Source organism: Myotis nattereri, assembly GCF_964212035.1.
Source record: "Myotis nattereri genome assembly, chromosome: 4".
Classification (NCBI taxonomy): domain Eukaryota; kingdom Metazoa; phylum Chordata; class Mammalia; order Chiroptera; family Vespertilionidae; genus Myotis; species Myotis nattereri.
The window spans coordinates 14,835,484-15,123,841 of record NC_138079.1 but is presented as its reverse complement, the minus strand read 5'-3'; the positions used below and the strand labels follow the sequence as shown (position 1 = coordinate 15,123,841).

General features: G+C 40.9%; 1 protein-coding gene and 2 pseudogenes across 3 annotated transcripts; 1 reads left to right on the top strand and 2 right to left on the bottom strand.

The window, feature by feature from the left end:
• Positions 1-60,162: 60,162 nt before the first annotated feature.
• On the top strand, positions 60,163-281,944 carry DNAH5 (dynein axonemal heavy chain 5). Its single transcript, XM_081090544.1, has 79 exons — positions 60,163-60,300; positions 113,401-113,535; positions 116,604-116,688; positions 118,939-119,099; positions 120,269-120,490; positions 124,365-124,502; positions 125,243-125,419; positions 127,058-127,171; positions 127,866-127,973; positions 131,037-131,159; positions 131,712-131,927; positions 135,709-135,816; positions 140,144-140,229; positions 140,520-140,841; positions 141,816-142,022; positions 146,977-147,148; positions 149,729-149,874; positions 151,329-151,494; positions 152,142-152,384; positions 154,005-154,195; positions 154,287-154,374; positions 157,122-157,255; positions 161,395-161,596; positions 162,144-162,379; positions 164,343-164,561; positions 166,502-166,564; positions 166,884-167,122; positions 167,839-168,079; positions 169,867-170,066; positions 171,522-171,675; positions 173,354-173,517; positions 177,175-177,331; positions 180,188-180,400; positions 181,439-181,663; positions 183,001-183,173; positions 185,062-185,240; positions 185,644-185,831; positions 186,148-186,342; positions 190,343-190,477; positions 191,549-191,656; positions 193,595-193,748; positions 197,858-198,004; positions 198,842-199,083; positions 201,337-201,513; positions 201,891-202,092; positions 203,213-203,355; positions 204,012-204,146; positions 213,624-213,746; positions 213,936-214,149; positions 215,325-215,548; positions 217,314-217,512; positions 219,618-219,790; positions 223,240-223,370; positions 226,497-226,650; positions 227,102-227,369; positions 230,640-230,871; positions 232,462-232,576; positions 232,873-233,049; positions 235,630-235,833; positions 237,149-237,328; positions 237,998-238,135; positions 240,182-240,317; positions 240,964-241,280; positions 242,460-242,615; positions 243,547-243,729; positions 250,913-251,156; positions 252,129-252,243; positions 252,733-252,923; positions 254,864-254,985; positions 257,008-257,157; positions 259,805-260,050; positions 263,546-263,765; positions 265,144-265,349; positions 266,026-266,229; positions 268,276-268,491; positions 270,137-270,349; positions 271,544-271,696; positions 272,047-272,278; positions 280,682-281,944. The coding sequence occupies exons 1-79, from the start codon at positions 60,289-60,291 to the stop codon at positions 280,831-280,833; spliced, it is 13,833 nt and encodes a 4,610-aa protein (XP_080946670.1). The 5' UTR covers positions 60,163-60,288; the 3' UTR covers positions 280,834-281,944.
• On the bottom strand, positions 70,639-71,379 carry LOC308518044 (annotated as a pseudogene). The gene has a single exon. The product of its transcript is annotated as an uncharacterized misc_RNA (transcript).
• Positions 281,945-284,327: 2,383 nt separating the features above from the next.
• Positions 284,328-285,142, bottom strand: LOC308518105 (small ribosomal subunit protein eS27-like; annotated as a pseudogene). Its single transcript has 2 exons — positions 285,130-285,142; positions 284,328-284,698 (listed from the first exon to the last, which is right to left on the bottom strand). The product of its transcript is annotated as a small ribosomal subunit protein eS27-like (transcript).
• Between the last annotated feature and the right edge of the window lie 3,216 nt (positions 285,143-288,358).

Here is a 288,358-nt window from a genome sequence, read left to right as displayed (position 1 = left end):
TACTGTTCAAACTATACAAAGAAACAAACTACTGTACTGAGTCTTGCAACAATAGGAATAAGTCTCCAGACATTATTCTGAATGAGAGAAACTGAACACAAAAGTGGGAAGACTGCATGATTCTGTTTATGTGATAAAATTCTAGATTAGACAAAAGGAATCTATATGGATAGAAATCAGATCAGTGATTGACTAGGGTGTGGTGGTGAGGTGTTGATTGAGTACAAATGAACTCAAGGAAACTTTCTGGGAGGATATTCTGTATCTTAAATAGGGGCAGTGGTTACATGGATAAATATATTTGTCAGGCTTCATCCATTTCCACGTAGAATATGTGAATTTTATTGTGTAAAAATTATACCACAAGAAAGTTTACTTAAAAACCAGGAAATGGTGAAGCATAAGAAATTACTATGATCAGCAAGGTACTTAATTTCTAACTGGTCATTTTTAAATTATGCTAATTAGTCATTAAAATGTAGTTTAATAAAGAAAGTAAACCCACTTAATAAAAAATTGTGAATTTACTCAAAACAAAGCAAAAGACATGGTGGAGAGAGTAAGTCACTCTCACATATTTTCTGAAGGGTGAATGGATACAAGGGAGTAAAGCGAATATTCAAAGAAATGATGACTAGAATTTTCCAAGTATGGATAAATAAAACTGTGTACCTTCAGTCATAGATTTAATCTACTGCAGAAAAATAAAGAACACTAGGGATTTTAGTGGAAATAGAAAAGAAAAACTGACAAAACTAGATGAACCAAGGCAGCCGAGTGGTAATAAAAAGATTTGCAAAGATTGATCCATCATTGCTCTAATTAAACCTTTCCAATGCTTTCTAAATCTGCCCAAGTTTTCACATTCTTGGTACTTTTATTTGAAAACCAGTCAGGTTTTCTCTGGTATCTCAAGTAACTTTTTCAAAGGAAGTTAGAATGAGACCTGTGAATATTTAAAGGGAGTTACAGTAGGTGTGAGGAGCAGTTTGATTTGCTCTTTCAGTGAAATTTGAAATAAAATTCCTTGATAGGCAAAATTTCCCATACAATCTCGCTATAGAAATGAGTCCAGTGGAAATTTTTTTCCTGCGGTATTCAGGCAAGCTCCCCATATACCAGGAAAAATGTTATAAAAATGAAATTGAGATAAAAGACCACAAATATGTTTGTAGGTGCTTAAAAATAGAACAGGGAATCTTGCCATGGGTTAGTGGTAATGGAAGTCATTTACTTTGGACATCTGATTTTATTATCTGTAATCATTTACATAACTATCTGCTTAAGCCATGCATTTGTACATATTCCTCTCATGCATCCAGATTTAAGGAATAATTTTGTTTTCTATAAATAGATAAGAGGGGCTAGGAGAGAGAGATAAAGAGAGAGAGAGCGCAATAAATTCGGGTGCAAAGAATTTTTCTTTATCCCTTCCTGTGTCTAGTCCCTTGTCCTTATTTATTTCTGCCGCTGGCAGAGAGCCCAGAGACCATAGGTTCATCTATTAAGCAGATTCCTTAGTGATGACTCTAAGAAGGGATGTTGGTGATGTCTAATCTGGGAGAAATGTGGTAATTTCCATTCATGTGTTCAAAAGCCCCACTGAGGTTAGAGTGCTGATCAAGGTCATTCAGCATTCTAAGAGGGAGTCACTTGCCTCCTTTTCTCTAAAACATTAGAGTTTCAGGACACTACCTGACTTTGAATTGATCTTTCCATAAAAGCGCCTGGAGGTAATAGCTTTTTGTTTGTTTTCTTTTTAATAACTTTTATTGTTCAATTGCAGTTGATGTACAATATTAGGTTAGTTTCAGATGTACAACCCAGTGATTAGAATTTATATAACTTATGAAGTGAGCACCCCGATAAATCTAGTACCCATCTGATACCATGTACAGTTATTACAATTTTATTGGCTATGTCCCCTATGATGCACTTTACATCTCATGACTATTCTGTAACCGCTATTTGTACTTCTTGATCCCTTTACCTTTCTCACCCATTCCCCCAACTCCTCTCCCACCTGGCAACAATCAGAATGTTCTCTGTATCTATGGGTCTTTTCTGTTCTGCTAGATTCCACATTTAAATGAAATCATACAGCATTTGTCTTTCTCTGGCTGACTTATGTCACTTAGCACAATGCCCTCCAGGTAAATCCATGTTGTTGCAGATGTCAAGATTTCATTCTTTTGTATGACTGAGTCATACTCCAGTGTACATACGCACCACTTCTTTATCCATTCATTGATGGACCCTTAGATTGCTTCCCTATCTTGACTATTGTAAATAATGCCGCAATGAACATCTGAATGATAAATATGTACTTATTGCCAAACCAGTATTACAAGATATGCTAAAGGGTCTTCTTCGAGAAGAAGAAAATAAAAGACAAAAAATATGAATAATAAAGTGGCAAGAGGTACTGAGCATGCCGAGGCTAGATGCTACTTGTTTGTGATTTGTGAAACTTTGAGAGATTTAGAGAAGGTCTGAAGCATGAGCCAAGAGGATGGTCTGGATGGAAAAGCCACGGAAACAGCTTGGGTGAGTGAGGCAGGGTCTCATGGAACCATCAGGGTGGGGCAAACAGTGCAAGCCAGGCTGATGGTGACTCAGATATGGCTCCTGCCTGCAGACTTTATAGGGTGAGGGTTCAGCAAAGGGACAATAGCCTCTGCCAGTGCTTTTGTCTTGGAGAAAACTGACCCTACAGCCCTCATCCTGAATCCTGACAATTCAGTGCCTCCCCCCGCACCCCGTATGCCTGATGCCTTTCAAGCTGCTGCCCCAGCACTGGAGCTCAAAGCATCTGAATAAGTTCATGCGTGGGCCCTTTAAGAGAAATGCCTGGGACTTCACTCGACCACAATCCCTGCTGATTTTCACAGCCAGAAGTTTTGGGGACCTCTCTTCCCAGCACTAGAAACCTGGGGTGAAGGGACTGGGACTCCTTGCTCCTCAGGAGGACTTCTGCAGCTGAGATATCCTTCCCAATTATTTTTTTTTAAGTTTTTTATTGATTTTAGAGGGAGAGGAAGAGAGAGGGTGAGAGAAAGAGCAATATATCAGTGTGAGAAACATCAATTGGTTGACTCCCATATGCACCCTAACCAGGGGTCAAACCCACAACCCAGGCATGTGCCCTGGCCTGGAGTTGAACCGGTGCGTGGGACAATGCTCAACAAACTGAGCTATAGCGCCCAGGGCCCCTCCCGATTTTTAACCACCACATGTGGGTGTGGGACCAGCCCCTTCTGTGTCCCTGCCCCTCCTATCAGTCTCTTCTTTATATCCTTAGTTATAGGACATTTGTTCAGCTAGACTTTTGGCAGTTTTGAATGATGATTGTTTCGCAGCTTAGTTGTAATTTTGATGTGGTTGTGGACGGTTCTGAATATTGCATTTACCTACACCCCCATCCTGACCAGAAGCCTGGAGTTATTTTCTTTCCCCTGAAAAATGTAGCCTGTCTCCAGAGATGTGATGTGTACCAAAGGGAGCACAAGCTCACATAGATGCCATTCCATCACAGTTTGTCAGTTTTCTTTACTTCCTGTTCAAAATTCCACTTCCATTGCTCATCAGTCATTGTGAGGAATTTACCTAATTATATCCCCTTGGTGGCAAGGAAGAAGTGAGTCAACAGTGAATAAACAGTAATATTCCTCTTAAAGATAAACCCTTAGAAATCTGTACTTTTCTAGCTACTATAAAGAGATCCTTGAATTTATTGGGACCTTGGACCAAACTTTTGGGAAGCATGTGCTCACAAATTGTTTTTCGTATTTTCAGTGTTTGGGTTGTCCATTGTCCACTTGCATCAATAAATGTGACCAACTCGCTTCTTCTTTTTTTAATGCATTAAGTGACTATTTTTAGTGTAACATTTTAATTCTTGTAATGATTTTGTTAAACTATATTTTTGAGGGGTTTTGGTGGTTTATTCAGAGCTTGCCATATACATCTTAATTTAGCAGAATCTGCTTCAGATTTATACCAACATAATTCCAGTTAGATATAGAAATGTTACATTTCACACTAATAGATTCATATAACTTGTGATCATTTTATGACAGGCTTTTTTTTCACTTGCCATAATGTTTTCAAACTTCATATTGTAGCATGTGTCAGTACTTCATTCTTTTTTTTATTACTGAATAATATGTCATTTAAAAACAGATTCACATTTTTAATCTATTCATCAATAGATGGCATTTGGATTATTAGCACTTTTTGGATATTATGAATAATCCTGCCATAAGCATCTGTGTTTAAATTTTTGTATGAATATATGTTTTCAATCCCTTTGGGTATATACTTAAGAATGGAACTGCTGAGTTATATGATAACTCTATGTTTAGCATTTTGAAGGGTTGCCAAAGTATTTTCCAAAGCAGGTGCATCATTTTACATTCCCACCAGCAATGAATGAGGGCTCTAATTTTTCACATATTCATAAGTGCCTGTTATTGTCGTCCCTTTTATTTTAGCCATCCTAGTGGGTGTGACGAAGTATCTCATTATGGTTTGATTTGCATTATCCTTATAACTAATTACATGGAACATCTTTTCATGTGTTTTTTGGCCATTTATATATTTTCTTTGGAGAAATGCGCATTCAAATCTTTGCCCATTTTTAAATTGATTTATTTGTCTTTTTGTTGTTAATTTCTAGAAGATCTTTATGTATTTTCAATATAAATCCCATGTCAAATATATCATTTGCAAAAACCTTTCTCATTCTGTAGACTTTCTTTTCACTTTCTTGTAGTGCTCATTGAAGCACAAAAATTTTTAATTTTAATGTAGTCCCATTTGTCCATATTTTTTCTTTTCTTTCTTGTGCTTTTGATTTTTATCTAAGAAATCATTGCCTAATCCATGGCCACAAAGATTTTCTTTTAGAAGTCTTATAGTTTTAGCTCTTTTATTTTGATCTATGATTAATTTTTAAATATATATATATTTTATTAATTTCAGAGAGGAAGGGAGAGGGAGAGAGAGATAGAAACATCAATGATGAGAAAGAATCATTGACTGGCTGCCTCCTGCATGCCCCCTACTGAGGATCAAGTTCGCAATCCAGGCATGTGCCCTTGACCGGAATTGAAACTGGGACCTTTCAGTCCACAGGCCAATGCTCTATCCACTGAGTCAAACCAGCTAGAGCAGATCTATGATTAATTTTGAATTAATTTTTATGTATACTGTGAGGTAGAAGTTTAACTCCTTTTTTTTTTTTTTTTTTTTTTTTTTTGGCATGTGAGCATCCTGTTGTCCCAGAACCATTGTTGAATAGTCTGTTCTTCCCCAATGAATTGTCTTGGAGTCCTTATTGAAAATCTATTGACCATAAACATAAGGTTTTATTTCTGGACTTTAATTCTATTCCTTTGATTTGTATGTCAGTCTTTATGCCAGTGCCACAGTCACTGCAGCTTTGTTGTAAGCCTTCAACTTGGGAAGTGCGTGTCCTCCAACTTTGTTCTTTTCCAGAATTGTTTGGCTATTCTGGATTCCTTGCATTGTCATATGAATTTTATGATCAGTTTGAAAAAGATCCACCTGGGATTTTGAAAGAGATTGCATTGAATCTTTAGATCAGCTTGGAAGATATTGCCATCTTAACTGTATTAGGTCTTTTGACCCATGGACATAGGATGTCTTTCCATTATATGAGATCGTCTTTAATTTCTTCCAACAATGTTTTATAGCTTTCAGAGTACAAATTTTATACTTGTTTTGTTAAGTTTATTCCCAAATATTTTTTTAAATATATTTTTATTGATTTCAGAGAGGAAGGGAGAGGGAGAGAGCGATAGAAATATCAATGATGAGAGAATCATTGATCGGCTACTTCCTGCATGCTCTACTGCGGACTGAGCCCTCAACCTGGGCATGTGCCCTTGACCAGAATTGAACCCGGGACTCTTCAGTCTGGAGGCCAACACCGCCTCTGTCCACTGAGCCAAACCAGCTAGGGCCCAAATATTCTGGTTTTTGTTTTTTGCTATAGTAAATATAATTGTTTTCTTAATCTGTTTTTGGATTGTTCCTTGCTAATGTACAAAAATAGAATTGATTTTTGTATATTGATGTTGTATCTTCACTTTGCTGAACTTATTAGTGCAAATCATTGTTTAGTGAATTCTTTTGGATTTTGTATATGTAAGATCATGTCATCTGAAAAAAGATAATTTTGCTTCTTTCTTTCCAATGTGGATACCTTTTATTTCTTTTTCTTTCCTAAGTGTTCTGGGTAGGACCCCCATTACAGTGTTGAATGGAAGTAATGATGGTGGACATCTTTGTCTCATTCCTGGTCTTAGGAGGAAACCTTCAGTTTGTCTTCATTAAATCTGATGCTAGCTGTGGGTTTTCCATAGATAACTTTTATCAACTGGAAGTTCCCTTCTATTCCTAGCTTATTGCCAAAGTACTATTTAAATACTCTTTGTATAGCAAAGAAGCTGAGTCAGTTTTCATTTTTAAAAATCTCCCTTCTTCCCTCACCATTTTCGATTCAATGTTTAATTTGCTCAGAAAATGTTTATTTGACCTATCTATAATAATAAAAGCATAATATGTTAATTAGACCAGATGTCCTTCCAGACAAAGCCAGGGCTGCGAGGGAAGCCTGGGTCCCAACCTGGGTCCCGGGTGTCAGAGGGAAGCCGGTGCTGGCAGCTGGGAGAAGGAAGGCCTACTCTTGCATGAATTTCGTGCAAGTCGGGCCTCTAGTATTCAATAATAAAGTAATTTGAAGAAATTACTCAAGAAATTGATTGTCTAGTATGGTATTCTCTTTCCCCACCCTCTGCAGGCACCAAAATTTCTCTCTTTTTGCCCCCCTTCTTTCTCAGTATATGATAAGTTACTAATAATTTATACTTAATGTAGAGCTAACTCAAGGTATCATTGGCTGAGGGAGATTGCATTTTAAACCTTTCTCTAATTGATGTATGAAAGACATTATCCAGTTAGGGAATTTCAGACATCAGTAATGATCACTTAGGCTGTCACCTACTCTGGTAAAATAAAAGCTGACATTTGATCTGCAGTCGTCTTTAGGAAAATACTATTACAGACGCTCATTCCGAGTTGCATAGAGTAATTCAGGCACTTCAATCTGAGGGTCAGTTTCCTATCTGTTCGTGTCAGCCAGTTTTTGAAACTAACCTCCTGAACTCTGAGTTTGGATGACGTGCAGCCTGGTAACTAAATAAGCAGTGGCATGAATGAGGTGGGCAAACCAGCTCTGTTGCTTTAGAGAGCTGCTTTATTTACTTATGTCCAACCTTCTTTCAGAAAGGATTTAATACCACTTATGTTAAGTGCTGTGGAAATTGGGATGCTGGGAGTGTGGGAGCAGGAGAGATAAGCTGCACCAGATCTATTCGGGTGTGAGAACTCCCTGCCGGGGTTATTGGAAGATTCTACCTCACCCTGGAAATACATGCTGCTGTCCAGCTGGCCCGGGAATATGGAAGGTGATGGAATCCCCTCTTCAATTAATCCAGATGAGGTCCTGGTCGGATAGCTCAGTTGGTTAGAGCATTTTCCCATACACCAAGGTTCTGGGTTCCATCCTGGTCAGGTCACAAACAAGGAGCAACCAGTGAATGTATCAATAAGTGGAACAACAAATCTCTTCCTCTCTCTTCCCCCCTTCCTCTCTCTCTCAAACCACCATGTGGTTTAGTGGTTGAGTATCTACCTATGAACCAGGAGATCTCAGATAGACTCCTGGTTGGGGCACGTGCCCCTGGGGTTGGGGGCTCCATCCCTGGTGGGGGCCACATGGGAGGCAGCTGATCAGTGCCCCTCTCTCTCTCTCTCTCTCTCTCTCTCTCTCTCTCTCTCTCTCCATCGATGTTTCTATCTCCCTCACCCTCTCCCTTCCTCGCTGAAATCAATAAAAGTATGTTTTTAAAATTTTTTTTAAAAATTTTAAAAAATTAATCCAGATGATATGATGCTGGTTTGAATCTCCTGGTACAGAGCCGGTGGCACACAAGAGCAAGCACACACCCTCCAGAACCCTGAGGAGCCAGATGGTGAGGGAGAAGATCCACACAGCTCACCCTCCACCCTCCAACTCTGTGCCTCCTTTCCCATCCCAGGCATCTATCCGTCTCTTAAGGTCATTTCAAAGTCACTGCCAGCTAGAGCCAATGAGTGTGAAGGGATTTTAGGGGGAGAAAACTATAAAAACACACTGTCCAATGTGTGTCTGGGATTTAAGTGGCAGAAGTGGTGTAAGGCTGCTCGCTTCCAGTCCTGGCTCTGCCCTCACAGCCTGCTCCTGGTACAGAGGAAGTGCCTGAAAATACCACCTGTTCTCAGGACTAAGGTTCACCCCTTTAAACGAGTGGGGTGCAATGCCTCACTTTAAAATCCTAATTCAAAATGGGAAAATACTAGTAAATGTTAAAAATGTTAAGACTAGGTCCTTACATCTTACAATAGCATAACATCTATCAATACATGTAAAAGGCAAATTTTTTGCAGTGCTAAAATGTCTACCAGTTCTTAGTTCATGCATATTCATTTTCAGGTAACAATGGTTTAACACCGTGAGAGTATTATGTATGCAGGCCTGGTTCTGTATGACATATGTGACTACCGTCTCATACTTTGTTATTTATCAACCATAACAGATTATTTCCACTGAAATGATGAATTTATGCTACCAATTGGTTTGGAACTAGGAACCCAAATTCCAGATGGCATCATGGATTCTTCTTCTTAGACAAGTTTTCATGACTTCGTTGATGTCAAAAAAACTCTGCAATCAATATGCACAACATTAGTTCCGCTGGTTTGTTGACGAGTTTTTTTCTAATACATTGTACACTGTTGTGGGATGACTTAAGCGTTTTCTGAGTTTTTAATGAGACCATGTCTTGCTTCATGATGTCGTCTACAGATGGGCTCTTGTTGCCTCGTCACCTCTGATATTATGGTTCACATCTCATTTAAAACTTCTGCATTTGTTAAATATGATTCTACTGTAGTGGTTGTAAAAATCAAGTCCTGGCTTCCTTTCTTGTAAAAACAAAAATAAGAATGACCTGTATCTTACTAGGAAAAAAAAACGGGAGGCCGCGTAATAGGAGCAGAGCTTTGTTATTAAGCCAGCATTACAGCTATTATTCCTCTTTGTTTATCTGTTTCTCATCTAAGATGCTTCCAGCACATGCTGCAGAGACAAATTGGGAATGGGAAGCAGAACACCCAGCCTCTTTGAAACCTCCTCAGGCCCTGGTCGATTCTTTTGCTTCAGTCTCTGGAGCAAAGAATCCCTTTTTCTCCAGCTAAGAGGCAGAAAAACATACACTTTTCATGAGAGCGTAAGAGTCTATGCCATCCACCGAAGTTTCATTCTTATAAAATTAGGTCAGATATCGACTTTATTTATTTTTCATAAGTCAGTGGGAGGTTCTTTGCATTCTGTTATTTTAGAAGGAGTGTTTGTTTTCTCACCCTTTATTTCACATTCTCTTTGTTTCCTCTCTTTAACAAGAATATGAAACAAAAAAGAGCATTTTTTTTTTTAATCTTTGCAGACAATATCACCAGGGCTATCTTTAACTTCAGTTTCTGCAAATATTCTGCCTCCTTTTCACAGGGAGGGAAACAAAATCATTTTTTATATTAGAAAATAAGGTTGTGTTGTAGGGAGTTCACCTTCACGTGTATTAGAGATTTTAAAGGAGACAAAACCCCAAAATCTCATAGTATTTGGTTTCCCATACCATGCCTATATGCAATAGCATATCACTGACTGAGCGTTGCTCCATTTTTACTTTTTCTTTACTTCCCCCCTCCTCTTCCTGCCCCCCTGTCTCTTTATCTCATTTTGTATGGACATTTAGAACACTCTCCCAAAATAATGAGCGGTGGCTATTTCTTTTACCAGAAATTTGTAACTTTGCTGGATGATGCTGGCACTGTTGTGCAGCTCAATGATGGTGACAGTCAGGGGGCAATGCTGTGCAACACTTCTAGGCACTTTTTTGTTATGCGATTTGGTTTTGAAGTACATGTAACAAACAAAAAGAGAAAGAAAGCAAGCAAGCCTTTTTTTTTTGCTGAAAACAAATTCCTTTGTTACTGTGAGAGAAAATGTTCCCAAATATTTTAGCAAAAATATAGGAATATTTGTAGTAATTGGGAAAAACTAGCATATGAAACTTTTCTTTAGAATTAAATCAAACATTTGCTTTGGGTTTAAATTTTGAAGACAGGTGTAATTTTTCATCTTGGGTTTGGAGTAAGACTAAAATCAGAGAATCAAAATATCCTAAGAAACCTATGCTTGGACGAGTAAAAACCCTTGCTAGGAAATTTGATCCAGTATTTACAAGATTGATTTTTCTCTCTGACATTAGAGACTGGTGATTATTCAAGCACTGCCTCTACTTCATACCACTGTGTATATTGAATATTTCTGATGATTATTGAAGTTGAAAAACGGTAGTATCATTTAACCAGTCTGGTAAACGGAAAGGTTAATTAAATATGCCACGATTACCAATTACTAAAACATGGAAGATAAAACCTGTTTGCAATTTTTGCTGTAATCAATTTTTAATTTTATGACTTAGAAAGTATCTTGGGAGTTTTCAGGGTCATGAATTATCATTATAAATGGCAAGGCTATTAATATTAGAAAATGCTTTTTCATACAGGTGTGATGGGAGGCACCAAACCACTTGGTTGGTTGAGCATCCTTGATCCAACTCTTATTATCTGCATGGTTTCAGACAGGTTAGCTCTATCAGTTACTCATTGCCACCATAGTGCTATGTAACCAATGATTTTAAAACTCAGAAACATCAAATAACATGAGTCCGTGGGTTTGCTTGGCATTGGCTGATCTAGCCTGGCTCACCTGGGCTTGTCTTGAAGCTATAACTTAAGTCCACGACTATTTCTTATCCTCCTTGGACCCGCGACACATGTCCAAGATATGGTTTTCTTACAGTGATGACAGAAGCACAAAAATGCAAGCCCCAATCACATTTATCCAATACCATCTCTTCATTCAAATTAAATTCCATGGCCCAAGCCCAACAAATATGGGGTAGGGAACATATATACTTTGCTCATCAAGGTTGGGTGTGCGTGTGTGTGAACACTGACTGACTAGCCATTTCATTTAACATATTTAACCTTTCTAAACCTCCATTTTTCTTATCAGTAAAAATCCGACAAAACTAATTGCCTCACTATAACGTGGTGAATATTGAGACATTGTGAAGTACCTAAGTCAGAGATGGTAGCCAATAGGATTTCCTGAGATGGCAGATATTATCATCATCAAAAGGAACATGCTGGACTATTGGAGCAATGTGACGAGGTGGGGGGTAGGCCAAGGCATCATCTGGTATTGAAATGGACAGAAGAGCTGCATGCACTTCACTCAGATTCACCAATCGCCAACCTTTGACCACATTTGCTTTTCCTGAACCGTTTGAGAGTTAGTTGCAGATATTATACTTGTTTCTCCCTAAATGCTTTAATCTGTATTTCCTAAGAACAATCTGTTATACAGCCACAGTACAAATATCAAATTCAGAAACTGTAACATTGATTCAATTTTATTATCTACGTATGGGCCATATTCAGTTTCAGGAGTTGTATGGCAATCTCTGTCCCCGCCCCTGATTTTGGAATGCAGAGCCTATTCCAAAATCACACCTTGTACACATTGTATTTAGTCAGGTTTTGTTGTTGTTGTATTTGCCTTTTTTTTAAACTTACCTTTAATCTGAAACAGTTCTTCAAACTTTTTAAATCTTTCATGGCATTGCTTTTACAAAGATTGTAGGTCAATTATTTTGTAGGCTGTCCCTCAGTTTGGGTCTGTGGGATGTTTATCATCAGTACACATCAGGGGCAAATACTTCACAACTGATGTGTTCTTCTCAGCGTGTCTCATCAGGAGACACGTGGTGCCCGCTTGTCTGTCCCGCTGCTGGTGATACTAACTTTGATCCCTTCATTAAGGTGGTGCCTGTCAGGTTTCTTCACTAGAAATCACTATTCTCTCCTTTATAATTCATACGTAATCTATTGTAAAATACTTTGAGATTAGGTAAATATCCTGTTGTTCTTCATACATTCACCTTTTTGCAGCCATTGAGAATTTTTCCTTGAATTAGTTATTACTGTCTTGGTCATACAAGGGCGATTTATTGTTTTCTGCTTTTACTACTTAGCATTATGCTACGAGGAATCACTTTCCCTTCTCCCCATTTACTTATTGAATCAGTATGAACCTTCAGTGAATTTTTACTCTGTTCCATGGATTAGAGGATACAGCATACTCAGATTGTCCCATATTTGCCAGTTTAGAGTCCCTTCAGACTGGCTCCTATGTCCTTTTGATCATATTCTCACTTTGGAGCATGACAAGATGTCCCAGGCTCATGTACTTTCTTGCTCCAGTCCTGGAATTTGCCATTTCTCCAAAGAGCCCTAGTTTAATAGGATCTTTTGCCTTCAGGCTGAATTATATGAATTCAGATGAAAATGTAGCCCATAAGCTCAGTAACTTAGGTTTAATAACATTGCCATCAGCACCCTGAGGAACTATTCACTCCAACATGTTTTACTGACTTTTACATAAGAATTTCAAGTTGATGAAGACATTATAAAATGTCATAATTTGGCAACTTGACTAATGCACAAAAATTTGGCAAATTAATTATTTACCACACCCAGTTTATTTAACTATTATTCAATATAACATGAAAGATGTGACCTTGCAGATTCTATACTAAACAAAATAGATAACATGCTATCATATAGTAGATATCTAATCCTAGAATTTTGGCTGTGGTTTTGTTTTTGTTTTTCCAGGAAGAAAACCATAAACGGTGAGACACAGACGTCATCGATTCTTGTATTTGACGTTACTATGTACATCAGAGTTTTCAAAGTCCCTGTCAGTGATCTTTTTGTTTAATCACAAAGAATCAAATACAGTGAAGAACCTGGACATTGTCTTGATTGTTGTAGAAGAGAGCTGTCATCTGTCTGAATGTAACATGTACACTCGAGTGAACATATTAGCAGCAATAACTCCTACAGCAGCCTTAGTTAGGAACACAGTTGGTATGCCTGCTCTCTTAAACCTTTCATCATGCCATTCAGGTAGGCAGTGGGTTAGCTATTTTCGAATGGATTTCTTTCTACCTCCTGCTACTGGCCCTCTCTTTGAGATTAGCATTCTGTTTACATTCCCATGAATGTCAAATATAGCACCCCTCTTGTCTCACATTCCTGAGGGTGCTGGCTTCTCTAACTGGTAGCAACTCATGCCCTCTCCTTGTGACTCTGGAGCTACCGAGACAGAAGTGTTTGGAAGGAGCCAGAAGCTTCTGCAGAGAATTCCAGCCCTGCCTCAGCTGAGGGGTGGCCCAGGGGCATCATTCCACCAGCCTCCAGTGAGGTGGGTGGGACTTGAACTTGCCCTCAGGCTGTGGCTAAGGGAACAGAGTGAGAGTGTGCAGACATGACCACAACCGTGTACTGTGCCCCCCAAAGCCCTTAAAATACCATCTGGTAGTCCTAAACTGTGGCGACTCTTCCTCCTGGGCACATTTTTATTAATGGTGCTTTCTCTGCAATTGTCATAATATGGTTCCTTTATGTTGTTATTTGAGTACTTATCTTCCTGCTTTCTGAGTGTTTATGGCAGCGCCTCGACATCAGAAATGTCTCCAGCTGATCTATACACACATCTTACAGTCATTACATGACGAAAGGGCTTAATAAATACTATTTCTTGACCTGAAATTTGATTATACTTTTTATCCCCAATATGTAATTATGCAATGTATTCATCCACAGGAGTTATTTTTTTTTTTCTAAAAATATTTCACTTCTACACTGGCAACGCTCCAATTTAGGCGCTCATCACTCATGACTAATTGCATTGCTTTAAGAATGGTGATCAGGCACCAGGGTTTGTTTGAACGAGAGGGAGTGATGGTGGCCGGGCTCTGGCTGTGCAGATCCGAGCTGCCACCACTATTCGTCATCTGCTCGCTGGGAGTTGGAAGGTTCCACAGAGGTTCACAGATACCACCTTTCTGAATTAAATGCCTCATTTGCGGTTCTAAAATAGCAGCATATTTATTTATATCTGTTTGATTAACTTCATGAAGTCTTTAATCCCCAAAGCATAAGTGCTTAATACATGCTTAATCATTTAAATGAGTGATTAAAATAGGGATTGGAGTTTTTCTTAAAAAGAAATAACAGTTGGACAGTGCCTTTGGCAGTCCCAGATCTGTCTCTCCCTTTCACAGTGTTTGGATGGAACAGACCCAGGGACGCCCTTTCTTCCAGCCTCCGAGCCCCCTCCATCATCTTATCCAGTCACCACCTCCAAGACCAGCCAACACACTTTTTTTTTTTTTTTTTTTACCTTACCCCCTTATTGCCGAACAACCATGAGCTCCCAAATCTGTCAGAATTGTTCCACCAGGTGGAGGCTGTGGTCAACCACCTGGCCAACCTGCATCTGCGGGCCCCACACCTACCTCTCTCTGGGCTTCTGTTTCCACCTGACCGTGTGGCTCTGGAGGGCGTGGGCCCCTCTTCCGAGAGCTGGCGGAGAAGCCGAGGGCGCTGAGCATCTTAAAGATGCAAAACCAGCGCGGTGGCCGCCTTCTCTCCCAGGACGTGCTGGAGCCTCCCAGGATGTCAGGGAGGCCGCCCTGGCCTTGGAGAGGAACCTGAACCAGGTCCTCTTGGAGCTGCAGGCCCTGGTTCTCCCCGCAGACCCTCCTCCCTGTGACTTCCTGCAGAACCACTTCCGGGGTGAGAGGTGAAACTCATCAAGAAGATGGGCCATGGGCCACACCTGCCTCATCTCCGCAGGCTGCCGGCCCCCAGCTGAGCTGGGCGAGGATGTCTTTTCTCTTCCTTCGAAAGGCTCACCCTCAAGCACAGCCAGGAGCCTTTGGGGCCCAGAGGCCTGAAAGGGGCCCCTCTGCACCCCTGGTGTCTGGCTTTTACCTGACCCTCTCCCCCAAACCACTAGCCATTCTTCTAACCACCCTGAAGCCCTCTCCCATGCATCGGACCAAATGGAAACAATAAAGCTTTTTGCAGGAAAGAAAGAAAGAAAAAGAAATAACAGTTGAGCATAAACCAGAAATAAGAATTCTTTGTGCTGTGACCTCATCGCCCTTGAACTTGGGCCAGCTTTGGCACGCAGGCTCTGAAGAGTGAACGTCCTGTGTAGATTCCCAGCCCTGCCACTTTCTGAACGAGGTTCTCAACCTCCCTCCGCCTCCATTTCTTCATCTTTAAAACGGGCATTATAATAGTTCATCTACTGCTCTTACCATTGTCGTGAGGCTTGCATAACTAAACATGGACTGCAAGCTCACCATCGAGCTTGGCACATGTGAAGCACCAGTAACTGTGAGCTGTTTGGTGAGAATGGGAGGTGTTCTGGGAACATACACGTGGTACATGTGCGTGCCTACATGCCAAGGCTCTCCCAGGGGTGCTCTGCTATTTGGTTCTTCTCCTAATATTAAAAACAGCTGAAGGCTCTGCTGATTGTTGAGGCTGGGGAGGGCTAAATTAGTCTTTTGGGGCTTGGAAATATTTCAGGGCTGAGGTTATAGGTTTATGGAATGGAGTTCCAACCCCTTGGGCCCCTGAAACCCTGAGAATCTTGGGAATTCTAGCTGCTGCCCCACAGGTGAGCAAGCTGGCTTCTGAGGACACAGAAGTATGGGGAGCCAGGCCCAGTGATATGAGGATCAGGGGACTCATGAGGAGGAAAGCCATTGGGAGGACAATGAGGAGGATGGAGGACCAAAGTACCAAAGGTAAGACTTTTAGCAGGGGTGGAAAGGTGGTATGGATGATGGTCATTAGGAGTTGGAGCTTGTAAAGACTCACTCCCCAGGCTTAAGTGTACATTAGGCAGATGCTGGGTTTTACTCTGCAAGGGCAGTGAGTTTTGGGGATGCTCTAAAAGCTCTCTCTCTTTTTAAAAATATTTTTAAAATTGATTTTTACAGAGAGAGAGAGAGAGAGAGAGAGAGAGAGAGAGAGAGAGAGAGAGAGAGAAACATCCATGTGAGAGTGAAACATTGATCAGCTGCCTCCTATATTCCTCCTGCTGGGAATGGAGCCTGACACCTGGGTATGTGCCCTGAGCAGGAATAGAATGGGCAACCTTTTGGTGCATGGGACGATGCCCTACCAACTGAGCCACACAAGCCAGGGCTGTAAAAGTTCTTTTAAAGGAGCCTCTCCACCCACTAACGTTCTGCATCCACTAACCTTCTGCAATCTCTCCTTGGAGAGCTCAGGACATCTTTCCCTGTGCTCTCCAAATGTAGGCTCACCTGATGTCTCTTCGCAGGTTCAGGGCAGCCAGATGCAAACACTTAAACCTAAGGCCCATGAGAGGGAGTATGGCCCACAATTCCATGGCCAGGGGTAGCCGTCTGGCCACTGGCCCAGATCTTTTTGTTTCTCTTGTGTATTTCCTTGGGGCTGGGATGCTTGGCAACCTATGGCCTGCCTGCCCGCCTAAGGAGACCGCTCCGCGGATATTCAGATACCTGAAGAATCCTGAACGCAGGTTTTGATGTTCAGGCAATTCTGCAATAAGTGAGTGGCACAGGTTATGTTTCGTCATTTACTCCGCTTTCATTTCATGCTTATACAGGATTTGTTTGCTTCTCTTGGAGCTGTTATGCTTCAATGTATTTTGTTTTAGGTACTTGACTTCCTTGACATCATTACTGTATCAGTAATTAAAATCAAATATTGTCTCTCTTCTGTAAGAAAATGGTACCTGCATGTTTTGCCAAGCAAATGGCTGCCACGTTTACCTTGCCGCCGCCTGCATTTTCCAGCACCCATTTCCTTTGCCTCCTGTAACAGCAAGGGAAACGCACGCTTAGAATCCTAGAGCGGATTTGTGGAAACGGTTCCTAACTCCGCAGTGCTGAATGGTTAAAACGGCGTGGTGTGTGAGCGAGCTCATGTCACTAATACAAAATGAAAATCCCGCAGGCGATTGCTTTTCTTAATTCGGTTTGATTTTCTGAGAGCAGATACCATTATTCAAAGCGCATACGAAATCAGGCACCTGGGCATTTAAATTTGGGACTGACTCTCCCGCAGAACCTGAGCTTGAGAAAAGGCTGCAGGGAATTCACACTTCCCAGCATCAGATTTAAGAACCCTGAGAAGGAGTTTGTGAACCCTGCTGTCCACCATGGAGCTCAGTTGTTTTAAAGGGCACTGCAAGGGAAATAGAGTCCATTAAGGGGATTGCTATTCCAGCGACAAGGTCTTTGCAAAGTGTAATAGGCATGAAAAACGAAGCATGTGTGTTATGAGATTTGTAAGGTGTCTGTTAAGTTTCTCTTCTGGTTTATGCTAGCTGGCAGTGCACATTAGCAGTGCCACGAAGTATCCTAGACAGTGGTGTGCTTTGGAAAAATAAAATGCCATCTGTGTGAAATCTACAAAAGAAAGCTTCTTCCTACCATCATACTGCTCTTTCTCATGCATCATTCATTCATTCATTCATTCATTCATTCATTCATTCATTCTTCATTTGGATTTCCTTGTTGCTTTCTATGTTAGGTGCAACATTATGGCCCACGATGGCTCTTGTGAGAATTTGGAAGGACACACAGCATCTTCCTCTTGTATTTGCTTTTCTTGTCATTCTGGAACCATATGCCTATGTGCCTATGTATTTGTAGAATCCATATCCTAGAAGGTATATAAGAGTATTTTGGTGTGCCGGGCTACAGAAGCAGGGGGTGGAGAGGGGGGGAGTTGCGGGGGGGGGGGGGGGGGACTGCAACTGAGCCATGACACAGAACACTGCCATCTAGCTGTGATTCCAAAGAGGACAAGATTGTCATTCCTTCAGGACACTTTGACCCGATTTTCAGCTATTAAAGGGGCATAATCAGTAGAGCTCCTGGGTTTTCTAGAATGATTGCCTCAATTGTTCACTTTGAATTGCCACTGTAAATGTTAGCTATGTACCTTTCATATACATTTTTATTTATAATCACCCATCCATTGATTCAGCAAGTATTTACTGAGTATCTACCATGTGTCAGGCTGTTCTTTGAGAAGAAAAACTTAGCGTGTATTCAGTGACTCTGGCAGGGGAGTTGTTCTAGAATGGTGGGGTTCAGGGAAGCCCTTTCTAGAACTGAATTTGTGGGCAGAGACCTGAAGAATGATTGGGCATTAGGCAGGGAAAGAGTTGGGCACAAGAAGGTTCCAGGTAGAAGGAACAGCATGTGGGAAGACCCTGACTCGGGGCAAATGAAGGCCAGTTTGAGGGGAGAATAGTGAAGGTAGCAGATGCTGTTGCTGGCCCCTCCATGCTCCGTGGCATCCACCATCCCAGCGCATGCAGTGGCTTCCTACAGCAAGCTTCTGCCACTCTCCATCGGAGAGCTTCTCTGGTGCACGCATGCTGTGCAAGCAGAGCAGACAGGAAGTCCTGGGTAGAGAAGGTCCCTGCAAGTAGCCATTAGCCAATGCTGACGGGAGTTGGAGGACAAATGCCCCAGCTTCCTCAGACCTCAGGTGGCCTCACTCTGAGACAAGCCCTACCCTACCTCCTCACAGTCCCCAGCAGGACCAAGCCTCAGTTGTCCACAGAGATAACCTGCTCATGCACATCTGGGTGAGCCAGTATTTCCCAAATGATCAATGCATGATGGCCCACCAGCATGTATGAGTAAAAGACCCATTCAAAGGGCAAGATAGTTGAATGGGTTTTGAGGCAACGGAAATGAAAAGGTCCCTGATATGATTTCACATTCCACACTGGGACTGTTAAGAAATGACCACATGCTGAGATGTGGTGTAGTATCAGAAAAAGAATGTCCACAGTGACCTGAAATGCCTATTAAAATACTTCTTTCTTTTCCAACTGCCTGTTTGTGTAAGTCCTAGATGTCTTCAGATTTATCAACATAATATATCACAACAGATTGAATGCAGATGTCAGAATCCAGATGTCTTCAGTTGTCAGGCACTGGAGAGATTTGCAAAAATGTAAAACAATGTCTTTTTTTTTTTTTTTTAACTAAAAATTGTTTGTTCTGGAAAATAGAATCAGTCTTTACAAGCTTGTGTTTTCTTTCTGTTAATCAGACATGTCACTTATATTAATTATTCTAATATGTAATGGTTTCATTATCATTATTTAAAAATCCATTCATAACTAAAAATAACAGTTTCTGAGTTTAAATGTCTAATAGGGTTAAGTGTTGATAGAGATGGCCCACATACACAAAAACGCTTCAAGGTTCTTTATACCTTTTACAGGTACAATGGGGTTCCGAGATTTAGAAGTTTGAGACCCTCTGATATAGAGCCTGCTGGTTGTAGGATTGTGGCTATTCTCCCCAATTTGGTGGTGGGCCCCTGAAGAGTTTTAAGCAGGTAAGTTCTGAGTTGGAGCAGGTCTTAAAAGTCATTAACCTTGCATGTGTGTTTGTGTGCATGATTACAATATGTGAACAACTTCTGCAGCGATGGGAGGCAAACAGATCCTAATGGGGCATTTACAATCTGCTCCATCAAGCCCTGCTAGAGAGGGGCACCTTCCCAGCTGCTGTCTCCAGCTGAGGCTCAGGGGTCGAGCTCTCTGATATATTAGTGAGGTTTCCGATCTCGGTCTTCAATTAACTGCCTGCACGCCATCCGAGGCCTGCAGAAAGCAGTTAGTCACAAACCACTTAACAAATACTCAGAAGGCACATTGCGGTGTATGAGCTGATGGAAGGCACCTGGAAAAGATGAGGCACAGTCCTCATCCTTGAGAAGTCTGGGGTCTGGGAGGGGAGGGCGGAATCCGCTTTCTCCAGGTGAATGATCACCACCCTTCCCTCCCAGGTTCGATGTGACTGCAGGGTACTCTTCCCTTCTTGTCCCGCCCCCCCCCCCCCCCAACCTTCCTATTTGCTCTGGAGGGCGGAGTCCAGTTGAGCCAAAGAAGGGTGAGAAGGAAGGTTGAAGCGGGGGAAGCCGGAAAGAGAAAGAAAAGAGGGAGAAAGGCATTCCAGCTGAGACATCATTTTCAATGTGTTGAGAGCACATTATTCAAGCTCCCGCTTGCCCAGCGGCTCTGACTCCAGGGGTTCCGTGTGAGTTTAGAAAACAATGTTTAATGGGGTGAGTGGGGAAGTGAGCATTTGTCTCGCTGAGCAGAGGTCAGCCCCCTGCGATGGCTGCAGGCTGGAGTGGGAAGTAGAAGGAACCGCTGCAATATGGCCAGTGTCATGCCGAAGTGAATGCAGAATTTTGGGATGACAGCGTGACCAGCGACAAAGAATGCGCGTGCCAGCCTGAACCGCCACACACGGAGCTGAGCTCTCCAACTCAGACCCAACCGGCCTCTGCTGGGCCTCCTGCCCTGAGGCTTTGTGCCTGGAAGGCATCCTCCGCCTCCCTTCCTTTCAGGGGGCCTCTCCCTCTCGTGTAACAGCCCATTCCCTTCAGGGTTGTGTTCAAAAATCCTTTCAGCGATAGGCAACAGGCTGTTTCTCTCTGAGAGTGCTAGTAGAATGGGAGGCAAATAAGAGTACCTGCTCCCCAGGCAGTGATGTGCAAACTGGGCTCCTTCCTCCTGGAGGGCGTTCATCTCGAAGGGCATCCTCTGTGTCCTGGAGGTTTGTGCCCAGAGCACAGAAGGAACACACAGGGATGTCCGGATGTCACCACCTCCAGCTGGGCTCAGCCTGGAGCTTTAGTCCATCTCTCTCCCAGGAGCAGTGCCTTGCAGAGCTGGCATCAGAGTGGAAAGAAGAGTTTCTTTTTCTGAAACTCGTTCCTTTCTCCGGATCCCTTTGCAAAAGGGGGAAAGTCCCCACACTGATATTTCTGGTTTGAGTTTGCGCCTTCACACCTTTCCAGGCTTCATTCATGACCTGAAAAGGTTTCATTAGCGCTGGTGGTAACCACACTATGGACACTACAAGCAAAATGCTGTTGCCTTGCAAAGCCTCGCAAAGTTTCTCCAAAGCAGAAGGTATTCCTTTGGCTCAAGCTCTTTGACATCCTGCTGGGGGAGTGGAGAGGCAGAGCTGGACAGAGGGGCGGTGTCTGGGCTCCTGCCTGGGTAACCAGGGCCCAGGGCCTGTGCCTCTACAGAGCCAGCAGGAGCTAGAAGTAATGAAGAGGCCGCCCAGGGTTTGTGATTCATATAACGGGGCTGGATGGGGAGGAGCAGAATGTCCTGGGGGGGGGGGGGGGGACGACAAGGGGAGAGTGTGGTGATTTGGGGTGCAGGAACAATCTCATCACCTGTGGAAGTCTAGGCATGAGACCTTGTGTCGGCCTTTAGGGGTTGCAGGGAGGGACCTGCGTCAGGCTGTCCTGCTGTAGATTGCATAGCAAACCCGCCCTCTTCAGTCTGGAATCAGAATCCAAGTGCCCTTGGGTTACATTTTTATTTACCACTTGACTCAGATACTGACATCCAATTCTCGGTGAAATTATTCACCCCTCTTCAGAGGCATGGCAAATACCTTTGGGGGACCTCTCACTCAAACCTCTGTGCCCTCCCAGGATTCCTAGAAAAGTGGAAAGACAGAAGTGTTGTGACTTCAAGGAACAGAAGAATTTGTTTCAGAGTCAGACAATGGCCCATTCCTACAGGCCCGGCAGAGTTAGCTCATGTCTGGCTTTGATCACTAACCCAAAACTCTCAATGACCCAGCCATTTCCTGTGCACCAAAAATCGCAGCTGCTCTAAAGAATGCTGGCTCTCCAAAACACAGTGTGATGTAGAACCCTGAGCCCAGTGTTTGAAGTCAGGCAACACCAGGAGGGAATCCCAGCTCGCCCATTCCCTGTGTTATGTGGCTCTTCCACTTGTTCATCTTATAGCATCTGCTCCGCAGGTGGCAGTAAGGAGGCAAGGAAGCAATAGGCAGGCAGCCCCCAGCATCGGTTCACACTGATGCCTGTTCGCCTTTACATGTATAGGAAGGATGGGTTTTGAGGTTTAACCATAGGATTTATTAACCAAACCAAGATGTTGTTGAGGGTGAAAGGAAAGAAAGGGGGCGCTCTTAAAAAGTGTACCAGACAGCAGCAGGCATACTGGAGCACTGAACTGGCAGACCAGGACGGTGGCCTCTCTAGTTATAAAGAGACTCCCATCAGAGGAGGCCGGGCTGTGGCCCCAGATTGTTGTGGGAGCCATCAAGTAGTCCTGGGTGGCCAATGAGCAGTGCGAGAAATGGGAGACACCAATGAAGGCAGTGACAGGCCATCAGGGGGCACCTGGGCAAAGTACTTGTGATTGAGTCTAGGATGAAGGAGGTTCTATCAGTTATGGAGGTACCAAAATGAGGACATGTTGCCCTGGCCAGAGTGGCCCACTTGGTTGGAGGGTCATCCCATACCCCAAAACTGAGAAGCCGCTTAAACTGCAAAATTTGAGGCTTATGACAGACCCAGGAAGAATTTCCTGGTGCTGAGAAGGCATTTCCGAGGCCACGGGTGTGAGTGCCTGCAGGGACTGACTGTAAAAGCAGCATGAGTTCACTTCTTCCAAGGCCAAGACCTACCTGCCTCAAGGAAGCAAGATCAATAAGCAGATGTCTGAGCCCCTTCCCTCTAGATCTGGAGATAAAACGAACTATTGCTTGTAGGAAATGTTCCAAAGATGGAAAAAAAATTTAAGCCAGACTTACGGAAAAGAATGGTTAAAAAGTAAAGCACAAAGTGTGAAGAAAATAAAGGGAAAACCCCAACATACATTTTGATGACTATTGGTTCTGCAGAAAGTAATGATTCTCATATTTTATTTACGTGGGCTTTAAGAAGAATTCCTGTGAGAAAGAATCTTTCTCAGCAGCTTTTCCTCCACAAATGTTGTTAAAAACAACTCCAGTTTTGCTTCAATATGTATCTAAAGGAGATAATGCTATTTCATGTATTACGTTAAATCAAATGTTTTCAGCTATAAATTACTTTCTATTGGAAAATAATACCAAAGCAAGCATCTGTATTATGCATCATCATATTCAACATTTATTTTTCTGGACTTTCTCTTTAAATCATCTAAGCTTTTCATCATTTTAAAAAAAGGTATTTTGAGTATTCATCAAACCAAAATGGGCAAGATAAATTCAGCCAATTAACAAGTGAGTGAAAGTCAACCTGGCTGACTGGAGGCTGGGACTCCAGTTCCAGTTTTGGTCACACTAACAATGGGTTATAGAGCAAAGCGATCAGCCTCTTGGAGTTTTGGTATCAGGCTCCTTTCTCCTGTAAGCGATAGAAACAGGAATCAAAGTGATTTAAGCAATAAGGACATCTGCCATCTCACACTGGAGGGTAGCTGGAGCCACAGAGGCTCTAGTGAGAGTTGATGCAGAATCCTCAAGGCCAGGTTCTCTCTGTCTGAGCTCTGCCGTCCGTCCCGTGTCATCATCGTGCTCAGGCTGGTGTGGGAACAAGAAGGCTGTGGCAGTTCCAGGTGTGCCACCCAGACATGATAACATCCAGTGCAGGCAGGACAAGAGATTCTTTCTTCCTGTGTTTTTCTTGAATCACCTTTAAGAAGTTCCTTCACATCTCATTGGTTAGGCTGTTCACATGCTCATTTCTGAATCATTCGCTGGCCTAAGGAATGGGTTTTCTCTGATGAACTCAGATAAAGCATCTGGGATGGAATCAATGATGTCAAATCAACAACGCTGTCCACTGGATGGTGGTGCCTGAGAGGGTTGGGAAACCACCAGGGGATGGATACTTGGTAACTGGTAATACAATCTAAACAGAAATTTATACCTCAAGGTCACAAAGATTTTCTCCTATTTTTTTTTCTAGGTATTTTATTTTATTTTATTTTTCTCTCTAGGTATTTTATAGTTTTAGCTTTTACATTTAGATTTATGATCCATTCTGAGTTTTTATGAATAGTATGAGGTAAGGATAGAAGTTCATTTTTTTCTTTATGGATATCTAGGTGTTGGAGCAACATTGGTTGAAAGGGCTATTCTTTCTTCACCAAATCACCTTGGCATCTTTGTTAAATATTAATTGACCATAAGTGTGGGTCTATTTCTGGACTCTCTCTTCTTTTTCATCCACCTAATGACTGTCCTTTGCCAATACCACACTGTTGATTATTGTAGCTTTATAATATGCCACAACATTTCCCATTCTCCTTTGCTACAAGGATGCAGACATGTGACTTAGAGTCCACCAATCAGATGCACCAGCTGGGATTTTGATTCCCGGAGGAACAGTGTGAGTATAGAGGAGGACGGGACATTTCTGTCTTGCATGGGCAGCATCCTTCTGGGGTCTCCTTGCCACGTTCACCAAGGAATTGTTCCTCAAAACTCAGCCAAGAACTTGGTCCATTCCTCCTTCCAAAGACTCTCTTAGGCAGCTCAAACCTAATATAATACTCATTCTTTCTGTTATAATATTCACATTTTCCAACCAACTAGAGCAGATTTTATTGCTACAATTCAAAACCTAGAAGCAATACACACTAGTACCATGTGCCCTGCCCTGACCGCCTTCTCTCTCTCATCACCATTGCCAGTCATTCACCAAGTCTTACTGATTCTGCCCCTGTCTCTCCAAGCCTCATCTGAGTCTACTTCTCCCCTTCTCCACTCTCCTAGCCCTGCTCAAACACCATCACTTCTCATCTGGGCCCTGGCAATCGCCTCTAATGGGTCTCTCCTTCCATTCTTAGTCCCCAACTTCCAATCTTGTTTTCACACTGTATCCAGAGTCATTTTTTGAAAGAAAGCAAATATAATATTATCATGTTTTTGCTTAAGACCCTTCAAGGGCTCATTATTGCTCGTGGTGTAAAGTTCAAACTGGGTCCCCCAGCTCTGCGTAATCTGCCTCCTGCCTCTCTCATCAGATCCACCAGGCACCACTCCCTTCTCCCTCTGTCTCCCGCTACACTGGCTTCCTCACTGTTCCTCCAATGGACCAGCTTTTCCCCATCTCTAGCCTTCCCTCATTCACTGTTCTTGCACCTGGAATTTGCCCCATTTCCACCCCGACAGCCCATCTTCACCCTTCAGATCCTAGCCTCAGCTTTATACTTCAGTGAAGCACTGCACATTCTACTTCAGGGCACTTCTTGTACCTGGAATGTAATCACCCTGAATCTGATCCGGGAGGTTGTAGAGCATACAAAGTATGGGTTTTATAGCATACTGTATTATAGCTCTATTTCCTACGTGTGTGACTTCAGATGAGTTCCTTTGTCATTCTGTGCCTCGGTTTCCTTTTCTGCAAAATGGGTGTAAGAAGAGTACTATACCTGCATCTAAGGTTTGTTGTGTTTAGGCCAGTGGTTGGCATATTTTCCTGTAAAGGGCTGGGTAGTAAAAACTTTAGGTGCATGGTCTGTGTCTCATTTACTCATCTCTGCTGCTGTAGTGCAAAAACAGCAACAGACAATAATCCCTAATGAATAAGCATGGCTGTATTCCAATAAAACTTTATTTACAAAACAGGCAGTGGGCCAGATTTGGCCTGTGGATTGTAGTTTGCCACAAAGTACATGCACAGTGTTAGCTGTTACTAGTTTTTTCTTTCCTGTTAGAATATAAGCTTCATGACGGCGGGGACTGTGTCTCTCTTTGGCACCGTGTCTTCGGTGGTACATAGTAGAGGCTCAATAAATGCACAGTTGATGAATGAGTATGTCAAGACCTTAACCCAGTACCCAAGGCAGAGCTGGTGCTCCAGAATTGTTAATTTTTTCATCTCCTTCTTGTTTAAGAATAGTACTATTAACTCAGTCTTTTTTTAAAAAAATTTTTTTATTGATTTCAGAGAGAAAGGGAGAGGGAGTGATAGAAACATCAATGGAGAAAATCATTAAAAAAGTTGCCCCCTAATTCATTTGGCAAAACACCATTACCATGTAAAATGGTGCAACTTTTTACCATTCCCCCCACCCCAGCAGAAGTGGTTTCTCAATAAGTTAAAAATATGATTACCATAAACCCCAGCAAACAAGTAAAAAATGCTCATAGCAGCATTATTCACAACAGCCAAAGAGTGGAAACAACCCAATGTCCATCAACAGATGAATGGAAAATGAAATGAGGTTTATCCATAGAATGGAATATTATTTGGCCATAAGAAGGAATAAAGCTCTGATACATGCTCCAACATGGAGGGACTTGAAAAACATGCCAAGTGAAAGATGCCAGACATGTTAGGCACATATTGTATGATTCCACGTACTGTATATAAATAGCCAGAATAGGCAAATCCATAGAGAGAGAAAATGGATTAAAGGTAGCAAGAAGCTGGCAGGAGGAGGGGAAAGTGGGCATGACTGCTAATAGGGTTTTTTGGGGTGTAAATGTGTCCTGGAATTGACAGCGATGATGGCTGCACAACACTATGAATGCAATCATGAACTGTAGACTTTAAAATGGTCCATTTTATGTTCTCTGTGTATTTTACCACATTTAAACATGTCCATAACAAGTTTGGAATATGATAAGGAAATAATTTTCTTGAAATGTTAACATCTAAGTACTTCCACACCCTTCTTTACTACTGACCGCCCTCCCCTTTTCCTTCAGAGACATGGTAGCTTTCCCCCACTTATGCTCGGGTCCAAAAGGCCTCCAACCTCCGCGGGCTGCGCCGTCTTCAGCCTCCTCGGGGCCTGAGAATGTGTGTGCTGCTTATCTCAGCAACGTCTGACTTGGTCTCGTCCGTCCTAAGTAGATTTGCTGAGTTCCATCAGCGCGAACCAGGCTTTGTGCTGACACAGGAGGCTGCTGGGAACCACGGGACGTCTCTCTAAAGCCCCGGGGGCCTCTTGCTCAGCTTCCCCCCAGCGGCGGAGGGAGAGGACAGAATTCCCTGGCTGCTTCTGAGTCTGTGTCAACTCCAGGACAATCTTTTTTTCCAACCTGCAGAGTTTCCTTGGCAACCAAGCGAATAGTCAGTCACTCACTGCTTTCAACTCCTCAACTTATTAATGCTTGTTCAGTTTTGAACAGTTTGTCTCACTTGAAAAGAAACTGCATAAGCTGCACTTTTGTTGTTGCTATTTTTTTTTTAAACCTGGGTTCCTGCCAGGCTTTTTAAAGGGCCCATACAGATTTTCCCCAAGAACGCTTGAAAACACAGTTAATGAACACAACAAATTTTACCTACTATGCATCAGCCTCCCCGCATAATCACTCATTTCACCTGTACGACAATCCATGAGGGAGGTACGATTACTATTGCCATTGTACAGATGCAGAAACTGAGGCACAAGGAGGTCAAGGACCTTGCCCAAGTCACCAGGCAGTACCATTTTTAGACTATATTGTGGGGTAATTTCTTCAAACCTGTCTGGGTTTGCATTTTATGGGAGGGCCCTGGAGAGGGATGTCTCAGCATGAAGGGAGGGGCTTTTTGTGATGAAGTGGCAGGCACTGTTGCAGGTGACAGGGGAGACATTTGGGGGCAGGGGGCCTTTCAGCAACACCCCACATAGCCCAGCCTATGGGCATTCCAACTAGCACAAGTAGAATATTTCTATTTGGACTGGCCTTGGCACATGACAGAGGGGTTTAAAAAGCACAGACTCTGGGGTCAGGCAGAGCTGGGAACACATCCTGCCTCTATCACTTAGTCACTCGGCAAATGACCTTGGGAATTCTTAAGCTGAGGCTGGTCGAGCCAGGAGGGAGTTTTTTTCTGAGGACGTGCGTGTCTAGATAGAATTTTGGATTTGGCTAGGATTTCTCAACCTTGACCTTTGGGCCACATACTTCTTTGTTGGGAGGGGCTGCCCCATGCATGGTAGGTTGTTGAGCAGCATCCCTGGCCTCCAATCACTGGTTGCCAGTAGCATCTCCCTCGTTGTGACAATCCAGTGCGTCTAAAGCCTAGGCCAAATGCCCCCTGGGGGACAAAATTGTCCCTAGTTGAGAACCACTAGATTAGACGACCCAAAGCCTCTTCCCATTTGGAGATTATTTTATGATTCTATTGTATTAGCTCGACATGTAGAGCTGTTTTATGTAACTTCACTTCGTTAGCAGAGAGTGAGATCAGACTTCAGAGTCACCGTTCAGATATGCAGGAGGGTAACCAGACTTCTGGAATTTGTTATGAGTGGCCTTTGCCTCCCAGTGGGAACAATATCCAGAACAATTTTGCTGCATTTCCACTCAGAAAAGCAATCATGCGAGGTCATTCTGTATTTCCTGCTTAAAAACTAAAGCCTTTTCTCAATGTTCAGAATTCCTACCTGGCCTTTTCCCACCTGCATAATTATCCCCCCCCCCCCGCCCCCGCCCCTCCCTGGGGCAGAGAGAAGCTTCTGGAACATTGGGGCATGGGGCAGGCACTGGTTCTCTGAGCTGGCCTTGGAGGAGATGTGTGAATTCCGGCTTGGTCTTTGGATGGGACTGCATCTTATTTTCTGTGCACACCGATTGCTGCAGGGGAGCTCAGTGTACAACCCCCTGCTGCTGGGCCCCCAGCCACAGCCTCCTCTGGCTCCCAGGTCTGGGCAGTCATTCCTGGCCTCTCTGCCTTCTTGCTCCAATCCAGATGACCCTGGCAGGCACCCTGATGAAACTCTCAGTTACTGCCTGACCCCTCCAGGGCTGTGGGAATGTCCTTGGATCGCCATTGTGCTGGGTGGGGTGTGGGTGACTCTCTCAGGCCATTTTCTCTCCAGATCTACATTGTTACCATTCCTGCGCTTCAGTCTGTTCTCCCCCCACCTCCTACCCTCATGGTCCAAGGCTGCCTCCTGCCTGGGTTCCAGGAGGGGAGGGTGGCACAGCTCACTGTGCCTTCCTTCGGAGCCTCAGTCTTGCAATTGTAAATCTGGAGAAAAATGGCAACACAGCTATTTCAGTATTTATCTTGCAAAATGCTAATTTGAAAGCATTTGGAATTGACTTTATAATTCTGTCTAATGCCCCTCCCCAACAACCCTTCAAGCCCACAGGGACCACAACCCACTGAATTTACCACCAGGAATTTATTTTATTCCTCTTGGGCCCTCACTTTCCTCCTTTTCCAGCTGAAAGTTCACCCTCAGTCAGCTGTAAACACTTCAGTCCCTTCTCTGCTGTCACTTCATTGAGCTCAATTGATGTATTAGTCAGGGTTCTCCAGAGAAACAGCACCAACAAGTGTGTGTATACATATAGAGATTTATTTCAGGAAATTGGCTCACATGGTTATGGAGGTGGGTAAGTCCCAAATCTGCAAGGTGGCTTGGCTAAAGTTACAGTTCAAGCACAAAGGCCATTTGCTGGAAAATTCTGTCTTGCTCAGGGGAGGTCAGACTTGTTCTACTAAGGCCTTCAACTAATTAGATGGGGCCCACCCACATTATGAAGGGCAATCTTCTTTACCAAAGTCCACCAATTTAAATGTAAATTTCATCTGAAAACACTCTCACAAAACCATCCAAAATAATGTTGGACCAAATATCTGGGAATTGGGGCCCAGCTAAGTTGACATATAAAGTTTATCATTATGGTTGTCTAAACCACAATCCTGGTAAAACCCACTTGCTACCTGCTCTGACCCTGTCCCCACATAGCTGGAGGGGGTGGGAGCAAGATGCCCATGATTTCTCACTAGAAATGAATGATCAGTTCAGTCGCCCACAATGCAGTCCAGCAATTGTACTGCTTTCCCTGGTCCAGGCACTCTCCCACTCCCAGACAACTATTTCAAACCTCCTCCCCAGTTCCTAGTCTTAGGAGATGACCTTGCTCCTCGTATCCCAGGGAGGAACTTTGCAGGTCTTCACCTTCACATCTGTCTACCACAGGCTGAATCTGTGCTCACATACTCTCCCTCCTTTCCTCTTTCAGGGAATGAAAATGCCCAGGCTAACGACAAAGGCCAACCCTGCCTTACCCCTCTCCTCTGCTCATGGTCATTCTCTAACAATTCCTTCCCCCCTCCTGCATTATCCATTTTGTCTTTCCTCACTCATTCCCATTAGTGCACAAACTTTTCTTGACCTCTCTTAGAACACCTATTCTATTTCTGTTTTGTAGTACCACTTCCATTTTTGCTGTCTTCAATTTCTCTCTTCCCATTCTATTAACAATTTTTTATTGTGGTAAAATACACAAAATTTAACACTAATTATTTTAAAGTGTATAATTCAGCGGCATTAAATACATCTATGATGTTGTGCAATCATCACCACTCTCTAGTTTTAGAACTTTCTCATTACTCCAAATGGAATTCTTGTACCCATTAAGCACTGATTCCCAATTCCACCCTCCGCCCCCCAACCAGGTTCCTGGCAACCATGAATATACTTGCTTCTCTTGGATATTTGATATAAATGTAACCATGCAATATATAGTCTTTGTGATTGGCTTCTTTCACTCACCATCATGCTTTTAAGACTCATGGATGCTGTAGCATGCATCAGTACTTCATTCCTTTTAATGGATGAGTTGTATTCCATTGTGTGGATATGCCGCATTTTGTTTATCCATGCATCCATTGATGAACACTTGAGCTGCTTCCACCTTTTGCTATTGTGAATAATGCCACAGTGAACATAGGTGTACAGCTACCTCTTTGAACTACAGTGCCTGTCCTTAATGTGTTGATTTGTTGGTTGTGGAGGAAACTCTAAAAGGCATAGTGTAAACCACAGTCTTATCCAAGATTGTGGGATCAGATGTGTTTCAGAACTCAGATTTTTTTAATCTAGAAAGATAATTTAGTTTGTATGTGGTACATGGTGCATTATGTAATACCTAGAGCAGCATTCTAAACATACTAGAAATAGCCCCATATTAGTTTTAGGTTTGGTTTGCAACTAAGTCTATTTGCCACAAATTTACTTCACATTTTTTAGACCTTTGTAGATTTCAGAATTGTGGATAAGGGATTGTAAACATTTATCAAAGGTTATAAGTTTGGAGAGAGAAGAAAAAATAAACAGCTTCTCTTCTAATCCATTCCTGTCCCCTTTCTATGGTTTACTTCTGTATGCAGTTTGGTAGAATTAATTGGTCAATTCAGGGAAGAAAACTGATTGAACTGAAACAATCCATGCAGTATTTGGTAACTCCATCAGTCCATACTGAGGGCCAAAGGACCTTATGCGTGCTCTCAAGTCAACAGGAGCTGTGGAGAGGGTGGCATTTGGAAAAAAGTTATAGGGAGGCAATGAAACAGGCCATGCCAACCATTTGAAAATCATGATTCAAAGATGAGGTCAGACATGTAGTTATATCATTTACTAAAGAAAGTTCAGAAGAATTTAACTAATAGCCCTTAGATGGATGAGAAAATACATTTGTTTTGGATTTAACTACCTTGTTGGGATGGTTGCATCATTTTTGAGAACTTATGCTATGTGGAGCTTTGTGTTACACACTTTAAATACATCTCCTTATTAAATACTTATGCATGAATCTCGGAAGTGTGTATTTTCCTGTTCCCAAGACAGACTATGTAATTTGAGGGACTCAGTGAAAAATGAAAATGAGGGACTCCTTGTTCAAAAAGTATTAAGAGCCCTAGCCAGTTTGGCTCAGTGGATAGAGCATCAGCTTGCAGACTGAAGGGTCCTGGGTTCGATTCCAATCAAGGGCACATGTCTGATTACAGGTTTGGTGCAGGAGGCAGGTGATCAATGATTCTTTCTCATCATTGATGTTTCTATCTCTCTCACCCTTGCCCTTCCTCTCTGAAATCAATATATATATATATATATTGATTATATATATTGATTATATATATATATATATATATAATTAAGAATTTCAAGATAATTTCAGGGCATTATATCAAGTGGAGGGCCATTCTAAATGTGGGGCCTGTGCACCAGCACAGGCTGAAGGCCCTGAAGCTAGGTGATACTGTCCCCTTGCTTCATAAGAGAATACTGAGGAGGAGGGACTATACCTTGCTCAGGGTCAGACAGCTCTGACACTGAGGGCCAGAGGTCATGGCGGGCCCGATTGGTCATTGTACCCCCAGTTCAGCTCAGGGCAGATGCTCAATTAGTATTATAGGAGAGCAAATCAAGACAATCCAGCAATGCTAAGGAGCACCTAGAACTTTAGTTGGTGTAGTTGGGAGCACAAGAGAGAGCAAGCTAAACTCTGACTACATACTTTAATAGTGCATGCTAGTAAATCACTATAAATATGTAGGAAACACTGTCCTGACTCTCCCACCAGGCTTTTCTGTTTAATTCCTCTGGGGTGGTAATGTGAGCCATCTAACTTGTGAAGATTTCTCATTAAACAACTATTTGCCTAATTGGGGTAAATCAAACTAAATGCTAATTAGTATCTTCCAAAGAGTAAAAATAGATCTCTAATCACTCACATTATTGCCGAGCATAGGGAGCAGCAGGGGACTGTGTTTTCAGAATCTCAGTCTTATTTAACGTTTTACCAATTTCATGCAAACCCCGCATGTCAGTTGCATGGCAGCAGCTCATACGCAGCTGAGATGCTCGAGCGTGGTTGATTTCCAGAGGCTGTTGTCATGAGAAACTCGGTGGCTATAACTGTGCTTGTGCAATTAGTTCTGACAAGGAATTTCGTCCGCAACTATGTGGCTAGAAGTATGCTAGCGAAATTCAAGTGACAGCTGAAGACAGCAAGATGGAATGAGAATGGCCAAAGGTATGACAAATACTCACATTCACCGAATATTGTGACTTGGGGAATGGCTTTGGCAGATGATGGCACATTTGGACTTCTGTGTTCTCCTTCTGCTGGATTCCGGCGAGATGGTTCTGTGACAGCTGACACTACCAGCTGACCTTGTGTCTGAGACTCCTGGCTTCCCTGGTCTAAAATTAACTCGCTTCTTTTGCCTATCACTGACATGGACCATCTTGGGGATCACTTAGGGTGTTCCAATAAAGTTGGCCTAAACAATGGATTAGGGTTCTATCCACTCCATCTAACAAGAATGGAGGGAAGGAGCAGGGAATACGAGCTGTTCTCATATTTCAATTCTACCCTCCTCAGCACACTGGCTTCCCCCCTCAATTTTGTCTTCTCCATGTATAAGAAGTCATTTCCCTATAAAACTATGTCCAGGTATAGGAAAGGGAAACTTATTCTGAGTTCCCCCCAAAGCAGAGCCTGATATCCTTTATTTGGGAACTGATCCAGGAAGCAGGAGTGAGGGATTGGGGAACATGAGACAGGAAAGGAGGAAAGGCCAACAGGACGTGTCATTGAGCTGCTCTGGGTGCCGGGGGCTAAGTTCTGCCAGATCCCCTGGGAAGGATGCAGAGTGTGGTCAGGGTTGTCTACCTGGAAGACAAGGCTCCTTCAGTGCTCCTGTCCCCATGGCTAGGAGGGTGAGCACAGTGTAGGGAGTGTCAGGGAGCACCATAGGAGACTCAAAGGCAAAAGTGCAAAGAGGTTCAGTGGGTGGGTTTAAGGTCGGATGCAGTCAGCTCACGGTGAAGAAGAGCTCTTAAGAATGCCCACCATTGTGATGGAAGGCCTGAAATGAAGGGTCCATGGTATGTGCTGCCTCCATGTCTGAAACTTGGAGGGCAAGCTCTCCTCCTCACTCTGCTCCCACGGAGGTAGTCCCCTAGCCAAACCCCCCTTTTTGTCCCAGGACCAGGCACTCTTCCTGCTCATCCCTGAGTGTGGGCTTCAGTTTCCTACCAGCCCATAGAATTACTCAAACAAGCCCATCACATCCTCCTTCAGGGGCGCCCCGCCCTCTTGTTAGTACATAGCCTGCTTCCCACGGCCCACTTGCTCCTTCTGTTCTCCAGTGCAGCTCCCACGTGACATGCATGGTATGCAGTGATCTCTTCTGGGGGTGAGTATATGTGACTAATGCACTGCTGTTGGTCTCATATGTCTAGTGTCAGGCCTTGTGTGTTCAACCCAAAGGTGGGAATCTCTGCCTCCCCAAGGGGTGAAGAGGAGATAATCAAAACAACCATTGCTAAGGACCATGGTTGTGGCTGAGATCAAGGCTGACTTAGGGGTGTGCTGTGGGGAACCAGAGGCATCAGCTACAATGGAAAGTGGAGAACTTTTCCTTTTTTGTCTCTTTTTATCAGAGTTGAAAATCTTTCCCCAAAGGCCCAGGAGTTGTCTCTCTTGTCTTACTGGACAGAACTAGGCCACAGAACTGGGCCACCTGCCTCCCTCTGGACCAATCAAAGGCAAACAGCAATGATGTTATCACTAGGGGCCCGGTGCACGAAATTCGTGCACTGGGTGGGGGGGGGGGAGTGTCCCTCAGCCCAGCCTGCCCCCTCTCACATACTGGGAGCCCTCAGGCGTTGACCCCTATCACCCTCCAATCGCAGGATCGGCCCCTTGCCCAGGCCTGACACCTCTGACAGAGGTGTCAGGCCTGGGCAGGGGACCCTCATTTCCCCCCATCACTGGTTCTTCCCCCAGCCCAGGCCTCATGCCTCTGGCCCAGGCATCAGGCCTGGGCAGGGGACCCCCAGACCCCTCCGATTGCTGGCTCTGCCCCTTGCCCAGGCCTGATGCCTCAGCCAGAGGCGTAGACCCCCGTCACCCTTTGATCACCCGGTCGGCCCCTTGCCCAGGCCTGACGCCTCTGCCAGAGGTGTCAGGCTTGGACAGGGGACCCCCATCTCCCCCCGATCACTGGCTCTGGCCCCCGCCCAGGCCTGAGGCCTCTGGCCCAGGAATCAGGCCTGGGCAGGGGACCCCCATCTCCCTCTGATCGCTTGCTCCACCCCCCGCCCAAGCCTGACACCTCTGACCCAGGCTTCAGGCCTGGGCAAGGGGACCATCATATCCCCCCAATCCCCGGCTCAGCCCCCCGCCCAGGCCTGATGCCTCAGCCAGAGGAGTTGACCCTCATCACCCTCCGATCACCAATCACCGGATCGGCCGCCCCTTGACCAGACCTGAGGCCTCCGGCAGAAGTGTCAGGCATGGGCAGGGGACCCCCAGCTCCCCGCGGTTGCAGGCTCCGCCCCTGCCCAGGCCTAACGCCTCTGGCTGAGGCGTCCGGCTCGGACAGCGGGGACCCGCAGCTGCAGCGGCCCCGCGATCGTGGGCTCCGCTTTAGGCCCAGGCAAGGGACCCCTAGCTCCCAGGACTGCCAGCTTCGACCGTGTCTAGCTCCCATCGCTGGCTCCACCCCTACTTCCTGCTATCACTGGCCAGGGCGGCAAAGGCGCCTGATTCTCCGATCATGGCTGGGGGGCAGGGCAAAGGCGGCCCCAGGGCCGCCTTTGCCCTGCCCCCCAGCTCTTAGCTCCCCCCTGGGTTTCCGATCACTGTCAGTGGCAGGGGGCTTCTTCCTGCTTTCCCTTTCGCCTCCCTGCATTGTGCCTACATATGCAAATTAGCCGCCATCTTGTTGGCAGTTAACTGCCAATCTTAGTTGGCAGTTAATTTGCATATAGCCCTGATTAGCCAATGAAAAGGGTATCGTCGTACGCCAATTACCATTTTTCTCTTTTATTAGTGTAGATGATTGAGTGGGGACCCATCATAACTAGTCCCCTGAGGTGATGATGGTATGGCCCACTGTGCATGAACACATTTTTGTTCAATGCCTGAGTAAGATCAGGGTTCTATTAGAACAAAATGATAGAAGAATGGCTGTTGGGTAGTTGATCAACTGTATCTATTCTCTAGAAAGATAATGAAGAAACTATTCAAGGGTTGAGTGCCAGAAACAGTGCCATCTCTACTACATGTTAACTCTAGTGACAGTATGTAAAAGAGAATAGAGAGGCAAGAAACTGGGGCAGGCCATTCAAGTACGGGGCAATTGCATGAACTGAGGACAATGATCCTAGCAACTAGCACATAGTGTGGGATGTTGACCACAACTGAGGAGGCAAAAATCCCAGCGGTCACCATTATAAGAGACAGAGTTCATTGGTTTTCAAATGCTAGTGTTCTCAGCAATCACCTTGGCCCCTGCCAGAGATTCTGATTCATAAGGTTGGGAGTGAGGCCCAAGAATGTGCCATTTCAGTTAACACCCCCAGGTGACTCTGAAGTAGGTGGTTGAGTATCACTTTCCCACTGAGTTAAAATCCTGGGCCGAATAGAGGCAAACACAGCAGCACTCCAGTAGGTGTGGGAAGCAGGCTTAACCCTTCCTAAAGTTTCTTGGTCCAGCCCTACTGCAGAATCCACACCACTGCAGACCAGGGTTCCATACCCCTGAGCTCCTCTATCAGGAATCCCCATCAGCACAGGCTCTGTGGTGCCAATGACAAGCCTCTTGCTCAAGCTGAGTGAAGCTCTCCTCATTTTGTCCTGGTGCCTCCTATATAGGCAGTGAGCTGGGGTCCACCTGATATTCGGACCTGACTTTCATATACTGAATTGTGATTGCTGAGACTCCATATTGAAATGGTTAGTGGCTGACTTGGCTTGAGCCCAACCTCATCCCACGCACACGCTGCCTTCTTCCATTCTATTGGTATTTATTGAGTAGCCATGTGCCAGGTATTGTTCTAGAACAGTGGTTCTCAACCTTCCTAATGCCGCGACCCTTTAATACAGTTCCTCATGTTGTGGTGACCTCCAACCATAAAATTATTTTCGTTGCTACTTCATAACTGTAATTTTGCTACTGTTATGAATTGTAATGGAAATATCTGATATGCAGGATGTATTTTCATTGTTACAAATTGAACATAATTAAAGCATAGTGATTAATCACAAAAACAATATGTAATTATATATGTGTTTTCGTTCAATCCCCAAAAGGGTCGCGACCCACAGGTTGAGAACCGCTGTTCTAGACTATTTGGAGCCAACATGGAAACAAGTGGGCAAAGTCCCTACTCTCATGCCACTTACACAACATGAGTCCCATAATGAAGAAATAGAGACATAGTCTGATGGGTTCAATTGTGTCCCCCTCAAATTATGTCTAATTTTTAACCCTGTTACCTGTATATGGGATCTTCTTTGGAAATAGGGTCTTTGCACGTGGGGATGAGGCTGCCTCTGCCAGACCTTCCGGTTTCTTGAGAGAAGATAAAGTTTCTGATTTTTTTTTTCCACATTTACTTTAAAAATGGAGGTGAAATTGACATAGCGTAAAATTGTCCATTTTAAAATGGACAGTTCAGTGCCATATTATGTAACCATCACCTTTATCTAATTCCAAAACATTTTTATCCTCCGTAAAGGAAACCTCATACCCATGAAGTTGTCACACATCATTTCCCCTATGCCCAGCGCCTGCTAACCTTTTTTTTTTTTTTGAGAGGCTTTTAAATGGGTAACTTTATTCATTTTTATTGAGTATCTCTATAGGGAAAAAAATCAAAGATTCTAGCATATTTTCCCCAAGAAATATGGAATACCGGCAGCATTAAATCTAGATTTGTTCTCCAAAGAGACCTGCAGGCCAATATTTCTCTAACTCACATCGCTGTTGTTATGGATGACCAAATTTGGCATAGTTATTCTGGAAACAGATCTTGGGAGAAGTTATAATCCAAAAACCAGGAGAAAATTGGAAATAAAATCTCCTAATTTAAATGCAAGCTGAAAGTTCACTCTTTTAAGCCACTTATCCTCACTCTTGCTGGCCATGTGCAATTTTTTATTTTTAAATTAGAGTTGACACTCAAGAGTATAGTGGTTAGACATTTATAGAACTTAAGAAGTGATTCCCGGGGAAAGGCTGGTACCCAGCTAACACCATAGATAGTGATGACAATGTTACTGGCTATCCTTTGCATCCCCTTGACTATTTTGTCACTACCAGTTTGTACTTCTGAATCCCTTCACCTTTTCCATCCAGCCAGGCATTCTGTCTCTGACCTCTGCTTGGCTGTGGACAGGTGGCCCCGCATTTCAAAGTGATGAGTTGACTTGGCAGCTGTCTCTGTGGCCGGCCAGGACACCGATAGCGCCAGCCGGGGGAGTGCCTGGGAAGGTCTGCTCTGGGTAAGTGGTTTTGGTGGCTGTGCTCTAATTCTGATCTTCTCCCCAGGAGGAAGCAGGGCTGTGACCACAGGCGTGGGAACAGCAGCCCCTCCCTGAAGACACAGGGCCCCAGGGGTCTAGAAAGGGTGCTCCTGTCCTCTTCATGGTCCAGGCTAACGTGCTACTCGGTGAGAGAGTGCTCAGAATGGCATCCAAACAGGAGCGTGGGCTCCTCTCATAGCCACAGTGGTCCACATGTTCAAGGTTTGCCCTTTCCAGCCCGCCATTCCCCTCTGGAGAGCCAGCTGTGTACTCCGAAGGGGAGGGGAGCCACACCCTTCCTTTCTGTTTACAGCAAGGGAAACAGCAGACTAAGGCTGTGTTCTTTCTCTCCCAGAGCCATTCATTCCTGTAGTGCAGGGGTGGGGAACCTTTTTTTCTGCCAAGGGCCATTTGGCTATTTATAATATCATCCAAAGGCCATACAAAATTATTAACTTAAAATTTAGCCTGCTACACTTGGTCAAATATTTAATTAACTCACCCCTTGGCAGATCCAGACCAAATGATTTCGGGGGCCTTATATGGCCCCCTGGCTGGACGTTCCCCACCCCAGCTTCAGGGAGTGGTTACTGAGCACCTGCCAGGTCCCTAGTGGGATAAGGATACATCACTTGTCAGCCCTCGGGTTTATTAGTAGAGGGCGACAGAAAATGTTATAAAAAAAAAAAAATCCATGTTACCACATGCCAGCAACAAGGAAGCAAGGGTGAAAGTAGCAAAAGGTCTATTTTACTAGGAAAAGGGGAGAGGGAGGCATAAAAAGTTGTATTTACTCCTCAGGCCACTGCATATGGTCCTGGAATTCCGTCTGTGCCCAGGAGCAGGGCTGGGAGTGGGTGGATGGGAGCTTGGAGTGGAGGCAGCAGGAGCAAGTGCGGCTGACCCGGGTACTCAGCTCACCCAGCTCTGCACACAGGCTCTGGGCAGCTTCTGCCATGAGAGCTTCTTTCCTAATCCCCTCGCCCAGGGGCCACCTTTTTAGAATGTGCACCAAGGCACCGTTACAAGTCAGGCTCCCGGGGCAGCACAGCTCTGCTCTTCAGTTTGTCCTTCGGGGTTCCATTGTGCAACGCCCTTGCTGTTGATTTTGGAATATAGGTGTATATATAGGAATGGCATTTATTATCGTTGTAAAGGATCCTTCTCTGACCAGCTTTTTAAAAACATGACTCCATCTCCTCTGGCTGGAGTCGGCTAGGTGTGGCGCTGCCTCCGGCAGAGTGAAGGGCACCATGACTCACTTAGGTTCTTTTCCAATGTCTAATTCAATGAATTGGGTTTTCTTTAGAGCCATGAGTCATTTTCCCTGCTCGGTGACTTGCATGGCAGGGTGGTGAGATAACCAAGAGCTCAGGGAGCCAACTGGTAGGTTTTGTCAAGGATTGTTAACACACAAAAAGTAGGCTTTCAAAGACCTGGGGGGAATCCAGAAGGGTGGAAAATGTCGTTATTTAAGAATACATTCCCCAAACAAGGAAAAACATCTTCCAAGAGTCCCCGAATTTTTCACTTTCTCACATTTCCCTTTTGTCTAAGGAGGAAGCCTGACATCACCAGCATGCTTTGCCGGGTCAGGAATACTGCGGGTGCCTCTGCAGACAGCTGCAGCCCCCGCCTGTGCCCTGCTGGTTGCACAGTCTGGGTAACTGTTCTGTCCATTGAGGCTAGAGCCAGTCCCTCCCCACTGGGCTCCTCTGCATTCCTGGCTGACACTGTAAGACGGATCTTCTAGAAAATACCATTTCCAGTGCGGCAGCATCAGGAGGTAAACCTGAATAACGTGTGAGAAAATAGCTTGCATCTCTGGGTGTTAGGAAACGTGTGTGAGGACAGCGGAGAAAACAGATGCTATCTGTTGTTTCTATTTCACATTTGAGTTGAACAGAGATAAAGCTCTTGGGTGCATAAAATGGAAACAGTAAAAATTTCAAAAGAATGTCTGTCCTATTTGTCATAGGCTGTGCTCTCAGACAGTTTTTGTTTTTTTAAAATCAGTGTTTGATAAATTTCAAAGGAAAAGTTATTTTGTGCCTTTCAAATAAGTTCATTGAAAGGCTATTTGTCTGAAATTCACATTTGCCAGATCATTTGTGTGTGAGGGCGAAATTGCCATATGAAACACGAAAGAGCTTGTTTGTTTAATTAGGATTATTTATTAGCCTGGCCCTTGACTACTAATAAGATTGCCACCATGAAGAGAAGAAAACTGCAAAATGAACTTGTGGCATATGCTAGTTATCTTTTGCTGTGTACCCCAACACTTACTGGCTTACCTAAAACCATACCCTTTTTTTTTTGTTGTTGTTGTTGTTAATCCTCACCTGGGGATATTTGTCCATTGATTTTTAGAGAGAGTGGAGGGGGAGAGACCGAGAGAGAAACATTGATGTGAGAGAGACACATCAATTGGTTGCCTCCTCCATGTGCCCGGACCAGGGCCAGGAATCGAGCCTGCAACCAAGGTATGTGCCCTTGACTGGAATCAAACCCGGGCCCCTTCAGTCTGAAAGCCGATGCTCTATCCACTGAGCCAAACAGACTAGGGCCGTGGTTGGCAAACTGCGGCTCGTGAGCCATGTGCGGCTCTTTGGCCCCTTGAGTGTGGCTCTTCCACAAAATACCACGTGCGGGCACGCACATACAGTGCAATTGAAACTTCGTGGCCCATGTGCAGAAGTTGGTATTTTGTGGAAGAGCCACATTCAAGGGGCCAAAGAGCCGCATGTGGCTCACGAGCTGCAGTTTGCCGACCACTGGGCTAGGGCATGATAGCCATTTTTATTATGCCTCATGATTTTGTGGGTGAGGAATTCGGACAGGGCCCAGAGGCTCAGTTATTCTGCCCTGTGGCTTTCACTGAGGCCACTCGGTGGTATTCACTGGCAGATGGGCTTGTCCGGAGGGTTCAAGCTGGGGCCGGCTGGAGGGCCGCCTCAGGACTGTAGTAACAATGTGTGACCCTCTGGCATGGCTGCTCAGGCCAGCTGTTAGAGCCCACCTCCAGAAGTCAAGCAGCATCGCTCTCCTACTCTCGTGTCCAAATCCGAGGGAAGTGGAAATAGCTCCCCCTTCTCAATGGGAGGAGGGCCAAAGCAGCTTTGGCCATCTTTAGTCCACCACATCATATAAGGGATAGACTTTCAGCAGGCTCTCAGGAATGCGTGGAAATTCTTATACTTTACACAGATTGGATCCTTCGGTGACCACCAAAGCAACTATTTGAAACCTTTTCCACTTCCTTCTCTCAAGCCTTCAGTCTAGCACCTTCTGACTAGGGCATGTCTTTATTCCCACGTTCCTGATAAAGCATGGGCCATTAGGCATAAATCCAGTGATATAAGGAAAAGCATGGGTTCTTGAGTCAAAGAACTCACGTTCCAGAGTCATTGAGACCATCCTTGAGACTTTGAGCAAGTTCCTCAACCTCAGTTGCCTTGTCTGCAGAAAGGGACTAATAATACCCAAATCACTGGGTGTTATTGATGAGATGTGCACAAAAGCGTTTTATATAAACCTTCGGAAATGTAACTTAAATGTGGTTAACTTTTTTTTTTAATGTATTTTAATGATTTTTTACAGAGAGGAAGGGAGAGAGATAGAGAGTTAGAAACATCGATGAGAGAGAAACATCGATCAGCTGCCTCCTGCACATCTCCTACTGGGGATATGCCCACAACCCAGGTACATGCCCTTGACCGGAATTGAACCTGGGACCTCTCAGTCCGCAGGCCGACGCTCTATCCACTGAGCCAAACCAGTTTCGGCAAATATGGTTAACTTTGAGCCACATTCTGTCCAAACCTGCCTTAACGTGGGCTATTTTTCTGACACTGACCTTTATTAGAACAAGTCACTAAAACTCTGAGAATTTTAATTATTTACCATGTTGAAGAGATGATTAAATAAAAGTATGCCCATGAAAGTCTCTGTAGTTGTCAAGTGCATTATAATGACGAGTAACATATCCACATAGTCGGCTCATAATTGCTTTGTGTTCTACATGGTCAGACATGATGGCCCATTTCTCTGCTCACTGCTTATTTTCATGGTCCCCTGATGTTGGAGACACTATGGAATGAGGAATAGAGGAAAGAAACTCTTCAAGGGTGGGGACAGACAGCCAACTACATCTACAATAATTTATGTAGTTTAAGTATATGTGCATAATTCACTATTATAATGTAATAAAACCCAACCAAGTTGAAATGACACATCTACTGATATACATAATCCTTGCTTTTACTGCATGGTAACTAGGCATAAGAAGTAAAATTTCACATAAATAACTGTAATTAGTATCACTGAATGCCACCAAAGCAGATTTGTAATCTATTCTACCTTTTTTCTTGTATCCATAATTAGCCACAATGCTAACAGTTTTTTCCTGATAACCTGTACAGTTCAGTTGTTTTCATTAATTCATTCATTCATTCACTCGCTCATTCATCACTCACTCATTCATTCCTCAAATATTTATTGGGTGCCTACTGTATGCCAGGTATGGTGCTGTCCTGTAGATACAGCTGGTAATGGGTAGACAGACAAGGCAAAGGGGGTCACTTCAATACAGCATTAACCCTCCTGTAATAGGCTAATTCAGCATTATAAGAGCACGTAAAAGGCATATAATCTAGTTTTGGGGTTCCAGTGAGGGCTCCCTGGAGAAGATGAGCCCTAAAATAATTTAGCCAGGACAAGGGATTTGATGAGGAGGAGAATTGCAAGAGAGAGCACAGAACTGGGCTTAGAGATGAAATGGGCATGGCCAGGGAGGGGCCAGATCCGGACCCACCCTACTGGCCAAGTTACATGGCATGATCCTAGGAATGGAAATATTTAGGAGGTAGACTTGGTGACTTGCTGCATGTGGAGCCAAGGGAGAAGGGGAGCCAAAAAGGACACCCACAGTTTGGGTGGTGAAAAAAGCATGTTTTCTGAGAGAGGAGGAGGAGCGGCTTTGAGGGGAAGATACTTGTGTGAACATGTTGAGTGAGTTTGAGTCTTTTATGCAATATCCAGGAGGAACTGGCCTGCAGGCAGTTAATACATCCATCTAGAGCTGCATGTCCAAGATGGTAGCCATTAGCCACTATTTAACTCTAAATCAATTAAAAGGAAATAAAAGTTTAAATGCAGTTCTTCAGTCATACTAGGCACATTCAAAGTGCTCAGTAGCCATGTAAGGCTAGTGGATACCATACTGGACAGTGCAGCTGGAGATGCTTCCTATCGTCTCCGTATAGGGCTGATGTAACAAATGACCACAGAATGGGTGGGTTAAAGCAAAGGAAATTCCTTTCCAAGATCTGTGGGGAGCCCTGGGGAAGTCTGAAATCACAGTGTCAGCAGGGCCCTGGACACTCTGAGAAAGAAGCTGTTCCATGACAGTCTCTGAGCTCCTGGTGTTGCCGGAATACCTTGGAGGCCTGCCCTGTAATGCATCACTCTGTTCTCTGCTTCTGTCTTCATAAACTGTTCTTCCCCAGGTACGTACCTCCAAATCCTTCTCTTTTCTAAGTCCACTAGTCACCAGATTTAAGGGCCCACCCTCATCCAATATGATCTTATCTTATCTTGATGACATGTGCAAATACTGTGTTTCCAAATAGGGTCCCATGCACACCTATAGAGGGTTAGGTCTTGAACACATCTTTTTGGGGAATACAATTCAACCCATAACAACTGCAAAAACAAAGGGAAATTGAAGTGATGGGAACACATGGGACCATGCAAGGAGTAGGTGGAGAAAGAGAAGGAAAGGTCTAATATTTTGGGGATGAGCAATGGAAGATGGCTGGTAAGGGGTGGTGTCAGGACTCAAGTCCCTGACCATGCATTGGCCTATTTATCCTGTAAGAGGTGGAGGGCTGATCCTCAATGGTGTTCAGAACTCTTCCCCGAGAGAAACCAGAAGCAGAGAGGGCGACCTGAGCCAGAGCAGAGAAAGGGATTTTGAGCTGAAGGAAGGGATGCTGATGGAGGCTGCCGCTCATAGTGTTCCTTTTCACTGAAGGTGAATCCACTGTGGGGAGAGATGGGGGTAGGGATGGAGGTGGGGAGCTGAGAGACGTGGCGACGGCTGGTAGCAGCTGCAGAAAGGGGTGGGAAGGAAATCATGTAGTGATTAGGAAAATGATTGTCAAGAAGCATTCAGAACCCAGCTGTGAGATGGGAAACATAAATCTGTAGTGCAACCACTCAGCTCAGTTAAAATTTTTTTGCCATCAGCATTTAGGCAGTTACAAAGCAGAATCTGTTGTCTTGACCTCTACCCTTCAATCTACTTATTATTGCCCTAGTAAGTCCTCTGGCATACACTCCCCTTCCTTCCTTCTAATAAGTCTGTGCCCAGTTCTCTGCTTCTGCCCTAAAGACTTGAGGCAAAATTTAGGAGGTGAATTCCCCACATAGGACCTCATCACGTGGGGAGCCCTGAGCAAATGTGATGGCTCTGGAGAACCAAGAGCCCAGAAAGAATGGTGTTAGGAAGCAGAGAGGATGAGAGGAAGGAGGAAAAAGGAAGCCCATACTATACCCAATTGTGTCCTCTATCCCAAGTACTAGAAGGCAACCCAAGCAGTTACTATCCAAGCTCAATTCTGTTAGTGTTTTTCCAAGAACCTCTGAAAGGAGGCACCAAACACAGATTCCGAGGCAGGTTGAACTAAATCACTCTTCTTGCCCAATGAGAGAATATTACAGGCTTCAACATGGGGTAGAATGCAGAACCTCCAAGGACAGATGGGAGTGCTGTTGCCACTCATGGTCCAGCCTGTGCCTACAGACAAACAGAAGCCATTTGGGGGCCAGTAAGAAAATTTCCATAGATCTTTTAGGGGTTTATATTATTTTAGACATGCTGCTGATTAAGTCCTGGAGGATAAGTAATGTTTGAGTAGAGGATGAGAAATTTCTGCAAATAATAGGGACTCTGCCACCAGAAAGTGACATCTGAGAACTGACCAAACTGAGGCAAGAGAGCTATGGGATGCCCAGAAACACCTGCTAGAAGCAACATGAATCAGGACAATGAAAAATCTGGCTGGGTCAGCACGGAAAACATTTTCTTACCTCACATTGTTCCTGGTGGGGAAGTCAGAAATTACTAACTCTAGTTCATTTCCTCCTACTCTATATCATTATCATTTGGGGTGTATAATTATTCTTAAGTCAACTGTATTGTAAACTACATTTAGTTTTCATTCATGGCATGAATTCAGTCATTCTTACCAAGTCCATAAGTATTGTTATGGATAATTTTCTGAACTGGGTGGCTCACTCCTATAAAATTCATATCTCTAATTCCCAGGATGGGCAAAACAAGGACATTTGTTGCCTTTACAAATGCTGCTAGTATGAGGTAGATTTCATCATGTTAATATTTACATTCAAGAGCGTGTCTAATTAATTTGACCTTAAGTCACTTGAAACATTACCTTCTCTCTATTTTACAGCTTTATTGATATTTATATTTCATGTACCATGAAATCCACCCACTTAAAGTATTCAGTTAGATGATTTTTAGTATATTCATGGGGTTGTATAGCTATCACCAAAATTTAATTTTAGAATGTTTTCAACACTCCAGAAAGACAACTCTTCCTATTAGGAGTCATTCTCCATTCCCTCTCTTCCTCCCCAGCTAGATAATCAGCTTTCTGTCTCTATGGATTTGCCTATTCTGGACATTTCACAAAAATGGAGTCATATGATCTTTTGTCTATTGTGATTGGCTTCTTATATTTATCATTATATTTTCAAGGTTCATCCATAGTTTAATATCTACCAGTACTTCATTCCTATTTAATGCCAAATAATATTCCATTGTGTGTATATACTGTACTTTGTTTTCCGTTCATCATTTGGATGGATAATGTGGTATTTCCATACAATGGAATGTCATTCAGCAGTTGAGGTTTTTTGCACAGTTGCCTATTATGAATAATGCTGCTATGAACATTTGGGTTCATGCTTTAATTTGAGCATATCTTTTCATTCTCTTGGGTTCATGCTTAAGGGTAGAATAGCTGGGTCATATGTTACGTCTATGTTTAGCATTTTGACCTACCAGACTGGTACTTAAAGTAGTTGCACCATTTTACATTCCCACCAGCAATGAATGAGAGTTCTAATTTCTCCACATCCTTCCCAACCCTTGTTATTATATGTCTTTTTTTATTTTACTTTAGTCATCCTAATGTGAAGTGTTGCCTTATTGTAGTTTTGACTTGCCTTTAATTAGTGACTAATGATGTTGAGCATCTTTTCATATGTCCTCTCTGTCTCTTTATCTTCCCTCTTCTTACACATGTTTTTTGGGAGAGTCTTCAATGTACAATGCATGAAGACAAACTATGTTCTCTATGATTTTACAATCTTATCAAGAAGACAAAAAAGGGGGACAGATGTAATACTTTCAACAATAAAGATAAAAATATAAGCACTGAAAAATAAAAAAGAGAAGACAAAAAAGTGGCCAAATGAGAGTACCAGGCAGTAAGGGGGTTAGAAGTTCAGAAACAGTGGTGAGACACACAGAAACAAAAGGGCTGACAAAAATGATGGGCCTAAAGGATTGTGGGAGGATGTAGAGAATGAAATAGAGAATGAAATAATTCCTCTTATTTTATATCAGATGCAGTAATTTCTGTTCTGACACTGGGAACCAAAATCTCAGTGCCTGGGTCATTGAAAAAGAACATAGAGTGGGAGGTTACTCCAGTAAATGGACTTAAAATGGGAGGAACAGCATCCCATGTACTATAAAGTAGAATTGACTCATTTGTTCATGTGTTTACTCATTCATTGTATAATGTACTGCCTACCCATCCACAGTAACACAATTTCCTCCCAACAGATACACATGTTCCAACATTACCTACAGTCACATAGATGTGTTCATAATAACTGGTCATTTGCAAATGTTCTTTTCACTATTTTCCTTGATCCATACACCTTGCACATACATACTGCTATTATTTAAGAGTTTCACTATATTATATTTATTAGTTGACTATTGGGTTTTAGAGAGTAGAAGCCATATGTGTCTTACTGGCCTTATAAACCATTGCCTACACATTTTAGTTTCTGATGTGTAATAGGTGTCCAAAAGAATTCTGGAGCCAGGGACTCATGGACAGTACTCTGTTCAAAAGTTAAGAAAGAATAATTTTCTTTTGAAAGGCATCTCCTAGGAAGTAGAAAATAGAAGAATTTTGACAGTAAATTTTGTTTACTTAACTTTTTAGGCTCAGAAACATATATGCAAACCATTGTGTAGTTCCAAAGTTCTCCTGTTGTAGACATACTAAGGCCCAATCCCTCAAGTGCCTGAAGGAGCAAGGGAGGATCCTTGCCTTAGGGCAGTGATGGCGACCCTTTTGAGCTCGGCTTGTCAGCATTTTGAAAAACCCTAACTTAACTCTGGTGCCGTGTCACATATAGAAATTTTTGATATTTGCAACCATAGTAAAACAAAGACCTATATTTTTGATATTTATTTTCTATATTTAAATGCCATTTAACAAAGAAAAATCAACCAAAAAAATGAGTTCGCGTGTCACCTCTGACATGCGTGTCATAGGTTCGCCATCACTGCCTTAGGGACTGCACACAACAAGATAATGCACTCAGTGGAGTAGAGAGAAAGCCCCTGTCTAGAACAAGGGTGGAGATTGAGCAGGGTGAGGGTAAGTGTTGGCCTGGAGCTCCTTCTAGTTCTCCTAGTGATTTCAAGGTCTGGAAAGGGCTGAACCTACAGATGGGCTGTACCCATAGAGTGGAAGTGTAATAGACAAGATGTAAAAAGGAGGTAGAATGTCTAGAAAGGAGAGAAGGTAATTGGGTAACCCAACTGCAAGGAGCTGGTCATGGTTTTATTGACTAATTATCATATTGCCAGACCCAATGTGGAAGGGGCTATTGATTCTGACTCTAATTTCAGTGTGTTGACACCCCCCCCACACACACACACCCCTACTCCCCCCACACCAGGCAATTTTCTGACACTAGTTGGGTATCCTACAATTCAACTCAACCCTAACTCTACCTGGAGATAGTGTCAAATCCCACAGGTTAAGGTCTCAGTCCCAACAAGACTGCTCCCCACCTCAGCACTCCACTCCTTAGATGCCAATTGGAAGTTCAAGTTATAGCCTGTGCTTCTGACCCATTGGCTATAGATTGGGGGTTCCAAAGACCCTCTTCCTGGGCTTGATTAATTTGCTAAAGCAGCTCACAGAACTCAGAGAAACATTTTACTTACTATATTACTAGTTTATTATAAAAGCATATAACTCAGGGATAGCCAGGTAGAAGAGATACATAGGGCAAGGTATGGGGAAAGGGCAAGAAACTTCCATGCCCTCTCCAGAAGCATTATTCTCCCCAAATTTCTACATGGTCACAAACCAGGTAGCTTTTCAAACCCCATCCTTTTGGGTTTTGATGAAGGCTTCATTAATAGGGGTGGTTGATTAAGTCCTTGGCCATTGGTGATTGAACTCATTCTCTAGTCTGTATCCCCTCCCTAAAGGTCATGGGTTGGGACTGAAAATCCCAACCCTCTGGTCACATGGTTGGTTCTCCTGGAAACCAGTCTTCATCTTAGAAGTTTTCCCAAAATTATCGCAATAACCTATCAAAGACACCTATAGTGCTCTAATCACAGAAAAATCCTCAAATTTTAGAAATGAATTCCAAATATCTATTTTTTTTATAAACCACAATATCATAAAGAATCTTGGAAAGACCTCTAACATGAGTGGGGAGATGCTACTGGATTTCTCATACCATAGACTATTAAACTCTGCCAAAAGGAAAGAAAGTTGAGAGGGTGAGTCTTTCATAAAATGGATTGATGTATTATTGAACTGTAATATCATCACCATTAACTTCTTGTTGCACAATAACCAAAACAACAACACAGTGAATGCTAATCTAAGTGGTATTTGATGTTTGTAATTGGGCTTAGCGTTCATGTGTGATCTTCCATCCATCACAATTCTTGCGCTTGATCAACCATCTGTGCTTCTCAGAATGTTAAATCACATGGAGTTAAAATATGCACACTCAAAGTAGCTTGAGCATTAAATTTCCTTTTTTGGCACAACCTTTTACACAAACTGAAATAATGCTGTAGTAAATTGAGAAGCTGGTATGCACATTCTAGAACCTTCTGCCTGCAGAATTTTGGAAATAGGTCTTGCCACATTTTAAGGGAGATATGCCTTTTAGGTTAATGAAATTGTTATTGGCGGACACAGAGACATGTTTCTTAGAACTAAAAACTCTTTAAAAATCCATTTAATGAAAGCTAGTTTTAAAAAGAGTGACATAATCACAGAATTTCTATAATGAATCTGAAAATGGAGGATTCTTTATTTAACTTGAACCAGGTCGATACCTTCTCCAGGATTTTGACTCTCATGTGCATACATGTAAAATATGCACAGCCACATTAGTGATGGTTTAGAGGAAAATGAATGAACATTATGAAAAAGTGAAAACTAAAAAGAGCATTGTATGCTTACTCCCTACAATAAATTTTCCCAAATATTGGCTTCATTCAATAAATGATTGTTTTGAGAAATTTTAAAGGGGGTTATATATATTTATGACATTAAGAAATAAAAAGGAGCCCTAACCGGTTTGGCTCAGTAGATAGAGCGTCAGCCTGCAGACTGAAAGGTCCCAGGTTTGATTCTGGTCAAGGGCATGTACCTTGGTTGCGGGCACATCCCCAGTAGGGGGTGTGCAGGAGGCAGCTGATTGATGTTTCTAATACTCTATCCCTCTCCCTTCCTCTCTGTAAAAAAAATCAATAAAATATATATTTTTTAAAAAGAAATAAAAAAAGGAAATAAATAGGATAAATTAAAAATAAAAAGGAAAAAATGTTTAGCTACCCTTTTTTCAACACTACCAAGGAGAGATGTGGTTGAGATGAAACTAGGATGGAGTTGAACATGCTAATTGGTGCTTGGCTGGCCTATTTCTCCTTTCAGATGCTTAAACATTTCAAGCACAAACAAGGTCTTGGTTGATTGAATTTAACCTTCTTAAACCTGCCCTAAAGGTAAGCTAGGGGTTAACAAGAGGGAAGAATTTTATTGCACTTTTTTTATTGTTTGGTCACTTACAGAATTTCTATTCCAACATTTATTTATTTAAATTGTGCTTGAGATATCTTTTTAGGTAGTGGTCAAGAGCTCCTAGAATTCCTTAGGACTAACTCTAACTTTCCCTCTGTGGTCTTTGTAAACGTTAGCTTTTCTACACTTTTGAGTTATGCTATCCTCTTTTATTCGAATGCTCTTGGACCCCAGGTCTAGAGCACCTCACCAGCTCCTGGCCCTGTCCTGGCCCACTCAGCTGGGTACTCACTCCTGTCCAATTACTGGGAAGGGAAAGGACAATTCAGATAAGGAAAAATGGAGAGAGATTGCCAAATATTCTCTCTCTCTCTCTCTCTCTCTCTCTCTCTCTCTCTCTCTCTCTCACACACACACACACACACATCTATTTCTAATTCAGACAAAAGAATGAAAGTCAGCATGTAAAAAAAAAAAGTACAACGTTGATTACTTTTAAATATATACAGCAATTAGGCTCAGGATAGCAAAGCATTTCTTAGCAGAAGTCCCGAGGGAATCATATTTGACAAATATATAAGAATACTTTCCAATTAACGTATCAATATTTATGAATACATAGTTCTCTGGAGTGCTTGCAAATATTTGCAAACTGTAATTACTTATAGAAGGATTCACCAAGCTAAACTGTTCCCGCCTCAGGTAAATTTTGTGTACAAATTCATTTACTGAGCAAATTCCTTCTTTACAAATAATAAAAAGACACACCGTAGCCTAGCCCTTGTTTGTGTTATTACAAACCTCCAGCTTTGTGGAGTCTGAATTAGGTATGAGACTTTGTATGTCTAGTGTCTTGAGGGGATCTATTCCCATGTTTACCTATGCTCGTTGGGTTTCCCTAAAATCTCATCATTCTTGCCCTAGTCAGCAAAACTCAAAAGGCTAACCAGTGGTTTTCCCAATAGTTGTAATGACAAGTGGCTTAAGATTTGGTTCATTTAAGTTTTTAAAATTACACTAAAGTGAAACATTATTTTTGTTTAAGTCTTTATATATTGCTTAAGTTTTTCTCTTGAGGTCTAACTTTGTAATTGAATTACTGTTAAAAAAGTTTTTCTGCACCGTCAGCGGGTAGCCTGGGCCTCCCGCTTTGGGTCGATCGATAGTGCCCTGCAAAGGGAGGCCCCGCCCACCCACTGCCACCCGCCACTGGTTGGTGGCCTGGGCCTCCCTCTGTGGGGTGATAATGGGGTGATGGTGGGGCCCCCGATCAATCGCATTGCACCCGCCTTGGCTGGCCTGGTGCCAGTGGGTGTCATAGCGTGGTCATGCAGACGGTCGTTCTGCTGTTCAGCCATTCAGTCGATTTGCGTATTATGCTTTTATTATTATAGATAATTCAAAAATTGAAAAGCATGATTCTTATCCTATATAATAAAAGGCTAATATGCAAATTGTCCCCTCAGGAGTTTGACAGGTAGACCAGTAGATCAATCATTCGTTATTATGTGCGCTGACCACCAGGGGGCGGTGCGGAACATGGTGGGTGACCAGCAGCAGCGGTGGGGTGCTGAGGGAACAAGGGATGGGGGAAGGAGGAGGAGGGGAGGCTGGGAGGCGGGGAACCTGATTGGCCCTGATCACTGGCCAGGCCTAGGGACCCTACCAGTGCACAAATTTCATGCACCGAGCCTCTAGTATACATATAAAACAGGATGTGTCAATTGGAATTTAATTCATTCATGAGAGAGCCAGCTAGTTTAAAATGCTAGAAAATGCTAAGTATCATGCATGGAAGATGGCTGAGTTAAGAATGCAAAGTCAGATACAAAACTGGCCAATGTTCTACGTGACAATAAAATGGTAACTTCTCCCAGACAGAAGTCATTTCACTTTCACTAGACAGAAATCTACTAGTTAAACTGTAACTTCTGAGTCTGCACTTTTAATCAATGGTAATAATTCAAACACAGGTGCATTTCCTGAAGAATTAAACAATCTCTGAGCAGCCGTTATTAAATGATTCTTCACTCAAAGATGGAAAGGTTACACGGGCTGCTTTCTTTTTTATTTCCAGTTTTCAAAAAATTTTCTTAACAGTTCCTTTTTTCTTCTTTCTATAAATATCTCTAGCAGAAGGGATACTTTTGAATTGGCTGGCTCTGCTCCTGTGGAAAATCTGAAATACAACTTTGACACATGCTCTCTGCAATTTGGTCGAGAATATGCTTTAACAATTTAATGTTAAAAATTATTAGTAAGGTCATCCAAGTGCCAGAAAGCAGCTGTTTCTTTGATAGAGTATTGCATTTGGTTTTGATCATCAGAGCCCATACCTGAAGGTCTAAAATGAAATACACAATGTAGAAGCAATTTAAATAACAAGGAACCCTTCATGCATTTATATTTCTCATCATTATTTTTTTCAAATATTCAATGAATTGGCCATATGTTTTAAGCTATTTGGTAGAAAATGTTGTTTTGATAAAAATGTAAACCTTTTTTGTGAAGCCTTATTATGTTATTATAACATTGTATGTTGGCAAAAAATAAATGTAGTCTTCATATATATATATATATATATATATATATATATATGTATATATATATATATATGTATATTTAAATGCTAGCATTTAACACTTATTGTAATTGCACACCCCAAGTTACCTGTTACATTTTAGTAGTATTAGATATTGAGGTCTATACACTCTTTGCAGGTAGTACCCTATATTTTCCATTCTTAGATAGAAATACAGGGTGGAGCAAAAGTAGGTTTTCAGTTGTGAGTACACAAAACAGACTTTATTCTTGCATTATTACTTATTTATTGTTGTATTATTTTCCATATGAACAACAGCAAACCTACTTTTGTCCCACCCTATATTTTGGTGAACTGTGATTCTATAAAGTGCAACGGAAATGTCTTTTTTGTTTATTTTTTAGTACACACAATTTTATTTGATCCTTTTGTGGCAATCTGATATTTTCTCAAATGGATAAAAAAAAAAAAAAGCATTCATCCTGTGTGCTGAGCTTTCTATGTTATAAAATTTTATTTTTGGTGTAAAGTCTAAGTGTTAATTATAAAAATATTTGTATTTCTAAAATTTTGCAAATAATGGCACTCTGGTGTTCGTTTTGCATCAGATTGCTGCTGAGTAACTGGTAAAGGTTGAAAGGCCTTAAGAGTGAAACTGAGGTTTCCTGAGGAAGAAGAGATTCTGCCTGTGGCTGTGGCTTCAGCTCCTGCCCAGCATTTCCAACTTGTCTCCTGACAATCTGCCCTAAGGATTTCAGACCTGCCAGCCCCACAGTGCTGAAGCCAGTTCCTTGAAATAGGCCTCTCTCTTTCTCTTTACACACACACACACACACACACACACACACACACGCCCTACTGGTTGCGTTTCTCTAGTAGAACTCTGACTGCTACACCTCTGAAACTAGTCAACAAGGCAAAGAAGCAGCATTCAGCTTTCTCTTCCCTATGAAAAACGTCCTTTTGAAGAACTTACTTTTTAAAATTGGGCACCCACTATGCTACTTTTAATCTCTCCTTCCTTTCTCATGTAATTCCTCTATTTATTAGCATTTCCAAATTTAATGAGGTACCGCCTCATGTTAATGTTTTTTAGGTGACTTAAAGAATGGGGCAGTATCGAATGTATACCCTCAACCCCCCCAACCTCCCCCCCCAAAAAAAAAGGAAAAGAAAAAGAATGTTTGGAAAGGCTATAGGGCAGCTCAGAATAGCTGAGAATGTTGGACAGTGAGGCTTGGGAAATGGCCAGGAGGATCTATCAGCAGCAGCCAGTCCAGGAACGGGTCAGACACCTGCCACAAAAGCAGCCTGTTTGAGGATGCTGCTGCCTCCAGGGCTGACTGCTGGACACACGCACAGCGTAGGGGGCCTTTGCAGCCATGACTGCCTGGGAAACTCAGTGAGGGTCGCTGCTGCCACCCTCTGCCAGAGTGCATTCTCTACCTACCGGCCCGTGCTCAAGTCCAAGGTGGGTACATTTGATTGGTCACATCTGAGGCACATGCCGGTGCCCTAGCAGTAAAGGGGTCAGGGAGAATATTTGGTACTTCTGTTTCTACAGCAGAAGGAAGGCTCTGCTGGGTGGGAAATCCTCCAGCGATAGGAAGGGGATTTTGATAGGGTCACTCCAAAAGGACAAAGGCCCACTACAGTGCCTTCTGTGCCACCCCTCTGTGGACGCCAGCATGACGGTGGCAGCCTAGATGCCAAGGAGCAGTCATGCTGGAACACCTGGCTGATACCAGGGCGGAAAGAGCTGGGGGAGACCAGGAGGGGCAGGCAGAGAGTGTTTGGGGTGTGGGGGTGGGGCTAACACTTAGGCCTCATGGAACATGGAGGGACAGAGGGAAAAAGGGCATCTACCCAGCGTGGTTTGGTCTACACCCACCATGGATCCTTAAAAGAGCATCTCTGAATGATGCCTGTGGAGAGGAGCCGAGCCTGCAGCCCTTCTCATTACCATGAAACAAAAGCAGCCCAAGGCTGGCTGCCTGCCAGGCACCTGTTCAGCCTCCAGCAAGACGGACATCCACCTGCGCCTGGAGGCTTTGCTCAGATCATCTTACTCCATGGGATATATATCCCTGTTCAGCATCCGAGGGCATGTAATCCTTCTCATCCCCTGCCTCCAAAGCAGCGGTTCTCAACCTGTGGGTCATGACCCCTTGGGGATCAAACGACCTTTTCACAGGGATCGCCTAAGACCATCGGAAAACACATATATAACTACATATTGTTTTTGTGATTAATCACTATGTTTTAATTATGTTCAATTTGTAACAATGAAAATACATCCTGCATATCAGATATTTACATGACGATTCATAACAGTAGCAACATTACGGTTATGAAGTAGCAATGAAAATAATTTTATGGTTGGGGGTCACCACAACATGAGGAACTGTATTAAAGGGCCTCGGTATTAGGAAGGTTGAGAGCCACTGCTCTAAAGAGAGAGTGGGATTCTGGACACCCAGGGGGGTGGTGGCAGTCATGGCGGAGAAGAGATGCCATCCACCCAGCATCTGTACGTGGGAGGAGTTGAACAAAACCTACTGGAGGTCTTACTCATGGGTTGTTCGACCCCTGCCACCCCTCCTCCCTTCGAGTTGGGATGGTTGTGAGTTACCTCTACTTTCTGGCGGTCCAATTTATAACTCGTGTTTTTCTAAAATAAAATCAACCTACAAAAACCCTAATGGCTGGCGGTTTCCATGTTATGTAACCATGCTTTCAGTTGTAGGGATCAGAAAGCAAAGTCTACAAATCTTTAAACAAACAGGGGTCTAATTTTCCATATAACAAGGTCTGGGAGTGGCAGTTGCTATTGTTGTTTCAGACGCAAAGATATTAAAGCAGTGGTTCTCAACCTGTGGGTCGCGACCCCTTTGGGGGTCCAACGACCCTTTTACAGGGGTCGCCTAAGACCATCGGAAAACACATATATAATTACATATTGTTTTTGTGATTAATCACTATGCTTTAATTATGTTCAATTTGTAACAATGAAATTGGGGGTCACCACAACATGAGGAACTGTATTAAAGGGTCGTGGCATTAGGAAGGTTGAGAACCACTGTATTAAAACTATTATTTTCGTAATTCAAGGGGCTTTTCCCTCATGGTCATTACAATGAACTGAGTATTTGTGTCTTCACCCCCCACACACACACCCCCTCCAAATTCAAATGTTGAAACTCTAATCCCAGTGCAATGGTATTAAGAGATGGAGCCTTTGGGAGGGTCATGAGGGTGGAGCCCTTATAAATGGGATTAGTGCCTTCATTTATTAAAAAATTCTTTATTGTTGAAAGTATTACATATGTCTCCCTTTTTCCCCCATTGACACCCTCCAGACTGCCCCCACCTCCTGCCCCAGGACCTCACCACCCCATTGTCTGTGTTCATGGGCCATGCATATATGCATACAAGGTCCTTGGTTGATTACCTCCTACCCCCTCCCCCCCCAAAACCTCCCCCCTCCAAGATACCGCACTCTGTTCCATGCTTCCAGTCTCTTCTCTGGATTCACTCTGTTCATCACTTTATTTTGTTACTTAGATTCCACTTATGCGTGAGATCATGTGATGCTTGTCTTTCTCTGACTTATTTCACTAGCATGATACTCTCCAGGTCCTTCCATGCTGTCTTGAAGAGTAAGAGATTCTTCTTTTTTACTGCTGCATAATATTCCATGGTATACATGTACCATGGCTTTTTTTATCCACTCATCTACTGATGGGCACTTGGGCTGTATCCAGATCTTAGCTATTATAAATAGTGCTGCTATGAGCATAGGGATGCATTATATTCTTTCTGATTTGTATTTCAGGTTTCTTAGGATATATTCCTAGAAGTGGGATCACTGGGTCAAATGGGAGTTCCATATTTAATTTTTTGAGGACACTTCATACTGTTTTCCATAATGGCTGCACCAGTCTGCTTTCCCACCAGCAGTGTACTAGGGTTCTCTTTTCTCCATATCCTTGCCAGCACTTGTCATTTGTTGATTTGTTGATGGTAGCCATTCTGATAGGTGTGAGGTGATACCTCATTGTCATTTTAATTTACATCTCTCTGATGATCAGTGACTTTGAGCATTTTTTCATATGACTCTTGGCCATCTGTATGTCCTCTTTGGAGAAGTGTCTATTTAGGTCGTTTGCCCATTTTTAAAATTGGATTGTTTGTCTTCCTTCTGTTAAGTTGCTTGATTCCCTTATATATTTTGGATATTAACCCTTTATCAGATGTATCATTGCCAAATATGTTCTCCCATAAGTCAGCTGGGGAGGCAGCAGCATCCTCAAACAGGCTGCTTTTGTGGCAGGTGTCTGACCCATCCCTGGCCTGGCTGCTGCTGATAGATCCTCCTGGCCATTTTCTAAGCCTCACTGTCCAACATTTTCAGCTATTCTGAGCTACCCTAATAGCCTTTCAATACATTCTTTTTCTTTTCCTTTTTTTTGGGGGGTGGGGGGTGGGGGGTGGGGAGGGGGCATACATTCGATATTGCCTCATTCTTTAAGTCACCTTAAAAACATTAACATGAGGCTGTACCTCATTAAATTTGGAAATGCTAGTAAATAGAGGAATTGCATGAGAAAGGAAGGAGAAATTAAAAGTAGCATAGTGGGTGCCCAATTTTAAAAAGTTAAGCTCTTTCAAAGGAGGTTTTTCATTCCACTGTGATCTGAGAAAATGCTTAATATAATTTCAATCTCCTTGAATTTGTAGAGACTTGTTTTGTGTCCTAACATGTGGTCTATCTTTGTGAATGATCCATGTGCACTTGAGAAGAATGTATATTCTGCATTTTTTGGGTGAATTGTTCTATAAATGTCAACTAGATTTATCTGATCTAGTGTGTCCTTTAAGAATCACTGTTTCCTGGTTAAGTTTTTGTCTGGAAGATCTATCCAGAGAAATCAGCAGATAGAACTGCTGTTTTTTTCTTTTTGGTTCTCTGATTGAGTGATATTTTCAACTCTGTATTCAAATTCACGGATTCTATCTTCGGCTTCCCCTAATCTGCTGTGTATTCCTTCTAATGTGTTCTTTATTTGTGCTATGTCATTCTTTATTTCTGTTTTCATATTTACTCTATCTTTTTTCATGCTGTTGAGCATCTTTACCATCATTATTCTGAACTCCGTATCAGATAAATTTCTTGTCTCAATTTCATTTATTTCTTCTTCTGGACAATTCTCTTGTTCTTTCATTTGGGGGTTGTTTCTTTGCCTCCTCATTTGGGCTGCCTGTTTGGGTTTGTGACTATGTATTAGGTAGATCTGCTATGCCTCTCAAGCTCTGTTTCTGACTAGTTAGATCAGGCAAAGATTCAAACCCTCCAGAGACCGCCTCTATCTACAGACCGATAGGATTTTGTCTTGAGTTCCCCTCAGGCAATCGTCCACAGGTGTGGCAAGAGTTCTTTTCAACAGGGTGGAGCTATTACTTTTGCCTGGAGGCTAATTGTTATTCTCAGTCTCTTAATGGGCTTAAGGTGTTTTCCAATAGAGCGGATCAGCTGTCTTACCCCTAGGCAAAACTGCCTTTTTAGCTAATGCCTGTGTGAGGAAGATGGCCTCCCCAGCATGAAGGAATGTCTCAGCACAGGAAACCCGGTGTCTGCCTTCTGAGCTCTAACTCCTGAGCCCCCGATCCTGGCTTCTGCTCACTCAGCTCCAGTCTACTCTGCCCTCCCTCTGCCGAAGCACAAGGTGGGTGGCTTGACAGGGAATTTTGTGCATTGGTCCTTGAAGAGGGAGCCTGAATTTCCAGCTTCCTCTCCCTGCCAACAGCAACTCTGCTGCTTTTCACAGTCAGGTGTTATATGGGTACCCTTCTCAGTTCTGGTGCTCACTGCTGGGGGGCCCAGAGTGGGGATTAGACTTCTGGGTTCTCAGTGGGAACCCCTCCCAGCTGATCTCTCTGGAACTTCAGTTGCTGTCTGTCACAGCCCGGCCAGTCCTTTTGTGCCTCGACCCCTCCTACGGGTCTCTATGCAGTCTCCACTTTTGGTCCTCGGTTATCAGGGTTCTCTCTACCGAATCTTCTGTTGATTATTCAGGAAGTTTTTCTGTATTTTAGTTGTAATTCCAGTCTGGTCCTAGGAGCATGTCTGTGCAGCATCCATTTACTCCACAGCCATTTTTAATCCTTCCCGCTACTCCCGGGATTAGTGCCCTGATAGAAGAGGCCAGGAAGCTAGGTAGATCTCTTGCCCATTGGATGAGGTAGTGAGTAGTCAGCCATCTGTAACTTGGAAGAGAGCCCTCACCGGAGTGAGATTATGCTGGCGCCTGAACTCGGACTTCCAGCCTCTAGAATCATAAGAAAAATATTTCTGTTGTTTGTAAGCCATGCAGCCCATGGCACTTGGTTCAAGCAGGACTGTACTAGAACAGTCATGATATGGCTGTGTTTTATAATATGTTTCCAGAGCAGCAACAACTCCAGGCATCACGGTCTTGTTCCAGAAAGTATGAAGTGGAATCTGTCTTTTATGAGGAAAGTAAGTGCATTCCCAGGAGCCCTAGTAGACTGCCATTTGTGGTTCATCAGCCACAGCCATGTCACATGGCCACCTATAATGGCAAGGGACCTGGGAAATATTTATGATTTCTTGTATAAATATGAGAAACAGGCATAGAAGAAAGAAATTGAAAAGTTGGTGGGTTACTAACAACAGTGACGTCTTCCATTGCCAAATTTTATAACTTGAAGTCATTTTGATTTGTGAACTGATCATCCCTTCACTGTCTATTGATGCTTGCTAGCCCACAATTTATGACAACAAAAAATTCCCCCCAAAATTGTGGAAGTAAAACAGTTAATAAAATTCTATCAATCTCTCTCTCTCTCTCTCTCTCTCTCTCTCTCTCTCTCTATATATATATATATATACACATATGTGTGTGTGTGTGTGTGTGTGTAGATATGAAACATGTATATTGTCCTTTAGAAAGTCTTAAGGCAAAGTTCCTGGGAACTTCACACGTGCCAATGCAGCTGTTGTTCTGACAGGTAGACAGTATTTAGGAAATTACCTTTGTCACCACCAGGTTAAAACTGAAGGTTAAACCTTTCCATTGAGTTCTAAGCTGACAAGGAAGGAAGGAAAGGAACCTAAGTAGGAGTCAAGACTGTCAGAAGATGTGCATATTATAGGTGAAACACTGGAAATTCCATTTTGATTTGATTCTCCTGGAGCTAGAGAAGCCTAAATCCCACATTCAAACAAGTTCCAAACGAATGGACTTGGCTGATGCTAGAAGTCACATCCCGCCGAGAACTCACAAAAACCTGATAGAAAACAGTCAAGAAACAGCATCTGGGCTCAGGGCCCAAAGTTGCGCTCTGCGGCCCGGCGCCCACAGGGCTGCGGTGCAAGTGGCTCCAGGCGGGTGGGCGGGCGCGGGGACCCTGGGAGGCGCCCTAGCGCAGGAGTGGGAGGAGGGAGCCCGGTCGAGGCGGAGCATTGCTCGTCGCCAAGGCAACCACGCAAGCCGCCAACAGCCGCACGAGCGGGACAACGTGCATACCGAGGAGACGCGGGGGAGCAGCGTGGGCGGAGGACGGCGACAGCGGTGGGCCAAGCACCTGCCGGGCGCGACCGGGCGCGGGTCCCCGCGAAGCGCCGGGGCGCAGCGCCATGGACAAGCCGGTACTGTGCGTGCTCCGTCCCGGTTCCCATCCCGCGGCTCCCACGCCCTGCTGCCCCCAAGGCGCGTGCGCAGCCGCTGGGCTGCTCCGTGGGGTCCACGCGGTCGAGAGTGGGTCGGGCTTCTTGTCTGGGATTCACCTTCAGGGCGTGGCAGGTGTGGAAACGGTTTGAGGAGCTGGTAGGGCTGGAGTTGCTGGTTTTTGAGTTTTGCATGTTGTTTTTTTTTTTTTTTCAGTGGGTGGTGGCCAGTCATGCCCCTGGGCACCCACAAAAGTGCAAAAGTGTTGCCCTACTGGTCTGGCTCAGTGGATAGAGCATCGGCCTTGCGGACTGAAGGGTCCCAAGTTCGATTCCGGTCAAGGGCACATGCCCGGGTTGCTGCAGGAGGCAGCCAATTAGTGATTCTTCCTCATCATGGATGTTTCTATCTCTCTCTCCTTCTGCCTTCCTCTCTGAAATCAGTAAAAATATATTTTAAAAAGTGCAAAAGTGATAGGGTAGGGACTTGATAGGGTTGTCCCTTTCTTTTGGGCTTGCTGGTTCCCCTTCCTCTGGCTGCGGAGAGGCCCCTGCGGTCAGCGGGTCAGCGAGGTGGACCCAAGCAACCCATGGTGCCCTAGCGAGCATCGGAGAGATCCAGGTGGGGCGCAGGCTGCTTTTGTGTCAAGTTTGTTGGCTGTTTCTAGCTCTTGTTAGCTCTTGGGTTTGGACAAAAGCAAATGTTTAGTTCCCTTGGAGAGAGGGAGAGAGATGGTGCGCAGAGAAAGCCCCACGGGCAGTTTCCTTATCTTTTACATGTGCCTCCATGCACAACAGGTGAGAAACGCCTGGGAGCTTCTGAAAGCATGGAAGTCACCTTTCACTTCATTTGGTTTTGCTCTCACTCTCTTCTTAAGCATGAATATTGTGGAATGAAAAAAAAAATCCAGGTATTTGTTTCAGTATTTACCTTCAAGGGACATTGTATATTATATTTTTTCACTTAGCGACACTATTTATAGCTATGTAACTATAGCTACAGCGATTATAGCAATCAATAGAGTGTGCACCATCAGGACTTAATAAAGGTAAATGTATATTTTGTTAATTAAGAGCCATGTATATCGTTTTTACATGAGTAATACTTCAACCTTTTCCTCATCTCTGTGCATATTTATCTTGCTCAAAATTTGCTGTTTTAGTCTTGTGAACATCTTGTTAAGGTAGACCCAGTAATGTCTTATTTTCATATAATTTATTTCATAAGTACTTGGAATTTCCAACATATCTATTTTATGTTGCATTAAGGCAATTCTCATTAGTTCTTTTTAGCCTTTTTAGTGTTTTCTCCCCATTTTTGTCAACGATGATAGTGACCTGGAAATGACAGGTGGAGTTGCTACTTCTAATATCAGTAAACCAATGATGATTGTATGTCTTAATTTAAAACCCACATACGATATAATCCTACATATATGTATCAAGTTTTACCCTGTAAAGTTGTAAAACATGGCTATTAACTTTATACCATGTTCTTTTTTTTTTTTTTTTCTTTTTTTGCAGGAGGTTGGCTCCAGGGCGGGTCCAGCCCATCTTGCCCAGTCATGCCCCGCCATATACCATGTTCTTATGTTTTATTAATTATGTTTGCTTTAAGATTTCAATGCTATGTTCTTTTCTTTTTTAAAAAAAACATTTTTATTTATTTCGGAGAGGAAGGGAGAGGGAGAGGGAGAGAGAGAGAAACATCAGTGATGAGAGAGAATTATTGATCAGCTGCCTTCTGCATGCCCCGCACGGGGGATTGAGCCCACAACCCAGGCATGTGCCCTAATTGAGAATGGAAACGGGACCTCCTGGTTCATGGGCAATGCCCAACCACTGAGCCATGCCCCTGGGCTATACTCTTTTCTTATACTTTTCTCTTGGTTTGTTCAGGTTTAAGTTAAAGAATTTAAAATGATCAAATGTTTCTTGTTTAACTTCAGTAGGACATTAAATGTCTAGCGAATTTAATTGATATATCTCTTTTTATCTATTGGATTTGCAAACATAAAAAAATAATTAAATATTGTTTAATAGCATGGGAAAATGTTCACAATATATGAGAAAAATAGGACACTAAAGTAATATTGTTCCAATTCTATAAACAAAGAAAAGGTATGTAAATATATATATATGTATAAAACAGAAGAAATAAAAGGACATACACCAAAACATTGATACTGATTATCTCTAGCTAGTGGCATTAAAGCAAATTTTATTTATTTAATGATTTTCCATAATGAATATACATATGATAAATATATAAACAAAATATATTAATAATAAATTATAGACACAAATATATACATTTTGTAGTTAAAAAAATTATCCTATATAATAAAAGGCTAATATGCAAATTATTCCCTTGGGAGTTTGACTGACCAGGAGTTCGGCTGCTCGCTATGATGTGTGCTGACCACCAGGGGGCGGTGCAGAAAGAAGGCCCCAGCTGGCATCCCGAAGGCCCCGATCAGCCCTGATCACCAGCCAGGTCTAGGGACCCTACCTGTGCATGAATTTTGTGCACTGAGCCCTTAGTAAAGAATAATATCCCCTAAATTTTTACACAACTTTCTTTTCCTGAGTAAAACCTAGCACCCTTTGGTAAATATTTTCTTTGTGTGTGTGTGTGTGTGTGTGTGTGTTTGTGTGTGTGTGTGTGCACGCGCGGTCACTGCATCACATCCATGTAAACACTATTGTACAACTCATTTGTCTCCCAGCTAAGTGACCAGCCCTATTTTACATCAATTGGGAACAGAAGGAGGTAAGTGGGCAGGCCCAGGTCAGGGTGAAGAGCAGCAAGAATGAAACAAAGTATGTTTGCCATACAGCATCGTCTTCCTAACCCTCACCAACGACAGTTAATTTCCCTAATCCCAGGCTGATGTGGAAAGGATTTTAGCAGCCATAATAATTTACCATCAGTGCTGCAAATGTGCACTTCTGTGGGTACATTATTTAAGAAAACACAGAAACAAATAAATACTGAAGCACACAGATCGTAGCCTCTGTGAGCTGAGACCTATGCAGAACTCGAAATTCCCGGGAAAGTCCGCGGGCCCTGTTTTTCTCCCAGGCCTGAGGCCAGTGTCAGCATTAGAAAAAGCCTGTTCTGAGTGTAGATATTTCGAGGAACTGGTTCCCGCTGTACAGGAAACTTTAGAAGGATGTTTACCTGTTACATTTTCTCCTTTAGTCATGCTAAGCTCTTCTCTGGCACTGAGCACAGTGGCTGTTTGTTTATACCTCTCTGCTGTTTGCCTTTGGCTTTACTTTTTGTAGCCTCACTTTTAACAAACAGCCAAAAAAAAAAAAAAAAAAAAAAGGTGGAACAACTGCTCACACATTACTTTGTTTATGAATAAAAACCAGGAGCTTCAACTCAACAGTAAACCTGGGATATTTTGAGTCCATTTGGAGGAAGCCTATTATTGTGCTGACCCCAGGTGGGGTAATAGAATCATGATGAGATTCCCATGGGCCAAGATTTTTGCCCCTGGGCAGGTAATATGAAGGGTCAGAATGTCTTCCTTTTTGAAAGCAGCCGCTAGGTTCGACAACAGGGCTCGGCTGTGGATGTGGGAAAAGCCCTCTTTGTCCACTCCTGTGGGAGTGGTTGTAGACCTTGGAATGCTTGGACACTGGGGAGAATAACAGATCTTACTCTTGGAGGTCTACACATTGTGTGGGCCACTTCTGAACCTTGTTTAGTCGATTTTGGGAAAAGGGTAAAAGTGTTTGTGATGCATTGGTGTCCTGAAATGTCCATGTGATTGTTCATTACAATAAAACAAAGTGAGGCACCACCGAGGAAACAGTCATCACTGACTCTAGCGATGTTCCCTAAAAGAGGGTTGACTAAGTGTCAGGAACTGTGTTGGGGACTGGGGAGATGCCAGGGAACAAACAGATGAGAGTCCTTGAGCATGTGTACAGCTGATAGCCCGGTGGGGAAGACAGCTATGGATAAGGCTTCTGAAGGGGCCAGCAGAGGCAGTGAGGTCAGAGGAGGGCAGAGCTCTCCAGCTAGAAGGGATAATCCCTGTGGGGACCAGAGGCCGTGGTCGATGTGGAAAGGAGGCCAGTGTGGAAGGAGGCAGGAGGTGATGCTGCAATGGTAGCTGAGGATTGTAGCTGAAGATAAAAGACCTTCAGTAAGCTCACAGCACTTATAATTTAGCAATAAAGCCATCGATATAGCCAACAAGGCAGGTTTTGATAAATATCACAGCAGAAGTGCTTATTTTGTGTTACTAGGGGCCCAATGCATGAATTCATGCACCTTGAAAGGAACTATGGGCCATGAGGCTGCGATGGGCACAGGGGCAGGTCTTCGCCCATCCTCCACACCCCCTACCAGGCCCCTCCCTCTGCAGCCCCTGGACCCCTCTCTACCCGCAGCCCTGCTCCCACCACTGCCACTCCCATGCACTGATGGCGCTGGCCCCGCTCACACCTGCTGATGGCATGGAGTGATTGGGGCTGGGGCTGGCACCAGCACTGGGTGCAAGTGGGGTCGGCACTGGCAGCAGGTGTGAGTGGTGACTGCTGCCCTGATTGCCCCTCAGGAGCAGGGGGAGGTGGAGAAGCCCTCAGGGGCAATCAGGGCCTGCAGCCACTTCTTGCACCTGCTGGCGGTGCAGAGTGATCGGGACCATTGCTGGGCACTGGCAGCAGGTGCCAGAGGCAGCTGCTGGCTCCTATTGCCCCTCAGGAACAGGGGGAGGTGGAGGAGTTCTGAGGGACGATTGGGGCCAGCAGCCACTGCTTGCACCCGCTGACGGCACTGGCAGGGGGTGCGAGTGGGGCTGGTGCCGGCAGCAGGTGCAAGTGCCAGGCGGGACTGTGGCACGCAGGAGCAAAGAATTTTCAGTAACCACCAGAGTCTCGCCCCGATGACAGCGACCGGCATTCTGCCTTGGTTTGGTGCCCCTGCTCTCCTGCTCCACTATCCCACCGCAACTGATGCCCGCCATGTTCCGTGCACGCCCCCTTTTGGTCATAGTGGCCGGTTGTTCGGTTGTTCAGTTGTGCTGCCATTTGGTCTATTTGTATATTAGGGTTTTGTGTATATATATATATAATCTGTTGTGTCCTCTCAAAATTTATATGTTGAAATCCTAACCCCCAGTACCTTGGACTATGACTGTTTTGGGAGAAAGAACCTTTACAAAGGTAATTAAGGTCAAATGAGGTCAAACATGTGGGCCCTAATCCAATATGATCCGAATTCTTATCAAAAGATGAGATTAAGACACAGATACCGAGAGCCTGAGGGTGACTATGTGAGGATACAGAAAGGAGGTGGGCATCCACAAGCTAAGGAGAGGCCTCAGAGGAAACCGAACCTGCTGACACCTTGATCTTGGACTTCTAGAACTCTGAGAAAATATGCCAGTTGTAGCCTGGTGAGGTAGGCGCCGGGGTGATCTCTGTCTTACAGATGAAAAAACTAAGGCTGAAAGATAACCACCGCGTTGGGAAGACAAGCATGCCAAACACTGCTGTTCAAAACCCTACATACGTTAAAATGGAAAAGGACTCAGCACAAAATGCTTGTGATTGTGATGGCACGAGCAGCACAGAGGGAATCCGTGTGGGGCAAACCTCAAACTGGTCTCCAGCAGCCACTCGGAGCCCTGTCCAATGACAAGCTTGTGCCTGGGAGTTCCTGGAACGTGGTCAGCCTGCCCACATTGATCCAGGTTCGCTGCCACTCACGTGTGATGGACAGATGCTGTTGAAGATGGTTTGTGGCACTGAACCTGTGCAGCTGTTCCAAGTGAACATGAACAGCGAGCCACATGGACAGAAGAAATGTTATAGACACACTAGTGGCCCGGTGCACGAAATTCATGCACAGGGTAGGGGATTCCCTCAGCCCAGCCTGCACCCTCTCCACTTGGGGACCCCTTAGGCCCTAAGGCTTAGGGGATGTCCACAGGGATCGGGCCTAAACCGGCAGTCGGACATCCCTCTTGCAATCTGGGACCGCTGGCTCCTAACCTCTCACCTGCATGCCTGCCTGATCGCCCCAACCTCTCTGCCTGCCTGCCTGATTGCCCCTAACTGCCCTCCCCTTCCGGCCTGATCTCGCCTCCAGCTGCCCTCCCCTGCTGGCCTGATCTCGCCCCCAACTGCCCTCCCCTGCTGGCCTGGTTGCCCCTAACTGCCCTCCCCTGCTGGTCTGATCTTATCCCCAACTGCCCTCCCCTGCCGGCCTGATGTCGCCCCCAACTGCCCTTCCCTGCTGGCATGATTGCTCCTAACTGCCTCTGCCTCAGCCCCCACCACAATGGCTTTGTCCAGAAGGAAGTCGGACGCCCGGAAGATGGCCGGTTGATCTGGTCTAATTAGCATATTACCCTTTTATTAGTATAGATGTGATAATGGCAGCAGACAGGCCAGTTAGGTGTATAGCAGTCTTGGGGCAAAGAGGCAGAACCTGCTGAGACAGAGGCCATTCTTGTCCAACCAGCTTATGATTCCGCCTAAGCTTATAAGTGGAGAAGACTCTCAGACCAATGGCAGCTCCTTGTAGCAGTAATGATGGAGAATATGGTCACTAGAACAGAGCAGTGATTTTCAACCTCTTTCATCTCCTGGCACACATAAACTAATTACTAAAATTCTGTAGCACGCCAAAAAAATATATTTTTTTGCCAATCTGACAAAAAATAGGTATAATTTTGATTCATTCACAACTGCTATTATGGTGTTGGCTGTTGTCATTTTTTTTTTTTTTTATTTGAGGAGAAGAGGTCAGTGCTCCCGACTAAATAGTCAGATATTGCATGTTTTAAAAATTCTTGAGGCATACTGGTTAAAAAATCGCTGGAATAGAGTAACCTTATTTTCTGTGTCATAGCAGGCTTTGGTCATATATAGTTGTAGCTCATGCTTTTAAAACATTTGTTGAGGTTGGACGATACAGTTCATTTTATTTATGCCCTTAAGCTCAGAGGGGAAATACTTACGTTTATGTCCAGTCCACTTGAGATTATTAGGCAATTAAAAATGTTTATTAACCGAATAGTCTTTTCACGAGACAAAATTCTATGTCATCCACATTTTGTTACCTATGGTTGATAACAGAGTAGGTGGGATATTTGATTTTCTTTTGCTGAGAAAATTAATCTCAAAAGCCTTGGGCATTCAGTCCCCCTTTACCAGGCTTGTGCAGACCTAGGAGCTTAAAAATGGGAAATCAACTCCTAGTCCCTTCATTTACCTTTAAAGTATGTTCCACCTGCTTAAAGAGAAAATGCAAAGTAACTGGTTTCTGAATGTGTTGTATTTGCATCATGATTTACAGTTGCTTAACTCTGGGTGCTAATTTATCTTTGTTAGAAATCTAGAGTCTCTATTTTAAAGTAAGCATTTGTAGACAGGCACCGTGGAGGAGGAAAGTGGGCATCCATTGGCTATTCATTGAGGATGTTAATTATCCCATGTGTTTGCGACTTCCATTACCCTTTCATTGGCTGTAAGGTGTAGGGAGGGAGCGGCTATAAGGTTAAGCCTCAGACTGACCTGTTGGCAAAGCCACAAACAAGTCCCAGCTTAGAGGGCACGGCCCTCTTAGCATTATTAAGCTTGATCTTATGAGGCTCCCTAGATCCTAACTGGGTAGCTAATGGGCTGTGGGAGGTGCAGCACCTGCTGCCAAAACAAGTGAAACTCACAAGAACATTGTAACGATGGTGACCACTACCTTGTTCACCTCTGGCTATAAAATAAAGGCTCAGCTTGCTGCCTGGATCTCTCTCTGTGGCCTCAGCCAGGCACAGGAGATCCACCTAGACCCAGCTTATTCTCTTTGTCTGTCTTTTCTACATCCTTCGCTGCCCCCCCTCAGGCTCACTGAACCTTTGGCTGAGCTGGCCCATCACATGTGGTGCCCAACTCGGGGCCTGAGTTCAGGGGAACTGCAGTTGTCAGGTGAAAGGACGCTCCAGTGAAGCATGTGCAGAAAGTAAAAAGGAAGGTAAGAAGCGAAGTTTAGTGGTAACTAGGTGTAAAACATGGGAAATTCAGGATCGCAGGAAGAATTTATAGGTATCCATGCTTAAGGCTATGCCCCAAGCACGTGGCTGTTCTGTGAGGTATCAACAGCTTTTCGATTAGTTGGATTTTTGTAAGTAAAACCTGCTCATGGTTTTCTGAGGAAGGAAAGGTAAATATAGAGGCATGGGAGAAGATAGGAAAACAACTTAGAGATCGTTATATAGTGGTAGGTTACTAGAGGCTTCATATTGTCGCAAAGACTTGTCTCTCACCTGGAGACTACTTATTATGGAAGTATTATATTCGTGTTTGTGCTGACATTGTATCTGCCTACATTCGGGGAATAGTATTAGCTGCCGCATTAAAGGAGTTGTTCACTGGTCAGCAGAAAAGGAAAGGGGGCTGCTTTAACTGTGGCAAACTAGGGCATTTTGCTAAAAACTGTAATGCTACCAACGGAAGTCAACAGGCTACAGGGAGTGGAAACAAGCAGCCTGGACTATGTCCAAGATGCAGGAGAGGAAAGCACTGGGTCAATGAAAGCCACTCCAAGGCTGATATTGATGATAACTCAGTGCCCCCAGGCAGGGAAACTTCAAGCAGCCCGGTGCCACCACACAGGAGGGGACTCATCTTGACCCCACTGCAGCCTTTCCAGCCGGCTCAGTAAGCCTTCATCATGCCGCCCCAGGAAGCGCAGGATTGGCAAGTTCTTTCTGGGGTGATAGTTCAGGGCTCAGGCAATAGCAGAAAGAGCCAATTCTACTCTTAAAAAGCAATTATATATTTTTAAAAAAAACCAACAAAAAACAGGGGAGAAGAATGATATGTGTTAAAAAAATTTTTTTGATTGGTTCTTTATTTTAAAAAGATACTTGTTCAATTTTCAGTATCAAAACATTTGCACTATTGGTTTCTCTTTCTCCCAATTGGCCCCCAAAGGGACCTCACCAAAGGAGAGTACATTTTAAGCCACTAAGCTGCAGGACGCGCACCTAACAGACCTCACAGAAACCTCACTAAAAACGGCATTAGGCCCTAACCGGTTTGGCTCAGTGGATAGAGCGTCGGCCTGCGGATGCAAGGGTCCCAGGTTCGATTCTGGTCAAGGGCATGTACCTTGGTTGTGGGCACATACCCAGTAGGGCGTGTGCAGGAGGTAGCTGATCGATGCTTCTCTCTCATTGAAGTTTCTAACTCTCTATCCTTCTCCCTTCCTCTCTGTAAAAAAATCAATAAAATATATTTTAAAAACACACACCGGGGCATTAGGTAGGGAAAGAAACTTAAAGATCAGCACACTGCCAGCCCAGACTGTAGCAAGCTCTCACAGTCAGACAGGGTGGCCAGTGTGCCCCAACCCCAAAGAAGCAAAGTTTCAAAATAATACAAAATTTAAAAAGTTTTGTACATAAACTATTCAAGATTTCTCCAGCACTGGTACAAAGCACAATGAGATGGCACTTTTAGAGCCAACAGCTTCAGACCCAGAGGAGGGTAATGAGATGAGTTTCATTTGGCTAAATCAGTGGCAAAAACATAATTTTCTTTCTTTCAAGGAGGCAGGTCACTTCAACATAAGGGGCACATGATCCATTTTGTGGACCATTGGGGAAAGGGTAGAGATGAGACAAGAATTTGGTCTCTGACAGAGAGGTCTCACCATTTTAATTTGGTTACTTCTGATGAAAAAAATTAATGGGCCAACAATGCCTTAAGAGCTGAAACCTAAACATCACTTTTTTTTTTTTTGGCTAACTGCTCCTGGAATCACCTTTTCAATTTGGCTAGTACTCTGCACAAAGCAATGATTCCCCATAGTGGAGTCTTTCTCTGGGCTCTATTTGGCTCTCAGTAAGGCAGGCCCAAACCTCTTTCCCTCCTCTATGGAGAAGGCAAAATGGATTAAGCTGAAAAATTACCTCTTAAAAGTGAGAAAGGGATTAGACTGCTGCTTGAGAACTGTGGAATTATTTGGAATGTTTTACCAATGGTTGCCCCATCAACAACAGAAAAGGTCATTGCAAAATGTGTACATGACAACATGCTTTTAAAGACACTTTGCATTATGCTCACATTACCTTAAATTGTTCCCAAAGGTGCTCAGCCTCTAGCCCAGTCAAAATCTCTGAGGGGAGGCAGAGACAATTTGGCGAAAAAGACGCGGGTGGGAGGCAGTGAAAGGAGAAAGCGGCCTTCCAGTTAAAGATCAGCCCTCAGTTTAAAGGTCAGCTTCAAGCAGGCTGGCCTCAGGCGGGGTCAGGGTCAGAGGGAGGAGCAGCGTCAGGGCGGGACTGGGTGGCCCTACGTCGCATTCAGGTCCAGCAGAGTCTGGTCCGGCCTCCTTTGTGTACAGCGGTGTTCCTCTTTGGTGCATTTCAGTTTATCTTCCAAATCATCAATTGTCTTTTCCAGCGTGGCTACCGATCTCTCAGCAAACTCAACAACCTCTGCCTCCTTGAGTTTACCAGTAAGAATCTTTATCTCTTCCTCATATTGGTCTTCCTTTTGAGAGTACTTTTCTTCAGCAGCACTCAGACACTTCAGGTTCTGGTCCATCAGTCTGATCTGCGCATCCGTCTCTCGGCATTGGGACTCTGCCAGCTCAGCTCGTTCCCCTGTGCCGTCCAAGGCTCCCTCAATAATCACCAGCCTATGAGCCACCTCTTCCTACTTCCTATCTGCCTCTTCTGCAATGTGCTGAGCTTCTTGGAGTTGGATTTCCTGGAGTTCCGTCTTTTCTTCATCATCTAAAGCTCGGTTTTCAATAACCTTCATACCTCTCTCGGTCTCATCAGCAGCTTTCTCGGCTTCCTCCAGCTTTTGCAGGGCAATGGCCAGGCGCTCCTGAGCATGGTCCAGCTCCTCTTCAACCAGCTGGATCCTGCGGTTCCAGGAGGCCGCCTCAGCCTCAGCCTGTTCCCGAGCCTGCCTTTCTCCCTCCACTTCCTGCTGGAGGCGCTCGGCCCTCTCTCCGGCATCATTGGCTGCTGCTGCAGAGCCTGGATCTCGCGTTTTACCCTCAATGGTGGTGATCCCGGCCATGGTGTCCACCCAGCTCCTGCTCGTGTTTGGTTTCCTGCCTCCTCCCGTGTGTTAAATTTTTTGAATTACAATGCAGAGAGTTGTACAGCAGCTGAAAGGCATTGGACCGCCAGTGCAATAGCCTCCGCCGGGGTAGCCCGATGGAAGGATGCACAAACCAGACAAGAGTTTTACCGGATTCAGTAATGATGTGGGGAAGAGGTTGTGTTTTGTATCTTTCCAGGAGCAGCACAGCCAATTTGGGTGCCAAAGTGTTACATGTGTCACCACAATGGACCCAGAGAAGCTCCTTGTCCCATCGTTCCAAAGACTGAGAGTTGCCCTGATGACAGCAAAGTGGAAAAAAGAAGAAAAGGAAGGCTACGCAAGGGACTGAAGTGCCAACATGGGGTCAGCTGAAGAAGTTAGCAACTGAGGCCCAGCAGATGGTAGAAAAGCAAGAAGTGGAGGCTGCTCCCTCAGCCATGTTTATGGCTGTGCTAGCATTGGTGAGCTGCCAGTCTTCTGTAAAGTCTTGTGCAGCCAAGTCCGAGGACACTGAGTACATCAGCAAAAGAAACTTTCATTTAGTAGAAAAATGTTACTGTCATGTGATTTCTCTCTCATTGCTGTTTTGCATTGGCATTGTTTTCTTATTGTTTTAATAGCCAGAGTTGTGTTCTTGATGCTTAAGTTTTACTTTTATTATAGTAGCTTAAAAATAAAAAAGGGTGAGATTTGGGGAGTGGCTGTAGGGTTAAGCCTCAGACTGAACTGTTGGCAAAGCCACAAACTAGTCCCAGCTTAGAGGGCACAGCCCTCTTAGCTTCTATATAAGGTAGCTAATGGGCTGTGGGAGGTGCAGCAAGTGCTGCCAAAACAAGTGAAACTCACAAGAACATTGTAACTATGGTGACCACTACCTTGTTCACCTCTGGCTATAAAATAAAGGCTCAGCTTACTGTCTGGATCTCTCTCTATGGCCTCAGCCAGGCACAGGAGATCCACCCAGCTTATTCTCGTTATCTGTCTTTTCTGCATCCTTTGCCGCCCACCCCCTTCCCCCCCTCCCCAGGCTCACCGAACCCTTGGCTGAGCTGGCCAGGCACAGTAAGGGTGTGAAGGAAGAACAGAAATATATCACCGCTTCTCAAAAAAGAGCTGTGTTATTTCTGGGATAATTAAAGCATCGGAAGAAGTAAGTGGGTCAGTGCCTAGTGGCCTCTGCCCTGACAGTTGCTGTAGGAGGGGAGGGCTGCTTAAGTTTCACCTTGGAGTCTTAATAAGTCTTGGTAACTGTGTGCAAATATATGCCCAGTGAACTAATATTTTAAACCTCATTATAAAGGTTTTAAAAGGGCTAATAATGTATTCTTACCTTCTTGTTCACCTTTTAGCATTGGGAAATGACATTAGATGTGAGTGGAATACCAATAACTGAGCAGTTCTTCATTAAGTCTGTTACACAAGTACAACTCCATTACAAGGGAATCCCCTGATATAAGATATAGTCTTGCAGTGGAATTTCTGAAAACGAGAATTTACAATCCCCACTTTTATAGATTAAAAAAGTCAAGTATTTAGGCCACTGGCACCAAAGGGAAATAAAACAGGGCCCAGCACATCACTGGTAAATGAGTGAATATAAAGAAATTAGGTTAAAGTGTCTATGCGTTTTGGTCAAAGGCTAAAGAGCAAAGATGAGGTGCAGATGATCTTTTAAAGCCCTGATGCAAAGATTCCGAACAGAGATCCCGGGCTTGGTTTCATTCTCACGTCTACCTCTGTCCTTCTCTGAATTCCCCACCTGTGCCGTGTGCTGCTTTGTGGCTAACCTGGGAATACGTGGTCTTTTTGGTTGGGGTCTGAGGGATATGGTGGGATTAGTGTGCTTATGAGGGAGAGGATGAGGATGACCAGTCATTTCAGGCAGAACACGGGGATTTTGAAGAATCCCAAGCAGTTCCAAGCTGCTCAGCTCTTCCTGTTCTTGTAGCTCAAGAATCAGCCTCCCCCGCCCCCCCTCCCCCCAAGCCAGCCTTTTGTGGCGGCTCACCAGACAAACCTGCATGCTTTCGAGCGGAATAGAGAGCTCCTTTCACAAGACTTGGCATCTGCAGTGACACGAACAATATTATTTTAAAACAGTTTAATCCCCGCTATTTATAAAATACTGGTTTCCTGGAAGGTGAGTAAGCGGGTGAGCTGAATGGGCAAAGTGAGCTTTTGTCTCCTCCTTTGTGAGTTTGTGACACCACTTTGCAGCTTTCTGGGCTCGGGTACCCTTCTCTGAAGCAGCACTTGCTTTATTTGTATTAAGATCACTTTTTAAAAAGGTCTGTTAATGCTGCTCTGTGGACTGGAGTATATTGCAGTGAAACAAAGGCTTTTGCTTAATGCTTGTTACATACGACACTCGAACGTCTTTACAAAATTTAATCCTGACCATGTAGTTAAGAGCTAAAGACACGTTCCCTGCTTTTGCAGATGGGGATGTTTTGCCTGAAGTCTGTTGGGAGGGACCGAGGAAAAGAAAGGAGGAGGTGCTCAGGCTCTGCTGGGGTCCAACCCCAGCAGGTCCAGGGGTCCCCAAAGGTGTGGACGGAGTCGGCGAAGAAGGAATGACACGGAGACAGCGTTCAGTTGATCAGCAGTGTGTAGGTTCTGTGTCTAGATTCTGTGTCTAGGTTCTGTGTCTTGTTGTCTTGTTATATCTGTATTTGTACCAGTTGATTCCAATCCTATCAATCTCTATTCCAAAGGTTAGGGTGTTTCTTATCTCCATTCCAGGGAGTAAAGATTATGTAGCTTAAGCATGATTGTTCGTAGTTAAAGTGATTAATTACCCGCCTGGCAGTTAGTTAAGGGGTTTTATTCCCTCCCTAACTTCAGGGGAAAATACCCACCTGGGGAAACAACCTTTCTCAGAGAGGTGACCTTGGTTAAAGCACTTTGTGCCAAGAAGGTGAGCAAACATATTAAGAACAGTATGCCATATATGCCAGGTCCCTTGAAACAGCAAGGATGGACCGGCTCCCGGCAAGGCTCCATGAGTTTCAACATACATTTGTGTCCCTTCCTCCACCTGAAAAACAGAAGCTTCCCCATCTCGCCCCTTTCTCTTCTGTCTTCCTCTCCCACCTCCATTCTCTCACCATGCTTCTCACTCCTTCAGGCTTCTCCTCCCCTCCCAGCTTCTCCCCGTCCTCTTGCCTTCCTCTCCTCCGTCAACTACTACCCACCCTCCCCGCCCAAATCTGGCTGAACTGGGTGGTTTGTTTTGGCTGCAGACATAAACTTCATTTGTTCACTTGCAGCCCTGGGTCTTATCCCCATTTGGAGGGGTCTATGTGTTTCCTGTTTAAACACTCACATTTGAATAGTATGAACTGGTATTTAAGGTTTATCATTCTTTCAGCTTGGGCATCATCCCCCTCCTTCTTTTACAATTCTGCTTTTATTATTATTTTTTTTAGTTTAAAAAAATGACTTCCATGCTAGTCAGGTTGAAGCATGCTCTAGAGAGGCAAAGTCCAGACTTGTGGGGTAGGGAGGGAATCCAGCCCCTCTACACCTATTGTGCTCTGAGACAGGGAGCAGCCAGCGAGGAGTATTCAGGAAAAAAAAAAACTAAGGGCCTCTGATTTAAGACATTTTGCTTGCATGTTCCTGAATTCTTGCAGTTTATTTGGGGTTAACCATTTCAATGTTTATCTATTTTTCAGTTTATACTTTTTCTTTAAAAACACACACACACAGATTCCTTTTCATAATACAATTTTAGGGGCATTAAACAATTTTTTTAAAGTTTTCAAAAGGATATGTGTGTTTTTCCCTTATGGAACACAGTTTCTCCTTCCCTCCCTGCCTCCTCCTCCTCCTCTCTTTCTCTTCCTTCTTTGCTTCCTATATTTGTCTTTGTTATTATTTTTTTATTATTGTGATGAAAAACATATACAGTTTTCCATCTTTTTTCCACCCAATTATTTTGGTTCTTGTTTTTTTTTTTTAAATATATTTTATTGATTCTTTACAGAGAGGAAGGGAGAGAGATAGAGAGCTAGAAACATCGATGAGAGAGAAACATCGATCAGCTGCCTCCTGCACATCTCCTACTGGGGATATGCCCGCAACCCAGGTACATGTCCTTGACCGGAATCGAACCTGGGACCTTTCAGTCCGCAGGCCGACGCTCTATCCACTGAGCCAAACCGGTTTCAGTTATTTTGGTTCTTGTTTTATTAGTTATGAACCCAGACCCACTGGAACTGCCTTATGATCCAGTGATTCCACTTCTGGGTCTGAATCCTGGTTCCGCCCCTCATTAGCTTTGTGATCTTCACCTCTCTGTTCTTCAGTGTTTGAATCCATAAAAATGGGGATTGTAATAGTAGCTACTTCATAGGCATTTGTGAGGATGAAGTGAGCTGGAGTTATTAGAAGAGGTCTAGTAGAGAGTAGTGCTAGTAATTAAAATAAAAAAATTAAAATAAGAAGTATAGCTAAGCAAACAGAACATAAACCTTTCTCTCAGTCTCAGAAATAATCACTATCAGTAGTCTCTTTCCCGTCTATAGGTTCATGCAATTTACTTATTTATTATCATTTTTTAACAAAAATTGATTCATACTATTTTGGCGTCTGATTTAAAAAAATTTTTTTTTGGCAACAAATAAACATGTTTCAATTTCTGTAAATGCTGTAACATCATTTTAAATAGCTTCATAGAATTGCACTGTCTATATAGCCGGATAGTAAATTACTTTATGAATCTCTTGTTGTGAACCTGGAAAATTTTGTTGTGAAGGTTTTGTCTTAGGTTTGGTGGTGTTATCACAGTGTCTCTATGCTGTACTCCCATCCTGCAAGCAGTGCGCCCTCAATTCTCTGGCTCTCCCCACCTCCCTTGGGCCACCAGTGACCCTCAATACACAGCCTCCTTTTTCTGCTGTGGATTAACATGAGAAATGCTGTTCTGGGAGACTTTCTGGTTATAAAAACATCTTGTTTAAACAGCAAACACACATACCCATATCCATTTTAAAGCGAAACAGAGCCAATGACCTTATCAAATAAAAATCATCACTATCACAAAAGGGAACCCTAGTGTGCTGCTGGTGGGAATGCAGATTTGTGCAGCCACTGTGGAAAACAGGATGGAGTTTCCCAAAAAATTGAAAATGAAACTGCCTTATGACCCAGTGATTCCACTTCCTGGGATTTATCCAAAGAACCCCAAAACACGAATTCGAAAGAATATATGCACCCCGATGGTCATTGCAGCATTATTTACAATAGCCTACCTATGGAAGCAACCCAAGTGCCCCCTAATAGATGAATAGATAAAGCGGTGGTGGTACATATAGGAATGGAAAAAAAAGAATGAAATCTTTACCATTTAGGACAGCATGGATGGACTTATAGGGCATTAATGCTCAGTGAAATAAGTCAGTGAGAGAAAGACAAATGCCATATGATTTCACTTATATGTAGATCTAAAGAACAAAATAAATGAACAAACCAAAATTGAAACAGACTCATAGATTCAGAGATAATTGGTGGTTGCTGGAGGGGAGTGAAGTTAGGAAACTGGGTGAAAGAGGTGAAGAAGCACAAATTGGTGGTTCCAAAATAGACACAGGAAGTAAGTGAAGCATAGGCAGTATCTATACTAATAAAAGGGTAATATGCTAATTAGGGTGGACGTCTTCCAGACATCCATTTGGATGTCCACCCAGACAAAGCCACAGCGGCTGCGAGGCCCGTGGCTCAGGCAGCCTTGGGCTCAGGCAGCCTTGAACCCTGGCAAGGTCCAGGGCTCAGGTAGCCGTGAGCCCCAGTGGCTGCGAGGCCCAGGGCTCAGGCCTTACTGCCACCATGGCCAGCAGTGGCAGCAGCAGCGGGGTGATGGGGTAGCGCCTTCCCTGATCATCCCAGTTGCCTCCCGCAGAGGGAGGCCAGACTAAGCCGTCAGTAGGATATCCCCTGAGGGCTCCTGGACTGTGAGAGGGGGCAGGCTGGGCTGAGGGATCCCCCCCTCCAGTGCACAAATTTTCATGCACCGGGCCTCTAGTAGTCAATAATATTGCAATAACTATGTATGGTGCTGGTTGGGGTACTGGAAATACTGAGGGGAATACTGTGTAAAGTATATCATTGTCTGACCACCAATCTGTACACCTGAAACCAATACAAAATACAAATAATAATAAAAAAGCCTCCCTCTCAAGAATCAGAGGCTAGAGCAGTGATGGCGAACCTATGACATGCGTGTCAGAGGTGACACACGAACTCATTTTTTTGGTTGATTTTTCTTTGTTAAATGGCATTTAAATATATAAAATAAATATCAAAAATATGTCTTTGTTTTATATATTTATGTTGCAGATATCAAAAAATTTCTATATGTGACACGGCACCAGAGTTAAGTTAGGGTTTTTCAAAATGCTGACACGTCAAGCTCAAAAGGTTTGCCATCACTGGGCTAGAGGAACAGTAGTAGCAACACACATGGAGCTAATGGACAAGTTAAACATGTCGGTGGTTTACATTTGTCTACTTGTATTACTGCATTTATAATAAAACACTTTCCAACTTTTTTTAAATTTAGAGATTTCTTAAATTCTCAGCTTATTGCAAGTAAATTTCAGTTTGCCCAAGTAGCAAATTCTCAAGCTAAGAGCAGTGAACCAGGTAAAGAAGTCAATGATGGTGAAAGCACACCACCTGGTGGCTGCCTGGGGACATGGCTTCTGGAATTTTGCCTCTTGGTTGTGGTTTCCATGTGACAGGTTTATGTAGTTCATCACTATGTGCTCGTTTTCCTCCAGGCAGAAGTGGTCATTGTTTGAGGAGTCCCACTGAACGCATCTTATTAACTTCTCTCACATTTGGTGCAGAGTGAGGATTAAACTTCGTTTATTTGCTAACAGGATCTTACTTTCATTCTCTTGTGTGAGGAATGTGGAGGAAATATGTTACTAAGTAACTTGGTGTAATTGATTCCCAGGGGATCAATTTTTTTCTGTCTGTGTTTCAGTTATTATAATACTAGAGGCCAAGTGCACGAAATTCATGCTCAGGTATGGTCCCTAGGCCTGGCCTGTGATCAGGGCCATCTTCCCTGGCAGCTGGCCCCGCCCCCTGCGCCACCCACCCCTGGTTCCCTGTTCACCATCCAGCGATCGGTGATCGGAGCCTGCTGGCTGGGGGGAGGGACTGAGAGGTCGGCCGTTCCAACCTGCTCACTGGCCCTGCCCCCACCATGGGTTGCCCTCTGTGTGTGGGGCCACCTGCAGGGTGGGAGCCTTGGTCTGGCGCTGCCTGCGTCCCCCGCCACCCACTCCCAGCTCCCCGTTCGCCATCGGGCAATGGGAGCCTGGGGAAGGGACTGAGAGGTGGTCAGTGCGCCTCATAGTGACTGGTCGAGTGATCGTTCTGGTCGTTCCACTGTTAGGGTCAATTTGCATATTACCCCTTTATTATATAGGATCCTATTGTCCTTTCAGTTACCAGAAAGAAAGCTAGCCAGGGATTTTTCATCTCTACCATATTCAGCTCCTGAGTTTACCATAGACCCCCTTGAAATCAACAACATCTTGGAATGAGTTCCCTAAAAAGCATCATTGGGGCATGGCTTTGTGTAACCAGTTTATTAGGAGTGCAGTTCCAGGGAAGCTGCGGGAAAAGCAGCTGGAGGGAGCACACACTGAGGGTGCGTTATTTAGCTGGCCGCATCCAGGAAGCAGTGGGTGGGGCTGTCTGCCACGAAGCCACGTGAACCATGAGTCCAGGAGAGGGAAGGAAGGGAGGATTGATCTCGGGCTCCACTTTCCCGCCAGTGAATGTTTGCTTCATTGACATTAACCTCCCTCCGCTTCACCCCTCCCCGCTCTTCAGGTTGTGTGTCGTGGGTGCCAAGTAGGTTCCAGGTGTCTGGAGGTGAGAGGCCTGCAGTGGGTGGGGCTGTGTGTATGAGAGTTGGACACGCGTGACAGCTGGGGTGGAACAAGTGGGCCAGGGCCCCAGAGACAGGTGAGGCTGAGAGATGAGGGGTGGTGCACACAAGTGTGGGACTCAGCAGCCTTGCTTAGTGTGGTCACCCCAGATTCTATTCACAGGAACCTATCTGGGAACTAAATATTGGTTATGGATTTGATATATTTTCTATATTAAATGCTTCCTGTTGGACCCCATGCCCTTAGAATAGTTTATCATATGCGGGTTAGGATTCTGTGGTTGCAAGAAACCTACACCAACTAAAGCAGATAAAAGGAACGGGGCAGGACTAGGCAGGGCTGTTTCGGGGACTCACAGGTGGTGGTGGTGATGCTGGGGCTGTGAAAGGGTCAAGAGCCGGGGCCGGCAGGTCACCCCGACTCTCATCTCTGCACACGTGGGTCTTGGCCTCATTCTTGTCCCTGTCTTTCTGAAGACGGGCGCGATTGTGTCCACCGTCTGCCTGTAGGCAGGAGCCCATCCTGGCTTCTGAGCTTCCGTGGTCACAGCCCCCGCATCTGGAGGCTGGTGTCACAGGAGCCCTGACATACCTGTACTTGACTGAAGTTATTTTTATGCTGTAGCAAATGTGGCAGGCTCTTTTGGCAAAAACGTAAAAAAATATTTTTGGCATCGTTCTGAAATCAGTGTTATTTAAATGATTGGAGTGTGGGGGATCTTGGTGATAACTTTCGTATGGATGGAAGGCAGCTACATTATGGTTACTTCACTATTTAGTTATGCACACTATACAAATGAGAACATTATAAACATGGTATGAGATGAACAATTTTTGTTTTGCATCTTATGTGGATTGAGAGATTCAAAAATGGCAGCCATAAGAATCTAATCTAATGTTGAACCTATTATGCTAATTATAATATTTTAATAATGTCCCATGGTTTTTGTCAAATGTCAGGTGAAGGGTTACATTTTTCTTATGAGATTGGTTTTCCCAATGTCAAATTTCTTGGAAAACGTAACTCAATGATAGATTAACACACACACACACACAACTTTGCAACCTGAAAAAACAAAAACAGTGAATTGCCTCTTAGCTGTAATTCTGAATTCTAGGGCGGGGGCCTCTCCAGCTTGGTCAGGTGTTGGCAGTGGTGGAGGGGCTGGGCCATTCTGCAGTGACTCCCAGTGGCCCAGAGGCAGTAGAGGGAGGTAACCAGGATGCAGTGGGGTTTACTGTGTTCTGGGTGAGCTGTCACTCGAACTGATACGTGATTTTTCGATCCCTGGGCTCTGGCCCGCTCAGAAGGCACACATGTACTCCTCCTGACATTCATTCCATAATGAACACACTGCCCTCCCCTTCCCCACCCTCCCCTCCCCCGCCCAGGAGACAACCTGAAACGTGTCCAGCTACTTCACTTCACCCAGTGGTGATGTCTCCATGGTGGAGGTCTCTGCTTCCATGCGGTTGTGACCCAGGCCAGCGAGTGTCTCTGCAGCTGGGACCAAGTGCTAAGTATTAGTCATCCTCAAGACAACAGACATGAGGTCCTGGAGGCGGGAGGTGGGGGATGGGGCCCTGAAACGGAAATGCTCATTCCAGTAACACTGTGCACAGGGGAGCGAGGGGGATGGTGGGTCAGGGATCCTTATGGCCTCCTGGCCAGTGTTTTGAGCTCCTCGCTCTTGGTCTGCTCCCCTCCCCCCCCCCCCCCGCCCCCCTGCCCAGCTCTGCCCACAGGACGGCATTCCCTCCTTCAGGGCTCTTCTGGGAACTCCCCCATTGGGGGCAGGGGTCAAATGCTGTGCAGCTTTCACAGGTGAGTTAACTTCCTATGGCTGTTGTAACAAAGTACCACAAGCCTAGTGGCTAAAAACAACACAGGTTTATTATCTAGCAGCTCTGTGTGTTAGAGGTCGGACACAGGTCTCTCTGGGATGAAAGTGAGGCATCGGCAAGGCTGCATTCCTTTCTGGAGGCAGGGAGAGCCAGTCTTTTGCCTTTTCCAGCTTCTAGGGCGCCCGCATAATGGCTCATGGCCCTCTTCAAAGCCAGCAGCACTGCAGTCTGCATTCTTCCTCATCACATCTCTTTCTCGGACCCCCTTTCCTGCCACTACCCTCCACTTTTTTTTTAAATCCTCACCCAAGGACATATTTTTATTGATTTTTAGAGAGAGAGGAAGGAGGGGGGTGGAGTGTGAGAAACAGCGATTGGTTGTCTCCTGTATGGGCCCCGGTCGGGTAGTGAACCTGCCAACTAGGACTGTGCCCTGACCAGGAATCAAACCCACAACCTTTTGGTGTATGGGACTCTGTTGCCCCCTTTTAAGGAAGCCCTGTGATCACTCTGAGCTCACTGGGAGAACCCAGGCTTATCTCCCTATTTTAAGGTCAGCTTACTACCCATCTTTATTCCATCTGCACCCTTATCCCCCTTTTCCATGTGCCCTTACATACTCACCGGTTCTGGGAATGGAGATGTAGGCATCTGTGGGGGCCGTTACTCTGCCTGCCGCACCAGCACTTTCTGTTGGTGCCAGAATGTGGACCTGCAATTGTCCCAGGGATTGTGCAAGAGGCGGGTTTGGAATAGTTCCCGTGTTGCTGCTTCCAGAAAACTTGAGCTGATTATTGGTGCTGCTAGGGTTCAGGAAGCCATTAATGCTGGGGTTCTTGTTCCGGCATCAAAAATGGTTCAGCAATCTGGAGAAGGCTGTGTGTAACTTAAAGAATCCAGAGAGGAAGCATAATTTTGGAAGACATATGGGGGTCAGAGGAGCTTAGCTAAAAGGAACATAGACAGTGGTTCTCAACCTTGGCTGCACATTAGAATCACCTGGGAATCTTTTTAAAATCCTGATTTCTGGGTCTCACCCTCCGGAAAGTCTGTTTCTTTGTTATGGGGGTGGGGCCACAACATTAGGAACAAAGAAACAGAATTTCCGGAGGATGAGGCCCAGAAATCAGGATTTTAAAAAGATTCCCAGGTGATTCTAATGTGCAGCCAAGGTTGAGAACCACTGAACTAAGATCTCCTCATCTCAGGACCCCATGCTTTTTATTAACACAAATTGTCCTGTGGCAAGGTGGAGATACACACTTCAAAGGGTCAGGGTTTCCTATACAGAGTCCATTGTCAGATTGGGGGAATTAGCCTACGGCTGTTCAGGTGTTTGGCCAGTAGGAGGCAATAACATGTAGATTAAGATGCCCTGAGCTGTCTGGCAGCAAACAATCATCCCTTTTCAGATTTGGGGAAATGCCATCAGCCATTCCCAACAGGTGACAACATATGTGACTCAGCCCTTTTTGAGTCCCTAAGTTCCATCAACCTTTTGATGAAACTTGCAATTATGACATGCTGGAATTGGCTTCTGACAGCTGATTGCCTTGTAGACTTCATTTTTGAGGATTTGCTTCCATCCAACGCAGGAAGTAAAGTCAGCCAGAGTTTGGTCATGCCTCCATCAGTTTCCTGCAGGCAGCCTGGGGACTCTGCCCATTCCCACAGCCTACATGATCTCCAATTGTTGTCCAGGACCCTGGGGGCCTCAGCCCCTTCCAGGGCGTCCCTGAGGTCAAGGCTATGTTCCTACTATCTTAGGATAAGTGTGGAGTTGCTTTCAGAGGGACCATGACGTGTGGCAGTGTCTTTGCTCTGATGGCCGATGGAATATGTGCTTGTGTATTCTTGTTTTAAACATGTCCCAGTTTTAATTTTGAATGCAGTACATATCAACAGATATAACCCACATGCACATAAGCTTCAGGTCCTTGATAATTTTCAAGAGGGTAAAGGGTTTCTGAGACATAAAAGTTTGGGACCACTGCCCCAGCCATTTGGCAACTGTAGCCTCCAAGTTCAGATGGGAACCAGCATGTTGGGGTGCTGCTCATGAACTCGGTTGAAGAGGAATAACTCACCTTCATCCAGAGTGGGAGGGCGAGGGGCACTTGCATCCGCTCTGCTGGTGGTCCTGGAACCCTGTTCCTGACCTAGGGCTGGGACTGGGTGACTGCACCAGCATTGGCTGGGAGTTAGGAAAAGGCAGCCTCCTGGGCCCTTTGAACACTGGCTCTGATTCAGTGGCTTTGCAGCGGGCCTGACGATCTGTATTTATACAGAACGTCGGAGACAATTCAAGTGCCTGCCAGGTTGGGGAATGATTGCCTAGCCCTCCAGATGTGCCCTTCTTGGAGAGTCAGGTGGCAGAGGTTGTTTGTACAGATGCCAGAAGCCTGAGAAAGATGGGGTGGGATGAGGTGGAGGAAGTGTGGGGTCTGAAACATTGTGTGGAGAGTAGCCTTTCTGTCCTCCCCTCCCTGGTTCTCCCCTGAAGTCCCGTGTAATCTGTGGATGTTTCTTCCCCATTGGCCAAAGCCCCCTGAAATATGAATACAATTTAACTTTCATGAGTCACCCTCCCCGAGGACTTCTCCAGCTCATTGCACATGGCCAGCTGTGTCCAGGTGTGTTTGAGTCCCATTAGGCCTGGGCCGGGACCCGGGACATGGATATGAGAGATCTGTGACGATTCCCTCTTCCCTCAAAAGAGAATCTAGAGCCGCCCATCTGGCAATGAATCCTAGAGGCAAGAAAGAGGGAAGGATTTAGCCAGAGCCAGGACAGAGGGAGGAGGAGGAGAGAGGAGAGCTGTGGAAGGTCTGTGTGTGGGGGAGAAATCCTAGAACAGCTTTGGGGTGTGAGAATGGGGAGCAGAGGTGAAGTGTTCTGTGGGTTATGCATGGAATCCCCTTTGATATTCTTGGTGATATTCAAGCAATCATTAGACTTTTTTAAAACCACCTTTGCCTCCAGGACTCCGATACTTCATATAGGGAAGACGGAGCCATGGGGAACTCAGCTTCTGAAGTAGCATTGCAGATGTCCACGTGACCACAGTGTGGTAGAAAAGTAAGGAGGCACTGCCGTCTGATAGACCCTGCTTTGTAGCTGGGCCACCGACAGCGAGAGGTGCTTCTGAAAGCTGTAGTTTTTCTCCTGTGGTAGACGGGGTCAAGCAGCCGTGTAGGGTTGTCATGAGGATCTAGTGAGATGCGACATGTAGAGGATCTCTTGGTACACAGGACTTGCTCAGCAAAGGTTACTGGGGTTCCCCCAAGTGTTCCCACTTTTCTGCCCTGACCGTCTTCTAAATAGAACTGAATATATTTTTTTGCTTCTCCTGAGCCAGTGGAAATCTTTTAACGACCTCTGACTCTTGGTATATTTTCTTCTGAGGCGATTGGGGCTAAGGAGGTGCTGATCACTGGGGCAGAGGTGGAAGCGGGCGGGGGGGGGGGGAGGGGGGGTGCTGCCCATGCCCTTCTCACAGGCTTTCCCAGTGAAGTCGAGAACTGGGGAGATGTAGAAGGCAAGCCTGGGCTTGAAGACCATTGCATGAGGTTACAGCTCCTCAAATGGGGCTAGAAATATTCATCCTTGACCTTAATTAATGAATCCTAGAGTTACATCCAAATCCTAGAGGTGCAGTACACCCAATATGGGATACATTACCCCCCAATCCAGAGGCTCAATATGAACCCTATTAAGACTGCTAACTTGAGTGACACCTCCTAATAAAATGTTTCCCAAACACCAAGGCATCATCCAGCCTCAGCAACAGAATTGCTTGTAGGCTAGCACCACCTTGTGGAGAAGCCCCAAAAGAATTTTAGTGACAGACTACTCAAGGTTAAGGAATCGAGGCAAAATACATTTGGATTTTGAAGTATTACCCTTTTGGTTAAAAAACATTGAAGTTTTATATAATCAGACCCCATTGCATTTTGTATGAAACTTATAAATGCTAGTTTTTGTAGGTATGAAGTCACTTCATCAGGTGATACTCATTGCTATTGCACTAATATATATATATATTTTTTAAAGCAACAACTCCAGGTAGCTTAACTTTAATTTCTTAAACCATGATGTTCGCATTTCTAATGTATTGTCTTATGTCAGTATTAAGAAAGATCTAGGACAAAGTTTGATGACAATTACCTTGGACTTGAATAGAGTCCTATACGCTGGAGGAGGATGGGTAAGCCAGCCAGAATATGGGAACAAAACAGCTGGCCTGACCAGGTTTTGCATCACATAGTCAAAACTTCCCCTGCTTTTCAGACATTTAATTAGGTTATGAAATGCAAAGATGGATGCATTTTCTTTCTTTGGGTGTGACACGTGTTGAGGAGAGGGCTGAAGGAAGGTGCAGAATAACTCCTTGCCAGCGAATCTTATACCAACTCTTTACCTTCAAATCTGCAGAAAGACTCGGGTTCTCATCTCGCCAGTCACCACCTGCTTCTACATTTGGGGGAAGAGACTAAACCTTCCCAGGTGTCAGTTTCCTGATCTGTCCTCTGAGGCAGTTGGGAAAGATGACCTTGAAAGAGTCCACCTTTCGGGTTCTAGGCGTGGGAGCACCGCACGATGCACAGGAGAGGCAAAAGTGACTTCTTGCCTCCCTGGAGGCCACAGGTGTGGGTTAGAGGGAGAGGTGGTTGTACGTAGGTGTAGGTGTGCAGGAAATGGGGGCTTCCTGAGCCTCCGGGGCCTGGTGATCAGTCATTGTAGACAATTCTGATGGGAATTTCAGGTACCAAGGCCACCTGGAGTTTCTTCCGGGATCAGTAGCAGGCAGGAGCTGTTCAAAAAAGAGGAGAGTTGTTTCCAAAGTGGGCAAGGAGCCTCTGCAGTGGTTTTCTTATCAGAGCTCCATTTAGCTTCCCATTTTCCCCAGAAGTTTCAAGCTGGGTCAGCAGGTCAGCGGGACTTGCACCAGATGGAGCCATATCTTGCTCTGAGCCTCACTCAGAGCTGGAAGCCTCATACATTAGTGTGTCTGTGGCAGGAGCCGTACACCCAATCATGGGATATATCGCCTCCAAAATCCAGAGGTTCAGCAAGAATTATGCCTCTTTCTAGGTCAAGCAATCTGGCACACCAGCTGTAAATGAAGTCTACCCCTGATAAGCTTATCCCACGTCATTCAGTGATTCTTAACCAAGAGCAATTTTGACCCCAGAGGAAGTTTGGAAATGTCTGATGACAGTTGTCACAAGTGGGGAGAGTGTGCTGCTGGTATCTAGTGGCTAGAGGCCAGGGGTGCTGATAAGTATTTTACCACGCAAAAATGACCAAGCCCCAGATGTCCATGTGCCAAGATCGAGGAGCCCTGCTCTAAGACCATCTCTCTCGAGGTGGGCAGAGGTGGAACAGGGGCATTGAAAGGGTTTGTGGAAGAGATTGCCACCTGCATCTGTCACATCGAGGATGGTAGCACTGCTTTCTGTTTTTATAGGGTGAGAGTGTTTTAGGCGAATCCATGCTTGGCAAAATGGAAGGTTCTGTTATTTATCAAGGATACCTGTTCTTACTATACACTGTGTAAGTGGTCCCTGGATGAGTTCATGTGTCCACTAGATGAATTGATGCATCTACTGGGTCACTGTGATGTAAACTTGAAGTCACACACCATTTATTACAAGCCCCATACTCCCCCACTTTGTGGCCTACAGTGGCATGCTCTGTTGGCTCAGAGCTGGGTTCCCTAATTTCCAAAGGTTTGGAAATCTCCTTTCCCCAGTGTTGTTACCCTGCTCAGTGGCTACCGCCATACAGTTCTGTACTCTTCGTGCTCCCCGTAATCATCCATTGCAGAGGACCTTGGGGCTTCTAAAGCCATGGCCCTCTGTCACTTCATTCTGTACAACCACAAGTGACAATTTAAATCACCAATTTGCCAATGTGAGCATGACTGTTAGTATCCCAATGTCTGAAGGCAATTGCCTCTGCACAGCCTTCAGACCTAAGCAAGTCAGGTAGCCAAGCTCACATTGCACATCCCCTTGGGGAGCCATTTCCTGAATTTCATGTCTGGTTGCTGTTCTCAGTTATAGATCTGAATATGCACTATAGCTGGTTACAGAGAAATGAATTAACCAAGGGGTACGGGCATGGCACTGAATCTTGGGTGTTCTGAATAAGTGGGGGCTGGGCTTCTACCAGCACAATGCAGAACTGAGGGAAAGGTTGCCTCTCGGGTTAGTGAGCTGCTCTCCTGTTTCTGGCTCCAGGACCACATCACCTCTGCCCCGACTTACAGAATGGCTGCCCCACACCCTACCTCTTGTTTGCAAACTTAGTTCTGATTCAGTTTTGTGCAAGTTCATGTGATTAGAACAACCTAAATTACATAGGGAGCCCTAGCTATAAGAGAGCTGCTAAGCAGTCTGGGAAATGTAGCTTTTAGCTCACAAGTTACCAAAATACAAAAGAACAAATACTGGAAATGGACTGGAAGTGGACCGGCATGGATGTTGAATGAGCGGATCTTCCATATCCACTGCAGAATGCAAAATGGGATGTTATGTGAGGCTGGGATTCAGCAGGTAGGTTCTGGCAGAGCCATGCTCATTATTGAAAGGTCGAGGACCTCTGTTCATTTGGTGAATGAGCCCCGCCTCAGAACCCTTCAGGGCCCTGTTGCTGCTCACTTGGAATCCTCAACTTTCTCCATTATCCAGCAATTTAAGGCCTAATGACTGGCACAGAGCTATGGGCTGGGATCTGTTCTTTTTTGTTGGTGTCCAGGTTCATCAGTGCCCCTAAGTTTTTGCCTCATGGAAGCCTGCTATTCCTCCCCTCCCTCTGTGGACACAGAAGATCGGCCTGAGCCATCCGAATACTCCCCCGGAAGGCTGCCCGGGGCCCTCCTGCCTCCTAACTGTCTGAAGAGGCTTCCATGGCTTCTGGGCCACCCACGTGCCTTCGCTTGCCAGGTGGGCTCAGAGGTGGTGGAAAGACAGTGGTGGTGGAACTGGCACACCAGTGGGCAAATGCCTGGTGCCTATCTGGGCCCATGAAGCAGTGGCTGTGCACTCCTGTAGACACTGGACTCGTTAGGGCATTGACTCTAAGAAAGTCCGGAAAAGAGAGTGCGTAGTAACGGAGAACATCCAGGCACCCATCAGGAGTTTCAGTCTCCCTGGCCACGATGGGTAATTCTGAAGCAGGAGAGAGACCCTGGAGGATGCATGGGACTTGTGTGTGGGGTTTGGGGCCAGGGAAATGACTTTTCACCATCCCTGTTGAATTTGACCTACATTCAATGGGGCAGGTTCATTAAAACAAGTTTAAAATGCATTAACATTTTCTGTGTTCTAATAAATGATTAATTTTGTTAACCATCTATGGCCTAGAAAAGAATGACATGACCTGGGGAGTATAAGGTTTAACATGTTTCTATTAAAACACCTTATCTGAACATCCTTTTGTTATAGTTTTTCCTTTAACATTGCCTGTATTTCTAACAGGTCTTCTTATTTTATTTTAATACTATTTTTTTGGCATATGGCTACAATATGCTCACAGTGGATTATACCTTTTATAAAAATAAAATGCCTGTCTTGGTCCAAATCTTTACGGCTTTTGTATTTAATTCTACTTCATATGATAGTAATATTGAAGTACCTATTCATTTTCTCTATGTGTCCTATATATTTATCCAGTCTTAAAAAGAACAATGACAAATCAATAGAAAGAAAATTACCAGGAGAAAAATAGGAAGGGACCCGAACAGACAATTCACAGAGGTAACACCCCCCCCCCAATATCCAATAAATATTTTAAGAATGTTCAGCTTTACGATTGCCAAAGCCTTGAAAATTACACTAGTAACACAGTACCAGTGACCTACCATATCTCATGTCATGTAGGCAAAGATGAAACAAAATTAAACAAGTTTCTCATGGGAATCAAAGGGTATAATTTTTAAGGAATGATGTTTTCTAATAACTCATTGACATAAATAAACAGATCTATACAAGGATTTGTGCACAGAGATATTGATTATAGTATTGTTTATCATAGTAAAAAATTGGAACCAGTGTAACAGAATAAAAAGTATTGGCTAAATAAATTAAAGCCTACCTAATCAATATGATATTAATAGTGCTCAGAGTGTGGTGATATTTATTTTTGTTTTCCACAGTACATGTGTATTATTTTTATAATCATAAAAATTATATTAAAACGTTAGTATCAGAATTGTATAAAAGAATGGGGAAGTCTGCAATAATGTAAACTTAAAATTTTTTTTTAAATGATGAATTTTTTTATTGAATTTTGACATGTTTAAAATTCTTTTCATGATACAGAAAAAATTCTGTTATTTCCCCTAATTTTTTGTCTCTGCCTTGAGTAACATTTTAAATGCTTGCCATGTGTTTGTGGTAACAGATCATTTTTAATAAAAATGAAGCTAGCTATTCAATTTCTTTTTAAAAAGAATTGTTTAAAAGAGATAAAGGATCTTAGAGAAGAGGAAGATATTTTATTACCTTTTATATAAGAGGAATGATCAAAGTCATTCCAAGTGAACTCACTGTGTAACTATTGATATTGTGATCACTATCTGGGTATATTTGCATGTTTTTCTTCTTTAGAGATTGTTATTAAAATACTCGCCTCTTCAGTGTACTATCTTCCATGTAGTGAGAAGCATTTTATAATCTATAGTTATTTCTTTAGTTTGGCTCTATGTGATATAGGTATGCAAAGTTTCTAACCTGGGGATTTTTTTTGAAAGGGAAACCATTTGAACATATGTCACAAATTCCTTATGACTTAGAATTAGGAAAGAGGAGACTTTGGGCCATCATTAGTGAAAGCCTTCAATAACTTCCCCGTCATCCTGTTTTCGTTGTAACTATGAGACAATAAATGTAAATGATTGATAACCCTGATGCACTTATGAGACATGGGTTGAGTTTGTATTTCCTTAGCTCTGCAAGCAAAGGGTGTGGGTGAGTTTGACGTCCAGCCACTGGGTGGCAGCTAACCTCCACCAGTCAGCTGTCTGCAGCCTCCCTATTCATCCCGTAGACTGCATTGTTTAACGTGTTGTGCTTGGAAGGAAAAAAGAAAAGAACTAGCATGTGGTATCTCTGGATTAATCTCATTTTATTAACCTCTGAACATAAGGCTTTATAGGACATGAGATTGAAATGCTGTAAACCTTGTAGCTGGCATTCTGAGGATTTCTTTTCAAAAGGAAAAGGAAAAAGCCCGATAAACCTGAGCCGGGGGTTGCAGGCACAGTGCTCCTTTCAGGCGTCTATAGATCCATTATTAATAGCAGAGCTTTACCAATTTGACATTTGCACACCGCACGTAATGTTGCAACAACAGTTCCCTGTAAGGAAAATATTTGTAAACCGTAGCTGATGGCTTGGAGCAATGGTAAGTTGGTGCTCAGTATATTGAAATTCACTCATAAATAATTCAGTTCCTAAAATTTCGGTTTGCAATTCTATCCCATTTGATAATCACTCAGTAAAATATTAAAAAAAAAACAGCACCTGCTTGTATATTTCAAGGCAGGAAAAAAATGTGAGAGTTGTTCATGGTGTAAACCTTGCCCTTCAGTCTAGGCCAGTGGTCGGCAAACTGCGGCTCGCGAGCCACATGCGGCTCTTTGGCCCCTTGAGTGTGGCTCTTCCACACAATACCAACTTCTGTGCATGGGCCACGAAGTTTCAATCACATTGCACGTGCGTGCCCGCACGTGGTATTTTGTGGAAGAGCCACACTCAAGGGGCCAAAGAGCTGCATGTGGCTCGCGAGCCGCAGTTTGCCGACCACTGGTCTAGGCCAGTGGTCAGCAAACTCATTAGTCAACAGAGCCAAATATCAACAGTACAACGATTGAAATTTCTTTTGAGAGCCAAATTTTTTAAACAAACTATATAAGTAGGTACATTGTTATTAACTTAATTAGGGTACTCCTAAGGCTTAGGAAGAGCCACACTCAAGGGGCCAAAGAGCCGCATGTGGCTCGCAAGCCACAGTTTGCCGACCATGGGTCTAGGGATTAATGGAGGAAAGTAGAAATGCAGAATAAACCATCAGAATCTATTAAAGTAGGGCAGTGGTAGGCAAACTCATTAGTCAACAGAGCCAAATATCAACAGTACAATGATTGAAATTTTTTTGAGAGCCAAATTTTTTAAACTTAAACTATATAGGTAGTTACATTGTTATTAACTTAATTAGCGTACTCCTAAGGCTTAGGAAGAGCCACACTCAAGGGGCCAAAGAGCCGCATGTGGCTCACGAGCCGCAGTTTGCTTACCACGGAACTAGGGCACAGACCAGGAAAAGTGACACTAATAGGAGGATCAGAGTTTGTCTAACAGTGACTTCTCCCTACACCAGCTGTGGGCAAACTGTGTCCTGCGGGCCGGATCCAGCCCGTTTGAAATGAATAAAACTAAAAAAAAAAAAAAAAAAGACCGTACCCTTTTATGTGATGATGTTTACTTTGAATTTATATTAGTTCACACAAACACTCCATCCATGCTTTTGTTCCGGCCCTCCGGTCCAGTTTAAGAACCCATTGTGGCCCTCGAGTCAAAAAGTTTGCCCACCCCTGCACACCCTTAACACCACTCTCACTGCCTCTAGCTTTTAATTACAAAAGAGAAAGGACAACAAATAGAATGAGAACAACGGTGGCATGAAAACAACATCTTCAAGAGGGTGGAGAAGTAGAGGTGTTACCCCACAGAAGGCGTAGAGAGCCCTTCATGCTGGTGGAATCAGGAGAGGGACAGGTTCGTGGGCAGTGAGTTAAAAAGAGGGAAGACCCTGCCTGGGTTCCTCAGGGACCCAGAGGCTGCACCCATCTGGGCTTTGGCGGGGGTGGGGTGGGGGAGTGGGGTGGAGAGATCATGGAAACCTTAGGGAGGCTAAGAGGAAAGCCAAGGACAGAGGGGACAAACGCTCTCTTTGAGCCACTATTGGGACGGGACTGGAGAAAGTGAAATGGGGGTATGGCATGTTGATGTCGAGGGGATGCAAGGCAGCTCTTAGTGCCTCCCCAGAGCCTGTAGATCTCCCATGTCCTCACATGGTGGGGGGTTGGGAAGATGCCTAAAGGGGGGTCTTCCCAGGAGGGGTCATTGCAGCAAGGGCCGAAGGGACCTTACAGCCAAGGACTGAATTTGGACTCTCAGACTGGGCAATGAATAGAGCCCAGGGGTGCTGTGAGGTCTGATGGCTGAGGTGGGGGTCTACTCATCAGAGGAAGACAACAGACTGTGTTGTCTTCCCATGTGGAGGCAGTATGGCCAGAGCCGCCTCTGTCGGGATACCCTGACTGACATCAGCACCAAAACCAAGGGCCTGGCCCCAATGCTAAGAGGATACCTACGTTATGGGAAGGAGGATGCAGCGAGGGGAAGCCTGGAAAGTGGGGGAAGCTGACCTTACGGGTTTTTTTTTATTGCAGAAAGTATTCACAACATAAAATTAACTCTTTTAACAAAAAGAAAATATTAGAGGCGTTATTTAACAAAAAGAAATGTCATTGTTGGTTTATTACTATGTACAATACTAGAGAGTGGCACAAGGAGGGTTTGTAGGAAAGGGCAGGGGTGGCTTAAAGCTCTTTTCTTTCTTCAATGTTGCACACTCTTGGCCAGGGCTGCTCCTGCCCTTTAGGCCTTTCCCCTATATTTTAGAATAAATTTCAATTTTAATATTGAAATAAGAGTTTTGAACTGGTTTTAATGAGATTTGATGTCTACAAAGGTTGAAAAGAACTAATTATGGAAAAATAAACTCTAAATTGACTGCTTACCCCTTGGAAAATCTTCTGTAAGACAACATTTTGTCATTTAAACATATTTTCCATTTAATTAATTTTCTTTAAGAAAGAAGGAAGAGAGAAATGTAATTCCCAAAAGGAGAAAAATTGACTATAACTGTAGTTCTTTTACTTATAATTGCCTCAATTTCTTTAGGAGACTGCTGTTTTCTGGCTTTGTGTATTTTCTGGAGAAGAAAAGCAATTTTAAAAAAATACATTTTTATTGATTTCAGAGAGGAATGGAGAGGAAGAGAGATATAGAAACATCAACGATGAGAGAGAATCATTGATTGACTTCCTCCTGCATGCCCCACACTGGGGATTGAGCCTGCAATTTGGGCATGTGCCTTGAAGGAAAAGCAAATTTTTCATATTCTTCTACATCACTCAATGAATTAACTTCTTCAATTTTTGTTTTTCTATTCTCTGTTATTACTATTTAGTAAGCAATGGGGCCCGTCCTTCCTCCCACTAACCATGTAGTGCTCCCTCCGTCTGCTTTAGCCTAGTGTTGACGGTTTGATCTTAATTTGTTTCAAAAGGATGCTCAGAATGACAAGGAAATCGGTGATGATGTGAAAGGGATTTGGTTGAGAGATGCTTCTCCTTCAGGCTTTCGGATGAGAAAGGAGGGAGGCTGAAGCAGATGGGGAGGTTAAGGGAGAAAGAGGAAGAACCAGAGTAGAAGGAGGAGTGGGCCTTGCTGAGGAAGTGGCCAGGTACAAGTGAGGGGTGGTTTCATGGGGAGCAGGAAGACACTGTCCTTCTAGAATTTTCTGTTGGAACAGATTCAAATGTTAACCCTTTACTTTGGGAAAGGGGGGGGAAGGAATTAGAAAAGCAGAAAGTATTTTCTCCTGGCTGCTCTAGATGAGTTTCAGAACACTTACCATAGGAACTTGTTTTCATTTATTTTATTCTATTATGAAAGAAAAACAGAGTAGACTTTTTGTAGCTTTAAAATTTTTCCCTCTAATTTTTAGGCATGCTATATTTCAGTGATTTAGACAAATTTAAAAACTGAGTTTTATGAAAAGTTCTTGTCTTAGATCTTATTGCATATTAAGGGCATATTTTACACTCATGAACTCATGAGTGATAGCAGCCTGGGTTCCCATGTACCTTGATAGGTGCTTGCAGTTCGTACTTCTGGTTGACTAACTGTAGTTTCATCTCCTTTGCTAGGTTATGAACTCTTTGTATCTCATACTTGAATAATATTGTGTGGGGTGTGTCAGAGAAGCTCAATAAATATGATGGTGGTTGATTTTGGTGAGACTAATACGAGACACTGAAATTTTTTCTTAAAAATCTTAAGAACTTCCTAAATCAACACCTAAAGTATGGAATTAATTTTCTTACTATCTAGGAAAGGAGTTATAGCACCAGGTTTGATTACTAGGGTCTTTTTTTTGCTATCTTTGGTTTCTTTTATACAGGAACCTTCCCATATTTTTAATTATATAATACTTGAAAGTTAAAACACTCCAAAGACAGTAATCATTCCAATTAATTTCTTGTCTAATACTCAACCACCAGGACAAGGGCTACCTTTTCAAAATCCTTTCCTTATCCTGGCTTTTATATCCAGATACAGGCTTGTTCCCAACTTAGCCTTTACTTCAATCAATGAAGATTGGTTTATGTAATTAATTGTACCATTTCATTTGGATGCTTGAATCTACCTGGAGGTTAACTGTTTTCATTGGCAAAGTAAACAGTAGATGGAAAATCAGGAAGCTGCCAATTCTTTAAGAAGCAGGAATCAGACATTGCATTATAAAGCAAATGTTAAATGTACTTATGACAGGAAATACACGTATATATTAACGTTAATTGGGTGTCCTTTCATCCCCGCTCCATCAGGAAAGCTGTGATGCCAGTTTTGGTAAGACATAAGCATTGGAAATCATCCTTAAAGAAGCTTTGAAAGAACGTTTGGTCTGCATAGCATTTACATAATGTAGTTTTGTTATCAATAAAACAAATTTATTCTCTATGTACTAGCATGGGTAATGGAGTGTGCATACTCTCTCAAATGATATTTTTGCTGTTGAAGGAAACAGTAGTGTTTGAGATTTGCTTTGTGAAATCTATAGGTGGTAATGACATTCATTGCAGGCTTTGTTATGGCCTTTAAGGAAGGTGAAATATAGAAAATACCAACAGGTAAGTAAATTGGGCTATTTTTTTCTTCCTTGGCAATATAAATTTTGCTTTGTTGGTAGCAGAGTAACTCATTTCTGACTGTAGGTAGTTTAAGGTTTAAGGATCTAATTAGCTCCTGGGTGAGGTTATAAATGGGACTGTTCTTCATTCATTTAATGAGCAGTGCAAAGACCTAGAAATATAGATATGACAGACAGATCTGTCCCTGACCTGTAAGAGTTTGCTGTGGTATTTGGTGGAGGTCAGAGGTCACCAAAAGCAAAGCATTTGAACCTCCCCTTGAACTCTGGCCTTCTGCCAACTACTTTCTTTCTAAGGTGGTCAAATAATTCTTGGTTCTGGCTGGAAACTTCTTCCTTTGATGTCTCCCTAAGTTTATTCTTAAGCTTTTCAAAGAGGGATAAAACATTCTTTCCAATGTTACTGCTTGGTTTCAAAGGAATGGGTTTTCTGTGTATTTGATCACATCCTCATAATGAAAAGTTTTTCTGCCTCACAAATCGTTGCATTTCATTTTCCTTCCAGACCCCTTGGCATGTGATAACTATTAGTGTTTATAAGTATGTCTTGGTTATTTTTATGGGATTGTACTTATGATAAAAATAGAGGCCTGGTGCATGAAATTCGTGCATGGGTGGGGTCCCTAGGCCTGGCCAGTGATCAGGGCCGATCAGGTTCCCTGCCTTCCAGCCTCCTCCTTCCCTCACCACCCGCGTCCACTGCCACCCACCCCTGGTTCCCTGTCCCAGCCTGGAGCCTGGCCCTGATCGCACGATCAGGACCTGCTGGCGGGGGTGGGAAGGACCGGGAAGTTGGCTGGCAGGCCCCACCAGTGATCGGGGCCTGCAGGCTGAGGGCAGCTCTTGTGTTGAGTGTCTGCCCCCTCGTGGTCAGTGTGTGTCATAGCGACCGGTTGTTCAGGTCGTTCTGTCGTAATGGTCACTTAGGCATATATATATATATATAATAAACTGGGGTTTGCAAAGTTAAGATATCAAAGTTATGCAGTTTCTCAATTGGTTGATTAATGTGTTTCTGATGGGTGACATTAGAAGCCTGGGGCTTGAGTATTTCTCTGTAGGTTATAGAAGATGTCTCTTGAGTGGATTAACTAATAATTCCCAACAGTATACTGAACGGCATTTGATCATTTTTCTCTTTAAATATTTCCATAAGAAAGGAACAAACTTTTGAGGTTACCATTTCTTGATATTTTAGCACAGGAGAAAAGCAGAGGAACTGAATGCAGGGTTAAGTGAGAATTGTTACGTTTGCTGGTGAACCTAACACTTTCCTTTTTTCTTTGTTTTTGTTTAACAAAAACAAGCCTGACTGTGATAACAGCAGAGAGCCCTCACAATGATCCCCCACTGAAACGTGCTCCCTGATCCTCAGTCCTGCAGCTGTAGTGCTGGGTAACTGCAGGGCTGCATGTGTCTATTGGTGGGAGTGGGCGGGAGCAGGTGGATGTGGGCTGGGCGCTTTCTCAGTATTAGTCACTGCCCCTTGCTGTCTTCAATCCCAGAGACCAGATCTTGGCATGGGCAGTGACTTATGCAATGATATGTAAGCTTTTTCTTTCTATTATAATTTTTCTTATGACAGGATAAAGAAAAAGGTACTGGATGTTTTTGGTCTTGCATATACTGATTTTCATGTTTTCAAGTTGGAAAACCAATATGAAAAGTAAAGAATCGTTATTTGCATTTCTTTAGTCATGTAGTCTTCAGAGTGTACTTCCTCTAGATTACCCCATTCTGGTGAGTTACTCTGATTCTTCGCTTTACCCAAGCTTGACAAAATGGAACCATCTTGGACAGCTGTCCTCTCCAACATTACCAATTGTCCAGTTCCATCTCTCTGTTCCTTCCTCTGCCTTCTTCAACAAGGTTTCTATATTGCAGCAGTTTAGAGGTAGCAAAAGGGGGGATGAGACGAGAGGATTTGCCTCTTTTTATTGAGTTTGTTTGTTTTGGGGTGGCTTGAGTGACCCTGCTTCCACCCCTCTATCGAATCCTTTGTTTCTTTATGCCCAGAATGCCGACTTCAGCCTTCTTCCCCTCCAACGCTTCCTGTACACAACGACCAGCACAGTGTTCCTAAGTGAGACTTTCGTCAGTGTTCTCCAGTGGCTTCCGAGCCTGCGAAGGCCAGCTGCCTTAGGCAGACACCGCAGTTCAGCCTCCTCATGCCTTTCAGAGATTAGTCATCATGACAGACTCTCTTCTGAATTCCAACCTCCATGCATTGCTCGTGATGTCTTCCCCATAGGTTCTGTCCTACCTTTTCCCTGTTTGAATCTTAGCCTTTTTCATGGCTTGAATTAAATCCTTCCTTTTCCAAGAGCTTTTCTCTGGTCATGAGCAATCTTAAAACTGGATTTCATCTGATCTCAGCCGTCATCAGAGAAAAAGACACACCACTGTTTCATTCACCACTAAGATAGGAAAACAACTGCTCATTAAACTAGGATGCCTTGCTTTCTTTGAATTTTATTTTAAGTGAAAAGCTCTATTAGATATGTATCCCCCCCCTTGTGCATCCATACAAATATAAGTGCAATGAGTAGGGGAAGAAGTTTCTAAAACTCCTTCACACTTCGGGTCTGGTTCTTCTGGGATTGTCTTTCTAGCCAATCTCTCCCCTTCTGTATAGTGTGATGCTGGTGTTTTCCTGATCTTCCCAGAAGGTGTCAGTGGAAGATTTTCAGAAAACAACTAGGACACACATTCCTTCCTCAAATGGATGTTCAGTGGTTTGTTGACATGTCACTGTTCTACAGTGGCCTGTCCTGCCTCCTGGAGTGATAGCTGAGTCTGCACAAACCTGGCAATGACAACTGTGTCATGACTGCTGTTGACCAACAGCAGGTATAAGGGGACATCGAATATCCGGTGCACCCAAAGTCAGGGTGGTAAAAAGTGAAAAACATGTTGAACTCAGAAAGGATGAAATATGGTCCTTTCTTATCCAGGGCACTCACTTTCCATCTTCACGTGCTGCCCCGGTATCACTGTTCACAAGGACATTCAACTGATGGATGTGTTTGATTCTCCTGGGCCTCAGTGAGACGTGCTGAAAGACGCAAATCTATCAAAGATATGTAGATGGTAACTGATAAAACTTGGATCCACTCTTTTTCCTGGGACATGTTCAGAAATCTAGAGCCAAATTTCAAAACAGCTCTAGAATAGATGTTGTGGGTTATGTTAAATTTTGGGGGAATTTATTCCTTACATTGATATGGTCGCTAACTGTAGTGAGAACTTTTTTGCAACTAAAAAGAAGTTGTGCTTTTTATTTATTAGGTGCCTGTGAGGATCCAGGAATTCTGTATTTAAATCATCACAGGTCTGTTAGGCAGGTGGCTTTATTTGTAGCATAGGGAACGAAAGCTCTGACCTCACACAGCTCGAAGAAGACAGAGCTAGGAGTTAAATTCAGGTCTACCTGGCTCGCGTGCACTTTTCTATGATGCTGCATGGCATAGATTGTACAGACAGGGCTTCAAGGCCCAAAATAGGGGACTCACCATAAATCAGGGATGAGTTCAGGAAATTTCAAAATTTGGAATATAAGCATCAAATGATAATAATTCAGAACACAGATCCAAGGGAAGTCTGCACCTTATTTTATTTTTTATGGCACTTCCCACAATTTGTAATTATATTTTATTTATAATTACACTAGAGGCCTGGTGCACGAAATTCATGCATGGGAGAGGGGTCCCTCAGCCCAGCCTGCAACCTCTCACAATCTGGAACAATTGGCTCTTAACCATTTACCTGCCTACCTGCCTGATCACCCCTAACCACTCTGCCTGCCTGCCTCATCGCCCCTAACCACCTCTGCCTTGGCCCCCGCCACAGCGGTTTCATCTGGAAGGCCGGCCGTAATGACATCTAGACGGTTGTTTGGCTGTTTGGTCTAATTAGCATATTATACTTTTATTATTATAGATATTTATTTACATGTTGTTTACTATCTTCTCCCAGTGAAGGCTAGAATGATGGTTTTTCATTGACTTTGTGATGCACATTTTTCACATTTTAAAATCTGTGAATTCAGGATGCATCTTAAAATCAATGTATTTAAGTTTAATTGGCAGCATTTTTACTTTTTCTCTTTGAGTGTTACATAAAATAATGCATCTTATAATTAATTTTTTAAATATTTGATTAAGTGTGTGTTTTAATTAGCTGCTTTATGCTGAGTATATAGTATATATAGTGCCTGGCCCCATAAAAGGCACTCATAAACATTTACTGAATGAATGAATGAAAGTGGAATTTACACTTTGCATGAGGTACTTGGATTTCTGGATGAAGTCTCTTACCTACAGGATGCCCATGGTCCACTCTTGCTTTCTCATAATGTCTGACTTAAGATTTGTGTTTGGCCAGTATTCTCAGCCTGGAAGGCGCACTGTCCGAGCAGGTAGGGCTGGAGAGCTCCTCAGCTTGAGTCCCTGGCAGAGGAGTCTTGTCAGCTGAAGCTGGTACCTGGTGGAAACTACTGGCAGGAACCCCCCCCCCCCCCGCCCCCCTGAGTCTTTCCTGAGCAGGGTTTGATAACTCTTTTCTAATGGCCAGAAATCAGTTTTATTTCAGGCAGGCATGCAGCGGGCAGGTGGTCAGATATGGACTCAGGCGTGTGCTGTGCTTTTTTGGTGCTAATTTACCACAATTCTCAGGGAGCCTTCTTCAGGTCTGGAACCCTCAGGGGGATCCCTTATGACACCTACTGCCTCTACTTTGTCCAAAGAAGGTTGACATTCAGCCGCAGAGGATGGAAGACTTTGCAGTTTCCTGGGAAGCTTTGAGGGAGCCATGGTTACGTCTGCCAAACACAAAATGAATGCCATCAGCCATCTGTGGAAATCTTCCAGAAAGTAACCCTCCCCAAGAGATAATGTTGTCATGAGATAGGGCTGCTCATGAAATGAGGATGGTGCCCAAAATAGCCTCAGGGAAGCACCGACTTAAATCTGATGAATGGTAAGCAGTGATAGAATGAATTGGAACCTCTGTCCTGAGGTCATGTGTTGATAGAGGTTTCTTGGGGCTGATGCTGAGATGCTGAGCAGGAGGACTTGCCGATGCCCTTTCAACCCCTCACAGAGGGGAATGGCTTCCAGTGGAGATACCCATTGTCATTATCATTAGAACAGAAAACAGCCACTTACCATTACCCAAGGGCTGATTGAAAAAATATCCCACAAACAAACTGGAATTTCTTGTGCTCTAGGTCTTTGCTTATAATACCAGGTCTTTTGAATAACCTTGTGTTATAAGGTTGATGGGTTGTCGTGGAACTTAACTCCAGTTTATATCAACGAGCCTGTGGTAAATTTGGTTTTGTTATATGTCGTTTTGTTTAAAGTTGCAGAACCTGCTGATAATGTGAAGTGAGGCCTTCCTACATTTAGGTCTAAACGTTGCCTCTTTATTAGCCCTACCTATGGAGGCCATGGCCTAGTGTTGGCTGCTGACCAGATGAGTTTCCGAAGTTCAGATACCAAATTAGCATCCACATGAGCAGTAAGTGTCGATATCAGATTAGCAGCTCATCTTCCCAGTCAGTCTCTTGTGAGATTGATTAGCAGGGTATTGACAGGATGACTTCCCTATTTCCTGGTTATGTTGGATGACTTGATTCGATTTGAGTTCCTGAACTTTGAACTCTAAGGACTAAATCCTGGATTCAGCAATCGAACCTTGAATGTCCTGCCTTGTATTCACCTGGATGAGAGAAATCATATGTACTTAGAGCTCTCTGATCACCTTGGCTGCGATTTCCCATCACGCCTTCACAGTAAGGATGATCAAGATGTTCAGTCACAGAGAATAAATTACCTTGGTTTATTTGTATGTGCAACTGTGTGAGCACAAGTAATTTATGGACATCATTTGCTATTTGCATATGAAATAGGCTTCGTGTTCTTTATGGGGAGAAAATGGCTCCTTTGGGTCACAATTAGCCTATCTGACGATTAGTCACAATTAGTCACAATGCTGGCAGTAAATCGTGCGTGCCAAGTTGTTTAGACAAAGTAAGACTGAATACCTTGAGCAGTTTATTCAAAGCCGTGGCTTCTCTGATTTGTAGTTTGACGGTTTAAAGTTTCTCACTGTTCAGAGAAATTAGTCCCGTATCTCTCTGGACTCCAAGCTCATTGTTGGGCAGTGTATAGAATTAAACGAACATCAGAAGAAGTTGGGTTGCAACCAAGCGGTTCAAATGCTTTGATTGGTTGATAAACACGATTAAGAGAAATGTTTAAACTGTACAGCATATAAACAGTGTCACCCTAACAACACCAGTCTTTGGAACAGAGAAGAAGTCCCAGGGGAGAGGCTGTAGCAGGAATGCTTGAGTCGTCTAGGTGTACTTTGACTTTTATTCTGTGTATCTGGTGAATAATACATGCAAATTAGAGTTGTGAAAGTGAACTTCAGGTTCTCCAGGGGACTTTTTATTTGAAAGTCTGTTGGGTGCTGAGTAGATCTCGTAGAAGATAGAAGGGATCATTCTGGAAACGTCCAGAACGAGCAGATCGCAGTGATGTTCAGGATCGGTAGGAGACAGCTCTGGAAGCAGAGCGTCACCCGCATTTTAACGGTAAGGAGCTGTTGTCTGTATGCTTGCGTGTGTCTTCGGTTATCCTCTCTCACGCCTGTGTGGAAGATATCTAAAAAAAGTTCAAAGTTCTACACAGTGAACTGTGTAGATGAAACAGATGAAACTGTGAGAAACATTGTTGGCTACTAATTTGTGGCTCGTGCATAAGGCTACATGTTAGTATTTCGATTTTAAACAAGGGGTTTGCATCCTTGGGCTTTTCTGCATGTTGCCACCTAAACCATAACTCCTTGTAGAAATACATGCTGCTTCTTTTGGGATGATGCTTGCCCCGGGGTGCTTCGGACACTGTGCATTCTTTGAGACCCATGAACTTCTATAGGTGATGAGAGATGGTTAAGTCAGATTCTAGGCTGCGCGTTTTCTAGGGTCTGTGAATACCCTGCCACCCCCATTCTGTAGGCGTGGAAATGAGGTCACAGACCGGGAGATGCAAGGATGTGCCTTTGGAGTCACATTGAAGATGCAAGGATGTGCCTTTGGAGTCACATTGAAGATGCAAGGATGTGCCTTTGGAGTCTAGCACAGGGCTCAGACCGGCAGTTTTTTTTATTATGCAAACGTATAGAGAGGGATTTGGAACCTCTTCCACCCCCAATTAACATCAGAAGAAAATGGAGGTTTCTCTGGGACTCCCTTCTCAACCAAACTCATGTTTCCTCGGGGCTTGCTCACTGATCCCCAGCAGTGCATATGGTTCAGTCCAGGCTTGCAGTCTGCTGTTTCACCACAAGACAGAAACAATGCTATTTCTGCATTTTCTAAGCGCTGTTATCCCCTCCTCTAACCCCCCACCCCTGCTCCCAGAGCCCCATATTCGGATATATCTTTCTCAAGTCTGCGTCTTCTAGCCAAGTCCCTGAACTTGTTTGCAAGCACTTATTCATTCTTTTAAAAAATATTAAAGTACTAGAGGCCTGGTGCACAAAATTCATGCACAGGTAGGGTCCCTAGGCCTGGCTAACAATCAGGGCCGATCAGGTTCCCCGACTCCCCACCTCCTTCTTCCCTCCTTCCCTCGCCACCCACGCACTGCCACTGCGTGGTTCTCCCCATCTCCCCACCTCCTCCTTCTCTTGCTCCCTCAGCGCCCCACCACCGCCGCTGGTCACTCGCCATGTTCCACGCCACCCCCTAGTGGTCAGCGCACGTCATAGCAAGCAATCGAACTCTCGGTCGAACTCCTGAGGGGACACTTTGTGTACTAGCCTTTTATATATATAGATATTTGGTATACAATATTTTATTAGTTTTAGGTGTACAACACAGTGATTTGACATTTATGTATCTTACAATGTACTCACCATACTTAGTAACTGTCTGTCACCATGCAAAGTTCTTACACTATTCTTGATCACCTTCTCCACTCATCCCTCCACCTTCTGGCAACCATCAATTTATTAGTTGTTTCTATGAGTTTGTTTTGATTTTTTTAAAAATTCTACATATAAGTGAAATCGTGCGGTATTTGTTTTTCTCTCTCTGATTTATTTCACTGAGTATCATACTCTCTAGGTCTATTTATGCTGTCACAAATGGCAGGATTTCATTCTTTTTCATTCCTGAGTAATATTCCATTGTATATGTATACCACATCTTCTTTATGCATTCATCTATTGATGGACACCTAGGTTGGCTAGATGTATTGGCTGTTGTAAATAATGCTGCCATTTCTTGGCTATTACAACTAATTGTAAATAATGCTACAAAGATCATGAGAGTGCATGTATCCTTTTGAATTCATGTGTTCACTTTCTTTGGATAAATACTCAGAGGTGGAATTGCTGGGTCATATGGCATATCTTTTTTTGTAGTTTTTTGAGGACCCTCCATGTTGTTTTTATAGGGGCTGCACCAGTTTGCAGTTCCACCAACAGTGCAGAGGGTCCCCTTTCCTCCATCCTATTTGTTGACTTTTCAATTAAAGCTATTGTGACAGGTGTGAGGTGGTATGTCACTATGGTCTTGATTTGCATCTCCCTGATGACTAAGCATCTTTTTGTATGTCTGTTGGCCATCTGTACGTTTTCTTTGGAGAAACGTCGCTTCATGTCCTCTACCCATGTTTGATTGAATTGTCTACCTTTTTGTCCTCTGAGAAGCCTCCTTGACACTTCGAGGAGGGAACAGCTCCCTTCCCTGTGTCCTCAGCACTGCACCTTTTTGTCTGCTAGAGCCCTCGTCACATCACTGTAGTGGAGTGACATTTGTCTTCACGTCTCTTTCCCTCCCTAGATTGTGAGTTCCTGGAGGACAGGAATGGCGTTCTCTCCATTTTTAAATACCCTCCCCTTGACACCGAGCCTGGCACTAATGCACCTTTGTTTACGCTTGTGCAGTAAATTGAATGAATGAAGCTTTTCACGTCTAAAAAAATTTCCTGTACTTTACCACCAAGGCTAAAACATTAAAATTGATGATAGAATCTTGAGGATAATTAGTGAATTAGTATCTCCTTTAGCACAAGCTACCTTTTGGGAAAAAGTAAAGTTTTTTGGAGGTTTCATTTATGTGTTTAGGATGCCAGCTATGTTCACTCCATTGAAGTATGATATTAACAGACTTACTTTAATGTTGCAGTCTATTATGTAAACAATGACTACATTTTCTATGTGGTGCACTGATATGACAAAGTATTACATTATAACTTGGTGACCTAAAAGAATCAGTGGCAAAGATCCCCAAAGCTATTTAACTTAAACACTATAAATCTCTCTATATTTAACCTTGAGTCTGCAACAATTACTGTAATGATGCTTTATTACATCTAGGTTACTATCCTATATAATAAAACCCTAATATGCAAATAGACTGAACGGTGGAAAGACCGGTTGCTATGACGCTCACTGACCACTAAGGGGCAGATGCTCAACGCAGGAGCTGCCCCTGGTGGTCAGTGCGCTCCCACAGTGGGAGTGCCGCTCAGCCAGAAGCTGGGCTCACACTGGCGAGTGCAACAATGATGGCGGGAGCATCTCCCGCCTCTGCGGCAGGTGGACATTCCCCAAGGGGTCCCTGACTGCAAGAGGACACAGGCTGGGCTGAGGGACCCCCCAGCGCGAATGTCGTGCACTGGGCCTCTAGTAATATAATAATTGACTTTATCCAGAATGATATGCAAATAACAACCAAATGTGCCGTAAGCTTTATGTGTTTGAAAAAGTCAAGCTATGCATGTATTCCTTTTGTTGTTTAATAATGCTTTTAATGAAAAAAATTGAAATAATTCCGTATATATTCACTGACTTATTTGCAAAAATATGGCCCAGATATGATGTCTGCCTTCTTTCTGCTTTTCTCAAAGATGCAGACTGTTTAGGACCAACTTTTTGTCCTTTGGGTGTCCTCTTTAAGAAAAGAAAAGAAATACATAGTTCACCAATAGCCAGGCATGGTAGCCGGGCATATACTTTGAGTAATTTTTTCTTCTGCTTCTGGGTTTTTCCTGATTTCATCCACAGTTGAGGACATGAATTTCAGACTTACGGGTTCTGTTCTTTTTCCTCTCCTGAAATTAAACTGAGAAAAATAGTTTCACTGGTCGACTTTGTTGATTTTTAGGAAAAAAAACACGTGAAAGATTCAGAGTCGTCTTGACTTAAATTCACCTAATTGCAGCTGTTTTAAAATGGAGACAAGCCGGAGGGATGTGTATGCTCATGGTTTGCGCTGTATTTAAGCTCAGGAATACTGTTGCTCATCAGATTTCAGTTAGCTAGGTTTCCCTAAACAGTGGCTGTCTTTGGGGCAGAGACTGTGGAGGGGAGAGAGGGCCGACCCCCTGGGAGGTCCCACTCCTTCCCCTGCCAAGAAGCTCTGCGGGAGGCTGCCATTGTTCCTTCCTCGGGTGTGCCCAGTGGAAGCCGAGGGGGCGAGAACCTTTGCTGTCAGGTATCTTGGCAAGCTGGAAGGATGTCAGTTTTGTTCTTCTCTGGCAGAACAGCCAAACCAGTTTCAATATCCTCTGTTAAGCAAGCCCAGACGTGTGGAGCCTGGGGAACACATTCACATATTCAAGGTCAAAGCAATTTCCTGGGAGTGTCAGGAAGTGAGTGGCTCTAAGATTCAGCTGGGGAATGAGGAGAAGACACCTACTATTTGTTGGGGCCCAAACGAGTACCCTTGAGCCTGAATGAGCCTGAATGAGCCCAACCTGCCCGCATATGGTAATCACGCCGCTGTCTCTGGACCCCGAGAGAAGGTGCCTCTAAGTGCAGACTTCATCCATTCCACAAGCATCTGCTGAGTGATGCCTGGTGCTGGGCTCCGCGCTCCATGCTGTGGCAGGGAGGAGCACTCCCAGGCCTCGTGGAGTTTGGGGCTGAAAGTTGTTCTTCCTGTCAATTTTTGCACAACTCCAGTAACGAGGAAAAGGAAAAAGAGGCCTGGAGTTGGAGGGATCCAAAACGTATACCCTTGGACTTTCTCTAGAAGTTCCTACCTCAAGTGAGAAGCTGGTGGCACTAATCAGTCATGATCAGTTCATACCATGATTTCCTTGGAGCAGCGAGTTCAGGGGCTGCCCACTGGGCCCCCCAGGGGAGCTTGTGAGCAGGTGCGATGCCAGGGCCCGCTCCAGGCAAGAGAAGTCACAGTTTCTTGGGGTGGGTCCCAGGCATCAGTATTGTAAAGCACCCAGGGGAGTCTAGTGAGCAGCCAGCTTTAAGCACGCTGATTTATTGTGGTGAGTAAGGGAAGTTGGGAGTTTCACCCTTGTGTCCTGTAGTATAATGTGAAGTGACATATTGTATGTTTTTTATCACGTGGGTGAAAGCACTTGAATTATTTGGTCCCTGCTGCCAGAGGGGCTCTCAGAATCCTACAAGCATTATCTCTGCATTTGGAATATATCCTATCTCACGGTTGGGGAGGGTAGACTATATGGCCACGTGAAGGTCCACTGAGTCTCCATCAGGTCTCGAATTCCGGCGTCCAGGAAACTCACTCCGGGTTAGGATTGGGATGATGGAATGCCAGAGGCAGAAGAGGCTGTGGGGGCGGCGATACCCCTACAGTAGGTTTTGGGTCGGCTTGGGTGAAAAATCCGCATGCAATAAAAGGTAAAGAGGGATGGTGATTTGCTTGGAGAGAATGACAGGTAAGGGGGTTAGTAAATGGGGAGAGTGAGGGGCCTTGAAACTGCTGCAAGAATAGACAGGATTCCAGAGCTTACTCTCAGGACACCAGACAGACTGGCGGGACTTGCTCCATTTAAGTGCTGTCTCTCTGCGATGGAGGGGAGCGCAGCTCTTGTGAAGTGGAGGAGGGCTTCCCTGGAGCACCTGCTGTGAGGGGATGAGCAGCCTGGGGTGTCTTTCCGCTCCAGAAACCACTCTGCTGAAGTGCTCTTAGTGCGGGAAGGAGGGGCGGCACTTCCTGCACCTGCAGACCTGAATGAAAGGGGCGGGAGAAAAGGCACAGGGAAAGTGCACTCAGGAGCTGGGTTTCGTTAAATTGTGGTTCTCCCAGCCAATTACAGAACAGGTTTGGAGGGCGCAGGGGCATCACGGAGCAGCCTCTCCAGGGAGGAAACGGGCCCTGTGGGTTGAAAGGAAAATGCTGGAAGACAAAGAGGGAGGCTTTTGTCTGTTGGAAGACGGGGAGATTGGGTTCACTTCGCGAACAGGGTAGGTGGGTGAGCTAAACCAGCCTGGGCCCTTTGGGTGTCCTCTTTAAGAAAAGAAAAGAAATACATAGTTTACCAATAACCAGGCTTTTTAGCCGGGCATATACTTTGCGTAATTTTTTTCTTCTGCTCCTGGGTTTTCCCTGGTTTCACCCACAGTTGAGGAAAATGGAATCAAGGGAAGCTACTTGGCCTGCGATGAGCAAACCCGTGCCCTTGGCCTCTGGAGCACGGGGGTCGCCAGGTGATTAATTGTCTGTGGACTTGAGATTGGTATTGAGAGCCAAAGCGAATCAATCCCAGAGGTATTTGTATTGGCGACGTAAGATAAGGAGTTTTCAGCGGTAACTCACAGACTTGACATTATTTACAGTGATCTCCTGTGGGGATTTTACCTATATTATCCTCCCCTCTCCTCTACTGTGTGTGTGACGAGCCACATGCATACATATATATAAAAGAACAAAATACCAAATCAAACAAATGTGCAGCAGACAGACCCTCATTAAGACAGATCTCCTTCGATTCAGACCTGCACCAAGGACAATCGTGTCACCTCAAAACCTTTTTGAAAAACAAGGGTTTTGTTTGTTTGTTTTGGCTGCAGCACCCATTTCGTGCCCCACACGCTTTGCTGTGCAAAATACCCTATGAGAGCCTGATGCACACAGTGTGATGCAGAGAAAAGGAAGCTGGTTCTGAGGAGGCAGCAGGGAGTGGAGGAAGCACGGAGCCCAGGCTACTGGCTGCCCCTGGGGGGGAGGAGGGGAGCCCATCTCCCAGGCACTTTTAGGAGTTGAGGGTGGGGCTGGACTTACCATTTGCAGAGACCGGAAGAGCTGGACATAGGGCACGTCCCCTGGAAACCAGCTGGGCACCAGTCCATCCTGGCACTAAAATACCAGCAGTGCAACTCAGAAAATGGTGCTGGTTAACGCCAGTCTCCACCCACACAACTCCTATAACCCATGCAATGTATATGAGGTCTCTCCACACTCTACCCTAGAAACCCTTGAGTGGACTTAAAGACAAAATGTTTATGGAATATCAGTTTGAATGGATGCAAAATTTGTAGGTGCCTGGGACACCCCATGCGTCAGACTGGCCCTGTAGACACATCAGAGCTTGATTCCCAGCCCTACTACTTACGTAGCTGTGTGCTTTTAGGAAAGTTGCTAATGGCCCATGGCCTCAATTTCCTTGTGGTGATAATGATGTCTGCTTCATAGGGCTTTTGTGACCATTAAACCTAAGCACAGAAAGCAGTGATGACTAGCAGTTCCATAACTGGCAATGCAACCAGGGCAAACAGAGCAACATGTACTCTGGCACCTTCTCAAGGGTTGGGGAAAGGGTGTCCCTGCTTGGCTACAAGGGGTCCTAGACTAGACAGCTCCATCCTCCATCCACTTCTTGCTATGCTTCCCTGAATAGTGATTCTGTGGGAGTACATCTGTGAGCTTGGGTCTGGGCTGTCTAAGGGCAGAGGGAGCTTAAACATTTGTACAATTAGAAAAATCATTATTAAAGAGTTCATTTCACCAGAATTTTGATGTCCAGGGTCAAAGCCTTGGCCATGCCATTTTGTTTTTATTTATTTATTTTTCCTTATCTCCTTTATTTTATTCCCCCCCCTCCCCTTCACCATTGGTCTCCCTATACCTTCTTCTACCTCCACCCACCCTTCTTTGTCCTGCAATCAATCAAGTACTGGTTAACTTCATATTATCTCACAAATACTTTTCCAGTTTGGGCTTTTTTCTTCTTTTCACAGGTGAGGTAAGGTCTCTCCTATAGTTGGGGATTATGAACCTGGGCTGAGAAGGAAAGTTCATGCTCAGATTATGGTCACAAGCATGTAGACTTGGGTGTGGGTTCTACAGAGTTAAAGGCAAGGGTCAGTGTGTTAAAAAAATGGATGGATGGGTTTGTCATGAGAAAAAGTCACAGAGCTTTGTTATGAAGCATATGGCTTTGGACCTTCATTGAGATTTGTTCTTTAGACTATCAAGTTTTGGTCTGTGTTAGCTTTAAAAAAAAATATTTTTATGGATTTCAGAGAGGAAGGGAGAGGGAGAGAGAGAGATAGAAACATCAATGATGAGAGAGAATCATCGATTGGCTGCCTCCTGCACGCCCCTATTGGGGATAGAGCCTGCAACCTGGGCATGTACCCTTGACTGATATCAAACCAGGGACCCTTCAGTCCAAAGGCTAATGCTCTATCCACTGAGACAAACCAGCTAGGGCTATGTTAACTTTCAAACAAACCAATGGGACATAGCCCAAAGGTTAGAGAAGGAATGGAACTTAGGTGGCACCTAGCCAACACTTTGATTTTGGAGTTGTGGAAACAGAAGCCCGGAGAGGTTAAGGAGAGGTGCAAGGTCTTGCAATCAGTGGCCGAGCAGAGACTGGGACCCTCAGCCCTGCCCCGACACCAGGGCTTGTCTGTCTACAGGAAATTGCCCTTCCCTGAAAGCAGCACCTGTCTCTTGTGAGAAAGCACATTAATCATGCTTTCATTCTGAGATGGTAGTAACATCCTTGTCACCAAAATGCAGAAATCCTATATAATAAAAACCTAATATGCTAAGTGTCCAGTTGACCAGTTGGCCATTCAACCAATTAATGCATAATATGCTAATGATATGCTAAGGCTGCTTAACCGCTTGCTATGATGAGCACTGACCATTAGGGGACAGACAGTTGACCAGTCGACCAGTTGCTATGATGTGCACTGACCACCAGGGGTAGATGCTCCGACTGGTAGGTGAGCTTGCTGCTGGGGTCTGGCCGATCAGGACTGAGCAAGACGGGCCTGACACGGAGCCCTTCCATAGTTCCTCCCCAGCTGGCCAACCTCCCATGTCTCTCCCCAGCCCTGATGGTGCACCAGTTTGTCCCTTGGCCTGACCTGCACCCTCTTGCAATCTGAGGCTTCTTGGGGGACGTCGAAGAGCCGGTTTCAGCCTGATCCCGCAGGCCAGGCTGAGGGACCCCACTGGTGCATGAATTTGTGCACCGGGCCTCTAGTGTTTTCATACTATGTTGCAGATGTCTTTGGCCATCTAGTAGGTTTCTGGCCATCTTCCCCACCCCCATTAGTTGGTGCTTGCTCATGCAACACAAAGCAATTTGAATGTGACTCTAAAAAAAATCCATAGTTTGCCTCCCGCCTTCTGAATCCCACTCTGCCCTCACCCTCCAAGAGTCCCAGCCCTTTCCAAGGCCAGCAGCACAAGCCACCTCCAGACAGCAGGTCATCTGACTGCTGTTGCTGCTGTTCCCTAGCAACCAGGAAGCTGCAGGTTTAAGCTGATGGACGGACAATGCACTGATCTGACCACTAAATATTTGTTCGACATTGCTGACTTTTTGTGGTAGGAAAACAAAGTCCCTCCTGGTGCCAGGATACCTTAGTACAAAGCAACGGAAGGTGAGACTGATCAGCACTGGTCGGTCACGTACCCGGCACGGGGGTTACTTCATCTGACCTGTCATCAGGAGACAGACAACCGTGTATATGAGAGCATGCTCATTGCTTAACATTCTTTCTAATAGAGCTCTGAAAACATTTCCCCTGAAACACATTGGTCATTTGTTGTGTACCCATAAAACTGCTTTGGAAGTCTTTTTTTCTCTGTGATATTTAAGTAAAAATAGACTAATTAATGTTCTGTTTTAAGGACCAATCTCTCCTCCACCAGAATATATATATTTTTTCCTTTGGAATTTGATAAAAAAGAGTAATGTGTTGCCATGGCAGAATCTCATTTAAGGCTCTGTAGCCTTTGGAAGCCTTCAGTTGATTTACATCCCGATTTTCCTGGCTCTCCACTTCCTAAGTTTCCTTTTGGTTGCCCAGCGTTTGCCATATTGTTGTTTTGTTGCTCAGTTCCCGGCTCCCCTGGTTGCCCACCGTGTTCTTAAGCTGCTGAAGACACTTAGTACAAACTCTGAGAGATCCCGGTGAGAAGGGCACTTTATTCCTCGCCGATGGGAAGGTAGAAAACAGTCAAAACAACAGGACATCTTCTTGTTTTTTTGCCACATTTGAAGAGAGATTTAAATTTTCTTCTATTTGAAGTTTATGGAATGTCTACTTTGTGTTTGTTTCTTTTTAGAGAAATGGCAAGAAAATAGACATATTGCTTAGTATTTTTTTTTAAACCTTATCCACCCCCAACTTCTTCTCTCAAGGAGTCCTTTCAATCTCAGAAAAATGAAATCCCTAACATTTTTATTTTTTCTAAAGGTTTTTTTTTTTTTTTTTGGTGTATCTTAAAATAGTTCTTCCTTGACTCTCAAATCCCCTTTCCTTTATAGTTGAGTTTCTAGAAAGAACAGTTTATATTCAGTAGCTTTATTATTTTCTTTCCCCAATCATCCTTTTCTCAAGTCTACATCCAACCACTAAACTTATTCTAACAAGGATTACTGTTATCTACGACTGCATATGCCATACCAGAACTCAACAGCATAAAGCTCAACAACTATCTGTTCTTTCTCTTGGTTCTGTGGGTAACTGGGCTCAGCTGGGCTGTTCTTCTGAGTCACATGCCATTGGTTGGGTTACAGTCCTCTCTCTGCAGGCATGATCAGGTTGGAATGTCTAAGACAGCTTGAAAGTTGCTGCTGGATGCCAGCTGGGAGGTCGCCTGGAGCTGTTGACCAGATGCCTGGGAGGTTCCCCATGCAGCTTGGATTTCTCACAGCATGAAGGCTGGGTTCCAAGAGCATTCCAAGTGCAAAGGCAGAGCTGAAGGTCTCCTAAGGCCTTAGCCTAGGAAGTTTTACCGTCTCACTTCTCCCCACATTCTCTTGGTGAAAACGGGTCACAGGGCAAGCCAAATTCAACAGGAGGGTAAACAGAAGCCACCTCTTGACAGGTTGGTGGATGGTCACGTTGCAAAGCGGATGTGAGATGCTGTAGCCATCTTGTAACCACAATTACATGGGATCAACCAATCAACCCAACCAATCTTCTGTAGCTTTAGCAGGACTAACCACTCTCCATGGGTGATTGGTGGTGCTGCCTCCTGGTGTCCTTTCTATCTCTTCCCACTCATCCTTAGCCTTCTCCATTTTTTCTTTCCCTCCTTGCCCCTGCCATATCAGTATTCCCCAAGGTTCTTCACCTTCGTATCTTTTTAGTCTCCGTTTCTTTCTTGGAAAATTATATCTGCACTCAAGGCATGAAAGGTAATGTACTTAATTCAAGAAATGAATTGGAAGCCAAATGTCCACCAATGGAAATGATTGAATGAATTGTGGTACATCTATATTGTTGAACTTTTTGCATCTATTCTACAGGTGGGAATAGTCTGTATTAAACTAGAAAGAAGTCTGTGATATATTATTAAGGGAAAGATGCATGAAAAATGTTATAGTATAATAGAGAGGTGTGCATACATTTGCATATGTTTTATGAGCAAAGTGCATATGGAAAGATATGCTTCAACCTGCTAACATTGGTTATATTGAACATGCCTTATTATTGTAATTAACAATCAGCTTGAAAATAATCAGGGTATTCAGAAATTAAGAACAGATACGAATCTGTAGACAATAAAGATAGAAGATAGTGCAGAATAATATTTCCTTAATGGCTTAGAGAATGTCTGAAAAAATGCAGATCTCTATTTTTTTTTTTTTGCGTGTGTTGAATGCTTATATATGCATAGAAATAGGTCTGTAAAGATTTAGAAGAAAATGTTAACAGTAGTCATTTCTGGATGGCAGATGATTTTTATTTCTCTTGGCTTATCTACATTATGCAATTTCAAAACAATGTTATTTTCATAATAGAAATAACATGACTTCTAAAAATAGAAGGTAGTACATAAAACTGGTACCATTAAGCTGCCCGTTATTTGAATACTCAAGACTTGAAAAAGCAACAATAGTATGAAATTATTGCAAAATGAATCCATTTGAGAACAGCAGTTGCCATATAACATTTTTGTTTCTTCCTTGTAGCAAAGACTGAAGGAAGAGAAGGAAGCCAAGCGGGCGCGTTTGGACGGTAGGCATGACTACCTATTTGGGATTGTAGCTTCCTGCGTGGACTTGAACAAAGCTGAGGTGGAGGATGCCATTCTTGAGGGGAGTCAGGTAGGATGCATTTGAGTTCTCACTGGCTTGATGATGGGGGACAGGGAGGGTCCGCTGACACTGTCCTATGGCAGTAGAGGAAGGAGGGTGCCTGTTTGATCATGGATAGGACTCCATTCCGATTCCAGACAGATGCTGGCAGCATGGGTTTAGGGCTTTCCAGGTCTTTATGTTGAATCGGGTACGTATAATTGCCATTTAAATTCCACGACACTGACGGCTCTGTCTGCATCTCTCTGAATCTAGTGAGGCTGGGCTCAGGCACCATGTTGGAACCTGATTTTGGAGAATAGGATCTCTGCTCAAAGGCTGATTTTAAAGAAATTATTTATTTCGTTCTAACCTGGGAGGTTGGATTGTGCCATCATTTCCTGGCTTCAACTTTGGTTTGGCAGCTGAATCTGGTTTCTTTTGTTCTTGAGCTTGACTTCCCATTTTCTGCCATGATTCTACTCCAAAGCCTAGGATGTGATTTGACCTTGGATGGGAAAGGTGAAAATACTGGAGGATATAATTTCCTGGGCAGTGAGAAAGGCATATCAGGAACCCTGTGATGGTTCCTGAAGGCTGTTTTTCTTCTCCTTCTTCTTTTTTTAACTTATTAGGAGAGAGAGAGAGAAAGAAAGAGAGAGAGAGAGAGAGAGAGAGAGAGAGAGAGAGAGAGAGAGAGAGAGAGAGAGAGAGAGAGAGAGAGAGAGCCAGAGAGAGCCCTTTTTGTTGAACAGGTGTCACAACACTGTTGACAATGCTTTTCAGTGGTAGGCTTATAAATGTTTAACAGTCAGCTTGGGGCATGAGCGTGGAGAGAGTGTGAATGTTTGCTGATGTCTGTTGTGTAAATACTCCCACGTGGCTGATTCCAAACTACCAACCCAAATGCTAAGTTGGGAGGCGTGTGATCCGTGGCTGTCGCTCCAGCAGGCCACCAGCTTTGCGCCTTCCTGCCGTGCCACTCCAGTGGAGTTAATAGGAGCCAGTGGGACAATTAAGCGTGGATGACTCTGAAATGGTTTGAGCATAGGATGAATCAGTCAGGGGTTGAGAGAATGCCCCTTCTCTCCTCTTGGTTCTTCTCATCACAGCTAACATTTATTGGATATTTACCCTGTGCCAGTCTCTTTTCTCGGTGATCTTCATCTGTTATCCCATTTAATCTTCTTAAAACCAGGATATAGATAATATTATTTATAAAAAATAGAGGCATAGAAGGAAACAGCGCCACATTGCTTATTCAGTCTTGGAGAGATAGCTCCAGAGGTGAAGTGCTTAACCCAGCGGTTCTCAACCTGTGGGTCGCGACCCCTTTGGGGGTCGAACAACCCTTTCACAGGGGTCGCCTAAGACCATTGGAAAACACATATATAATTACATATTGTTGTTGTGATTAATCACTATGCTTTAATTATGTTCAATTTGTAACAATCAAATTGGGGGTCACCACAACATGAGGAACTGTATTAAAGGGTTGTGGCATTAGGAAGGTTGAGAACCACTGGCTTAACCCTACCCTACTTCCCAATTCAGACCTCTGGATTTGGGATGACGCAGGTGGGGTAAATGAGTCAAATTTCTGGACTGTAGGAAACCCCAGTTAAATTGCTCTGTCATATTCAAAACTCAGGAATATTAAAACCTGGAAGTTTAAAGACAGCCTCCTGGCTCAGGCTTTCAAGCAAGGCTAGAAGGACAGGCGTTTCAGGATGGCTGTGATGGAAGTATCTCTCATTGCATTCTTGGAGTTAATCTCATGCAGTGCATCCATCCCAGGGAAGGAAATGTAACCAAGGAAACAGGGCCACTCGCTTTTCCTCACACCCAGTGGTTTTATCCATAGCATGGTAGAAACTGAAGGGGCCTTATTTTCACATTTAAATTTTTAGGCTAGATTTTATCCTTTAAATTTTTTTTTTATTATAAGTTGTGGTAAAATACACATAAATAAAATGTACCGTCTTAATTATTTTAAAGTGCATGTACTACATTTTGTTTATTCATTCATTCTTCAATGAGCAGTTGAATTGCTTCCATTTTTTGGCTACTGTGAATAATGCTGCTGTGAACATGATTGTACAGATATATCTGTAAGATCCTGCTCCCATTCTTTGGCATGTATACGCAGAAGTGGAATTTTTGGCTAATATAGTAATTCTATTTTTAATATTTTGATGAAATGCTGTTTTCCACAATGACATTTTACATCCTTGCCAACGGTGCACAAGGGTTCCAGTTTCTCCACATCCTTGCCAACATTTATTATTTTCTATTCTTTTGATAGTAGCCATCCTAAAGGGAGTGCAGATTTTATCATTTCTTCCCATTTGAATTCAAAACTATGCTATTGACAATTTAAAAGAACCCCATCCTTTGGTAGCAGGTGTACAGTGATCCTCACGGTGGGGTGGATGGGACCAGGTTCCAGGTTGCTATGGGCTGGACTGTTCCATATCATGTGTGTTCTCATGGCATATTTTCAGTGATTATAGTGATTACTGCAATTTAATATTAACAATTATCTGGGTTTTGAAAGGTTTGTTTTCTGATCTGCAATTGATTGCAAATAAAACAGTCATCTATGTTTATATTTGCTTTCAACAGCTCAACACTTTAGGAAATGATCAAAATGGCGAGACAGCCCAGCCTATATGGTTCAGTGCTTGAGCTTTGACCCATGAAGCAAGAGGTCATGCGTTTGATTCCCAATCAGGGCACATGCCCAGGGTTGCGGGCTTGATCCCCAGTGGGGGACGTGCAGGAGGCAGCAGATCAATGTTTCTCTCTCATTGATGTTTCTATCTTCCCCTCCCTCTCCCTTCCTCTTTCTCAAAAAAATGAATAAAAACATATTTTAAAAAAATAAAGAGACAATCTCTTCAAATCTGTATATGTGACAAGTATTTTTATGGTTAATTGAATTACTTCTTTGAGTTGAATCTTTCTATGTGAGGCCTTTCTATGTGGCTTGTATCAAATGCAGTTGTATCCGAATGAGAAAGATGACAGTAAATGCTGATTTAGATGCGGTTTCTAATCAAGAACAAAGTTGTTACCTTGCCTTTTCTTTTCCCCAGATTGAAAGAATTGATCGGCTTTTTGCTGTTGGAGGTCTTCGTCACCTCATGTTTTACTATCAGGATGTGGAGGTAGCAGAAACAGGTATCCAAATTCGATGGGACACAACCCAGAAATGTGTTAGGTTTAACTGAGGGTGGCACGAAGCTGAAGGCCACTGCGAGACCTGAGCAGGTAACAGTGCGGAGCGGAGGATGAGACTCAGGTTCTATTTTCACCTTAAGGAAAGGAGACAGGTATGATGGGTACCTAGCCTGGTTGTTCTATCTTTATTTGGGACGTTTTGTTTACTTTGTCAGGCTGTACTGGTAATTAAGGTACAATAAAGTAGCTTACATTTTGAGACTTCCTTTCCTTACATGCTAGTTCATTTCAAGCAATCATATTCTATAACTTCTAATGGGCATCTGTTTCTTCTCTATATAGGCACTATTTCCTTTTAACGTAGGAATTGTTGCCAACACCCTAACGTGAGTTTTCCCGTTATATGTCACATTATGTTTATTTTCCACTGACTATGATTCAAAGGAGTAATATTGAATGATAAGTTTAGTCAGTTTCACTTAAGAAAAATTTGTAAATCTTTTGTGGAGTCAACTGGCAAATCCCATTTTACTTTTATGTGGATTCATATAATTCTAAAGCCAAGCTAGTGACATAAACAGATATATTATGATTATATTAACTTTTCATATGCATCCTTTTACTACCTTTTTGAAGAAAGGGAAAATAGTTATTGCTGTTGGTATATAGTGTGACTATGCTTTTTTTGTTTAAAAACTGAGCAAATTGTGCATGTATAATCTAAATTATCAGCATTTCCTCAAAATTATCTATTGATGTTTTGTGCTCAGAAAGTATTTTATATTTTGAGTGAAAAGTCAAAATAACACAGAAGCTTTGAATTCTATCCCAGGTTGCAAAGCCCATGCGATGCTGAGTTCATTCATGAACTATGCACTGGGTGAAGTAGCCCACACTCTCTTGAGATTTTTGGATTCTGATGTGGGTGAGATGTTTAATTCATTCTAAGACACTTGGGAGTTTCTGCATGATTTTTTTTTTAACCTTAAAACTCTCTTTGCTTCTGATACCTTGGTGTCTTGTTGAAACTCTAGTTTAACAACTTCCTCTTGAGACCCAGATGATATTAGTCAGAAGTGGGACACAGTTTTGAATGAGGGAGATAGCTTCTGGTTGCCTTTCTTGGAGCGGTTCATTGTCAGCACCCCAGTCCAGGTCTCTAGCCAGCACCACAGGGAAGAAAGAGCCCCCCGAGAAGATTCCCCCTAGGAGGTCTAATCCCAGGGTCTCAGGATTCAACTTCCAGTCCATTCTCCTCCTCAACCCCTTCTGTTAGCACTAATGATCTTGCTCCTACCCCAATAGTCTTGTTTGAGCTACCAGTTCATTTGGAGATCTAACACTTTCTGGGGCAGATAAGAACACAGTGGAAGAGCTCAGAGCATACTCTGTGTACTTACATGATCCACTCATGAACTGCATGCTTGCATGACCAAAAATGAATTTTCAGAAAATAATAATGATAATGCTTAGTGAGCTAGTCTTTTGATATACCTTTCTAAGGGCTTTACAGGTTTTCACTTATTTAATCCTGACAACAATTCCAGATGCTGGGTGTTAGAATTATTATTCCCATTTTTTAGATGACAAAGCTGAGGCACAGAAAGATTAAGTAATTTTGCCCAAGGTCACATGACTAAGCAGGGCAGCCTGAAATTGAAGCCCTGGGAGTCCGGCTCTAGAGGTCATACCATTCGCTGCGATGCTCTCCTGCCTCTACACAATCCTGACTCTAGCATTGTAGTGAAGAGCCAACCATGACAGAGGAGGGGCAGCAGGAGGCGGTGGAGGTCTGGATTGTTGCAGTTAGAGCTGATTTTTTATCTTGGCTCTGCACCTGCCTTCAGGTTCTAGAGAGGTTTAACAATGTAGACAGTGTTCCAATCAGAGTCCCTGACACGTAGCATATGCCAATTGATGCTCTCCCCTCCCTTACCTCCTCTCACTGCCCCTGGGAAGGCCCGCTGTGACCGAGATGACTTTTAGAGCTTCAGCAAGGATCTTCTCTGCACTAATCTTTCTTATTCCTGCTCCCCTCCTTCCTGCTTTTTCCTGGAGCAACGATTTTAAAATGAAACTATGATTGAGCAGGTCCTTTTATATTTCTTTAGGGTTCAGGCTAGAGATTGTCCAGGAGTTGGACCTTCTAGGGCCCATGGATGAGCCAACATGACATATTTTAACAAGGAAGCTCTATCTGGCGATCACTGCAATAGCAGTTGTGAACCTAACATTCTTTTGCATTTGTAGGACAACCAAGCTCTTCAGGAGGAGTAAATCCTATTTCCCCAAAGACTAAAAAACCTAAAGTGTTCGTGACGGAGGGAAAAGATGTTGCTCTGACTGGAGTATGTGTGTTCTTCATCAGGCCCGACCCTTCCAGAGCCATCACCCCCGAAAACATCCACCAGGTAAGGGGCAAGGGCAGCTCTCCACCCCCTTACCAAAAACCACTTACGTTCTGCGGGAGGCAGCCATTGTTTATTAAATATTCACTAAATATCTAAAACTCCTTTCAAAGAAGTATTTTTAAAAGCACTTAAAGCAAGCAATTAAGAGGACATTTTCTTTAAATCTGTTAGGGAAGAGGACTAAATACTCATTGTATTGACAAAAACTGATGTTACATTGTGTGTGTGTGTGTGTGTGTGTGTCTTTCCTTTTAAAAAGAATTCATCATATATAATTTACTTTATAAGACATTCCATACATTTAAAATCAGACTTTTTAAAGTGAACATATATAACTTTATTCTTTTCTGTGCAGAATAAAGTTCATCGGTACATGTCTCCCCTGCCCTTAATAGGTACATTATCTGCTTGGTGTAGATAAACTGGTAAACTTCTTCTGCTCTATTTGTTTCATTTTTATTGTTATGATTGCAGTTTAGAATAGTATAAAGCTTATGTCTTAACCGGAGTATGAGAAATAATAATTTATTGGATGGAAGATACTGAATGGAAAAACAGACAATGGCCAGACCATCTATAACAATAAAACTTTGACCTCCAACCTGCAGCAACCTGCCCAGGAAAGCAACCCCCTGTCTACAAACAACAAAAACAAAACAAAAAACAAACCCCCAGGTAGCCAGCCTGCTAGTCAGACTCTCAGGAAAGCCAACTAGCAAGCTAAACAGTAACTGCTGTCACAGTTACTTCTCAGAATGGCAGGATTTTATTCTTGGGTGCCAGTCTACTGAACTTTTGTCCGTACTTCCAATGGCCTTCTCGGGGGCCAACCAGGGAAAGCCAAGCGTGCTCTCCCACCAACCACATAGGATGCCCTGCTTCTAGTTAGCCCTCCCCCAGCTTCCCCATGCCAGCACCCCCCATTCAGGACACCCCACGAGAAGGCTCTCCCACTCCCCTGCCTGCCTATGAGGCTGTGCTGAAGGAAGGTGATGGTGGCGGACTCCCTTACTACAGCAAGCTCTGAATTACTAGCCTTTGCTTTTCTCGGGTGGTCTTTACTCACTTCCATAGGATGGTTGGTTAATGGACAACTTTCACAGAAGACTTTGTAGCTATGTTGCGGTTGAAGGTCCTTTTTACAGTAAAGGGTCCCATTTGCTTTCCAGGAGGTGAGCTTTAACATGTTGGATGCTGCAGATGGGGGCCTGCTCAATAGCATGCGGCGTTTGCTGTCGGACATCTTCATTCCCGCGCTCAGGGCCATGGGCCAGGGCTGGGGTGAGCTCGAGGGGCTTCAGGAAGCACCCGCCATTCGGCAGGAGTTCCTGAGCTCTCTGGAAGGCTTCGTGAGCGTCCTTTCGGGCGCGCAGGAGAGTTTGAGGGAGAAGGTAAGTACAAAGAAGTTACTCCTTCAAACATGGTCAGGGGTGAGCAAGTCAACATAGAAAGCAGTGTGTACTACTTCCCCTAAGCAGCCTTAATCCCACTGTCTTGCAAATCTTTAAACAATTTCATGGGCATTTTTTTGTTTTTTTTTTTGGTTAATCCTCACATGAGGATATTTTTTCATTGAATTTTAGGGAGAGTGGAAGAGAGACGGAAAGACAGAGAAACATCAATGTGAAACACATTGATTGGTTGCCTCCTGCATGAGTCCTGACCAGGGCCCAGGTCAGAGAGGAGCTTGCAACCAAGGTATGTGTCCCTGACCGGAATCGAACCTGGGACCGTTTGGTTAGCAGGCTGACACTTTATCTGCTGAGCCAAACCAGCTAGGGCTCATGGGCATTTTTATTGCTCCCTCATGATATGGTGGTGACTAGATTTAAATTCCTTAGTTCGGAGTGATTAATGCATCAGAGTTTCCATAGAAATGGTGACTATGATGGAAGACTCAGTCATAGCAGATGTGTGGCTGCAGAGTATGAAATGCTTGTGGCATTGCTCTGCATCCCAGAAGGAAGGAACTAGGACCCAGTGTGTGTGTGTGTGTGTGTGTGTGTGTGTGTCTGGTGGGGGGGGGTGGGTGGTGGTGGGTAGGAATGAAGGAAATCCTGGAGAGGAGGGAGGAGAGAGGAATTAACACGTTTGGAGAGGAGAGAGTGGGTCAGGCCCTTTGGTTCAGCCAGTGACCAAAGTGCCTTTAATTAAAAGTGTGGCAAATGTGAGCTTTAGCTTCTATAAAATTTGTTCCATCTGTAAAGCCTTTGTTAGTGATTTCTGGGGTAGATGACAGCCCACACCTGGCATGAGTGGGAGGTAGAAGAATTGAGCCCATGATACCATTGACAATATAGCACTCACTCCTCTCAAGGGAAAATGTCTTCAGCAAATATTGAGATCCGTTTTGTATGATGTGTGTAGGTTTCATTGTCAAGTCAAAATCCAACATATCCTTTATTCCCCCCCTTCCTCCTTCCTCCTCCTAAAATAAGTCTTTGTGTTGTCAGTGAACTTGCTAACTATAAAGATGTTATTGAGTCAGGACAAGAGAACATGTCCCTCTGGTTAGTTTGCAAAAACAAATGTGATAAATTAGAAATTACTCCTCTCTACCAGTCAATATTCTTTCTTCTTTTTTAAATTAAATCTTTATTGTTCAGATTATTACAGTTGTTCCTCTTTTTTCCCCCCATAGCTCCCCTCCACCCAGTTCCCACCCCACCCTCTGCCCTTACCCCCCCCCCCTACTGTCCTCATCCATAGGTGCACGATTTTTGTCCAGTCTCTTCCCGCACCCCCCACACCTCTCCCCTCCCCCCGAGAATAGTCAGTCCACTCTGTTTCTATGCCCCTGATTTCTATTATATTCACCAGTTTATTCTGTTCATCAGATTATTTATTCACTTGATTTTCAGATTCACTTGTTGATAGATGTGTATTTGTTGTTCATAATTTGTATCTTTACCTTTTTCTTCTTCTTTCTCTCCTTAAAGGATACCTTTCAGCATTTCATATAATACTGGTTTGGTGGTGATGAACTCCTTTAGCTTTTCCTTATCTGTGAAGCTCTTTATCTGACCTTCAATTCTGAATGATAGCTTTGCTGGGTAAAGTAATCTAGGTTGTAGGTTCTTGCTATTCATCACTTTGAATATTTCTTGCCACTCCCTTCTGGCCTGCAAAGTTTCTGTTGAGAAATCAGCTGACAGTCGTATGGGTACTCCCTTGTAGGTTACTGAGTTTCTTTCTCTTGCTGCTTTTAAGATTCTCTCTTTGTCTTTTGCTCTTGGCATTTTAATTATGATGTGTCTTGGTGTGGTCCTCTTTGGATTTCTTTTGTTTGGGATTCTCTGTGCTTCCTGGACTTGTAAGTCTATTTCTTTCACCAGGTAGGGGAAGGTTTCTGTCATTATTTCTTCAAATAGGTTTTCAATATCTTGCTCTCTCTCTTCTTCTGGCACCCCCATAATTCGGATGTTGGTACGCTTGAAGTTGTCCCAGAAGCTCCTTACACTGTCTTCATATTTTTGGATTCTTTTTGTTTTTCCAGTTGAGTGTTTTTTGCTTCTTCATATTTCAAATCTTTGACTTGATTCTTGTGACCCTCTAGTCTTCTGTTGGAACTCTATAATATTCTTTATTTCAGTTAGTGTATGCTTAATTTCTAGTTGGTCCGTGTTCATATCCTTGAGGGTCTCACTAGATTTCTTGAGGGTCTCACTTAATTTATTGGTGGTTTCTAGAAAATTCTTGAAAAACCTTATAACCGTGATTTTGAACTCAATATCCAGTAGTTTGCTTTCCTCCATTTCTGTCATTTGTGACCTCTTTCTTTGTCTCCACATTTTGGCTGCTTTCCTGTGTTGATAGAGTGGCTTTCTGTGCTAGGTGTCCTATAGGGCCCAGTGGCTCAGCCTCCCCAATTACCCGAGGTGGACACTCTTGGTGCACCCCTTTGTGGGCTTTGTGCACAGTCTTGTTGTAGTTAAGCCTTGATTGTTGTAGGTATCACTGGGAGGAATTGACCTCCAGGCCAATTGGCTGTGAGAATCAGCTGTGTCTACAGGGGAGAACTTCTGTGCTGGAGACACACTTCTGGGGCAAGACTTGCTTCAGTGGGGCTTTGGTGCTCACTGAGTTGGCCCTTAAGTGTGTCCCTTATGGATCTGAGGGGTTGTAATCTGGATGGTCCCACTCTGACCACTGGGTACACTGGCTCTTGGATCTCTAACAAGGTGCTAATTTAGCCTCTGCCTGAGGCTACCCCACTGGAGCTACAGAGAGATCTGCAGATTCCTCTTCTTTGTTTGGGATTTGGAGGTGCCCAGATGAGGCCCAGCTGTGAAGCAATGCAAGCTGCTGTGGGGCCTTGGGCCTTCTTTTGGATGTTCTGGGTCTCTGACCCAGCTGCAGTTTGTTAGGTAATTTTCAGATTGCAAAGGGCCAGGCCTTTCATATGCAAAAGACTCTGCACACAGCTTGGGTAGGGTGGGGTCTCAGGGAATCAACAGGGCAGAGCAAACAGCTATGGCAGATCCTCAGTCCTACCCCAAGAGGTCTTGTGTCTCAGTGTCCCAGTAATCGCTGCAAGCACCTCTGAGAGAAAGCCGCTCTTGAGTTCCGACCGATGCCAGAAGTCCAGTTTCTCCCCGTATGAGTCTGGGTCCCTAGAGACTTGCCCAGAACTGGAGTTCAGAGCAGTCCGGGAGCTTGAGACTCCCTCCCGATTGAAAAAGACAACCGTGTCCTCAGTTGCCAGCCCTTTCCACGTGCGCCTCCGTACCTCTGCACTTTACTTCCACACCTCCTCTGAGTCTCAGTGTGCTTTTCTCTTTCCTTCTAGTTGTAGAATTTTCACTCAGCCAGCCTTCCTGTGGTTTTGGATGGTGTCCGTTTTGTCTTTTAGTTGTATTTTTGAAGTGGTTGTGCGAGGCAGCAATTTCCAGTGTTTACCTATGCCGCCATCTTGGTTTCTCCTCCCAGTCAATTTTCTTGAAGCTTCCCTACTTTCTTTGGTTTCATGAGTTAACATTAATTTTCAAGTTCCCTACTCCCAAATTCTGTGATGTTATCTTCCCCTCTAGTTCAGTCTTTCTTTTTTACCCAGAATTTGACCTCAGACCCATCTTCTCAAGTGGTGTGCTCAGTGTGTGTGAGAATTGGGCATTGGATGCCTCACTGTTTCAGGGTATTTCTTCAGAGAGCAGGGCTGGTTTAGACTGGAGGAGCCAAGGGGTCAACCTGTGTGTGTGTGTGTGTGTGTGTGTGTGTGTGTGTTTAAAAATCACCACCTTATTATCTAATTTTCATTTTAATTAGGTGAACCTTCAAAAGTGTGACATATTTGAACTGAAAACCCTGAAGGAACCGATAGACTACGTGACTCTAGCTAATAACCCCGAGACTTTGGGAAAAATAGAAGGTTGTATGAAAGTATGGATCAAACAAACAGAACAGGTAATTTCCAAATATCAGTTGTCATGCTACTGAACTGGCCAATTGAAGAAGGTTTATCATTTGCTATTCCCGTTTTCCTAAGGATTTTACCATGAGTGCCTGAAAAGGTGAGAGGTTCCCCTGGCGTTAATTTAGAGTCATTAGTTAGGAAGAGATAGTAAGAATTCTAAGAGATGAAAGTTAATGACTCTGTATGCTTACAGAACTAGAAGACAGCACTTTGCTATTTTTCCCCTCAAGGCATAATTTACTTTGATGAGAACATCTGCAGAAATTCAGAGTTTTCTCATTTAGTGTGTCCTCCAAAGAGAGATCTTGAGACTTAACCTTAAAAATTATTTTCTGAAAAGTCCTAGTGAAGGTGGACATTGCATCAAAAAGTAAACACAATTGAAATTAACCAACATAGGCATAGGGACTTTCTAAGGTTATATTGCTTTGAGGTTATACATAGTAAGTGAGTATAACGAAGGAAATGTGCTGAGGTCAGGTCCCCTAAAAGCTTATAACTCCTTAAGTGAGTAGTTTTCAGTTGTTAGAGGAAGTAAACTAAGTTTTTTTGGAGGTTGTAAAAATGGATACGTGTCAAGTTAGTAAAAGGCTATCATTCAAAACATGCAAAGGAATAAGCCTGGAGCATGTTCAGGTAGCATCACTCATTTCCTTATTTTTTTGCTTATCTGTAGCATTCATACCTCCTGCCTTGCTCAGTGGTTCACGTCTGTCCTGTGCATTCACAGGTCCTCGCGGAAAACAATCAGCTGCGGAAGGAAGCGGATGACCTTGGGCCCCGAGCGGAGTTGGAGCACTGGAAAAAGAGACTGTCCAAGTTTAACTACCTTTTGGATCAATTGAAAAGCCCAGATGTGAAGGCTGTGTTGGCAGTGCTTGCTGCTGCCAAGTCGAAACTTCTGAAGGTTGTCAGCCACTTTTTGCTGTATGAAGTGGGAATTTCATGTTCTAGGGCAGTGATGGTGAACCTATGACACGCGTGTCAGAGGTGACATGCGAACTCATTTTTTGTTTCATTTTTCTTTGTTAAATGGCATTTAAATATATAAAATAAATATAAAAAATATAAGTCTTTGTTTTACTATGGTTGCAAATATAAAAAAATTTCTATATGTGACATGGCACCAGAGTTAAGTTAGGGTTTTTCAAAATGCTGACATGCCGAGCTCAAAAAGTTCACCATCACTAGGGTATTTCAGGTCACAGAGTAATCAGGGACAGAAACATGTTATTATACCCCCATGAAAAAAATGAAGATTGGAGATTGCCCTTCTATAATTTTTGATACCATGGAAATAGCTTTTGAATCAAAGATATTTGTTGGCTGATATACCTGTATGTATATGTATCATTAGAGGACATTGCATGTAATTAAGATAGCACATCATAACATGATTATATATACAGTATGAATTCAGATCAACTAACAGTAGTAATAATAAAACATATATATATTTAGTTCTGGTATATTAGTTTTATATTGCTCTGTTACAGTTTACCCTCAAACTCAGCAACTTAAAGCAAACATTTAGTGTCCCACAGTCCGTGGGTCAGGAATTTGGGTGCAGGTTAGCTGGGTGCCTCTGACTCAGGATTTCTCATGAGGTTGCAGTAGGTGTGTTGGCTCATCAGCAGGCTCGACTGGGGAGGATATGATTCCAAGTCATTCACGTGGGTGTTGCAGGATTCAGTTCCTTGCTGGCTGTTGGCTGGGGGCTTCTTTAGTTCTTTACCACTTATCGGGCCCCTCACAACCTGGCAGCTGGTTTCCATTAAAGGGTGTATGTGCAGAGTGCAAGAGAGCACCCCACATGGAAGCCACAGTCTTTCGGTAAACTGATTCCAAAAATGACATCCCATCACTTTGTCACACCCTACTTGTTAGAAGCAATGCTAGATTCAGCCCGCAATAAAGGGGTGGGGATGACACAAGACCATGAATACCCGGAGTCGGTGGCCACTGGGAACCATCACAGAGGTGCCTACCACACCTGGCATTGTTGCCATAAAGACAATTTATTAGCCATTTGCGTGGATGTTTCAATCTGTGAAAATAATTTAAATAATAATTTGTTTCAATAACTGCTTTAGATTTACCTTGTATCATTGTTCAAAGAATGCAACCATTTCATTGTGCTATAGTTCAGAAATATCAGTAGGACTTCAATGAAGTCAGTTGAACATGTTGTCTGGAGCTAAATCATTTCCTTTTACTTCTCCTGCTTTTAGATATGTCCATTTTGAAATTCCTAGGTCATAGCACAGTCCTGGTATATGGTTGGCAGTTAATAAATAATTGCTTCCCTCCTGATGCTCTGTCCTAGTTACTTAATAGGTTTTATAAGAGAAGGCCTAGTAAGAAGATTAAAATTACTCTTCAGTGTGACAATGTCCTTCACCCCTCTGGGTTCAGTTTTATGTAAGATGCACAGGACAAAGTGAAAGTCGGACCCAAGGGATCTGTGGTGACTCTTAGCAGCTGTTATATTGGAAGCTTCTCTATTAATAATTCTATTAAAATTGCTTTCCTGTACTGTGCTTAGATTTGGCGGGAGATGGATATTCGAATCACCGATGCAGCTAACGAGGCAAAGGACAATGTCAAATATTTGTACACACTTGAAAAATGCTGTGACCCCTTGTACAGCAATGACCCTGTGAGTTAATTATTCCTACCCTCACAGTCTCCTGATGGCCCTTTTATAACAGCTGAATTGAGTGTAGAGTTTTGGTTTGTAGATATTACAGTCTGTTGGAAAAGTCTTAGAAATCTCTTTTTAAGAAAATGATATGTATATATACACATGTCTACATATCTATATATCTATATCTAGTATATCTATATCTATATCTATATCTATATCTATATCTATATATCTATACCTATATCTATGTCTATATAGCTATATATCTACGTCTCTCCATCCATCCATCCTTCCATCTATCAAAGATGTATATATGCTATTTAAAAAACATTTCTTGCACATTGCATTTTTCATTAAATATTGCAGATGACATTCTGGGCTACCCTACTGTGGGAAGAGTCATCGAGCAGGTGTTTTTTTGAACTTTTAACTTTAGGAAGTGCTTGCTTTTATTGATTACAAACTTGATTGTTAGTTGACACAACCTCCTTGTCATTAAAAGAAAGTTAATGTTTCTTTCATTGAAATAAAGTGTGATTAACTGAATACGACTAAATAACAAAATGATCCTTAAATGTATTTATGGAAAGTGTTAGATAATACTTTAAATTTTTAAGTAAAAGTTACTTAGGTGACATGATTAGACTATTAGAATTTTGCTGAATTTGATATTTGTTTCCCAGAAAACTTTTGTGGTGTCTTCCAGATATCCATGATTGATGCTATTCCTACACTTATAAATGCAATTAAAATGATCTATAGTATCTCTCATTATTATAACACCTCTGAGAAGATTACGTCTCTGTTTGTGAAGGTAAGTGTATAGCATAAAGTCCGCAGTGCGGTCGCTGATATTTCTTTGCCAATGGTCACTATTTTGGTAATTAAAAATTACCGTATAATTACAACCCAATGTCTCTGAATACTACAATTTAAAAAAAAACTTAATCCCTCAATGGAGCTAGAATTAAGTTTATGTGAGAGGCTGATTCTGGCCACATCATGAAACATAATTTCTCAAAGTAATTGTTATAATAAATATTGTGTTATATATATAATGAAAATGAAAAAAGATTCTTTGTGGAATTTCTTACCTATGTTATTGAGCACATTATTTATTCTGATGGGTAAATTTTAATTAAGAAGAAATGGACTATCTCCTGTTTCATATTTATAAGCTACTGTACCGAATTTATTTGATGCCACAGTTGTTTACTTGGTGTTATTAGGATAGTAATCTCGATAATAAAAGCCACTTGCAATGTTCCAGTAATCCATAAAGCAATTATAGTGATTCTGCCAAAAACCCGTAACGATGTTTAAACCTTATGTCCTAACTCCTAAGTGTTTATGCTGAGCACTGCTGCTTCTCCCACGATGAATGGTCTCTGAGAAATAAATGGCTTTTTCATTGCCAAGGCAAAATTTTAAATGCTGTATTAAAATAGAGGAATTTTCATCGTGGCTTGTGCTGTGAATACCGATGCTGTAGGAGTCATGCTTCTTCCTGGGAATAGGGCCATCAGCCTCGCGCGCTCAGAGAAAAATTCTTCTGCTTTTTCACCAAGTAGCAAGACAGCAACTCCTGACCACACTTTAAAACTACATGCGGGGGTCACATGGGGCTAGTCCCTGGGCAGAAAACTCAAACGTCAACTTGTGTTGTTACTTTAGTAACAACACAAATTGACTTGCATATTATTTGCAGGCCTTGTTGAATAGAATTGTAAAACCACCATTTATCTAAATTTCCAAATCTTTTCATTATGGCACATTTGAAGCAGGTAAAAAGGAAAGAGAATTGTGTACTGAACCTCCACGTACATATTACGCAGATTCAACAACTATTAACACATGGCCAGCCTTCTTTCACTTATACCCCCAACCTTTGCACTAAATCCCAGCCATCACATCATTCCATGCATACAGTAGTCGTCCAGTTTTCCTTTTAATTTATAAAACATCCCCGAGAAAAGTATGAAGTCTTTTTAAAGTTTGGACAGATGGATAAAATGCTAGTAGTTACCTACATTAGCTTTACTCTTTTTTTCTGTTGCCTTCTCCTATAGACATGTCTGCTACAGAGCCAGTGGCATGAAATGATCAGGTGGACAGTCCACATGGAACTTAGAAACTGAGTTAGGTGGTAGAGCAAGCTACTCAAGGAGATCAGGGAAACTCTTAGCAGCGTTTAGGTTGGAAAGTGAATCATTTCTAGGGGGCTTGAATTGTGGATTGTCCATGGTCCTTCCAACTCTGTGATTTCACAAATGTTTTAGACAATATATGTGTGGAATCTAAAAATGTTGAACAAATAGAAGCAGAGGAAAGTGGTGGTTGTCAGGGACTGGGGGGTTGGCAGAAATGGGGAGATGGTAAAAATGTATAAACTTTCAATTATATAAGGTGAATAAGTTCTGGGCGTCCAATGTACAGCATGGTGACTATAGTTAGCAATACTGTGTTGTGCACTTGACATTTGCTAAGAGAGCAGATAATTTTTATTTAAAAAAATTAAATTTATTGGGGTAACATTGGTTAATAAAATTATAGATTTCAAGTGTACAGTTCTATAATACATCATCAATATTGCATTGTGTGTTTACCACCCAAAGTCAGATCTCTTCCTCTCACCATATATTTGACCCCTTAACCCTTTACAACCTCTCTCCCCCTTTCCCTCTGGTAACTACCATACTGTTATCTGTTTCTAGAGTTTTTGTTTGTCTTGTTTTTTTTGTTTGCTTTTAGTTTTATAGTCCACATGTGAGTGAAATGATATGGTTCTTGACTTTTTCCATCAAACTTACTTCGTTAAGCATGATGTGCAGGTGGCAACCAATCAATGATTCTCTCTCATCATTGATGTTTCTATCTCTCTCTCCCTCTCCTTTCCTCTCTGAAATGAATAAAAATATATTTTTAAATGCCATTGGGATTTTGATGGGGATTACATCAAATCTGTATATTGCTTTGGGTAATATGGCATTTTTTTTAAAAAAAATATATTTTATTGATTTTTTACAGAGAGGAAGGGAGAGGGATACAGAATTAGAAACATCGATGAGAGAGAAACATTGATCAGCTGCCTCCTGCATACCCCCCACTGGGGATGTGCCCGCAACCAAGGTACATGCCCTTGACTGGAATTGAACCCGGGACCCTTGAGTCCGTAGGCCGATGCTCTATCCACTGAGCCAAACCGGTCAGGCTAATATGGCCATTTTAACTATGTTGATTCTTCCAGTCCATCAATATGTAATGTCTTTCCATTTCTTTGTGTCTTCTTCCATTTCTTCTAATAATGTCTTGAGGTTTTTGGTGTATAGGTCCTTCACATCCTTTGTTAAAGAGAGCAGACCTTAAGTGCTACCAGCACATACATGAAAAATGATAACTACGTGAGATGATGGAGGTGTTAATTAACTTGATTGTGGTAATCTTTCACTGTGTATATCAAATCATCACATTGTACACCTTAAATATATACAATTTTTATTTATCAGTTGTGCCTCAATAAAGCTGAATAAAAAGGACTAGTGCTTGATCATAGTTGCTATGGAAACAAATAAATCCAAAGCTCAAGTCCACAGATTGTATGTCCTGAGAGGAACAAGAGTTAAGGACCCTCTAGTCCAGCGGTTCTCAACCTGTGGGTCGCGACCATCGGAAAACACGTATAGCATATCAGATATTTACATTACAATTCATAACAGTAGCAAAATTACAGTTATGAAGTAGCAACAAAAATAATTTTATGGTTGGGGGTCACCACAACATGAGGAACTGTATTAAAGGGTCACGGCATTAGGAAGGTTGAGAACCACTGCTGATGGCTGTCTTATGTACATCATATCATTTTATTGGAAAACTCCAGGTGACCAATCAGATGATATCTGCATGTAAAGCTTATATTACGAACAATGGAACCGCTTCTGTGTGGAGCCAGCCACAGGATGTTGTTGTGGAAAAAATATTATCTGCCATTAAACTGAAGCAGGTAATGGTCAGCCTAATAATACATTTAGGTAACGTTTCATTATTTTTATGTTGTGTTTGGTGATGCATCTTAAATTATTTAGCAATTATTATGATCTTGGATGCTAAAAAGAACAGTAATTTCTTCACTATTAAGAAAGTTGCATGTTAATAAACCTTCCCAGTTTATGCACTTATTTTACCCTCTTTGGGAGCCTCCTGTGTCCCAGCACCACACTAAATACTGAAGATACGAAGATGACTAAGATGACTAAGGTTTTCTTAAGCTTCTGACAGACAGATGGAGAGATAGACACAGAGTGAGGCTATTGTCACATGGTGGGACCGGGGTGGAAAGGCTGCTCCTCTGAGTTGCATTATGGATAATTAGGAGTTCGCTAGATCGGAGGATGGGAGAAGATGACATTCCAGACTGGTGGATGAGTAAATGAAAAGCCTTGAAACTGGCAGGGCTTGCAGTCCCACCCTAACATCGCCGTTACCTTTGCTGAAGAGAATAAGGTTGATCTCTTTGTTGTTTTCCCTGTCTTATGTTTTGCTTTTTGATTTTAAGGAATACCAGCTCTGCTTTCACAAGACAAAACAAAAGCTTAAACAAGATCCAAATGAAAAACAATTTGAATTCAGCGAGATGTATATTTTTGGAAAATTTGAAACTTTCCACCGACGTCTTGCTAAGATATTAGACATCTTTACAGCCTTTAAGACATACTCGGTCCTGCAAGATTCGAAAATTGAAGGGCTGGAAGACATGGTCACTACATACCAGGTATTTACAACTGAAGTTGCTGCTCTTATCCATAACAAAAACTCTGATATTTTATGCAAATAACTATTTAAAATGATTCAAATAGTTCATAATGTGAAATATAAGCTCATAGCCCTTAAACAATAAAGAAATCGCATTTACTTGAGGCTTGTGTAATGGTGCTAATATGTTCTTTTCAGGTGTGTGGTTATGATAATGACTTCCCAATAGTCTAAAATTAATCATCATTAGTAAAAGCATTTTCATTAGTAGCACAAGAAAAGTGCTTAAATATAACTTATCACTTCATTTATTCATGCAAGAAATATTTAATGAAGCCAGTACTATGTGTCAGGCGCTTGTTCATGAGTTCTGGGTGTCATGTGATTATCTCTGTTTGTAAGCAATTTATTTGGACACCTGTTAAAAATTAAAAGGATCACATTTTATTGTAGCTTTACCATTCCTAGTTAATTTTACTTTTAACTGCTTTATATTGTAAGGCTATGTAGGTGACTAATGTTAGTTTTTAAAATGGGCACACTGATCATGGATGTAGACAATCTTTTTTTTTGTTTGAGAACAGTGATATTGAAATTTAAAATGTTTGTACTTGAATTTGAAAAGGCTTATATAGCCCTAGCCCAGTGGTTCTCAACCTTCTGGCCCTTTAAATACAGTTCCTCATGTTGTGACCCAACCATAAAACTATTTTCATTGCTACTTCATAACTGTAATGTTGCTACTGTTATGACTCGTAATGTAAATATCTGATATGCAGGATGGTCTTGGGCGACCCCTGTGAAAGGGTCCTTTGATCGCCAAAGGGGTCGCGACCCACAGGTTGAGAACTGCTGCTCTAGCCAGTTTGTCTCAGTGATTAGAGTGTGGCCTAGGGACTGAAGGGTTGAGGATTCCATTCCAGGGCACCTCGGTTGCAAACTCAATCCCTGATACTGGTTGGGGTGTGTGTGGCAGGCAACCAATCGATGAGCCTTTCTCACATCAGTGTTTCTCTCTGTCTCTCCCCCTCCCTTCCACTCTCTCTAAATATCAATGGGAAAAAATACCTTGGGTGAGGATTAACAGCAACAACAAACACACACACACATAAAAAAGAAAAGAGTCTCATATAATTAAAAAATATTTTTTTAAAGTCTTCATCTGAGGTTATGTTTTTTATTGATCTTAGAGAGAGAGTGAGGAAGGATGAGAGAGAGGAAAAGAGAAAGAGAGAAATATCAGTATGAGAGAGAAACACCCATCCGTTGCCTTCTGTTTGTGCCCTGACCGGGGATTGAACTCGCAACCATTTTGGTGTACGGTGCAATGCTCCAACCAACTGAGCCACCCACCCAGGCCAAAAGGATCATATAATTTATTGCCAGTTTTTTTTGTACTTAAAGAGTTTAAGCCAACATAAGTAGTCTTTTATTTCCTGAGTATACCAGATTATGGGAGGAAAAAGAAAAGATCTTTCTTATGTAGCAGGAAACATTTTAGATGAATCCTGTGAAATTTGCAAAATAGAAAATCTGTACTTTGAAAGTGACAGTTTTTCAAGATAAAGAGGGAATATATCCATTTATTTTTCAATTTGGACTCTATTCTTAATGAAAAAATAACTGTGGAACATATTTTAAAGTTTATCTTTGAATGAGAAGTTGAACTATATTTCTAAGAGTGGATAAAGATGGTTCTAACCTGATAAAAATACTGGGAAAAGAAATTGCTTTGGAAATCTAAAGCGAAATACTAATTAAAATGGATGAGCCAGAGGGTAGTGAGATAAAATGTAGATGGTGCTGGAAAGCGTAAAGTGAGGTTTTTGTGTTTTAGTACAAGTATTAGAAGCTTAAAATGGCATCCATGGGAATGTATCTCGGGCTCCTTGCTTGGCTATCAAGACCCCCCCCCCCCACCCCCCCGCGCCCCAGCCCTGCCCCGAGCCTGCTCCTCTTCTCCTCATTTTATGATCTCCAGATGCAGTTCAGTGCTTTTTTTCTGGAAAATTCTGCGTTTGGATTTTCATACAGTTATTTCCTCCTTAGCCTCCAGATCTTGATTTCACGACCCTGTCTAAATTGTTTACCTTGACTTCTGTTTTACCTCAGACACTCTGTCACATTCCTCATTTGTCACTGTGTAAAATGACCCTGCTCATTTGTTTGTGACTTCCATGGATTCTGACCATCTCTCTCCCACCCAGGTTGTACGTTCCCCTACGGTGGGGCATTTGTTTGTCTTGTTCATTCCTGTGTCTTCAGAGTTAATTGGTATATAGTAGGTGTGCAGTAAACAGATGATTTCACTCATATGTGGCATATAAAATGGAAAGTAGCAAATGAACAAATAAGAAAACAAATCAAACACAGATAACAGTGCTATCAGAGTGAAGGGGGTTTGGGGGGGGGGGGTAGTAAAGGTGGCCAAAGAGTATATGATAACGGAAGATGATATGATATGACTTTGGGTGGTGAGCACATGATGCAATATACTGACCATGTATCATAGAAATGTACAATTGAAACCTATACCATCTTATTAACCACTGTCACCCCAATAAATTCAATTTAAAAATAAAAAAAATATTACTTAAAATCTGTCAAATAAAGGACTGAAAATCTGCACTTTGAAAGTTTTGCAAGATAAAGAGGGAATAATATATCCATTTATTTTTCAATTTGGGCTCTAAGTAGATTGAATATGATTAGTTGGTTTAAAGGTCACAATTAGTTGGTTTATTTACTTAATACTATTAAATGACCATTAAATCCAATCATTGAGCAGAATTTTCTAAGAGCTCCAAGTCATTTTAATTACTACATTTAAATGTAGAGATGTTGCTTTTCCATGATTTTTTTACACTCTTCATATGACACGATGGGTAACATAATATATACGATTTCTACTAGTAAATAGAGCTAATTTTGTAGCTATGCAGCATGAAAGAAGTAGGTTGTTTTAGCTAGCAAACTTGATTCACAGAGTTATGCAGTTTATACACTTTGTCTATTAAGATATTTGAATTGATATGTAAATGGAAATGACTTTGAAGAGACTGCAGGAGGAGGCCCAACATTCTTCATAAAAATTATATGCTTGTGTCAACAGCGAGTTTGGGCTCCCAAGTTTGCGAATGGCTTAGGACCTGGTTAAGAATGATCACAGAGCTTTATAGCTCATTATTCAGAGCAAACAAAACTTTGGATAATAGTGTTTCAAGGAGATGAATTGCCTAATTTGTCCTCTTGTAGTCATAGACTGCAGCTTTGCAGGGCAGAGAAAGCCAATTAATTCTAGAGAGTCTTTAAATGGTAGATTGTGGTTTGACGTTTTATTTAAGCCATTTGAGGTTTCAAAGATAGTATATCATCTGTGGACATTATAACTGTTTTCTTTCTAAGTTTGTGTTCTGTTAAAGTCTTATTCATTTTCTGGGAAGTCAAACTTCAATGAAAAATATTTTAGTAACTTCTCTGGACTTGTTTTTTTATTATTTCAGATGTGACTAATAAGACATTTTTAGAGAAAACACCTCTCCTACTTTTCAGATGTAGTCTTTATTTTATATTTTTCTTCAAAAGGACATAAAACCTCATGAAAATGCTTTCCAAATGATTTCTTTGAATGCAGTAGGCAACATTATACTGCTATAATAAGCATTAAACAATGTAACTAAAGAAATAAGCTTTTCAGTTGCCTTTTTGGTAATGATTGTTCAGGTTCTGCATTTAAAGGGTATATTTAATTACATAAGGCTAGAATATTGAAATGGCTTATTTCTTTTATAACATTGCAGGGTATTGTTGCCACCATAAAGAAGAAGGAATATAATTTCTTAGACCAGCGGAAAGTGGATTTTGACCAGGATTATGAACAGTTTTGCAAACAGACTGATGACCTTCATGTAGGTTGTGTAATAAAATACCTGTTACAGTCGTGTTTGTTTTCTTTCTCTGTTCTGTATAATGCTGTTAATCATGACCATCAGCAGGGCAAGGCGTCTTCATCACGGAGGTGACCGGCAGCAACCTCGGCCTGTGTTTTGTGATTTCAAATTAATAATTGAAGGCTCTTTTTCAGAGATTAAAGGGTCATAAGTATAACTTTGGATAATGATCTGTAATCATAGATGTCTACATATCTTCCATCTTACTTCTTAGGCTATTAACTTTCATCTTCTGTTGAAAGGTAGGGTTATTAGAATACAGAATTTTATCTCCATTTGTTTATTTTATAGTCATGATTATCACCAGAGGTCATTTAAGCAAATGGTCAGTGATGTTTGGCAGATCCCAAAGGCAAGGCGGCTGCTGGCCTTAGAAACAGGACTGACTCAGCATCTGGACCCCTTTCTCTCTTCCTTCTCTCAGCCACCCCCCACCCCTCCTGCCCGCACTACAGGCCAGCCATCTTGACTGTCAGTCTGTATGAACAGTGTATGGCTGCCATCAGCTTCTGAGAACATACCACAGGTCCAGCCCCAGCTCCAATTCCCAAAGGAGAATGTTGAGTTGGCCAGTTCTAGCCCTGATCCATGTGGTAAAGCAGGAGAGACAGCACCCCCTTGTGGTCTTTGGGAATATTTTCTATCAGAGGAGGAGAATCGAAGAGGGTAAGGTGAGGAGACAACCCAATAGATGTCTATCATAATTAATCTCCAGACTTTTTCTTCATTCTCTGAGGCAAAAATTTGCATTATTCTGATCATAAAAGGAAAATGGCCATCTGTTACTTCTTTTCTAGAAAAGAAAAAAGTTAGTATACTTTAAGGAAAAAATAACTCAGGCATATTGGAGAGGTGGGTTCAGTGGTAGAATCATAATAAAACTGGCTAATTCTATATGTCAGGTACTGTTCTAAGCACTTTATAGGTTTTAATTATCCTGTAAGGTTAGTGCACTTAGTGTCTTTATTTTGCAGAGGAGAAAATGAGGCTCTATGAGGTTATCTGACTTGCCTGAAGTCACAGCAATAGGCAGTGGTGTGGAGATTAAGCCCAGGCACTCTGCTCCAGGATTTAAGTTTTTAACCATTATGTTATAAGACACATTTCAGTTGCTAGGAAAATGTAATGCCTATAATAATTTCGGCAGTGACCAATTTTAGGGGATGATTCAGACATAAGAACAACAGATCTTGATCTCTTCTTGTTGGAAATTGATGGACAGTGGCAGATCCTGATTCTGTGCTCTGTGGTCAGTGTGCATGCGTCAGTCTTCACCTGTTTCCCAGCACTTTCTTCTATCTGGTACTTCCTTAGCTTATATGTGGAATACAGGTCGATGGTGAACACCTTGAGGGCAGGAATCATGTTCATTCCTATTTGTGTCTCCAGGGCCTGGTGGGTGACACCTATAATTGGAGAGCAAAGAATATTTGTGGAATTAAAGTCTGAGTAATGATTTAATAAGAACTAGATTGATTGTAATTAAACAAGCATTTACTGTATATCAATTATGTATTAGGCTTCTATGCTGTAGGTTATGAATATAGAAATAAGTCAAGTAGATTTGCTCTCACAGCTCACAGCAGACAGAAAGCAGATATGTGTTATGATAGAAACACAAGTATGTATGTGTGTGTGTGTATACTTCTAATATTAAAAGTATAATATTCTGATATTGTACCAGGCCTTGGGGATGCAAAGATCAAAGTCCAGAGAATTCCTAAAGAAAGTTAGAGGGAGGACAGACCTACAAAACATAATGTAGAATCTGAGAATTGCTATAACCCACAAGGCAGATGTGAGCCTAGGAAAAAAACAACCCCACACTTCCGCTTGTCTGGGAAGAGTGAAGGCTCAGAGAGGAGGTGATGCTTGATGCCAGAACAGTGTTTATTTTTTCCAAGTAAATGGAGGGAAATGAGTGGGATGGGGAGACCTTTTCAAGCCTGTGTCTGCTTTTTATAATACCGAGAATATAACTTTATAATTGTCCTACAGCCTGGTTTTAAGAATTAGTTATAGACAGTTCCCATTCTCTTGAATCTTTTCTTTTTAAAAACTCAATGCTATTAATGTCTTATAGTCCATCTCAATAATGGTCCATTTCTCCCTTTGGTTGGATAACTACTTTCTGTTTAACTTCTTTGACCCTTTCTCCACCCCCTTTCTCTTAACTGTCTACACTTTCTCCTTTAATTAATTCATGAATTCAGCCCTTTTCTCTATAAAGTCAGGGTGAAAATCCCAACCCTCCCATGACTCTGGATGGGATGTAATGGGGAGGGGATGAGTTTTGGAGACAGGAATGGAGAGGCTCAGTAACTGTGGCATCTCCAGGATGAAACCCTGGGGGGTGGGGTGGGTACGTGAGTGATTCAGATCAGGGTTGTGTGCAGGCCTCCTCTGTCAAAGCAACCAGAGCCTGGAATCCTGTCCAGACAGAGAGTTCATGCTGGCACTAACAGGGTAACAGAAACCTGACTAGGAGCTGGGAGGCCATGTAAGAGGACCAGTGTGAGAATTCCTCGCCTGGACTCCGAAAGACTGTCAGAACAGACCTAATGCTCAGAGAGAAAAAGAAGACAAATTCAAGGACTTAGATATTCATAGAGAGCTCAGCATAGGTCTTTGTGAAGTTATAGGGTGGAAAAACAAGGAAAATCAGGTTCCATTGACAGGGCTCAGTGAAGATTTGCTGGTGTCTGAAGTTGGAGGGAGTGGAGGCATTGCCAGTGCTCCAGTTCTGCATAATTTACACTCAAAGATTTTTATGTAGTGAAAATATCTGAGTATTTCCTTGGGTAGGCCAGCTGCACTGTTCTTGAAAATTTCAGTAGAAGAGTGAGAAGTATTGGAGGCACAGTGTAAGTAGGGTTAGCCATTCTTCAGCTTTGGGGTTTTGTTCAATGGTGCAGGGAGCACTGTGGCTTGCTCCCAGATAGCAACATTTCTTCAAGGGTTAAGATTTTCCAGTGGGGTCCTGGATATTTCCAACTGGTCATCTTATGTAGAGTGAAGCTTTCTCGGTACTAATTTTCACTGCACATGCAACTGGCTTCCCAATTTGATCACTACATAAATTATTGATCTCTTTAGAATTGTAGAGGCTTAAAACTTCTTTCTGGTAAATTGAGAAAAAAGAATTGATTGGAACTTTCCCTTAAAGCACGAAATAGAAAAATAATGAATTTTTCTGTCTTTAACTCAATGTAGATTTTTAATGACAACTCTGTGCTAAATCTGAGACTGAACAAAGACTGAATCATGTGCTTTGTTTTTAGGTGCAGTTATTTTTATTTTTTTGGACAAAATTATACAGTCCTATAAGATGTGTGAGCTTCTCAGAACAACCCATAATGAAACTCATTTTGGAAAATAGATTTAAGGGCTTTAAGAAATAGATATTTAGGTCATTCTTTTGGAACTTATCTTCTTGGGAGATATTTATTTTTTTCCTGGAGGGGTCTCATGGCCTGGGCTGTGGCAGTGTGTCTGTGGAGTGGCCTTGTGTTCCTTCTGCTGGGCCCCGTGGTTTTGCCATCCCAGACTAGCTCTTACGTTCATTTTTTTGGGTTAGACCTCTCTCATCTCATGCGTAGTGTAACTCTGACCCCTCATCTAGGTGTGCACTGGCATGGAATTTCAATCGCTTTAGGACAGGACTCTGTAAACTATGCCCTTGGGCCAAATCCGGCCCTGCCTGATTGTTCCCGGGTCATCTATGGCTGCTCTGCACTGCGGTGGTAGGTGGGCAATTATGAAAGAGACCCATGTCCTGTGAAGTAGAAAATACTCATCATTGGGCTCTTTTATAGAGAAAGTAAAGGGCTTGTTTTATCTATTCACAGCCTTGGCCAGATGGCAAGATCCCCTGCTGCTTTCCCCAACTTGTAGACAGTCATTTAACCGCCCTTGCATGGGCTGGACAGCTCTTCAAGTGCCTTGGCTTTCTGCAGGGGTCTGTTGAGAGTGTTAGGACTCCACAACTTCTCTACCCACATTGATAAAGCCTCAGTGCCCAACCCAGTCCCTGTATCTGACTCAGTACCTCTGGACCCTGCCGCGGGCCAACTCCTGGGACTGCTCTGCTCTGTAGCCACTCTGTGTTCTGGCTTCTGGGCATTTTACCTTTCTTTCAGGCTCAGGTGAGTATGAAGTTTTCTGTTCTGTTTTGTCCTCTATTACATGTGCTTGTAGAGAATGAAAAGCTCTTTTATCTTGATGCTAAATAGGACTTTCCCCAATGCTAATTCATTGTTCATAATCAGACTTTATTCTGTTTTAGAAAGAGTTGCAGAACTTCATGGATGTTACATTTGAAAAGATTCGAAACACAAATCAAGCTCTAAGTATGTTAAAGAAATTTGAAAGGTAAAAAATTGAGAACAATTTTCTAAGTTCAATTTTCTATCTTGTGACTGCCTATCATTATATTACTTAATGTTCAAGTAATTAAAAAATGTATCTAGTTTTTCCTATATTTTAAAGATTGACACTGTATTTTAGAAACCACTTTATTGCAATATGATGGATTGATACTATTTTTTAAAAAGTAGCCAAATATCTTATTTTCTTTCATTAGCTTATGTTTTAAAATGTCTTAATAAGAGATTGCTGGATATTGTCTCATTAATTCAAGTGTTTCACTTTAAAAAAATCAGATTGAATATACCCAATCTGGGTATTGATGACAAATACCGGTGTATCCTCAAAAACTATGGGGCTGACATTGATATGATTGCAAAGCTGTATACAAAGCAGAAGTGTGATCCTCCGTTGGCCCGAGACCAGCCTCCCATTGCTGGGAAGATTCTGTGGGCCCGTCAGCTCTTCCACAGGATTCAGCAACCGATGCAGCTTTTCCAGCAGCACCCAAGCGTGCTGCGGACGGCGGAAGCCAGACCCGTGATCCGTAACTACAACAGGGTGGCCAAGGTACTCCTGGAGTTTGAGGTTCTCTACCACAGGGCGTGGCTTCAACAAGTAAGTCTGTACATTTATGTTCTTCAAAGATGTCTCCATTGCCAACCAATGGGAAACCCTCTGCTAGCATTGAACAGTTTTATTTTTGTAGAAAGTCGAGTTTGCAGGTGTTTTATAAGACAGGTTTGGTTGAATATAGGTAGGTAATCAGTCAAAGAGTGTAATATGTCCATGAAGAAAAATAATGATTCATTTTGAAAAAAAAAATCATAGGTAGCAAACTCATTTTTATTTAATTACAAACTCCTAAGGGAGAAGGTCCTGTTTATTGGTTCTTTTACTTGGTTGATTAGGATTTCTTTCTTCTTTTCCTCCATTCAGTTTCTTGATGTGTCAGTGAATACTACTGAGTGTTAATCAAAGTCTTAAGTTTTCCTTGGCTATACTAGGTTAATCAAATTACATTTCAAACCCTACCAACCCTTGTAGATTGGCAAAAAGGTTTTTGTTTGTTCGTTTGTTTTTTGCATTTGTTTTTGCATTTTGGAGGATAAAATTCAGCCTTTTTAGGCCTCAAAAATGGTTTCTCATTTTTTTGGTCCACCTTTTGGTATCTGAGCCAATATAGAGATGCCTCCGTAGTGGTCTTCATTGCTTTTCCAAATAACTGAAAGTTGAGTTTAGTAGGCTTTTATGATAATTTTATTAGGAAAAAAATAACTGAGTAGAAATGAAGGTATCAAGGAGCTAAATGGCTTGAGAAGTCACCATTAATTGCGTATCCACTTATATGTCGATGTGAGAGAATCATGGCCCATGCATTTTGTTGAATCGATCATGCAACATTATGACCAAAGACCTGAAGGCCCTTTTCTGAAGTGAACTTAGGAGAAGATGAGTGATCCCATTGTCTTTTTGAGAAGCTCAGCTCCATGGAAGAACACTTAATGATTCTCTCCCAGGAATGGCTGAGCTGTATGTTCTGTGTATGCATTGAGCTTTCTAATGGTAATAATGTTGATTTCTTCTCACAGATTGAAGGAATTCACATAGGACTTGAGGCTTCTTTATTGGTGAAGGCTCCAGGCACGGGAGAATTGTTTGTAAACTTTGACCCTCAGATATTGACCTTATTTAGAGAAACAGAGTGCATGTCACAGATGGGTCTGGAGGTTTCATCCCTGGCAGCTGCCCTTTTCCAGAAACGGGATATATACAAAAAGAACTTCAGTAACATGAAGGTATAGTGCGCCCCCCCCCCCCCCCCACACACACACTTTTTGGCTGGCTCCAGCTTGCATTTTAGAAAAAATGGTGACGTGTCACTCTTGAGGAATAGAAAGTGCCCAGGATGACTGGAGTGGAATGACTGATGGGGAGAGTGCCATGGAATGAGGCTGTGGAGGTGGCAAGGCCAGGTCATTACAGATCTTGCAGACCAAGGTTATAAGTTTGAGTGCACCAGGACGCCATTGGAGAAATTTGAGCAGGAAAAAAGGCATAATGATGAAGATGTCTTTTGCAATAAACATCATTCTTACCGCTGGGTGACGAATACATTTTATGGTAACAAGCATGTCACTGTGAAGCCAGTTTGAAGGCTGTGAAGCCAGTCAGGATGGAGATGATGGTAGCTTGAACTAGGATGTCAGCCAAGTAATAGATCAGTGAATTAGAGACGTATATCAACAGGCAGGTTATGGGAGATCTCAAGGGTGAGTTCGTTGGTTTTAGTGTGAGCAACTCAATGGATTTACTTAAAGTATGGCTGTTGCAGACTACTGCTTGCGTAGGTTACAGTCTGCACTGCTTACGCAGTAACGTACATTGGTCCTGAATGGATGTTCCACTTACAGAGATGGCAAAGTCTGGAAATAGTTTATTTTAGGATGCAGGAGGGAATCATTTGTTGCCACCTTATGTATAAAATGATTTTTAGAGATCCAAGTGGAGGTGTTATCTATGTAGATAGATCGTAAGTCTGGAGTTGAGTGCAGAAGTCAAAAGTGAAGACGACATACATTTGAAAGTTATCAGAATATAGTTGCTATTTAAAGTCATTATCCCATGAGATCTCCAAAGAAGAGAACGTAGATAAAGACAAGTAGAGGGTCTATAGACAAAACCCTGACGAGCTCCAGTATTAACAGGTCTGAGAGAAGAGGCCGAATATGCCAATAAAATTAAAGATTGGCCTTTGAGGTGGGAGGACACTGAGTGTCAAGGAAGTCAAGAGTAAGAAAAGTCTCATGAGAGAGACATTGGTCAGCAGTGACAAGCAGTGCCCAGAGATGCAGGTATAATATTTGACAAGATGGACCATTGTTACAATTTTATAGTGGTTAACATGATAGGAGGCCAGAAGGCCATGCATTTGCATAATGTTCTACATTTTAAACCATTTTCATGTTTACTGTTCCATTAGATATGTTCCAAAATCATGTCCAGTAAGGACAAAAATTATTATAGCATTTTACAGATGACAAAACGGTACCTCAGAAATTACTTAGCCAAAGTCTCACAGCTAATAAGTGGCAGAAGTGGGACCAGAAACCAGACTTTGAGTCTGCTGTTTTTCTACTCCTCCATGTTATATTAGAAAGCTAATATTGGCAACAGACATGCATTCCTGAAATGTGGGCTCACCACATACTGGTCAGCATGTTGGGATTCCCTTTCAGACTTTTCTTGCATGTCAGGAAAATCACCTAGTCAGTGTACATATTTACAAAGAAAGTAGTATTTTTTTTATTATGATACAATATTTATAAGCCCAGCCGGTGTGGCTAAGTGCTGAGCTTTGACCTCTGAACCAGGAGGTCATGGTTTGATATCCAGTCAGGGCATAGGCCGGGGGTTTCAGGCTTGATCCCCAGTAGGGGGCGTGCAGGAGACAGCTGATCAATGATCAATGATTTTCTTTCATCAATGATGTTTCTATCTCCCTTCCCTCTCCCTTCCTCTCTGAAATCAATCAAAATACATTAAAAAAATATAATATCACTGATGATGATTTTGTCCACAGAATTGTTTCAGTTATCTGTTTCATGTAGCAAAGGACCTCACCATGTAGTGGCTTAAAACAACCATTTCATTATATCTCATGATTTTGTAGGTAAAGCATGTAAGCAAGGCTTGGCAAGGTGATTTTCCTGTTCCGTGTGGCACTAAGGTTATTTAGTTCAGCTGGCAGATGTTCAGTCTTGAAGGTCTAAGATGGCCCTATTCTTCTGTCTGGTTCTTTGGTGGGGATGGCTGGAAGCTTTGCTCAGCTGGCACTAAGGACTGGACCAATTACATGTGGACTTCCAGTATGGAGGCCGCAGGATAGTAGAATTTCTTAAATGGCAACTCAGGGTTCCAAGAGCAGGTGTTAAGTAAATAAGGAGGAAGCCTTATGGTCTTTAGGGCAGCCTCAATGTCTCATGGCATCAATTCTGTTATGCTCTGTTGGGCTCTATAAGCCCACCCAGATCCAAGGAGAGGGGCATAGATCCTGCCCATGCAGAGAGGAGGGTCAAAGAATGTTTTTAAACCACCTCAGTTGTAAATGACAGTCTGAGCAAGTACATTGTCATCTGGTTAACATTTATCGTATCTTGAAGGTGGAAAGAGTTAAAGATTCCTACCTACATGAGTAGCTGGTAAGAGCAGATTAGTGGCAGATTAGGGGAACCATCTCAGGTGTCACAGAGTTATTGTGCTAAATGTTTAATTCAGCTTTCAGGCCTCTACAGATATGCAAAGTAATTGAGAGCTTGCATTCTTTATCTATTTCTTGGAAGGCAGTTCAAAGTAGAAAGAGATGATTCTGAAGCCAGTTTGATCTGGATTCAAACAGTTATCTTTGGGCAAATTCCTTTACCCTCCTAAGCCTTAGTTTCTCATTTATAAAATGGATGAGTAATACTTCATGGGATTAAAGGATAAAGGTTGGACACAGAAAGGTGATTGTAAGAACTGCTTCCCAAATAGAATAAGTGATGGACAATGAAAAAAAGGAAGGCAGTGGAGAAAAGCTTCAGGAAATGTATAAGTAGTTGCTATAATAGAACCTTTGAATTTAGGCTTTTTGAAAGTGGCTTTTATGGAAATTGAAAGGCTATATAGAAATTGTGAAAAAGTGTTATATTAAAAAAAAGATTATTTGGCCCATTTGGGAAATGTTGGCTTTAACAACATTCATAAATTCTACTAGGCTTCTTACTTCCTTGCAGTTTTCTCAGAATTGGTAATATTAGTTGACTGTCCAAGAAGGGAGATATTATATATAGTGTTTTCCAAACTTGTCCATCCAGAGATAGTTTTTCTTATGGAATCTCGGGCTCAGATTTTAGGGAAAACACTTTGGGAAACATTGATCTAATGACAAAAAAACACCAACATGCACATTAAAAATATGAGCTTAAAAACAATTGTATTTAACCAGTGTATTAAAGTTACTTTATTATAATTAATTATTGTTGATATTAACATTATCACAAAAAGTACCTTTTACTTAAAAATGGTAACAAATTTACAAGTTACTGGTACAGTTCAACATTAACACAGGTAAACTTCAGTGAGGACCAGAATCCATGAGTTTCTGATCACAAATGCTCCTTCCAATGAGAACTAATTAATTAATTAGAGATATAGGATTTATCATCTCCCGTGTGCCAGGTACTGTTTCAGACACATTAAACAAAGCAGACAAAATTCTTGTTGTTATGGAACTTATATTCTAGTTGAGTAAGACAGAAAATAAATAATGAATATTATAAATATGTAAATTATATAGTCTTATCAGAAAGTGATAGGTGCTATGGAAAAAATAGGGCAAAGAAGAAAGAGTATGCAGGTCATTTTGGTTATAGTTTAGGATCTTAAATAGGTGGTCAGGGTAGGCCTAATTGAAAAGATGCTATTTGAATAATTATTTGAGGGAGATACAAAGGCCCTGAGGCTAAGGAAGACATTAGGGCAGGAGCAGGTAAAAGAGGAAAGGAGTGGTTAGAGATGAAATCAGAGAAGTAGTGGAGTCCAGATTGGGTAGACCAACATAAGAGCTGTACCCCTGACTAAGATGGGAAGCCATGTGGCCATATAAACAGAGGCATGACAGGATCCAACTTAACATTTTGAAAGGATTACTCTTGCTGCTAAATTAGACTCTAGGGGGCATGAGTGGAAGCAGGGAGACAATGGTAGACTATTACAATAGTTTAGGTGAGAGTCAATGATGGTGGTAGCAGTGGCAAGCAAGTCACATGTAGGATCTCTTTTTGAATATGGAGCAAACAGGATATCTTGATGGATTGCATGTAGGTGTGAGTTAAAGAGCGGAGTCGAGGATGACTCTGAGTGTTGGCCTGAGAACTGGATGGATGGAGTTGCCATCAGTTGAGATGGAGAATGCTTTGGGCAGATAACGTTTTGGAGAAGAACAGACTCAGTTTTGGACATGCTAAGCTTAAAACGTCTGCTATATTTTCAAGTGGAAGTATTGAGTAGGTGCTTGCCATGTATGAACCTAGACTTCAGGATTGAGGTCTGGGCTGGAGATATAAATCGGGTTGTATATAATTTTATTAACCAATGTCACCCCAATGAACTTAATAAAAAAAATATTTGGTTGTCTTTGGTTTATGGATGATACTTAAAGCTATGACTCTTGATAATATCAACACTGGTTCCTGACTCTTTGTAAGCTTTGGATCTTGCATCAGGACTTGGCTTACAATTCTGGCAATGGGCTGAGCAGACCTCTGGTGACTCCGACACTTTGGGTGATGAGTATGGTCCATAGGAAGTGCCCAGAGGAGCAGGAAGCACGGGGTACCAGCGTATAAAGTTGACTACATGAGCTTAGTGATACACAGGCTAAGGCACTGGTAATGTGACTTCACCTGGTTTAGCAAAGTCACCTGGCCTAAAAACCTTTCTCCCCTTTTGGGCTGGGTAGGGCGTAAGAAACTATTACTCTTAAATTCTTTTTCTCGCCTCCTCAGTTGTGTTTTATCAGGTTAGGAATGTGTATGTATGGAGTGGTTTCTTATCTTCTGTTCTAGTCTTACTTTGGGGCACTCTACCGCAGGCTGCTGCTGGAGTCCTACAGCCGGACCTAAGTAAAAGTCATCTTTTTGGATTAAAAGAAGTGATATTAATAGATATTAAAAGTGAAATATTGATTATTTGACCCCCATTTCATTGCAGATGATGCTGGCTGAATATCAGAGAGTGAAGTCAAAAATGCCTCCCATCATAGAGCCACTGATGGTCCCTCACTTGGCTAAAGTGGACGAGGCTCTCCAACCCGGCCTGGCCGCACTGACCTGGACATCCCTGAACATTGAGACATACTTGAAACACGCTTTTGCTAAGATCAGTAAGTCTGTCTAAATGGCTATCATTTCTCAATTTGAATGGCTGCGCTCTTAACATCTATTGTATAATTTCTTACAGATACTGTGATATAAATCGTGAAATGGGGAGTGTAATTTTTAAGCTGTTTCCCAAGGAATTTTACCAAAATATATGAATCCATTAATTTCCTGGAAAGTACATATATTCACTGTTTAATTTTATCCCCAGAGATTAACTACATTATAAAATATACTTGTTGGACATTAGAATTTAAAGTATCTTCAGAGTCATTCAGCCTTTTATACTAATAGGTTAGTGCCGTGGTCAGCAAACTGCAGCTCGCGAGCCACATGCGGCTCTTTGGCCCCTTGAGTGTGGCTCTTCCTAAGCCTTAGGAGGACCCTAAGTAAGTTAATAACAATGTACCTACCTATATAGTTTAAGTTTAAAAAATGTGGCTCTCCAAAGACATTTCAATCGTTGTTCTGTTGATATTTGGCTCTGTTGACTCATGAGTCTGCCGACCACTGGGTTAGCGTGTTTTCAGACCCCGTTTTGAAGCGTGGGGAGATTTGGACAGCCTGGAGTGCTGAAGAGCAGGACATATGGGAAAAGTTTGTACAAACATTTTTCTTAATGATGGATGTAATACACTTAAAATATATGTAAGGTGGTATATTCCTAAAAGTACAACTTCCCAGAATGTGTACAGGAATGCTGCAAAGAAGGGATCTGGGCTCAGAGAAGCCTGGGAGATTGAAGTGGAGCAAAGCCAGGCAGACTTCTTTTCTGTAGGACTTTTCATAGCCTTTAATATGCCATTGCCCAGGGGTCACCAAAGGTAGGCTGTTTGGTGGCATTTCCCAGAATTCCGTGGCTGCCTTCTAGGAGAACATATTAACACCTTATAGACATTCTGTGGTGGGCAGTGGAACACAGTTTGGAACACGGTATGAAGGGTTTTTCCCCCAGAAGACTTAGTTGTTGCTATTCTCCTTGCCTACCCAGGGAGAGAATTTCCAGGGTCCAGAGGCTGCCTACATCCTTTGGCTGCTGGTCACTCCATCCTCAAAGCCAGCAGCTTAGTATCTTCCAATCTCTTTCTGTCTGTCTCTCCACTTCAGTAGTCACTCTGTCTTCTGACTCTGACCCTCCTACCTCCCAGTTATAAGGACCCTTATGACTACCTTGGCCCCACTTGTATAATCCAGGACAATCTCCACATCTCAGGATCCTTAACTTGATCACATCTGCAAAGTCCCCTTGGCAACATTTTACAGAGGATTAGGATGTAGACATCCTGGGAGGGGAGGTGGGCACAGAAGTCCTTGAAGATGCTTTGAAGAGTCAGTCAGATTCTTCAAAGACACTAGTTTACCACAGGTGGCCCTGAGGAGGCTTTGAAGAATCAGAAGTAGTAAAGAATGTTATTGAGCCCACACATGCTTAAATAAAAGTGTTGACTTTCTTTTAGTAATGAGTAAGCTTACCAGGCAGAACTATTTGGTATCTCAAGTAGCCTCTTTAATAATTGGCTTAGAAATGATTGGAACTTTTAGGGCTTTATTCTTTAGGAAGTACAGGTATTCATTTAAGGAAGTGTTTACATCTCTGATACATCTTGAATATATAACATGGATTTTTCTGTATTTAATTTTAACTTTGTTTCCTAGAAGAAAGTAGTATCAGGGAAAAAAAAAAAGAGAATTGACTCTATGAGAAATGTTGAAAAAATGTATTTACCTCATAGATGGCAATCCATTAACCACCATTCCTACTTTGGAAGTAAAGTTGTTAATTTGTTTCAGAATTGGCCTTTCTGTCCATAGAACTTAGTGTTCAATATTACTTCACTACAACTTAAAATATACCTTATGGTAGTGACAGTAAAAGAAACACTGAAGGAATTTCACTTCAATAGATCTGTTGAATACCTCCTGTCGAATAGGCACTGGGCTAAGTGCTGAAGATGCAAGGTTGAAAAACATGCATTCCAGAAGATAAGACCCAGGAGGAGACCATGCGGTACATGTAGGAACGGCAGGCTGCCCAGGGTCAATGTCGGTATGAGAGGAGGGGGCCGAAGGAGTATGTGTAGCTCACAGGTAGCCTCCTCAGGGAGATGCATTTGAGCCGAATCTTCAAGTCTGAGTCAGAGTTAGGTAGGCCGAGAAAACTAGAAAACTGGCCAAAGAAAGAATAGTGTGAGAAAACCAAGACCGAAACTGGTATGGAGTGACTTTAATCCTGGTTTTACTACTGCAGTTTAATCCAATGTTGATTTAAGAACAAAAGCCCTAGCCGGTTTGGCTCAGTGGGTAGAGCATTGGCCTGTGGACCGAAGGATCTGGGTTCGATTCCGTTCAAGGGCACATACTGTGCTTGCAGCTCCTCCCCAGCCCTGGGCCCTGGTCGGGGCTCTCACAGAAGGCAACCAATCAATGCGTTTCTCTCTCATCGATATTTCTCTGTCTTTCCCTCTCTCTTCCACTCTCTCAAAAAAATCAATGGAAAAATATCCTCGGGTGAGGATTAAAAACAAAACAAAACAAAACACAACAAAATGCTTAATCTCTCTTATTCACTTCTATTTTTCCCACAGAGGACCTGGAATTGCTGGTTGACAGGGTCAGTGATTTGATCGAGTTCCGCATTGATGCGGTTCTGGAGGAAATGAGCAGCACGGCTCTTTGTCAGCTCCCCCAGGAGGAGCCGCTTCCCTGCGAAGAGTTTCTCCAAATGACAAAGGTTACTAGAATATTAATGTTTTTATTAAACATTGTTTTGTGATTCATTTTTCTATGGAGGGCATTTTTTGAAGCATAAATTGCATTTTTTTCCTCTTCCTGTGATTGGTCAGGGATAGATATTATTTAAACTTGGAGTCTTTGGACGATAATGAAGAGGAATGTACGTAGGGAGTCCCTTAGACATGAGGAACAAGTCATTTCCTTCAGATCAGTAGAAAGGAAATTGCATGGAACACATTTGTCATTTTTTTTTTCATATTTGCTGAAAAATAGAGCTATTTAGCCGAAGAGTGCCTAGTAAGCTAGGATTAATTAATAAAGCAATTGTTTTAAACAGTTCCTGGGCAGAATTTCTTCTTTGAACTTTTCTGTAAAGCAGCGTTTCCCAAGCTGGTGTTCTGTGGCACACATTCTGGGTTTTGGGGCCGTTGCCGGGAAACCTGGGCAAGGTGGAGCCAGTGTCCAAATGGCTCAGCGTAGACTTTCCTCTCCTCTCCCTTTCAGATTCTTTACCCATTAATGTATTAAAACAAGGCCTTCATTTTGATTATTCATGGATCTGAATAGCCTGCACTAACAGAGCCTAAATGCATTAATGAAATTTTTAAAGCCTGTTTATGTAAGCAGGTCTTCCTTTTATTAGTATTATTGAACCGAAAGTATAGGCTTTATATATAAAATTGAATCTGCGGCTCTATCACCCCACTCTTAACACCCACCCTTTAGTTCCAGCAAAATACTCCATGAATCTTATAGTAAACTTAATATTGTTTACTTGAATTTTACTGGTTTCTTATTTGTTTGTGTATAATTTATATATTTGTTTTTGATGTATAGAATTTTAAGAACTATAAACCTATGAATTTTATTCTTAGTTCCACATTTCTACATTTTAGAGGAAGATCATAATTAAAATAATTAAATTAAATTTTTTTGAATTTATTGGGGTGACACTGTTTAATAGATTATATAGATTTCAAGTGTACAATTCTATAATATATCATCTGCATGTCATATTGTGTGTTCATCGTCCAAAGTCAAGTCTCCTACCATCACCATTTACCCCCTCTTTACCCTCTTCTATCCCCCAACACTCTCCCTCTGTTAATCACTATCTATGAGTTATTTTTTTTAATTGTTTCACTTTTTTTCACCTAGCTGTCAGTCTGTTCTCTGTTTCTATGAGTCTGTTTCTATTTTGCTAGTTTATTTTGTTCATTAGATTCCACATATAAGTGAAATCATATGGTATTTATCTTTGTCTGACTGGCTGGTTCCTTTGTCTTTAACACCTTCCCTTATGCCGTGTCTGGGCATGTGTGAGGGGTGTGGCCAAGCATCTTTGGAGGCCCAAATCTCATCTGGAGGCCGAACCTATGGCATTACTACTATTACTGATGTGCTCTCAAAAGCTAGATAAACAAATGTGATGCTGTGCTAACTCTTTTATAGGATCTTTGTGTAAATGGTGCTCAGATACTACACTTTAAAAGCTCATTAGTGGAGGAAGCAGTCAATGAGCTAATAAATATGTTGCTAGATGTGGAAGTTCCATTCAAAGAAGAAAGTGAAAAAGTATCCAATGTGAATGGTGCTGATTCAAAAAACAAAAGTTTAGGTAAGAGATGGGATAGTGGAAGGGTCTTGTTTTTCTAGGACATTAATGATAAAATTACATTTTCTGCATAGCCACTGATTTCACACTTCTATAAACACCCTCCCAAGTTTAGAAGGATGTTTATAAATCTGAAATTATGCAATGACCCTGTGTCATTAATTACATTACTTTTTGTTAAATTCTATAAACATGTAATTTGCATTGGTTCTGGTTAGCTCTCTTTGCATTTAGCTATGAGTGTGGGCTTTTTTCTCCGTATCAGTAGAGTAGTAGGGATTACGGTTTGGGAGTTTCCATTGGAGTACATCTGCACTAGAGCAAACCTTTTGTGGGAGAGATGAGAACACTGAAAGGCAGAGATGGGAAGCTCTAAGGTTTTCTGGATCTTGGTGGAAGAGAGAGCACCAGAACCCAGGCCCCTGGGGCCCAATCTTGCTTTTCAGTCATTGCTCTTGCCTCTCCTCCTGTTTCCACACACTGAGGAGGAGATGCCTCCATCAGTCCATCTGGTGACACATTTTCCCTTTTCTATCCTTTGATGGCCTCACTTTCTAAGAAGTGTGACATTTAAGTGTTATCAAATTTGCATGTAATTTATTGTTATTTCTTGCAACAAATGCTTTCTCCCCTCTGTCTTTATCATCTAGTAACAGCAAAAAGAGAAGGACATTCCGACACCTCGACATCTTCCCTTAATGCTGAATCAGGCTTCCTGCCTTTGACGACAATCACGAGTAAGAAGAAAGAGACTGAGATCTTAGAGGAAGAAGCCTGCGAGTTGCTCTCTCATTTCAATCACCAAAACATGGATGCTCTTCTGAAGGTTACAAGGAATACACTAGAGGCCATTCGCAAGCAAATTCATTCATCCAACACGATTAGCTTCCGGGGTAATAATCTCACAGAATTTTCCTACTGGCTGGCCAGGCATAGTGGCTGGTCGAGTGTGTGTGTGTGTGTGTGTGTGTGTGTGTGTGTGTGTGTGTGTGTGAAATCTAAATAATTAAAAAGCCCGCATTTATTGAGTGTCTCCTTGTAAGTTTATACATCATGAACTTTGATTTCCCCAACAATTCTCTGAAGTAGATACTATCATTATCCTCAATTTAAAACAGAAAACCAGAGCACAGGGAGGTTAAGTAATTTGCTTAAGGTCATTTAGCTTTAGATAATAGCATAATAGTTGGCATTACTTTTAATCTTTTTGTAACAAGGTGAAAATGTAAAATGAATTAGTGAAAGAAAAATACCTCGCGTACTTTAAAAAGGAGATATATGGAAAGATAATTTCATTGTTAAATTATTAGGTGATTAGCCAGTCTTATAAAGTGAGAGAGATCTTATTAATGCCATGCTCTTCAAAGCAGAAATTACTATTATTATTATTTTTACTAATTTTGTGTCAATTTACTACTTCCCAGCTGGTTTCCTCATTATCAATACAATCAGTCTCTTCCTCAGCACAATTCAGAAACAGGTGTTGTGTTTCCCAGATGGGTTACAAAAATCCATCAAATCTACAGACATTCTTAAATTAAATTTTAAATTTAAAATAGTAAAAAAAGAGAAACAGTAATTAGTTCAAATGGGAAAATAATAGGATCATACGACCTTTTTATTTATTTTGAATATTGGCATTTAAGAGAAAGCATCTTTAATTAAAAGTGAATAACTGAAAAATGGAAACACTGAAATAATTGTTTGATTGGTGGCCTGGTTCATTATGTTTTATTTCACCTGCAATGGAGGCTAGTCTTTTTTTTTTGATACAGGCGTAGAATTAGAACTTATCAAATGTTGGTTGATATGCTGAAAATTAAATCACATTTATTTCCCAACTTTATATATTTTGGGCATTTCCAACTATATAAGTATATAAAGTTACACACACACACAAACATACACATACACACAGTCACCCATATTTATATACCTATACCTTTATCTAACTTTAAAAGCCTCTTGGATATAAATTGTGAGTTGTACTTTATTCTTTCTCCACTTTTTAATTGCTCTGAGTTTAAATTATATAAATTGTGGTAGGAAAGGCATATGTTTTATTTGAAAATCCAAACTGGTCATTTGTTCTGACTTTGGCTTAATTTGATAATTATTCTTGTTCTTAATCCCCTGCTTATTTTTTCTACATATAACTGATTTGTTGGCATCCTATTACTTGGGCAGAATACTTTTCAGTATTTTAGATAAGAGTTTGGGTAATTAAGCCTGATTCCACACAGTGGGTATCTATGGAAAGTGTACCAACAAATAGAAATCAACAGAAAATGGCTTGGGTGCTATTGAGCTGCTCTGTTCTATGGAACAAAACTAGATCCTCCAGTAGTTTTCATTCATTCATTCATTCATTCATTCATTCAACAAATATTTATCTGAGTATATACTTGTTACACGTATATTGTTCTAGGTGTTTTAATTTTTCTGGTTAATAATGAAAAAAATCCCATTTTTAGTTAAAAAGATTAAATTTGCCCTGTTTTCCATTTACTCAGATAGTAACAGTGCATCTCAGATGAAGCCGAACAGTCGGCCCATTTTCCGAGCAGGCATCACTCTGGCCATTCCCAACATTGCCATGGTCCCTGCCCTGGAAGATATACAGCAAACGCTGAACAAAGCTGTGGAGTGTATCGTCAACGTCACCAAGGGGGTTAGACAATGGAGCAGTGAGCCATGGTCCAAGGTGGGTGTGGGATGAAGAAATTATTCTTATGGAATAAAATAAAATCTTTTACAGATGAGACTGAACTGACAAATGTCCTTTTATGTTTTAGAGAAAGATGCATGAAAGAAAAATGGTGGCTTTGCAGAATAAGGAAGACAGTGATTCTGATGTTGAAATGGGAGAAAACGAACCTCAAGGTAAATGTTCTTTTGGTTCTTTTTAACTAGTCATTGTAAGCAGTATTTATTGAGCTAAAATGCATATTCTCTCCATGCAATTCTTAAATCAGAATAGATTGGAATATGATTCTTAAATCAGAATAGGTTGGAATATTAATCTATGATCCCATTTTAAGTGTATCAAATATAAAGATCCATGTGTTTTAATATCACCATTACAAATAGTTTACCTCCCATGGGTATCCCACAGTTTTGGGTGCATCATTGATTTCTGGTCCAATGTGATGATGAGAACTGGGGTTTAATTTCTCTGTTTAAAGAGATACTTGTCACCATCACAATGAATATTTCCTGATACTAAAGAGACATTTTCAACCCATTATGTGTCTTGTTTTGCCAACATCCTAGGATGTGTGAACACGCTGTACAACCCATGGTTTTCATTTGAATTTTGTAAAATTAGGGAGCATATGACCTGCAGGTTCCTCATTATATTAAATGTTGTCTTTAGTTCTGCCAACTCCTTTTAAAGCAGCCCTGCAAACAACAGACCCCATGTAATTTTCAATTAGCGCTCATGTCCCGAGACAATAAATCAACTAACCATGGGGAAGAAACTGAAGTTAAGTTTTTCTTTAGAACAGTCTGTTACTGAGGAGGGTAAAGACAGCTCAAGACAACTTTACTCACAACTTACAATATTACTTATTTATTGTAGCTAAAAGACATATGTTGTTATTGTGTTAATGTCACTTTTATATTATGCAGAAACATTGCTTTACTTCCTAGAATAGTTGAAAATTCAGAATTTTCTAAACTCAAAATATGTTCAGTTATCAGTTATATCTTAAATTCAGAAGAAAAAATGTTCAATAAAAATTGTATATATATATTTTTGTCATGACAAAAGAAATAAGCCACATCTTTTAAAAATAATAGCTTTGAGATATAGTTTACATAACAAAATTTATCCTTTAAAGCTTACAATTCAGTGGTTTTTAGTGTGTTTATAACTATCACCACTATCTAATTTTAGAATATATTCATCACCCTCAAAAGAAACCCTGTACCCATTAGCAGTCACTCCCCATTCCTCTTCCCCACAGCCTATGGCACCACTCATGTACTTTCTGTCTTTGTGGATTTGCCATTCTACAGCATGCATCAGTTCTTTATTCCTTTTTACTGATAAAAAAGGATTCCCTTATATGGGTATGTCACATTGTATTCATTCACTCACGAGTTGATGGGTATTTGGGTTGTTTCCATTTTTTAGCTATTATGAATAATCCAGCTATGAACATTCACATACAAATTTTTTGTGCGGACATTTGTTTTCATTTCTCTTGGGCATATCCCTCTAAGTGGAATTGCTGAGTTATATGCCCACTGGTTGGGCTTTCTCATGTATAATTTCTGTTGGCTGCTTTTGTTCCTGTGTGCAAGCACCACTCTGCTGTTTCTTTGCACGTCTCACAATTTAATTTTTTGTTGAAAAGTTGATATTTTAAAGAATATAAAATGGCAACTCTGAGAATCTGGTTATCTTCCCCCCAGGGTCTGGTGTTGTTACTGTTTGTTTCTTTATTGACTTTCCTGGACTAATTCTTAAATCAGAATAGGTTGGAATATTAATCTATGATCCCATTTTAAGTGTATCAAATATAAAGATCCATGTGTTTTAATATCACCATTACAAATAGTTTACCTCCCATGGGTATCCCACAGTTTTGGGTGCATCATTGATTTCTGGTCCAATGTGATGATGAGAACTGGGGTTTATAAAATTTGTCTTGCCTGTGGTGTGTACTGTTGTAATCTCTGCTTCATTAGCTTAGTGTTCAACTAATGCTTGCACAGAGATTTCCTTTATTGCTTTGAACCAATAAGGCTTCCACCCTCTACCTGGGGACACTGTGTGTGTGTGAGCACTATGTGTAGAGCACCCTGGAAGCTCAATAAGTTATTACACTGCCTTAGTCTTTATTTACTGATTATGCAAGCCTCAAGTTCAGCCAGAGCTAAAATATTGGGGCATCTTTAGGTCTCTCCTGGGCATGTGCCTAGCTCTGTACATATATGTGGCCTTGAGGAATATGTCAGGGCATTATAATACCCCCACCCCCCATCCTACCCCTGGTAGACATCTCATTTCCAGATCTTTAAAATTTTTTTGGCCAACTTCCTGTTTGCCCCAACTAATAGCATTGCCTCAGGCAGCTATAAAGTTAAACAATTGTTGCTGATTAGTTTTGCCTTGGAGATAGGGATTTTTCCCCCCCACACTCAGTGAGTTTTGAATCAGGTGAAGTAAAGATAAACTCTTTAAATGGGGCTTTTCAAGGTAGCAAGGTAGTGTCCAGACTGGTCAAATAGTGATAATTTATGGGGCTTCTAGAGGAGTTCCAACCCCAGCCTGGCCTCCTCGGCCGACTGCTAGGCTGTGGTTTGCAGTCACAGTGTTCGTGCGGCTCTTGTTTGAGGCTCCTGCCCAGCCAGTGCAGGGACAGTGGGCATAGAACAAGTGAAAACACCACAAAACTCACTGTTGTTACAGGATTTAGCATTTTTCTTGACTAAACAAATGTTTCTTGGATTGTTGCAAGCTTTGGATAATTTCCAGAGTTCTGGGAAATTAATGTTGACAGTTTTTTCCCAATGTTTTCAAAGGTCCTTACTTTACCATTATAGAAATGACCTTCTCATTTTAAAATATGTTTGTTATGCTGTTGATATAAACATTTTTCCTCTTTTTCTGCTTTTAGATACCTTTGAGATAGCATCTGTGAACTTACCCATTCCTGTGCAACCCAGGAACTACTATAAGAGTGTTTCTGAGAACAAAGATATTGTAAAATTAGTCTCTGTGCTTGGCACTATCATCAACTCCACCAAGAAGGTAGGTCACAGGATTTGTAGCCAGGGCCCCTTGCTTCATAACAAGTGCCTGTGTGAAGCTGAACACCACAAGCTTGTCCGACGTGTAGCCAGGGTCCCACCAACTGTGAATTCAGTGAGCTGCTTATGGTACTTTGTATGTACATAGCAAATGTTTATTTAAAGGTTTTTCATTCTAGATTGCAACGTGAAAGAGAACTAATATTCCTATGTTTTATATTGTGTTCCCTTTAGTGCCTTTACCTATTTATTTATTTAGTTCAAATAAATATAACTTAAAATTTTTTTGATATGTTCCAAACCACAAGTCAGACTGGTGTTACAATTGACCTTCATAGAGTCGGTGATACCAGTACATTGAAATAGAATAAAATTTATAGTCAATTTTTCATATTTGTGTACTGAGGCAAATCTTAAGAAATATCAGATGAAAATTTATGTATATGGCCATGTGGAAATCAGATAATACTGAAAAATAAAGAAAATATTAGTGTTATCAATGCAAACTTACACTAGTTATGGGGATAAATTTGAATTAATTACTATTGCCAACCTATTCTTAACTTTCCATTTTTTGTTTGGGCAAATCTGTTCTTATAGTAAAAAGATTCAAAGTCCTGAAGTCAATTTCTACTTAAAAATATATTTACATTGTCATTAAGATCTGTTGATTCTTTAAAATGGTTTTTGTGTCGAGGAAATAGTTGCCACTCAATAAATAGTTTTTCTTATTCCTTAAAAAAAAAAAAAAGAATCCTCACCTTCATTGATTTTAGAGAGGGAAGTGTCAATGTGAGAGAGAAACATCAATTAGTTGCCTCCTGTATGCACCCTGACTGATCGAACCCGCAACCTTGATATGTGCCCCTACTGAGAATCGAATCCGCTACCTTTTGGTGTACGGGACTATGCTCCCATCAACTGAACCACCCAGCCGGGGCTCTATTACTTAGTTTTTATGGAATGAATTTCATTTGTTTTGAAAAGTTATCATTGCTGTAAAAATACTAGGGGATATTAAGTTTAATTTTAATGTATTCCTGAAGGAACTGGAAGTTTTTGCATTTATGCATTTCCAATTTTCCTTTCTTAATATATTGAAGGTCCTGTATTTAATTTTGCCCTAGAGACAGTGTTCACATAATTCAGTTTAACAAATATTCATCTAGTGCTTATTTTATCAAGCTTTATACTAAATGGTAAAACTAAATATAGTATTCTATGATTATAATGAACATTCACATATACTTCCCAATGTCTCCTAATCATGGAAAATACAATAAGACAAATCAGTAATAAAGTCCATTAATTTCTCTGAACATAAGTAGCCTCTTTTATGAAAATCTAAGGGTAAGACACAGCAATTGAAATTAACATACTGCTGGCAACAAATATACTTATCTTTTTGTCACTTTTATTACATTTGCTTTTTTATTATGTAAAGGAAATGTACAGATATTAGTCTTCCTTAAAGGGTTGGCACTTAGAATAATTTGAAGGACTTTTTCCAATTTGATAGGATGGCCAAATTGTTTCTGGAGGAATATATGTGTGCTTTTCATAGGGCTAGACACGGCTAGCCAGCCACAGCCATAGACCCTTCTGAATGGTTCTCCCTCAACCACAGAAAATCCTAGGATCCAGCTCCTTTTCTCTTGCCATCACTGATTATATCAGAGTCTAAACCTGACCTACCTTCAGCATTTCCATAGGCGGGTCATCAACTTATAACATTGCCAGGCAGGCTTAAAAAGATGAGCTAGCTAAACCAAACAATCAAAATAACCTTGGTAAAAAATAAGGAAAACAGCTCTACATAGGTTATTCATGTAGTTTTTCCCTTAAGTTCTAGGTTACCTCTGCTCTGACAAGTTCCAATCTAATAAAGAGTGACATAAAATAAATAAAAGTCTAACACATTTAGTTAGAGTGTATCTTAATATTATAAATTCTTGGAGTTTCAAGAGCTCAGGATTCTGGAATGTCTACCTATATCCAGGGATCTTTAAGCTGTAATTCATTCTCCCAACCATCACACACTTGTGAATGTTTACCTGCTGTTGCAATGCATTCCGGGCATTTCATGTCAACACCTCAGCCCTTGCTTGGGGAGCAGTTTTGTTTGTGACAAGCAGTGACAGGCTTAGCTTTCTGGATTTTAATGGGTGAGAAGTCTTAACACTTATATCTGAATCTCTGAGGGACATTTTAGCTACATGTTGGGAATTGAAGTGAAACTATGCCTTGGTTTGGTACAGGTTGGTGCAATTTACTTAATATAATTGGACCATTTAGAATGCTGTTCACAATATTCTATTTTTTCAAATAATTGCATTTTTAATTTTATCTCAATTTATAAAAAAATTCTTATGCAGATATAACTCTGAAATTATAATGTAAACCAATAGAAAAACTTGATTCCCAAATGTATAACCACCATAAATGAGGAGACAAATTTTTAATTCTTTGTAGATGATATGATTATCTACCAAGTAAATCCAAGAAGCTAATCTGAAAAAAATAAGGCCTAATAAGAGTTAAATTGGTAGTCAGTTGAAAGATAAGTATAGGCATTTCTGCTATAATGCAATAAACATGTTCCTAAAAATTTCATTTTGCACAAATTTGCACATTTAATAAAATAGAGATTATGAGTAAAGCAGGATGGAGGCACACACACAAAACTTAGGAAATTTCATAATCAGAATAGCAACAAAAAATCATAGCAACAATAAAAAACATAGTCAAATATTAACCCATTTAATAACACTCTAAAAAAGTATGGAACTTTACTATCAAAAGTACTTGAAAGATACTTGTTAGAAGGTGGTATAAGAAACCATTAAAGCTCTGAGTTATGGAAATAAGGATAAAATATTTAAAGTTCAGGTCGAACTGTGCAAAGAACATTCTCAAAACAAAGTGGTGACAAAATTGGCCCAAAAGGAAGAAGAGGGAGGGGAATGTGGCACAGAGGATTGTACCCTGCTGTGGCTTGCTGCTTTAGCTGGTACAGAACAAAGTGGTGGGAAAAAGATTACTCTAAACTTTAAGGAATTTTAAAAAAATTGGCAGATTTAGAAACACATGCTATGTTCCTGGATGGGAAGATTTAATATCATACAAATGTCAGTCCTTATTGAATGAATTTATACATTTTATGTGATTTGATGCAGTGGGGTTTGATGCTGGATATGTTATTTGCCTCTCCAGATCTATGCTCCACTCTCTGACTTTAAGGAACAAATCTATAGGTTTCCATTGAAGTGAGGGAGAAAGAGTGATCTTGGAGTGTTTTTTCCCATAGTACTCTTGTTGTAGGTAAGCTGCCAGGCAGCACAGAGGAATAATCAGTCGGGCACTCAGAGGATTCAGAAGAGGAGCCTTTAATGCAGAATTGCAGATGCAATAGTGTAGTGACTCAGGGGAATCAGCCTCCAAAGCCTGAGTGATGAGCATGGAGGAAGTCTTCCTTTTATCCCTTTTAGTTTCTTTGTCCTCCAAATATGGATCAGGCTTCCGGACTTTTCCCGGGCTTTGCAGCCCTCATGGGTTGGGATGGGGGAAGTGAGATTACACCCAAAGGCCTGGCTGGCTGGTGCCAGTGCTGACAACCCCCTCTGGGAGTTGTGTATGGTTCATGGTTTATGGCCTCTGTAAAATGGGAGTATTCTGGGAAACAGGTTCTGCAAGGCACGACAAGCATTACAGATACGAATGGAGCTAATTATCTACTAGCAAGAATATGTGTCAGAATACTGGTTGCTGGCACAGATTCAGATTGTTAGGCCCCTAAAACTTATATTCCCCTTCACTCTCTATGACATGATTTTGAGCTGTGGTTTTTTTTTTTTATATGAGGTCTAGCTGCCATCAAGAGGGCCTTGTCCGTAAGACTCTCCTACTTTTTTTTGGCTATGGATGGTCCCATTTCCACGGCTATGGTTACTAGTCTTGGGTTACTGTTTACACTGTTGTATATAGTCCCAGTTCTGTGGCCTTTACAACAAATCACCCAGTTCACCAATTAAACATTTTAATGAATCCATGGGAACCATCAACAGTTGGCAAATATTCACCGTTCATGATGCCATTTCTGACTCTTCTTTCTCAACACACATAATCTTATTTGTATCCTAGGAAATTATTGCATCCATGGATTGCTTCAAATGCTACAATCACATTTGGCAAAAGGAGAAAGAAGAAACCCTCATGACGTTTATTATGAAAAACCCCTTGCTTCCTGAATTTGAATCCCAGATTCTCTATTTCCAAAACCTAGAGCAGAAGATTAATGCTGAGCCTGAATATATCTGTGTAGGCACTATTGCTCTGTACACAGGTTGGTTCACTTTCTTTCAGACAGCCATAAAAATTCAACAGTATCGTTTTGTCTTTTTATGGAGATTAGTACTCCAGAGAGTTTTAGCTTATCTTAAAGACTGACTTTCCTTTTATAGGCCTTAAGCTTTAAGACCAATTTGTAGACTTGTTTTTAATTCCCTTTTGCATAATTATTTATTCTGGACTATTTTGAATACTTTGCTACTAACCTTGAAAATAAATGCTACTTCAGAGAAAGGGGATCTGTGATATTTGCAATTAAAGTTTATCCTTTCTTTAATAAACAACAGTAACAAACGTCAGGCTTACTTACCTCCAACGGTTTTGATATGTACTGTGTTTCCTTTTTAGCATTTTGAAATGTGTTTTCAATTGCTAGAAAACAAGCTTTATAAAATAAATGAATATATAATGATTAAGAAAAATAATTTTTTTTCCAGTTTGATTTTTTTTCATGTTAGAGGGTTATCACATGCAGTTGCATGGGGTCTTCTTATACTGGTTCAAAGTTTTCAAACTGAACTGTGGACACTTGGGTTTTATAGCTGACTTGAAGTTCACCTTGACTGCTGAGACGAAGGCCTGGATGGTTGTCATCGGCCGTCACTGTAACAAAAAATACAGGAGTGAGATGGAAAACGTTTTTGCACTTGTTGAAGAGTTCAGTAAGAAATTGAATCGTCCAATTAAAGACCTAGATGATATTCGGATTGCTATGGTGGCACTGAAGGAAATCAGGGAGCAGCAGATTGTCATTGACTTCCAAATAGGACCCATCGAGGTAATTGATAATCATGTGTTCATTATAGAATTATCTCCACAGGTTGGGTGAGATTAGCTGAAATACTGACCAGGTCTGGACTGGAGTTACTGGGTGCTAAACTCAAGAACAGCAACTTCAGTAAAGATGATGTCTAATCCCTATAGGGTGCCTTCTGTGGATCCGTATGAGACCCTTAGGGGAAGAGCCTGAGATGAGGATTTCTATACAAGTGATTTATTGATGACTATTCACTGGAGAAGGGGAGTGAGGGAAGCAGGAAAGGATGAGGTCAGGTTGGGGGGAACTAAGTGAAGATAGGGTCTTAGCTGTAGACTGACTTCAGCCTGATCCCACGGGGAGCCATAGAGCATGGATTGTACCACACAGTTTTTTTCTACATTGAGACAAGGGGACTGCCCCTTGTACCCCCATATCTGTTGACCATCAACCATAATCTCCCCAGGAGAAGGCTCCAATTCAGCTGAGGACAATTTTCTAGAAAGAGGGCAGGATGATCCTACAGTGAACACTACACTCTCAGCAGTTGGGGATGCAAATACCTGCTGGTAAACAGGACCTGGAAGGGGTACTAACAGTGTCCTTTCATGTGTTAACTCATTTAATCCTTCCTGCAACCCCCTCTTTACCCACAAGGAAACTGAGGGTCAAAAAATTACACAATTTGATTAGTGTTGCACATTACTTTTGTTTTTATTATCATACTATCTTTTCTTGATGCAAATGTTTTCTCAGCAATCTGCCACTATATTTGTTCTTTTAAATGAGACTAGTATAATTGTAGCATTAAAACAATTCCAGACATAAAAACATTGTCTGTTCCTCACACAGTAACTTGAATGCCTGGACTTACACTCTGATGCTCAGGATCATATCTAGTCTCACATTATCTGGACCCCTCTTTGAATTTTTAGAAATGTCAAATTACCATGAATGTGATACAGGTGACAGCACATTTGCACTTCTGCTGTGTTGGGAAATCACGTGACCTGCTCTGCTCTTCTTGGGAATGGGAACATCAAGGCAAAGAGTCCCTGCTTTGTGTAGAACCAAGGGTGACCCTGGGGTGTGAAGAGGAGGCCTGGTAACAGACAACCTTGTTTTCTCCACCTGAGAGTTAAGACAAAACTATAGTCAAGTAGTCAAGATCAAAGTACAATCGTTATTATGGCTAGAACTTACTTGGAAGACATGATCTAGTGTACAACTCTCATATTCCCATTATACCCACCACCCCCACTCTACACACACACCAGGGTTTATGAATACTAAGTCCCAGAATTGGACTTACTCATCCATCAGAGGCAGCGCTGGGCAGCTGTAGGCCTCTGTAACCTGCTCCATTTTATTGGTTGGGGTGCCGATCAGAGGTATGCCAAAAAGGAGAAAGAGGGAAAGGGGAGAGAGGCACGGGGCTATGCTTGCCCAAAGCAACAGTCTTTTTGCAAATCAATGGTGATATATCCTTCCTACCTCTATGGGGAGGAGTCATGGTAGGAAGGGGCCAGGGATATTTAAGGAAATTTTTTTCTCATGAAAATCTACCTTTGCTTCATTTTAATCTTCTGGCAAAGAGAGTCATCCAGGATTTTACATCCTGAGGGCAATGACCTAGCCCAGGTTCTGATTCAAGAACACCCTGTGCATCTCACTAGCAAGTGAAATGCAGCACAGGTACCTGAATGATTTTAGTTTTCAAATTGCTTTAAAATGATATATTTTTCGATATTCACAGAAATCCCTGTGAAGCAGTCAGGGAATTTTCCCATTTTGCAAATCAGGAAATGAAATTAAGGGGCTCAGTTGCTCACTTACGCTTTTACCGTTTGCAAGTAGAGTAACCAGAACTCTATGGGCGGGTCCCGATCATGCTGATCTTTTCTGTTCTAAATGCTTAATGAGTGACTGTGTGTAGACTTATGTACCTGATTGATAGGAATTAAATTTTTCTTCTTTTGTGTAGGAATCCTATGCCCTACTTAACAAATATGGGCTTCTGATAGCAAAGGAGGAGATGGACAAAGTTGATACTCTGCATTATGCGTGGGAGAAGCTTCTGGCACGTGCTAGTGAAGTTCAGAATGAACTAGCCTCGCTGCAGCCTGGTTTCAGGAAAGAGCTTATTAGTACTGTGGAGGTCTTCTTCCAAGACTGTCAGCAGTTCTATTTGGACTATGATTTGGTATGACACTAGTCTTCTCTTTGTGTATTTTTGGGGAAGAGTGAATAGAGCATGCAGGTGCGTGTGTGTGTGTGTGTGTGTGTGTGTGTGTGTGTGTGTGACATGCTGTTGAGTCGGCTCTGACTCCTGATGACCCTATGAATGAGTGATGTCTGTAATGTTCTGTCTTCAACAGCCCTGCTCAGCTCCTGTAGACGCACGCCTGTGGCTTCTTTCATGTTGTCAATCACCTCCTATTTGGTCTTGCTTTTTTCCCTCTGCCTCCCAGTTTACCCAGCATAATTGTCTTTTCCCAAGAACCCTGCCTTCTCACAATGCGCCCAAAGTAGGACAGCTTCCGTCTTGTCATGTTTGCCGTGAGTGATGTTTCAGGCTTGCTTTGCTCTAGGACCCACTTGTTCATCTTTCTTGCAATCCAGAGCGTCCATAGAGCTCTCAACACCACTTTTCAGATGAATCCATTTTTTCCTATCAGCCGTCTTCACTGTCCCACTTTTGCATGCATACCTAGTAATTGGGAATAAGAATGCATGGATGTAAAATGTAGTTGTTTAAAGATTGTGTCAAATTTAATGGAATTCCCTGGGAATGGGAATTTCATTTTCATGAGAGCACAGCCCTTTATTTCCCATTCACAACTTTTTTCTCTTATAGTTCATCCCGAATTATTTTAATAGGAAATGGGAAATTTAAAAGTGCTATTTATTGGACACAGACACCAGGGGGGTGAGGGCATGAGCGGGGGTGGGGTGGGGCGGCAATGGGGAAATAAGGACACATATGTAATACCTTAATCAATAAAGAAAGAAAAAAATACCATAAAAAGTGCTATTTATATTATGTCATTGGACTGTGACTGAAGTTGTTTGATGGATTTCTAAACTTGCATAGACAAAAACAATTTATGTATAGTTAAAATGGTTCCCCTCCCCACAGCATTCATTAGTTCCAAAAGTGCTGTAGAGCACCTAGAATGTGCCAGGCACTGCCCTTGGTGCTGAAGACACAAAAATGGGCAAGGCAGATGGAGTCCATATTTTCTCATACATATATGAGTTTTAGTGTAGAACCTTCTGCTGGGAGTATGATGTGTAATGAGACCGATTTTAGCTGACTACAGTACAATATGCTATGGAAGAGAAATATGTAGAGCATAGGGTAGCATTTGTTCCTATTAACTATTAGCACACCAAACTACAAAGTTAACAAAGTTAGGGAATTGGACCCCTGCACTAGCTTCATGGGTGAAGAAGCACCGAAATCCACATATTTAAGGTGTTCTAATGTGAGAAGACCCGATTGGAATGTTAAGGTTATAGGTTACTTTATGCATAGATGTTAGAGTGGTTAAATCTGTGAGTTTTTTGGCATTAGTGCTTTAGTTCAAAACCAGACATTAGCCTGGCTGGTGTGGCTCAGTGGTTGAGCATCGACCTATGAACCAGGAGGTCACGGTTCAATTCTTGGTCAGGACACATGCTTGGGTTGTGAGCTCAAACCCCATAGGGGGCGTGCAGGAGGCAGCCGATCAGTGATTCTCTCTCATCGTTAATGTTTCTATCCCCCTCTCCCTCTCCCTTCCTCTCTGAAATCAACAAAAATATTAAAAAATTAAAACAACAACAACGAAAAACCGAAATATTATATGTGCTTTTTATAGAGCAATTATTAGTCTGTGCCTTGACACTGAAGAAATGAATAGTACAGATTTTTACTTTCATAATTTCTTGACATATGAAGTTATATCAGTAACTTGGAGTTAGACTTGAAAATATTTCCAAATGAGTTACTATCCCGAGACCTTTTAAAATAAAAATTGGTTCCAGTCATGTATATGACATGCATGAACACTAACTTTGATGTTCAAATACTTTGAGCTCATGAAATTTATATGCAAACACTTCATTCTATTTTATATTTATCTTAACTGTTTGTTTCAGAATGGCCCAATGGCTAGCGGCTTGAAACCCCAGGAAGCCAGTGATAGGCTTATCATGTTTCAGGTAACCTTTTTAGTTTCTACTAAACCTGTTTAGTTTCTAAACAACCAAAACCTTAATGTGTTTTAAACACTCCCTTTTCCCTCTCTATTGACATAGAAAAGTTTATTGTGTAAAATGGTATGGACTTACATTTAAAAAATATGATTTGGTATGGTTACAGGTAGACTTGGTTTCTATGTAATTAATTACATTCATTTGGTATTTCTCTGTATATGTGCTCAGAGATCATATACTGAGATTTGCCAGTCTTTTTTTTTAAATTTACATGCTTGTTCATGTGTAAATTATTTTGATACATTTTCACTTGTGTTTTTATTAGAATCAATTTGATAATATCTATCGGAAGTACATCACCTATACTGGGGGAGAGGAGCTTTTTGGTCTGCCAGTTACCCAGTATCCTCAGCTTCTCGAAATAAAGAAGCAACTAAATCTTCTCCAGAAAATATACACTCTCTACAACAGCGTTATAGAAGCTATAAATAGCTACCATGATATTCTGTGGTCAGAAGTAAATATTGAAAAAATCAACAATGAACTTTTAGAGTTCCAGAACAGGTGAGGAGTTCAGTGTTTAACATGCTCAGAACTATTGAACCTCAAATGCTTTCTTATTTGATTGGCTGTCAAGTTCTCCCTCCAGATGTTTTGAAAGCATGTCACGCTGCATTGCAGTTGTCTGCTAGACATCACCCTTGTCAAATGACATTTATTAATTGTCCCATGTGTGTACACAGGGAGACAAGCACACCCTTTAAACCTGGATGAATCTTGTCAGAGGCTCTCCTGTAGCTTGGAGCTGATCTCTATTTATATTATACTTATTGAACATTCAGGGTTTAGTAAGATGATTTCCTGGTATAAAAGCAAGAGCCCATGGTTTTTCTATGTCCTGTTAAGTATTGAACCCAAAGAAAATGGATGGTCATTGGTTGTAATTTTTTGGTTGACAGTCTGATACTCTCTGCTGTGTTTTTTACTTGATAGGGTTTCAAGAAATGTTTGTAGAATTGAATTGAATCAGGAGGTACCTCTATCCTTTAAAATAATCCTTTTATCTAGTTAGTTGTTATGGGGGATTGAAATTTTTTTCCTGACTGGGAGGAGTAATTTTTATCATATAAATGTGATTAATCGTTATCCTCTGACTTCTGATATTTAAAAATGTGATATTTGAAGTGACAAGTTTTGATAGAGATGCTGGCAGACAGTCCTGGACTGGAGACTTCTGGGCTTAGAGGCGAATGAACTTTCCTGTTGCCTTCCCTTTGCAGATGTCGGAAGCTGCCCCGGGCGGCAAAGGACTGGCAGGCTTTTTTGGATCTGAAGAAGACCATTGATGATTTCAGCGAGTGCTGCCCCCTGCTGGAACACATGACCAGCAAGGCCATGATGGACAGGCACTGGGCAAGGATAACTGCTCTCACTGGGCATAGTCTGGATGTGGGGAATGAAACTTTTAAGTTAAGGAACATCATGGAGGCACCTCTTCTGAAATACAAAGAGGAAATAGAGGTACAGCAAATAGCATGCATGGTGGGAGATTGGAAGCTCTCAGGGGATTTATTTGATAGTAGTCCTGCATTGTGGAATGTTGCATCCGGACACCATGCCAAGACAATTGAAACTGTTTTCCTGGCATCCACATAATTCCTTAAGCAAATGTTGCTGTGATAAGTTCTGTGCTTAGTGCTAGGGATGTGGGGTAATTAATTAATTTGTTTAATGAAATGTTTATACAAATAAGGATACAGTTACAAGCTGTGGTAAATACCATTGAAGGAAAAGTAAATACCATTGAAGGAAAAGTATGATGTTCTGTACATACTTTACTACAGTAAAGGGGCTGACCTGTCTGGGAGGTGAGGGAAGGGTGATGAAGGTAGAGGAGGGTGGGGTGGATGAACCTGACTGGCTGGATAAAGGGAGTGTCCTTGTGTGGTGGGGGTGAGGGACTTGTAAAGTGCAAAGGGGGTTGGAAAATACAAAAAAGGCAATGCCAGGCAGAGAGAAAAGCATGTGTGAAGGATCTGAGCTGTGTTTGGGGGACCATTAGAAGGCCAGAATGGCTGGCGTATGGGGGTAGGGGGAGAAGAGATAGCTGAGAAAGGGCAGGCGTAGTGGGCTAGAACATGTTATGGATATTAGGCTTTGGAATAGTGAGGAGCCATCTGGAAGATATACTTTGAGCAGGGGATGCCATGGTTAGATTTTCATTTTGTGAAGTTCACTCTGCTAGCTGTGTGGATAAAGTATGGGACAACAGCAAGGAAGGTGATGGGCAAACCAGTTGGGAGCTTATAAGAATATCTGAGGCAAGATTCAGTGGTGTGTTGGATGAGTGGGAAGATAGTTAAGTTGGAGAGGGGAGAAAAGATGAAGAGATCTGTACGTGGTAAAATTGGGTAGAATTTGGTGATGGAGGGAACATGGCAGGAGATACAAGGTGGAGGGACTAAGGATGAGGTCTATATTTCCTGAGAGATCTAGATGGATTATGGGGCTTATCACTGGGACAGGGAATCTTAGAAGGGAATCAGGTTGAGTGACAGGTACAAAGATTGTCCACTTGATTTTGGACATGAGTTTGGTATTTCACAAATTGTGCTTGGGGCTCCCTTATGTAGTTAAGCAGAGATGCCCAGTAGGAAACTTGGATGTAGGTCTCACTTGGAGATACAAAAGCTTACTGACTGCTTGGGCACAGATGAGCTCCACTCACCTGGAACATGAGACCAGAAAAGAGCAAAGGCAGGGCTGGATTACTGGTCCAGCAGAGGAGAAGCCTGCAGAGGAGACTGGGAAAGTGATCAGAGTGGGGAAGAAATCAGAATCCTGCTAATACCCCCCTCTAGTATTGCACTGATTTGACTTAATCATAGAAACATTAAAATTTGAGTCTGATGAAAGTTTCAACATTTAAAAGGTTATTGCATATTGTTGATCCCAATTTAAAAATTTTGATATAACTGACATATAGCTTCGTGTAAGTTTAAGTTGTACAACATATTGATTTGATATACATGTACATTGCAATTATATTGCAGCATTAGAACACCTCTTTTATCGTGTAGTTAGATCTAGTCTCTTAGCAAGTTTAATGTTTATAATACAGTATTGTTCACTATAATCACTGCTGTGCACAACCTCTGCAGAACTTACTCGTTTACTAGATTTGGGAACATGAGTATTTATAGATACATGTGAAGTGAAAGGTGAAGTTAGGCCCTCTGTGGGACCTAGACTATTTGGGAAGCATGTGTGACGTTCGTGTGATAAAGGGAGGGCTTGCAACTTCCTAGGACATCTGCATCGGTGCCGTGAAAGAGAGAGACATTGAGCAAAAGCTGAAGCAAGTGGTGAATGAGTGGGACAGCAAAGCCTTCACATTTGGCAGCTTTAAAACTCGCGGAGAACTCCTCCTGCGAGGAGACAGCACCTCAGAAATCATCGCCAGCATGGAGGACAGCTTGATGTTGCTGGGCTCCCTACTGAGCAACAGGTAGGAACACGTCCATCTTTCTTTCCTGAGGTTTGAGAACCGTAAGACCAAGCATTTCAAGGGAAATGAATGCTTATGGTAAAAATGTAACAATACCCCTCTTACAATTTACTCAATATAAACAATACTGGCTTTAATTTTAGCTTTTGGCACAGCATGTGTGATACTGTTTTTATTTCGTTGTCCTCTATTTGTAGATTGTGTCTGAGACCATCCATTGGACTAATGGTCCAGGAGAATAGAATATCAGTAGATACAATCCGCAACATGCAGTCAGCCTCTTGGATCTGTGAACATTTCAGCCTTGTTGCTGACAAGCCTCATTGCACAGCCAGCAGCTCAGGAGGCTCTACAGTCTGGGGTGGGGGGAGGATTATTCTGAATTTCAAATTAATCATTCGACCCAGAAAACCATTTTGCCCACATGTTTATGGACTAGAAGTGCACATACTTTAATGATCAGGATACTGAATGAATTTAATTCTCAAAGAAAACTAAAACAGTACAGACTAATGCCAGTCTAACACTTCTATCTGGCAGTAACAGCAAGGCCGACACGCTTTGGTCTCGCAAGCCATAGATTCCTAAACTGGCATTTCCTTGGGTTACTACTTCCCTTTACTCTTTCTGAAATAACTTTTGTCCACTAGCATTTTCTCAAATATATGGTAATTGTGTAGAATGTGGATACCAACAAGATGTGATTATTGTTATTCTATCTTTAAAATGCTACTCTTTTCTCTGTGTATATATGTATCAATAATTTTAATGTAGGGAGTAATAACTACCTAAAATGCTTATTCTTTCCACTTACTGGGTATATCTAAGTATTTGAAATGAATGCTATAGAATATAAAATTGGGTCTTAGAGATTTAGACCTTTGGTAACATAGAGTCTGAACTACTTAGGATTTGGTGAGATTTAACAAATTTGGTTAATACTCATATCCAACCAGAATGAGGGATAGATGGAAGATGACACAACCTAGGGCGGCAGAAAAGGCACGCATATAAATTAAATAAAAATTAGGGATGGAGAAACTTTGCTTACCAATGGCATCAAATGTGGATTTGTGTGATGAACACCGCGGACACCAAGGAAAAGACACTGAAGCTCAGCAGCGAGACTGTTACTCTTGGCGGTAGCAACAAGGACCAGAATTATACGGTGGCAGCTGGGTGGAGTCCAATCTCATGCCTGCCCTGCTCCTCAGGGGACGTGTCTCCCACCTCTCGATGCTCTGGATCAAAAGGGAAAATGTTAATCTAACAATGTCCAATACATGGCGGTGAATTAATCACTTAGCATCATTTTAAAAGCCAGCAACATAAAGTTGTAAAGAAATCAGTAACAATTAGGGTTTTTAAAAACCTCTTTAATTTTTGAGAGCAACGACAATAAAATTAAAGCATAAAACACCGAACCCTAAATGCTGCATATATTTCCCATTTCAGGTACAATATGCCATTCAAAGCCCAGATTCAGAAATGGGTACAGTTACTTTCCAACTCGACAGACATCATCGAGAACTGGATGCTGGTGCAGAACCTGTGGGTTTACTTAGAGGCCGTCTTTGTGGGAGGAGATATTGCCAAGCAGCTTCCCAAGGTTTTAGAATTTTCTTTATGATTTCATCAGGTGTTTAACTTAGAGAACTAATCATTTTTTTAAAAATGTAATTCAATTTATGTTCCTGCCCCCTCCCCATTTTTTTGTGTGGTTGCTACTGATCTGTTTTTCAAAGAGAGAGAGAAATTAAGGGAAAGAAGGGGCATGACAATCAGAGTAAGAACACTTGGAAGCTGAGAGGTTTTATAGGAAATCGAGGGTTAAAACAAACAAAGAATGAGTGCCTACCTAATTGACATACTTCTTGCGATAATTTGAAGGTAGAATTTGGAACAGGGTAGAATTATGGAGTAGTTATCTTGACAATGGTAGGATAATTTGTTCCTTTACTACTGACAGTTTAAAATAACTCCCACTATACAATATACCCAATTATATCTGAACTGTAAAATTGAGGGGTGGAAATCTGTAGGAAAAAAGCTCTCAAACAAAAAGGCCCTCTTCTCAAGTGTGGAGTGTTTTGCTCATCAAATTGTAATCATCTCACTAGGTAGATATGGAGTGTATTTTGAGGTATTAAAAAAACCCATTTTTACCAAATTGCAAGGATTCTTATTCAATTACCTTAAGTTGTTTGCAAAATCATAACATTTTAACAATATATTTGAATTTTAGAGGCATGATTATGTTACTTAGGTGTTCTAGCTATCTCTTTGGTTCATTTTTAGTGTAATTATAGAGGACATACCTGTTAGCTGATTTTTTTGGCTGCCAGTGAATGCAACCCTACATGAAAATTTTAAGTATTTACTTATTTTTGCTTTCATATTTGGTCATGCTTTTCTTTTTGATGGGTGGAGACGAATCTCAAATTGGACTTAATAATGGAAATTTGCATATACAACATTGAAGGAACTACGTGGGGTTTCTTGCTCTCATATTTGATGGTACATGCTCATTGAAAAAATACAGAAAGTCTTTTTTAAAAAATATATTTTATTCATATTTTACAAGAGGAAGGGAGAAGGATAGAGAGTTAGAAACATCAATGAGAAAGAAACATCGATCAGCTCCTCCTGCACACTCCCTACTAGGGATGTGCCCATTACCAAGGTACATGCCCTTGACCGGGATCGAACCTGGGACCCTTTAGTCCACAGGCTGATGCTCTAGCCACTGAGCCAAACTGGTTAGGGCAATACAGAAAGTCTTAATGATGAAAATAAAAATTATTCCTACTCTCAAAAAAATCTTCCCATTTTGCATTTTTTCCTGAAAATTGTTTTACAATATTAGCATTATAATAAAATTAATATTGTATGTTATTTCTAAATGATTATTTTATTTTCTAATTACACAAGCAATTCAATGCAGAAAACCTGAAAAGCTTAGAATTCACTTCATTTAGAGATAACTGGTGGAAACAGTGGGAATGTTCTTTCCTTTCAGATTGTCTCAGATTGTCTTATTACTTTTGTATTGGTTCCCTGTTTTTAGTTACCATAGTAGGGTACCAGGGATGAGCTAAGGCTTCTTATTTAAGAAAGGGGGTGGTAGGTGCAAAAGGCCTGAGGAGAATTCCTATGTGACATGTTAGTGATGGATAGCTGGGGTATCCAGACTGGTCAGAAATCTGGCTTTGGCGGGAGGTATGTGAGACGCTCTGTCCTTGAGATTACAGACGTGTCCAATGTGCTTTGTCACCTCATTCTCGTAGGAAGCCAAGCGCTTTTCTAATATAGATAAATCTTGGGTGAAGATCATGAATCGGGCACACGAAATGCCAAACGTGGTTCAGTGTTGTGTCGGAGATGAAACCATGGGGCAGCTATTACCACACTTGCTGGACCAGTTGGAAATATGCCAGAAATCCCTTACTGGGTAAGTTCTCTGCTCTGTGAAGCTCCCTTAGCATCCTAGAGAGGGCGGGGTCCAGAGAGATTAGACAGAATTAGCCAAGTCAGTTTTCTTTTGCTGAGACCTAATTCATATCTGGCGTTGCACAGATAAAACTGATAGTCTGGAGCCTTAAAGTCTCTCTTAGCATTCACTAGATTTGTCCTGATGTTGGGATTACAGGATTTAAGGCAACTTCCATTACTGGGACCAGATCTTGCAAACATTCACATACAGACCTAGCTTTTAAAAATTAATACACCTATTTTTCTGATATCCTTCTTGTATAAATATCTGAAGAACCAAAACATTTCATTATAGTCAACCAAGAACAATTTGAACAGTTTGTAGTGTACACAAATAGTCGAAATTATACAGAAACAAGATTGGTGTGCATAGTCACACACACTCTTATGTATGTGATGGCTGAGTGAAATTCAAGAATAATAAATATTTTTCATTTTTTCCCCTTTGGCGAGTCAATATAAAATTATGCAAGTAGAAAAATGTTAAATATAGAATATTGTAAAAACAGTCATCTACACGTGCAGTTATTTATTTATTTATTTCTTGAGGTAATCCTATATAATAAAAGGCTAATATGCAAATCGACCAAACGATGGACGACTGGTCACTATGATGTGCACTGACCACCAGGGAGCAGACGCTCAACGCAGGAGCTGCCCCCTGGTGGTCAGTGCACTTCCACAGGGTGAGCTCTGCTCAGCCTGAGCTGGGCTCACGGCTGGCTGGTGGTGAGCTCAGTGGTAGTGGTGGGAAAAGCTGTCAGTTGGACAGCCCCTAAGGGCTCCTGGACTGCAAGAGGTTGCAGGCTAGGCTGAGACACCCCCCACCCACCGAGTGCACGAATCTCATGCACCCTCTAGTTGACATATAACATTATATTAGTTTCAGGTGTACAGCATAATGATTAGGTACCTATATATACTGCAAAACGATCACCACAATAACTATAGCCAACATCCATCACAACACATAGTTATAATTTTTTTTTCTTATAATGAGAACTTTTAAGATCTACTTTTAGAAGCTTTCAAATACACAATACATATTACTAACTATAGTTACCATGCTATACATTTCATTTCCAGGGCTTACAACTGAAATACACATGCTTTTAAATATCTCTTCTTCTAAACTGTTAGTCTCCTTAGAATGTCTCCAGACATTCTTCTTAAAAACTTTGGGTAAACTATTGATTATTGCATTGGTCAGAGTTCTCTAGAGAAACAGAACCAAGGTGACACACACAAACTGTAAAATTTTTTTCTTTCTATTTCTTTTTATTATGGAGATACTTAAAATTGCACTTGATATTTTGCCATTATTTTATAACTCCTTAGAGTAAAGCCTACTCTAAAATTACAGTTTTTTACTGAGCCCCCCTTGGCTTTTGGATCTGTTGCCAAGAAGAGGTTATGAGCCAACATATGTAAGGCCAGTGTAAATACTTGAGTACTAATGTTTACAGAAAAACAACACCCTCCCTCCTATGCTGATAAGGATCTGCATGGATGAAGGGTCTTCAGAGATCAGGAATAAGCTGTCTTCTCTACTTCAGCAGCTTGGTTTGGTTGTCACATTCCATGTGCTTCCTTCCATCCTAGTCCAAACGGATAGAAAATGTTACCTGAGTCCTGAGCAGAATCAGACTAGTCTTATGTCCGCTAGTCTGAGGGCAAGTAGGGTTAGGAATTGGCAATTAAGTTATTAAGAATAAAAGCCAAAGTTATATAAATAAGAAGGTTTAGGATATTTAAAATTATAAAAGTAAGGAATGCAAAATGTTAATGCAAACAAAATAAAACATTGGGAGCATTAAGGTAAGCCTTTAAAAAAATGAGGGAGGATATAAGAAGAGGCTCATTGGGCAGCCTTTGCTTTTGTCCTTCTCACTCTTTGAGGCCAGACTTTGTGCTTTGACATATCCAAATTGCCCAAATAGTAGCTTATAATGGATATTTCACTAATTATCCTGTGAGGGTCAAAGAGCAAGATAACAACACATACTGAGGCTTACCCACTCTCATCACTTTAGAAATGGTCTTCCCTTCCCACTTCCTCACTGACCACCAGCCTCTCCTTATAGCTCCTGCCTTGCTTTACCTCTTTCAGACTCTGAAAAAAAGCCTTCTCTTTCGTGTTGAGGAATTTAGCTCTGACCCTCACCCTGGACATCCCACTGGACAAAACAGAAGTCCAGCCCCTGTCTGAAGATGGACTGTTGGGTGTTCCCATGCAGGCCTTGAAGGTGCCCCTGGCTCAGCTACTGATCCAAGCAGTCTTTCAGTAAAAACTCTAAGAGGAGAATTCAGCTTCTATGAAATAAAAATGACCATAATTTTACACAGGAAATAAATAAGTAATAAAAACACGTAATAATATAAATAAAAAGTAAGACAAGTAAATAATACACAAAATGAAAGAATAGAAATGAAAACAAGACAATGTTTAAAAAGTATTTCTGGTAAGATTTCAAAAAGAAACTGCAATTAACTCTGCATTCATTATATTAAAATGTGCTAGAACATGAAGATACAGAGGTATAGGTATGAGAATAACAGAAAAAACATAACATAAGGAATCACCATAAAATAACGCAAACATAGAAACCAAAGTGCAGTTGAAATCAGGGCAATGATGGGCAAATTGACTGGGTTTTGGTAATGCTTGGAGGTGGAACAGAGCCTAGACCAGCCGTGGGCAAACTACGGCCTGCGGGCCGGATCTGGCCCGTTTGAAATGAATAAAACTATTGAAAAAAAAGACCGTACCCTTTTATGTAATGATGTTTACTTTGAATTTATATTAGTTCACACAAACACTCCATCCATGCTTTTGTTCCGGCCCTCCGGTCCAGTTTAAGAACCCATTGTGGCCCTTGAGTCAAAAAGTTTGCCCACCCCTGGAGACCCTTTCATTTGTAGCTGGATTTTGTTTCTGCTTTGGTGATGGAATCATTGTTGTTGCTTTTTCTTCATCCTCACCAGAAGACATGCTTTTTTTCTTTTTCTTTTCTTTTTTTTTTTTGAGAGAGAGAGAGAGAGAGAGAGAGAGAGAGAGAGAGAGAGAGAGAGAGTCAGGGAGAGGGAGAGGGAGAGAGAGAAACATTGATGTGAGAGTGAAACATCAATTGGTTGCCTCCTGCACGCATCCCAATTGGGGATCAAACCCACGACTTTTCGGTGTTTGGGATGATGCTCCAACCAATTGAACCACACTGGCCAGGGCTCATTGGACTTTTATAGATACAGTTCCACAAATGATACACACCCTTTATCTGACAATACTATTATTGGAAATAAAATGAAACAAAAACATCCTGTGTATATTTTTTCTGTTTTCTACAAAGAAAGCATAACATTTTTCAGAATAAGTCAAATGCATACATTATAGTTGTGAAAAGTGAAGCAATTCTGGAAAAAAGAAATTGCTTCTCCATCAGAATATGGAATGCTATTGGCAAAACCAGTAACAGAACAAAATAAAAAACATTGGACAATATGTGGGAAAATCAGATTGTTTCAAAAATCTTTCCTCCCTTTCCCATCCAGGTTAATTTATCCCTAGAGAGTCTTGCTTTGTGTGTCTGTAGCATTTATTGTTTCCCTCCCCACTTAGGTACTTGGAGAAAAAACGACTTTGCTTTCCTCGCTTCTTCTTCGTCTCGGACCCGGCCCTTCTGGAGATTCTGGGGCAGGCCTCGGATGCGCACACTATACAAGCCCACCTACTGAACGTGTTTGACAACATTAAAAGTGTCAAGTTCCATGAGAAGGTTCGCCTAACTCTAATTACTGGCCAGCGATGACCATATTTAGGATCTCTGCTGTCTTTACTAAACAGCTCTCTACTTACTGCCCTGGCCATTAACCCTTAGCCGGTGACTAAATACAAGCTTTTGAGCCCAATTTACTTGCAGAACTATGTAATTTTTTTAATATCTAGAGTGTAGATCTGAATAACAAATAGTTTAACTATGATTAAGCATGTAATGTACATAGCTTTCATGGTTTTACATGCCAAGTTAACTGTTTAGAGATTCGATCAAAGAAGGCACCAGTTGCTCATCCCAGCATGCAGTCTGCACTTGTTGAGCAGCTATCACGTGCCGTGGCAGATGTCGTCTTGACAGTGGGAGCATGCAGAGCTCCGGGAATTCACGCCCTGGTGGCGTCCCCAGCGTGCAATTAGTGCAGTGGTACAGCGATGCCATTGTAAGCAGTTAAAAGCCAGTCATTGAAGTTCAAGCCCCTTGCTATGTGCCAGGGCTTCAAGGAGAAATGCATCACAAATAGCACTGAAGTCGTTTTTATGCAGCACAACATTAAGAGAAATTTGACATTAAAATTAAACTCTTGGTAATTTTTGACTTGCTGTGCTGGTATTCTGCACAAGGATCAGAGAAACACTTGTCAGGGAGCCCTCACCTGGGTGGAAGGGGTGTGGGGGGAGGCTTCGTGCAGGAGAAGATGGTGTTTGAACGGATTTTTTGAAGGTGAGTGGAACATAGTCAAGCAGGGAGAGAAGGGACAGACACATGGCCCAGTCAGAAGGAAGGGCAAGTGGAGGTGTGGGCAGGAATGTGGGTGTGTGAGGGAGTGTATTCGTCTCCCACAGCTCTGCTGGACTGGAACAGCACAAGTCTGTTCTCTCACAGTTCTGAACTGAGATGTCAGCAGGCTGTGAGGACAGTCTGCCCCTGCCTCTCTCCTGGTTTCTGGTGGTGGTCAGACCCTGGTGCTGCTTGGCTTGTAGACACATCACTTCAACCTCTGCCTTTGTCCTCACACGACATTCTCCCAGTGTGTCTGTCTCTAAGTTTCCTTCTCTTTCTAAGGACGCCAGTGGTTGGATTAGGGCCCACCATTATCCAGGACCTCATCTTAACTTGATTATATTTCCAAAGAAGGTCCCAGTCACAGGTACTGGGGCTTAGGGCTTTGACATATAGTTTGGGGCTGAGAGTCACAATTTAACCCACAGCCAGAAGTGATGAGCAAAGGGTGGACCAGATTCCAGAAGGCCGAGTGCATCACATTATATCATTCTACTCCATTGTGAATGTGACAAGATACAAGGGAGGTTTTTATGCAGGGCAGGGCAGTGACCTGATTTGAGTTTCAGAAGGATGCTCTGGCTCATGTAGGTGCTGGGATAGAGGGGAGCATGGAAACCAGTGTCAGAAGTGACTGCAAGGTCAGGATGGAAGAGGCTGAGCTGCTGCAATAAAGTCTTGACCAAGGGGGTGGAAGGAGAGGAAAGGAAAACATGGAAATGGTTTTAAATCAACGTTTGTGTAAATCTACTGGACTCGTGGGTTGAAAGAAGGGATTGAATTACCTAGGAAGTTCTTTCTGATGTTCTGCTTAAATCCTTCAGTAAAAGCACCAGAATTTCATGGTGCTTGGTGAAGCTTTTCACACTCTCATTGTACATTGAAGATAATTTAAATTTCCTCATCCAAAGCTGCTACTCATAGCAATTACTTTAAAAAAAAAAACACTGATTTTTTGTTGTTGTTTCTGCCATAAGGTGTCTACAGCCAGTGGCAGATTATGGTTTTGTGGGTCCTAAATATTATACAATTATAAATACCAATTTATATTTAGAACCTTGGAACGGGTTCACGTAAGTGAGAGGACCTGAAATTTAAGACTCATTGGCTTCATTAATACAGTTCTAAAGCTGACATTTAGGATTCAGTTCTAAATCTGAGACCACTTATTAATGAAGAAAAACAGTACATATTCACATTTATTTTATAGTTTGCATTATATATATATTTCTCCAGTTGGCATGAATAGGAAGGTGGGTAGTGAAGTAGGGAAGTAAGGAAGGCATTATTTGTAATGTCTAATTTTAGGCAAGAGATTTAGTCTCAGAGATGTGTCCTCCAACATTGCCTGATCAGTGAATGGCAGAGCATCATTCAAATCTGTCTTTTAGAACCTCAAACACCATGCTATCCTCATCATGCCATACTGCATGGAGCTTGAAGTGGAATTACTTTAAAAAAAAATAGCACTGATTTTTTGTTGTTATTTCTGCCATAAGGTGTCTACAGCCAGTGGCAGATTATGGTTTTGTGGGTCCTAAATATTATACAATTATAAATACCAATTTATATTTAGAACCTTGGAACGGGTTCACGTAAGTGAGGAGCTGGGTTTGGAGGAGAAAACATTGTGAGCAACCAAGAGCTCCTGTAAGGAGCACACTGTTTCGTACAGGATTGAAGTTACCCTGTAAGGTGTTTGCTTGATCATATTGGCCAGGTCATTGCTAATGTCAACTTGATAAGCTCGTGGTGTGGATGACAATCTCTTAGGAAGTTTCATTTCATTTGGGGAACTAGAGATTTTTTGATTGTTACATTTGTATTGAATATTTCTTTTAGAAAACAAGTTTTCCCCTCTCAAGTATAGACTATTTAGAATGGATTTAGTATTCCCTTTTAGCTTCACAGATAACTTCTTTTTTACTGTTTTGAAATTGATTTTATGTCACATTTTGACTTTTATGTTATAATCTGTAGCTTAGCTTCTGTCGGAAGGAAAACATTGACACGAGGGCAATGGAGGAATATATTCTTCATATGAATATAGCTATTTTTTTTTGGCTCCTAACATAGATCTATGATCGCATTCTGTCAATTTCCTCTCGAGAGGGTGAGACGATTGAATTGGATAAACCTGTGATGGCAGAGGGCAATGTGGAAGTTTGGCTCAATTCTCTCCTGGAGGAATCTCAGTCCTCATTACATCATGTGATTCGCCAGGCAGCTGAAAATATTCAAGAAACAAGTTTTCAACTGATTGAATTTCTTTCTTCCTTCCCTGCTCAGGTCAGTGTGTTGAAATTGGAAAGTATTTTTTCAGAGAATAGTCATTTTAGAGCTCATATATTTTCTATTGTAAATGACACAACTGGCTTCTATTTAACTCTGGGCCAATATTAATATTTTTATAAGGATTTGATAAATATATATAAGCTTAAAGGTTTCAATTACAGATTATTTGGTTATATATGTGCGCATATATACATATATGAGTGTTGTAGAGATAGTTTATATATTTTGTTTAATTTTAAAGTTTTTTCTTACTGAATATCTTTAGTACATAAATCATAAAAATGGGCTGAGTATATGTATGCCTTACCATAAAAATGAGACATATATATCAGCATTAAAATTCAGAAAACGATATTTTATTAGTCATTGTGATAAATAAAGATGTTGCAAGTATCTACTATGTATAAACTGTGTGTTAATTTGGGAAAAGCAGGTTTAAGATGCATGCTTTCCCTGCCAGTAACTTAAAATCTAGCTAGGGAGAATTATCGCTTAAACAATAAATGACTTAAAGTTATAAGAAAAAAATTATAGATATATTGTGAGGCTATGCATACTTAATTGTCAGGTAAACAATATGAATAGTGTTTTCCTAGGTTCTGATAAAACATATAAAGTTGATGTAATCAAAGGTGACATACTTGTATAATCACAACTATTCACTACACTGTAATTTCTGTTTGTTTTTTAATTTTATTTTTAATTCTTTAATCTTTTTTATTGAACTTATTAGAGTGACACCTATAATAATAAAAGCATAATATGCTAATTAGACTGAACAACCTTCTGGATGATCTTCCAGTTGGAACCAGGGCTGCGAGGGAAGCCTGGGTCCCTGCCAGTGGCCTGAGGGAGGCCCGGGTCCTGGGTGCCAGAGGGAAGCCGGTGCCAGCAGCCAGGGGAAGGAAGGCCTACTCTTGCACAAATTTTGTGCATCAGGCCTCTAGTTGGTTAATAAAATTATATAAGTTTCAGGTGAATAATTCTATTCATATTCCATATACACTCATGAAGTCCTTTTTATTTCCATAGGTTGGATTATTAGGAATTCAGATGATATGGACACGGGATTCAGAAGAAGCCCTTAGAAATGCCAAGTTTGATAAAAAAATCATGCAGAAAACCAATCAGTCTTTTTTGGAGCTGCTGAACACATTGATAGACCTTACAACCAAGGATCTGAGCTCCATGGAACGAGTTAAATATGAGACTTTGATCACTATTCACGTGCACCAAAGGGATATCTTTGATGACCTGGTAAGTGCTCTGTGAATGCTGTGGCATATACAGAAGAGCAAATACTAGACACTATCTGTGCTGACACACTGGAATTATGAATTGAACGAAAAGGTTAAATTCAGGCAAAAACTCATCTTCACATTGAGAGTTTGTCGGGTTTTCTTTTCAGTCTTTAGCCAAAATTTCAGCCATATTCCAATAGTCATTGCTAAGATGTTATTGAGGAAATTAGATTTTGTTAGGCGATTATTTTAAATACTAGAATGTCATGTAGCATCCTAAAAAGTATTCATTTGTCTTGTGTACTTTTTAGATATCAGTTAAGGATGACTAGTTTCTTGATACAGAATTGATAAGTAATATTGCTAGCAGAGCAGTTAATACTTTCTTTAAGGCTTTTGGTAAATCAAATCTTTAACAAGTTCTGCTACATTTTATGTCATTGACCACAAATGGTCTTTTCTAATATAGATGGTGACATTCAGGTGTCATGCAGATTTTTGCCTTTAAAAGAGAACAGGGTGGAAAAGAGTTTAGCAGCTCTTGAAAGTAGGAAATGTGAAAAGACATGAAATTTGTCCTCTACTATAAAATAGGACATTAGATAAGAGGCAGAAAGCTCTTATTTTCATAATAATTTTCTGGATCATGTCTCACTCCATTATGTAAAAAAGATTATGAAAGATTGGTTCTAATATAATGGAAATAATGACAGCACATTCAAGCTGTTGTGTGTTAATCTCTTAATATTTAAGCACTCTCTTTGCCTCTCTGAGAAATAAAGGGTTCAGGGTAATTTTAGATTTCCTATTTGTCAAAGAAAAATGATTAAAGTGGTTCAAAATTTTGGCTAAAAGTTTCAGACGTATTGCTGAGCAATGACCTGCCATTAGACATTTTTGCCCTCTGCCAATCCTAGGAAAAATATTTAATGGATTTAAATAAAACCAACAATGTACTTTGTCATAATCACAAGAGATGAGTTTAGTTCTGTCTTTGAACACCAAAAAATATTTTCATTGTCTGTATTTCATGGTTAGGACTGTGGTATTGGACATTTAAGGGTGAAATTTAAGAAATGAATATCTTACTATTAAAATATATCATGCTCTTTAATTTGTGGAACACAATGAGAGGTTTCTCTTGAATCTTCCATGCCCATGTATTCTAAAGTATCTTTTATTTTGCTGATCAATAGATGAGTGGGTTGGATAGTGGTTATAGTTGACATGTCCGACCTAGTTAGGTAGTCTTTGAGTTCAGTTGACTTCACATTATGATATACATGAATGCTAATGTGCACATTTAATATATGGTTCTCATCCCAGTTTTAACCAATACCTTTTGCATTTCAGTGTCAGATGCATATCAAGAGCCCTACAGACTTTGAGTGGCTGAAACAGTGCAGATTTTATTTTAACGAAGATTCTGACAAGATGATGATTCACATCACAGATGTGGCTTTCATATACCAGAATGAATTTTTAGGCTGCACTGACAGGCTTGTCATAACTCCACTCACAGACAGGTGATGGGAGGATTCTGTGATTCCACAACCTCCCTCCTCGCCCCCCCGCCCATCGACAATTTGCTCAGGGGATTTCTGCTTAATGTCCTTTTATAGTTTATAAGCTCTTTTATGTCAAAGGCTTTGAAATTCAGTATTCTTTGCCTTACAGGTGTGTCTGCACATGGGGTTTAGGTTTGTGTTTGAGACAGGCTTTGATTCTATTGCTATCAGTCTTACAGAGGCATAGTTCAAATGACCTCTGTGGGCATCAAAATAGGCAAGAAAGGGAATTAATGGCCATGTGTCCATAGGTGCAAATCACCTGGGTCTTAAGGACTGCCTTAGGGACTGTGACATCTCTTGTGGTTACAAAGACAATTAAGATTTTTTTTTAGCAGAAAAATATTGGAGTGCCAGTGCAGGTGAAAAGTGGTGGGGAGGACATTGGGTTGCACATCTGGAGTTTAGTTCTGTCCCCTGCCTGTTATTTACCAGCTGTGTTAGCTAGATCTGCAGGCAATTTCCCGGGACTCAGTTTCCTCATCTATAAGATGAACCAGGCTCCCTCCAAGGGTACTTTCATAGCTAATACTCTGTAATTCACTTAGTCTAATTTAAACTGGGTGGCATCAGCCACTTGTATATGCTCTGTTCAGGGATGCACTGAATATTAATTTTGGACACAGTGGTTGTGCATAAAAATCAATATTTGGCCTAAGTAGAAGCTGAAGCTGCGTATCAGCTGTTTTCACAGAATGAACCTCTGGGCTATTAGATTGCAACTATTATTAGACAAAACATAAACGTTTGATGTAGCAGCACTGTTACCTGTTTAGACGGTTTCTTCTGTGCATTTCGTTCATTCATGACACTTAAATGAAACACTTCTGATAGCAGAGAGCTTACAGCAGCCTGGTGGGGAGGCAGAAAACTAATGGAGCTGTGGAAGGGCACTACATCACCATTCATGAGTGATGACATTTTTGAAAGTAGCAAAGAGACTGGAAAGGAAAGCAGGGAAAGGCTAGAGCGAGCTCCACATACATGTAGGATGTTCTGGGGAGAGTGTGTGCATGCATGTAAACATACATATGAAGATGCTCTGAGAGATTTTTGCTTATCTCTGGAGGTCACGTCCTAGAGATTTAGTCCTGCGTATACTAGTATGCTCCCAGAAATGGAGTGAAGATGTGGTCATTTAGCAGTGTGTGATTTACATCTCATGTGACCACTGGCCCCCAGCTACATCAAATGATGAACTCACATTCAAAACGGGGTTGCTCTACTTTAATGGTTCCCAATCTGTTTCCTAGAATACTATTTTTCAGGAGTGGTAGGTCTGTGAAGAAGTTGAAACATTAGTTCTGGAATTGCTGGGTACTGTTTTTCATACTTGGACACTCTCAATTACATTATCATAAGAAAAGCTGTTTAACCTTTTAAAGAGTTTTCAAACTTATTTGACCATAGACCACCCCTTTCTTTTTCCTTAATGCATGTAATAGCCATAGGATACGTGCATTTTAGAAGGCAGCTTTGGAAATGTTATGTGGGGACAATGGCCTGGGTCTTCTTCTTTCTTCTTTCTTCTTTCCCCTCCTCCTCCTCCTCCTCCTCCTCCTCCTCCTCCTCCTCCTCCTCCTCCTCCTCCTCCTCCTCCTTCACCTCCTCCTTCTCCTCCTTCACCTCCTCCTTCTCCTCCTTCACCTCCTCCTTCTCCTCCTCCTCCTCCAACTCCTCCTCCTCCTCCTCCTCCTCCTCCTCCTCCTCCTCCTCCTCCTCCTCCTCCTCCTCCTCCTCCTCTTTATTCTTCTTTAAATCTTGCTCGGGTTTCATTTCACTGCGGTGTTTCAGAATATGTTCTAGATGCAGTGCTTTGGTTCCAGTGCTGTCTCTACCCCTCAAGGTGTTACATCACGTTGGCCCAGGCTCTGGGAATGAGCATGGGAGGAGCCCCCGCTGGACCTGCAGGAACCGGCAAAACAGAAACCACCAAGGATATGGGACGATGTCTTGGGAAATATGTTGTGGTTTTCAACTGTTCGGACCAGATGGATTTCCGAGGGCTTGGACGGATTTTTAAAGGTGAAGGTTATGTTTTTCTTTTATTTTATCTGATGAGAAATTTCCGTTAAGGTGGAATAGGTTAAGATTTATATTTCAATAATTGGCTTCATTTTGGGGTCATTGTTACACGTTGTAACTCTTTTTGGAAAATCTGAATTTTAGCAGTGTTGAGTGGATCAACTGTCAATGCCACTGGCCTTTCATAATGCTTCTTTATCACTGCAGGTTGGGTGCTTACAGAGAAAATGCCATACTGTGAGCTATTTTGCGGGCACTCTATGCATGATCTGTTTGTTCCGCTTTATGTTTGCAACCAGCTTATATCTGGCTTGTCTTGGCAGCTGCGTAATGTTCTTTTCCTTGGCTTTCCAAAAATTGCATACTAATTGTATTTTCCATTCCATTCTGTTTCCTTGCTAAGGACTGGCACAGTCTGGATCCTGGGGTTGTTTTGATGAATTTAACCGTATCGATCTACCAGTTCTCTCAGTTGCAGCCCAGCAAATTTCCATTATTTTGACATGCAAAAAGGAGCATAAGACATCTTTTATTTTTACTGATGGAGATAGAGTGACTATGAACCCTGAATTTGGACTTTTTCTAACCATGGTAAGGAAGCTCTACTGAATTTCTGCCTCTTGTCACAGGTTTCGTATATCTCCTTGGTCATATGGCACCTACTTTCCATGAATGGAAACTGGGATTGTAACTTTCACTCCTGGTTGAAAGCCTTTGGAGTTAAAGCTCATATTAACAACTCACCAGTTAATCTCTTCAGGGAAAAGGAGAGGGAAATAGGTAAATGAATTCTCTGGTTGTCATTCCAGATTTGTGGTGTGTACATAATGGATCTTTTAATGTCCTACTGATGTATGCTGCTTGCCCCATGATCATATCATTCATCCTAGGGTTTTATTTTGTGTAGAATCCTGGCTATGCTGGGCGGCAAGAACTCCCCGAAAACTTGAAGATTAACTTCCGCTCTGTGGCCATGATGGTCCCTGACCGTCAGATTATCATAAGGGTGAAGTTGGCTAGCTGTGGCTTCATTGACAACATTGTTTTGGCCAGGAAGTTTTTCACGCTCTACAAGCTATGTGAAGAGCAGCTTTCTAAGCAGGTGTGACATTCTGAAGTTTTTCTATGTATGCAAGTTTCATTTTCCTATTCAGTGAAATGTTTTCATTTTGAAAAATTGTAGGCTAGGGTTGTTGACAGATACCTTATTGATATAAAGTAGAAAGTTATATATTATAAAAATAATTTTGTATGCATAGTCTTATTAAGAAGTACATTTAAAGAAATTAATGTTTATGACATAGAAATGAAGTAAGTACTATCTGGACTGATTATAGATATTAATATTTTCTCTTTACACCACCTATACATTTATCATAATATGTGTTATGTGTTCTTATGGGTTTCAGCAACCTTTCAGTCATGTACTCTTTTCACTTTCAAGCTCATTCAAGTATTTGGCCAAGCTTTGCTATTTGTCTGTATTAACTTCTTTGCCAATTTCCTGCACTGTTTGGAGTAGCAGATTCTGACTTCATGGGATTTCAGAGTTAAGAGGCACACAATTAATCATTTATTACTTCTGTATTAGTTAACTATTGCTGTGTCATAATGTCCACAAAATTACTATAGGAAGAACAATATGTATTTACTATCTCACACTTTCTGTGGGTCAGGAGTCCTGGCACAACTTGGTTGGGTCCTCTGTTTAAAGTCAAACAAGGCTGCAGTCAGGTGTTGGCTGGGGCTGTGGTTTCATCTGATGCTTGACTGGGGACAGATCTACTCCCAAACTCACTCTAGTTGTTGGCAGAATGCTTTTCCTTGAGGGATTCTTTCTGGCTGTTGGCTGGAGAAGGCCACTTTCAGTCCCCACAGGCTGTGTGCCATTCTTTGCTACCTGGGTTTCTTCAACATGGCCATTTGCTTTTTCCAGGTCAGCACGGGAAAGAGGCTCTAGCAAGATGAGTGCTACAATCTTATATTAGTCAGGATTCTTCATAGAAGCAGAACCATAGGGTATATATGTTTCTATATAAAAAGATTTATTATAAGGCATTGCCTCACACAGTTATGGAAGCTGGAAAGGCCCCTGATATGCTGTCTACAAGAGGTGGCCCAGAAAGGCTGTAGGTATAGTTTGAAGGGTTGATGGTGTAGATTCCAATCTCAGTCTGAAGACCAGAAACTAGGAGTTACTGAGGGCAGGAGGTAGATAACCCAACTCAGCAGTCAGGCAGATGAAGAAGGTGAATCCAATGGGTTCCTGCAGTCTTCAATGGGTTGGATGGTGCCCGCCTACACTGGGGAGGGCCATCTACTGTACTTAGTCCATAAAGTCAAATGTTAATCTCTTTCAGAAACACCCTCACCAGAAATAATGTTTAATCAGCTCGCTGAGCATTTCATGACCGAGTCAAGCTGACACATAAAATTAACCATCACAAATCTTATGTAATGTGACCACATAATCATGTACATGTAACCGTATGCAACCTGTCACCTTTGCTGTTTTCTATTGGTTAGAAGCAAATCACAGGTCCTGCCTACACTCAAGGGGTAAGATCACACAAAGGTACAAAGACCAGGAGGCAGGGATCATATCATAAATTTATAGACTATATAAGTAAAAATTACTAAAAGCATGTGCTGAATAATTATATATTGTAATAAACATAAAAATAAACTGAATAGCACTCCTAACATATGTAACTCTTTGATCCCTCTCCTCACTCTGGCCTCTATTCCAAACTTTTTTGAATTTATTTGTTTTTACTTACAATTTATATTCTCACTCAAAAGTTCTTTCCTTATGAGTGTTCAAGCACAGACAGAGCCTTCTAATCCTGGCTATTGAGCTTTCCTGGTTAGACGGACCCTATTTTTGCCACCACCATTCTTGGTTTCTTCTGTTTATTACAGACTTCACTCACTCATTCTTATCTTTTCTGTGTAAAAGAAATATTTTTTACTATGTAGAGAAATTCCCACATCACCGACTCCTGCTCTCTTCTTCTCAGTACTTCAATCTTTCTGCACTCCTGTAGCCCTTACTTTGTTATTTATTTATCTTCCAAATGATTAGTACTAAATGATGCACACTGCTCCCAGGTTCCTTAGCAGATACTTGTTTTGGTTTTGTGTTTTGTTTTCCTATAGGTATTTTTTTGTGTGTTTGTGGTAAAAAACATGAAACATTAAACTTACCAGCTTAACCATTTTATTTTTTACTATTGTCAATGGCAGAATATATATCTATATCTATCTATCTATCTATCTATCTATCTATCTATCTATCTATCTATCTATCATCTATCTATCATCTATATCTATACTAGTATATATATATATATATATATATATATATATATATATATATATATATAATTTATCTTTATTATTGAAAGTATTACAGATGCCCCCCCAATTGACCCCCTCTTCCCTGCTCGCCTCTCCTACCCCCTCCCCAGGCCTTCACAACACTATTGTCTGTGACCATGGGTTATGCATATATGCATATAAGTTCTCTGTTTAATCTTTTCCCTTTCCCCCCCTTTCTCTCTATTCCATGCTTCCATGACTCTGGATTTATTTTGTTTGTCAGTTTATTTTGTCCATTAGATTCCACATATAAGTGAGATCATGTGATATCTTAACCATTTTAAGTGTACAGTTCAGTAGTGTTATGTATATGCACAAAACTGTGAAGCAGATTTCCAGAAATTTTTCATCTTGCAAAACTGAAACTCTGTACTCTTTAAACAGCTCCTCTCTTTCCCTTGTCCCAGCCCCTAGTACCTACCATTCTACTTTCTGTTTGTGTGCATTTGACTACTTTAGATACCTCATATAAGTGAAACCAAACAGTTTCTGTCTTTTGGTGCCTGGTTTATTTTACTGAGTATAATGTCCTCAAGGCTCATCCATGTGTAGCATGTGGCAGGATTTGCTTCCTCTTTTATGGTGGATGTATATCCCACATGTTCTTTATCCACTCATCACTTCATAGGTATTTGGGTTGCTTCTACCACTTGGGTACTGTGAATAGTGTTGCTATGAACATGGTTGTACACATAGTTCTTTGAGATCTTGCTTTCAATTCTTTGGATATATACCCAGAATGGGATTACTGAATAATATGATAGTTCTACTTTTAATTTTTTGAGGAACTGCCATAGTATCCATAGTGATTAAAAAATTAGTTTTTAATTATTCATTTTACTAGAGGCCTGGTGCATGAAAATTTGTGCACTGGAGGGGGCATCCCTCAGCCCGGCCTGCCCCCTCTCACAGTCCGGGAACCCTCAGGGGATGTCCTACTGGCGGCTTAGGCCCACTCCCTGGAGGGAGCTGCACTCGGGCTTCCCTCTGCGGGAGGCGACTGGGCTGATCAGGTGAAGGTGCCACCCCCATCACCCCTCCGCTGCTGCCGGCTTCCATGGCTGCGTGTCCTCGGCCCTTGCAGCTGCAGCGGCTTTGTCTGGAAGGATGTCCGGAAGGATGTTCTGCTGTCTGGTCTAATTAGCATATTGTGCTTTTATTATTATAGATATGTACTAAAATTTGGCATGATTGAGTTTTTAAAATATATATTAAGGCAATAATAAAGCTGGGGGCTTAGCTTCTGATTTGTTCTTATTCTTCTCCCCTGTAGGTAATCCTGGAATGTAGCTACTTTACTTTCTTCTTAATACCCCTGCCTGTTTACTTACCAGTGCATATGATGGTCATAACTGAGGTCTCAGTTTAATTCTGGTTCAGAATTTTAGCTTTAGAGATATGAGGACATATTCTTATGGATGACTGATTAAGAAGAAGCCCAAGGGGATGTGTGTACTCTAAGAGGAAATTTATGCCTCTCTCCCTGTCAAGATATAGCTATTAATTCTGATCTATGGGCTTAAATTAATAATGGTACAGGAAAGGACTCTTGGGTATTCTCTATTTGGTCAAAAATATCTTGATAAAAATGTATTTCTCCACTAACTGTACATGTTCTCTAAAGGCACATCAGCATTTTATTCGTTATGTGGTCAGATTGGTATAGCTTCCGTGTGTAAGTTCATATTGAAAATAAGCCTGGCATACCTTACAATTTTCAGGTACATTATGATTTTGGTTTGCGCAACATTCTGTCAGTCCTGCGAACATTGGGAGCAGCAAAAAGAGCCAACCCCACAGATACAGAGTCCACGATCGTCATGCGCGTCCTACGAGACATGAATCTTTCCAAACTGGTACGATTCACAGATGGAAAGTTCCGCTCACTTAAATATCAGTTCAACTAACTAAGCACAAATGAGATGTAGAAATATTTATTTAAAATGCTCAATTTAAAATGCCTAATTATCAGATAAAGTGCTGGAGAACACAACTTCAAATTACACTTTTCAGTTCTTTTTGTACTAACTCATGTCTAATCTAACATATACCTATTCCAATAGAATATAAATGGGTTAAAAAAAACCCCACAGGTTATGTTTTCAAAAACTTTGAGTCATTTTGTGTTTTAGAGCTAAAATCTCACTTTTCTTAAAGTCTGTAGAGCCCGGCAGAAAATTGTATGTAAATTTTACAAGTGTGTAATAATTTTGTACATTTCATTTTGTGGTAGAGACTGATATTCAGTTTTCCACTATCAGTGGATCTATGTACAGGTGACAGAATGATATTTTTTATTTCAAAATAAAAGTATGAACCAAATTCTAATTCATGAATTTGCTACTATCTCTCATTAAAATTCTTTTTAATTTAAGTTAGAAATTTTAGACTATGTAGCAATGCCCCAAGCTGATTATTTCATAAGAAAGTTGTCGTGTAGACCACATTTAATTTCCTTCTATTTTCTTCCGTTTTTACTCTTCTTTCTCCCTTTCCTCTCCTTCCTTTTCTTTCTTTTTTTAAAAAAATATATTTTATTGATTTTTTTTTCAGAGAGGAAGGGAGAGGGATAGAGAATTAGAAACATCGATGAGAGAGAAACATCTATCAGCTGCCTCCTGCACACTCCCTACTGGGGATGTGCCCACAACCAAGGTACATGCCCTTGACTGGACTCGAACCTGGGACCCTTGAGTCCGCAGGCCGACACTCTATCCACTGAGCCAAACCGGTTAGGGCTCTCCTTCCTTTTCTAAAAATAATTCATAACTTATGGGAAACATCTCTTAACTTCAAAGAGGTGGTATTTATTTATTAATGGTTATGATGAAATGATCTGGGCGGGGTCAGGCACCATCAGTGTACCTGGTTGTTGCTATGATTATGCCAAAATTGTGGGTCTGATTTCCCTTTCTTTTCTTTTTGAGATCGATGAGGATGAACCCTTATTTTTGAGTTTGATTGAAGATCTCTTCCCAAATATTCTTCTGGACAAGGCAGGCTACCCTGAACTGGAGGTGGCAATTGATAGACAGGTAATACATTTCACAGGGCATCAAGTACCCAGTCTGTCTCACCTGGGTTTCAGGCCGCTAGTGCGGCCCAAGTCTGTAGGTTCCAAGAACAACACCCGGGGCTGTGACTGCTGTTTTTGTGAGTGGATGTGATCAGAGTATATTTTAATATTTATTGCTAATGACTATAGTAACATAGAATAACTACATTCAATTTCAATAAAAACTGCTATGTAATTTGCACAATAGCGATTTCTGCTGTTCATGTACAAGGATTACTTGATTATATTTTCAAGGAATAGAGTAAAACAAACCTCAGAATGTGTAAATTCTATTTGTTGGCCTAAGACGGGTTGGCTGTGACGACAGTTTTAAGAGAGGCTGTTGCACCCCAGGATAGAGCTCTTCCTGCCGTTGCACAACCACACGTCCAGTGGCCACTTGCTAGCGGCCCCGGTACTGATGGAAACCAGATTCCAAAATGAGAAGCGATGGGCCAGCAGGGCTGGCAGGGCTGGCTGATGCCTGCCCTGCCGGTGTGGCTCTGTCGGTGTCATATGCAGTGACCTCATGTGGCCCCGCAGATATCATCTCTCCCTCCCATAGTCACTTGTGATTCCTTCCTGGGGCTCTGAGGGAGTCTGCTGCATATCTATATCATTAGGTGCCTAGATTTCCCATGATACCTGTACAGCTTTAACTTTTTATAGTCTCCTAAGAATGGAGGTGAATTATGTAAACCTTGTGCCTCAGTTTCCTCTCCTAGGAAGAAGAGCTGGGGGGAAAATTTCATAGAAATGGTGATTAGCTCATATTTATAAAACACATTTAAATTCCTTGAAGATATTTGCAATAAAAGTGAAATATGGTAGCATTAAATAGATATTTTGCTTTAAAAATCAATATATAAAAGTTTTAATCTTTTTTTTAACCAGGTAAGAATGAAATTCGTTTTACAAATGGTTTCTTTATCAAATGGCCTAACTTACTGTAGCATTACCTAAAAAGCTAAGTGTAAAGTAATTTGTAAGGTGAGTTGCATTAGTACTTTGTAGCATGCGAAAAATCTGGAGTATATACATAGTGTAAAGTGGCACACGATGATTAATCAAAATTATTTACGTAAAAATAAAAGCATTATTTATAGTACATTTAAGCCTAGGGTTCTAGTTAAGAGCATGGGCTGTGGAGCTCAAATCCCCACCTCATAACTTTACAAATATTAATCTTGGTCAAGTTACTTCATCGCCTTGTGCCTCAGTTTCCTTATCTGTAAAATGAAGATATCCATAGTACCAATATCATATTATTGTTATGAAGATTAAACTTAGGATAGCTTGGCACAGAGTAACTTCCGTACATGCACTTGATAAAGACTCCCCAGTGGACTTACAAAGAGCTTGGCGTTGATATGGAATTTCAGTCATCCTGGTGTGCTAGACATTTTTCCAGTAATTAAATGTTATCTTTTAAATTAAACATTTAAAATACATTTCATACTTGAGCCTTTATTCTTCAGTTGCTCTTAAGATGTACATTTAATAAAATGTTAATATAAATGCATTCAACTCCCAAAGACAAATGCAGATGTTTCTTATTAGCTTGCTATAACATTTGATTATATTTAGCCTGCTTTTTGTTGTGTACATATATTCTTTTATGCAATATATATTTTTATTGTGATAAAATATATAATATAAAATTTACCTTTTCTCCACTTTAAGTGGACAGTTTAATGGTATTCAGTACAGTCTTATTATTGTGTAAACATCACCACCATCCATCTCCAGACCTTTTTTCATTTTCTAGAATGAAACTGCATACTTACTAAACAGTAGCTCCCCATTTCTCTACCCACCCCCCCACCCCCACTCCATGTTCTGTGCTTATTTCGAGCACATTGGTAAGCCCGGCTTGTTGTTGATGTGGCTCACTGTAGGGTTTTTGTTATGTTTTCAGGTGGAAGAAGCTGGTTTAATCAGCCATCCTCCTTGGAAACTGAAAGTCATCCAGCTGTTTGAAACACAGAGAGTGCGGCATGGAATGATGACCCTGGGGCCTAGCGGAGCAGGGAAAACCACCTGCATCCACAGCCTGATGAAAGCCATGACAGGTACGGGGCAGCCGAGCTGCATTGCTCTGGGTGACACATTTAAATAGTTGTGGCACATTTAAATTCCCCAAGAGGAAACAAAGGTAGATACATGAATATATTTTTATAGGAGAGAATGCTGCTTTACTGACAATTGGGTACATTTGAGAGAGAACATATTACATTAATGGACTACCGGGGGAAAACATTTCTTTCCATCTTTACTGAGATATAATTGACACATACCATTGTGTAAGCTTAAGGTGTACAAAGTGTTGATTGGATTCATTTATAAATTGCAAAATGATTAACACTATAGTATTAGCTAATAGTTCCATCACATACATAGTTCCGAATCCTTTTTTTGTGGTGAGAACATTTAAGATCTACTCTCTTAGCAACATTCAAGTATATGATGCGATATTATTAGCTGTAATCACATGCTATACATCAGATTCCCAAATTTGTTAATCTAATAACTGGAAGTTTGTATCTTTGACTAATGTCTCCCCACTTCCACCCCCCGCCCCCAACTCCTAGGAATCACCACTCTGTGTTTCTGTGAATTTGGCTTTTTTAGGTCCCACGTGCAGTAAGTCCTCGCTTGGAAACTGACTTTAAGCAGAATGACATATATGAAAACAATTTACCATAGGCTAATTGATCCAAGCAAGACTTAAATTCCCATGACATTTGTTAACTATACATATAAACTAATTTTCCACCTGGAAGCAGATATTTTTCTTGGAAAGTTAAACAAATGCACTTAATTTCCAGATATCCCTAAGCCTCACATCGAAGTCCCTAGCCTGAGGTCACCTGGGGATAATGGTCATTGCCATGTTCATGATTATTCTTGTATTCTCTGGTTCTGATTGGACATTGATGACTCTCTTCCTAAGAGTATCTATCAGCAGCCCTTAGCTGTGCCAGAGTTGAATTCCAAAATTTCACAGAACTTTGGTTGTGGGAATCCATCAGACCGGGCCCCACAGGGAAAGGTGCGGGTTGGAACCCCAGTACGCTGATACTGAGTTGCTGGTTGCTGGGAATTGCCTGTATTTATTCTAGGGTCCTGCACACGTTAGATTTAGTCTCAGTTTTCTCAGCTGTGGGATGAAGTGAATTCTGTGCATCAAAGTTCTATCTATTGGTTTTTCACATGGACACAGGACTATGCTCTCAGCTAGCACCTAACTCCACCAAAACGGAGCTCACACCTGCAGGGCTTATCCCGTGGTTTTCAGTGTGCGGTTAATAGTTGGGATTTTCACATAGCTTTAAAATGATGTGTTCTCCCTTTCAAATTATGCTTAATACCTTTGTTGTTGTTATAAAACCGCCTTCTGTTAACTACAGGTGCACCTGGTACAAGGACATGAACAAAGTGAGCGCTAAATATTAAACCGTACAGATACATTATGGATAATGTGTTTGGATAATTCGTGTGGCATCACTGATGTTGGAAAAGCTCTTTGCAAAGTTGAATTGATCATTAGACTATTTGCTGTTTATTAGCTTGTGCTTGGTTTTCGTATTTCCTGTTTATTATCCTGTTCTTAGTTTTAATAGGTTGGCAAACGTTTGTTATCTTAAGTAAAACATTGTTTCTTGCTGAAAACTTTAATTATCCAAGAGATTGAGAAGATAATTGGGCTGACCTTCTACTGAAGAAGTGCAAGACCCATGTATGTTATTTGTTCCCTTATTCCCCATTATTTTTTCATTAAAAAATACTTGGAGGTTTTGCTAGGTTCTGCACTAGAAATGGGAGAACAGGTATGAAAAAAAAATCGACATGGAGCTTACAGTGTAACGAGTTATAGACACAGGCACAGATTCTTAACAGTCAACTTGGCATAACTATGAGGAAAATTTGGATAAGGACTTTGTGAGCAGAGGTGAAGGACAGCAGAATCTTTTCCAAGGAATTATGGGAGGGCTTACCGAGCAGGTGCTACTGCATCTGAGGTTGGGAGGCTGGGTAGCAGGTGGATAAGAGGCATCCTTAGCGCAAGGAAGACTCTGCAGGAAGAAGGGACTGGGACTGCAGGATATACCCAAGGAAGTCCATTGACACGAAGAGAATGCAATTGTGTGTGGGCGGAAGTGGGGGAGATGAGGAGGTACAGCAGCTGCTATTGGTGCCAATGCTGTCCCTTTGGCCTGACCCTGCTATAGATGTGGCCATTGGACAGTTTCTCCCCTCAACACCAGAGGTTTCTCCCAGTTTTTCAGCTTCATGACTTTCCTTGAAGCTATGGACCTGGCTCAGCCTGGAAATAGGGGTCGGTGAGAATTAATGTATAAGGCAGCCATACCCTCAACCAATGGGGGAGAACAGTTGATGGCAGATATTCCACCCGGTGCCTTTTAGAGGGACATTGTTTCTGTGACCAGCTCAGCAGTGTACCCTTCTCCCTTTCCAATTATGCTTAATACGTTGACGCCTCTCCTTTCCCATCTCATTCTCTCTTTCCCCTGACTACCCACCAACTCTCAGCACCCATGTTCTTGTCCCTGGCTTTGCTTCCAGGGGATTTCAAATTAGTACTGTAGATGTGGCATGAGGAGTTTTGTAAGTCATACTCAATATCTAGGTTTTATGCTGTAGGTTATGGGAAGCCATTGAGCTGGGGAGTGGTGTGGTCGACCCTGTGTGTAGAAGACCATCTGCTGGCCGAGTAGAGAGTAAACTGAGGAACAGGTGGGTGGTCTGATGTCCATAAGAAGGTGACAGCAAGAAAAGGGTGCCTACTCCACGGCAGAGGCCATGAAAGTGGAGTGATCAGGACACTCAAGAAATGCCTAAGGGGAGAATTGCAGTGGTTCTCAATCTTCCTAATGCCTAGACCCTTTAATATAGTTTCTCATGTTGTGGTGACCCCCAACCATAAAATTATTTTCGTTGCTACTTCATAACTGTAATTTTGCTACTGTTATGAATCGTAATGTAAATATCTGATATGCAGGATGAATTTTCAGAGGTCGCGACCCACATGTTGAGGACCGCTGATTTAGAGGACTACTTTAACCAACATTTTGAAAGTTAAACATTTTTTTCCCTTAATGCTTTTTCTTAGTGCTTTCACAAAAAAATATTATGATATTCTAAATGAAAATGATATAATTCTACCTTAATGAAGTAATTTTTGATAGTTTCTCTTGCATGGGTAACAGACCAAGTCTGGACCTCACCTATGACTCTCTCACACATGTCAAGAGTTTGCTGGCCTTTTGTAAAGTGTGATTAGATTATAAAGAAAAAGCGTTGCTAGTCTTATGGATATCATTTATTGCAAAAGCTGAATTGTGACTAAGTTGAACTTCAGCATCATAAAATACTGCAAATAATTACCTGATTATTTTTGTGATTTTGAAAAAAGAGAACTCTGGTCTAATTTTCTAAGTAGGTTTTAATGTAATACCCTTTTAAATGTGCACATATGTGTACCGTATGTTGGCCTGTGTCAACCTCTCACACAGTGTATAATATTTTAGTATCTATTTTTATGGTTTTATACTTTAAACTTTGTCACTTTTCTGCTTATCAACCACAGTCCCTTACATATAGAATCAGCATATTTAAGAGTAGTTTTAGGGTTTGAAAGATTCAAATATCCTTTTTGAGGTTGGCCACAAAAGAAAGTTTTTGATTCCTGCAACATATTAGTTTAGCTTTTTCTTTCCCCCCCCCCCCCCAAATGAGCAAGAACACATCCCAGCAAATGAAAGCTGGTAATGTACATACAGAAACCACTTTTAGGTGATATGTCATATATAAGATGTAATCTAGTACACCATAAACCAAAAGGTTTTTGAGCTGTGAAATTTGAAGAATTTCCAGATTACATTAATTTGTTCATCAATCCCAACATGGTGTCCTTTTTCTCCTCTTATGTAATATGTAGTTTTCTTTTACAGAAGGTAAAAACAAATGCAATTTAATCAATAAAATATGAGGCTAATTATGACAACTTGGAAATTCAGTTAAGGCATGTTTTCAATGCAATTTTGGATTTTCATATTTTGAACACCTGCTGACTCTACACTGCAAATTAGTGCAATGTTGCATAATGACGGTTCACTGTACACCTGAGTTGTTTAAAATGTGGATTTACTTGGTCTAGATTGTGGAAAACCACACCGGGAAATGAGGATGAACCCCAAAGCGATTACGGCCCCACAGATGTTTGGTCGGCTCGACGTGGCCACGAACGACTGGACTGATGGGATATTTTCTACTCTTTGGAGGAAAACATTGAGAGCTAAGAAAGGTAGAAGATGAATTATAATACTATTTTTTGACTTTACTTTCTAAGTAAAGTTCTTGGTGTCTCTTTAAAATTAGTAGAAAAACTGTGTTCTCCATATAATATCTTAGTCAAGGCTAAGAAGTCATAAATCTGTATAATATCTGTGAATGTTGAAGTACTATTGATTAGTGTATTTAAAACCTCTTTCATTCCTTCTCCCCCTTATTTTTTGGTTAAGAAGGGAATTATTTTCTTTTTGAAAAAATGTTCCTGTATTCCTCTAATATCTTAGAATAAAAAAGATAGAAAAAGTTGTTAAGGAATATTGATAGTATTTAATAAAGTGATTTTACCGTAACTATTTTCACTGAGTATTTTAAAAATGTTGTTCTTAGTTAAGTACAGCCTAATAACAAAAACCTAATTCTCCAATAAAATCACGGGAGGAAGTGGGCTTCTTTGGAGAGAAAATTATGTATATACAAAATGAAGTCTATACTGAATTAATAAATTATTCAGATTATATATGTATAAGTATAATATGTTTTTATTGATTTTAGAGAGAGAGGAAGGGAGAGGAAGAGATAGAAACATCCATCCATTGATTGGCTACCTCCTGCACCCCCCCCCCCAACTAGGGATTGAGTCTGAAAGCCAGGCATGTGCCCTGGGCCTGGAATTGAACCAGTGACCTCTTGGTGCAGGGGTTGACGCTCAACCAACTGAGCCACACCAGCCAGGAACAAATTATTCAGTTTAGGTGTTTGATTGCTGTTTAAAGAGACTCATTAAGGGCAACATTTGTGTATGTATGCTCTCCCCCTCCCCCCCCCCCACACCTTTGCTTGTATATTCTAGGGGAGCATATCTGGATAGTTCTTGATGGTCCAGTCGATGCCATCTGGATTGAAAATCTGAATTCTGTTTTGGATGATAACAAAACTCTAACCCTTGCCAATGGCGATCGGATTCCCATGGCTCCAAACTGCAAGATTATTTTTGAGCCTCATAACATTGACAATGCTTCTCCTGCTACCGTCTCAAGGAATGGAATGGTTTTCATGAGTTCTTCTATCCTGGATTGGAGTCCTATTCTGGAGGTATGATTGGAGTCTTTCCTTTGTGTAAAGACAAAGCGGATCCTTTAGTGTTGTTCAGGTAGAGTGCCTGCTGATTTTTCTGCAGACCGCAGGGTGTAATTGCACTTTAATGCTACCATTTATGGGAGATCGTTGAATGCTCTGGGACATGCAAACCCTGATGGCCCCTTACAGGTTTTTTCAGTGCTCTTCTAATCACGGGAGATCTGTGATTTCCAACCCTTAGGTTGTGGAGTAATTGCAAGACCCAGGTGAATCAATAACCCCACTGAACAGTGACTGAATAAATAACATTAAATTTTTTCACTTTGGGGATTCATGACATTTTTAAAAGATATTCATTCGCATAAAGTTTGGGAGCAGCCATCTTAGAATATTAACTTGAAGACGACAATTTATTAAAATTGCATAGAAGGGATTTTTATTAGACTCAGGATTATAATATTTTAAGTTTTCCTTGGAAATAATATTTCAGATAATTTCTCTTTAATTCATGATAAGGGATATTATTTTATTACTACCAATATATCCTAGAGTATATTACTGATAATTAGATTATAATTACATACTATAGTGTAAGGCAGAATCCTTATTAGATAAGCCATCTGTAAAACTTTTTTTGACATTGTTAGTCAGATTATTTTCAGTTACATGTTTTGGATAGAAAACTTATGAATTCATAATTTGGATAAAGTAGATGTTTATTTTATATTGTCATTAAATTTTTGTGCTTCTGTTTGTGTATGGGTATATCCTGACTTATAATAATGCATTTTCAGAATTTACACATCTTTGAGTTTTGAAAGGGTTTACATCTGGTAAAGTATGAAGATGTGAAGGAGGAGATTATATAGCAAAAATGATACTGACATTGGTTATGTCACTAAAAATTCTTCTAAAGGTTTCAGATTTCACAAATACGTTATCCATTCATTAAGAAGAATACAGAGCAAGTGTTCTCAACCCTGGTTTTGCATAAATAGTCACCAATGACAGTTCTTATAACACAGATGATTGGGTCAACCACCCCCCCCCCCCGCCCCCAGGCTTGGTAACTACAGGTACAGCAAACTCCAAGTCAAAGTGTATTTATGCGACTTCCCCCCAATACTACCAATTCACAAAGGCTTTAAAAATACTTTTATGCTACTATCTAATAAATATTGCTATTTATGAAATAAGCTTCTATTATATCTTGTCAATGTTGAGGCTGAATTGGGCATTTACATTAATGGTAGACCTACGTAATATTTTTATATGCTTTTAACGAATGCAGTTTCTTCCTACAAATGAGTGGGAAGAAGCAAGACTCACAACAATCAGGGAGCAATGCAAGGCCGTGCTGAGGGGGTTATGAGAGGGCAGAGCAATGGCGAAGGTATTCATGGGAATCTCAGCCCCAGGGAACCAAGCTGATTCCTGGCCCCGGGGTTGATGTTTTTGGTCCTATCGACTCAAAAGTGCTGTCTTGTTTTCATTTCATGAGTTGATGAGTAATTTGGAACCAACATTATATTGCTTCTGTTTGGAGTCTTTAAGAATGAGCTGATGTCTTCATGCCAAAGAAACTTTCTTCTCCTTAAGAAAATACTGTTTTGTGTTAAGTGCTATTTTTGTTATGAATCACATGTACTTTCCTAATATTGGGTTGCACAGATGACTAAATTCTCTAATTTCTTGAGAATTCTTTGATATTTTTCTACATTGGTTATTAATTAAACTATTGGTGAAAATCTTTGTTTTCCATTTTGCAAAATCTGGGTATGGATTTCCTTTGTTGATCTTGTATTCTGCTTTGTTTTAAAACATTATTTCCATATATTGCCCTCTTATTTTTTTTCTAGCATATTTTAATCAAGAGCTGAATATTTTTTCTCCATATTGGCTTTAAGAACTGAGCATATGTGTAGTGAAGTAGGTGACTGTGTGGATGCTGGAGCCAGATTCCAGGTTTGAATTCTGGCCTTGCCACCTACCAGCTATGGGATCCTGGGCATGTTACTTGAATTCCCTGGGCTCCAGTTTCTTCATATGTAAAAGAAGGATAATAATAACTCTTACTTCATAGAATTGTTCCGAGCATTTAATGAGTTAATACATGAAGGAATTTATAGCAAGGCCTGGCCCATCATAAGTGTGGTATAATCATTAGATGTTGTTATTAATCGATATTTTAAAAGCTTTTGTTCCACCATGACCATTTCGCTGATGTGCTAATAAATCTAATTCATGCATTAATTTGTAAACGGACAGGGCTTCCTTAAAAAACGCTCACCTCAAGAAGCTGAAATCCTTCGGCAGCTGTACACCAAATCTTTTCCCGCCCTGTATCGCTTCAGTATTCAGAACTTAGAATACAAGATGGAGATGCTCGAGGCCTTTGTCATCATGCAGAGCATTAACATGCTGCAAGGTCTGATCCCTCGGAAGGTAAGTGGCTCGGTTTTCTGGAGAATTTCTCTCTCATTGGCGGAGTCATACTGTGCAGAGGGCAATATTTGAAATTGCTTTTGTTAGAGCTGTGGGAAGGGGAGATGTTTCAAACATGGACCTGCATATTTCCCCCCCCCCCGCCCCCTGTAAAGCAAGCTGTGGTTTTGTAATTTATTTGCAGGTTTGCAAACCCGCTTGGTTGGTTTTCCTTTAGATCAGTGTTGCACTGGTTTCCCAGTCATACTCATCTTTCCCTTGTTCTTGTTTTGGGCGAAAACTGTTGACCCTTTTATATCTTGGCTATTTTCGTTACAACTTCAAAGCAAAGTTTGGGTTTGAGAGTTACGTAATTACATTTTGTTCTTTTGGTTCAGGAACAGGGTGTGGAGGTCACGCCGGGGCACCTGGAAAGGCTGTATATCTTCTCTCTGATGTGGAGCGTGGGGGCCCTGCTGGAGCTGGGGGGTCGGCGCCGGCTGGAGCACTGGCTGCGGTCTCAGGAAGCGCTGGCCTTGGACCTGCCGCCTCTATCCGGGACCGACGACACCATGTTTGACTATTATGTCACGTCCGATGGTGAGGATGCTCACTTCCATTTATATGTAGCCCATGAGAACAGTTTTATATGTACGGTGAAACTCTTGCATGTAAAATTAAAATGGAAATTCTCATGTGTGAAGGAAGCTAATTGTTTCTTTTTCAAATATCGTGTACTGAACTTTTAATGAATTAAAAACAAATTTAAACACCCCCCCCAATCAGTTCCATATTAGCTATTCATGATACAATCAGTAATTTATATAAAAATTACAGTGTGAAGTATATTTTCACCACAAATGTGTGTACCTATACATCTGTATCTATACCTAAACTTTAAGTATTTATATGTGCATATATATATATATATATATATATATATATATATATATTACATACATATCCTTTATAATAAAAGGCTTATATGCAAATTGACCGAACTGCAGAATGACCAGTTGCTATGACACGCACTGACCACCAGGCAGCAGTTGCTTAACGCAGGAGCTGTCCCCTGGTGGTGAGTGTGCTCAGCCAGAAACCCTGAGCCAGGCTCATGGCTATGAGTGCAGGCTTAGGCACGCTGAGGGATCCCGGACTATGAGAGGGTGCAGGCCAGGCTGAGGGACCCCCCACCCCTTCCAGTGCACAAATTTCGTGTACCAGGCCTCTAGTACAGATATGAAATGCATATATATATATATATATATATATATATATATATATATATTTACATACACAATATTTATATTATGGCATCCTAGGGCCTTATATTTTTTTGTCTTACAATTAAGGAAGTGAGTAATGAAAAAGTTTGTGAGAGTAAACATTTAAAAATGATTTTATGTACATACCACTGTCACAGTGTTCTGTATGTTTATACAGACTTTATGTTATTGAAAACCTACATATTTAAAAGAAAATTTCAGGATTCTTTGAAATATTTCTTAGTAGTATGAATTTGGAATAGTTCCTAGGGAAATTCTGACTCAGCTAACACATACTTGAATAGTACTTAGATCTCTCAGATTTCAATGATCTTTATTTTATGGGGAGTTTTTGGAAGATGTCTTTATGAAATGTCAAGGATGTCTGCTCATTACAGTCAGTTAAATTATTAATAGGAGTGACTATGGCGAGGTGAATGTTCTGTTTACCTCAGGTAAATGGATGCACTGGAACACCTGTACCGAGGAATATGAATACCCACCTGACACCACCCCAGAATATGGCTCCATCCTGGTGCCGAATGTGGACAATGTGAGGACTGACTTCCTAATTAAAACCATCGCTAAACAGGGCAAGGTATGGCTCTTTAACTTTTATGAAAAATCACATATTTAAAAATGTCATTTGAGAACATGAATCTAAATGTTACCCCGATTAGTATGCTTCTTTTATTATTCTCCAATAACAATATTAGCATTGAATAGCTCTCATTCATAATTAATTATTATGAGAGAAGGTGAATTTTGACTTGTTTTTCAAAGAGAAATCCATCTCTTTGGATTATTGTATTACTTTGCTAGGGCTGACATAAGAGCTGGGTGGCTTAAACAAGATACTCCCCCCACCCCCCACAGTTCTGGAGGCTTGAAGTCCAAGATGAATGTGTCAGGTTTAGCTTTCTTTCTGAAGCCTCTTTCCTTGGCTCACAGATGGCCTACTGTCCTCCCACGGCCTTTATCTGTGTGCGAGCTTCCCTGCTGTTTCTTTATGTATCCAAATGTCCTCCTCTTATAAGGATGCCAGTTAGACTGAAGTAGGGCTCACCTTAATGCCCCATTTTAACTTAATTATCCCTTTAAAGACCTTTTCTCCATATATAGTCACATTCTGAGGTACTAGGGGCCAGAGCTTCAAACTATGAATTCAGGGGGGCGGTGGGGGGCACTGCCAGTTCAGCCCATAACAATCATCTTATTGTATTTCTTGGATTTCTTTCTCAACCCCTATTGTAGGCTGTGCTGTTAATCGGTGAGCAAGGAACAGCTAAGACAGTCATAATGAAAGGATTTATGTCAAAATACAATCCTGAAAGTCACATGACCAAGAGTCTGAACTTTTCTTCTGCAACCACCCCACTCATGTTTCAGGTACTGGCTCTTGGGGTTTGCTTAGCAGCCCAGGCTTGTGATAAACTGGAGGCTCCGCTCTCTCTACCGTTCTGCTGTGCCCGCTGAGCTGCTTCTCCACTCCCACAGCCATGATAGATCCCTACATATGTCTTCCATTATCTCTCTTATCCAACTGCAGTAGTATTTTCCCCTAATTAGATTAAAACATAAACATCTTAAATGACGGAGAAATGAAAAATGAAAAACATAAGGTATCGAAGATCTTGATCCTGTTTAAAATGTCTATGTAGAAAAGCCTGAAAAATCTAAAGTGAACTGAAAGAAATATTTATTCCTCCACCGAAACCTACTTCCTCTCCTTATTGCTGTTATCAAACCCTAGTTTTTGAGTCCCTGTGCCGGCATGCATGGCCCAAAGAAATTCGCGAGCAGGAGTTTGCAGTGAAGAAAGGAAGTAGTTCCTTACTGAAAGATTGCCCAGTCCAGAGTGGGGGCGAGCTTGTGCTCTTAAAGACCCGACTCCCTGATGACGTGTACATTACAGATTACATAGGGCCAAATTGCAAGATACGGTGGGTGGGTTAGGGGTTCTGTGTTGTGTTAGAAACTGAGTGACCGGAGGTGAGGTAAGGGTGATACCTCATTTCTTCAGCTCTGGAGGGCAGCTCTGAGGTCTGCCCTGGCCTCCCTCTCTCTGGTTTCATGGAATAATAGCTAGGGGCCATTCCACCTTAGGACTCAGGAGCTGAAACATAACTTAGGCCAAGATGTGGTCTTAAGTCTAACAGAGATCCAGACCTCATGACCATTAGTCAGGTCCGGGCTTTGGTCTTCTGCCTCAGGGTTTAATAATTATTGGAGGAAAGTCTAGGCCCATGAGGTGGAGAGAGGGAGAAAAAGATGATTTTCTAAAGCTATAGTCACAAATCAAATCAAATCATTAGGACACTCAAGTTTCACTGTCTGCTTTTCTGTGGGTGTTACCATTATTCTAGCCTTTAGACTGGATCCATTGGAAGCATCTTTGATGGATCTCTTTTGAATCAAGGGCAGCTAATGTATCTAAGGAAATACTTGTCACATCCTTCCTTTTTTCCTCATTCTCCCTGTCTGCCTCTACATAATCCACTACTTCTTGATTCCACAGGGTAGCAGCATAAAGGAATCCCCAGCTGGTCTTTGTTCAAGTCTAATTCTTTTACAGTCTACCTTTTATTCTCCTTCTAATCTCCGGTTCATATATTGTCACTTTTATCTATTGTTCCCTGGCTTAACATTTTGCAATAGCTCCCATTATCAATTGCAACAAGGAATAAAATTGTAGGCTTTTATGCTACCCTATCATATCATTGAAGAGTCACAGGACCCTCCCCCCCACCCCCCTCCCCGAATTTGCATTGCTTTTGTCAATGAAGCTGCCAAGAATGACCTGGGTTTGCAGTGGCTGGTTGGTTGTTTTCTCCTGTTCCTAAGTCATCTGAGACCTTATTGAAATGGGAGGAAATCCAAAGTGTCATTTCATGCTTCAATTGTTCTTAAACCACCTCTCATATCTTCGTCCTTCCGGGACAAAGCTGAGGGTGCAGCCGCGGGAATCGAGGCAGCTACCGTGGCTGCGGCTGTGAGGGAGGGATCCAGGCAGCCATGGCTGCGAAGGCCTACTCTTGCACGAATTTCGTGCATCGGGCCTCTAGTGCATTAATAAAAGGACACATTTTAAACATTGAAAATGGAAGGGAAGTTTTTAGGAGAATCCAAATCCCAAAAAGTTTGCTTTTGATTAACTTTGTTGTTCTTTAGTTGTCAGAATAAAAATATCAAAGAGCAATGAAAAATATTAAGAGCATAGCTAAATCATGGCATTTTCTTACTTAATGTAATTGGTGACTGCAGAATGCCAATAAATTAAGACCATTGATTAAGTTTCTAAATAAGACTGCCAGCTATGTAATGCTCCTCTTTTAGAGGTGGCATTTTCAATACTGGCTAGCCTTCAATCAAATGAATACAATTTCACAGTGTTGTGATGGTGTTACCGGAAAGGAGATCTGGCTGGCCCTTGGTGGGTCTGCCTAGGCTGGTTCTTGGTGGGTCTGCCTAGGCTGGCCTGTGGTGTGTGGGTTCTTCACTTTGTTCAGGAACATTTTCACAACACGAGTCCAGGTGACTATGAGGGAACATTTATTAAAGCTGGGGACAGTAAAACAAGAAAGGGCTTCGCATAGAAGAAGCCACAGGCGAGCCTAGGCTGGGCTGCCCTTGCTCTCTGGGAATTGAACCTGTAACCTTGGCATATGTCTCTTTAACATGAGATATTTACTAATTTTCTGGAAAAAAGGCATGTATTATCTAGAAAGCAACCCCTTTGTTGACATGCAAATTCATAAACTATATAATAAACTTCTAACAGTGGTACCATATTGAAGTGTGATAATTAGAAGAATTATGAAGCAGGATTTTTCTGATTCACAACTACTTTAGACCAATTCCCTCCTGTCCTTCAGTGTGAAGGTGGTATCAACAATTCTTTCGTTTTCTGTTCAGAAACATCACAGGATCATGTCCTCTGTTTAGTGCCTGTTCTGACTGCTGAGCATCCAAGCTTTTGATTAAGTTAGAGTCATTAGTTTTACGAAGCTTTTGATTAGCCAAACTGCTGTAGTTAACATTCTTACTGTAATTTTCAGCCTTTTATGCTACACAAGGGCTGCTGGAGCTGAGCATTTGTCTCAGTATCTCCCACTTACCTGGATTCAAACCAAGTTGAAATTCTAGATGAGAAAATAGTACTGTCCAATCATCCTGTGTTGCCATGGTAGCACACAGTCTATTTTCAACAGGGTTTCCTTTGTGTTCACTATGTTATCGCTCTCATATCTTTCATCAGTAGAAGGACTCGCTGTATGTCCCTCTTTGCCTGGGACAGCCCAGTTTACTTCCATTGTCTGAGATTAATAATTAATGGCATGCCCTGTCATGATCAAAAGTGTGTGCTTTGGGCAAAAATTATATGGTCACCCTATTCTTTGGTGGAGAGAATTCAGTTGGTCTTTTAAAAGAGACTTCTCATTTATTCCACAAACAGATATTGTTTCAATGTATTTTTCTATTTTTTTGGAAGTAGTCTGTACATATCTTTCAAAATTTAAGCAATATAGAAAGATCAGAAGAAAGTGAAAGTTTCTTAAAAGAATTTCTAAATTCTGAATTTATCTCTTCTAAAAATAATCATAAAGTGTTTTGAATGTAACAGTATTATAAATGGTTTGCATATCAATAGGTTTTGTTTTTTAGAAAAATAAGAATCAAAGAGCTGGGAAGGAAATTCCATATTTCTTTTCTAGATTCAGAACTGTGTTTTCAAATGCAATTGTAGGCAGAAGTCTAAGCTACACAACAAGGAGCCAAGGATTTGCTGTGGTGGAATTGGAGCTGGGCTCCTGCGACCCCTTCTAGCCTCATCCTTGCTTCCTGCAGGGGTCCCTGCATTAGCAGAACATTCTTTTGACTCTTCAAAACACAATTGGAAGACTGTTTTGCAGAGGGAGATTATGTGAAAGTATTTTTTCGTGGTAAAGTCCCCTAAAAATGTCAGTTGTTACTGTTAATATTAATGCACTCAGGTGGAGGGAGATGAAAGTTCACACAGTCGGGGCAAAACCTGAGGGAGAAACCTGGTTCCCATGCCTTCCAGGGTGCTTTCCCAGCTCACCCCTGTGCTTCCTTCTAATGGCTCGTCTTTATCCACATTGACATTCAAATAATTGATTCATTACTCATTCATTACTCATTCAGTAGTGCATTTGTTTTATTTTTACCTTGTAATTATGCACTATTGTATTTTCATGTTGCTTGTGATATCATTTTACTATTTATATTGTACATTTTAACTCTGACTAGTGTAAGACTATTTTCATTTGGTTTCCATGAATTATAGTAAAATGGGAAGATCTTACATAGGCGGTAGATTTATTTTGTATCCAAAATGCATTTATTGGGATAGTTCCCCACTCACCTCCACTCAAGCTTTGACTTCTGCTTCCTTCTGAAGGAGCATCCTCTGGAAACCTTGCCTTTCCTCCTGTTGGCTAACAGAGGACTGTGGGGGCACCAACACATGCAACTACCATTTGTACAAGGCTAACGATGGTGGTGATTTCACAGCATCCTGGGCATTTAACATCCAGATAGTAGGAATTGGACTCTGTACCGGGCGCTTCTTCTTGTGTTTCGTCTTCTCTCTTCTGGAGAGGGATGAAGGAGATCCTTAGCCAGAGGCATGCTAATGTGGGGATGTCATTACCACCAGAAAGCTAGGCAGTAGAGTTTTTAATAAAGAGAATAAACTCTCCATTGTGATAGATATGACAACCACCACCTGTGCGGCTAGGGTTCAGGACCTGGAAAAGGGCCATGCACAAATGATGACACTAGACAAGAAATATGAATTTGGAAATCATAGGGGGCCAGGCAGAGAACCCAACTCTACTGGAAGGGCTTCACTGGTGCCAAGGCCATGCTTGCTTTTTATTCAATTTTAGATATACATCTTGCCCTTAGTAGGGCAGGCAATTATGGTAGCAGACAGACTATCTTAAAGGTCAATAAATATTAGTAAAGATTCACTTTGAGACTATTAGATCAGGAAATTGCTTGAGCTACCATTGTCTCAACTAAATAATCGGTGCATAGCTTTAGTCCTTGCCAAAGCTCAAGGTCCATCAGCCTTCTGGGTTCCTTGTTTACACTTTCCTGATAGTGTAGATAATGGATAGCTTCCAGCACTCCATTTTTGTATTTTCGCTAAGTAGCAGATAAATGGAAGCCTAAAATTAAGTGTATTTTATATTTCAATTTAATTAGATGTAAAATGTATGGAAAATGATTCAAGTGCTGATCTATAGAGATACGTACAGTAATAATAAAATATCTCTTTTTTATAATGCATTAAGGCCAATAAGTGCTTTCATATATATTATATCATTTGTGGATCATACTCATGCATATATACACAAATGTATATATGTATGATTTATGCATAGTTATATATAGTCCCACTTCTGAGCTGTGATTTAGACATACTAAGTGACTTACATCAATTGACAATGTTAATAAGTGGGATAAGTAGCAGTTGAATACTTTTTTTCTGACTTAAATCTAATGAGAGCTATAGGTCTCATTAGAGAGAATAGGTCATGCAGGTTATGCAGGTTTATGCTATATCCCATTCACAGAGACAATCATGTGAATGGTAAATCCAAGAATTGGGCAGTGTACAACCTCCTCAGCTGTACGGGACCCTGCCAGTACCCCTTCCAATGCAAGCTGTCTCTCTCTGTCAGATTGGAGGAGTAGGCATGTACACAACCAGGCGTAGCTGTTGTGATAAGTGCTGCTCATGGTATAATCTAAGTACTGTAGAGCTCAGAGGAAGAGGGGACGAGTTTCTTTAGGGGATTACAGAAATCAATGTAATGAAAGAATTGACCCTGACCTGGGGGAATTTAATATTTCTGTTATATTAATTGTAGGAATTATAGAGGCTGAATAATCTATTAAGAAATTAATGCAGAAAGTTGAATTGTCCCAGCGGCCCTTAGGACTGCCAGCTTAGAATGGAGAAGGGCAGCTTTCCTCACCTCCATTCCTAAGTCTATCTGGATCCCTAACCATCTAGTTTTTATTTCTTAAAGCACCACTGTCATAATTGGGATAACCCTGGTTTTCCATCTGTGTGTGAGATAACAACACCGGGGTCCTTTGTTTGGTTCTATAAATTGCTTAAGATGATGTCATGCTGACTACCATTCCCAGATTTCAAAGTAAAATTTTTTTGTTTATTCTCAGAGAACAGTATACACTTTCCATAATCGAGGCACTTGCTAGAGATTACAAAAATTTTTTACAAATGTGTTTTTATTGATTTTAGAGAGAGAAGAAGGGAGAGGGATAGAGAGATAGAAACATTAATCAGCTGCTTCCTGCATACCCCCTACTGGAGATAGAGCCTGTCCTGACTGGGAATCAAACCGACCACCTCTTAGTTCATGGCTCAATATTCAACCGCTGAGCCACACCGGCCAGGCTCCAATTTTTTTAAATCAATAGCTGGGTTGAGAGAAGTAACATTTTTAAGGAAGAACATTCATCTACATCAGTATTTCAGAAGTTGTGTTTGGCTAATGCTTATCCCAAGAGATTTCTCTTGCTCAGAAATGGCTACTCTAGGAATATGTAAATAAGGTTCTCATAACGAACACTAAACCAGCCTGTGAGATGAGCATCAGTCTATGGTATGTTTTTATTGCTAAATGAATCTGAATGAATCATGACCTGGAAGGGCTGGAACAAAGAGACTGAAGAGTGTGTATAAATGAGACGGGAATGGTAAGCAGGGAGCATTATGGAGGTCCCTGTAAATCACTAATGGGGAACCAGTGGAGTATTGATTAGGGTTACATTGCCGCTTAGGGAGTTCATTCTGCCTGTGGAGGTGGAGAACAAGATGGAAGAGGTGTGGTTGCGCTCAGAGGGACTGGAGAGGGGGTGGCTGCAGTAATTCCTCAGGAGGGAGGTTGGCCGGACCAGGAGAATAAAAGTGGGAATGGAAACAGCACCGAGATGCATTCAAGTTGTGGTTAGAAAGCAGAACTGACAGGTTGAGTGGATATTGTTGGTGGAGAGGGATGGAAGAGAGAGAAAAAAGTTAAAAATGACTCCAGGTTTCTTGTCCTTATGTATATATCAAATGTTGGCTGATAAATACATTGGGCCAGACACCCTTCTAGGCACTGAGGATGCAATGATGAGAAAGATACGAGGTGCTGACCTCACATTCTGGTGGAGGAGACAGGCAGTAATTAAGTAAACTAATATACTTATTTTTATTAACCAAATGGTTTATATCACCAGAACAATGGGAGAGGTGGGAACAGAAGTCAAAGAGATCAGGGAGAATGTGGGTGGTAGGTTACTACAAAAATGATCAGTAATTCTTTAGGGATACAGGAAATTATAAGTCACACATGTGTATGACTTATAAAGAAGTTTCCATACCGACTGGAGGAGGCTAGGGAGGCAATTTAAGTGAGTGTGACATTAATCCCTATGAGAAAGACAAATAGCTGACCTAGGGCATGTAGGTAGTTGGGGCCTAGTCCTGAAATGAGCACACAGGAGTGGGTGCAGACTTTGGGTGAAGAAGAGGTGTTTATGTTTAGATACGTTGATTTTGTTATGCGATGGGTCATCCAAGTGGGGAAGTCTAGTTAGAGATACCAGTCGAAGTCTGTGGTTTCCCCACACATTCCCAAATAGGTGTGTGGGGTGTAAAACACACAATTACTATGTTTCAGGCCTTCAGGAGGTCCTAGCAAACTTCAGAATTCATTAGGTAACTATTTAATGGGCAGCAATTCTAAAAACAGAAAGAAGTCTCAACTCCAGGTTCACAAGCTATTTATTTGTTCTCCCTACTTTGTTTTTGTCAAATTAGCTCTTTTATGATATATATAGCTTACTAATAATTTCCTGCTATTTCAAAGAAATTAAGGGCATAATGAAGGGGAAGAATGTGCAGGTATGTGGCTATTGCTTCATATTATCTCACTTAGTCCACCTATGGCTTTTAGCTCTTAGAATCCCCCCGCACCCCCCCCCCCCGCCCCCTTAAGACATAAAAATCTTTATGTGCCTATGTGTTCTCACAAATAGACCCGGGAATGCCTGGAAAGCTCTAGTGCCAGAGGGAGGTGTCGGGAGATTATTAATTGCCTTATGCATTTAAATTCATTGGAAAGCAGAGCTAAATTTAGCCTAGTTCATTACTTCCAACAGTTTGCTTCCATGTCAGGGAATATAAAATTCTTTCTGCCATTGCACTGTTGTCATGGGAGATTTGTTTTGCAATTGAATGAGTTGTGATATATTTATATATCCTTCTATATAAAACCGGTGAAAAATATTCATATCTTTTGCTATTTATTATTTGTTAAAATGAGGATAGAAACTTAAAATTTAAAATTACCAAACTGTGACCATTTCCAAGGACAGATGCATAGATTTTTGCTTATATCATGGTCTTATTTTCTGGTTGTACCTTGGATATTAAAGTCATTTTTTACTGGTTTACTCATCATGAAATAAGAGAAAGCTTTTTTGGATAGGAGGAGAATGCATTTTATGTCAATATACCTCCACTTTCTCCTATATTTATGCATTATCTTTAATATGACTTAAAATCAAGGATCTGCACAGTGGTAGGACTGAAATGAGGTCTTTAAGACTGAGCTTCTAAAGCAGGCGTGGGATATACTCTGGTGTCTCTTTAGATCCCATAAATCTTTCATCCTTTACTAAAGCAGGGGTGGGGAGCATCCAGTTCTCGGGCCGTATAAAGCCCATGAAATCATTTGGTCTGGCCCTGCCAAGGCATTAGGGCTGAGTTAATTAAATGTCTGACCGAATACAGCAGGCTGATTTTTAAGTTGATAAGTTTGTATGACCCAAGAATGATGTTATAAATATCCAAATGACCCTTGCAGGAAAAAGATTCTCAACCCCTGGCTAGAGCATGGGAACCACAAAGCCCTTTCTGTTTTCTTTGTGGTGCTGGCTCTGGTTAATCAGTGCATACATTTTGAATGACTGATTAATTTACAAACTACATTGTACTACCATGGAAATGATAACATCATAGTCAACAATCTGGGGTCCTTCTCCCATGTCCCTCTTACCCCTTTCAACACTCCTTCCACCAGTTTGTTTTTTGTTTTTTTTAGTTGAAGTGTAATTGACACACAACATTACATTAGTAGTTTCATCAGTTTTAAGGTTCTTTTTCATATTGCTAGGGAAGTGTTTTTATAGAGCACAGTGTAGGCTCCTGTGCCACCTAAGCTCAGAAGATGGAAATGAGAGAGGAGAGGTGGGTGAATGCTGTTCATTTTGTCTCAAGGGACGAGAAGTGATGCAGAGTGAATCTGCCCCAAAGCAGTGAGTCTGGATGGCGTCAGGCCACAGGAGCCAGGTGGCAGCCTCCTCATGGAGGGAGAGCCGTCTTTTGCCTACAGCAGGCTGAGCAGCTCAGAGCCCAGTGCTAAGAAGCTTCATGGATAGTAGCCCTGTTTACCTTTGTTCCTCATTATAAAGGCTGGCCTCTTTAAACAATGGGGGTGGGGGTTAGAGTGTCAGCAACATAGGCATAATGAGACAAAAGTAAATTTGTAGACATGGCCTGAAGAGCCCCATCGCATTAAAAATTTACATGGATTAGAATTTTATTTACTCCTAAAATAAATCCTGTTTTCAAAGGTTGTAAACATTATCAAGATAATTTAGGCACTTTGCACCCCGGTATTCCAGATTTAAGGGGAGTTTGGGTTGTTTTTTCTGAGTAATTCCTATCAATTCAAGTGTCCCTAAATTTTTAAAATAATTGACCACGTTTTAGGGGATATTTTCACAGGCGTTTCTGTTGGCTTTCTTGTTTAACAGAGGACAATAGAGAGCTATGTGGATAAACGCATGGGTACAACATATGGCCCTCCTGCAGGAAAGAAGATGACTGTTTTTATCGATGATGTGAATATGCCAATTATCAATGAGTGGGGAGACCAGGTATGTCGAGTCTTATTGTGCACTTTCTTTAATTCAACATGGACTTATTCTTGATGAATCAGTATTTTTCTGATTTTCCAACATATAATTCCTGAATTCCCATCAAGTCCATTGATTTGAAGCATTCAAGAAGTTAGGTTCCAGCAGATAAAGGAGTGACATTTTAATTCTGAAAGTTGTCTTTCCTAGGTTACTAACGAGATAGTACGGCAGCTGATGGAACAGAGTGGTTTTTATAACCTAGAGAAGCCTGGGGAGTTTACCAGCATTGTGGACATTCAGCTTTTGGCAGCCATGATCCATCCAGGGGGTGGACGCAATGATATACCCCAAAGACTCAAGAGGCAGTTCTCTATATTTAACTGCACGTTGCCCTCAGATGCTTCCATGGACAAGATCTTTGGTGAGATGAGTGTTGATGGGGCTTGGGGAGGGAAGAGCAATTTCTTGTGTTCCAATGAGAAATATATTGCTAGAGGTCAACACAGAAGGAGCACTGGGTGGCTCCTTAATCTGTTGCCCTTATCAATCTCAAGTAGCGTATTTTGTTTATATAAGGACTTATATAATGCGATCATTTCCTCATGGACACACAAATTTGAAATCTGGATTGATACAATATCAAGCCAAAAGTTTATATAGCTGGTACTTCAACCAACCCGTATAATGATTCTGGCCAAAGAAATAATTTTGCACAGAAATAATTTTGCACTGAGATTAATTGTAGTCTCATCTTCTGAATAATTTATAGAGTAATAAATCATTGATTGATTACATATGTAGTATTTCAGGAATAATTTTATTGAAGAAACGCAAGCCCAATAGATAATCATAATTATTTAACTGAGTAATAAAAATGATTTATAACCAATTTTGGAATTATTCTTTGCAGAAAAAGAGTGTAAGTTATATCATTTGTCTTAAGTATTAATTTAGTATTTCTGAACCTGATACTGAGAAGAAACTCCTAAGGATTACCCTAATTAATTTTTGGCAGACCAAAATGTCAACTTAGCACCCTAGGCAGCGCCTGCCTTTAATTACAGCAGTGGGCAAAGGTTTGGAAACCAAATGACATGTGAATTATCTAGACTTGGGAAAAGTAAAATGGAGCAGAAAGTATGACTGTTACCATTTTTAATTATCTTTTTTTGGGGTTTGGGGCCTGGAAAGTTTTATATATAAGGTAAAATTAAAATATTTTGTAATGCATGAAAATGCAACAAAAGAATGGAGAAATCTTAGAGCAGCTATGAAATCTTCTTCTTTCTTATCTCTTTTATAAGGCATCTTTATATATTTATCAGTTACCCTTTAATGATATTGAATTAGTTCAGCTAGAGTTGCAGTAGTTTTTCTGAATCAACTTTGCAGTATTTGAGTGCTAACCTACTTGAACTTGTATCTACTTTTTAGGTGTTAAAGATAAGAGAACATACTATAAATTTCCTTAATTTGTAGTTGTATATTAAAATGTGTAATTATATTTGTGCAAACTCTGCATTATAATGTTTTTTTATTTTAATTTAGTTTATTTGAACTGTCAGTCAAACTGTTATGCGTCTTTTCCCCTTTCAGGTGTCATTGGGACAGGCTACTACTGTATCCAAAGGGGTTTCTCAGAGGAAGTGAGAGATTCAGTGACAAAACTGGTTCCCCTGACACGCCGACTGTGGCAGATGACGAAGATGAAAATGCTCCCCACTCCTGCAAAATTCCATTACGTATTTAATCTTCGAGATCTTTCCAGGATCTGGCAGGGAATGCTGAACACCACCTCAGAGGTTATCAAGGAACCAGATGTAAGTAATACATAAGAAAGAAAGACAGACAACATTGTTATTCACCATACACCCTAGATTTTCTTAGTAATATAATCTGTAGTGGAATTATGACAATATTTTTAGATGTTTTAGAATGAATATTTTTTCTTTGCTGTTTTTAAATGAGCACAAATAAAGAAACAGTAGGTCAGAAAATTTTACTTAAAAATTCTAATTAATTTAAGTTTATGTTTAAGGAAATGGTATACATAGTTATTTTCTGTTAATAGAGTAAAAGGAACAATTGATTTTCTTTTCTCATCAGATGGTATTTTTTTTAATACTAAATAATGGAACAGATCACTGTTGATTTTATTGTATAAGAGTCTTCATATTTTAAACATGACATTTTAACTTAAAAAGTAGTTATCTTTAGAAATAATCAAAATTAAGAGGCCATTTGTTGTTATTCATTCACGATCTTTCCTTTCCATATCACTGAATGCATTGAAAGAATTATGTATTGCTAACATTGAATGGAGGCAGAATAGAAGAAAGAAAGTTCATTTGACAGAAAAATGAGCATTTGTACACCCACTGGAATCTAATGGTTCCTAGCGTTATAGAATTTCCTTTGAATAAGGAACCAAAGCATGGCCTGTGTGCTCAGGCTAATGTGACCTTGGCCTCTCTTTCAGCCTTTTATGGAACCAAAGAGGTCGTTAAGCAAATGGGTTTTAGGGCACATAAAAATACAGAGAAAGTTGAGATAGCAACTACACGGTCACTAGGCACAGTGTGTTGACTATTTAAAGGAACAGCGTTACCCAGATGCTCACAAAGTAGGAATCTGCACTGGTTGACTCTAAGACAAGATATTTTGGCGAAAACTTACTCTCCTTGTTACAGAGAAGTGAGAGCCATTTTAACAGCAATGGACATTTTAACGTGATTTTTTCTTCAAAGTTATTGACAAATTAATGGCATGATGGAATAGCGTTCTCCAGCATCACTTTTTGACTAACCATTTTTAGATGTTTATTTTAAATCAGTATAAATAGTTTTAGCAATTGGTTTTTATCATGAACTTTTATTTTAACTGAATCATCGAATATATTTCGTTACGCTCCTTTTATGTTTTGGCAACTAAACAGCATTCTATCATTAGAAATAGAATGGCTTAAAAACCCTTCCAACTTGCAAAATGTTGCCACGTTAAGACATTTCCACCAGTCTTTCATATCAGTGAGCTTAGGCAAACATTTGTTCTGCTTGCTATAGGGACAGATGTGTTGGGCCATTATTTCCTTAACTTCCGGTTAGCTTTTGGCCCTGAATTATCTAGCCTAGGTGATTGCCATTTTTTTCTTTTTTTTGTCTCAAATTATCATCATATGGTGTTAAGTAAATATACCTTTGTAATACCTCAACTGTATAAGTGAGAGTTATTTATACACTGCATTTTATTTTATGGTCTGGCCACATGACTAATACAGACTAATTTATCATAAACATAAGACTTTTACATAGAATATTAGTTTGTTGGTTGATCAGAGTGATTTTAGTATTTTGTCTAGAGATGTTTTCTTTTTCATTTAAAGAATGGAAATGAACAGAACCTACTTTCTGTTTAATATTCTTGAATGACACAGATTTGAAATGAAGGTAAGTATGTCTTAACCCTAACTTTTCAAAATGTAGCACCTTAAATCAGTAAGGATGGTACTCTACAATATCGTGACCTTGAATTCCCATCTTTGGCATAATGGCAACCAGTAGCACATTTTCACTGTGCTTTCTACAGGAACTGTTAAGGCTCTGGAAGCATGAGTGTAAACGCGTGATAGCTGATCGTTTCACGGTGTCAGACGATGTGACCTGGTTTGATAAGGCTTTAGTAAGTTTGGTGGAGGAGGTGTTTGGTGAAGAGAAAAAACTCTTGGTGGATTGTGGAATCGACGCTTATTTTGTGGATTTCTTGAGGGATGCACCCGAATTGACAGGTAAACTATTGAAGCAGAATTTGAAATTCCCCAAAGGAATATCAGAAGACAATAGGTTCAGTTTAAGGATGCTGAATGTTTGTCCAGTAAACTTTACTGAAACAAGCCTGGGACCATGCTAAGCATTCAACAAATATAGAATGAATATATAAGTGCATACTCCTGGAGTTCAGAGTTTAACTACTTTCTATGCACATGAGTCTTGGATATTAAGGTAGAGTTAGGAAACAGGATAGAACAGAATAGAGCACTTGGGACTTGAAGCTGTCACACAGACGTAGATGTGAGGAAGTGACTTGTCACACATTAGCTGGGCAAGTCTCTGAACTTGACTGAACCTTATTCTCCTCATTTATAAAAATGGAAATATTCATATAGGCATCATGGCACACTGTGGGGAATAAATGAAATGCTGTCTGCAGAAGGGCTTGGGCCATCTGTGGCTCATAGTCACTGCCGAATGAAAGGCAGCAAAAATGATGATTATTATTTGGGTCATCCCGAGTGTTCACAGTCAAAAGAAGAACCTCAAACTATCTGAGAGGGCCATTGCATATAATTAGAAAGAGATGGGCGATGTGGAGGCAAGCTTTTGTGGTTATGGTTCCATGAAAAATTGAGACATACTTTACTTTTCTTACGAAAAGAAGTATTGCTCCAATTATTTTTTCCCTTTAGAAATTTTTTCTTTCTTTTATTGAATGACCTCTTTTGAACTGAGGATGAATTTTAAGTTAATTTCCAAATTTAAAAAGGCATGTTTAAACACATGCTATGTATATCTTTTAAATGCTTGAAAATGACAAGGCAGCCCCTTTCTAGATTTAATAAGGATGCATGTGATCCCAGTTTCTGATTGAAAAGTGTAAAAGGGGGTTTATTGCTGGCTGTGCAGTTGGAAGGAACCTTCTACAGAAAGATGCTGACACATTTTATTTTAAATCAGGTCACACAAATACAAAAATGCAGTAATGGTAAGAACATTTGCTAGGTAATTAGAATTTATGTATTTTATTTCCTCTAATTCAGAAAGATACATATTTAGATTATGATTTTCAAGGAGCAAAGCACAAATGCTTTTTAGGGTGGGTGGCATCTTGAGGCAAACAATCTTTGGTGACTTCAAAGCACTTTGTTCCTCGAAGCTTGAGTTGAACATTGATGAAACAGTGACATGACTATTGAAATAAGTTAGAGCTTTGCAAATAGGCCATGTTAATGATTATGTTAAATCAACTTCCTTTCCTTGTCATAAAAAGGTTAATACAAAATTATATTAGGACAGGGTCACTTGAAAATAATTAGTATTAGATTTGGAGGATCCACTCACTTTTTTAGTACCCAGTAAATTTCTAAGTTATTATTAGTATATTCAATGACTGTGTCACTTTTTTTTCCTGTTATACTGTTACCTGATAGTGAATTTATATGTGCTTAGTTTAACTTTTTCTTTGGTATTATGCTTTATAGTCAAAGTTGGAAAGTGTTAGGCTTGTATATTATATGTTTCTAATGAAAAATATATTGATTTTAATATTTTCCCAGTGAAATAATTCAATATGTTTATTTGTTTAGGAAATCATTATTCTTTTTCTCTCTCAACCCTCTACCTCTGTTCCCTCAAATTACTTCTAGCCTTACCACTAACCTGAAATTTCTGAGTTATAAAAATCGCCTGAGCAGATGCAATGATCTTTTTATTCTTATTAAAAATAATTTAATTCTTACCCTCTGTTGCTGATATTGACATTACATTATTACTTTATTTGATCTTCATTTGGACGATTAGGTGAATATCTCTGGGAGGATCCTTGAAATGACAATGTTCAACTATGGATGCAGTTTAATTCAGTATTTATAAAATTATTTGAAGTTGGCCTTTTCTGGACAGGAAAGAACTATGACTGTATAGGATCACAATAATTCTAATGCTTTTAGTATTTGTTGCATTCTTTTATAAAAATACATAATATGACATTTAGACAAAAATCAGTGTTATGTAGTATTAAATCATGGAGTTATGAGTGTACTAATTTATATTGAAGGAAGTAGTAAAGCCCAGCAAGTTGAAGACATTTAATTGATTATTTTTTTCCCAATCCCAGGAGAAACATCTGAAGAGGCTGATACTGAGATGCCCAAAGTTTATGAGCCAATTGAGTCTTTTGATCACCTAAAGGAGCGTTTGAATATGTTCCTGCAGCTCTATAATGAGAGTGTCCGTGGTGCTGGCATGGACTTGGTGTTCTTCGAGGATGCGATGGTCCACTTAGTCAAGGTCAGTGGCCACACCCATTAGTGCCTCCCCAAAGTGACGGACTGTTGGTTTCACACCAGAATACCCCCCTCCTCTTTCATTTTCATCTCCTAGGAGAATTTTTAGTTTAAAAATAAACTCAGTGCTATATGCCAATTTAAGTTCTAAACCGAATGCAATATGTCACACATATAGGCTTAAAATCAGAGCATGTGTATTTCAAATGTGTGATGTGATAATTTTATTCACTGTTGCTGCTATATAGCTTCCAGCTCAATATTTTCACTACATAGAATCAATGTGGTTGACATCTGAGTTCAAAGTACAGGCAAAAATTCTGATTACTTTTTGCATCATGCAAAAGATAACTATAAAAAATAGTGCAAAACTTTTGAAGACATTATGTTAAGCAAAATAAGCCAGCCATAAAAAGACAGTTACTGAATGATTCCACTTAAATGAGATGCCTAGGGTAGTCAAATTCATAGGGACACAAAGAAGAAAAGTGGTTGCCCGGGACTGGGTGGAAGGGAGAATTGGGAGTGTTTCATGGTATAGTTTTATTTTTGCAAGATAAAAATGGTTTTGGAGATGGATGGTGATAGTGATTGCACAACAATGTGAATGTACTTACTGCTATTAAACTATACCCTTAAAAATGGTTAAGATGATAAGTTTTATGTTAGATGTATTTCACCACAGTTAGAAATAATAATAAAAAAATACGGTATGAACAGTTGACTTCCAGTTGGATGAAAATTCTGTTAGAATGAAATCTACAAAGAAAATAGTTTCCTTTCTACTTTACCATATTAGTCATTGAAGTATCCATTCATCGGGCAGTTAATCCTCTAAGTTTGCAAATAAAATATATTATTCACTTGATAACTTATATGACCTAATTTATCTGTGATGGAAGACAATGACATTTAAAATTGGTTGCTGATATTTTCATGTCATTTACGTGAATTACTTCTTTAGACTATATCCTTTTAGTCAGAAGACAATTCAAGGCTTTCTTCCATTACTTAGGTTTAAACAGGAGGTATGATCTCATAATTATAAGTTGTCCTCTCTAATAATTACTGAATCTTAGAAATGGAGAGGATTGTAGAGGGTATCTAGTCAAACCTCCCCCTGAAAATGGAAGAGTTGGAGAAAGGCATTTCTGCAAGGCTGGAATAAGTCTGGGAGAGGGAGGAAGACAGAGAGTTTGTTCGGGGTTGGATCTTCCCAGCATGAGGCATTTAGCTTGAAAACTCTAAATTCTCTAGAACCTGAGACATCTATACTGAATTATATATGCAAATGTTCTTTCAAAGCTAAACAGAAATAACATTTTGAAATTAGCTCCTAATTAATAGTTGAGTAAGAGTTATGAGTTTCAGGAAGCATAGATAGTCTGCCAGATTTAATGATTAAAAGGAAGAAGAAGAAAAAAAAAGAAAAACATTTTCTGAATAAATAATATCAAGACAACTTCATGACTAACTACCTACTGGAGACAAAATCTGATTGGCCTGGGATTTCATAATCACTCAAATTGAAGATGAGGTTATTTATGTTAGACTCATGCTTGAGGAAGTTCCCTAGAACTGTCTTTTTTTCTGTGTTTCACAGCACAGATAATGACTGGGAGCATTTCTTCACTTTGGGCATGACATTCAAGACTTCGGTGCCTCAGCACAGAGTCCTTGACTGTGTTTTTCCTCCCTCTCAGAGCATTTAGTGTGTCTGTTCTGGAATTGGCCAAGTAATTCATGACTGGATTTTGAGCTTAAAGGCTACAATTTTCACAGTCTTCTAGGATGACCATCTCTTCTACACTCTTTTTTTTCTGTGAAAAATACATGCGAAGTCTGTGTCATGCTGGTGGGAGTCTTAAAATGTGTGACCTAGTTATAAGTCATGTTAGAAACCAAGAGACAGAATTTAAGATAAAATTTTAGCAAAACAGGATGTGATGTGAGACCAAGCATATTTCTTAATGCCTTCCTTAATTAAAATAAGGATTTTCTTTTAAAACAGAGATAGTTCTGTGATATCTCTTTCGTGTCTTTGGTTAATGTTCAAGCCCTGGCGTGTACATTATTTACAATCTAGCACCTGCCTCGCACTCCAGTTGCATGGCTCATGCTCTGCTTGGCTTGTAATCCAGAAAAAAAACCAACTTCTTATAATGAAACACATCCTGATTGCAGGACATCTCACCAATACTGCATGCCCAGCAGGTGCTGTATTGTGTAGATTGATCTTTTTGTGTGTTCCTCTTTCCTGCGGGATGATAAGTTCCATGAGGGCGGGCATCCAATTTGTTCACCTCAGCATTCACTGGCTGGAGTCCTGCTGAGACAGGCACACTTGAGCTGCTTGATAAATAGGTTTGGAGTGGAACCAAGTCTCCAATATAGCCCTATCTCACAGATTCCCACAACAGAGACAGGAAAATGGTTTTCATTTCCTGGGGCTCACACTGAATTGGGGGAAATAATTCAAAAGCCAAGAATAGTCAGTATGAATAGAACACAGATTATTCCTGAATCCTGAGAAACGATGTTTAACAAAACCTTGGCAGAGGGCAGAGCCCGAGTTACTCCAGGAAGCTTCCCCAGCCACAGGGAAGTGACTCCTTCTTAGCCCCAACCCACTCTCTAGAGAAAAGTGGGTATTACTGCAGTACTCCAGGCTTAACCTGCAGTTAAGAGGGAAAGATCGTTATCATACAAGGTGAAGAATGCATCAAGGAGAATTCTGCACTGAATTCCCCCTAGGTGGGATTGGAGGCCTGATGGTGTAAGTAGTTCCTTCAATACCAGAAAAAGCCAAAGAAATACGAACTTTTCCCACAATGGGGACTTGGAATGGTCTGGGGCTACTGACTGGAATAGAGTAGACTTCTGGTTGGTGAACCCATAGGCACTTCTTGGTAGATATCTTAGATATTACTGTCTTGGCCAAATAACAGGAGGGTGTTTATGCTCATTTTCTTTAAAAATAAATTCTGTATCTATGCCATATTTGGGGAATTTTCTTCTCTTCAATTTAAACTGTCATATTTCAGATATGGAGGATATTCTAATCAATTGTGGGATCTGTATTCCAAAGGTACATGTTTTGAAATTTCTTTTTTCCCTATCCTACTGCAGTAGGTTGGGCAAACTAAAGGAAACCTTTAAATCTTCTTTGTTTCTCTTCTTGAAGACCCAGAGCAAGCCACAGTCGGGGCTGACTGCTGACTTATCTACACTGGTCTCTTTCTAGTTTCCTAAAGGCACACCCCACATTTCCTACTCTGTTCATGTTACTAAACACTGTTCTATTTCAGTAATGGCCATGTTCCTCCAACCATTATCCCTCACCATTCTGATCCTGAGAAATGTACATCTTCCACAGTGCTATGTAGAATAAGAAGGAAAAAATGGAATATTTACATGTTGGATGATATATGCTTTTTCTGTTCCATATTCTAGATCTCACGCATCATTCGCACTCCCCGGGGAAATGCCCTCTTAGTTGGGGTTGGTGGATCGGGAAAGCAAAGCCTGACAAGGTTGGCTTCGTTCATTGCTGGCTATACTTTCTTCCAGATCACACTGACAAGGTAACAAGGTTTAACTTTAATTAACCATAAATGGATTTGATAAACAGTTCTCAGAGGCCACCTGAAGTTAAGAATGCATTTTGCTAGGAGACATATATAATACTCTTTGTAATACTTTAAGCGATAAAACAAAATTTAAAAAAAAGAATACATTTTGCTTATACATAAAAAAAATCACAATAGTTTTTCTTCTTCATTGTTGACTTATCATCTTTCCATTTCAACTTCTGTTATGAACCGTGAAGATTTCACATTAATAATTTGCTTTTGAAACATTTCAGCATCTCATTGTGATGAATAGCTGGCTTTGTCTTTATATTATGCGTGATGCGGGTATTATGTATATTCCTTTTAGTGCATCTCAGAGGAAATTTATCCCTACTAAATGTTAATTCAGATTTCAAGAATATTAATAAACTGGAAAAATAGATGAAAAATATTACAGATTTACTTATTCAGACATTCAGAAATATTAATTGAACACCACCTATGTGTCAGGCACTGGCGAGGTACTGAGGAGTACATGGTAAGCAAGGTAAACCTGACCTGTGTTTTCACGGAGTTTACAGTAATTCAAGGTGGACAGTTAGGTGAGCAACTCAATTGCTATATATGATACATAGGTGCTATCTATGATAAGGAAATAAATGCAGACCAGGTGTTGTTGAAACAGGGGGAGGACTCCTAACCTAGTCTAAGTGATGGTTAGAAAAGGCTTCCTGGAGGAAGACATGTTTCAACTAAGACCTAAATATGAGTCAAAATTATCTCACAGAAGAGGGGCAGTAAAGAGTGTTCCAGGCAAAAATAAATATATCTGGGTGTACGGCGTATATAGTCTAAAGGATATATGTCAATTATAAGGTGGGGAAAGGAAGAGAAATGGAGTCCTTTGAAAGTGTGGATTTGGACTTTATCCTGGAGCAATAAGAAACAATTAATGAGTTAACCACTGGGGGAAGCATGTCAGATTTGTATGCACAGTACAGAAAAGAGGTGAAAGGAGCTAAACCAGAACAGGTATAGGGCTGTCTCAGGGATCTAGGCAAGAGATGGTAGTGCAGTGAGTGGTAGCAGTGAGAAAGGAGCAGAGGACAGACATATTCAAGAGATCATTAGAAAGTTGAGCTTTTGGATTTGGTCTATCTTGGTTCTGGCTTGGGAAACTAGGTAAGTGGTACTGCTCCTCATCAAGATGGGGAACCCCAGGAGGGCTGTCATCAGATATATGTGATATATGTGTGTGGTACAGGGAGAACTATGAAGAGAAAAGTCAACTTGAAGAGATAAGCAGGGGTAATGCAGAGATGCTAAACAGAATTTTAGGGTTAATCAAGATGAGAAGCAGCAGGCCAGTTTGGGAAGTTTAGTTGGGTTAAAAATTATTAGAGGTTAATTTCCAGGTAGAGGAGCAGAAAGTCTTGCCTATTGGACATTGATGTAGAGCTGTGGCTTGGCACAATAGGGAAAGCATTTAGCTGACTTGTCTCATTGATGGAAGTCCATAGATACATGCAAAAGCTATTTCAATCTTTAAAAGCACTTTGTAGATTAGCCTCTTTTATAGCTGAGACTCCAAGAGGCAATGTCTTACCGGAAATCCCAGATCTACCTGGGAATTGATTACAGTATTACTGGTTTCTGGTCTGCCATGACTTTCACTGCACCCACTGCCATAGTAAAAAATCTTATGACTCCTCTCTTCATGAAAAATTATTTCCTCTGCATGTCATACTGGGAATGCTCCATTACTGATGAAAAGGGTGTCAAGGCCTCCTTGCTTTCTCATAGTCTTCAAGAGACCATCCTGCTGCTAAGCCTTTGCACAGCCATGTGGCCAAAGGTCAAGGAGCAAGAGCCTCAGGTTTGGAAAGCATGGCCATTTGTTAAGGGGGGACTGTTTTTTAATATCTGAATCTCTCAGATCTCACTTCTCTAGAAGTCTTTTTGAAATATTGATGCATGGTAGTGGTACTTCTGGTTCTAGGGTTTAGGTTATAGAGGTTAAAAAAGCACAGAGAAGTTAAATACTTAGTAGCTTTAAAAACAATCAGAAGGCTATTTGCTCTTGTGCTCTGAACTCAGAGTTTATTTAATGACACAGAATTCAAATAATAATTTAGAAAGTCTGAGTCTCCAGGGCTGGAATATCTTTATTTTCACTTTTGGTGCTAATGGGGTACTCTGTACTGGGACCTCTCTAACATTTCATGATTGCAAGCTAATTTTCATCGAAGTATTGCTTTTGACAGTGAAAGATTTATATTGGAATATTTTATAATGTTTCTACCTATTCTACTACAGTGCACTGATTGTTTAGCAAACCCTTTCGTGTGGGATCCAAAGATGTATTGAGAATAATTGTGTTAGGGATGAGGAGGCCACTGTTTATAATAGGGCATCTCCCTCACCCCATATAATGAAGGCTTGAAATGATGTAGTTTAGTGTGATTTAATTTGTGAGGGATCTTCTAAAATATCATTGCAGATGGTGCTTAGTATATATTCCAATTTGTCTCTTCTATTATCATTACCAAAGATATTTTCAAAAGGAAACATAAACACATCCAGGTGACATTTAGTTGTGGTAAGCTGTACATTTGTGTTCCAGGTTTACTTTTCACCCTAGATATCTCTTTTGTGTGTAAAACTTTAATTATAATGCTTCACAAAATGTGGAGTTTTAAAAATCAAGTTTGTCTTTGCAAGTAAGTGTGTTACTCGATATTAACTAGACTTATTGTGATTATTTCACTATATATATACACAAATCATTATGTTGTATACCTGAGATTAGTATAGTGTTATACAGCAATTAAACCTCAATAAAAAAATAGTTCTTGACTTTAGTAAACAGCAAAGTACTCAAAACTTTACCAAGATGCTGCATTTCTATTACTCCCTACGGAATAGCTATTAGAAACTGAAAGAAAAATTTTAAAAATAAGTTTAATATTTGTAAGTAAATATAATGAACCAGTAACATTCACTTACATTTAAATGCCCGTCTGATGCATTAATATCAGCATTCTTTTGCTTAATTAAATGGCATAAAGCATTGTTTTAAGGATCTTTCCTTCACATCAAAATAATTTAACTAATGACACAATGACAATGTTTCCTTAGATCCTACAACACATCAAATCTGATGGAAGACCTGAAAATTTTGTATAGAACAGCTGGCCAGCAAGGCAAAGGAATCACTTTTATTTTCACGGACAGTGAGATTAAGGACGAGTCATTTTTGGAATATATGAACAACGTTTTATCATCGGGTGAGGTAGGCGCTCATTTATTGTTCATGTATTTTGTCTCTTCAGATTCCCTCCAACTTTATTGCTGTCTGTATTTCCTTGCATGAGAGTTTTGAATAAGTGCTATTATTGGGGGCTAGGTGATCAGTATAAAGAATGGCTTTTTCTATTGGGTTTTTGGAGAATAAAACTCCCAAAATGTGGAGCTATCCATTTAAAACCTCAATGAGTGCTCCAAGTGAAAAATGAAAAAACAGAAGAGGGAGGTTATAAGAACAGGCTATGACTTTGTAGTGAATAATAGAATCGCTCGTGTATTTTAAAAAGTGGTGTATCTCATCTTGAAGGCTGTTGGTTAATTTCCTAAAGGTGAGTTTAAAGACACACATGGAAGAAAGACATTGTACAAATCGAGCTACCCGTTTCCATCTGTTTTCATAGGTCTGTACTGAATTTGAATGTCTGCACTCTTTTCAGGTCTCCAACCTATTTGCTCGTGATGAAGTTGATGAAATTAACAGTGATCTCATACCAGTCATGAAAAGAGAACACCCCAGATGTCCTCCGACCAACGAGAACCTGTATGAGTACTTCATGAGTCGGGTCCGGCAGAATCTCCACATTGTGCTCTGCTTTTCGCCGGTGGGGGAGAAATTTCGAAATCGAGCTTTGAAGTTCCCTGCCCTGATTTCAGGATGCACTGTTGACTGGTTCAGCCGATGGCCGAAGGACGCCTTAATTGCTGGTTAGTGTGGTGGGAAGTCTTATGTCGAAGTGTCCGGTTTCCAGTGTTTGTTCATATTCTGTGCTGTGCGCTGTTACTGTACTGGATTGAGTCAAAAGTCACTTTGTTCAAGGTTAGAGGACAAATTTTCTAATTTTTCCCAAAGCGTGGTTGTGTGTGTGTGTGTGTGTGTGTGTGTGTGTGTGTGTGTGTGTGATCTCCAGCCTGTACCCCTTTGGGTTAATGGACAGTGTTCTAGTTTGAAACTATGTCTCAAGTGGGTCGCAGGCAGGCTCTGGAATGTCACAGGAAGCCACTAAGATTTTTAATTTGATAGCATTTCTGTTCCTTCATCGGTGGATTGGCCAACCTATGAGTAGTTTAAGCCAATTGTCTCATGGATGTTTCTTTTTGTGGCTGCAGTGCTGGATATTAAATTGGAAATCATTATCCAGCAATCCTCTGACGGTGTCTGTCCTTAGAAAAGGATGATAACCAGAGTGTTCTGTGGCTGGGGCCCCTGCTGCTGCTGCTTCTGTCTAGTTGTCCATCCTATGGGACATTAATGCTCCTTTTACTCTGTGAATAGATTGAACATAAAAGTAGGAAAGGAGATATTAGAGAGCACTCATTTAGTTCAAGGTCTTTCCAAGCTTTTGATGACAAATTATCTGTGGATATTTTAGGTGGTGGAGATACTTATGTTTCACCTCTGACCTACTGCATCAGAACCTCAGGGGAACCCTGATTCAATGGCAGTGGCTGTCAAACTTTTTCTCTGATTATTGTATTTTAATACTAATTACAATCAAGAACAGTCTTCTATCCCAGTAAAACCTCACAGGTAGCCATAGTAGGTAAAACAGTGAAAAGTGGAGAGGAGGAAGCATTCTGGAGCCTCCTCTTTCACCCCACCTCACTCCTGTCTTCCTCACCTGCTCTCCAGCTCTGTGGTACCCAGTGAGAGAATGACTCATTAGCGTGTCTCCTGTCTTTTATAGGAGGGGAAACTGGGATGATGAACTGAGGGACTTGTCAGAGGCATAAGAAAACAGTAGCATCAATATTTTGACCAGAAGCCATATCTATATTTTAAACAAACTCTTATACACTGGGGAAGTTTTGTTCTTAAGATACTACTACTGAAAATTATGGTTTTCCAATGTGTGATTTTAATATATTTGAAGGACAACTGTACAGTTTCCTCTTTTGTCATATAATGGTTGAGAAAAGGCCAGTGATGTAAAATTTAAGTCCTATTAAAATGTAAATACAACTAAGTGTAAACTTAAAAATTCCTTGAAGTCGGATATGAATGCAGTGCACAAAATGACAGTATTTAAGAGCTATGCTGTATTAAAGTTTACTATGAGATATAATCATTAGTATGCAAGTACTTTGTAAAGTATCATGTAAGGTACTATTATTAACAAAAATAATTTCAGATGATAATCACAATAATACACCATAATTAAGATAATTTAATTTAAATATGGAGCCCTTTCTGCCAAGTCCATGTTTTGATCATCCCTTCTTTCACAAGACAGGGGTCTTATTGATTCTACCTTTGTTTATTTCTCACAAATAAACAAAAAATCCATAGGCCATATGTCCCATAGTTTTAAATCTCATGGATCAACTCAAGCCAAGATTACATGGTCAGGGAAACTTACATTTCTGTGTCCTTAGTTCCTTGCAAGTGTTCTGACCTTCATGCATGCATCTATTTTTGTTCACTTATTCAGAACGTGTTTATTGAGTGTATTGAGCCAGGCATGTGGGAGGGCAAGACAGACTTGTTTCTTCACTCCAGATTCTCCTCCCAGCAGGCTCATGCACAGCCTCTGACGTAATATGCCTCATCAATTTTATTTCCTGTGTGGTCTCTCCTCTGGCTTGAAATCAGTGCACTTCACTGTCTACTTGACGCACTGTCATGGATGTTTCACAGGATCCTTAAACTCAATATGTTTGAAACGGAACTGGTTCTCTTCTGACCTCTCTCTCCCAGGAGGTCCCACCATCATCCCTTAAACTGGAATCAGAGATCTCTAGTCATGTCAACTTTATCTTCTAAATATTGGTGGAATCTACTCAACTCTTTCTCTCCTTCACTGATATCTGAGGCCAAGCAATCACTGCCACTACCTGGAAAACCCAAAAGCTTTCTAATGGTCTCTCCTCCTCTTTACCTGCCTCTCATCTATCTCCCACTGATAAGCAGTCTCTGTTACTTGCATAGATGTAGATGGTGCTCCACAATGACCACATTAATTTAGTGATCAGTTACTATTGGTGAAAAGATGCCACTTTTATTTCTTTGCCAACTATCACCTGATAGGTTTGTTCACTTCATTCCTTCTCTTTATTTTCCTTTTTATTGGCCGCATTTCTTTTTGCAGCTCTTACGTATGTTATTCAATATTTTAAGTTTTTTTTTTAAAGTAAATCCATAGGCCATCTTTTCTAAGATTCATAAAAATGGTTATGATAAGATTTAACTGCATTACATGAAACCCTTTAAAGTTCCTTGGGGTTGAGACCAAGTGTCACCCTCCTCTTTTATTCCATGGCACCTCACAGTGGTGGGTGTGTAGCAGACACTTAATATGTATGTGTGATTGATTAGCTCTGACTTGGTGGCCTATTCTTATACTAGGAAATGCTGTCTTAGAACTGGCCCTGTGTTTGGCACTGTTGGGAAGATAAAAGTGAACAACAGGAGGTTTTACCCAAACATTTTAAAATGATGCTGCAAATTAGAATTGACTGCAAATGACTAGCTGCTACATTTAAGAACAAATTGGCCCAGGGATTAAAAAAAAATTAGTGATGAACAATCCACAGCCAAATGCAGTCAGAGTGTGAGGGAATTAAGGATTTGACAGGTTCTGAGTAAAAAAAAAATGAAATTGTTAAATATGAGTACCAAGTGGGCACTGATTTCTGAGCTATTTGTACCACTTTTGTCCTTATGTAAACCATACAACAGGCTGGTTGCTGACCAGGAGCTGCAGCTGTGTAGAAGAGACTTCTTTGCATAAGTACCAGAAAACAAAGCGTGATGATAGATTTAAAGTCTGTGATAGTTTTATACATGAAAAGGAAAATAAAATTATTGATGTCATAGGCGTGGGACCAAAAATGCTGACTTATACCTACTTGGTTAGGGCTAAAAATGGTATGAAGTCCTAAGAAATAACTAAGTCTTAAAAAAATAGCCAGTTAACTTTTACCATGGCAATTCATGTTCATATTTCCCGTGCTGTCATCTCTATTCTTTCTTTCTAGTGTCTGAACACTTCCTTTCTTCCTATGATATTGACTGCAGTCTGGAAACCAAGAAGGAAGTGGTCCAGTGCATGGGCTCCTTCCAGGATGGGGTAGCTGAGAAGTGTGTTGATTATTTCCAGCGATTCCGACGTTCTACCCATGTGACTCCCAAGTCATACCTGTCCTTCATTCAGGGCTACAAGTTCATATACAGAGAGAAGCATGTGGAAGTGCAAACTCTGGCCAACAGGTAAGTGTGAAGTTCAAATATGGAGTTATTTTACAGCAGTCACTCTCAACGAGGGCAAATTTACTCCTAGTGGGCAATTTTGTTTGTTAAAACTCCAGTGATGGGGGCGTGGAGCAGTCCTCCTGGCATCAAATAAGTGAAGGTCAGGGCTGCTGCTAGACATCCTTCAGTGCATGGGACAACCTCTACATCAAAGAATTGTTCAGCACCAAGTGCCAACAGTGCTAGGGTTGAGAAAACCTTCTCTCAAGCCTGTTCAAAGTTTATGGCTGCTAGGGGCTTTATTCTTGCCCAATAGGAAAAAATGTTGCCAAGTGTCTGTGTGGCCTACCACTTTGTCTAATATTGACTGACATAATTATAGAAATATTAGACCTGGAAGGAAGCTGAGGACCCAGACATCCCCTCCCCCCTCTCTTGCTATCCTTTCTGAGTATCTAGGATACTCTGTTTCCTGCTTATAGTCACTGTATATAAGTGAATAACTACTTTGCTGACGTTTGTTCCATATTTCATTCTCTACTTATTCTTTTCTGAACACTTACATCTTCTGCCTGAATATGGACAGAATAAGCCAGGGTTGTTACATGAGGAACACCTGGGTGAGTGATTATACTAAATAACTCTGAGGGCTCCAGTCTTTAAGATGTATTAATTCAGGCTCAGGCAGGTAGCTAGTCCCTTCATGATGTTGTTCTGATGATTTTAAATTCATTTCTCCTCTTGATCCTAAATCTTTCTGCTTTTAACCTCATTGGTCTCCTTTTTAAAAATATTTTTATTGATTTGAGCGAGGGAGTGAGAGAGATAGAAACATCAATGATGAGAGAAAATCATTGATTGCTTACCTCTTGCAGCCCCCTATTGGGGATTGAGCCCACAGCCTGGGCATGTGCCCTTGACTGGAATCAAACCCTGGACCTATCAGTTCATAGGCTGATGCTTTATCCACTGAGCCAAGCCAGCTAGGGCTCATTGGTCTCTTTCAAAAAGTGGAAGTCATTGATTCTCCTTCCTCCATGATAGGCCTTCAAACATTTGAAGTCTATTGTCATTTAACTAAACTTTATTAAACACATTTCATGTAGGATACAAATGCTAGATCCACTGATGTTCCTCATGTTAGGCAGAATATTTAAAAAATATATGTTTTATTGATTTCAGAGAGGAAGAGAGTGGGAGAGAGAGAGAGAGAAACATCAATGATAAAGAGAGAATCATTGATCAGCTGCCTTGCTGCCTAGATCCTATTGGGGATCTAGCCTGCAACTAGGGCATGTGCCATGACTGGAAATTGAACTGTGACCTCCTGGTTCATAGGTCGATGCTCAACCATTGAGCCACACTGGCCGGGCATACAGAATATTTTTAGCAGGTTCTCACACAGTCTGTGGAAAACACACCAATGGCTTTAGGCTGGAATCAAGCCTGGACCCATCCCTTTTTATCAAGCCCTGCTGGATTTGCTGTTTGTATGTATACTCAGTCTTCAAATATGGCCATTACTATCTATAATATAGTAGTGGCCACTTGGAAAATGTGGCCAGCTACCACAAAATTAACATTGCTTTCTTGGATTTTCAATCTCAGAATGAATACTGGATTGAAAAAGCTAAAAGAAGCTTCAGAGTCTGTTGCAGCTCTGAGCAAAGAACTGGAAGTGAAAGAAAAGGAGCTACAAGTGGCAAACTATAAAGCCGACACGGTGGGTGGACATTCACATGTGTACCACATTTATTTTCAATTCCTGGTTCACAAATGTTAATTATATATATATATATATATATATATATATATATATATATATATATATGCAAGTCGCTAAGTTATAGCCACGAAAGTGAAAAATACTTATTTCCACTACCATAGAATACTCTTAGTTTTATGTATGAAAAATTATATAAGTGGACAAAATCAAGAAACCAAGGCAAAAATGTGCCCTTTCAGCTGGGTCTAATTTTTGACGAGGCTTTTTTGTTTGTTCGTTGTATATTGAATTAGGTCTTAAAAGAAGTGACGATGAAGGCACAGGCTGCCGAGAAGGTGAAGGCTGAGGTACAGAAGGTAAAGGACAAAGCACAAGCCATTGTAGACGGCATCTCTAAGGACAAAGCCATTGCAGAAGAGAAACTGGAAGCAGCCAAACCAGCGTTAGAAGAAGCAGAAGCCGCCCTGCAGGTAAATGTGCGACAGAACAGATGTCAAGCATAGGGCGAAGGAGGAAAACTAAGAAAAGACGAGTAACAACAGGAAATGCTTCAGACCAAAGTGCTCTCCATGGGAACAACTTCAAGTAATATTTTTTTTGCTTGGAGATGTTACTAGCTCTTTATATATTTTGCATGTGCTACTTCCTATCTCTTTTCCTCACTCATGATTGATTGACGGGCAGTGCCATAGCATGGCAGTCAGGAGTCCTCGGTTCTCATGTTCACTGTTACCAATAAGCTATGTGACATTGGGAAAGACATATAAAATTGCTCAAATATCATTTCCTCACTCATTTCTTGAGGACACAGGAGTGGGTCTGTAAGCCGTAACATTCTCTGAGTTTATCTATGAATTATCCATATGACAAACTACTGATCTAAAGTAGCTCATTAATGTCAGAGTTTGAGCAGGCTTCCAACACAAATATTTGATTCAATTGTGTGGCAATAACAAATAGTGCAATTAGAAAGGAGGTTGGATTCTGAGTAAATATGATGAGTTTAATGAACTAGACCCGTGGTCGGCAAACTGCAGCTCGTGACCCACATGCGGCTCTTTGGCCCCTTGAGTGTGGCTCTTTCATAAAATACCACGTGTGGGCGCACGTACAGTGCGATTGAAACTTCGTGGCCCATGCGCAGAGGTCGGTTTTCGGGCTGGGCGAGTCTATTTTGAAGAAGTACTGTTGATATTTGGCTCTGTTGACTGAGTTTGCCGGCCACTGAACTAGACCATACCCTAAAGGGTTGGTCCAGTTTTGAAGTCTCAATTTAAGATTTTTGGGGGCTCAATTTAAGATTTCTTTTACTTCAGTCTTACTCATTTACTACCTTATGTTATTGATTCTTGCCCTAAAAAGCTGCTGGAGAAAGGGAAAAGCTGCTATGTGTCTACTGCTAATTCAAGTTACATAACCTCAACTGAGCATGCGCCATTATTTGATAATGTAATTGTTACTTTTTTACAAGTTCCTTAGTACATTTCGGGAACATTTCTGGAACTTTTTGATCCAAGTTAAGTCTTTAAGCCAGCGGTTCTCAACCTGTGGGTCGCCAACCTGTGGTTCGCGACCCCATTGGGGGTCAAACGACCCTTTCACAAGGAGTCGCCTAAGACCATCAGAAAACACGTATATGATTACATATTGTTTTTGTAAGGAAGACAGTGCATGGTGGAATAGTGAAGCAGCAAGGAAAGGCATGTCAAATATAAGTGCAATGTGAAAAGTTGGAGAGATAAAAGAGAAGGCAAGATCTAATTCATATATCGATTTATGATGCCAAAATGTTAGATTTTGGATGTACCTGGAACTTTCTTTGTATACACTGGTAGTACCATATTTCAAGATTTCAAAAGCTCCCAAAGAGGCAAAAAGATGGAGACAGAACCATTGAAAGAAATTAATAAAAATCATCTTGCACAACTCTGTTTGAAAATTCCCCTTTCTAAAGCTAAAGTAAAATAAGCATGTTCAGCTCTTAAGGATTATATAACTTTAATTTGACCCTGCATTTCCCATTGGCTGCTATTATGTTTCTCTCCTTTCTTTTATAGCCACACATCTCAAAGAAAGATCGATCTGCCATCTCTGATGTTGTTCCCGCCCCCCCCCCCCAATTCTTCTTCACTTCCTGCTGTCTAGCTTTCACAAATACTAGTCTATTGAAACAAATCTTTTCAAAGCATATAGTTACATTCCTGCTTATCAAGTTTAGTGGTTTTATTTTCTTTCTTAGTCCTTGGAGAAAAGATCATTAGCTTTGATGAGAAGGTCATTGGGTATCTTCTTTGGCAGGAGGGATGCAGATGCAGATAAGATGGAAGGTTTTCAAGATCTGGGAGGAATGGATGTACACTATTTGTTTAGAGAGTGTACCATATCTGATTTTTATATTTAATATTTACCACTACTTATTCCAAAAAGAGTTTAAGAGAGAGAGAGAGCCAGTTACTATCAACCAAAATGATTCTATGTGACGATTAAATAATTTATGCCATAAGAATCTCTGTACTGGAAATGGAACAGAACTTTTCTAACAGCTTAGTGAAATCCTTATTGCTCAAGTTCTGTCACTTAAAGGTCAGTTTCCAGCTAAGAAACCTCTAATTATTTAATCTGTCAGCCCCGGGGCTACCTGCTAGTGTCAGTCCACTGTGACAAGTCAGAGTTACTTAAGAGAGAGAGAGGCAGGTTCTTGACCTACATAACTAATGCGTCAAAAAGCACCGCAAATACTGGCGTTTTCCTGATGGAGGGTCCCTGGTGTCTGCATAAGTGCTGACGATTCTTCTTTTTTTCTTTCAGATTACACTCTTCTGTTTTCTGACACTGAGTGGTCTGTACAGTTTTAGGGAAGTCACAACTCCTTATCCGCTCAGCATTGGAACTTTTGGGTTTGTTTGGGATTAAATTCGCATCTAGCCCCCATGACTGCATCTGTTTAAAAATGCTTCTTTTCCTCTGTCAGAATCGTAGCATTTAGAGATGAAAGGCTTGTCCGCACTTTCTCATCTGAGACTGGATGCTAACCTCCTTTCCTCCCCCAGACCATCAAGCCTTCGGACATTGCCACCGTCCGCACGCTGGGCCGGCCCCCTCACCTCATCATGAGGATCATGGATTGTGTGCTGCTGCTGTTTCAAAGGAGAGTCAATGCAGTGAAAATTGACCCAGAAAAAAGCTGTACAATTCCTTCCTGGCAGGAATCTTTAAAACTGATGACTGCAGGGAACTTTTTACAGAACCTACAGGTTGGTCGTTCAAATTTTTATCACTTTGTAGAATTTCTTCATATATAAAATATGAGTAATTTATCATTTATATGTTTGCAACTATCTTCTCCCACTTTCTACCTTAGTTGCTCATTCCATTAATAGTGTATTTTGATAAGCAGACGTTCTTAACTTTACTAGGAATGTAGTCCAATTTTTCAATATTTTCCTTAAGTGCTCTCTGTACTCTGTTTAGGAAATCTTTGTCCACCTCTAAGGCAGAATAAATGCTTCTGAGTTTTTTTTTCTAGAAGTTTTATCTGTCATATTTAGATCTTGAGACAATTAATTGGGAATACTCAACCCACATCCACCTCCCAAGTGATAACTTTAGCACTATCTTTCATTCAGTTTTTAATTCAGCATTGCCAGTGGCTACTGTGGCTACATTATCTTACAGCAGCTATAACAATAAGTAGCTTATGAAACTAGTGGGCCACACAGACTTATCCCAGACAATTAAAATATGAGAAACTTGTGTTCAAACAGGTCTGAATGAGATTGTGTTTTATCCCACATTAACATTTCTTCTGTGAAGGCTTGTTTCACTGAGTTATTTAGGCACCAATTTTTTTTTCTACTTGAAAAACATTTAATCATCCTCTTTTAGATGATCAAACACCCCTTTTAAAAGGTCCAAAGTCCTTGTTTGATCAGTATTTTCTCTTGATGTAAGAAGGTATTCTTGATGCATTTCTGCTACTATTTAAAATATTTTATTCCTCAAGAAGATAACAATTCTTTCATATTCTTGATAGTCCTATGATTAAAAATTAATTCATCACCCTCAAGGCCTAATGTCTAAGTTATTATCTGCACATTTCAGGCAAGTTAATAGAACCTCTGTCTGAATGTATTAAGGATTTAGTTGCTGCTGAATGCTAAATATATATGTCCTTAGGCTAAATATCTCTTGGTGTATTTGTTTTCCATTGTTGATTTTACAGGTTTGTAATTTACCTATTTAGGATTAATGACATGAAAATTTTATTGCTTCTGAAATTCTAATAACCATTTTAGTGTTCATCACTGAAACACTTTCCTTTTCCTTGAATCGCAGAAAATTTATTTAGGGTTGGTATATCTTGTCCATAGAAGACAAAGTATATTTTGACTTCTTTGTTGTGATTGCTTACTCTGCTTTCACCTTTAGGACTTTTGTCTAATATCCTAAAATATCGACAAAATACGACATCATTCTTCCATTTCAGTGTTCAATAGCATTGTGAGCATAATGTGAATATGACTTCATGACAGGAAGCATTTGACTTAATTTTACGCCTTTTCCCCATAGCAATTCCCAAAAGACACAATCAATGAAGAAGTGATAGAATTTTTGGGTCCTTACTTTGAAATGGCAGACTACAACATCGAAACTGCTAAACGTGTATGTGGGAATGTGGCCGGTCTTTGCTCCTGGACCAAAGCCATGGCGTCCTTTTTTTCTATAAACAGAGAAGTGTTGCCTCTGAAGGTAAGCCTTCTGGGTAGAGCTGCATGATACGTGCCTGTGAGGGGTCTCTAGGTCAACTGGGTCTTGACTTTTCACACAGTCCAAGAGTTTTCAGCCTTTGGTATTATTGTACTCAGATCCATGGGGACAGCAAGTGACAGAAAGGCTGCACACAAGCTGTTTCTTTCTTCTCTGTAATCCTGCACCAATCAGAACGGTGTGAGCCTTTAGGCACAGACTTTCTGTAAGGGAACTAAGCCCATGTGGGCTGTTGGTAGTTTCCTATACATTGTCAACTTCAAAAAGAAAAAAGAAAAAAAAAAGAGAAAGAAATACAGAAAACTATAGCACAGAATCCCATGATAATGTTCAAGGTCTTGTGTCAAGAATTCTCTAAAAGCGACAGGGTTGACACAGACATTGGTGGCCTTGATTTTACCTTTTGGCCCCGGAAGCATAAAATATGGGAAAAATGGCTGACTCCTATTCTAATGAGTTCTAATTTTCTGCTTGTGAACATTTATGTCAAGTTCACAGGAAGATTTGGTCTTGACTTAGCACAATTTGAAAAGACCCTAAGGGTGGAACAAAGAGCAGGTTAACCAGGAGACATGACTGAGTGTTCTCAGTCTCTGAAGTGCTGGATGTTTGCTTTGCTGCCACCCCACACCTGCTGTGTGTCCTGTGCAGGCCAACCTGGTGGTGCAGGAGAATCGCTACGTCGTGGCCATGCAGGACCTGCAGAAGGCCCAGGCGGAGCTGGACGACAAGCAGGCAGAGCTGGATGTGGTGCAGGCTGAGTACGAACAGGCCATGACGGAAAAGCAGGTGACTGCCCCCTGGCGTGGGAGGGACTGTCACACTTCACGGCTGTGGCAATCCCTCATTCCTTTCTAGCTTTCTGTCTGCAGAGGTTTGGTTTAGATCAAGGCTTCATCGAGTTTATACAAATGCAAACACAGCACATCATCCCTCACTCAGGCTTGATGTTGTTTCTAACAGACCCTTCAGGACCATTGGTGAGACGTCAGGGCGTTTAGCCAAAATAGGAGTCGGCTCTGGAACGTGAACATTCTGAGTTTCCCTGTAATGGGGAGGATAACTGCATCTTATGTAGCATTTTTTTTCTCATGTTTTTCAAATCAGATCCTCCCACTTTATCTTATTTAATGTTTGAAACAATCTTTTAGGCAGGGTGTGAATAAAGATCATGCTTTTGTAAAGCACTGTACTGTGTTATTACTACAAAAGCAATTCATGTTCCTTATAGAAAATACACATAGGTAACCTGGAGAGGACACTAGGAATATTTTGCTCTTTATCTCTTCATATTTGAACATATGCCTCGAATTATATGTATTTTAAATTTATTTAAAACTGTAATAGATAATTCAGTACATACTGCTTTATAAATGGAATTTTTAACTTAATGACATATGATTATTACACATTTTTATGAGATTATTTTTAATGGCTTAAGTGTATTCTTATTCACAACATACCATAATCTATTTAAATAATCCTCTATTGTTTGATATTTAGCATATACAGTTGACCCTTGAATACCATGTGTTTGAAATACGTGGGTCCCCTTATATATGGTTTTTTCAATAAATACACATAATGCTGTAAATTATTGTCTCTTTATGATTTTCTTAATAACAGTTTCTCTAGCTTACTTTATTGTAAGAATATATATTTATACACACATTAGAGGCCCAGTGCATGAAATTCGTGCACTGATAGGGTCCCTAGAGGCTGCCGGCTGCCGGCCAGGTACTCCCTCCCTTCCCCGAGTTGCCTGTCACTGCTGCCCAGGGCCTCCCTCCCTTCCCCAGGCTGGCCCCACCTCCTGGTCGAACTCCCAGATGGACTCCTGGTTGAGGGGACAATTTGCATACTATGCCTTTATTATATAGGATAACATCTAACATACAAAATATGTGTTGACTTTATGTTATCAGTATGACTTTCAGTCTACAATAGGCTATTAGTAATTAAGTTTTTGGGGATTCAGAAGTTATTATGAATATTCAACTTTTCAGGGAGTTGGTTTCCCCCACCCTCACTTTGTTCAAGGGTCAACTGTAAATGCTAAATATATATATAAGTATTATATAAATATATATAAATATTATACATGAACTTCTAGGGACTGGTTACACAGCTAAATCTTTATATCTATCATTACTTTATAAGTATACATTTTTACAAGTAGAATTAACAGTTGTCTCTTAAACATAGAGAGTCAGAACCAATTGTTTTTAATAACTAAGCATCCAATGGCAATAGTATGTGGAAGTCTGGTTAAAGGACTTTATTGACACAAGGAGCAGCAGGGAGGGACCTGCTGAGTCAAGTGTGGCTGGAGTTTGAGAACGAGCTTCAGAACCCCACAATCTGAAGATAATCTCAAGTTTCACCTGATGTGAAAGGACATGTAGTGTAGATAAAGCGATAATGATGCTGGAACTTTAACATCAGAGATTTTTCTAATTTTAAAATAAGTATACCAGTATGTATTTCTTTATGGTTTTTGTGTGATTTATGATATTAGCATGCATGCTTGTATTTCATTTCTGATTTTCTTTTACAGAAATCACAAATGATACAAATTTCCATGGTTTCTCAGTTGTTCACGTCTAGGGAAGGTCTGACAATTGGCTCAGGGCCCCACATGAGAAATCCATTCAAGTTCCCTAAAGAGAGGCTTAGGCAGACACAGGCACACGGGAACTGAATCTTAGGCTTTCCAGGAAATGAATGGCTCACATGTCTCAGAAATGCAGATCATATATAATGTTTTAAGTTGCATTTTCTAGCCAGAGGCTGTATTTATCTAAAAGGTTCTCTCCTGGTGTCGACCTTTTTTAGACCTTGCTTGAAGATGCTGAGCGATGCAGACGTAAGATGCAGACTGCCTCTGCACTGATTGGTGGCTTGGCAGGAGAAAAAGAAAGATGGACAGAGCAGAGTAAAGAGTTTGCTGCACAAACTAAAAGACTTGTAGGTATGTAAATTCCTGTGTTAATGAGGTTATGTGTTGACTGTGATAGGGAGTTAGCAAATTTAAGCTTTAATCAAAATACAAACTCTATTACTTTAAAGTTCTACGTGTGTGTGTGTGTGTGTGTGTGTGTGTGTGTGTGTGAAAGAGAGAGAGAGAGAGAGAGAGAGAGAGAGAGAGAGAGAGAGAGAGAGAAAGAGAAGAGAGAGAGTGAGTCTGCAGTGTTTCAGAAGAATGAATATTGGTCTGACATCTATGCAGTCCATATTAGATTTGTTAATGACCTTTAAACATCTTATTATCAGGACTCTTAAGAATGAAAGATGATATTGATCAAAGTCACTTTGAATAGAGGCTCTGTCTTCTGAGCTTTGTATCTTAAGCTCAGAAGTCATCCTCCCAAATCCAACAAGAGTAAAAATTCTCCAGGGCTTGATTATAGCAGCCAATCCTTGGTGGACCATTTGGACCCTGTTTAACAGTAAACCAAACTACTGCTTATTCATCAAGACACAGCAACATGTGGTTACAGTTTGGTTTCTGGAATTTAGTTTAAAAGAATGGTGTTTTTATTTTTTTATTTTTAATATTCTACACAAGTACATGTTTGATCATAAAGTATTTCAGTGGTGTTTGTTTTCCATTTTAGGAGATGTATTGTTGGCCACGGCTTTTCTGTCTTATTCCGGTCCATTTAACCAAGAATTTCGCAATCTGATGTTAAATGACTGGCAGAAGGAAATGAAAGCCCGAGAGATTCCATTTGCTGACAATCTGAATCTCAACGAGATGTTGATTGATGCTCCTACAATTAGTGAATGGAACCTCCAAGGCCTACCAAATGACGATTTATCCATTCAGAACGGAATTATTGTCACAAAGGCATCTCGCTATCCTTTGTTAATTGATCCACAGACTCAAGGCAAGATCTGGATTAAAAATAAAGAAAGCCAAAATGAACTCCAGGTAATTTGTGTTTGGGTATATTTATGTTACTAGTCAAGTTTTATTGCCCCAGAACAACAAGTATCCAAGGATAATAAAATATTTGTTATTTAGAAATAATTGTATATCTATATCTATCATCTGTCTATCTATCTATCTATCTACTGCCATATAGTATTATATTAGTTTTAGGTATTCAGCATAATGATCCAACATTTATGTACCTTACAAAGTGATATAGAATATTAGATATTAGTATTTAGATATTGAAATTTAGAAATAATTTCTAAAAATTGCATTATTTGCCTTTGTATTGATCGCTACTAATGCCACCTTCCAAAGGTTTCAGACTCTCTTCTGTTAGTGTCTAAGGCTCTCTTTGATAAACAGAGCAGGCTGGAGTTGTATCACACTAAATGACAGCACTTTATAAGGACCCTTCATAATTATTCTATGACTAGAGGCCTGGTGCACAAAAATTCATGCACTTGGGTCGGGGTGGGCCCCTCAACCCGGCCTGTACCCTCTCGCAGTCTTGGACCCCTTGGGGGATGTTCACCTGCTGGCTTAGGCCAGTTCCCTGGGGGATTGGGCCTAAGCTGGCAGTCAGACATTCCTCTGGCAGCCTGGGAGCCCTCTGGGGATGTCTGCCCCAGGGAGTGGGCCTAAGCCACAGCCGGACATCCTTAGTGCTGATGAAGAGGCAGAAGAGGCTCCCGCCACTGCCGCTGCCATTGCAGCCATCAGCCTGGCTTGTGGCTGAGTGGAGCTCCCCCTGTGAGAGCGCACTGACCACCAGGGAGCAGCTCCTATGTTGAGCATATGCCCCCTGGTGGTCAGTGCACATCATAGCAACCAATCGTTCCTGGTCGTTCTGCCCTTAGGGTCAATTTGCATATTACCCTTTTATTATATAGGATTATTTATCACAAAAGTGATGGTGAGGGAAAGGCAGTGTTGCCACCCAGAGATGTTTCGTGCTTCCCAGTAAAGGGGAGTGATGGTCTGCTGAGCAAAAGAATGGACAGGGTTTAAGCTTTCTGTATCCCTTCACACCAACTGTGGTTTCAAGTAAGGATCCCTGACTTCCCTGTACCTGCCTCCAGTGACAGAATGCTTAGGCTCAGCTTCCTGTGAGTTATCTCTGTGCATGGAAGTGTGATATCTCTGTCAAGAGCCACATTTTGATCTGGTTTCTAGATCACATCTCTAAACCACAAGTACTTCAGGAACCACCTGGAGGACAGTCTTTCTCTTGGAAGGCCCTTGCTGATCGAAGATGTTGGGGAGGAACTAGATCCAGCCCTGGAAAATGTGTTGGAGAGAAACTTCATTAAGACAGGATCTATCTTTAAGGTAGGTTAAGCCTTTTCATAAACTGTGCAGAACAGTTACCATGAGGCCAGGTAAATGTGACACAGATGAAATTTTCTCAATAGGCAGTAACTCAAATTCGAGTCTGGGGCAAGAGGCATTTGCTTTGTTTTTCCACACTTCCTGAGTTGGGATTAAAGTATTCAGGAGTAGGATTTTAGGATTATCTACTTGACGTGTGTAAAAATGTCTGACTCCATTTTGATGTTTGACTGTGGACAGTTTTCAAGCCCCATTATGCCTCTTTCCCTTTCTGTCCCAAATCTGGGCAAGCTGTTAAGAAAATCTGGGTACTCCCTCTCTCCTTTGGCGGAAAGTTAACATCATGAAACTCCCTGTCCATGCCCATGTTTTGAACCCTCATTCCAGCCCCATACCCTCACCACCACAAAATCCCAAAACAGCTGCCCCCCTGACCCTCTCAAGAGAATTTTTGGACCTGCTTGGGGGCCTAACCTAATCTCCCAGAAACTGCCATTATGTGAGTAGTAAAGAAATCTTTTTCTATCCTTTTAGTGCAAATTTGACATCATCAATCTAGTCTTCTGAGCCAAATTTTGGGTGGGGAATCCATCTCACAACAGTTTTGGTGATAAATTCTGTATTTATTGCATGATATATATTGAACTTCCTCTCTCCTTCCTCCCCTCCCTCCTTACCTCCTCCCCTCCCTCCTCCCTCCCTCCTTCCCTCCCTCCCTCCCTCCCTCCCTTCCTTCCTTCCTTCCTTCCTTCCTTCCTTCCTTCCTTCCTTCCTTCCTTCCTTCCTTCTTTCCTTCCTGCTTGAAGTCATGTGAATGTACAATTTATTTCTAGGTACGTAATTGCACACAGCAACACTTGATCCTATACAGAAAGACACAGTAAGATGCATCTTTGTTTTATTACTTTTAACTTTCTTTTTTATAAAAAAGGTGAAAGTCAGTGACAAGGAAGTAGATGTGATGAATGGTTTCAGACTCTATATTACCACCAAACTGCCCAACCCAGCATACACCCCTGAAATAAGCGCTCGAACCTCCATCATTGACTTCACTGTCACCATGAAGGGTCTAGAAGACCAGTTACTGGGCAGAGTCATTCTCACAGAGAAGCAGGTGAGTGAAGTATGGCCATGCCCTCTTCTGTATTATATTGTGATTCTTTCATTAATGAAAACAATGTGATAACAGTTGTAATAGGATTGAGTTCCTGTTTTATTCTGAAGTTTTTTCATTACTAATTCCCAAGTGTCTCAGATAACTGCTAACCAATATCTACTTAACATATTTCATCTGCATCTCATAAATCACATACCTATCATCATTTGATTTCATAAAGACAAATGGTGTAACTATGAGAATATCAGTCTTATTTTCAGCCTCATTATCCTGGTTTTTTAATTTATTTTCCTGAAGAGTTTGTCCTATTGTGAGTTCTGTGGACTTTTAGCTTTCTAGTACATGTCTAGGTTTTTCTTTCATTCAATTTATTTGTTATACTTTTGGAATATAAAATTAAAATGCTTCACTCAGGTAACACCAAACATTGTTAGTTCATATTTGTTATTTAAGAACATTCTGTGTATGCTGTGAGAAGATAGAGTTTCACTGAGCACTTTCTGGAAGCTACTGGCTCAATTATTCTCTATAAGGGTAACTCTAGATCTGTTTCTTTCTTTTTTTTTTTTTTACTTCTATTTTATGGGGAAACTAATGCTCAATGAATAATGGCCAATAATTTAGAAACTTCCCTGTTTTGAACCAGCATTTTCTCTAGGGAATGTGTGAGTCTTAGGCAGAGAAATCTAGAGATTTTTGAGGATTTTAATAAGACTGCTTTGGTGAAACTGGATGGACTCTGAAAGGTGCTATTGATTTTCTTCTGGATTCTTAGTTTACTTTATGGCACCTGCTACACTGGCCTACAGATTTATTTTGGTTATATTGGCAGAATTTTTGGAGTCTTCCTTCCCATTACTTTTCCTTTTTTGTATATTGTATCATGCTTGAGCCTTTCCACAAATAAAATATCAGGAAATAAAAAATGGCAGGAACGGATGCTAGAATGCCTGCCACAGACTAGCTATCAAGAGATAACACCTTCAGAATATGTACTTGTAAATTTTTGGCGTCTCAGCGGAGGTGGTTGAGGAAGCTCAGCGCTGCTGTGTCATGATGGCAGGAAGGACTGGGCATCTTGATCCACAGGATGTAACGTATTCGGGGCAGGACCCAGTGTGGTGTTTGAGGCTCTGCCTCACCGGTGGCCCTGGCCTCAGGGAGATAAGGGACTCTGATGGCAGTTTGAATAATAACCTTGTCCTTGGTTTTCTTTCTATTCAGCTCAGATGAATAGAGTCTCCTTAGAAAATTATTTAGTCTGACAGATTGTGGTTGCAACAAAACAGAACAGCCCAGCGCTGAGCCGTGATTGTGGCCGCAGAGGTTTGAGATGAAGCGAGGAGCACTTTAAGCTCCTTTGAAAACAAGACTTCAAACAGCTTTGAAAAGGCAGTAAGGATCTCTGGCCCGGCTTTTTTCATACTTCCTGGGAAAGTTGAATGTCATCTCATTATCAGAATCCATTCCAGTCTCACAATAAACGACTCTTAACAAAGGGTGTGGTCAGAGTAACATGACATGACACCGTTCCTTAGGATAGTAGAGGGTCTCTTACCCTGAACCACATTATAATACAACATGTAACCTGAATTTTCTTTTCTCTAAAGCAAATTCTGTCCCTTGCTGGACTTAATTTGGGAGGATTTTAAGTGGCATACGTTTCACAAGCAGCTTGTTATTTTGCAGCTTCTGTTCTTCCCACCGTATCCCCGAATCTGCTCTGATTACTGTGTCTCTCCGGCCTGGTGGTGGCCCGTGGCTCTGAGGTGGACTCTGGTGTTTTCCAGGCATTGCCTATATTGGTTCTCAACCTTCTGGCCCTTTAAATACAGTTCCTCATGTTGTGACCCAACCATAAAATTATTTTCGTTGCTACTTCATAACTGTCATGTTGCTACTGTTATGAATCATAATGTAAATATCTGATATGCAGATGGTCTTAGGCCACCCCTGTGAAAGGATCGTTCAACCGCCAAAGGGGTCACGACCCACAGGTTGAGAACCGCTGGCCTATAATCTAGTGACTCAGTTGAGAAGAGCCCATGTGTGTGTCATATGAACACAGATATAAAAAGTTTTCTGAGGTTTAAATTGTTCCTTTGACTTCATTGATGATGTAGTCTCTCTATGATCACTTTTTGGGTGATTTTAAATATGAATGTAAAATGTCAGTATAAAATGTTGTAGAGCCAAGGCGGGTGTTGGAAGCTAGGAAGATCCCACCGATGGGAAGTTGATGTTGGAAAGCATCTAAGAAAATCCCTTAAATGTGGGGCTGAAACAAATGGTGAGCGTCTTCAGTCAGCATGAGTTGTGCATTCACTGGCCTGTAGGTTCTTCGTGTGGAAGGTGGCTTGGAGCTGTAGCTTATGCTGCAAGGGAAAGACCACTATTCTCTTATTCTATAATTTACCAGCTTCCTAGTGTCCTGGGAACACGGGTAGTGAGGAGGCCTCTCACATGGGATCTGGTCTCAGGAGTGCTCAGCTGTACAGCTGGCTGGACCTACAGTTTTGTTAGCCTCGGAAACCAAAGGAACCCCAGAGCCTATGAATGCAAGGACGGCAGACTTTTGAACTCACTTTACACTTTTCTGTGTGCTTCAAGGCAGTCATTTTAAATGTGTGAGCTGTTCAAGTTCACACCAAGGCCATATTCAATTGTTGACCTGATTGATGTACCTGTGAGTAGATTCAGACAGCCTCTGTTGTCACCAGAAGGTGATGGATCGGAACCATTTAAAGCAGGCAGTAACCCAGTGGCCCTCCAGCAGCTTTCCTTTAAAGAAAACCCAGTCTCCTAGGCTCACTCTGACCTTGGTCCCAGAGAACAAGTCGGAAACTCAAAGAGACCTCTGCAGTATTAGGAGAAAAATACTAATATCAATGAACAACTTCTACTGTCACGCCATGCAAAGCCTCAGGGGTAATCGTTGTTTAGAATTCTGGATGAGCAGACAGGCGGATGATTGATTTCCTTTGGAGGTAGAGGAGCCTGAACCTGGTGGAGCTGATATGGGAAGTAATTTAATAAAGACACTAAACAGACAGTATTATTGCCAGCTCCCTGGTGGGAGAGAAAAAATAAATCTGTTTCCGAGTTCTGTTGTTTAATCTTTCTGTTTTAATTAGCAATGTAAAGTGCAGAAGAGAAGGAATCTTAGGGAATGAAAGCCTGGGTGATACCTTAGAAATGAGAACTCTGAAAGGCTGTCATCTCTTTTCTGTTACTGATTTCAAACCTTTGGTTACAGGTGCCATTTATGTACACAAAGGATTTTAGTTTTCATTTGCATCTTTGTTGAAGCCCTTACTTTTTGATCATTTAATTAATAAATAGTACATTTCCTGAACTTATACTCAATAACTGCTGTGTATTCTTATTCACTTTGAGGATAGTTTTCACAGTTTATATAAAAATTTTATATTGTAGCCTTAGGATATAGAATACAGAGCACAAATGTTTACTGGTGTGTGTGTGTGTATGTGTGTGTGTGTGTGTGTGTGTAAAAGATAATCCCTTTGTGGGAAAAATGCTTACAGACAAAATTATTTTGATTAATTTTCCTCCTTCATATTAATTTGAAAAAGAACTATCTTTTTATGTAGTCAACAGAAATAAATTTAAATCAGTCATACAAATGAAAATATGCCTAAAACCTTATCCCAAAGTAGGTTTTCTATTTTTAAATCTTGAGTGAAAAGCAAGCAGCAGTTGTTCTATTATCTTTCAAAGTTAACTTTCTTTTCCTCACAACTATGGTCTGTTCTAGTGTTGGGCCACTTTTGTACCATGTAATACATACTTTGCTTTTGTAATCCCAAATACTACTTTAAATTGTACTATTTTCTTTGGAGTATATTATTCATTGGTTTCAAGCTTTGGGGGAAATGTAGTGCTTAGCTTTATTTCAAGCCTTTGGCAATATAAATGTATTACTGTATTGACAAATTTATTTTAAAGTGTTAACAATAGTATTAAATTGACCACACCATCGCAATCATAGTCAAGCTTTTACTTATTACTTTTTAAATCAGGGATTAAATAATTTGCCACTTATTGAATGCATTACTAATAACTGTGTTTATTTTATTAATAATGGTTTTTAAAGCAACCTGGAACATAATTTTTTTTTCTTTATTGATTACTGTATTACATATGTGTCCTTATCCCTCCCACCTCCCCGTTGTCTATGTCCATTGGTTAGGGTTATATACATGCATACAAGTCCTTTGGTTGACCTCTCCCCCTTACTCCCACCCTCCCCTACCTTCCCTCTGAGATTTGATGGTCTGATCGATGCATCTCTGGATCTTTTTTTGTTCATCAGTTTATGTTGTTCATTATATTCCATAAATGAGTGAGATCATGTGATATTTATCTTTCTCTGACTGGCTTAATTCACTTAGCATAATGCTCTCCAGTTCCATCCATGCTGTTGGAAATGGTAAGAATTCCTTCTTTTTTACTGCAGCGTAGTATTCCATTGTGTAGATGTACCACAGTTTTTTAATCCAGTCATCTGATGATGGGCACTTAGGCTATTTCCAAATTTTAGCTATGGTTAATTGTGCCGCTATGAACATAAGGGTGCATATATCTTTTCTGATTGGTATTTCTAGTTTCTTGCAATATATTCCTAGAAGTGGGATCACTGAGTCAAATGGGAGTTCCATTTTTAGTTTTTTGAGGAAACTCCATACTGTTCTCCACAGTGGCTGCACCAGTCTGCACTCCCACCAGCAGTGCATGAGTGTTCCTTTTTCTCCACATCTTCGCCAGCACTTGTCGTTTGTTGATTTGTTGATGATAGCCATTCTGACAGGTGTGAGGTGGTAACTCATTGTTGTTTTGATTTGCATCTCTCGGATGATTAGTACTTTGAGCATGTTTTCATATGTCTCTTGGCCTTCCTTATATCTTCTTTCAAAAAGTATTTAGGTCTGGAGGCATAATTTTGGTTTTAATCCCATAGTTCAGAAGTGGAAACAAGGTTGGAAATGTAGGTAGTGACAGGTTGTGTGAAGCATGTTGAGAATTTTGGCCTTTTCCCAAAAGCTAAGGGAGATCTTCTGAATGACTTAGGAGCAGAAAAGGGAGACCAAGTGTGGTCAGAGTAGTCCACCATGGAATACGTAATAGTTAATGCCCCAGTTAGGGCAGGGGCTATGTAATTGGGGGGAAATGGACAGAAGAAAAACTGTTGCTCAGGAAAAGACTCAGTAAGACTTGGGGCAGTTTTTGGTTTTGACAGTCCCTGCAGACAGGGAAGCACATATCCTGAGTGTGAGTGCAAGAGTAGAAAGTTCTTTTTAACATCCCCTTTCATCTACATCATTATGCTTTTATGATGGTATATGAAATCTAAAGTATGATTTTTTGGGCTAACTTATGATTTTATTTTTCAAACTACTCATTTCTAAATACACATTATAATCTTTCTCAAAAATCCATGAGGGAAATGAATCAAGGGAGGCGATAGAAGGGACGATACACATTCTGAGCAGCTATCCATCCAGTTGATGTTTTAGCTGCTTTAATAGCGATATCCTCACAATTACTCTTGGAGCTGTTTTTATGCCCATTTTGCAGATGAAGAAACTGAGGCTTGTAGAGTTATGTAACATGGCCAAGGTCATGTAGTTAATAAGTCCTGGGAGTTTGGATTCAAACATGTCTTTCTGATGTCAAAACCATCACTCCTCCCGCTGCTCTATTCCTTCTCTTACCTGTCTTCAGGTGAGGACTTTTATAAAGCACACCTGAGGAACTCAGAAATGATGGTGTTAGGTATGAGATTTTGGATTATGGCAATAAAAATAATTGAAATTTTTCCCTTTAGTTTCATTATCATTGTATTTCTTAGGGTAAACATGGTGTGAATGTTTTTTTAGTATAACTGCATTTCGAAAGAAATTTTATGGTGATCTTTAAAGGTCACTTGTTTGTACTAATTTCTACATTATCTCAAATTTGAGATTCTCATCTAGTGAATAACTAAATTAAAATAACTACTCAGGAAGCTTCCAAATATAAGTAACAGATGGAAACAAAGATAATAAGAGCAGGTTTTGCTTGAGTTGCTACATCTCAAAGAATGAAGAATTGATGTCAGTGCAAAGCTTTTGTTTTGCTTAAAGGAGTTTTCCTTTTCTAGAATATTACCAGACCTGACACGCTGTGCTCAGACCATGAGTTGGGAGCCTGGGAGGAGCCTACCCACCAAAACTGTTCGATCAGTGGGTTAACTGGCTAGGATAGAAAGCAGAGGCCAGTGCTCTTTCTCTTTGCCTTAATGCAATTGTGTTACCACAATCTTCATTTTAACTTCATGTTTTTTTGGTTACATAGAATTTTATGTCTGTATTTCTGATACCAAGACATGACTAGATCTTTAAATCCTGTTTACTCATTGTCCTTCCCATTTTTTGATTCTTTTATTAGCTTCAAAGTTAGAGCCTCTCGCATAATGATACTTTCACATACAATTTGATTTGGTGCCAGAAGCGTTCTGTTATCGCCCAGCCTATGAGCTTCCTGATTCTGCTCGTGTGCTCAATGTCACGGCCATTTCCTCCTTCCCCAACCCTCACCAACCCCACCGTTCCTTTCCTCTCTTCCACCGTCTCTCCCTCTCTAACTACCAGGAGGAAGAAATAGCCAAAAGGGACAATAATTTTCTGAAACCTTCTCTCCCAAGCTGCCAATAAAAGACTTATAGGGAAGACACTTCTTCACTTCACTTGGAGAAAACAGCACCTTTACAAGCAAAGAAGATTTTTCCATTTAAATGTAACTGCAGAAGTAAATGTATTTAATCTGAGACATATATACATTTGTCCTCAAATACACTTCAATATATTTTCAAATATATGTCATCTTCAAAACAAGCTTAAGTGTAATCACAAAAGTCACTTAAAATGATTTGACTTTAGAAAAGAAATAGTTGGTAAAGGGGATTCGTTAATACTTTTAGCAAATTTCACATTGTTTGCTACCAATTCTTCTTTCCTCTATTAATCCTCCTTCTCTTACTTTGATGTTTGTATTTTTTTTCAACCAAATATGCTAACTATACTACAGGAGCTTGAGGACAGTCTTGTATGTTAACTTTTTAAGGAATGACCAAACAATGGTTATTAATTAAGGAAGAAAATATATTTATGCAAATTAACAGGAATTGGAGAAAGAAAGAACTCATCTTATGGAAGATGTGACCGCAAACAAAAGAAGAATGAAGGAGCTAGAAGATAATTTGCTTTACCGGCTGACGAGTACCCAGGGGTCCCTGGTGGAAGACGAGGGACTCATTATTGTGCTGAGTAACACAAAAAAGACCGCCGAAGAGGTGACACAGAAGCTGGAAATTTCAGCGGATACAGAAATTCAAATTAACTCAGCCCGGGAGGAGTACAGACCTGGTGAGTTTGGTAATGAACTAATGTCACAGGAAAATGAAGCGGGAAATAAATGAGAATTAGAAAAATTGACATTAGGCCAATGGTCTTGCAAAGTGGGGTGGCCATTTATGTTTTGTGGCATTTCTATTAAGTAAAATTGAGATGACAATATTTTATAGTGATGTTAATTTTCTAGTTCATGTTAGTTGGCAAAGCTTTTAAAGTTCCTGTGAACTTATTTTTAAACTAGAACTAAAAGGGAGAATTTTAAAAGACCAGCTGACTACGAATTAGTAAAATCTGAGGAATTAATGCACGAATTTTGGGCTGTTCATTAGTTGTTTATTATTTGACAACAAATAGCTAGTGTTTTGTTTGTAGTCTTTGTATTTGGAAGGTAGTTCTTTGGTATAATGGGAGCTCTTCAGTCTTATCCACCAATTTGATAATTGGTGGTGTTCATTGGTTACTAGAGGATCGTGCTAAAAGAATTCAATCTCCTTTAATAAGTTATCATTCCTCTTGGGAAAATAATGGAAACCATATCTTCTACCAATGAAGAGTCAGGTGCATCCTCTTTGCGATGCCTGGTTTTGCCAGCTTTAGGCCAAGATTAGGCACAGCTTCTTCATGGCACTTAAGAATGAGGTCCTTCCACTGCCTACACAACTTGCTAGGTGTTAAAACCTTTGCTATCCTTTCAGTTGTCTTTTCTACCTATAAAGAAACAGTAAAGTGTACTTGCAAGGGATCTAGACGTTCTAAAATGGAAAGTGCCATTTGACCAACACAAATAGTGGACTAGTTAAACAAAGCCTATAAGTAAGAATTAAATACAGAGGATGAGCATCACTCTAGACTCCCACTGCTGATACATAATTATCGGTAAGACATAGAAATAAAACTTGTTTTCATGTAGAGTTGAGGCCGATCGGTCCCTGGGTCATTTACTTTCCAGCCTGATAGTACATGCAGCCTTACTTTGTCTTTCAGTGGCTACTCGGGGCAGCATCCTCTACTTCCTCATCACCGAGATGCGCTTGGTTAATGAGATGTATCAGACTTCGCTCCGCCAGTTTCTGGGCTTATTTGACCTTTCCTTAGCCAGGTGTGTATGTGCTTGGGAAGGCAACCTGAATTCTCTATCTGTGGTCTAGATGATGACTTTACATTTATAATTTTCTGTAGCTTTGCTGAGTCTTATTCTCTTTTAAATCTAAGATTAGTGCAATAGCTACTGTGTTAACAAATCATTCTCATGTATCATTTTATGCTCAGAGAAAGCTCCACCAAGTATTCATCCATTGATTGATTCCTGTGGTTTCATGTGTTTCGGTTAAACAAGAAAATCCCCAAGACATTGTTGTGAGTGATAATGCCTGTTGGATAAAATTGATTTAGAAGACGTTATGGAGTCTGTTACGTTATTTCACAATGAGAAAATGCTTGTTATTTTAGATTTGGAGGTCTTACCCTTGTTGTGTACAAAATAAGAATTGGCCCTCCAAAGTTACTTATTCTACATTCAAGACGTTGCTTTTAGGTACAACTGAAAAGGGCACGGGGATGAGTCTGATTATAATGTTCTCTGCTCCAGGTCTGTCAAGAGCCCAATTACAAGCAAAAGGATTGCTAATATCATGGAACACATGACCTATGAGGTCTATAAGTATGCTGCCCGGGGCTTGTACGAGGAGCACAAATTCCTGTTCACCTTGTTGCTTACACTGAAGATTGACATCCAGAGGAACTGGGTCAAGCATGAGGAGTTTCTCACCCTTATTAAAGGTCAGTATCATCTCTGAAGCATTATACACAGCTGCAGGGATAGGAGTGATTGTGAAGGTTCTGTGCAGTAATTTCTTCTGGTTATAATAGTTTCTTTGCACTTCATTGAAGATTGCATTTATGTGAGATATTTGTTCATTTATTGTATGAATATTTGTTTAGAACCTACTGTGTGCTGCGGCACAGAATAAGCACTTGGAACACATCAGTGAGCAAAAAGAAGAATCTTGCTTTTGTAGAGTTTATATATTTTTGGGTGGGTGATACATAAAAAAAATCATGAAATAATAAGTACATTATGCAGTATGTGAAGATCTGGTAAGCATGTGGAAAAAACAGAGCTGGATAAAGGCTGTGTGAGGTAGGGGAGGTTTAAAATTTAAATGGGATATATGGGATCTTTAATGGGGTAGACTTCCCTGAGAGATGGATAGGTAAGCAAAGGCCTGAAGGAGCATAGCACTGGTTCTGGGGGACATTCAGAGGAAGAGTGTTGAAGGAAGAGGAGCCGGCATCAAGGGCTCCATTGAAAGCAAGGAATATGATGGAGGGAAAGCCAAGCAAGCCGGTGGCTGGAGTGGGTGGGTGAGGCACCTGTGCAGCTCAGCCTGTGGACACTTATTCTATATCTGCTGAAGCATTGCTCACAGACAGGTCCCCTATACCATACACTGGAACAAGACAGCCCAGTGGAAGGTGGGGAAACATAAATTCACTATCACATTCTTGAATGTCAGGACAACAAATATTTATTTTATTTTTAAAAAATATTTTTATTGATTTCAGAGAGGAAGAGAGGAAGAGAGAGAGAGAAACCTCAATGATGAGGATCACTGACTGGCTACCTCCTGCACTGCTGGGGATTAAGCCCACAACCTGGGCACGTGCCCTGACTGGGGATCGAACTGTGACCTCCTGGTTCATGGGTTGATGCTCAACCACTGAGTCACATGGGCTGGGCAAGAGAGCAAATATTTAAAGTGCCTGTGAAAATGATAGTAGGGGTCTAAATGGTTTTATCTACTATACTTTTCTAAACAAAGCCTTTAAAAATAAGACACCATTTTATCTGGGGGTTGGAGGGGATTTTCATGACTTTACGTGGAGAGTGGATTTGCAGAGAACCTTGAAGAGAACCCCAATGGGGATAGTAGGGAGGGGGTGTGTATATGCACATGCTGTGCCCTGGAGAGTGTGTAGTCATACTGATATATATATATATATATATATATATATATATATATATATATGTATATATATATATATATACACACACACATATATACATATATACATATATACATATATACATATATATATATTCATGTTCATATACATATGCATATCCATCTGATAGTAACAGCAAAGACTCATTCAGCTAGACCTGAGCTTACAAATGTATGTTTATGGACAATTCTCTCTCTCTCCCTCCAATTTGTTGTCTCTTGTACCCTTGCTCCTCAGGTTTCTTTTTTTTCTAAGTTTCCTAAAGCTGAGCAAGTAGAAGGTGAGTGATCTGGAGAGACAACGCCTTAGATAGACATGCATCATATATTACTGATTTCTGGCCTCACTACTCTGGTCCTCTAGCTTACTGAGCTTTCCTAGGGGAAAGTAGTTCCAGATATCCTAAATTCAGGCATGCATTTCCTTGTGGAAATGACTTTGAGCTTAGCATCCTTGGCAAGGTGGAGCTAGGATAGAATCCAGCATGGGCCTGGCTCCAAAGTTATATTACTGATTCTTAAATGTGTTTTTGTGGAATCACCTATTCTTTCATTAAATTTTAAATCTTGTTCATCACCATGACATATTTCTGAGCTTAAAAATGTCAATGTAGTAAAATAATTGAAATTCACATGGTTTAAGCAGAAGTTTTTATAGATTGTCTTATAATAAAAAAAGGAAAGTATAATAGCTTTATATGTTTAATTTTAAAGGTGGTGCCTCATTGGACCTTAAAGCTTGTCCTCCTAAACCAGCTAAATGGATCCTGGACATGACCTGGTTGAATTTGGTGGAACTCAGCAAACTTAGACAGTTTTCAGATGTCCTTGATCAGGTAACCTGTGCTAATGATAATGTCGCAGTGAGCTGCTACAATATTCCTGGAAGAGAGGGGTTTCTTAATATTGACACTTGTAAAATGCGTGACCTGTGTTTGACCTTCCTCACAGCTCACTTACACTCTGATAAAGCACACTCCACCCATTGCAGACTGGTCTTGCCCTAAGAAATTATTTGCTCAGGAAATCTAACTGATGCTGCCCTGTGCCATGTGTCATATCATCAACTGGAGATCCACAAGCAGAGAAATGGATAGATTCATTTAGGTGCAATAATTAGATATACTTAAGAGGTTGTGCCTTCTTTCTACAGGTTAAATATGAAAAAAATATGAACAATCTTCTTCTTTATACTAAATATATTTTTTGCCTCTTCGTCTGCCCCTCCTGTTATATTTCTTAGCTAGGCATCTGGGTATGAATCTAATGCAGGCACTTGGCTTCTTGTCTTTAGAAGTTATTGTCCTTTCATAATTAGCCGGTTGCTGATGAATTGTGTATATATTGGGATCATGGAAGTTGAGTATAGAGAACTGAATCAGGACAGGCTAGGAGATGGGTTTTTGAATATCAGATGACCAGAGAGAAATCACATTGACAGCAACGTGGCTTTATTCAACTACAAGTTAAAGACTTAAACACATTTTTTTTTAACCAGAAAATTTCCAATGCTTGTTTGTGTGTGTTTTTTTTTTTGTTTTTTTTTTTTTAATTTCCCAGTTTAAGTTAATCAGAAGCTTAAGTTCTGCTAAATTCTTATGGCTTGGCTTACAACTGATGATTACCATGGAGTTAGGGTACAGAGCATTCTTTTGGGTAAAATAACTCATTTGGGAGTTTTAATGCACGCTAACTTGTTCCCCACAGGATGACTCCTAGTGACCTTACCTGGGCCATTATCTGTCATTGAGGTTGTTATCTTTTGGAGATTATATCTTTTTTTTAAAAATATATTTTTTTATTGATTTTTCACAGAGAGGAAGGGAGAGAGATAGAGAGTTAGAAACATCGATGAGAGAGAAACATCGATCAGCTGCCTCCTGCACATCTCCTACTGGGGATGTGCCCACAACCAAGTTACATGCCCTTGACTGGAATTGAACCTGGGACCTTTCAGTCCGCAGGCCGAGCCTCTATCCACTGAGCCAAACCAGTTTCGGCTGGCGATTTTATCTTATACCTTGAACTTCTCTACATTATGTAGTCTTTCGTGATTGAAAGAGGTTCTTATTTTTCATTCTTACATGATACTTTCTAAATACAAACCTGGAATGCTTTTTAAAAAATTAGACCACTAAGATATTCACTTGGGTATTTAATCAAAGGGGATATACTACAGTACATAACATTATATTTATCTGTAATGTTGTTTGTTCTGTTTTTCAGATGCTTGCTTATGTAATGCTCCTCTCTCTTTGATTTTTTTAAGCTCCAAAGGATAATGGAGTGTGTTATTTTCCTCCTTATCAGTTGCCTAAAGGAAGCCAGTGCCTGATTATTTATTTGATATTGCGTGATAGATTTCTAATTACTCTAATAGCATATTGGCCAAAAAATCATCTTTTAATTATAAAACATGTATTAAATACTGTGTGGTTTTTTTGTTTTTTTTTTTGTACCTAAAGTGGTCCTGGGAAGTGAGGAAACATAAGTGAATGAGACATGGTTCTTCATCATGAGAGGATTTCATGGAGCAAATCAGATTTCCTTACAATAATGAGCTTCCATTGATTTCTTTACTACAAAGACATGAAAGAAATTAAACAACCCAGGGTTCTCTGTACTTCAGAAGCTATCTGTAGGCTGTTGTTACGGCAGAGTGACATTAGAGCAAATCACATTTGATTGCTAATGTTTAGACTTTTGGACACTAGAATATAAAATTTAAAAAAAATAATCAAGAGATATCATTCACACATGTCTGGAATGGCCAGAAAGTTCAATGGAACATATCTTTGACCTATCACTGAAAGCATTTTCTATGGTGTGCCCCATTTCTTATCCCCTTGTATTTTTAGATATCAAGAAATGAGAAAATGTGGAAAATTTGGTTTGATAAGGAAAACCCTGAGGAGGAACCTCTTCCAAATGCCTATGATAAATCTCTTGACTGCTTTAGACGCCTTCTTCTTATTAGATCCTGGTGTCCTGACAGAACCATTGCCCAGGTAACCATTAACGCCCCTGTTAAAAAAATAAAAGACGCCTGGCTGGCGTGACTCAGTGGTTGAGCATCAACCTATGAACCAGGAGGTCACATTTTGATTCCCAGTCAGGGCACATGCCCCGGTTGCAGACTCCATCCCCAGTTGCGGGGGGAGGGAGAGTGTGCAGGAGGCAGCCAGTCAATGATTTCTCTCATCATTGATGTTTCTCTCTCTCTCAGTTTCCCTTCCTCTCTGAAAATCAATAAAAATGTATTATAAAAAATTAAAAGACTATTTTTAAGGAGGCTGTTCTTTTATTTTATTTTTATTTTTTTAAAATACATTTTATTTATTTTTTACAGAGAGGAAGGGAGAGAGATAGAGAGAGTTAGAAACATCGATGAGAGAGAAACATCGATCAGCTGCCTCCTGCACACTCCCTACTGGGGATGTGCCCGCAACCAAGGTACATGCCCTTGACCGGAATCGAACCTGGGACCTTTCAGTCCGCAGGCCGACGCTCTATCCACTGAGCCAAACCGGTTTTGGCTAGGAGGCTGTTCTTTTAAATTTAAAGACATTTAAAATGTTAATCCCAATGAGAATTTTTTGTAGTCTTGCATGTATTTTTCTAGCAATAGAATGTGAAAAATGGAAAAATAAATGAGGAATAAATGTACCGAGGTATACATTTAGGCTAAGCGATTTAATAATATTCTTTGGCCCAAACGGTACAAGAGTGAATGTTTTCAAGATTGGTGTGTAGGTATAGCATAAAGGTAATGTCTTATTCTTCTGTATCATTTTTTATATTAACATTGCGGACCAGTAGTTTTATTGCTAGCTTTATCCAGTGGCCAGATAAGTTTCTATTGAACAAGTACAAAAACCGTTTTATATAAGTGTTAAAGGCACGCTTTAAAATTAAATACCCATTGCATTTTGAAGTTATTTATTACATGTTCTTACAAGCTAATATCTTTTTAAAGAATTCTCATGATTGACCACAAGCCTTAGAACAGAAAACACGAGCATTCTCGTGACCGTCTGCAATGTATTAACTCAAAAATGATATGGCTGCTCCATTTTGCTAGTAGTAAAACAATGTTCCCTTAAGTAGGAAGAATGTGAAGTTTCTAGGGAGAAGAGAGACTAGAGGGGAAGCATAGCATTCCCAAACTTGTGTTCATTTCCCCAGAAAGTGTCACAGCCCTTGATGCAAGGAAGTAGCCTGGCCTAAACATTTTTAAATTGTATATATTTTACATATGGTTTAAATGTGACTCCTACCTCCAAAAAGATCCACCTTTTTAAAGACCTTTAATCTGCTGGTCTATTATCATGGACATTTACTCACTAAAAAGAGTCATCGTATTTTGCCTTCACAATTAAAAGCTTAACTAATATTCCACATACATTGATTCTTCAAGGGTTTCTCCAAGTAAGCCAAGGGGTAACATAGGCAGGGTTTATAACATAATGTAGGAAACATTCCCCTTCACTCTCTAGAGAGTGTTTTTAAACATGGAGTAACTATCTCCATGTCCACTAGATACACCTCAATAATGAAACAACTAGATTTGATGATTTATTGAGAAAAGGAAAAGGGGTTTTGCAACTCAGGACACTGAGATCACCGTTCCTTCAGTTTTTCTTCTCAACTTCATTACTTTTATTCTGCCCAAATGAATTCTATAACAGTTGCCTTATTTAAGGCCAGTGTAGAAGGTTCAAGTAGTTCCCTTCTCTCTCTCTCTCTCTCTCTCTCTCTCTCTCTCTCTCTCTCTCTCTCTCTCCCTCCCTCCCTCCCTCCCTCCCTCCCTCCTTTCTTTTTATGATTATTATTTTAAATGGTCTAATGCTGAAATTTAAGCCTTCCATGCTCCTTTGTACCTTCATCCTGGCTTCTGACATCCATAGGCTGATGATAGCCATGACTTCCTAACTGGTCTCCTATAGTCACTCTTGTCCACTCTACTCCATCCTGTATATTCCAGAAGAAATGGAAATATGATTATGTTTTTCCTGTAATGGCTTCCCATGGCTCTTACGGTCTTTAGAAGGTCAAGAAGTCTCCTCTGGAAGAAGGCTCCTCCCTCAAAAATTCTTATTCTTGGATTAGACTCCTTTTGTAGTATTCAACCTTTTTTGGGAAGCATAATGGAAGGTCTACAATGTAGACATATTCAATTCCCATTCCCCATAAGCAGCATCAGGCTCACTCTCAGCATTTTCTCTGAGCATGATTGCTCACCTCAGGGAATATTCAATTGCCTGGTTGCAAAAGTGATGCTCTGTCAGAGTTTCCACTTTCTCATATGTAAAATAGGGATAATAAAATCTATCCAGGATGATTGGAATAAATTTTAATCAAAATAGTGTATTTAATAGTAATAATGAATGTAATAATTATTGCGTATCAATATGAAAACATACAAAGAGGTTTTGGGTTTTTTTTTTGGAGTTGGAAGGATGACAGCAGTGAAAAAAGATTACCAAATGAAAAAATAGAAAATATATTATTATAAACATCTCTGCCCTCTAATGGGCAGGGTTACTGTGGACATCATTGAGATAATCTATACAAATGAATTTTGAAACCCACCCTTCATTGTACACGTAAAGGAGTTAGAACTAGTTTTGGTGACTGGTGTACTACTTTTGGCAGGCCCGCAAGTATATCATGGACTCCATGGGAGAAAACTATGCCGAAGGGGTCATCCTGGACTTGGAAAAGACGTGGGAGGAATCTGATCCACGGACACCACTCATCTGTCTCCTGTCTATGGGCTCAGATCCCACGGATTCCATCATTGCCCTGGGGAAGAGATTAAAAATAGAAACACGTTATGTGTCCATGGGCCAAGGCCAGGAGGTCCATGCTCGCAAACTCTTGCAGCAGACCATGGCAAACGTGAGTCCAGTGTCTACATTTGTGTTATATTGTTGACATTCAGTGGTTCTCAACCTTCCGAATGTTGCGACCCTTTATTACAGTTCCTCATGTCGTGGTGACCCCCAACCATAAAATTATTTTCGTTGGTACTTCATAACTGTAATTTTGCAACTGTTATGAATCGTAATGTAAGTATCTGATATGCTATATGTGTTTTCCGATGGTTGCGACCCACAGGTTGAGAACCGCTATTTAACAATTATAGACAAGAACATATGACTTAAGAGTTTAAATTTACATACTGCATGATAAATTTTAAATTTTTTCTTTTGAGCCTTGACTTACGGAAAACTTACCCCACCGAACATCTTATTTCCTAACCAGCTTGCATAATGCTAACCCCTACTCCAGATCCCAAACCCTCAGTGGGGCCCACAGCTCTGCCCCCTCCGCTATACACTCTAGCCCCTCCAGCTCCACTCTCGGAATCTTCAGAACTCCAGATCTACCTGTGCCTTTCTTGACAGTGTAGTCCCCCAGGCTTGGCCCAGACCCCAAGAGGCCAGGAATCTGCCATCACTCTGCAGTGGTGACAGAGGTTTTAGGGCTCGTAAAGCCCTTCATGGATTATAAACTCTAGCATGAAGAGTAAAGTGCTCAGGAATGGCCTGGGAGCCACCAAACACCGGAAAGCCCTTGATGGCCCTGCTCATGGGACAGTTAAGCCTAGAGTTTGGGCACTTTCAAGGACTTAAGTTAACAGGATGCTAAAGGTCCTCCATTTCATTTCTATACCTGGGCTCCAGGACAAGGCACTCACGTGTTTACTGTGGTCTAGCTCCCTCTGGGGTGTCCAGCTCAGCCTGGGGGATCCTTCCATCCTTGTTCCCCTCTCCTCCACTTTGGCTAAGCATGGTGGGGGCGCAGAACCACTTGGCTTCTCATTCCTACTAGAGAACATGCAACCTGAGTTAAGATTCCTTTCTGGCCTTTTTTTGAACCTGACCTTAGTCCTCTTTCCTTGAGTCTGATTATCCCCCCTATCTCAGGACTCCTTCTGTGCACTCCAGGGTCTCCCCTGATGGGGCAGGACTGGCTTTCTTACCTTCCAACCCCAGACCTCTGGGCTTACCTCTGGGCTCTAGGTCCTGGCTGCTGAATCTAGAACCTCACCACTGTGCTGCATCTAGTCCCTTTCCTCTGGTCCAGAACTAAGGCCACTGGGTTTTAGAACCTCCATATTTACCTCGAGGCTCTACCATCCCCAGGCTGTGCCCTTCCCCCAGTTTTGGTGAAAGGGGAGGGGCCCTTAGGTGGGTTGTGCTATGTCTAATGACCTTAGTTTGCAGTTGGGAGGCTGAAGGGGTCTGATTGAAGTGTTTCTGGAGAAGAAAAAAATTCATTTGTATTTAAGAATCCTGTGTCTAGTCTGATATAAGGGCTTGGTAAGCCTTGATCCTGGCCTCTTTCTCCTCTTCCCTCCCTTCTCTCTACCTTTTTTATTCATCCTTGTATACACTCCTGTACTTAGAACAAAAACACTAACATTAACAGGGCACTTCTTGAATTAAACATTTAATTGTGTAACTAATAATAATATGGTTTCAGGCAACTAAATTAGAATTTAAATGGGATATTTTTAGCCTTTATTTTATCCATGTTTTGTTTAGCAGTTTAAAGTAAAATTTAAAAAGTCTTTAATTTTAGCATGCTTATAACTTGTCAGAGTCAATAGCTTTTTAAAAGTTTTGTAGGAAAGGTTCAAGACATTATGACAGAATGAACCAACTACCCAATAATAGCAAAATGAATGAGCCATAAGAAAAACTCAAAACATTTAATACAGAATGCAGCAATACAAAGCAACCTTGGCTACGGGATTCTGTAGGCAAATATTGAAACAGCAAAGTTCTCACATAAGAAACTTTATATTTGATTTCTTTTTGTTTTGAATTGGTGGGCAGTGTCAATTAGTTTTTAAATGACAAAAATAGTTTATTCAGTACATGCTATTACTTCTGAAGAAAATATAAGGGAATATATCAAATTCCAAAAGGATCAATTTATATGTAACTACTAAGATTTTAGATCTAGTGCTTGGTTTGCTCCTTGGAAAGAGAAATAGCTCAGCTGCACTACGCAAAACTAAATGACCCAACGCTACTGAGTCAAGAAAGCAATTCAGGATTATGATCGGGATATTGTAGGTAATATTAGCAAAAATAGTCTATTGATGAGATAGTGAGTCAATTATTATTGCATGGCTTAAATTTTACCTGCACTGCTTTATACAAGGACTATTCTTATGTTTATAGAATAATTTATGAAAAAGATATGGCTTATTTTCTCGGGCTCTTATTCTTAGAATGGTCAAATTCCCCAGAGAAAGTTCTTTCACTTCCTAGAGGGTATATGCCCAACTACCAGTACTCTGGGAGGTCAGCGGCAGACAGAAGGGGTAGGTCTCAAATCAATGGGTAAATTTTCTTTCACCTGTTTTCAGTGAGGTTCCTATGCCCTTCATGTGCTGATGTCCTCCAGTCAAATGCTGTCTGTTTTGCCTTTTAAAGAAAATTGGCTTTTCATCTTTCTTTAGGTGAGACAGAAACGTGTCCGGGGTCTGGACTTCCAATCTTGTGTTAGCCCAGCGGTTCTCAACCTGTGGGTCGCGACCCCTTTGGGGGGTCGAACGACCCTTTCACAGGGGTCGCCTAAGACCATCGGAAAACACATATATAATTACATATTGTTTTTGTGATTAATCACTATGCTTTAATTATGTCCAATTTATAACAATGAAAATACATCCTGCATATCAGATATTTACATTATGATTTATAACAGTAGCAAAATTAAAGTTATGAAGTAGCAACGAAAATAATTTTATGGTTGGGGGTCATCACAACATGAGGAACTGTATTAAAGGGTCACGGCATTAGGAGGGTTGAGAACCACTGTGTTAGCCCATCTTCTCCGACTTCCAGAGGGGCCTCTTGTCAGCTGTTCTTGAGTGTCTTGGGAGTTATGCGGTAAAAATCAGGTTACACCTCAGCTTGCCCTGAATGTCCATTGAAGATTCAGCTTCCTTGAGCTCATTTTAAATGTTATCAATATTGTCTTCACCTTCACTGTTTTTGTCCTTAAGAGTTCATGCCTTTAAAAAAGTCCCTTCACTGTAGTTTTCATGGAATGTGGGAAAGGAGCTAAGCTAAACAGATATTTTCAATCAAGCGTCTTTACTTACAAGTGCTGTTATCTCTTTTTATCTTCACTTTGGTTATTTTCATGCTTCTACTATATATTATTACAACTGGCCTGCTGAATGTGGGACCAGTACATGGAACAAGAAAATATATAACTATCTCAGTGAAACATTATTGCACCCTTAGATTTGACCTTGATTAAAGTACTGTGTTTTTCTATTAAATTTTAATTAATTTTTAAAGAATGCACTAACTTAATCTCTGGGAAAAACACAAAATAGGTTGTTTCCATTCACTGTTGTTCACTCAGGGAGGATGGGCACTTCTGCAGAACTGCCACCTAGGACTCGATTTCATGGATGAGCTAATGGACATGGTTACAGAAACTGAGATGGTACACGGTGCTTTCCGCCTGTGGATGACCACTGAGGTTCATAAGCAGTTTCCCATCACACTCCTGCAAATGGCCATTAAATTTGCCAATGAGCCTCCGCAGGGCCTCCGGGCAGGGCTGAAGAGAACGTATGGCGGTGAGTGGAGGAATCCTTCCAAGTTCACTGGAGTTCTTGTACTTAGATTGTTTTAGTAAAGAAATTGTAAAAACAGAACCAGCTAGGATATAGTTAAGCAAATAGTACTGTTATTTATGTGGTGAGTTACAGATGGCCCCTTGTGCTGGTCCTATGGAATACAACCTGGCAGTGGTAGGTGTCAGAGCTCAGAATTCCCACCTTATTTTTTCTTGTGTTCCCCGTATTACTTTACTTTGGCCTGTACTGTTCTCTACTAGACAGATGCCTTTTTTATGTTAATATTTAAATTTTATATCTTTGTCATTCATGGTCTTTGGGCTCCAACCCTGAAGTAGGACAGTAGCCTCTTCCAGGAGGAGAGGCTGAGTTAAAGTCATGGCCCACCGTCATTTCATGAAGCCACATGGCAGAATGTCAGAACCATAGCTAAGTTAGAAATCAAACAAAAGCAGCAGAACCCAACTAACATGCCCTCCATTCAAAACCAGAGCCGAGAGTATTCTCTCTGCTTTGGCTTCCTCTGTTCATGGCTCCCTGTCTGGACTCATGGTCATGGAAAGATCATGGCCCTCAGAGTCAGAAATCTGTTTCTGGTTCTCTCTGAACCAATTGCTTTGTTCTTTTGGGTGTTAGTCACTCAGATAACCAGTTTCCGTTTCCTCATATATAAAACAGGGACAATAAAATCTATCCTGATGATTAGAATATAGTGTCCTTAATAATAATGAATATAATAATAATTCTCTATCAATCTGGAAAAATCTACAGAGTTTTTTCTGGAATTGCTAACAAAACTCAAATTCCTGCCAATTTATAAGGTAATATGGGGATAAAGTGGATTTGGTAGGGTAATGACAGTGAAAAAAGATTACCAAACAAAAAAACATGATTTTATATGTATAATATAGATACATACACAGTGATCATAATTATTATTTCAATAATACATTCAGGTTGAAATGGGCTTCTATATATAGTATTAACGATTTAATGTTAATTAAAATAGTGTATGCACATGCTCCAAATAATAATAATGTAACAGTTATTATTATTATTACTTGGTAGTGGTGGTTGTAGTAATAGTAGCAGTATTAATTTACTGCCATCATTCTTCCACCTCTATTTTATCCCCACATTATCTTGTTAGATTGGCAGGAACTTGAATCATGTTAGTGAGCCCCTCCTCCCTTCAAATGTCTTTGCAGATTTTTCAGAGAGAAATGCCCTCTGGATATGCAAAAGTTAAATTATAGTTGCCATATGAATGTCATAAAAATGATTCAAGATAAGTGAAATTTAATAGAATTAATAACTTAAGTAGAAAATAGAGATGTTTGAGAGGTGATACAGATATTCACCCAGCTGACCACCACAGGTGTGAGCCAAGACCTGCTGGATGTGAGCACGGTGACCCAGTGGAAGCCCATGCTGTACGCAGTGGCGTTCCTGCACTCCACGGTCCAGGAGAGGCGGAAGTTTGGTCCCCTCGGGTGGAACATCCCTTATGAATTTAATCAAGCGGACTTTAATGCCACCGTGCAGTTCATCCAAAACCACTTGGATGACATGGATATCAAAAAGGTACTGTGTGTGAGCTGCTTCATGCTCACACATGTGATAAATAAATGTGATGAGCTTATCATATATTACTGCCTTTATACTTTCAGTAAAAAGTGATGGTGGGTCCCCAAGTTAACATGGCTCTCATCCCCCAGCTTTGGAGTGAATCTTATAAGAGTGATGATTTTCTGTGCTTGCAAAGTCATCTTTAATTCATAGCAACTCGGGTCACACTTGCCTCTTGTTTTCAGCTAAAAAATAGACAAATTATTATTATCTTTTAATTTCTCAGTCAAGTTGACATTACATATTAAACATCCTAACAGGGTGTTTTTTTGTTTTGTTTTGTTTTCAGAGGAAGGGGGGGATAGGTGGAGGTACTTATTTTTAAAAAAATAGTAAAAAATGAAAATGAATTCTAGATTCCTTTTGAAGTATGTGCTTTAAAAAGAACTGACTCAATATTCTAAAAAATTAACATTTTTCTATTGAAATTAAAATATGAAAATATGAATGCAGAGTCTATTTCAAGTCATGAAGATGAGTTGAATAATCACTATGTTTGCCTAATTTTATTTCTGCACTTTTCACATTAGGAATGAACAAATGAGTGAATGCATGCATGCATGAATGAATGAGTGAGGAAAATGAGACAGTAGTCAGTTCTACACAAATTTTTCTACATTTTTTCCCCCAGGGTGTCTCCTGGTCTACTGTCCGCTACATGATAGGTGAAATTCAATATGGAGGCAGAGTCACCGATGACTATGATAAGAGACTGTTGAATACATTTGCTAAGGTTTGGTTCAGTGAAAATATGTTTGCACCAGATTTCAGCTTTTACGAAGGATACAATATTCCAAAATGCAGCACAGTGGATAACTATCTTCACTATATCCAGGTTTGTCAATGTCAGAATTTTCTGCTTAGAGTAAATACCCCAGCACTTGGCCTTTTGGCTTTTTATTTACACTCTATATACTCCCTTTAGAGTAAATTTTAATGGTGATGCATATTGAACCTTCCACCACAGATGCTCTCTTATGTGTGTTTTACCTAATGACTAAAATGTTTATATTTGTTTTGTGTGTGTTTTGTATGAATTCCCTTCCCCTATTCTCTTTAATGCTTCAGTGGAGAATATTCTTTGGGGAGGTGATAGATTGAGCAGATTAGAACTGGGGAACCTACACGAGTTCCTTGGAGCTCTCTTTCTGTGAGTTACCTGTCATGATAGGGCAGAGGCAGTCTCTAGTCCAGTAATGGCGAACCTATGACACGCCTGTCAGAGGTGACACGTGAACTCATTTTTTTGGTTGATTTTTCTTTGTTAAATGACATTTAAATATATAAAATAAATATCAAAAATATAAGTCTTTGTTTTACTATGGTTGCAAATATCAAAAAATTTCTATATGTGACACGGCACCAGAGTTAAGTTAGGGTTTTTCAAAATGCTGACACGCCGAGCTCAAAAGGTTCGCCATCACTGCTCTAGACATAGTCTGTTCTGTTTTTCAACCCACTTGCCTTATTTTGGGACATCTGCTCCTTAATCCTGGCCTGATGACAGTGTATGAGCATGTGCAGGAGTCCACTGGTAGAAGAGCTTCCTCATTCAGGGCCAGGTACTTCTTTGTAGTGGGGGAAGTGCTGGGGGGCTGTTTTGGGGGGCGTGGTGAACAGCAACCCTGGCCTCTCCCGACTAGATTTCAGTATCATCCCCACCCAGTTGTGACAACCAAAAATCTCTCCAGACATTGCCAAATATTCCCTGGGGGGCTAAAATCACCCCTGATTGAGAAACACTGCTCTAAGAAAAAAGAAGATAGATTTTGACAGGAAATTTGGGGAAGAAATTGGATTTGTGTTTCAAGGTAACTACATTTTCTGTCTCTAAACCTTGAATTAATTAGATCATTATTTAGCAATCTCTTTTGCCTCTAAGATTTATCTCAGAGTGAACAAACTAAAGCACACAGCCCCAAAGGGCTAAATTTATGTTTATTTAGAGGTTCTGTGATAAATAAATGTGATGAGCTTATCATATATTACCACCTTTATACTTTCAGTAATTCAAATCAACGAATAGCTGTGTCTTAATTATACTATAGGTGTCCTTAAATCATTGGCACTGAATAGGAGAGTGCCTATGAAGGTATAAATTTAAATAGGCCTGTACATATATTTATTTATATACATCCCATTTCACAACTTTGAGGTTGCTCATAGATGACATTATGTAAAAAGGAATAAAATAAGGGACTAGAAAGGAGGGGGATATATGAATAAGACAACAGTAAAGTGTAGGATACAATTCATACATAGGAATATATGTCAAATTGCAGGTAAAGTTTTTGCTTTTCAAATAGCTGGGTGGGGGGTGTGGAATTTTGCATGCTTGTTCTGCTTCTGTCACTTGCTCTTCATCTCTTGCTGTCTATTTTCCTCGCTGATTCTTGCTCTCTCAATATTTATCTCTTCTCCATGTCTCTTTCTCCCCAAGTGAATACAGTTCCCTTATTTGGGCCTGAACTGAGCTAAAACTGTCACTTTCTGGTATCTTAAAAACATAGTAACCATTAGTTATCCAACCTTCTTGAAAACAACTGACTTGAATTAGATCGAACCTTCAGAAAACAAAACACCAATTCATAGCTCCCTTTCTGTATTACATCTTCTAGAACATGACAGCATCTATTTGATTAAAGTATCTAGAGATGCAGACATTAAAATGCCATGAGCTGATTATGTTTCTTACTTTTTTTCAAGGCAACATTTGCTTTTTTTTTTTTTCTGGAGAAATGGTTGAGATGGTGGCCTGACACAACTGAGACATCTCTTATAAAGGCTTATCCTAATGAAAACATGTTTCCTTCCTAAGACAGTACAGTTTAACTGGTACTTATGTCAGCAGTCTGTGCTTACCGGGGTGCTTGTTGTCCAGAGTTTGCCCACCTACGACAGCCCCGAGGTCTTCGGGCTGCACCCCAATGCCGACATCACCTACCAGAGCAAGCTGGCCAAGGACGTGCTGGACACCATCCTGGGCATCCAGCCGAAGGACAGCTCTGGTGGCGGGGATGAGACCCGGGAGGCCGTGGTGGCCCGGCTGGCCGACGACATGCTGGAGAAGCTCCCCCCTGACTATGGCCCATTTGAGGTGAGTTGAAATCCTGACAAAACGTCATGTGTGGGTGGAGGTGGAAGAAAGCATAGAGGGGATAAATGATGATGGAAAAAATAAATAAAATAAAATAAAGAAAATAAATGAAAAGAAAAGTCAGCTGTGGATGTGTCCGGTTTGGGAAATGAGGAAGGAGGGCAAACATAATTTTTTCTGAAATAAAAAAAAGTTATTTTAAACACTAACTTCCTGAAAAACCAGAAAAGAAGTTTTTGAATCTATAAATGTGGTTATTTCAAAATATAAGTAATAAGGAAACCTGATGTAAATGTTAATATTCATAATTAAATTACAAGTGTATATGGGTGGGTTAGGATTCCTTTTCTAGAACTTTCCTTCAAGGTACATATCATTGTTATTTGTTAGGAGGAAAGTGATGTATTCTTAGAGGTTAGCACCTGATTATTTAAAACATGTTGTGTAATTTAATGTATACCTTGACATTCAAGTATTCTCAATTTCAGGGAGTCTGTATTTTTATCATTAGCTCTGCACCTTCATCTCATGGGTTTAAAAAATTGATATGTCTGTTTAATATACAACTAATTTCTAAACAATTTTATGATTATTAAAGTTAATTTTTTAGACATCTTAGCAAATTGTGAAAATATTTATCCTGATAACTTTTTTAAACTTTTGATTAAAGAAAAGTAACTGGGTTGCTTTCCATATTATCTTAAGAGATGACCTGGACTAAACATGCAATGCTTTCATCATGCGGCCACCATATTTCTTTACATATTGCTGCCTTCCCGCCTGTTTTCAGAAGGAAACCTGCAGGATTTTGTTTCTTTAGCGTCCTATTGTTTTCCACGAGTGGGCCATTTAGCTGCTAGCACTACAGACCAAACTCAAGGACCTATCACCAGAGACTAATTTCCCCGAGAAGAAACTCTGACCCCTTGCTTGGAGGAAATCAATACTGCAATCAGCTTTCCTAAAGACCTTTCAATGTAGTATCACCAGACAGGTCACTCTTGTGTAGTGATTAATATTTCTGAAGCATTGAAAATCTCTAAAAATAAATTAAATAAATAAGTATGGTAAGTAATGGGATTTAGGAGTGTCTCCCTCCTTTTGCTGAATTTGTCAGTGCTACCCTAGGATAAAGCAACTTAGCCAAGCACAGTGACTGATTGATTATCAATAAATGCTTGTAAGATGGAAATGATTGGGTGGGTGGGTGGGTGGATGGATGCTTCGATGGAAAACAGAAAGCTTTTAAATGACACATACAGTTTTTTGAGGAAGCCAGCAGAATGGTCATCTATGTGTACAGGTCCATTTGTGTGTACCCATATGTATGTTTGAAAGTCTTAGATTGACAGCAAGTGAATATTCCCCAATAAGTATGGTTGTTCTATAGAAGGCTGTATGGTTGTGGTCATGTGCTTTACATCTTTCTGTGAATTAAAGGCTGCCTGTTCTCTCTCACATGGGATGAAAAATCAACTGGTCATCTAACATGTTTTCTTTCTTATTTCTTCTCTGTTTTCTGGCAGTGAAAAAAAAAGTTTGCTGTTTATGAAATGATAAAATCTGGGGCCTTTTAAGAAGCCCCAGCTACTTAAACATTAATAGCTTTCTAATTTTTAACATGCACGGAATGTCTCCACGGCAGGTAAGAGAGAGTCTTCAAAAGATGGGTGCCTTCCAGCCGATGAACATTTTCCTGAGGCAGGAGATAGACAGGATGCAGAGGGTGCTCACGCTGGTCCGCAGCACGCTGACCGAGCTGAAGCTTGCCATCGATGGCACCATCATCATGAGTGAAAACCTTCGGGATGCACTGAATTGCATGTTCGATGCCAGAATTCCTGCTCAGTGGAAAAAAGTACGGAGAAGCTGCTCTGGTTCTGCCTAATCACCTTATTGTTGTGAATAGCTGTAATTGGCAAACGGAAAGCACCTAAGGATAATTGGCTTACAAGTGTTCTTTTGCGTAGGAACTAATCCCCTTAGAGTCCTATATTTTTAGATTGTAGGTAGGGAAGGAAATTATGTAGCATCTCCCACATATCATGTGCTCTACTGGGTGACTTACACGCATTATTTCATTTAAAGTCTTACATTTTATCGCCCTCAATTTACATAGGAGGAACTTGAGGTTGGGAGAGGTGAAATCTTTTCTCAAATCACACACCTAAGTACTCCAGGAATCAGAATTCAAACCCACGCTTTTGCGCTTCAACACCCACAAGACTAGTTTCCTTGAAGAGAATGCTCTGAGATGCACACACATATACAAAGTCGCACCAAAGAGAAGCATTTTCCTTCCTTTGCTTGTAGATATGTAAATATCTCTCTCTCAAGATAATAAGTGTTCTTATTGATTACCTATTGGTAAACATGCTAAATGACAGAGGTGGTTTTAAGAAATGATTTCCTATTTGGAAAAGTAAAATGAGGACCTGAATGTCTTTTTAAGCAATACATGCAATTAATTTGTTGGTGGCAAATGAACCTGTGTTTCCATTTCTGCTCTTTTATCAAAGGAAATCAATATATATTTTAAGGGATGAAATCTCCAGAAGATAATTGTTGTGTGCATCATTAAAAGTGATAAATGGATAAGGCTTCTGTGCGTTATTATCCACAGATACATTTTAAAGTGTTGATTAGACCATGAGCACATTTAATAAATAGAGATCCTGTTTTATAATGTATCTGTTGAAAATGTAACCTAAGGAAAGTAGATGGGACCTGTTAAATTTAATAGTTATTTTAGCACTTTATGGCAGAATTGGTGATGAATATGTGTGTAAGTGGGAGGTGAGTCTATTGACAGTAGACATTGTGGACAGCATCTGAGCTCTCAATCGATCTGGTATTCGTGTGATGATCAGCTGATTCTATCATAATATCTTAAGTGGGAAGAATCATTGGAAAACTTAAATTTAAGAACCTCAGGATAATTTACGTCTTAGGGACTTTTAAATTCTAAAGGTGAAATTGGTATTTCATCATTTTTTTCCAGTCAGGCAGCAAAATTAAACCTGCATTAATTATTTTAATGCATTCATTTCAGGCGTCGTGGGTTTCAAGTACGTTGGGTTTCTGGTTTACTGAACTTTTAGAAAGAAACTGCCAGTTTACCTCCTGGGTTTTCAATGGCCGACCTCACTGCTTCTGGATGACTGGCTTCTTTAACCCCCAAGGGTTTTTGACTGCAATGCGGCAGGTAATAAATAGCTCTGATGTGTACCTGTTGTGTTCTTATAATTTTCCTCTATAAAGTTCTCTTTTTTCATTATAGTTTTTAAGTAATATAACAAGACAGAGAATGACTCTCTTATGGGTGCTAACTTTTACACACACACACACACACACACACACACACACACTAGTATGTAGAAGTGGTTAACTTGGGACATGGGTTTCGATTCTGACAGAATCTTTTTAACTTTAAATACCATTCTACTTACTTTGAGTCAGGGTAATTGGAAGGCTACATTGTCAGTATGCTCTGTATACTAGTATAGAAACCTCTAATTGCTCATTGCATCCTTTGCTTTTGTTCTTGCCGGGTAGGAGATAACTCGGGCCAACAAAGGCTGGGCTTTGGACAATATGGTGCTTTGCAATGAAGTCACCAAGTGGATGAAGGATGACATCGCTGCCCCTCCCACAGAGGGTGTGTACGTCTATGGCTTGTATCTTGAAGGCGCTGGCTGGGACAAGAGGAACATGAAGCTCATCGAGTCCAAACCGAAAGTGCTCTTTGAGTTGATGCCTGTCATAAGGATTTATGCAGAAAACAGCAGTGAGTTTTCTTGTGCATTTAGGGATGGGTGGTATTATTGAATTGAATGACATTATAAACACCGGATCTTGTTATTTTCATTATCATATAATGATAATTTGACTCTTTTATCAGCTACCTTTGCATTTACACCCATGTTTAATGAGTATTTATAGACCACTAGGTACTTTCATGAGTGCTGTTGGGGAGGCAATAGTTCTAGATAATTCTTGCCTATCTAATAAAGCAGATGAAATATATGTGAATGCTCATAAAATGTTAGCTGATGAGATAAGAAACAAGTGTTTGGAATAGGTAATAAGTGATGGGAAAGGAGGGTGAGATAACAGGGGGGTGAAGCAGGGCAGTTGGGCCTGGCCTGGGCTTGGAAGGATGAAGGTGAGGAGGTGGGGCAAGAGGTGGAAAGAAGGCTTTCTAGGCAGGACTGCTCAGGGCTCCCTGGAGGTGGAGCCGCCACCAGCTTGGAGATTTAAACCAGGTTGTGAAATCCAGATTGAATTCAGGGACATTTAGCTTAATCCAGTAGCTAGTGGCAAATTGCTGGATTCATATTTCAGCCTATGAATGTAATAACACTTCTTTGAAGAACACACGTTATTCTACCTTGAAAGAGTCATTGAAACTCTAATTGATTGGCTTGATGTTTTCTGGAGGCTTTTGTTGTTGCATTTTACCCAGCTGACATCTCAGCAATAACTATCAGCACATGTTGGACTTTCCTGTTCATTTTATTTTATTAAAATTTATCTTATTTTTAAAGAAAAATTGTGTTTAATGTATACAACACACACACACACACACACACAGTGAAATGATTGCTATCAGCCATAAACTCCAGAGGCAGCTATGATAGTGGATCCCAGGGAAATACTGATTGTATGACAGAAGTACAATATATTTTTCTTTAGATAAGGGATAAAATATAATATCTTTTAAAAAGACTGCTTGTAGTATCCACATCCATTAGATGAATGCCCCATTTGGAAACCTGTATTAAGAAAAGAGAGTTTATAAACTATGAGTATTTATTTTTTTAAGCAAACATCATTGGCTGCATGCCTAATATATACTATCCTTGGCCTTAGGTGCAAGGGACACAAAGGTAACTATGAACCAGATTCTGCCCAAGGACTCATAGTTTAGCAGGGGAGACTGATGAGTAAATAAAATAGAATTTAATACATGTTATGACAGAGATACACCCAGGAGGCTCAGGAAGCCAAGAAGGAGATCAAGATTGTGCCTGGGAGGTAGGTGCAGATTCTTCTGAGATGTTCTCTGGAGGACAAGGACGAGTGTGCTAGGAAGTTAGAGGGAGATTTTTCTTGGCAGAGAGAAAAAGCATGAGCTCACTCAGTCGTCCCATGAATATTTCTTTGGTATTGACCATCTGCCTCGCACTATTTCCATGCTGGAGATGCAACAGTGAAAACAAGATCAGGCAGACTCCCCATTGTCATGGAACTCAACAGGGAATGGTAGCTGAAAAAGAAGCAAATAGAGTTAATCCCTGTTACTCATGGATTCTGTACTAATGAATTCACCTACTGGCTAAATTTATTTGTAACCCAGAAATCAGTGCTTGTGGTGCTTTCATGGTAATTCCCAGACATGCACAAAACAATGAAACATTTGAGGCTCCCGGCATGCATGCTCCCAGCTGAGGTTGACTAAGGTGACAGTGTCTCAGTTGTAAACAAGTGTCCTTTTGTGGTCTCTTTAGTGCCACATTTCACGTTTGTGTGCTTTCACTATTTAAGATGCCCAGGAGTAGTCCTGAATTGTCGTCTGGTGCCCTAGTGCAGAAAGACTGCCATGTGCTTTATGGAGAAAACATGTGTGCTAGATATGTTTCATGCAGGCATGAGTTATAATGCTGTTGGCCTGGAGGTCAATGTCAGTGAGTCAACAATGTATAATAGAGAGGTGTCTTTCAGTAGAAACACACATAAAACAAAATGACATATTCGTGGGTTGATGAAAATGTGACCAGAGCCTCTCAGCGGCCTAACCCTGTATTTCCCCAGGAGCACAGGTTCCACGGTCCCTGATTCAGTGTTCACAGAAACTTTATATTATTATTATTTTAAAATATGTTTTTATTGACTTAAGAGAGAGGGAGGGAGAGGGAGAGAGAAACATCGATGGACTGCCTCCTGCACACCCCCCACTGGGGATTGAACCTCAACTTCCTGGTTCACGTTCAACCACTGTGCAGCACTGGCCGGGCATTCATGGAGACTTTATACACACAGTCCCATGAATAGTGAGAATCAGTTGTAAGCGAGCACACTGATGGCAGATAGTTCTTGGTCCTATAATTCAGGGGGTTGGGGAAGGCCTCGCTAAGGAGAGAACATTGCACTGGGATCCAAGTGGCAGAAAGTGCCTCTGCTGACATCCAGGGGAAAGGCGTGAGGTAGCAACAAGTAGGCTGTGTTGAGGAACAGAGAAAAGGTATGTGAAGGAAGAGGAGCTTATGGAGCAAGAGAAGAACTGAGGGTGCTCAGCACAGTTCTGGGCCCATGGTGTTGCTCAGAATATCTTGGCGGTGTCTGGGAGGACACAAGTGTCTGCCTGGCATTAGGCTAGCGTGTGACTTTGTGTTTACTGGTTCTCAGGGTGGTATTTGGTCCTGGGGCAGGGACTATTTTATAGGAATGATAATCAAATACAGTGGGGCCTTGACTTACGAGTGTCCCGACTAACGAGTTTTTTGAGATACCAGCTGTCTCTCGGCTGATTTTTTGCATTGAGTTGATAGAGTAATTTGAGTTAATGAGCTCCTTAACGAGCTCCTTAATGAGGAGCTCATTCTTGGAACGAATTAAACTCGTAAGTCAAGGCCCCACTGTATTCTTGTAGCCAGAAATCATATTTTAGAAAATGTGCTCTATCCTATTTTTGCAGCTAGTCAACATGTAAAAAATGTTTTCCTTATAAAATGAAAGAAAGATTCTTCTCACATGGAGCTAGGGGTTACTTTTTTTAAATTTCTTGTGACTAACTGTAAAAAATCCATTGCAATAAAATGTTGAACATCTCAACATGGTAATAATGTAATAATTTGATAATACGAACAATTCTTTATTTAAGAACTGGTTTTTCTGGAACTCTGTTCCCCCCGCTGGGCATAGTCAGCGGTGAGGCTCATTAGCAGCAGGTAAGGGAGGAAGTAAAATAAACAAAGGAAAAGTGACTAATGTCAAAGAACAGGGGGGGGGGGGGCGGGGGGGAGAAAGAAAAGAAGCACTTTAGTTCTCTATTCCTATTTTATTTTTTTGGTTTCAATAGAAATTGGTGGAAACTTGTTTTGCCAGATAACTGTTGTCAGAGAGGTGTTTGTTTAGTGATAAAAAGCTAACCTTCTGTTGCTGTCAATCGAATTTTCATTCATTTTTGATAACTGGACAGGGTTCTAATTGAGATAAAGAGGTGTAGCATTGTTCATGGCCAAAGGGCACTCCAACAAAAGTGCAGAGTTTGGAAATTAAAATTCTTATAATGAATTGTTTTCATGTTAAGATGAAGAACAGTTTTCAGTGTAAATAATTCATCATTGAATTTTACATACCCGGCTGGTTTATTTGTTTTCAAAAAGATGCCTAGAGATTTATTTGAACTTTAAAAATTGAGTAAAACATCCCCAAATATTTAGTTTATTCGTGTTTCTTGTTGGAACATCATGGGAAAGTTGCCCAAATAATACTAAATTCACCAAGAGGGTAAAAATACACAACTCAGGTCCTCTGTTTTCAAAGGACATTGGAAAAAGGCAGATATAGTCTCCTTTTATGTAGATCAAGCATGTCAAACTCAAAGGCTAACATGGGCCAAATAAGCGGGGCATGCGGTCTGCGGGCCACGAGTTTGACATGCTTGATGTAGCTAGTGATGCCTATACATGAACTGCAGTGCTGTAGCTTTGTGATGGGAAAACCATGATTAAAATATTTTGGGGGAACAAAGCAAGACTTATATGTACTTCTGGTCATGAAGTAGGCTGAGAAAGATCTCAGGTTCCATGCAGCTAATGAGGATATTTCCTGCTTGGGAAAACATTTTTGTAAGAATGCCCTGTAGACTCCGCCCCCTTCCAACACTGCAGATGTAGGGCTGGGCATGGGAATCGCCCCGTGGGTGACCAGGAGGTGGTGAGCTCCTGAATCCTGAGCCAGGAGCTCAATTTTTAAATCTGGAACTCTGTCAACGTCCTGGGAACATGAGTCTGGGAAATGTGTGTGTGTGTGTGGAGAGGGGGTGGGAGGATTAGAAATCTAACACACCTGAGGCATCTACTGCACTCCAGACATTATATGATGCCAGGTATTCACATATATTAACTTATTTAATCTTTATGACTCTGTAAGATATATCATGCCCATTTTGCAAATGAGGAAATTAAGCTTTAGAGACATTATGTAATTTGCCTGTGATTCCCCCCTACCAGAACTAGTATGGGGACCCATCTGTCTCTTGTGGGATGAATGCAAACCTCTGGGAATTCCTGTGGTTAGTGTCCTGCTTGAGACTAAGCATCTTCTAGATAGTCTCTGCGGTGTCTGGGATGGCACCTGAGAATCAAGGCTACATTGAAAATGAGGGCAACTCCCTTGCATTTTGAAGTCGTGAATTAATTTTTCTCAGGTGCATAGTGAGGCAGATACAGTAAAAACCTCTGCCCTATGCTAAAATGAGCTCTCACTCCCGATGGCCTCCCTCCCCTCTTGCTTCAGGCTCACCTCCCCTGCCTACTGGTGGGGCCACATATTTTCAGGTAGAAGACAGGGAGCCAGGCACCTGGACATTTGGGTTGCTCCCCTGGCTTTATCACCCAGGATCTGAAGTCAGGTATCTAGTTATCTTCGGTACATGTTCACATCTTCCTGCAAAGACACAGAGGCACATATGTACACATAGTACGTCCCAGCTATTGACGAGATGAAGACCACAGGCTCTGGATCCATTCTGGTGGGGCTTGATTCTTACCATATCACCTACAGCTTTGCAACCTTGGCAAGTAACTCACCTCCGTATGGTCCAGTTTTCTCATCTGTAAAATGGATTTAATAATCATACCCATGTTATAGGGTTGTTGAGAGCATAATACAGATGATGTCCAGCACATAGCATACAATAAATAATTTTATTACTGTTGTTATTATTGATATGTTCTCTCACGTGCTTATTGAAAGATGAAAAGAAATATCATATGTAAATGCTCTCTAGTTAGTATCTTACATGTTATTAGCAAAACAGGGGTTAAATACCCTTTGTGACAGCATGGATGGATCTGGAGAACATTAGTGACATAAGCCAGTCAGAGAAAGACAAGTAGCATATGATTTCACTCACATGTGGAATTTAATGAACAAAATGAACCACCAAGCAAAATAGAGACAGGCTCATGGCTAGAGATAGGCAGACAACTTGGGCATGTGGGAGTGGGTTGTGGGGGGATGGAGGGATTGAGCAAAAAAGAAAAAAAAAGAGAGAATTCATGGACATGGACAACAGTAGGGCGGTGGCAGCAGTGGAGAGGGATTGGTGGAGGTGAAAGAGGGCATAGAGAGGATAAATGGTGATGGAAAAAAATAAAGTAAAATAAATTTAAAAAATTAAAGGAATGATTTAATGGGGATCTCTGTGGAACTCGGTTATTTTGGATATGGAAGGAATATATGACATGATAACATTTGGATGAAAAATGTAGGCTAGAGAGGGAAATTATTACCTCGTTAGAAAATGAAATTCCCTCGGGTGCTTTATTAAAGCCTTTAGGCCCCTAAAGCTGATGGCTCACCCATTTCGACAACCACTTCTCTCAGCTCTTCCTTCTGGAGCCCCAAGGCTTTAAACATATTTAGCTGATCTGTTCTACCTACATAGCATGTTTATTTTCCCCTTCAAAGTTATTTGTCTAACCGGGCGTAATGGTTTGGAATCATCTGTTTCTGTGGTTGTTTAGCATCTGTCAGCACTTTCACTATGAAATCATATTTTCAGTGGCTTCTAATCCCGCTGCCGAAGTTTGCGGCACGCTGTGACTTGGCATGGCCACCTTTAGCTCTGCAGCGATTACAAATAAATACAATTTCAGAGAATTTTTATCTGCTTATTGAAAAGGATACTATTTTTCCAGTTCTATTTTCTGGGGATTAAAATCTAAGTAGTCAAATTCTTGCCAAGGTATAATTATTATAATGATCATTTGGTTTAAATCTAAGACTCCAGTGGCTTACTTCAAGATTTATAAAATGATTGTTAGTCAAATTTTCATCCAGAAGAATGAGCAGTTATATTTTTGTTCTGTTTACAGATCCTAGGATTAAAGGGTTTAAATATATCAGTTAGTAGAATTAGTATTGATTGCACTTCATGAATTTACTGTCATTCACATATATTGATATATTTGCTTATTATTACTAATGATATTCCCATGGTAATTAAAAAAATAATGCCTAGACTTAAATGTTAGATGTTACATTAATTTAGATTGTTTCTAATGATTAATTTCATGTGATTAAACAAACACATAGTTTTAAAGTACTGTAAAATATCTGTTTAGAGCGGGGTTTATCAACTGTGGTATTACTGACATTTTTGGTACAGATAACTCTTTGTTGTGAGGGGCTTCCCTATGCATTATAGGATTTTAGCAGAATCCCTGACCTTTACCCACTTGATGGCTCGAGCACCTCCCCAGTTGGGATAACCGAAAATGTGTCCAGATATTGGCAAGTCACCCCCCTGGGAGTAAAATTACCCCTGGTTAAGAATTATTACTTTAGAATATTTATCTTGTATTGAAACATCTATAATACTATCATATTCAACTATTTAACTTCTTCCAATAACATTAATTAAGTGGAGGTATAAAAACACATGGCACAACAGGTTGAAGGTTTTCTTGGGTCAACAAATGAGATAATTTCTGATAGTGCTTTGTTTTTATAATATGTTAAGAAAAGCTAAATTATTGAGGAAGTTATTTTGGTGACATAAATTCAGTCACTTTGTTATATTAACATTGCATTTAGAAAGTTACTGTCTTCATGTATCAGTACTCATGTTTGTAACACTAATTCAACAAAGCAAAGTTATCCTCTTAGTTAAATGTGCTTTCATCTCAGTAGTTATATGAGGGTCATTTATAATATTAGCCTTCCAGAGGAGTACAAGGATGGGTGCAGACACAACTTCTGTCCTGAAGAAATTTATAATCTGGAAGAGAAGGGGAAATAATACACTGCTTCCTGAGATGGATGTTATAAGATGTACAGATAAAGTATCCTGGGCAGAGTGGACTTAACAAGCAGCTAATGAAGCTTAAACTCCAAGGCTACTCAATGCAAGAGTCTCCTTCCAAAGCCTACATATGTACTTGTAAATTTGTACTCTTTTTCTTAAAGAGCCCTTTCCCCTAATTTGTATGTTTATGGCCCCACAAGACCTGAATCTGTCCCTGATTATGGGGTTTCCGAGGGTGGAGAGGAAGTGAGCCTTTGGTTAGGGATAAATGCATTAAAGAGGATCTTTGAAGGATGGCCAACCACATGTCTTTCATGGCATGTGTGGCTTTGGATACTCTCTCCTCCACTTCAAAAGTGTAGATTGAATTGCAGGAAGCTGGACTCAGCCATGACTCTGCTCCACAGCCCCTTTTATTTCTCCACACACGGAGAACTCACACCACCTGGCAGGAGTGGGAAGCACCCTCTGTCCTGTGATTTCCAATGTGTTTTGGACTGTGGCACAGAGGGTGGAAGACAGGATTTTGGAATAATAATAATAATAATAATAATAATAATGAAATAGTAGTGAGGATTGGTTCTGGCTGTCTGATTAAAAGGTGCCTCTTGCCAAACGCAAGCTCTGAGGAAACACTGGGGGTGGCGGGGTGGGGGGTGTGAGAGCACAAAATGTGGTAGGGAAGTAAAGGAGAAAGGGTGAAGGGCAATGGAATTGTGTTCACGGCTCAAGCAGCCAATTAAAAAAAGACCTTTTACAAAATAGAAGGAAATAGAAGACTGGGATAAGAATGTGATTGGATGAATAGACAATTCATGTAATCCTAAATGGAATTGACAGAAAGGAGAGGGAGGAAGCAGTGGGAGGCTTATGGTCATGGTACATGGGCAGGAGTTACTGTCACAGACAGGGGACAAGAGGCCAGCAGGGAAAACCTGGGTATGCCTGGGCATCTTGTCATATCCACTGGCCACCTACAGTTGCGTCTTCTTCCCATCTAGGGATTGACGGACTCCAGGGAGAATTTCCCTCATTTTACCAAACTCATCTCTTCTGGAACCACCTTCATAATGCACCCATTTGGCTCTGCACTGTTTGGGTTACTTAAATTAGAAATTCACCAGTTTTTTTCCTTTATGAATTTTTTTATAGCTCTAAGAGATCCTCGGTTTTACTCCTGTCCCATCTACAAGAAGCCAGTCCGAACGGACTTGAATTACATCGCTGCTGTGGACCTCAGGACGGCCCAGACTCCTGAACACTGGGTGCTCCGTGGGGTCGCCCTCCTCTGTGATGTCAAGTAGTATGGGGCTTGTCCCCCACCCCGTACTTGGGAAAATGCAGCATACAGATGACCAGACCCTTTATCTTCTATGAGCAATGAACACTGTAAATCTGGTTGATCATGATTAATGAGCTGCATAGGGTTTCCTTCTCCTCAGTCGGATGCTTAATTACATTTAACCGGTTTCATCATTAATGACCGATCACTGTGTTTGCTGAAAAGTTGCTTGGAGATTTAAAAGTAAAATTTACAACTTCCTAATGAAGTGTGGCCCTCAAATCCACAGTAATATATTTTTTTCCTCCTTGAAGTCTAAGGACTGACGAGGTTGAGCAGATGGTATTTTCCTTGAAAGGATTATTCTTCTGTTAATGTGCTTCTGGTGACAGCCCCGTTCTCTAAGGTGACACGGCAAGTTTGTGCTGATTTTGCTTTATTTGCCTTTTGCATTTAGGTCAGGTTGAGAGATTTATGTTCATGGCTCAAGCAGCCAATTAAAAAAAGACCTCTTAAAAAACAGAAGGAAATATAAGACTGGGATAAGAATGTGACTGGGTGAATACACCATTCATGTAATCCTGAAGAATTAACATACAGAAGCATGTTCAACTCCACTGATAATTAATAATGAGATACTAATTGATATCTGTTATAAGAAAAAAATGAAAGCTAGAAGTAAATTGTGGTGAAGTCTTTGTCAAATGATTCAATCAAGACTCCTAGAGCAAAGTAAATTGACCCATCCTTTTTGTAAAATAATTAACTAAGCTCAGAAAGAGGCATAAAAAGGTTCACAGGCTTTGGTTCTTATTTTCTCTCTTGGAAATCTATACTAAGGAAACCATTTAAAAGACCTAACAAATTCATGTGCAAAAATGTATTCAATAACAGAAATAAATGAAAAATACCCTAAATCTTCAATACTAAGGCTATGTTTAAGGAAATTAGGAGATATTAGGCAGCCATGAACAGCAATATTAAACAGTTAATAATATCGAAATGGTAAGCACATATTAACTTAAAGATAGTTAACAAAATATTGAGTACTGTGATTATAACTGTAAAATGTATTTAGACAATAACGTGGAAAAAAACAGACATGATAGCACGGTAAAGGTTTCTGTTGACTTAAAAAATATAATGATTGGAAGAAAAAAATAGGGAAAGAATAAAAGTCTTAGATGGTGTATGGGGACTTCACATGGGCTTTCATTATTTAAGGAAGTTTTCATATATTTTTTATTTTAAATTCAGTTCTAGGCATAAATTATAAACCACTTCATTTATAACCTATTGACTAGAAAACTTGGCCAGTATTAAATTAGAATTGTGTTTTACAAATGTTACCTTTAGTTCTGCATTACTTGTTTCTACATAAAAGGTTTCGTAGGGATGGAGGGCTATAGGGAGACAGGTGTAATCCCTCTCACTAGGCTTCACTCTGTGATAAGCATGAATTTATGCTAATTATGATGAGTTAGACCTGAGTGGTTCATGTGGCTCCTACCCATCTTCTACCTTGACACCCAAATCGCTGATTTGATCCTCTGTGTCACCCAACCTACTGTTTATTCCTTCCAGTGTATGCTTTATTTCAACTATTGTATTCTCCATTTCAGATTAATCCTTTTTTTTATGGACTCCTACCCATCTTGGATGATGCTATTTTTATTTGAGCAGTTTCTTTTTGTCTGAGTTAATATGTCAGTTGATTTTTGTAGATTGTAGTCAAGCCATCATTTTATTTTGAAGAACATATAATGAAAATGTGAAAATAATGAGAATTAATAAATTTTTAAATAAATGTCTGAATTGAGATTGGTACTTATTAGAAAGGGGTAAGTGCCATTGAATATCCAGAATTAAGCTTTCAAAACTTGATTTTATGTTAAATAACTTGCACATGCATAATTCATATAATTTTATGATACACCCCTGTATATATGTAGAAAAGGACATCATAAAAATAACTAAAAATTTTTGGAACTTTTCAACAAGGAATGCCTCTGAAGCAGTGAAGAACCAATGAAGCCCCTTTTTGCCTCACCTTCACTTTCATCCCCCACTTCCCACCCACTGAACGGCATTCTGCATGTTACTGAATCAGGGGCAAGGGAGGACCCATTGACTGAATCTGCCAGGTGATGGGGAGTCACTGACTGACTTGGGTATGGAGAAAACAACATCAAGGGACTTGGTACCATTGCAGAGTGACGGCCCAGTCTTTTTCATGTCTCAATATTGATTTATCACATTATTTATTTTGCACCTCCTGTGTATTGTGTACTCAAGTGTACTGGTGGAATGATTGTGGAAAAAAATTATCACAGTCCCTGATTTCTTGGAATGCAAATCAGAAGAACAGACACAGAAAATAAGCAACTATTCAGGTGTGTAATTTTTATAATCTCAGATTATGATTGCATAACCTGACACATGTGTGAGATACTTAGAAAAAGATAAAAAGATTGTGGGTTAAGTGCTACAAAGGAAAATACTGAATGCCATGAGTAAGAACAGGGGAGACTAAAGTACTTTCAGTGTGTCACAGATCAGCAGGCAGAAGCCACACTATAGTGGCCCCTATCTATCTATCTATCTATCTATCTATCTATCTATCTATCTATCTTCTATCTAGCTGTCATCTGTCTATCATCTATCATCTATCTATATATCCTCTCTCTCTCTCTCTCTCTCTCTCTCTCTCTCTCTCTCTCTCTCTCTCTCTACCTATCTATCATCTGTCTATCTATTATCTATCTATTTTATGTTCCAAAGACAGGAGTGTAAAGTTTTATTGAAGACAAGGTTATATACAAACCAATGTCCCCTCGAAATGATGTTTTGAGTAAAAACAGCTAAGGGACCCTTGGGTTTTTAGAGGTCATTGGAGAACCAAAGAAGCATATTACATTGGAGGGATTAGACTTAGAAATCCAGTCACCATAGACTGCATACATTTGGTGAAGGGAAGCATACTACTCAAGTCTAAGTGCACAAGAAAGGTAACAGGCACTCTCAAGTGACAGAGGATTTAAATATTCTTTTATAAGCTGAGAAGAAGAAATAAGAGGCTCAAGAATTGGAGGAGTTTATTGCTTTGGATATAGGAAAAAGCCAAACAGAGGGAGCCAGGTATAGTTCACCTCTTTAGGTTGGTAAGAAGCCAAATGATTTCCTAGAGGGCTGGGTTTTGAATGCTTCTGCTGGATACTCTTATGACCACTCAAGGTTTAAAATGCAGCCTCCGCCCTGGATGTGTTATTAAAGAACTAGTACCTTCCTTTGTTCTGGCTGATGCATAGATCAGGGTGCAGGTGTCCTCCAGAAGTTCATGGGTTCCTACCAGATCCTCCTCTTTACCCTCTTCGCTGTGTTGGCATCAGCAGCTTTCATCTTCCTCGGTAAGGACTTCTTATGTTCAACACCATGGAATTCTGATTTGGAAACTGCCTTCATTTTATTTCACAGATTGCCCCAAATGACTCTAGCAGGTCACTCTTCTGGTTATCCCTAAAACTTGGGATAGGACCTTCCTAGTGGTAGAATAAGACAGTGAATAGGACGCATCCAAAATGTGCTTATGGGGATGGCTCTCCATGTGTCTTGATTCAGGTGCTTTTGGTGCTGCTTCCTTTTGAAGGAGCATCCTTCTGTTAGCCTTGCCTTTCCTCCTGTCAGCTGACGGAGGACTGTGGAGCAGCCACCACACAACTACCATTTGTACATAGCTAATGACAGTGGTGATTTCATAGCATCCTGGGCATTTCACATCCATGAAGTGGGAATTGGGTTGTGCATCAGGTGATTCTCCTTGTGCTTCCTCTTCTCTTCTGCAGAGGAATGAAGGAGATGCTTAGTGAGAGGCTGAGAAGGGCTGCTTTCTAAATATACTCCCAAGCCTTGTTATGACTGCTGCCAACTACAGAATAGTGGCTGATGGAAATCGTGTGTCTGTAAGTCATTGGAGTGAGAAGCACTTCTTTGTGTTAAAATGTTATTTGCAATGGAAAATCTTATTGTAAAAAATTCAGCATTAAGAGACATGATGAGCAAACTACAATTTTATAGTTAAGTAACTTGCAGAATTCTCCAGTGTCGATAAAATACATGACATCAACAATGTCTTTATCAGTGATAAATTTCTGTTCAAAGCTGCAGCTTTGTAAAAACTAGATATGTTAATGCATACTGATAGTTTAGTTTATATTTGAAGCACAAATATCTTTAGTAATGATAAAAATATTATAATATACATACAAGCAATTTTCTCTAAAAGACACCACCTCCCCCTCCACCCAAATGCACAACATACGTTTTCCCCTCATGTCAGGCCCTGATGAGCGCACAATTGCTTTTACATTTTAAATGCTATTTGTATTGCAAGTATTCGGAGTGATTTTTAAAATTATATTGTGCAACTGATTACTGTTGATTAGTAGCCTCTATCAGCACATCAAAACAAGGCCTGTTAAGGGCAAACAAATGGTCCACTTATAATCACAATATGGTCCTTCTGATTGGGTGCATGCTTTGGAAAACCAATAAACAAATCAGTAGGTTATGGAAACACAAGGAAATCTGGTGATTTGGCTGATAATTTTTCTGGTGTTTCATTTTAGGAATTTCGAAATTAGTGCATCCTGGTCAGTTGACTGGCACCTGACGTATCGAACATGTGTATGTTGTGTCCACAGACACCTCCAGCGATGGAGAGGAGAGAACTCAAGGTCAGCTTTAGAGTCAGATACGGGATTTGGCTAAGAAACCGTGAGTCCACAAGAATATTCTTTGCCTTTTTTAAAATGGTGAGCCTCATTCTGTGTTGCACTTCAAACAAAGGGCCTTATCAATGCAAGAGAAGAATGTGCCCCTTGCATAGCCTGTACCCTCAGGGGCATTTCTGGTTCTGTTTTCAGCCTCATAAGGCTGAGTAGACAGTAATTATAGGTTGAATCCTGCTCTCTCCTTTGAAGAGAAGTGAGAATAAAGAGACTGGATGTGAAGGCAGAAAACTGAGGGTGGAAGGAAATATCCTGAGTGGGGTGGGATGGCGAATAAGAAGGGGATGTTTCTTTCCCTCAGATACTGTTAGCATTTGATTACAGTCATGTGCTACGTAACAAAGGGGATGCCTTCTGTGAAATTTGTCGCTAGATGATTGTGCCATTGTGCGAACATCATAGAGTGTACTTACACAGACTTAGATGGTATAGCTTATTACATGCCTAGGCTGCAGGCCTGTACATCATGTTACTATACAGAACAATATGAGACTTAAGTACAAGAGAAAATTATGCAATCAAGACATGAAGTAAATACAAGATGTATGAGCCTGCTGCCCATGTAACATGGCATAATGCTTTACAGAAAACTTTTAAAGAATAATTAAAAGGACACTCTAAAATAATGATAAAAAGTTTAATATAGTAATACACCAACTAGTAACATAGTTGTTACTAGTCATTATTAGGTATTATGAAGTATGCATAATTGTACATGCTATACTTTTATATGACTGACAGCATAGTAATGTTGTGCTATGACTTGATGATGGCTACAAATTTTTCAGCCCCACTACCATCTTATGGGACCACCATAATATAGGTGGTATATCGTTGACTGAAATGTTGTTGTGTGTGCGTGACTATATTAGCAATAACCCTGGCAGATCAGGACAATGGATGAATAATCCCCCCAAATGAGCATTTAAAAAATAGCTTCTTTATCGCCTGTATTTCAGAGTTTTCAATACAAATGCCAACAGTATTATGATCTAATATTATAATTTCAATGCCTTAAAAAATTTAATGTGTGGTTTTATAAGAGTCCTGTCCACTCCTGCCTTTTAGGAACATCCATAAAACCACTGTGTGGATTGGCTAATGAGTATTCTTCCTTTGCCTTCATGATTTAGGACTCCATTAGTTTCCCATGGCTCTGGGTTTATAGGCAAGCTTAATTGTTTCCAAGTTTGAGTTTACGTTGGGTGGGTGCAGAGCCAAGACTGGGAGCCTTGCCCTCCTTTTAATTTGCATGCCAAATGCCATTTTTCATTGCGCTATATGTTACCATCCTTGCTGTGCGTTCTGTGGGTAGAGCCAAGACATATCATGCAGCACACTGCTTTGCTCCTGCTCTTGTAATGTTGTATGAGTACTGCTAATACCATTTGTCATTTATTTCTTCACTTAGCCTAATATGCGTAGCATTCATTTCAAATGCAGTCACAAACAGGCTCGCCTGGAAAGCCAATTACGTGTCCCCCCACTCCTTTGTGTAATTTTAATAAGGCTGCCTGGAGTGTTCATGAGTACTTGAGAAGGGAGAAAAATTAAATGTGATGAAGGACACCGAAGAGACTGCCTGGAAAGTCATAGGATGGGGAGATTTGTGAAGGATTATGAAGCAAAACCTGTGCTCTCGCTGATACTAAACACGCCTCTTGACCGCTGGGCGCAGTTTAAAATTCACTCCATGGAGCTTCACCTCGCTCAGTGCAGTCTGCTGTGATCTGTCCATTTATAATTTATTCATGCAAATTCTTAAAGCAAATCCCAGGCAGCCTGAAGAAAAAAGTTTATGAGATATTTTAGTGTTTTAGCATTTGAAAAGTGATTATTTTCATGCACCAATGAAACTTTTTTGCTATTATAGCAAATAGTGAAAATGTTTTTATAATGTCTCGGGAATGTAATAAATTGCTACTGTCCCCTGACACATCATGCTACTGACCACAAAGATTTATAAGGGGTACAAATTAGAGATTTTAAAAAGATGATCATTGTACGCATAATCATATTCTTGGAAAACAAAAATTCTTTTCAAGGTATTTTGATTATATTGTAAATCAGAAAAATCAAGCATTAACTAGAGACTATAGCTAATGAATATGTTTAGGTTCCTTCAGCCTATTTTTTTTTGTTTATTTTTCTAATCTGCTTTCCCCACGCTACTAATTGTTTTCAGTGGAGAAAAGCAGAACACCTTAGGGGACCCATATTGATACCATGGAAGGATGGGAGAATTTACTGATAAATTCAGGTTGAGTGTGAAATAGTGAGACAGCTTCTGTTGATGTTAAAGATGTAGAATCATTATACACATTATTTTGATCCCTACTAATACTAGCTGTTTGCATTTAGATACAAGTAAGCTATTGCTAATACAAATATGTATTATGTACAATGCATAGAGCAAACATGTAATGTTCTGAATTCTGTATCTTGTATATGAATAAAAATAATGAGCTTATTTCAGAAATATTTTAATCCCCTTTTTAAAAAAATATAATAGGTGTGGGTCTCTAGGTGAATGTGAAAGAGAATGAGAAATCATCTGGGAATTAAATAGACCTTAGCAATATAATTTCATGCCAGCCTCCTTATAACTTACAACAGTACATCTCATGGAAGAAATGTGAAACCTGGCACAGCCTTGTCACAGACCATACAGTTGTCTGTGGTGTGGGTCTGACTCTTGCTGCAATGATGCCCTTGTGGATCTACTGCGATAGAGTCCATAGCACACCGTTCCTGCCACAC

Coding starts and splice junctions, on each gene's coding strand:
- DNAH5 (XM_081090544.1), top strand. Junction 131,928..135,708: donor ACATGGTCACTACATACCAG/GTATTTACAACT, acceptor ATAACATTGCAG/GGTATTGTTGCCACCATAAA. Junction 191,657..193,594: donor AGGTGGCAATTGATAGACAG/GTAATACATTTC, acceptor TTATGTTTTCAG/GTGGAAGAAGCTGGTTTAAT.